At 47.0% G+C, this 273,208-nt stretch overlaps 10 protein-coding genes, 2 long non-coding RNA genes and 1 pseudogene across 15 annotated transcripts; 5 read left to right on the top strand and 8 right to left on the bottom strand.

Moving 5' to 3' along the window:
* Positions 1 to 12,546: 12,546 nt before the first annotated feature.
* Positions 12,547 to 27,581, bottom strand: LOC147645951 (uncharacterized). The gene is made up of 3 exons (XM_086874097.1): positions 27,385 to 27,581; positions 14,893 to 15,019; positions 12,547 to 14,667 (listed from the first exon to the last, which is right to left on the bottom strand). The coding sequence occupies exon 3, from the start codon at positions 14,551 to 14,553 to the stop codon at positions 13,828 to 13,830; it is 726 nt and encodes a 241-aa protein (XP_086730223.1). The 5' UTR covers positions 14,554 to 14,667; positions 14,893 to 15,019; positions 27,385 to 27,581; the 3' UTR covers positions 12,547 to 13,827.
* Positions 27,582 to 30,432: 2,851 nt separating this feature from the next.
* Positions 30,433 to 35,279, top strand: LOC111944825 (class I histocompatibility antigen, F10 alpha chain-like). The gene is made up of 8 exons (XM_086874095.1): positions 30,433 to 30,523; positions 31,792 to 32,055; positions 32,704 to 32,976; positions 33,389 to 33,661; positions 33,747 to 33,848; positions 33,943 to 33,978; positions 34,098 to 34,148; positions 35,024 to 35,279. Exons 1-7 carry the CDS (start codon positions 30,448 to 30,450, stop codon positions 34,121 to 34,123), a joined length of 1,050 nt encoding a protein of 349 aa, XP_086730221.1. The 5' UTR covers positions 30,433 to 30,447; the 3' UTR covers positions 34,124 to 34,148; positions 35,024 to 35,279.
* An 8,329-nt stretch (positions 35,280 to 43,608) lies between these two features.
* Positions 43,609 to 210,583, bottom strand: LOC147645945 (uncharacterized). Its single transcript, XR_015282056.1, has 4 exons — positions 210,414 to 210,583; positions 49,315 to 49,437; positions 45,761 to 45,896; positions 43,609 to 45,544 (listed from the first exon to the last, which is right to left on the bottom strand). It is a non-coding gene; the product is annotated as an uncharacterized LOC147645945 (long non-coding RNA).
* Positions 52,085 to 62,709, top strand: LOC147645950 (uncharacterized). Its single transcript, XM_086874086.1, has 11 exons — positions 52,085 to 55,822; positions 56,279 to 56,316; positions 56,726 to 57,230; positions 57,439 to 57,502; positions 57,829 to 57,877; positions 58,887 to 58,996; positions 59,762 to 59,879; positions 60,270 to 60,369; positions 60,789 to 60,985; positions 61,889 to 62,026; positions 62,478 to 62,709. The coding sequence occupies exons 1-11, from the start codon at positions 55,294 to 55,296 to the stop codon at positions 62,568 to 62,570; spliced, it is 1,941 nt and encodes a 646-aa protein (XP_086730212.1). The 5' UTR covers positions 52,085 to 55,293; the 3' UTR covers positions 62,571 to 62,709.
* On the bottom strand, positions 67,815 to 70,068 carry LOC147645949 (uncharacterized). Its single transcript, XM_086874096.1, has 2 exons — positions 69,385 to 70,068; positions 67,815 to 68,898 (listed from the first exon to the last, which is right to left on the bottom strand). The coding sequence occupies exons 1-2, from the start codon at positions 69,431 to 69,433 to the stop codon at positions 68,222 to 68,224; spliced, it is 726 nt and encodes a 241-aa protein (XP_086730222.1). The 5' UTR covers positions 69,434 to 70,068; the 3' UTR covers positions 67,815 to 68,221.
* On the top strand, positions 80,457 to 94,138 carry LOC147645948 (serine/threonine-protein kinase PAK 3-like). The gene is made up of 15 exons (XM_086874088.1): positions 80,457 to 80,720; positions 82,381 to 82,418; positions 82,862 to 82,993; positions 84,477 to 84,611; positions 84,884 to 85,225; positions 85,672 to 85,761; positions 86,161 to 86,335; positions 87,807 to 87,870; positions 88,567 to 88,615; positions 88,994 to 89,106; positions 89,699 to 89,816; positions 90,495 to 90,594; positions 91,059 to 91,255; positions 92,606 to 92,743; positions 93,860 to 94,138. Exons 1-15 carry the CDS (start codon positions 80,645 to 80,647, stop codon positions 93,959 to 93,961), a joined length of 1,869 nt encoding a protein of 622 aa, XP_086730214.1. The 5' UTR covers positions 80,457 to 80,644; the 3' UTR covers positions 93,962 to 94,138.
* LOC147645947 (uncharacterized) lies at positions 180,020 to 192,664 on the bottom strand. Its single transcript, XM_086874087.1, has 14 exons — positions 192,424 to 192,664; positions 190,719 to 190,756; positions 190,145 to 190,276; positions 188,663 to 189,007; positions 188,127 to 188,216; positions 187,553 to 187,727; positions 186,015 to 186,078; positions 185,270 to 185,318; positions 184,779 to 184,891; positions 184,069 to 184,186; positions 183,546 to 183,645; positions 182,883 to 183,079; positions 181,395 to 181,532; positions 180,020 to 180,286 (listed from the first exon to the last, which is right to left on the bottom strand). Exons 1-14 carry the CDS (start codon positions 192,500 to 192,502, stop codon positions 180,158 to 180,160), a joined length of 1,767 nt encoding a protein of 588 aa, XP_086730213.1. The 5' UTR covers positions 192,503 to 192,664; the 3' UTR covers positions 180,020 to 180,157.
* Positions 196,622 to 199,146, bottom strand: LOC147645946 (uncharacterized; the record flags this gene model as incomplete). Its single annotated transcript, XM_086874081.1, has 1 exon — positions 196,622 to 199,146. A coding segment is annotated over one exon (720 nt), but the record flags the coding sequence as incomplete, so codon positions are not given.
* A 3,031-nt stretch (positions 210,584 to 213,614) lies between the features above and the next one.
* On the top strand, positions 213,615 to 234,576 carry LOC111922477 (class I histocompatibility antigen, F10 alpha chain). 4 transcript variants are annotated; one of them, XM_086874091.1, is made up of 8 exons: positions 213,615 to 213,778; positions 223,322 to 223,585; positions 226,559 to 226,831; positions 227,512 to 227,784; positions 227,871 to 227,978; positions 228,074 to 228,109; positions 228,229 to 228,261; positions 234,321 to 234,576. In XM_086874091.1, exons 1-7 carry the CDS (start codon positions 213,691 to 213,693, stop codon positions 228,252 to 228,254), a joined length of 1,068 nt encoding a protein of 355 aa, XP_086730217.1. In that variant the 5' UTR covers positions 213,615 to 213,690; the 3' UTR covers positions 228,255 to 228,261; positions 234,321 to 234,576. The 4 variants fall into 4 exon arrangements, with proteins under 4 accessions (XP_086730217.1, XP_086730218.1, XP_086730220.1 ...); XM_086874092.1 differs by having other exon boundaries at positions 213,625 to 213,778; positions 228,229 to 228,279; XM_086874094.1 differs by lacking the exon at positions 234,321 to 234,576 and adding an exon at positions 229,921 to 230,046 and having other exon boundaries at positions 213,625 to 213,778.
* On the bottom strand, positions 219,238 to 221,039 carry LOC147645944 (endogenous retrovirus group K member 5 Gag polyprotein-like; annotated as a pseudogene).
* A 14,058-nt stretch (positions 234,577 to 248,634) lies between the features above and the next one.
* Positions 248,635 to 250,951, top strand: LOC111945194 (uncharacterized). The gene is made up of 2 exons (XR_015282055.1): positions 248,635 to 248,784; positions 249,670 to 250,951. It is a non-coding gene; the product is annotated as an uncharacterized LOC111945194 (long non-coding RNA).
* Positions 250,952 to 254,981: 4,030 nt separating this feature from the next.
* On the bottom strand, positions 254,982 to 265,066 carry LOC147645942 (uncharacterized). Its single transcript, XM_086874085.1, has one exon. It carries the CDS (start codon positions 260,101 to 260,103, stop codon positions 258,187 to 258,189), a length of 1,917 nt encoding a protein of 638 aa, XP_086730211.1. The 5' UTR covers positions 260,104 to 265,066; the 3' UTR covers positions 254,982 to 258,186.
* LOC147645943 (uncharacterized) lies at positions 255,977 to 257,683 on the bottom strand (the record flags this gene model as incomplete). Its single annotated transcript, XM_086874083.1, is given in 1 exon segment — positions 255,977 to 257,683. A coding segment is annotated over 1 exon segment (1,707 nt), but the record flags the coding sequence as incomplete, so codon positions are not given.
* Positions 265,067 to 273,208: the final 8,142 nt, after the last annotated feature.

Genomic DNA, 273,208 nt, shown 5'->3' with positions numbered 1-273,208 from the left:
TTAATTGATTTTTAACTGTTATAGATACTTAATCCTTGTGTATATGGGTTTGTGTTGATGTTGATGTTTATAACAGAAGTACATCTCATTTTTTTTTTTTTTTAAGAAAACGGGGAAAATTGATATCGTAAAAGCATTTTGATTAGTGTAATTCATTAACTTCAAGGGGAGAAGTGTCTGTGTTTTGTTGGCAGGTTCAAAAAGGTCACCTGTTCATCTGACCAGACTGTCTGCCTCTGAACACACGAGATCCAGTGAACAGAGAAGTCACCACACAGCCTTGGTACTCCAGACATGGATCAGAAGTGGAGCTGTCAGGACACAGTTGTGTCTGAGCACTACACAGACAGTTTACCAACAGAAATTTTATGTTGTTACTATGATGTTGTGTCTCTACCAATTTTTCAGTTATCCTTTGTTTTAAGATTTAGAAGGATGTGAAGAACAACCTGAACATCAAAGCCCTCAGTCACGGATCAGCTGCCAGCTGACATCACGGGAGCAGTGAACGTTCTAAGACTGAATCGTGTTAAATCATAGTCTGTTTGTGAAGGAAATTCTGTAGAAGATCTAAGAAAAGTGTAGAGACTCCATCTAACTGTATATAAAGCAAATTGTAGTTGTGTGTTTACCCTTTCAGCAAATTGCTTTCACGCTTAGACTACACATATACCAGAGCACGTGTGATAAAAGTAGTTAGATAATAATTTAAGATAAAGAGTTTAGCCTGTATAGCAATTGTTATATTAGTATAAATTAGTATAAAGTATAAGCATTTCCCCCTTCAAGAGGCAGTGTAAGCATCTTTGAAAGTTCATTTAACGTTAAAGTTTAGCTGTGAGTTTGCAAGTATGGTGTCATTTACATGGAACAAACCGCTTATGGTAATTGTGTTGTGTATAGTCCTGACCAACTGTCTGCTAACTAACATCCAAAAGTGACAGAACATATGGGTCACTCTGGCACACTGAACTGGCCAAAGGTCAATGTGTCTGAGCCTAGCCACACCTGGAGATCCTTTCACACCTGTCTCATAGGAGTCCCTGAATGGGATCCTCCAGCATTTAAAGGTTTAATTAGTAATGAGACTCGACTGAATCAATTGGCAATGTTGCAAGAGTGCAATTGCACTGTTGGCTTCACATTAAGACAACTTGAAGCCTGCTGGCAAGCAAAATTATCAAAGTTCTCAATGTTACCATGCAGCCCTCAGAAGAATTAGATTTGTTAGGTTCCACCAATACCTCAGGTGGATGGATAATGTTTGAACCCCCAACAGAAGCCATTCTAACAAAGTAATGCAGCACTGGGCTGCAGACAACCCTATAGCTGATCTCGTTACTACACAGAGTAAAGCCTTTATTAGTGGTGCAATCTCACAGGACAATTACCAAAGCGATTACTTAGTTCCATATTCCTAATCTGTGGAGATAGAGCATGGAATGAGATTCCTGCTAATCCACATAGAAGACCCTGTTATCTTGGGAAACTTACTTTGTTTCCATCCAAGCTTACATCAATTGTAGAATGTAGCTGATAAAATAAAAAACATCGGTCAAAGTGAAGCCTGAATGAATTAAAGCTTAGCAAGTCTAAAAAGGCTCACTTGTTAGACTAAGAAAGATTGAACTTAATATGCATGATGTTAAGTGAACTTTCAGCCGATGTGAGTAGTTTATGTCTTGCAGTATTACAAAATCGAGCCACAATTGACTTTTTGCTCTTAGCACAAGGACATGGTTGTGAGGAGTTTGAAGGCATGTGCTGCTTGAATCTTACTGATCATTCAGTTTCCATCCATGGGCAACTGCAACAGCTACAGGATGGGTTACATGCCCTGAAAGAAGATAGTGACCCCATTGGAAGTTGGTTCTCCAGCTGGGGCATCACTGGATGGTTGAGGTCTCTTGTGCTGGAGGGGGACGGACTTTACTTATAATGTTAATTGGGATGAAAGTCTAAGTTGTGTGTTACCTTGGCTTCATAAGAGTATAGAATGAGTCACATCCAAAGCCTGGTTTGTGCAAAAAGTGAAAGGGGGAATTGTTGCTATATTTTATATATTAATAAAGGCCTGTCTGCACAAACCAGTCTTTGAAATAACTCGTGATATTAAGGGCTAAAGTCCTTGAAACCTTTCTGCAGAAGAGAGAGTAAAGCAAGACAATATCCTTGTGTACAGGAGAAAAAATGTAAACCTGTGTGTGTTAGCCAATAGTAACTTGCTCTGCCCACAGGCCCTGTAGAACCCTATAAAAGGTGTGCTAAAGATAGAAATAAACGGCGTTCACGTTTACTTCTGTGAAGAGCGGTGAATCACTGGCGGTCCTCCAATAAAGTTCTACAAATGAAACATAACAAATGTCATTGGGGTGCAGAGGCATTGGTGAAATTGATGAAACAAAAATTAATCTCGGTACGGATGCTAACAATGGCAAAATCAGTAATGTCAAAATGTGAAATCTGCTTAAAAAACAACTCAGTGACTAGACACAGGCATAGCTAGGGAAGATTAGGATAGGAACAGAAACAGGATGACACTTGGCAAGAAGCCTCTAGTAGAGTGAAATTTGGGTGGGCCCTAGAGTCTTTACTCGGTCCTATAGCAAACTATCAGAATAAAGAAATGTTGTACAAACTTACAGGTCAGGTAGATAAATTAGCAAGAGTGACCTGAGAAAGATTTAAAGAACTAAACATACAATTACAATTTACTACTCCTGAAAGAGCATGGAGTGTGTGAATTTTTTAAAGGGATGGATTGATCATTGCTGTGTCCACACCCCAAATGTGACTGCAGATGTAGAATATGACATCAATCAATTGCAACAAATAGAGCATGAAGCACAGGAGGAGCAAAAGGATTTGTCTCCAAGTTGGTTAGGCAAAATCTTCAAAGGGTTAGGGTGGAATGTGAGTTCATGGATTAAATCTATCAGAGTGTGATCATCTTACTAACTGTATTCTTAGCAATTTGGTTAATTTACAGCATCTTCAAGGGAGAAATACAGAAGAAAATGTCCTGGAACCAGAAAATAATAAAGGCACTGATGTGAGATCCTCACCCACCATCTTCTGGTTCTCCAGTTCGTGACAACATCCAGGACAACGCTTACATCAATCAAGGATTCGAAGAACATCAAGTATAAACTCAGAAACAAAGGACTGTAACAAGTGAAAACATTTGCACTTCTAGTGAAGTGAAAATGCTTTCAAAGGGGGGAATAATAGTAAAAGGTCTTAAAATCTTAGAAAATTCAGGGACTTAGAAATAAAGTTAGGTTTGGAAAGCCCTGGGAAAAGTAGGCCCTGGGAAATGTTAGGCCTTGTCCTTGCTAAAGATCAGGTGAAACTGCACCTGTGTTAGCAGTATATAATAAATGATACAATTGTTAGATGTGATTAGATATAATTATTGTTTAAAGAAGATGAGGAACAATGTTAGGGGTCTGAGGGGGATCATGAGAAATCCATGCTTGGGTAATATCAATGTATACAATAGAACGATGTAAGTTTAATAATTAATATGTAAGTTATATAACGATAGAGTATAAAACATGTTGAACTCAAAACCAAGTCAGGTCAGATTTGGGTATGTGTACCCCTGACACCCAGATCTCTTAATAAAGCACCTGCATATAATCATTCGTGATTGTCTGTGCTCCTGAACGCTAACAATTTCATCAGATTTTACTGGAATTTTGTGAGAAATTTGTGGAATTTTGTGGGATATTTTGTAAAATTTTGTGAGATATTGAGGAGATTTAGGGAATTTTGTGGGAAATTTTCTGGAATTTTGAGAATTTTTCTAGAATTTTGTGGGATTCTGAGAAGACTTGAAGAGTTTTTTGGTATTTTTCTGGAATTTTGTGGAACACTGTGGAGATTTTGAGGATGTTTCTGGAATTTGGTAGGGTTTTGTGCAGATTTAGGGAATTTTGTGGGATTTTTCTGGAATTTGGTGGGATTTTTCTGGAATTTTGTGGAATTCTTTTCAAGAATTTCGTGATTTTTTTCCTGGAATTCTGTGTAAATAGGAGGAGATTCTGTGGGATGTTTCTGGAAATTGGTAGGGTTTTGATAAGATTGAGAGGTTTTTTTATTTTTCTGCAATTTTATGGGATTTTTCTGGAATTTTGTAGAAATTTATGGAGACATTTTCAGTTGTTTCTGGAAAATCATAGGGTTTTGATAAGATTGAGGGTTTTTTTTTATTTTTCTGCAATTTTCTGGGATTTTTCTGGAATTTTGTAGAAATTTGTGGAGATATTTTGGGATGTTTCTGGAAATGTGTAGGGTTTTGAGAAGTTTTAGGAAATTTTGTGGGTGTTTTCTGCCATTTTGTGGGATTTTAAGGAGACTTGAAGGATTTTGTGGGAGGTTTATAGAATTATTGGGATTTTTATGGAATGTTGTGGGTTTTTTGTGGAATTTTGTGGGATTTTGAGGAGACTTGAGGAATTTTGAGGGATTTTTCTTAGGCTTTGTGGAAATTGGAGCAGATTTTTTGGGATGTTTCTGGAATTTGGTAGGGTTTTGAGACGTTTCAGGGATTTTTTGTGGGATTTTCCTGGAATTTCATGGGATTTTTCTGAGCTTTTGTGGGATTTTGATAAAATTTAACTATTTTTGTGGGATTTTTTTGGAATTTTGTGGGATTGTTTTTGAATGTTGTGAAATTTTGTGGGATTTTGAGGAGACTTGAAGAAGTTTTTGGGGATTTTTCTGGAATCTTGTGGGATTGTTCCTTAAATTTTGTGTGATGCTTCTGGAATTTTGTGGGGGTTTTATGGAATTTTGAGGGATATTGAGGAGACTTGAAGAATTTTCAGGCATCTTTCTTAGATTTTGTGGGAATTTGTGGAGATTTTGTGGGATGTTTCTGGAATTCGGTGGGATTTTGAGAAGATTGATGGAATTCTGTGGGATTTTTTTTTTAATGTTGTGGGATTTTTTTGGAGTTATTCTGGAATTATGAGGAGATTTTGTGGGATGATTCTGGAATTATTGAGGTTTTTGTGAAATTTTGAAGGAATTTGGGAATACTTGAAGAATTTTGTGGGCTTTTTCTTAGATTTTGTGGAAATTTGTAAAGATTTTGTGGGATGTTTCAAAAATTTGATTCGGTTTTGAGAAGATTTAAGGACTTTTTTTTTTTTTTCTGCAATTTTGTGGGATCTATATGCAATTTTGGGGGATTTTTTTTTAATTTTGTGGGATTTTTCTGGAATGTTGTGGGATAATGAGGAGACTTGAAGAATTTTGAGGGATATTTCTGGAATTTTGTGGAAAGTGGAGGAGATCTGTGTGGATGTTTCTGGAAGTTTGAGGGAATATTTTGGAATGTTGTGGAAATTGGAAGAGATCTTTTTTATGTTTCTGGAATTTGGTGACATTTTGAAGAATTTTGTGGCATATTTGTGGAATTTTTGTAGAATTTTGTGGGATTTTGAGAAGACTTGAACAATTTTTTGGGATTTTTCTTAGATTTTGTGGAACTTTGTGGAGATTTTGTGGGCTGTTTCAAAAATTTGGTAGGGTTATGGAAAGATTTAAGAATTTTTTGGGATTTTGCTGCAATTTTGTAGGATTTTTCTGTAATTTTGTGGTATATCGAGGAAACTTGATGAATTTTGAGGGATATTTCTAATATTTTCTGGAAATCTGTGCAGATTTTGTGAGATGTTTCTGAAATTTGGTGAAGGGAGAAAATTTAGGTAATTTTGTGGTATTTTTTTCAAATGTGGAACTTCTCTTAAATTTTGTGGAATTTTCTCAAATTTTGAGGGATTTTTGTAGAATTTTGTGGAAATTGTGGAGATTTTGTGGGATGTTTTTGGAATTCGGTAAAGTTTTGAGAAGATTTAGTGAATTTTGTGGTATTTTTTTCTTCAGTGTTGTGGGATTTTTTTTAAATTTTGTGGGATATTGAAGAGATTTTTGTGGAAGTTTCTTGAATTTTGTGAGATTTTTTTTGAATTTTGAAAGATTTCGAAGACTCATGAAAAGTTTTTAAGCATTTTTCTTAGATTGTGTGGAAATTTATGGAGAATTTTGTGGGATATGTCTGGAATTTGGTGAGCCTGTGAGAAGATTTAAGGAATTTCTTGCTTTTTTTCTAGAATTTTGTGGGATGTTTCTAGAATTTTTAGGATTTTTTTTGGATTGTTTTGGGGTTTTGTGGATCTTTGTAGGATTTTATGGAGACTTGAAGGATTTTGAGTACATTTTTCTTAGATTTTTTGGAAATTAGTGGAGATTTTGTGGGGTGTTTCTGGAATTTTGTTGGGTTTTCTGAAGTTTTAGGGAATTTTGTGGGATTTTTTTTGAATGTTGTGGTAATTTTCTGGAATTTTGTGGGATTTTGAAAAGCCTTGAAGAATTGTGTGGGATTTTTCTTAGATTGTGTGGAAATTTGTGGAGATTTTTTGGGATATTTCCGGAATTTGTTGGGCTTATGAGAAGATTTTTGGAATTTTGAGAGGTTTTTTTTCTGGAATTTTGTGAGGTGTTCCTGGAATTTGGTGGGATTTTTTTTGGAATGTTGTGGAATTGTCAGGAATTTTGTGGGATTTTGAGGAGACCTGAGATATTTTGTGGGTTGTTTCTAGAATTGTTAGGATTTTTTGGAATGTTGTGGGGTTTTTGTGGAATTTTGTAGGATATTGAGGAGCCCTGAAGAATTGTGTGGGATTTTTCTCAGGCTTTGTGGAAATTTGTGAAGATTATGTGGGATATTTATGGAATTTGGTAGGGTTTTGAGAAGATGTAGGGAATTTTGTGGGTGTTTTCTGCCATTTTTTGGGATTTTTCTGGAATGTGGCGGGATGTTTCTGGAATTTTGTGATGATTTTTTGTAATTTCGGTGATTTTGGAGAGACTTGAAGAATTTTGAGTACATTTTTCTTAGATTGTGAGGAAATTAGTGGAGATATTGTGGGGATATTTCAAGAATTTGGTAGGGTTTTCTGAAGTTTTAGGGAATTTTGTGGGATTTTTTTGGAATGTGGTAATTTTCTAAAATTTTGTGTGATTTTAAGCAGCCTTGAAGAATTGTGTGGGATTTTTCTTAGATTGCATTGAAATTTGTGGAGATTTTATGGGATATTTCTGGAATTTGGTGGGCTTATGAGAAGATCTGGGGAATTTTGTGGATTTTTTTCTGGATTTTTGTGGGATGTTTCTGGAATTTGGTGGGATTTCTTTGGAATGTTATGGAATTGTCTGGAATTTTGTGGGATTTTGAGGAGACTTGAAGGATTTTGTGGGATGTTTCTAGAATTTTTAGGAATTTTTTTGAATGTTGTGTGGTTTCTGTGGAATTTTGTGGCATATTGAGGAGCCTTGAAGAATTTTGTGGGATTTTTCTTAGGTTTTGTGGAAATTTGTAAAGATTATGAAGGATGTTTTTGAAATTTGGTAGGTGTCGTGGTTTTAAACCAGTAACTAAAAAACTACTTATTTTTTGTTGTGAGATATGGATTAGAACAAGAGCAAAACAGGCTTAAGACTTAAAAGGAATAAAGACAGTTTATTAACAAACTACAAGAATGAGAATACCAGAATAAACTTTCAGAAAACCCCCTTATCTTCTACATCTTAACTATTTCTCTGTACACATGACAACATAGAGACAAATAACTTTAGGACTTTGGTGGTTAAAAACAGTCTTAATTCTTGCTACAGTCTTTCATCAGTCTTTGTAGAGAAACAGAAGTCTCTTTCTGTTAGCTTACGGAGTTTCTCACGAGAAAACTATTTTTCATCATAGTTTTCTATTTCTCTAATGCCAGCTGCCCGGAAATCTGTCATTAGATCTTCTCCTCCCATTTCACATCTCCAAGGTGTGTATGGGTCACAGAGTTTAGGAATCTTATTTTTAAGGATAAGTTATTCAAAGGCAGAAGTCTTCTTCATTTGTCTCTGTGAGCCTTCCTGGAAAACAGTTTTCTCTTTGCCCCCAAAGCTTCAAAATCTTCACTCAACTCAACTCCAGCAACTCACAGTATCACAAGCACTCTCTCTCTCTCTCTTCTGCTCAAAAGTTACACTTTGAATATCTCATTCCTCCTAATACTCTTATCATGAATTAAAGGAGTCTTTTTATACTATTATTGTCCATCTCCATAGCTTTAACAGAAAGATATTTCAGCTGTAAAGCATCTCCTTATTCTCTCTTTCTTATTTAAACTTAACTCTTTTCTTCACTGTTTTTGGTGGTTCTATGATGTCTCCTCTATGTTGATTGTCTCTCTCTCTCTGTCTTTCTGAGAAAAGGAGTAATCTGTATGTTTATCCAGGTAGTAAAAGAATTAAAAGCTTTAGGAAAACTGCAAGAGTTCATGGTGTTAAGTTTCAGTCTAGCAGCAAAAACTGAAAACCAAGCTCGGCTGGCCAGCGCTGCTTCTCTTCTCCCTCCCCCCCTCCTCCACCCCGCGGCCTTGTAGGCCTGGAGAGGGGGGGAGGAGGCCGAGACAGAGCCTGCTACCTTGTCCGAAGCCAGAAACCCAAAGAGAACAAGAGAATTCTGTCTGTACTTCTTAAGGGGGTGTTTACAAGTTGAATTCACTTTTTAATGGTCAGATCTGCTGTCAATTCTTGAAAATGACCGATAATTGGTCAGGAGGGAAAAACTCCCATCAGCCACCAGCAGCTTCAACTTCCTCTCCCTCCAAGCTGTCTTAAAGGTAAAGCTACCCCATGACAGTAGGGTTTTGAGAAGATTTGGGGAATTTTGTGGGATTTTTTTGGAAAGTTGTGGTAATTTTCTTGAATTTTGTGGGATTCTGAGGAGACAAGAAGGATTTTGTGGGGCATTTTTCTTAGATTGTGCGGAAATTTGTAGTGATTTTGTGGGATATTTCTGGAATTTTGTGGGATTTTCAGAAGATTTTGGGAACTTTTGTGGGTTTTCTGCCCTTTTTTATGATTTTTCTGGAATATTGAGGGATATTTCTAGAATTTTGTGATTTGTTTTTTGGAATTTGGGGGATTTTGAGGAGACTTGAGGAATTTTAATGGCCTTTTTCTTAGATTTTGTGGAAATTAGTGGAGATTTTGTGGGGTGTTTCTGGAATTTGGTTAGGTTTTCTGAAGTTTTAGAGAATTTTCTGGCATTTATTGGGAATGTTGTGGTAATTTTCTGGAATTTTGTGGGATTTTGAGAAGACTTGAAGAATTGTGTGGGATTTTTCTTAGATTGTGTGGAAATTTGTGGAGATTTTTTGGGATATTTCTGGAATTTGTTGGGCTTATGAGGAGATCTGGGGAATTTTGTGGGGTTTTTTTAGGAATTTTGTGAGATGTTTCTGGAATTTTGTGGGATTTCTTCGGAATGTTGAGGAATTGTCTGGAATTTTGTGGGATTTTGAGGAGACTTGAAGGATTTTGTGGGATGTTTCTGTAATTTTTTGGGATTTTTTTTGAATGTTGTGTGGTTTCTGTGGAATTTTGTGGGATATTGAGGAGACTTGAAGTGTTTTGAGGGATTTTTCTTAGGTTTTTTGGAAATTTGTAAAGATTATGTGGGATGTTTCTGGAATTTGGTGGGCTTATGAGAAGATTTTGGGGACTTTGTGGGGGGGTTTTTTTGTAAGTTTGTGAGGTGTTTCTGGAATTTGGTGGGATTGTTTTGGAATGTTGTGGTAATTTTCTGGAATTTTGTGGGATTTTGTGGGATTTTGAGGAGCCTTGAAGAATTGTATGGGATTTTACTTTGATTGTGTGGAAATTTGTGGAGATTTTGTGGGATATTTCTGGAATTTGTTGGGCTTATGAGAAGATTTTGGGAATTTTGTGGATTTTTTACTGGAATTTTGTGAGGTTTTTCTGGAATTTTGTGGGATTTTGAGGAGTCTTGAAGAGTTTTGAGGGGTTTTTCTTAGATTGTGCGGAAATTTTTGGAGATTATGTGTGATGCTTCTGGAATTTGGTAGAGTTTCGAGAAGATTTAGGAAATTTTTTGGGTGTTTTCTGCCATTTTTTGGGATTTTTCTGGAATTTTGAGGGATGTTGCTGAAATTTTGTGATGTGCTTGTGTAATTTGGGTTATTGTCCTGGTTTAGGGTAAATTTGGGAGAAAACCTCCAGTGGGTTCCCCCCGGGAAGCAAACCCACGTGGCCCCTTTCTCCCACCCCCCATCCAGTTCGGGAAGAGATTTCTCTGAGAGAAGTGGAAAAAACCTGTTTATTTCCCAGGCACAGCACTACCCAGCACAAAAATGAACGATATCAAATTACAAAACCTCTCGCCCTTCAGCAGAGACGAGGAACTTCAGAGGGTCTCTTTCCTGGGGGTGTTGGCTCTGTTATCAGTCCCTCTGGCGCTGGAAAATGCCGCTGCCCAGGCTGGGCTCCCGGTAGTCCAGGGGTGCTCCCGGTGCTCCCCCGAGTCCCCAGTCCAGAGCAGCTTCGATTCGTTTCAGAAAAAGGGAAAGAAAACAGTCCAGGAAGACCTCTCTGCTCCGGCTAGCTGGAAAGCCAAGGCGATCTGTGTCTTGTTGTCTGTCTGTGCTGTAGTCAAAACTCCCGATGCGGGGGGAGCAAGTGCAGTCTGATAACAGACTTGGTGCTTCTTTTCCACTCACTTTTACTCTCAGATGGAATTTTAAGAATACAGAACCTGTGTCGGGGTTAGGTGGACGAATGGGGATACAATTTAACATCATAAACAACCCAGGACACACGCCCACTGTGCTTTCCAGCTGCTTTGCTCCAGCTCCTCCCAAATCACCACGAATTCCACTGAACTGAAACAAATCCAAATCCTCGTGGGTCGGGACAAGGGCAGGGAGAGGTCACTCAGGGATCACCATCAGGGCCACAACAGCCCGACATGGGGAAATGAACTGAATTTAGGACTGAGCAAATCAGACCAGGAGAATGAGGATTAAAATCAATCTTGAGAAACACCTCCTCCCGCTCCTGAACTTTTCTGTCCGGGCCGCTGCTCGCGGGGCACAGAGAGGGGCCCGGCCGTGTCCCTCCAAACCTCCCTGGGAATCACCCCAGAGCCCTCAGCCTTCCTTGTGCCCATCCCCGGGGCCCCTTGTCCCTCCCAATGGCTCCCGTGGCTCTCCCAGTCCATCCCAGCCTCTCCCAGTCCATCCCAGCCTCTGCCAGTCCATCCCAGTCACTCCCAGTGACCCCGCCTGTCCATCTCGCCTCTCCGTGGATCTGCCTCCCCTCAGCCAATCAGAGCGCGTCTCTCTGATGACTCATCAGTTGCCGGGCAGATCCACAGAGCCGAGAGCCCCGCGCTGGACTCGGCCTCCCAGTGCCGCGCACTTCATTCCCAGTCCCTCCCAGTGCCACCACAGTCCCTCCCATTGCCACCACAGTCCCTCCCAGTGCCACCACAGTCCCGCCCAGTGCCACCACAGTCCCTCCCAGTGCCCCAACCGTCCCACCCAGTGACACCACAGTCCCTCCCAGTGCCACCACAGTCCCGCCCAGTGCCACCAAAGTCCCTCCCAGTGCCACCACAGTCCCTCCCAGAGGCCCCAGAGTCCCTTCCACTCCTTTTTAGCCATTTCCAGTCTATTCCTGGCTCATTCTCACTTCACTCCCAAAACTCCACGCCCTCATCCAGTGTCCCAGTATCCACTCTCATCTCTTTCAGTGCCATCCCAGTCCCTCCCTGTCCATTCCCCGTCCCTCCCAATGCCACACCACTTCTCTCCACTCTCTCCCAGTGCCCATCCCAGCGTGTCCATCTCGCTGGTGCCCTCCAGCTCCCAGCCCGGCCCCGGCCGCCTGCTCTGCTCCCGGATGGATTTCTCCCCTGCCCACATCCAGCTGAGCTGCTCCCAGGGCCAGCAGCAGCTCTCGGGCCACGTGCTGGCCACTGCCGTGCTCCCCAGCGGGGACTGGAGCCAGCAGCTCCTGGTGCTGCTGGAAACCGCCCCCGGCAATGCGGGCTCAGCTCCAGCTGCCAGGTGGAGCACGGCAGCCTGGAGCACCCCCTGAGCCGGCACTGGGGCACGGCACGGCCCCCACAGCGCCGGGGGCAGCGGGGAAGGCACTGGGGGGGCCCAGAGGGGGATTGGGGTGTGCTGGGAGGAACTGGGAGGGAGTTTGAGATTGACTGGTTTAAACTGGGGAAGGGATTGATGTGCTTAGGATGGCTGGGAAGGGGTTTGAAGAATGTTGGGGAGGGTGGGATGGGATTCTGGGGGTCCTGGTGGACCCTGGGAGGGAGTTTGTGGGTGCTGGGTGTAACTGGGAGGGATTTGAGTGAGCCTGGAGGAGCTGGAAGGAGATTGGGGATGGGAAAGCAGGGATTGGGATGAGGTTGGTTGTGCTGGGAAGAGACTGGGAGGAGTCTTGATGAGTCCTGGTGGGGCTGGGAAGGGACTGGGAGAGGGTTTGGGGGTCCTGGGGCAGTGGGGGGAAATTGGGAGGGGGCTGTGGGATCCTGAGAGGAACAGGAGGGGCTCTGCTGGGTCCTGGGGAGGCTGGGAAGAGACTGGCAGTGATTTACCAAAATAGCGATATCGATCCAGTATCAATATCAATCTGTTAATGGACAAAAAACCTCTCCAACAGTTTAAAGTTACACAGTGGATGTTTAATCACAGCGCTGGGCGAGTGCGGGAGTCACCCCTTAATACGCACTGCAAGTTGACAAAAGATTCCAGTGTCTATTTACGTACAAAAGTCTTAAATATCCAAAATACTAATACATATTAATACCAATACATATGCATAATGCTAACATTTCCCATTCCCCACTTTGTACTAAAATGTACGGTAATGAGTTTAAAAAGTCATTCTGCCTGTGTGATGGGCGCCCTAATTTGAGGAGGGGGTCGTTTTGGCAAGGAGGAATCATCAAGTGATGAAGGAAAACCGCTCTTCCTCACTCTCACCTTTCTACCTTTACAATGGTTAACATTACAAATGACATTTGGTACAACTCCAGTTTCCTCCCTTGTGACTTTGAAATGGGTTTCCAGATGTAAGGTCTGTGATCTTCCTGAACCCATTTATCAGTTTCTCTTTTCTCATTATAAGCACAGAAAAACAAACACACAATGAAAAGGAATTTTTTATCTCAGTCCGAGATTCATTATCTCAAATCCTGCTTCTCACTTAATCATTAACTCTAACTACTTCCAGCAAGGCCTGTCTCTAGCTGAGATCTCCAAATTTTCTAAAATACCTAATTTTTTGAAATTAATTAGTCCAAAGGAGGTTTCAGAGGGTCCTGGGTGGGCTGTGGGAGACTGGGAGGGTCCTTGGAGGGGCTTGGGGTGTCTGTAAGAGGTTTTGGGGGTCCTGAACCCTGCAGACACCGAGGGATGCTGTGAAATGCTGCCTGCAGCAAGATGCTGACAGGGATTGGAGTCTCCGTGTTGGGCTTCGTCTTCCTGGCACTGGGGCTCGGCTTCTGCCTGCGCAGGAAGGTGAGAGGGGATCCCGGGGGTCGTGTCCTCCCTCCCCACAGAGCGTGTGTGCTCCACTTGGGCCCCTCAAGCTTGGTATCACCTTCTTTTCTCTGCCCACAGAGCTCCTGAGGCAGCAGGAAAAGGTTCTCTAGGATTAAAAGTCAACGAATCCACTCTCCCCAAGGAATTCCCATTGTTGTTCTGTGTCCCAATGGATGTTCCTGCACCTGTGTTCATCCAGGTGCCCACAGGGAGCCAGGAAGATGTGGAGCCTCCCAGCCAGGTGTCTTCCCAACACAGATCACCAGGACCACGGATCACCAGGGCTCTGCCCAACGGGGGTCACTGGGGATCATCCAACGCCCATCCTCCCATGGGGGATGGAGCTGGAGCAGCGCACGAAGCTCTTCCCGCACTCGGGGCACTCGCAGGGCTTCCCTTACTGGTGCCTCCGTTGGTGTTGGGTCAAGTGATAGCCCCTGGAGAAGCTCTTCCCACACTGGGGACACTCGTAGGGCCTCTCCCCAGTGTGGATGCGCCGGTGGACGGTGAGGGTGGAGTTGCGGTTGAAGCCCTTCCCGCAGTCGGGGCAGCGGAAGGGCCTCTCCTCTGTGTGAATCCGCTCATGTAGGAGGACATCGGAGCTGGTCCGAAACCTCTTCCCACACTGGGGACACTCATAGGGCCTCTCCCCAGTGTGGATGAGCTGGTGTTTTCTCAGGTCAGAGTTCCTCCCAAAGCTCTTCCCACATTCCAAGCAGGTGTAGGGCCGTTCCCCCGTGTGGATCACCTGGTGTCTCATCAGGTCAGAGATATCTCTGAAGCTCTTCCCACATTTTCCACACTCATACGGCTTTTCCCCAGTGTGGATCACCTGGTGCCGGATCAGGTGGCAGCTGTGGCTGAAGCTCTTCCCACATTCCCCACACTCGTAGGGCTTTTCCCCAGTGTGGATCCTCTGGTGCTCGATCAGCTGGGAGCTCTTTCTGAAGCCTTTTCCACATTCCAAGCACTTGTGGGGCTTCTCCCCCAGCTCTGAGCTCCGGCTGGATCTCTGGCCGTGTTCCTGGCACTGGGGGGATCTTTCCTCCTCGCAGCTCCCTGGACTGGGTTTGCAGCCCTTCCTTGTGTGGCACCTCCAGGACTTTTCCTCCTCCTCTTCCATTTAGACACAGTATGAAAATTCCTGATTAGGAGGAAAAAAAGACAGGAGAGAGCCTTGGACTGGGGGTTCCTCCATGCCCAAGTTCATCTCAGAAAGTCATTTGGCATCTTGTGTCTGTAACAAACCAAAACACCAAGATTCAGCCCAGACATCCTCCAAACATCAAAACTAGATCAAAAAGATCAAAAACTAATCAAACACCAAATTCAGGCAAAACCCCCTCCAGCATAGAAAGATTCAGCCCCTGCAAAAAGACAAAGCACCAACATTTAGCCCAATAAAGCTCAGAAACAACAGGATTCAGCCCAGTGAAAATCGTGGATCCCCCTCTCCAGTCACCTGCTGACTGTGGGCAGGGAAACACTCCTGGGACTGCGCAAACAGGGAGGGAGGAACCTTGTGCTGCTTCCTCTTCCTGCTCCTCCTCCTCCTGTGGCCCAACTCTTGCTCACACCTCTTCCTCCTTCTGTAAAACCCGAGATAGATATTTTGACCATTTTGTTCCTCAACCCTGCTTCTCCCTCCCTTCTCCTGCTGCCCCCAGGCCCAGCACCCACTGCCGCCTCCCTCTTCCCCCCCAGTCCCACAGCATCCCACCGCAGGGGCACGGATGCAGCTGGGCCAGCTCGGCCTGGGGCAGCGCTGGGCTCTCGGCCGCTTCCGCCCGCACTCGCTCCCCACTGCAGCCGCTCCCGCCACCACAGCGCGGGGGGGCCCGGCCTTGGCGCTCCCCCCTCCCACCTCCCCAAATTCCCCTCCAGGGGGGCGCCAAGGCCCGGGGAGGCACAGGTGGGATCCAGGTAGGACCAGTGAGGGAAGAAAATGGAATGCTAGAAGGGCATCCTGGACAAAGGGATGATGACCCCAAAGTATGTCTCAAGGATCCCTTGGGAGCATGTGGAGGTCGTTTGCACATTCTCCCAGAGGGAATTAAGGACATGGACACCCCGGGGGGGCAAGAAGGGAAGTCCAGAAGGGATTTAGACAACAGGGGATGGATGGTGTTGGTGTGCTGGGAAGGGATTGGCTGAAGGGGAGTGTGCAGGAATGTGCTTAAGGCAAGAAGCAGCAGGAGGAATCCATGGGGTAAGAAAAATGATGATGGAAAAGAAGAGGAAGAAAAAAATACTGAGGATTGGGATGTGTTTCAGAAGGCTCTTATCATCAGAATTTGCCAGCTGACTCAGATCCTTTCTAATCCCAGTTTTCCAGGAGAGGAAAACAAGGAGGTGAGGATTTCAGGGGGTTTCTCTGAGCTGGGAGCGGCAGGAGCGGGCGCAGAGCTGCGGCACCGGGAGCACGGGCTGGGGGCCTGTGGGGAGCTGTGGGGCCGGGCCGGGGCTGTGGGGCAGCCGGGGCTCAGCGCCGGGCGCTGCCTGAGCCCAGCACCCCCCGGGCAGGGCCGGCAGTGGCCCCCGGCCCCCAGGAGGCTGCGGGACGCCCCGGCCGCTGCCCGGCCCCGTGGAGCTGCCGGCCCTGCCCGCCAGGGGGGCCGCCTTTGGACACTGCGGCAGGACAGGGACCGGCTCTGGGATACGGGCTGGGGAGGGGAGCCTCAGCACAGCCAGCACGAGGAAGGAACAGCTCACAAATGGCGATTAGACCTGCAAGGATCCAGAGGATCCTTTAAGCATTTCCTGGTGGGTCCCTGGAGAAAGGAAGGGTTTTGCAGAAAGCTCAGCAGCTGCCACACGATGAGCACCCACAGGCACTGAGGGGGCTGCAGCAGCAACAGAAGAAGCCCCTGCAGCACTTGCTCACAAAGGCTCAGCAGCTGAATGCAGCAAGGGATGAGCAAAAGGCCAAGCTGAAGGCAAAGGCCATGCCACAGCTCCTACAGCCCCTGAGGGATCAAGCCCAGGGCCCAAGGGGGCCCCAGCATCCAGGGGACACCCTCGGCCACAAGCACCTGGCACAGGCATTGCCCTCCTGGCCAGGGCACAGCCCACCCAAACAGCCCCTGGCAAGGAATCAGCCTTCCAGCTGCAGGGCACAAGGACACTGCAAGCACAGACAGCAGCACCCTCAGCACCAGCAAGTCCAGCCCTTGATGGACATGCATTCTTAGCGGTGGCACAGCTCCCATTCCACCAGGGACCCACCACACTGCAGCCCTTGGGAACATCCAGGGTGGCTCTGGATCCAGAGGAGACCTTTCCTGATGGACACAGGGGCCTCTCCATCCACTCAGAATCTTACACCTAAAGGTGTTAGGGAATATTTAAATTATTAAAGCACTAAGTAGGAAAGATGAGCAGGTGTGTTTTATTCAAACACTATTAGCTGATGTGGGGGATGGGTTTGAAATGCAGGAGCTTTTAGTTGCTCACAATTGTGATTGTAATTTACTGGGAAGGGATTTGATGGCTAAATTGGGAATGCAAATAAATGTTGCAAAAGGTGATACAGAGGCTGGTTCTGTTGTACCTCTGCGTCAAATGTCTGGCAGAGCCTAGGCTGAAGTGAACCCACAAGTGTGGGCAGCCCCAGGGAAATTGGCAAAATTAGATATGGAGCCTCTCCAAATTTCCCTGAAGCAACCAGGACAAGAGGTGTCCAAAAGCAATCCCCTGTTCCAAGGGAGGGAAGGAAGGGCTCACAGCCTGTCTGCGAGTCCTGCTCAAGGCACGGCTTGGGGAGCCAGGGATGGCTCCCTAGAATGCTCCTATCCTGCCAAACAAGAAATCCAATGGAATCCACAGAATGCTGCAGGACCCAAGAAGAAGAAATGAGATGATGAAACCGAGGCACCCCACACTCTCAGATCCTTACACCAGCCTCAACCAGGTGCCCTCCTCACACTGCTGCCATTCACAACTTGATGCAAAAGATGCTTTCTGGGGATCTGCCCACTTCCAGAGGATGCAAACACAGTTCTGCCTTGGGCTGGCAACAAGAGCTAGAAGGGAAAATGCTCAAGACATGGACGGTCCTTCTGCAGGGATGCACGGAAACACCGGCCTGATTGGGGCAAGCCTTGCAGGAAATATCAAAGGAATTGACCTCACCCCCAGGGACTGGCTTAATGCAGGATGTGGATGACTTGATCCAGTCAGGAGGACAAGGAGAAGAGGTAGAGGAAGCCTCTGTGAAATGGCTTCATTTTCAGGCTAAAAAGCAACTTTGAGTATCTGGAAAAAAATGGCAAACAGTAGAGAAAATGGTTAAATATTTGGGACCTATTTTAACTGAAGCTTTGTCTTGTATTGACCCTGAGAGGGCTCAGGGAATCTCAGAAAAAACGTTTCCCTGGACTAAAAAGGAGCTGCAGCAATTCTTAGGATTAACAGAGAATTGCAGGAGCTGGACTGAGGATTCTCTCTTCTAGCCAGAACAGTCTGTGACTTTTTTACCCCCAGATAGTCTCAATGTTATGGGCTGGACATAAGAAAGAGAACAAAACAAAATGAAAAAAATAAAATGATTGATGCCCCAGCCATGGCTCTTCCACACTCAGAAATCTGAATTGGAAGGGAATATTAAACAGGCCACCCCTGAGCCTGCACTGAAGGCAACGCAGCAGCAGCCAGGGCTCCCCAGCGGGGGAAGCTCCTGGGCCTGCCCACAGATCCTCTGCTCAAATCCTCGGCCTGGGCACCCTCCTTTGCCATCTCCAGCCACTGCGGGACAATCCTTGCTCTCACTCTTGCAGCTTCAGGCCTTTCTGTGCCTGCCCTCGCCACAGCTGCTGGGGAAAGCACCGGGACAATTCCACTCTGCCTCTCAATTCCACTCACACTCTGCCCTGCCTGGGATTAGAGTCTGGGAAAATAGACCAACTTGAAAATGGCTTCAAATCTTATTTCTCTAAAGGGACTTGGTTTGCATTTGCCTTGGGGAAAGGAATTTTAATCTTTCTTTTCCAGCACTCAGCAGAGATGAAATTAACATCTCAACAGACTGGGAAGAGCCCAAAAGATTCCCACCAAGATAACAACCATCAAGAAAACATCAACACCCAGCAGCAAACATCAACCAACATCTACCCCAGACACTGCCCCAGGCACAGCTGGAGACACCTGGTCTGGAAAAGGCTGAGCAGGAAATCCAGGAGTGCCCACCTAATTCCCATCACAGGCACAGAAATCCGGCTGCAACAGGAAACCAAATCCTAACAACTCCACAACTTCAAACCAATGAACATTAAACCAATGGATTTCTATGGGGTCAGAGTGTATGAATTTAGGAAAAATCTAGTCAAACTCATATGTCATGGAATGATTTTCTCTGCACACCCAGCCTAAGTGTGGATTTAATGATTTCTGTTGCACATCCTGGCCAGAATCACGTTGTGCCTTGACTCTCTAGCACTAAAGACATTGTGGGAGAGTTTTTGATTTTCCCAAAGTTTCAGTTAAAGGATTACAGCATTCGATTTTTTTTTTTTTGTAATAATCCTGATTTTATATTGTCAGTTCAGTTTGGGCCAGGGCAGGGAGAATCAATTTTTAGGCCGAGAGAGAAGTAGGAAAAATTCAATTGCCTTGAAAATGTTTTGGGAATGCTTGTGCCTGACTCATAGTGATGGCAAAAATTTTATATGGGTTTTTGGATGTTGAATTTTAGGCTGTTTCTGAAAACTAGAAGAGCTTTAAAGGTGACCCTTTATCTCATAAACACTTATTAGAGTACTGTTAAAAAAATAAACCAAAACAAAAAATAACCACATTGTGGCACTAACAAATGTGAATCATCCCATGACTGCCCTGGAAGAGAAGCTTTGCTCCAGGCAGCCAGGAGAGGAGGCTTTAGAAATGCAAATTAACACCGATGGGCCAAAGCCTGCACAATGGACATGAGGCTTCCTACCTGCAGGGAACTGAGCTGATTCCCTCTGCCCCTCAGCCCAAGCTCTGCCTGCTTGCACAGATGGAATTTGCACAGCTAAAGGCACAGCCCATTGTGAGGATATCTGACTCTGCAGCAAAAATTGTTTAAGCTGCAAAGGAAAACAGAAAATGGAGAATGTTGTGAATACTTCGCTAAAACAAGTGGGGGAGAATCATCCCTGTCCCCACTCCAACATGTGCTGTCTCTGTCTATGTTATATAGGGTGTATCAGACCACTGGGGTTTATTTGCTACCAAAAGTTCAGGGAAATCAGTTGGGAATCCAAGTAAGTGATGATTTAATGAGAAAAGCTGACAATTGATGCAGCCCTGGCTGGAGAGAGCACCCAGAAATGGGGAAAAGATGAACAACCACCAGAACAAATCCTGCAACACCACGGACCAGCCCCTGGGAACCCTGATGAATTCATAGCAGGTACCAGAGAATCCATTTCTCATTTCAATGGCATAATTAGATTACAGGATGTCATTGAAATAATAACCAACCAGACAGCTCCAGCTCCTGACCTTCCCCCCAACCAATCCACTCAGATGAGGAACACAACATTTCACCATGGGATGGGATCAGATTACCTTTTAGCAGAAAAAGGAGAGGTTTGGGAAAAGTTAAATGATTCAAACTGCTGATGGCAAACAGATCAGCAAGGAAAAGGTGCAGAAACAGATAAAAAAGGAAATAGCAAAGCAGCTCATGTACTTGTTCAAATGTGGAAAGGATAGGAATGGGACAGAGTTTTGTGCTTCCCTCACAGACCATGGGTTAAACAAATGGTGTTTCTCCTCTCATGTGCTACAGCAACTCTCATCTTTTTACCATGCACCACACCTTGCTGAGTGCAGCTCATTCAGCAGCTGAGCAAGGGGATGCAGGTGGCAGCCAGGCCTCCTGAGCCACAAACGGCTACAAAAGGACAGAGAATGAGGGCACTGAGAGCAATCCCAAAAACAAAGAACACCCAGGAAGCAAAAACAGAGGCAATGAGTGAATCTGCTTGGAGATGGGGCCAGGGACTTATACAGAAGGTAGCAGAATTTGTGGAAAAGTAAATGACTCAAACTGCTGTTGACAAATAGATGAGAACAGATACCAAAGGAAACAAGAAAGCAGCTCATGAACCAGACCAAATGAGGAAAGGATGGGAATGGGAAACGTTTTTGTGCTTCCCCGGCAGACCATGGGTTAAACTAATGCCAGACAGAGCTCTCCCCCTTCAAACTTACACCCCAAAAATCCTGTAACTCGGGGATTCCTTCCAGAAAAAAAATCTGCTAGGATCACCCCAAATTGAGTGAAAGGGGGGATGGGACCCCCAGACTGAGCAGGAGGGGCCTGGAACCCCCAAATCCAAGCACGGGGGAGGGGGTTGGAAATTGGAGGGATGATTGGGAAGGGGCAAGAGTGGGAAAAAGAGAGGGCTGGGACCCCCAAAGCGTGGGGGAGGGTGCTGGGAAACCCACATTGCATTCGGGGGGAATGGATGGGGATCGGGGAAAGGATGAGAAAGGGGGAGAGGGGAGAGGGAAAGGTGGGGCTGGGATGAAAGAAACGTGGTTCCCTGTCCCGCAGCACTCGATCCCTGGAGCGATTCCCTGCGGCTTGTGGGGAGGAAGATCTGCACTGGGGGGTCCCCAAGCCCCCTGCCCATCCCAGCGTGTCCATCTCCCTGGTGCCCTCCAGCTCCCAGCCCGGCCCCGGCCGCCTGCTCTGCTCCCTGATGGATTTCTCCCCTGCCCACATCCAGCTGAGCTGCTCCCAGGGCCAGCAGCAGCTCTCGGGCCACGTGCTGGCCACTGCCGTGCTCCCCAGCGGGGACTGGAGCCAGCAGCTCCTGGTGCTGCTGGAAACCGCCCCCGGCAATGCGGGCTCAGCTCCAGCTGCCAGGTGGAGCACGGCAGCCTGGAGCACCCCCTGAGCCGGCACTGGGGCACGGCCCGGCCCCCACAGCGCCGGGGGCAGGGGCTGGCAGGACACGGAGGGGATTTGGGGCTCCTGGCCTTAACTGGCAGCCCCTCCTTGAGAACCCCTCTCCCCCTGGCCCAGCTCCCCTCATCCCCCTCTCCCAGCCCTTTCCCACCGGCTCCCGGCCCCGCTCCGCTCACCCCAGAGCTCCTCGCCAGCAGCCGAGAGATGGAGGAGGAGGAGGGCAAGGAGGGGAAAGCGGAGGAGCGGGAGGAAGAGGAGGGGTAGAGGAGGAGCAGGAACTGCAAGAGGAGCAGCAGAGGAGGCCCCATGAAACAAAGAAATTAAGAATTAAGAAGAAATGTTTAAAAGGGGTGTCTGACAAAAACCAGACCCTGACACCCTAATCCACAAGAACAGGAAAAAGAGTCAGACTGCAAGATAGATAAGGAGCTGGAATACACAAACAAGATGCAAAGACAAAGGCACCACAGGATAAAGGAGATTCCTGGACCCTAAGCCGGAGGAAACGGATTTGACGTCCCCCTCCCCCAAAAAAAGCGGCCAAAGGACTGAAAGGGGCACAGGGCTAATTTTAATATGAAGTGAAGACAGGCGGGGTTAGGAAATTAATATGTATTAGCCGTATCGTGTAAACCTGCTCTGTAAAGGATAAAAAGGGAAAACCCAATCAAAAAGGTGTGCATGCTTTTTGGAGGAGATATCCCCCATGCACCTCAGCGCTGAATAAATTCATACCTGCTCTTATAACTACTCTGTGAGTTATAGAGTTCCTTTTATTCCGCAAATCACCCAGGTGTGTCCATCGCTCTCTGGATCTGCAGCCCCTTCGCGCCGGGAGCATCGGGCCCCGCAGCCCGCAGCTCACCGGGGACGGGAACCTCGCCCCGAAGGTCTTGGGCCGTCCTGGCAGGATTTGTTTGCAGGGGAAGGGATATTTGGAGCTCACTCGAAGTAGCTTTGGGGACCCCTGTTCCTTTTTTTGGGGCCGGGCCGGGCAGAGCGATGTCTGGATCTTGCAGGACTCCAAAGCTGAGCTGAGATGCCCGGTACCGGCAGGGGGAAGGGAGCAGCGAAAAGGGGGGAGCCCCGGGAGTGCCGGAGCCTGAAATGGGGGCCTGGAGAGGGGGGACCCCGAGAGCCGGGAGTGAGGGGAGCCTGGAGAAGGGGCAGCCCGGAGAAGGGATGAGCCTGCAGAGGGGGAAGCCCTGGGACACCAAAGTGGGGACCCCAGGAAAGGGAAACCTCAGGGAGGGATTTTTTCCTCTCAGTCCTGATGCTTTGGAGATTTTCATGGACACAAGACACCTGAAGACTTCTAGAGATGGACTCGGGCAGGAGGAACCCTGAATCCTAGGTGGTCACCCCTTTTCTTCCCCCCAAACCACACTTCTCATGCCCAAGCATTAGACAAATGGAGGAGAAGAAGGCAGAGAGGAAGATGCTCTGGGACCCCCAGGCAACAACAGTCAGTACAACAGTGGAGGCAAAAGCATTATCACCAAATCCATCTGCCCAGAGGGCAGAACTGGTTGCCTTAACCAGAACACTAGAATTAAGTGAAGGCAAAAGGATAAACATATGGACTGGCTCAAAGTATGCTTTTGGAGTACTGCATGTACACAGAGCACTGGGGAAAGAAAGAGGACTGCTGTCTTCTCAAGGCACACACATTAAACATCAAGATGCAGTCCTGCAATCAATAAAAGCAGTACAAAAGCCTGACCAAGTAGCAATCATGCACTGCAAAGCTCACCAATCAGGAAACTCCAAAAATAATGAGGGAAATCAGAAAACAGACTGGACAGCCCGACAAGCTGCTCGAGAAGTGCAAACTGCAATGGCATTGATACCTTTAAACACTAATGTATCTCAATTCAATTTACCCCCAGAAACAAAATATTCAATAGAGGATGAGAAATTGGGACACTCACTGAATGCACAGAAGAATTCAGAAGGGTGGTATGTGACTACACAGGGACAAGTAGTGGTACCCCCCTTGAGAATGAGAGAAGTTCTATAAATTAAACATAACAAATGTCATTGGAGTACAGAGACATTGGTGAAATTGTTAAAACAAAATTTAATTTCAGTACAGATGTTAACAATGGCAAAATCAGTAATGTCAAAATGTGAAATTTGCTTAAAGAACAATCCAGTGGCTAGATGACAGGCACAATTAGGGAAAATTCAGGTAGGAGTAGAACCAGGAGATTATTGGCAAGTAGATTTTGTAGAATTACCAAGAACTCAAGTATACAAATATCTATTGAAAGGGGTTGACACATTTTCAGGATGGCCAGAAGCTCTTCCCTGACACACAAATCAAGCAAAGGAGACAGTCAAGTGGTTACTGCAAGAAATCATTCCAAGATTTGGGGTGCCTCTAGGAATATCATCAGATAGGGGCCCACATTTCACAGCCACAGCAGTGAGGGAGGTGAGTAGGTTACTGGGAATAGCTTGGCATCTCCATACACCATGGAGACCCCAATCCAGTGGACAGGTAGAGAGGATGAATCAGACATTGAAGAGGCAAATCAGCAAAAGATGCCAAGAGGCTAAATTGCAGTAGCCACAAGGTTTACCAATAGCACTGCTGAGGATTCGGATAAAGCCTAGAAGCGGGATGTCAGTCAGTCCTTATGAGATATTGGATGGGAAACCATATGAATGCCCTGAACCTAATCCAAATGTACATGTTACAGGGAAGCAAGAGGTGTAGAATTATGTTCTGTCTCTTGGGAAAGCTCGAGCTCGACTTCGGAGCACCCTTGTGTGGAACAGGCCGCTGACTCTTGAGAATCCAGTTCATGACATCCCCCCGGGAGATGAAGTGTACGGTAAAAGCTGGAACGAAGAACCATTAAAAGAAAGGTGGAATGGACCCTATCAGGTACTGTTAACTACCTTGACAGCAGTCAAAGGAGCTGGACTGGATCCCTGCATACATTACACCAGGGTGAAGAAGGTTTCCCCTGCACTGTGGACTGCACAAACTGTAGGGCCAACAAAGCTGCAGATAAAGCGGGTTTGATTGTTTCAAATGTCTAGGTTGCTAGTGACTGTAATGGTGATTATTTCATGGCCTTTAGTGCCATCAGTAGGAATCAATGATACCTTGGGATGTGAAATGCAAAAGGATCAGCTGACAACTCTTCATTTTAGAATGAAGAGGGATGTGGGGGTGCAGCCAGAAACACAAGTGATAAAAGTCTCTCATACTATTCAGGCAGAAAATGGGATGATTGGATTAATTCAAGATTTTGCCAACATGCAAAACACCGGCAAAATAACTGCCTGTCTGCCAATACCAAAGGCAGCAGGAGACACAATAAATTGGGGAATTATAACATCAGAATTACCTGAAATACAAAAGAATAAAAATGAAAATGTGAGCTGTGCATTGCAAATAGATTACGAGTACCCAAATAAGACAGTGTTTGAAAATGCTGTGAAGCCAAAGTATTCATCTATATGGGATTGTCATGAAAATGGAGGAAAGTATGAACCAAAACTAGGCTGGTATGGGGGATTAGGGAATTATGGATGGTGTTCTGAAAAGATAGCAAAGGTCATTAAAGAAAAGATTCCAGTATCAAAGTGGAAGTGTGAAGGACAGGAAGGAAAAGATCGGGCTGAAGCTTGGGACAGTGCATGGGCAATGAGTGAAATTCCAATCTATGGCAGATAGCCCTTGGTGCATTAAGTGGGAAGGCTCTGAAAATGAAACAGATCCAGGGGTATGGAACACTGCAACCAGTAGTAGAATGGAGGCAGACAAAGTGAATTGGTGGGAATGGAACAAAACTTAGGACTGTACTTCGATGATGAAGAAATAAAACAAATGCCACCACTTGTGGTAGCTCTGCAAATTGGATGTGCCTGCAGAGGAATCAAACATAAACAAGGGGAAATAAATGACAAGATAGGACAAGTGATCCAAAAGGTAATATGTAGCACAAGTACAGTTCAGAGTCCAGGCCAATTTGGATGGGCAGCAAGCGATGGCACCTGGACAACACATCTGCCTGTAGGTGAAAAAGTAAAAGAGATTACTTTAGGCCTCCCCACCTTATGCCCAGTTTGGAAAAGGTCCCCATTTAAGGGAGAACATGAACTTCTGCAAATAAGCATGAGACGAAAAGTTCAGGAAAACAAAATTGAAGATGAAGAAAGATGGCAGGAACCCTCCAGTAGTGTAAAATTTGAGTGGGCTCTGGAATCCTTGTTTGGTCCAATAACAAATTATAACAATAGAAAGATGTTGTACAAACTTACAGGCCAGGTAGAAAGATTGGCAAGAGTTACCAAAGAGGGATTTAGAGAGCTAAATGTACAATTACAAGCCACAACTAAAATGACCCTGCAAAACAGATTGCCTTTAGATCTGTTATTGATGAAAGAACACGGAGTGTGCGGGTACCTAAAAGGACAAATTGATCACTGCTGCATCCACAGCCCAAATGGAACTGCAGATGTAGAACACAACATTAATCCGTTAAAACAAATAGAACAGGAAGCACAGAAAGAGAGGGAAGATCTGACCACAAGTTGGGTAGATAAAAGTTTTGAAGGGTTAGGATGGAATGTGAGCTCCTGGATCAAATCTATTCTTGAGAGTTTGATAATCCTACTAATTGTGTTCTTAGCAATCTGGTTAATCTGTGCAGTTCTGAAAGGAGAGATAAAGAAAAGAGTATCCTGGAACCAGAAGATAATAAAGGCGCTGACACGGGACAGAGATCCACATCCGCATCTCCAAGTCCTCCAGAGTGTAACAACGCTTATGACAACTGTGGATTCGAAGATGAACATCAAGTATAAACTCAGAAAAAGGACTGTATATAGTGAAAGCATTACACTTATTATAGTCAAGTGAAATATTTTCAAAGGAGGGAAATATGCTACTATGGGTTTAAATATTTCTGAAAATGTTTCTTAAAATCATGTAGAGCCACATGAATGCTGGGTATTCGGGACGGTCTAGCAAGCTGAAATGTTTACGGTAACGGGAACTGGTACTTGGGGTCTCCAAGATACCCACCCAGAGATAAGATTCGGACATGTTCATACAAGGATAAGGTAACTCTCATGAAGCAATATAGATAAAGTTAATGAAGCAATATTAATGAAACAATATTGATAAGGTTGTTACAGTGATTACTATTACTGCTGAAATTGTAGAAATATGTGCACTTTGGACAAAGACGATGGAGCTAGATTTGGGTTGCTGATACCCCTAGTTCCTGCATGCTTCAATAAAGCACCTGCATATAATCAGTCTGTCATTATGTGTGTTCCTGAACGCTAACAAAGATAGATCAAAAACTTCCAAAACACCAAAAATCTGATATGCCCCCAAAATACAAAGATTCAGCCCCCACAAAAAAAAAAAAAAAATCACCAACATTCACCGCAATAAAGCTCAGAAACACCAAGATTCAGCCCCGTGAAAATCGTGCATCTCCCTGCCCGGGCACTCGCTGCATGGGGGGTGAGGGGGGCAATGAGGCCGGGCCGGAGCAGGGGGTGCCTGAGAGAGGCCCCGAGCCCGGCAGAAGCCCCTGCACAGCCATGCAAGTGGCTCCTGGCCGCACTCGGGGATCCCCCTGGCCATCCCCGCTGGAGCAGCCTGCTCCTGAGGGACTCTGGCCCCTGCGAGGGACCCCAGGCTGCAGCAGGACAAGGATTCCTGGCCCTCAGGGGGAGGCAGTGACATGACCTGACTGTGACCCCCATCCCTGTGCCTCTGGGCGGGGAGGGGGACGGAGAGGGGCACAAAGTTAAGCCCGGGAAGGAGGGACAGCTGGGGGGAAGATGGATTTCTGTAGGAATTACTTTACTTCTCGTTTTCTTGTCCTGACACGGTTGGATAATAAATTAAATTAATTTCCCCAAGTCAGGTGTGCTGTGCCCGTGACCAAGGATTGAACTGTCCCCACCCTCATCCCGACCCCCGAGCCTTTCCTTGTGTGTTCTGCTCCCCGCCCGGGACAGGAAGGAGAGTCACAGAGTTTTGGCCTCGCTCCGGCATGCCCTGCTCCATCCCGGACTCACCCCCAGCTCGCAGCGCCCTCAGCTCCCGGGCACCCCGAGCTCCCGGCGCTTCAGCGCAGCGGCGCTTCCTTGGCCTCCTGCCCGGGCCGGGCCCAGCGCCGGGGCCGCTCCTCAGCCCAGGGGGCCGAGAAATGGCGGAGCTCAGCCCAAGGCAGGCGAGGCCGTGCCGTGTGCAGAGCCCGCCGCTGGCTGCGATTGGCTGCTTCTGCCGTCACTCGTGGCTCTGGCGCGCGCTGATTGGGCAGAGCGGGGACAAGCCCGGCCCCGCTGGCGCCCCCAGGGCGGCCGTGGGGCACGAGAGCCGCCATTGCCGGAGCGTCTGTGCGGGCCCGGCAGCGGCGGCAGCAGCGGCCGGAGCCCGGTGAGGCGGCGGCGGAGCTCGGAGGCGGCCCCAGCGCAGCGTCCCGGGCACAGCGCAGCCACCTCCGGCCTCCCGACACGAAGCGGGACGAGCCAGCGCTGCTCCGCCACCGCCTCCTGCCGAGGCCCCAGCGGCAAGGAGACCGCGGGCAGCCGCTCCCGCAGCGCCCTCAGCCCAGGGCCAACACGGGCCGGCCACGGCACAAGCCACCCGCCACAGCCCCCTGCCGCCCCCTCCCGGGCCCGCAGCGAGCCCCGAGCCCCCGCAGAACCGAGCGCGGCTCCCACCTGCGATGGCCGGGGCCGCCTCCGAGCTCCGCCGCCGCCTCTCCGGTTGTTATCAATGAAATTACAATTTTGACAGCTAGGTCCCTTGGGTTAATGGCAGTTTAATTAAAAATGAATACAATTTAGTAAATGGAATAGTCATTTGGTATAAAAGAATACAGTTTAGTAAAAGTGTATCAATTAACAAAAAATTACAATTTATATATATAATTTGCCAGTAATTAAGTATGATTAAAGTATAAGCAAAACCGACCAGGGTACGGGTTTCTCACCCTGCCTCATGTACAAAGCAAATCACTTCAAGCTAAACTTACATACTGTATGCTTATACCTATTCATTAATGCTTCCCGTAAATTACCTCCTATTTCAAATTTTTCTGACTTTAAGTCACTTTCCTTCACGGCACATGTTTCACTTGTTGTTAGGGGTCTTCAGTCTTCTTTTGGGGGTCTTTTGGCGAAGGCTTCTCCTCTTCCTCATTGTCCTTTGGATAACCTTACAGGTTTGTGTGTGCGTACTAAGCGTTGTGTTATGTTACTCTACTAATTAGTCTTACATTTATTGATTTTTAGCCTCAATGCCTAAAGTCATTTTAATTTTGTCCATCTCAAGGCCGTTTTAGCCTTGAGACATCACTCACTTTCTAAACTACATCCTGTACCTGAATTTTAATATGTAACATCTGTAAAGGGGTACATCTGCTTTATAACACTGAATCTTTTGATTGCTTCTAATAATAACTTTCCAAAGAGTAACAATTTAGTTAGCAGAAATCAATTCCATTTATTACAAGGTGATTTCCCTGGAATTCCCCTTTCCTCCCGTCTCGCTTTCGCGTCTCCCAAACTGCGTCCCCGGGATCCGCCCGCCTCTCCCCGCCCCAGCCCCCCTTTCCCGTCACCCAGGGACCCCCTGGACCCCCATTCCTGCCTTTCCCAGCTCCCACACCCCGCTCTCCTCAACCCCAGGGACCCCTGGACCCCCTTTCGTGGGCACAGGGACCCCCTGGATCCCCCATCGCGCCTCTCCCAGCCCCGTCCTTGAACCTTGGACCATTCCCGGCTCTCCAGGTTCCGCTTCCCGACCTTTGGACGCCCCCAGAACCCCAAATCTCTGCGTCCTCCCAGTTCTCCACCCCCTGTGCGTCCTGTGGGGGGGTCCTGGGTGGTCCCAGGGGGGATTCAGGGGAATTCCCAGGGTTTCCTCTGTCCCCTCCCCGCGCTCTCCCGGTCACTTTCGCGTCTCCCAAGCTGCGGCACCGGGATCTGCCCGGGGACCGGGGACTGTCCCCGGCACCGGGACCCCCCTGAGCCGCAATTCCTGGGCACCGGGAACCCCTGCGCTTCCATTTCCGGGCGAATCCCCCTTTCCTGAACACAGAGACCCCCTTGAACGTTCATTTCGGGGCACCGGCACCCCTCTGTACCCCATTCCCCAGCCCCAAAAACCCCTGCACCCCCTTATCTGGAACCTGGAACCCCCTGAACCCCCATTGTCGGGCACGGGAACCTCCAGGAACCCCCATTTCTCGGCACCGGGACACCACTGAACCCCCATATTCAGGCACTGGGACCCCTTGAACGTCGGAACATAGGAAGGGACCCCCCTGAACCCCATTTCCTGGCCACCGGGACTCCCTGAACCCCCATTCCGCTGCACCAGGACCCCCGTGCACCCCCGTACCCGCGACTGGAGCCCTCCCAAGCCCTCCATCCTCACACACCGGGACCCCCCTGTACCCCCATATCCAGCACGGGGATCCCCCGGCAGCCCCATATCCAGCACCCCCCACCTCCTTTCCCGCCCCTCCCCCTCTCAGAGACCCCAGCCCCCACTTTTCCTTCACCCCGGGACCCCCTGAACCTCCGTTCCTGGGCATCGGGACCCCCTGCACCCCCTTCTCCGGGACTGGAACCCCCTCCTGGACCCCCTTCCCGTGTTCTGGGACCCCCCGCCCCCCGTTCCCGGCCATCCCGCCCTTCCCAGACCCCCGAGCCGCCCTTTTCCTTCACCTTTGCACCCCCAGATCTCCCAAATTTCCGGGTCCCCCCAGTTCTCCACACCCGCCGCTTTCTCAAGCGGGGTCCCAGGTGGGTCCCAGGTGGTTCCCAGAGGGCTCCAGGGCGGCCTCAGCGGGGATCCAGAGGGATCCAGAGGGATCCAGAGGGATTCTCTGGAATTCTCCCGTCCTCTCCCCCCAGCCCCGCCTCGCGCTCGTCCTCTTCTGCGTCCTAAGCCGAGAACCCGGGATCTGCGCCCGGGGCTGTTGACATCGCTGGCACATCGGGCTGCCACTGGCGAGCGGGACATAGCGGCGCCAATGCCGGGCCGGAGGCGGCTTTGCCCGCGCGAATTCAAAAACTCTGAGCAGAGGTCAGCGCTGACCGCCGGAACACTCACAGCGGAGCGGCTCCATGGGTCCAGCGCTGGCTCTGGCGCTCCTCTTGGGGCTGCAGGGGATCCTGGGGGACCCGGGCGGCCCGCCGAGAGGTGAGTGGGACCCCCTGAATCCGGGACCACCCTGAACCGCAGTTCCCGGGCACCGGGACCCCCTAAACCTCCATTCCTGGTCACCGGCACCCCCTGCACCCCCTTATCCTTGACTGGGACCCCCCCCACACCCCCGCCAGTGCTCTGGCACCCTCCTGCATACCGCTTTTACCAGACCCGCCCTTCTCCTCGGTTTTCGGACCCCCCGGATCTCCCGAATTTCCGTGTCCACCCCGTTTTCCACTCCCGCCTTTTCCCGAAACGGGGTCCCAGAGGGTCCCAGGGGTCTCGGGGGGGTCTCAGCAGGGATCCAGTGGGGTCCGGATGAACTCGCTTGAATTCCCCTTTCCCCGCGTCCCCTCCTCACCGTTTTCCCTTGGTCACTTTCCCTTTTCCCGTCTCCCAAACTGCGTCCCCGGGATCCGCCCGCCTCTCCCTGCCCCAGCCTCCATTCCTGCCTTTCCCAGCTCCTGGACCCCGCGTTTCTCAACCTCAGTGGCCCCTGGACCCCCTTTTGTGGTCACAGGATCCCCCTGGATCCCCCATCGCTCCTCTCCCAGCCCCTTCCTTGAACCTTGGAACATTCCCGGCTCTCCCGGTTCCACTTCCTGACCCCCCCAATCTCTGCGTCCCCCCAGTTCTTCACCCCCTGGTCGTCATGCAGGGGGGTCCCAGGGTGTCTGGGAGGGTCCCTGGGGGTTCGTGCAGGGTCCCAGGGGGGATTCTGAGCCCTGAGTTTCCAGTTTCAGGCACTGGGAGCCCCCCATGCACTCCCTTATCCTGTACCAATCCGCCCCCCGCACCCCCTTTCCCATCCATCCTGCTTTTCTCAGTCCCCAGACCCCCTCTTTTCCTTCACCCTGAGACCCCCCAGACCCCCATTCCTGCTTTTCTCAGCTCTCACCCCCCCTTTCCTCTGCATCAAGGACCCCCGAGCCCCCCATTCCAGCCATCCCAGGTCTCCCCACCTCGTGACCCCTTTCCTTGGCACTGGGGACCCCTGGACCCCCTTTCCTGGGCACAGGGACCTGCTGGAACCCCCACCCCACCTCTCCCAGTCCCTGCACCCCCCTTCCATAACCCTGGAACCCTCTGAGCCCCTGGACACCAGGACCCCCCTGCACGCCCTTTCCTGTCCACCCCACCTCTCCCAACCCCTGGACCCCCTTTCCTTGGCCCCAGGATCCCCAAACCCCTTCCTGGCTCTCCCAGTTCCCCTTTCATTGATCCATGACCCCCTCAGTCCCCCCAAATCTGTGTCCCCCCAGTTCTCCATTCCCTGCGTTACCTGCATGTGGCGGTGTCAGAGCCCAGCCCAGGGGTCCCCCAGTACATGATCTTGGGGTTCGTGGACGGGATCCCCTTCACACGCTACGACAGCGAGCGGGGCCGGGTGGAGCCGCAGACGCAGTGGATGGAGGAGGGAGCTGAGCCGGGATATTGGGAGAGCCAGACCCAGATGGCTCAGGTGCACCAGCACGTGCGTGTGGAGGACATGAAGACGCTGCAGCACCGGTACAACCAGAGCGGGGGTGAGTGGGGGAATCTGTGGGGCTGGGATGGGGTCCATGGACTGGGATGGGATCTGTGGGGCTAGGATGGGATCCATGGGGCTGGGATGGGGTCCATGGACTGGGATGGGATCTGTGGGGCTGAGATGGAGATCTGTGGGGCTGGGATGGAGATCTGTGGGGCTGGAATGGGATCTGTGGGGCTGGGATGAGATCTGTGGGGCTGGGATGTGAATTGTGGGGCTGGGATGAGATCCTTGGGGCTGAGATGGAGATCTATGGGCTGGGATGGGATCCGTGGGGCTGGGATGGGATCCGTGGGGCTGGGATGAGATCCATGGGGCTGGGATGGGATCCGTGGGGCTGGGATGAGATCTGTGGGGCTGGGATGGGATCCGTGGGGCTGAGATGGAGACCTGTGGGGCTGGGATGAGATCTGTGGGGCTGGAATGGAGATCCGTGGGGCTGGGATGGGAACTGTGGGGCTGGGATGGAGATCCATGGACTGGGATGGGATCTGTGGGGCTGGGATGGGATCTGTGGGGCTGGGATGGGAATTGTGGGGCTGGGATGGGAATTGTGGGGCTGGGATGGGATCCGTGGGGCTGGGATGGGATCTGTGGGGCTGGGACACAATTCCATGGGTCTCTGTGGGTTCAATCCCCCCAGGTCTCCACACCATACAGCGAGTTTCCGGCTGTGACCTCCTGTCTGATGGGAGCGTCCGTGGATCCTGGCGGTACGGCTACGACGGGCGGGATTTCATCTCCTTCGAGCTGGGATCCAAGAACTTCGTGGCGGCCGACGACGCTGCTGAGATCACCCGGAGGCGCTGGGAAGATGAGAATGAGGTTGAGAGGCGGGAGAATTACCAGGGACACGTCTGCCCGGAATGGCTCCGGAAATACGTCGGATACGGGCGGAAAGAGCTGGAGCGCAAAGGTGGGTGGGAATTTGGGATTTGGGAATGGAGGACTTGGGAATGCCATAATTCCAGTGGGAATTCCATGGGCGGATATCTTCATCCCATTCCCACAGAATTCCATGGGCAGATCTCACCCATTCCCATGGAATTCCATGGGCAGATCTCATTCTCATCCCATTCCCATTCCCATGGAATTCCATGGGCAGATCTCGCTCCCATCCCATTCCCATGGAATTCCATGGTCAGATCTCACTCCCATCCCATTCCCACGGAATTCCATGGGCAGATCTCACCCCCATCCCATTCCCATGGAATTCCATGGGCAGATCTCGCTCCCATCCCATTCCCATGGAATTCCATGGTCAGATCTCACCCCCATCCCTTTCCCATAGAATTCCATGCATGAGTTCCACCATTATCCCATTCCAGTGGTCCCTGACGTCCACGTGTCCGGAAAAGAGGAACATGGGACACTGATCCTATCCTGCCACGTGTACGGATTCTATCCCAACACCATCACAGTCAACTGGATGAAGGGGGGTGAAATCTGGGATCAGGAGACGGAGTGGGGCGGGATCGTTCCCAACAGCGATGGCACCTTCCACACCTGGGCCAGGATCGAGGCGCTGCCGGAGGAGTGGGAGCAGTACCGGTGCCGGGTGGAGCATCCCGGAATGCTGGAGCCCGGGATCTTCGCTTGGGGTGAGGCTGGGAATGTGGGAATTGGGGATTTGGAATTCTGGAACGGGGATTCCGCTTCCCCTCCTCACTATCCCGCGTTTCCCAGAGCCGACATCTGGCGGGAATCTCGCTGTGGTGATCGCTGTGTCCGTCATCGCCATCCTCGTCCTTGTCCTCATTGGATTCGGTGTCTGGAGGCTCCAATCCGGTAACACACGGGATGGGGGTCAGGAAGGGGCACAGGATACCCGGCACTGTTCTGGGAATGCAGCACCCACACTGATCCCGCTGTTTTTCCACAGGGAGGAGGGACGGGAATGGATACAGCCCGCCAGCCGGTGAGTTCCAGTGGTGGATCCAGCTCTGAATCCCCTCTTTGTGCATCCCAGGGTGGATCCTGGGGTTAATCCCAGTGTGTGATCCATGCTGGAATCTCACGGATCTTCTCTTTCTGCAGGAAGGGACATGGAAATGAATGGCTGAACCACACTTACGGAGCGGGATTGGGGTAGGATTCTAGAGGGGGATCGAGGCAGGATGGATGGACTGGGATCAGGGAGGGATTCCAGATTAGAGCAGGGATCCAGAGCAGGATCAGATGGAATTGTTGAGTGGGATGGGTGCTGGTTTCTGGAGCAGGATCAGGTAGGATGGATGGAGCAGGATTGGTGTGGAATGGATGGAGAGGGATCGGGGCTGGATTCCAGACAAGAATCAGGTGGGATGGATGGAGCAGGACTGGGGCAGGAGGGATGGGGTGGGATCAGGTGGGATTCTGGATTAAGGCAGGATTCCAGTGTGGGATTAGTTGAGATGGATGGAGCAGGATCAGGTTGGGATTCCCAAGAGGGATTGGGGAAGGGTGGATGTGGCAGGATTGAGTGGGATGGATGGATGATGGATGGATGATGGATGGATGATGAATGATTGATGGGTGATGGATGGATGATGGATGGATGAATGATTGATGGATGATGGATGGATGGAGGATGGATGGATGATGGATGATGAATGATGGATGGATGGATGGATGGATGGATGGATGGATGGATGGACGGACGATGATTAATGGATGATGGATGGATGGATGGATGGATGGATGGATGGATGGAGTTGGATCAGTTGGGATGAATGTAATAGGATTATGGCAGGATTGGGGCAGGATCAGGTTGAGATTCCAGAGAGGAACTGGGGCAGAATGGATGGAGCAGGATCAGGTTGGGATTCCGGAGCAGGATTGGGGCAGAACGGATAGAGTAGGATTGGGGTGGGGTCAGGTGGGATTCTGGAGCAGCTCCTGCTCCCCATGGGCTCCAGCCAGGTCCATTCTGTGGAATGGGGACAGGGACAGGGTGACACCGTGACCCTCTCTCATCCCGTCAGGAATCACCACCGGAGCAATCCACAGAGCTGGATACAGCCCTTTCCCTCTTCCCAGGAATGCTGAGAGCTGCCAGCAGAGCTCATCCCACTGCTGCCACCCACCCCACAGCTCTTGCTAACAGATCGATTTCCTGTTTTCCAATATTTTAGAGCCAAAACCCACAAATATTCCTGATGCTTTAGTTCTGGTGTGAAATTATCCTGCTTGGGGCAAGAAATCCTGCTTGGAGCAATAAATCCTGCTTGGGGCAAGAAATCTGGGCTCCTCCTCCAGTGTCAAGCAGTTCCTCTCTGGGAGCCTGGAGTGGGAGTGGGGACACTGGGGACAGGGATGGGGACATTGGGGACAGGGATGGGGACACTGTGAGTAGGGATGGGAACAGCAGGAATGGGAATGGGGACAGTGGGGACTGCGGTGGGGACACCAGGAGTGGGTTGGGGACACCAGGAGCAGGCTGGGGACACAAGAAGGATGGGGACAGGAGGAGTGGGTTGGGGACAGCAGGAATGGGTTGGGGACACTAGGAGCAGTGTGGGGATACCAAGAGTGGGTTGGGGACACCAGGAGCAGGATGGGGACACCAGGACTGGATTGGGGACATCAGGAGCAGGATGGGGACACCAGAGCAGTGTGGGGATACCAGGACTGGATTGGGGACACCAGGAGCAGTGTGGGGACACCAGGACTGGGATGGGGATACCAGGAGCAGGATGGGGACACCAGAACAGGTTTGGGACACCAGGAGCTGGGTGGGGACTTGCCAGCCACGCCCAGCTCCATTCCCCAGGATTCATTTCCCTCTCCATGTCCCATGTCCAAGGTGTCCCCAGGAGGGTTTGGCCACATCAGGCTCCTGGAGGGGCAGTGGGATGGGGGGAGGGGTCAGGCCAGGCCTCGCTGTCCCCAAGTGTCCTTGAGTGCCCCAAAATCGATGCTTGGGATCGCAGAGAGGTTCCCTGGCCATGACCATGGCCATGACACAAGCACAAGATGGCCATGAGATGAGAGTTTCCATGAGTGACACAACCCTGAGATGACCATGACCCTGGGATAACCATGGGTTATCCCATGACCAGGAGATGACCATGAGATGACCATGACCATGGGATGACCATGACTGTGACCATGACCAGGAGATGACCATGAGCATGACACAACCACAACCCTGACCATGAGATGATTTGGACCAAGAGATGACCATGGGTTGGCCATGGGAAAGCTGTGGCCTTGAGGTGATGCTGATGTGATTGTGGCCATGAGATGACCATGAGGTGACAATGACATGATCATGAGATGACCATTACAGTGAGATGACCGTGAGCATAAGATGATGGTGATCAGGAAAGGACCGTGACCATGAGATGGCCATAAGATGATCGTGGCATTGTGACAATGAGATGACCACGAGATAACCATGACACCACCATGGCCATGAAATGATGAAGGCCTTGAGATGACCATGTTACCATGACATGATCTTGACCAAGAGGTGACCACACCACACCATGGCTGTGTGGTGATCAAGACCATGAGATGATCATGACACAACCATGGCTGTGAGATGATTGTGACCATGAGGTGACTGTGAGATGACCATGAGATGACCATGACCATAAGATGATGGTGATGACCATAGCCATGGGAAATAAAAAAACCCTTACAGAATTAGGACCTTTTCCACCTTTGTTAAATCCTGGTCACTTCTGTTCACTTTTGTTCCCCAAAAAGCACCCTGGGAAGGGTTCAGTTGAGGGTCAGATGGTCCGAGAGTGGGCCGGTGGTCATGTCATGGGTGAGGCAGTGATTGGCTGGGGAGATGCGTGGCCATCACATGATCAGAGAGCTGATTGTGTAAAGGGACGCATCAATGACACCACAGTGGCAGGCAGCCAATGCATGGTTCGGTTAAGTTTGGGTCAGGTTTGGTTAAGATTGGGTTAATTTTGGGTTAGGTTTAGTTAGGTTTGGGTTAAGTTTGGATTAGGTTTGGTTAAGTTTGGGTCAGGTTTGGTTAAGTTTGGGTTAGGTTTGGTTAAGTTTGGGTTAGGTTTCGAGTCTAAAAAGGCTCGGTTGGTTACAATAAAGGATCTTTGAAGCAAGCAAGGCAGTCCGTGTGTCTTCGTTCCCCATTGCTACTCATGACCATGAGATGGCCATGACTGTGACCATGAGATGAGTCAGCTATGATCCTGGCATAACCATGATATGATTGTGGCCATGAGTTGACCATGAGATGATCATGAGGTGACCGTGACCGTGTGATGGCCATGACTGTGACCATGACACAACCATGACCATAGATGATCATGAGATGATTGTGGCCATGAGTTGACCATGAGATGATCATGAGGTGATTATGACCATGTGATGACCATGAGATGATCATGACCATGAGAGGACTGTGACCATCAGATGACCACGACACAGCCATGAGCATGAGATCACGACCATGAGAGGACCATGAGCATGAGATGATTGTGATCAGGAGACAACAATGAACTTGAGATGATGGTGCTCAGGAAATGACCATGACCATGTCATGACTATGACTGTGGCCATAAGATGACCACAAGATGACCATGAGCATTTCATGACCATGAGCATTTCATGACCATGACAAAGCCATGAGGTGATCAAGGTCATGAGATGACCATGAGGTGACCATGACTTAAGCATGGCCATGGGGTCATAAAGACCATGAGATGAGCAAGAGATGACCATGGCCTTGATACAACAATGACCATGAGATGACCACAACACAACCATGGCCATGAGACCATTGTGACCATACGGTGATTCTGAGATGACTGTGAGATGACCACGACCATGAGGTGACCACGACTGTGAGATAACCACAACATAACCATGATAGGATAGTGACCATGAGATGGCCACAAGATGATCATGAGATTACCATGACCATGACATGACCATGACACAACCATGACCTTGAGATGACCATGACCATATGATGACCATGGTCATGACATGAACTTGACAGAACTATGACCGTGACCATGACCATTACAAGGAGATAACCATGACCGTGAGATTATGGTGATCAGGAAATGACCATGACCATGAAATGGCCATGAGATGACTGACTATGAGATGACCATGATCATGAGATGACCAGAACCATGGAATGACCATTACAATATAACCCAGACTATGAGATGAGCATGAGCATGAGATGATTGTGACCAAGAGATGACCACAACATGGCCATGGCCATGTGTGAACATGATCATGAGGTGACTGTGAGATGACCCTTACAGTGAGATGACCATGAGCATGAGAAGACCAAAACAGAATCATGGCCATGACATGACCATGACATGACCATGGATGTGAGATGATCGTGACCATGAGGTGACTGTGAGATGACCATGAAAGGATGGTGATCAGGAAATGACTATGACCATGAGATGACCATGACCATGACACAACCACAACCATGAAATGACCATGTTATGATTGGCCATGAGTTGACCATGAGATGATCATGATGTAATTGTAACCATGAGATGGTCATGAGCATGCAATGACCCTGACTGTGACCATGACACAGCCATGGTCATGGACCATCATGATGAGATGACCATGAATGTGAGATTATTTTGAGCATGTGATAACTGTGACCAAGAGACGACCATGAGATGACCATGGTCATGAGATCACTGTGAACATGAGATAGCCATGAGGTGACCATGATGTGATTGTGACCATGAGATAACCATGACAATGAGATGACTGAGAGGATGAGATGATGACTATCAGGAAATGACCATGACCTTGCGATGGCCATGAGATGACTGTGATCATGAGATAACGGTGACCATAATTCAACCACCACCAAGAGATGACCATGATAAGATTGTGGCAAATGAGTTGATCATGAGACGATCATAAAATGACCATAACCATGCAATGACCATGACTGTGACCATGACACAACCATGGCCATGGAATGATCATGACCATGGGATGACCATTACAATGAGATGACCATGACTAAGAGGTGACCATGAGCATGAGATGATTGTGACTAAGAGATGACCATGAGATGATCACAACACACCATGGCCATGTGTGACCATGATCATGAGGTAACTGGGACATGACCATTACAGTGAGATGACTGTGACCATGAGATGACCATGAGATTATCATGACCATGACACACCCATGATCATAAGATGACCATTACAGTGAGATAACCATGAATGTGACCATGACACGACCATGACCATGAGGTAACAATGAGCATGTGATGACTGTGACCGAGACATGACCACAACACAACCATGTGGTGATCAAGGCTATGAGATGAATCACAGACTCACTGTGTTGGAAGAGACCTTCAACATCATTGAGACCAACCCATGCCCTAAGACCTTAACTAAACCATGGCATCGAGTGCCACATCCAGTCTTTTTCTAAACACATCCAGGCACCCAGGCTTCCACCTCCCCAGGCAGACCATTCCAGTATTTTATGACTTTTTGTGAAGAACTTTTTCCTAACGTCCAATCTAAACTTCCCTTAGTGCAGCCTGTGTCCTCTTGTTCTGTCAGTTGTTGCCTGGTGAAACAGACCAACCCCACCTGTCTACAGCCACCTTTCAGGGAGTTGTAGAGAGTGATAAGGTCACCTCTGAGTCTCCTTTTCTCCAGGCTAAACAACCCCAGCTCCCTCAGTGGTTCCTCACAGGGCTCGTGTTCCAAGCCCATCACCAGCCTCCTTGCCCTTCTCTGGACACGCTCAAGTGTCTCAATGTCCTTCCTAAACTGAGGGGCCAGAACTGGACACAGCACTCCAGGTGTGGCCTCACCAGTGCTGAATACAGGGGAAGAATGACCTCCCTGCTCCTGCTGGCCACACTATTCCTGATCCAGGCCAGGATGCCCTTGGCCTTCTTGGCCACCAGGGCACACTGCTGGCTCATGTTCAGCTGGCTGTCACCAGTGTCCCCAGGTCCCTTTCTGCTTGGGCACTGTCCAGCCATGCTGTCCCCAGAGTGTGGCACTACAGGGGTTGTTGTGGCCTAACTGCAGGACTTGGCACTTGGACTTGTTAAATGTCATCTTATTGGACTCTGCCCATCCATCCAACCGTTCCAGGTCTCTGCAGAGCCCTCCTCTCTACCAGCAGATGGACACATGCTCCCAGCTTAGTGTCACCTGCAGATTTACTAATGAAAGACTCAATACCCTCATCCATGTCATCAAGAAAAATATTGAACAGAACAGGCCCCAGCACAGACCCCTGAGGGACACCACTGGTGACTGCTGCCAGCTGGATGCAGCACCGTTCACCACCACTCTCTAGGCCTTGCCACCCAGCCAGTTCTGAACCCAGCAAAGAGTGCTCCTGTCCAAGCTGTGGGCTACGGTTTTTCCAGGGAATGCTGTGGGAGACAGTGTCAAAGGCCTTGCACAAGTCCAAATACACAACATCCACAGCCCCTCCCGCATCCATCAGGTGGTCACCTGGTCATGAAAGGAGATCAGGTTGGTCAAACACAACCTACCCCTCCTAAACCCATGATGGCTAGCTATTTATTATCCTCTACAAAAGTTGCCAAATTAAGTTTGACTTAACTGAGCTTTGGTCTCCCTAATATTTTTCCTACATGCCCTAGCAACCCCCTTAAATACTTCCTGAGAAACGAAACTTGACCTGCCGCAGCGGCGGTGGAAAGCCCGGAGCACCGCGACTTCTCTAGAGAAACAGCCCTGAGAAGGGCTGGCCCGAAGCGCGTGTGCGGCTTCGAGCAGTCGAGTGATTCCAGCTCAGCTCAGTAATACTATAGTGATTTCAGCTCAGCTCGGCTCGGCTCAGCGGCGGCGGCAGGCAACACAGGAAGCAGGGACGAGAATGCTGGTCCAGCGTTCCACCGAGGCAAAACCTTTTATTCAGGCAGAGCTTTGGCGAAGGGTGCCAGTAACAGCAAATCTACTGAATAGGGGAGAACCTGGGGTATTTATGGGGAAGGAGAGGGGTGGGGGGAGCCCGAGATATATGTATCAGGGTGGGACAGCAGGGGGAACACCAATGGGACACAACAGTTTAACATATCTAACTCAAAGGCCTCTGGGAGTGACGAATTGTGTCTCTCTGAGTACAAGGTGTCTTGCTTCCAGGGGGGAGCCAGGATCTCGGGCTCGGCAGGCTCCTCCGCATCCACATTGACCCTCCTTCCAAAGAGGATACATCCTCTTTTTATTCCTAAGATCCTTCAAAACCTTGTTGCCCACCCAGGTTTGGAAGTTTGCCTCGTCAACTCATCTTTCAGTACACAGTCTGTTCCTGTGCCCTCAAGATCTCTCTTTTGAAGCATGCCTGCCCTTCCTGGACTCTTTTGTTTTTAAGGGCTACTTCCCAAGGAACTCTCTGAATAAGTCTCCTAAATAGGCCAAAGTCTGCCCTCCAGAACTCCAGTGTAAAAGTCTTATTGATGTTCCTCCTGATTTCACCAAATACTGACAATTCTATAATTCCATGATCACTGTGCCCCAAGTGGCCTCCAACCACCACATCTCCCACCAGCCCATCTCTATTTGCAAACAACAGGTCTAACACAGACCCTTCCCTGGTGAGCTCACTTACCAGATGCTCCAAAAAGTTGTCCTCCACACACTCTAAGAATTCCTGGACTGCCTCCTTCCTGCTGTATTAAGTTCCAGGCAGATGTCTGGTAAGTTAAAATCACCTACAAGAACAAGGGCTGGATGTGGGAATTCCAAGCACAGAAAGCTCTCAAAATGCTGTAAATGCAAGTTTAGATATAGACATGGACACAGGGTTTGATTTAAGGCCTTGGAGAAAGCTCCAAGACTTAGAATGATAAGTGAGAATGTGAGTTTAAATAGAAAGACATTAAGTTAGGTTGTAGGAAGTTTTAAGGTTTTAAAGTTAAGATATAGAAGTAGTTATGAAGATAAGAAGAAGTTTAAGGTATAACAACTAGTTTTGTGTGTCATTATATGATTGGGTAAGAATGTCCGCACTGTGGCAAAAACGTGTAAAACACAATAATTAGCTATTGGTGTGAAAGTAGGAACATTCCTTTGTGGCATTAGTTTATTGGCTAATTAACCTTTAAAAACCCTTGTGACCTGTAGTCTTGTGACCACTGACCACGAACAACTGGTGAATAAGGTGAAGATGTACTCACTCCTTTATGAGACTGTGGAAGAAGAATAAAAAATGATGCTTTAAAACGTATTTAAGTGGTCCTATCTCTCTCACTAAATCCCAATAACAAGGAAGGACCCAGAGCACATACTGGAAAAAAAAGAGAAGGGAAACTTCTGGAAAGGTCTTTTTTTTTTTGTCTGAATCTTAGAGCTTTTGGCTTGAATGTGGATCTATTGGGCTGAGTTTTTATTTTTTTCATGAGGTGAGAGGTGAATCTTGTTCTTCCTGAAGTTTTTTGAGCTAAATGTTGGTGGCTTAGTTTTTGCAGGAAGCCAAATCTGAACATTATGGACAACTCTTTACCTGAGTATCAAAGTTTTGGTTCTTTTGGGGCTGTGTCTTGGTATTTGACATTTTTTGGTTTTCCTGAATCATGCATTTCATGGACACAAGACACCTGGTGACTTCTGGAGATGGAGCTGAGCAGACAGAACCCCCAGCCCAACATGCTCATCCTTGTTTTCCCCCCAAACCAGGATTTGTTAATCCCAAGCCTTGGCTGGATGGAGGAAGAGGAAAAGCCACAGAGATCCCACACAAGGAAGGGTAGCAAAGCCAGCCCAGAGAGCTGCAAGGAGGAAAGACCCCACCTGTGCCAGGAAGGGGCCGCAGATCCAGTTTTCTCCCCTGCCCACATCCAGCTGAGCTGCTCCCAGGGCCAGCAGCAGCTCTCGGGCCACGTGCTGGCCACTGCCGTGCTCCCCAGCGGGGACTGGAGCCAGCAGCTCCTGGTGCTGCTGGAAACCGCCCCCGGCAATGCGGGCTCAGCTCCAGCTGCCAGGTGGAGCACGGCAGCCTGGAGCACCCCCTGAGCCGGCACTGGGGCACGGCCCGGCCCCCACAGCGCCGGGGGCAGCGGGGGAGGCACTGGGGGGGCCCAGAGGGAGATTGGGGTGTGCTGGGAGGAACTGGGAGGGAGTTTGAGATAGACTGGTTTAAACTGGGAAAAAGATTCAGATGCCTAGAATGGCTGAGGAGGGTTTTGAAGAATGTTGGGGAGGATGGGATGAGGTTTCAGGGACCCTGGTGGATGCTGGGAGGGAGTTTGGGGGTGCTGGGTGTCACTGTGAGGGATTTGAGTGAGTCTGGAGGAGCTGGAGGATTGGAAAGCAGGGATTGAGATGAGGTTGGTTGCGCTGGGAAGAGACTGGGAGGAGTCTTGATGAGTCCTGGTGGGGCTGGGAAGGGACTGGGAGAGGGTTTGGGGGTCCAGGGGCAGTGGGGGGAAATTGGGAGGGGGCTGTGGGATCCTGAGAGGAACAGGAGGGGCTCTGCTGGGTCCTGGGGAGGCTGGGAAGAGACTGGCAGTGATTTACCAAAATAGCGATATTGATCCAGTATCAACATCAATCTGTTAATGGACAAAAAACCTCTCCAATAGTTTAAAGTTACACAGTGGATGTTTAATCACAGCACTGGGAGAGTGTGGGAGTCATCCCCTTAATATGCACTGCAAGCTGACAAAAGATTCCAGTGTCTATTTATTTACAAAAGTCTTGAATTTCCAAAATACTAATACATATTAATACTAATACATATTTATAATGCTAACACCTCCCATTCCCCACTTTGGATTAAAATGCACTGTAATGAGTTTAAAAAGTCATTCTGCCTGCGTGGTTGGCTCCCTAATTTGAGAAGAGGGTTGATTTGGTGAGGAGGGGTCATCAAGAGATGAAGGAAAACCGCTCTTCTTCACTCTCACCTTTCTACCTTTACAGTGGTTGATATTACAAATGACATTTGGTACAACTCCAGTTTCCTCCCTTGTGACTTTTAAATGGGTTTCCAGATGTAAGGTCTGTGATTTTCCTGAACCCGTTTATCAGTTTCTCTTTTCTCATTATAAGCACAGCTGAACAAACATACAATGAAAAGGAATTTTTTACCTATGTCCAAGACTCATTATCTCAAATCCTGCTTCTCACTTAATCATTAACTCTGACTAGTTCCAGCAAGGCCTATCTCTAGTTAAGATCTCTAATTTTTCTAAAATATCTAATTTTTTAAAATTAGTGACTCCAAAGGAGGTTTCAGAGGGTCCTGGATGGGCTGGGGGAGACTGGGAGGGTCCTTGGAGTGGCTTGGGGTGTCTGACAGAGGTTTTGGGGGTCGTGACCCCTGCAGACCCCCCAGGGATGATGTCAGATGCTGCCCACAGCAAGATGCTGACGGGGATCGCAGTCTCCGTGTTGGGCTTCGTCTTCCTGGCACTGGGGCTCGGCTTCTGCCTGTGCAGGAAGGTGAGGGGGGGTCCCGGGGGTCGTGTCCTCCCTCCCCACAGAGCATGTGTGCTCCCCTTGGGCCCCCCATGTCTGGTGTCACTCCCTTTTCTCTGCCCACACAGCTCCTGAGTCAGTGGCAAAAGGTTAGAAGGATTTAAAGTCAACAATTCCCACTGTCATTCTGTATCCTGTTTGGTTTTCATTCCCCTGCTTTCATCCAGGTGCCCACAGGGAGCCAGGAAGATGTGGAGCCTCCCAGCCAGGTGTCTTCCCAACACGCATCACCAGGACCACGGATCACCAGGGCTCTGCCCAACGGGGGTCACTGGGGATCATCCAACGCCCATCCTCCCATGGGGGATGGAGCTGGAGCAGCGCACAAAGCTCTTCCCACACTCGGGGCACTCGCAGGGCTTCCCTTACTGGTGCCTCCGTTGGTGTCGGGTCAAATGAGAGCTCCTGGAGAAGCTCTTCCCACACTGGGGACACTCGTAGGGCCTCTCCCCAGTGTGGATGTGCTGGTGTGCCCTCAGGTACGAGCTCCACCCAAAGCTCTTCCCACATTCCAAGCAGGTGTAGGGCCGTTCCCCTGTGTGGATCACCTGGTGTCTCATCAGGTCAGAGATATTTCTGAAGCTCTGCCCACATTTCCCACACTCATACGGCCGTTCCCCAGTGTGGATCCTCTGGTGTTTCATCAGGTAAGATGTGTTGGTGAAGCTCTTCCCACATTTCCCACACTCATAGGGCTTTTCCCCAGTGTGAATCACCTGGTGCTGGATCAGGTGGGAGCTTCACCTGAAACCCTTCCCACATTCCAAGCACTTGTGGGGCTTCTCCCCCAGCTCTGAGCTCCAGCTGGATCTCTGGCCGTGTTCCTGGCACTGGGGGGATCTTTCCTCCTTGCAGCTCCCTGGACTGGGTTTGCAGACCCTCCTCATGCAGGATCTCTGGGGCTTTTCCTCCTCCTCTTCCATTTAGACACGGTATGAAAATTTCTGATTAGGAGGAATAAAAAGAGAGGAGAGTGCCTTGGGCTGGGGGTTCCTCCATGCCCAAGTTCATCTCAGAAAGTCATTTGGCATCTTGTGTCTGTAAGAAACCAAAACACCAAGATTCAGCCCAGACATCCTCCAAACATCAAAACAAAGATCAAAAAGTACCCAAACACCAAATTCAGGCAAAACCCCCTCCAGAGTAGAAAGATTCAGCCCCTGCAAAAAGACAAAGCACCAACATTTAGCCCAATAAAGCTCAGAAACAAGATTCAGCCTAGTGAAAATCGTGGATCCCCCTCTCTCCAGTCACCTGCTGACTGTGGGCAGGGAAACACTCCTGGGACTGCACACACAGGGAGGGTGGAACCTTGTGCTGCTTCCTCTTCCAGCTCCTCCTCCTCCTCCTCTTGTGCTCCAGCTCTTGCTCACACCTCTTCCTTCTTCTTCTGTAAAACCCGAGATAGATATTTTGACCATTTTGTTCTTCAGCCCCGCTTCTCCTTCCCTTCCCCTCCTGCCCCCAGGCCCAGCACCCACTGCCGCCTCCCTCTTCCCCCCCAGTCCCACAGCATCCCACCGCAGGGGCACGGATGCAGCTGGGCCAGCTCGGCCTGGGGCTGCGCTGGGCTCTCGGCCGCTTCCGCCCGCACTCGCTCCCCACTGCAGCCGCTCCCGCCACCACAGCGCGGGGGGGCCCAGCCTTGGCGCTCCCCCCTCCCACCTCCCCAAATTCCCCTCCAGGGGGGCGCCAAGGCCCGGGGGGGAGGGGCGCAGCTGGGCTCCAGCTGGGGAACGCTGGCAGCTGCGGCTCTGCCTGGACACTGATGAGTCATCAGCGCCGCGCGCTCTGATTGGCTCAGCCCTGCCTGAGCCCTGCGCCTGCACCAAGGGGGGACACCCTGCTCCAGGGGGGATGGCCCCAAAACGGGGCAACCCCAGCAATGGAACAACAACAAAGCCTCTTTACAAACTGATCCCCTCAACCTCATTGCACATAGGGCCAGGGATGTGGACATAAGGAAGTGACAGGAGGAGCCAGCAGCTGCAGAAAATGTTATTAATTGATGACACAGACTGCTGCTCAGCCAAGGTCCTGCTAAATTCATCAACTTCCAGAAGAACAACAAAGACTTAACACAACCATCAATATCCTTAGCTATACAAGTGGGGTGCATATTAAGGGGGTATGTAGGAGGTGCATTGGGAAGTCTGTACCTCTCCAGGACTTCAGCCAATGGGGAAAGGGAGAGGGAGATGTGGCAAGAAAATTAGGATGAAAAGGAGGCTGTGTCTGCCAACAATTGGAGAGACCCCATGGGAAATGTCCCATGGCCTCTCCCTATTTTTATGAATGAAATTACTTTTACAGGACTCCTCTGTCTTCCTTGTGGACAGAAACCTGTGGGGATGTCAAGTTTTCCACACACCTTGGGGCTCCTCCGCAATTCCTTCCACCGTCCGGGCCGGCGGGCAGTGAGTGCAGCTGAAGGGGCCTCACCCAGTTTGGGGGATCGGCTCCCTCGGCTGGCGGCGGCACCGGGCATTGATTGGGTACCCGAGAGTGAGCAGGAGACAGACGAGGGACGGATCAGGGCGGCTCTCAAGAGTCGGCAGGGAGAGAGCACTGAAAATCTCAGCAGTGACTACAGTGGCATCTTCGGGGAGTGAACATGGCAGGGCACCCAGGGAGGGGACAAAAGGGAAAGCCACAATGGGGTCCCAGCAAAAGGGATGAGGATCCCAAAATATCTCTCAAGGGTCCCATGGGAGAATGTGGAGGTCGTTTGCACATTCTCCCAGAGGGAATTAAGGACATGGACACCCAGGGGGGCAATAAGGGAAGTCCAGAAGGGATTTAGACAACAGGGGATGGATGGTGTTGGTGTGCTGGGAAGGGATTGGCTGAAGGGGAGTGTGCAGGAATGTGCTTAAGGCAAGAAGCAAGAAGAGCAATCCATGGGGTAAGAAAAAGGATTATATAAAAGAGGAAAAAGAGAAAAATACTGAGGATTGTGATGTTTTCCAGAAGGTGCTTGTCCTCAGAATTTGCCAGCAGATCCGTTGTATCCCAGTTTTCAGAACAGGAAAACAAGGAGGTGAGGATTTCAGGGGGTTTCTCTGAGCTGGGAGCGGCAGGAGCGGGCGCAGAGCTGCGGCACCGGGAGCACGGGCTGGGGGCCTGTGGGGAGCTGTGGGGCCGGGCCGGGGCTGTGGGGCAGCCGGGGCTCAGCGCCGGGCGCTGCCTGAGCCCAGCACCCCCCGGGCAGGGCCGGCAGTGGCCCCCGGCCCCCAGGAGGCTGCGGGACGCCCCGGCCGCTGCCCGGCCCCGTGGAGCTGCCGGCCCTGCCCGCCGGGGGGGCCGCCTTTGGACACTGCGGCAGGACAGGGACCGGCTCTGGGATACGGGCTGGGGAGGGGAGCCTCAGCACAGCCAGCACGAGGAAGGAACAGCTCACAAATGGCGATTAGACCTGCAAGGATCCACATGATCTTTTAAGCATTTCCTGCTGGGTCCCTGGAGAAAGGAAGGATTTTCCAGAAAGCTCAGCAGCTGCCACACGATGAGCACCCACAGGCACTGAGGGGGGGCTGCAGCAGCGACAGAAGAAGCCCCTGCAGCACTTGCTCACAAAGGCTCAGCAGCTGAATGCAGCAAGGGATGAGCAAAAGGCCAAGCTGAAGGCAAAGGCCATGGCACAGTTCCTACAGCCCCTGAGGGATCAAGCCCAGGGCCCAAGGGGGCCCCAGCACCCAGGGGACACCCTCGGCCACAAGCACCTGGCACAGGCATTGCCCTCCTGGCCAGGGCACAGCCCACCCAAACAGCCCCTGGCAAGGAATCAGCCTTCCAGCTGCAGGGCACAAGGACACTGCAAGCACAGACAGCAGCACCCTCAGCACCAGCAAGTCCAGCCCTTGATGGACACGCATTCTTAGCGGTGGCACAGCTCCCATTCCACCAGGGACCCACCACACTGCAGCCCTTGGGAACATCCAGGGTGGCTCTGGATCCAGAGGAGACCTTTCCTGATGGACACAGGGGCCTCTCCATCCAATCGGAATCTTACAATAAAAGGGGGAATATTTTAGCTATTAAGGCACTAAGTGTGAAAGATGAGTGGGTGTGTTTTATTCAGCCACTATTAACAAATGTGGGGGATGGGTTTAAAATGCAGGAATTTTTATTTGCTCACAATTGTGATTGTAATTTACTGGGAAGGGATTTGATGGCAAAACGGGGAATGCAAATTAATGTTGCAAAAGGTGATACAGAGACTGGTTCTGTTGTACCTCTGTGTCAAATGTCTGGCAGAGCCACGGCTGAAGTGAACCCACAAGTGTGGGCATCCCCAGGGAAATTGGCAAAATTAGATATGGAGCCTCTCCAAATCTCCCTGAAGCAACCAGGACAAGAGGTGTGGAAAAGCAATCCCCTGTTCCAAGGGAGGGAAGGAAGGGCTCACAGCCTGTCTGGGAGTCCTGCTCAAGGCACGGCTTGGGGAGCCAGGGATGGCTCCCTAGAATGCTCCTATCCTGCCAAACAAGAAATCCAATGGAATCCACAGAATGCTGCAGGACCCAAGAAGAAGAAATGAGATGATGAAACCGAGGCACCCCACACTCTCAGATCCTTACACCAGCCTCAACCAGGTGCCCTCCTCACACTGCTGCCATTCACAACTCAATGCAAAAGATGCTTTCTGGGGATCTGCCCACTCACAGAGGATGCAAACACAATTCTGCCTTGGGCTGGCAACAAGAGCTAGAAGGGAAAATGCTCAAGACATGGACGGTCCTTCTGCAGGGATGCACCGGCCCGATTGGGGCAAGCCTTGCAGGAAATATCAAAGGAATTGACCTCACCCCCAGGGACTGGCTTAATGCAGGATGTGGATGACTTGCTCCAGTCAGAAAAACAAGGAGAAGAGGTAGAGGAAGCCTCTGTGAAGTGCCTTCATTTTCAGGCTAAAAAGCAGCTTTCAGTATCTGAAAAAAAAAGGAAGAGCAAACGGTAGAGAAAATGGTTAAACATTTGGGACCTATTTTGACTGAAGGCTTGTGGTGTATTGACTCTGAGAGAGTCCAGGGAAACTAAGAAATAATGTTACCCAGGACTAAAATGTAGCTGGTACAATTCTTACAATTAACAGGGAATTGCAGGAGCTGGATTGAGGATTCTCTCTTCCACCCCGAACATTACATGAATTTTTTCCCCCATATAGTCTCAATGTTATGGGGTGGACATAAGAAAGAAAACAAAACTTGACAAAATGAGAAAAATAAAATGATTGATACCCAGCCATGGCTCTTCCAGACTCAGAAATCTGAATTGCAAGGGAATATTAAACAGGCCACCCCTGAGCCTGCACTGAAGGCAACGCAGCAGCAGCCAGGGCTCCCCAGTGGGGGAAGCCCCTGGGCCTGCCCACAGATCCTCTGCTCAAATCCTCGGCCTGGGCACCCTCCTTTGCCATCTCCAGCCACTGCGGGACAATCCTTGCTCTCACTCTTGCAGCTTCAGGCCTTTCTGTGCCTGCCCTCGCCACAGCTGCTGGGGAAGGCACCGGGACAATTCCACTCTGCCTCTCAATTCCACTCACACTCTGCCCTGCCTGGGATTCGCTGCTGGCAAAATAGACCAACTTGAAAATGGCTTCAAATCTTATTTCTCTAAAGGAACTTGGTTTGCATTTTCCTTGGGGAAAGGAATTTTAATGTTTCTTTTCCACCACTCAGCAGAGATGAAATTAACATCTCAACAGACTGGGAATAGCCCAAAAGATTCTCCCCAAGATAACGACCATCAACAAAACATCAACACCCAGCAGCAAACATCAACCAACACCTACCCCAGACACTGCCCCAGGCACAGCTGGAGACACCTGGTCTGGAAAAGGCTGAGCAGGAAATCCAGGAGTGCCCACCTAATTCACATCACAGGCACAGAAATCCGGCTGCAACAGGAAACCAAATCCTAACAACTCCACACCTTCAAACCAATGAACATTAAACCAATGGATTTCTATGGGGTCAGACTGTATAAATTTAGGAAAAATCTAGTCAAACTCATGTGTCATGGAATGATTTTCTCTGCATACCCAGCCTAAGTGTGCATGAAATTATTCCTGTTGCACATCCTGGCCAGAATCAAGTAATGCCTTATTTTTCTAAAGACATTGTTGAAGAGTTTTTGCTTTTCACAGTTTCAGTGAAAGGATTACACCGTTAAGAGTAATTTTTTGTAATAATTTTACTTCTATATTGTGAGTTCTGTTTGGGCCAGTGGTGTGAGAATCAGTTTTTATTCCTAGGAGAATAAAAAGAAAACACTTGATTGCTTTCTCATTTTTGATTTATATTTGTACTTGACTCTTAGTGATGACAAAATGATGGTATGAGTTTTTTGATGTTCCCCTTTAAGCTGCAGTTTGAAAACTAGAAGAGCTTTAAAGTTGGTGCTTTAACACATAAACAATTATTAGAATATTGTTTAAAAAAAAATAAACAGCAGATCTGTGGGGGGCCACGTGTGAGTCACGGGATGCCTGCCCTGGAAGAGAAGCTTTGTTCCAGGCAGCCAGGAGAGGAGCTTTAGAAATGCAAATTAACACTGATGGCCCAAAGCCTGCACAATGGCCCAGGGGCTTCCTGCCTGCAGGAGGAATTGCAGTGATTCCAGGAAGGAAAAAACAGAGGCAATGAGTGAATCTGCTTGGAGATAGGGCCAGGGACTTGTACATAAGGCAACAAAGGGAGAAACCATCATTTTCATAAAATGTTGACAAGGACTGCTGCTCAGACCAAGTCCCGCTACATTTCTGAACTTCCAGAAGAACAAACACTTCACAGAGCCAGGAATATCGGGTGTTATACAAAAAGGACTTGCAGCAGGCGGATCGGGAAGGCTGAACCTTCCAAGCACCTCGGCCAGTGTTGGGCAAAGGGACAGGGACATGCGGCCGGGAAAATCAGGACAAAAACGAGGCCGCGTCCTCCAACACCTGGAGAGAGCGCACGGCAAATGCCCCATGGCCTCTCCCTTTGGGCAGCAATAAAGTCACTTGCACACCGCTCCTCTGGCTCCTTGGGCCACACAAACCTCTGGCGCCGGGAATTTTCCCGCCCGGCCCCGGGCCCAGCGCAGCCACCTCCGGCCTCCCGACACGAAGCGGGACGAGCCAGCGCTGCTCCGCCACCGCCTCCTGCCGAGGCCCCAGCGGCAAGGAGACCGCGGGCAGCCGCTCCCGCAGCGCCCTCAGCCCAGGGCCAACACGGGCCGGCCACGGCACAAGCCACCCGCCAAAGCCCCCTGCCGCCCCCTCCCGGGCCCGCAGCGAGCCCCGAGCCCCCGCAGAACCGAGCGCGGCTCCCACCTGCGATGGCTGGGGCCGCCTCCGAGCTCCGCCGCCGCCTCACCGGGCTCCGGCCGCTGCTGCCGCCGCTGCCGGGCCCGCACAGACGCTCCGGCAATGGCGGCTCTCGTGCCCCACGGCCGCCCTGGGGGCGCCAGCGGGGTTGGGCTTGTCCCCGCTCTGCCCAATCAGCGCGCGCCAGAGCCACGAGTGACGGCAGAAGCAGCCAATCGCAGCCAGCGGCGGGCTCTGCACACGGCACAGCCCCGCCCCGCGCTCTCAGGGCCCGCCCCGGGCTGCGTGAGGGGAAAGGCGGGGTTGAGGAAGAGCCCTGGAACGGGCCCGGCGCGAGCCGCCATTGAGCTCCCGACACAAACAAAGTTCTCCGCAGCTCCCGGCCCGCCTTGCCCAGCCCTGGCTGCTGGGTGCCTCCGGCTCAGCGGGAAGCCCTGGAGCCTCATGCACGTCTAATTAGGAGCATCAGTGCATCGCTTTGATTTCCCCCAAAAAAGGGAACACCCCCCCCCCCCCCAAACCCCTTTGGCTGAGTGGAGGAGAGGAGAGATTTCTTGCACAAAACTCCCAAAATTACCAAAACCGAAGCGAAGTGAACCGGGACCCCCCAGCAGCGCCTCTCTGCCGTCCCAGCTGAAGCCCTCGCTGGCTGCTCCAGGCTGGAGCGGCACACTGGGAGCACTGGGAAGGGGCCCCGGCTCGGGGCGCAGCCCCCGGGGCAGCCCCACGGCCCCCACGGCAGCTCCAAGGCTCCGCCAGCCGGGATGGAACGTGGGACGGGGAGCAGGGGAAGGGATGGGGCTACCGGAGCCGAGGGAATAACGAGGGTCACCGGGGGCACTTCACAAGCATTTAATGCAAAAGATAAAATCATAAGGGAGACAAAAGCAACAGCACCTGTAGCACCATAGCACAGGGCCACACAAGGACATGTCCCACTGCTGTGGGGTGATGCTGGCCCAAGTCCAGGCACCCACCACAGCTGCTCTCTCACTGCCCTCCACAGCCACACAGGGAGAGAAAATTTAACCAAGGGTTCATGAGTTAAGGACCCGGGAGCATTTCCTCATCAAACACAGTCACGGGCAAAACAGGAGATATAAATTGAATTTATTGCCAATAAGCTCAGAGCAGGAGAATAAGAAGACCCTTAAAAGCACCTTCCTTCCACCCCTCCCTCCTTCCAGCTCTGCATCCTAACCTGGCAGTGCAGGGATACAGGGAATGGAGCCATGGTCAGTTCATCTCCCAGGGCTTTTCCTGCTGTTCAGGGACAGGAGTCATTCCCCTGCTGCACTCTGGGATCTCTCCCACCAGAGAGGTCTCCAGGAACTTCTCCAACCTGAGTCCATTCCATGGAAGCAGCCCCCTCACAGTGCTGCAGCGTGGGTCACTCTGCCACAGGGTCAGACCTTCCAGGACAGGCGGCTCCAGCGGGGGCCCCTCTGTCCACAGGTGTCCCCCGGGGTCACAGCCTCATCTCAGGCATTCCCCTGCTCTGGCATGGGCTTCTCCAGGGACTGCAGGTGTATCTCTGCATTCTGGTGAATCTTCAGGGGCTGTCAATCTGCAATTCCCATTGTTGGTCTGTGTTCTGATGGATATTCCTGCCCCTGTGTTCATCCAGGTGCCCACAGGGAGTCCGGAAGTTCTGTTTGGTCAAGGTTGAGCTCTGTGAGAAGCTCTTCCCACACTGGGGACACTCGTAGGGCCTCACCCCAGTGTGGATGTGTCGGTGCCTGATGAGGGTGCAGTTTTGTGAAGCTCTTCCCACAGTCAGGGCAGTGGAAGGGCCTCTCCTCTGTGTGAATCCACTGATGTTTGATGAGACTTGAGCTCATTGGAAATCTCTTCCCACACTCAGGATGCACCGGTGTGCCCTGAGGTTGGAGCTCCAGCTGAAGCCCTCTCCACACTCCCCACACGTGTAGGGCTTTTCCCCTGTGTGTATCTTCTGGTGACAAATCAGATTGGACATCTCAATGAAGCTCTTCCCACATTCTCCACACTCGCTGGGGCATTCTCCTGTGTGGATGTTCTGGTGCCAGATCAGGTGGGAGCTGCGACTGAAGCTCTTCCCACATTCCAAGCACTTTCCAGGCTTTTCCCCTGTGTGGATCCTATGGTGGTTAATCAGGACAGAGATCTTCCTGAACGTCTTCCCACACTCCCCACACTCCTAGGGGCTCTCCCCAGTGTGAATCACCTGGTGCCAGATCAGATGGGAGCTATTCTTGAAGCCCTTCCCACACTCCCCACACTCCCAGAGCCATTTCCCAGGGTGGATCCTTTGGTGTTTCCTCCACTTGAAGCTCCAGCTGAAGCTCTTCCCACATTCCAAGCATTTGTGGGGCTTCTCCCTGCCATGAGCTCTCTCCCCCAGCTCTGAGCTCCGGCAGGATCTCCAGATGCCTTCCTGGCACAGGGGGGATCTTTCCTCTTTGCAGCTCCCTGGGCTGGGTTTGCAGCCCCTCCTCATGCAGGATCTCTGGGGATTTTCCTCCTCTTCCTCCATCTGGCCATGGCTTGGGAATGACAAATCCTGATTTGGGGGTAAACAAAGTGGGAGTGCCTTGAAGTAGAGGCTCCTCCTGCCTAAGTCCATGTCTCGAGCTCAGCAGGAGCCTTGTGTCCATGAAAATCTCCAAAATATCAAGATTCAGCCCCAAAAAAGTGTCCCAGGATTTCCCCATCTCTTGTCTTTCCTATTTGGGATTCCAGAGGTTTCCCTTCCCTGAGATGATGGGGGTCCAAGGGCTCCAGGGGTTCCCCCTCCTCTGGGGTCCTCCTTAGCGATGATCCAGGGGCTTTTGGGGGTCCATGGGCTCCCTTCTCCCCTGATCTCTGCTTTGAGATCCCAGGGATCCCAGGAGTCTCTCCTCTCCAGGCTCCCACCTCTCCAAGCTGCCAGGGTCCCCCAGCTCTGGGATCGCCCCTCTCTGCTCTCCCCACTCTGGGGGTCCCAGGGGTTCCTCTCCTCTGCTCTCCCAGGGCTCCCCAGGACCAATGTCCTCCCCCACCCAATACTGGGCAATGGCCACGTGGACCCCAAAGATGCCCCGAGGGGCTCAGCTTTGGGGTCCTGCAAGATCCAAACTTACACACACAGAGGGAAAACACCTCCCAGGGACGCCAGACAATATTTGGGGCTCAATTACACAATCTGCAAGTTCCAAACACACTCCAATAAAAAGACCCTCTCAGGGACCCCCTGACAGATTTGGGACCAGCTCCCCCTCCCTGCTCACCTGCAGGATGAGGTGGGGGCGATGGGCCCGTGGCCGGGGGTGCTGCGGACACAGAGGGCACTGGAACCTCCAGCTTCTCCTTCTATTCCTGTTCCTGCTCCTCCTTTTCCTTTCTCCCTCCTCCTGCTCCTCCTCCTTCCCAATCCCACCTCCTCCCCAGTTCCTGCTTTCTGTATATTTACAGTGAAGAACCTTGCTTGTTTTTAGAACTAGAACAAAGATTCCAGATGGAACAAGCCTTGCTGGTTTTATTCAGCAGTATCAGTGACTACAGGTCGTGTTTGCTTTGGTTTGGTGCTGTCCTCGTTCCTCCTCAGTGCTCAGGCTGGGCTATGGGGTGTCCTTGTTTGCTGCATTTTCAGAGTTCCTCTTGGATCCTTTGGGCAATAGGCCGTGCCCTGGGAGGATTCTTTGTGCTCCTTTGTGACACAGGAGAAGCTTCCAGGCGGTTTTTGCGTGAGCGGCTGCTGTGGTGTCACAGGAGCGTTGCCACGTCCCCGTGGTGTTCCCGTTGCTGTGGGACACGGAGGCCTCAGTGTCCAGAGCGGCTCTGGGCGCCTGCTCGTTGCCAGAGGATCCTCCTGCCCGAGGCATTCTCAGCAGCCAGCCCAGCCCCTGACGGGTGTCCTTCTGTGCTTGCAGGGGTACAGTCTGCAGACGTGTGCAGCGCAGCCAAAATGATGCAGCAAGTGGTTGCTGCAGTTGGCACTCTGTTCTCTGTGGCTTATTCGGGGTATTTTTTAACCCACTTGGCACGTAAGTTGAGGTGTTCCCTCGGTGCAGCCTCTGTGGCTTTGGGCTTGCTGTGTGCTTTCTGTTTTTCCACTGGAACGGAGTTGACTCTGTGACCAAATTGCCATGAGGACAGGGTTGGTTTGGGAGAGCTCCTGCCAGAAGCTGCAGCTGAAAAAGGGGGTGTCTGCAGCCAGCGGGGCGTGCACAGCATTTGCAATGAGGCCTGGGGGGGTTCTGTTCCCTCAAGCGGGGAGTCTGTGGCAGCGGAGCCTGGAACTCCCTCCGTTTGCTGCTCCAGCCAAGAGCTGACACAGCCCAGTATTTTGTGCTGCTCTCTTGCTTGCTGTGTGAAGGGCCTGTGGCTCCTGGAGGGATGCTGTGAAAGCAAAATGCTCTCTCGGGCTTGCCTTGCTCATTTCCCACCACAGGCAGTTTTTTCCTAACAACATCTGGTTCACGTTCCCTCTCCCGTTGCAGGGCACCTCACGCGTGGATCCCGAGCAGCTCCTCCTTCGGTGAGTGGCAAAGGAAGCTTTGGTGTTCAGAATTGTGCAGCAAGTTGTGAGCTCGGCGTGTGGCAGCCGAGTGCCAGCCTGGGAGGCTGAAGGAAAGTTCCTGTCAGTGTCTTTGCAGCAGCAGCAGCAGCAGCAGCAAAGAGATCCCTGGCAGTTTTCTCTGTTTCTGCTGAAGAGCTTTTGAAGAGCTGCAGGACTGGTTTTGCAGGCAGAAGATTGCTTGCTGGCTTTAGCCATGCTGGAATATGGAATTCCCAACAATAAGTGGCAATGTGGGCTTTAGCCCATTGTTAGTTTGAACAGCTCTGAACCCTATTTCTGCTTAGTGCAGCTGGATGTGTAGCTGAGGATAAAGAAGGTGATAACTGAGATAGAACTTCCCGTCCCTCACGCTCCCGTCTGTCCACAGGGCACCAAAGCAGCATCAGCACCTCCTCTGGCTCCCTCTGCTTGCAAAGAGGAGGCCAAAGAGGAGGAAGAGAGCAGTGAACTTCCCGCTGTTCTGGGAGACGAGGGAGAACACCCCGCGGTTTGGGAAAACAACGGCGAGGCTCCCGCAGTGTGGGACAAGGACAGTGGACATCTCCCGGTGGGGGACGAGGACGGTGGATGTCCCCTGGTGTGGGATGAGCATGGCCAAGCTCCCATGGCATGGGACGAGGATGACAGCAATCTCCCGGTGTGGGATGAGGACAGAGAAGGTCCTGTGGCTTGGGAAGAGGAGGGTGAACCAGCAGCATTTTGGGAAGAGGATGAGGAACCTGCACTGCTTTGGGAAGAGGATGAGGAACCTCCCTCTGCTCCTGAAGAGGACACTGAAGCTCCCTGTGCTGCAGGATCCTGGGCTGAACATTCTGACAGCAGCACAGCCCTGCAGCCAGAGGGGAGCGGGGAGTGGAGCCTGATGCAGCTGAGTACGTCTGCTCTGTTCCTGTGTGCCACAGCAGGGTGCTGTGTGTGTGTCTCAGCATCAGCTGCACCCAGGGTTGCTCTGCAGCTGAATGGCACAGGGTCATTTATTGTCCTTCCCCAGCTGAGAGCAAGGGGCTCCCGGCCCCAGGGAGTGGGGCTGCATTCTGGCTCTCATCTGAGAGGGAGCATCTTCCCCCTGGTTTCTTTCAGGGAACACCGTGAGCGTGGGGGAGCCTGCCGAGAAATACCTGGAACTGGAGCAGATTGGCCAAGGGTAAGTGCAAGGCAGTTACTTCTGCACAAGCAGGGCCCAGGTATTTTGCTGGTGCAGGATCCAGTGAGAAGTCAGGAGAGCTCCAAACCCCTTCAGACACTGGGGTACGATGCTGCTGCCTCTCAGTGCTGATCAGAATTGATAACTGTTTTCTCTTGCACACCTTGCATGGCAGAGGGCTGGTGGCTGCTGTGCTGTTGTTTGAAGGGTGGATGCACTCGGGTGTTTTGTGAATGCTGCAGGCAGCAGAGATCTCCTGTCTGGGCTGGCTTTCACTGCCAGGGCCTAAAGTGCTGCTTCTTTCTTCTCTGCTGTTTTGTCTCCAGGGCTTTTGGAACCGTTTCCAAAGGACTCGACAGGGCCACGGGAGGAGAGGTCAGTGTCAACACGCCCGGCACGTCTGGCAGCTCTCGAGGGCTTTCCCCTCTGCTGGGAGCTGTGGCTGGAGCTGTGGGGCCCAGCAGAGCTTTCCTGCACAGGCTGCTCCTCTGAAGGCAGAGCAGGGTCAGCCTGCAGAGCACAGCTGGGACAGACTTGGTCCTTCTCAAGTGCCCAAAGGAAGGCAAGGAGGGCAGCGGTGTCTGTCAGAGCAGGACACACTGGCCTGGTCTTCATGTCTAAAAGTGTGAATGCATCAGCTGCTGGAGACTGAGGCCCAATTTACCTTCATCCCAGCCTCGGACAGGAACACTATTTAGCAGTTTTATCATCCTGAGTTTCATCAGGATACCTCAAGGCCTAATTAAGGAGAGATTCTGCTTGGGCTCAGTTTGGGGTTTTAGTCCTACTGCAGCTGTCCCCACAGAGACAGGAGAGAAATGAGAAGATGGATGTGCAGAACAAAGCTCTCTCCTAAACCCTGCAGCTGTGTTTGGGTCTGGTGTCAGTGGCAGCTGGGACAGGGATTATCTGAGCAATGGATGTGCACGTTTGCTTTGTTGTGCTATCCCAAACAGAGCAGGGACATTTGAAATCATGGCCAAATGCCATAGAATTGCTAAAGGGTTCCCGGCGGTTTTGCTCTGTGTGCACAGAAACAGAATTACCTCCTGCTTGCAAAATGTGTTGGAATAATAATCCTAAGAGTGCTGAGGCCATTTGAGAAGACTGTAGGTGCAGAGAATGTTGTTAGAGCTTTGAGGCTGACAGCTGAGGGAGCATTTCTGCAGAGCTTACAGAGCCAAATGTCTCTGGCCATGAGTCCTGTAACAGCCCCAGCGAGCAGAGCAATGGGCTGTGGGAATGGCACTTGCTGAGCTCTGGTGTCCCATCCCAAGGCAGTTTGGCACAGCCCGGCTCGCTCGCTCCAAAAAGACTCGCTCCGTGTTTGCTGTGGCCTCCTGCCACAGACTGCTCCAGTTAAAGGTCTGCAATGTCCCTTCAGGTGGCCATCAAGAAAATGAGTCTCAGAGGGCAGAACAGGGAACGAGCTGTGAATGAGGTCATGGTCCTGAAGGACAAGAAGAACCCCAACATTGTCAACTCTCTGGACAGGTGAGTGCTTCAGGTCTTCTCCCGTGCACGGGCCCTGCGTTCATCTTTCCTGGCATCCCCAGTCTGTAGCCTGTTCTGAAAATGCCTGACCCGGCCATATCTTCCCAGAACAACAGCCTGGCATTTCACTCCTTCCATGTGCTTTTGTTGCTTTGCTTTGGCTTTTTCTTCAAGTTGACCCCATTTGCTGTGTTTTACAGCAAGTGCTGATAAACCCTGGTAGAAATTATTTTCCTTGGCTTCTTCTTCCCAGCCCTGTCCCATTGCTGCAGGTGACAGGAAGACCAGGTTCCTGTTTCCAGAAATGCCTCATTTGCCCATTTTTCAATGGCCTTGCCTATTTCTGAAGGGACTTTGTGCAAGGTTTTCCAAGCATTTGACTGCTTTTGCCCCAAGTTCTGCACGGCCTCCTCCCCTGGATAACTCTGGAAGTTGTGTTGCCTTGTTCCGGAGGGAATGGTGGAACTGATGAGCTCAGATGCTGAAGCAGCTGGGGGCAAGTGTTGTGGTTCCACATTGAGCTGGGCTGTTGCTAAAGTGCATTTTTCACCTGCTTGCCATCTAAGGCCTCTCCTTTCTCCCGGGTGCCTCCTTCTCCTTTAGCCTGGGCAGATTCCAAGGCCTGTGCAGCCTGGCAGGAATGTCTCTCCATCTGATTCTGTCCTCATTGACAAGTGACCTGGGAACAAAACTCCACTCTGGGCTTTTCCCTGGGGGAATTGAGCAATGCACATTCATCTCTGTGCCATTGTTCTCCTCTTCCAGCTTCCTTGTTGATGGAGATCTCTGGCTGGTGATGGAATACATGGATGGAGGAACTTTGCAGGACGTTGTCAGACAGACACGCATGGCTGAAGGAGAGATGGCAGCTGTCAGTCAGGAGGTGAGGGATCCTGCTTGTGCTTCCCATGGCTGGGACACCATGGTCCTTCCAAAGAGGCTGTGAGAGCAGAGTGGCTCCATGCTCAGGCCTTTGTTTCTCTGTTGTTTTTATGAGCTGGAGAGGAAAGAGCCTCTGAAGTGAACGGCCTGCAAATATCACTGCATTTCTACTCTGTTCTTGTCTTCTTTCCTGCTGTTGTGGTACTCTGTCTTTTTTGGATCTGATTTGCTGCTCTCAGCTTTGCCTTGAACCTTTTGCCTGGAGCTTGTCTGCACTGCACTCCTGGGCTGTCACAGCAAAGTTGCTGCTGGCAGAATTCTAAACTGTCCTTTGTCGTGTGATATATTCCGGCCTCTGATTTTTTCCCTCGTGTTTCTTGTTGTCTCTCAGTGTCTGCAGGGCCTGGATTTCCTCCATTCCATCCGGGTGATCCACAGAGATCTGAAGAGCTCCAACATCCTTCTGGGAATGGACGGCTCTGTCAAGCTGGGTGGGTGTTCCTGGCCAGGCACGGCGCTCCCGGGGTGCGGCTGTGGGGCTGCTTCCCAGTGAGGGCCAGAGCCCCACAAGTGCTGCTGGTGGCACTGCCCGGCCCCTGCTGCCAGCTGAGAGCGGCTGCCCCGTGCAGAGAGCTCAGGAGAGGAGCAGGCTGTCAGGAGTGCCTTTGCTCTGGGTATGGCCCTCCCAGAGGGGCAGGAGTTGCAATCTAAAGCTTCAAAGGAAATCAGTAAAAGCCAAGCATGAAAGCTGAGGCCTTCTTTAAGGGTCCAGTTCCATCTGTCCTTGGCTACAGCCCTGAGCACTTTTCCAGCTGGATTCAGCACTGCATTCCCAGACTGAGAGTGGGGAATCTTTGTGCTTGGTTTCCTCCTTGCAGCTGCCTTTGACAGTGCTTGTTTCTGTCCTCAGCTGATTTTGGCCTCTGTGCTCAGCTCAGCCCTGAGCAGGACCAGTGCAGCTCCATGGTGGGCACTGCTCACTGGATGGCCCCAGAAGTTGTGACCAGTTCTCCTTACGGCCCCAAGGTGGACATCTGGTCCTTTGGCATTGTGACCATCGAGATGGTGGAAGGAGAACCTCCTTACTTCCAGCAAACGGGGGCCATGGTAAGAGGCAAATTCTCCAGGCTTTGCAGAGGCCTGTGAGCACAGGGTGACCCTGCACTGGGAGGAGCAGCTGGAGGTTTCTGCACATCGCAAAGGGAATTCCCACAGCACCTGAGCCTGAACACAGACAAATATTCTGCAGTCTCCAGCAACAATTTGCTTTGGCATTTAAGTTGTTGCAGCTCTTGTGAGGATGACCCAAATACATGAAGCAAGTGCATCAGCTCTAACGTTGTCTTGCAGAAAACCCCAAACCAACCCCAACACCCACACCCAAACCCAACAAGTTTTCTGGAGGAGTTTCTAAAAGAGGTTTTGTGAGATGAACTCCCCCTGGCTCTTCTCACTGGGAAACTTGTCTAAAACATGAAGATGATTGTTTAACATCCCCACACTCTAACATATTTCTTTCCTTCCTTTCACTTTCTCTGTGTCACCAAGGCTGAGCTTTCAGCCACACAAACCTGCTGTTCCTTGCCTGGCAGTTTCTGGCATGGGGCATCAGGAATGCTTTTACTTGAGGGTCAGTGGCACTGCAGAGATGCATTTGATGTAAGAATCCCTTGAAATAACACAGGCAGACCACACTAACTCTTGAAAATGGCCTGTAAAGCTGGCGTCTGTATTTGGAGAAGCAAAATGGGCTATTTCTGATGGAGGTTCCTACTGACAAAGTCAGCCAATGCAATCGGCTCTGAAGGCAAGATCATTTGGATGTTGCAATGGCTGTGGCTGCACCAGGGTTTGGGTTTTTTGGCTGGCCCAGAAGAATGAGCTGTGAGCAGCAGCATCTGTGCCAGGGAGGAAAGTGCCCGGGGAGCTGGGGCAGAGAAAGCGGGCTGGATGTGAGCACCTGTGGGTGTGGAGGAAGCTGTCAGAGCGCTGTGTTTGCTTTTCCTGCAGGCCCGCGCTCTGATCCGGCAGAACGGGAGCCCGCAGCTGCAGGAGCCCAGGCGCCTGTCGGCTCTGCTGCGGGACTTCCTCGAGTGCAGCCTGGAGCCGGACGAGGAGCGGCGCTTCTCTGCCCAGGAGCTGCTGCAGGTGAATGCCAAGCGGCTGCGGGGGAAACGGCAGCGCCAGGGAGGGCTTTTCTTGTGGAGCCCCCTCCCATCATCTCCAGTCCCGCTGCTTTTCACACGCAAAGCCAGCAGAATCCTCGCCTGCTTTGGCTTGGCAGGCTCCTGTCGAGCTCATCTGGAGCTGGTGCCCCGCCACGAGCGGGGACATCTTCAAGCACATCAGGTGGCTCAGAGCCCTGCCTGACCTGAGCCTGGATGTTTCCAGGGAGGAGCCACCTCCCACATCTCTGGGCTCCCTCTCTCAGTGCTTCCCCACTCTCCTGCTACAGCAATTCTTCTTTACATCTAATCTGAGCCTGCTTCCCTCTCTTGACTTTCAAACCATTCCCCTTTGTCCTGTTGCAACAGAGCCTGTGAGGAACTTGAGTCTGGAAAGTAACAGTTCATTTCTTTCTTTTTTATCCCTTGGGCAGCACCCATTTTTGTCATCAGCCAAGCCTCTCTCCAGCCTGACCCCTCTGATCACTGCAGCAAAGCAACTGAGGGAGCAGCGCAGGAGGAGATGAAGCACAGGAGGCCAATTTTCATTACAGTAGTTAGGAGAAGTAGTTAGTTAGGGTAGTTAGGACTGCTAGTTAGTTAGAATAGTTAGGACAGCCTGCTTGTTATGGCAGTTATTTGAATAAAATCTCTGTTAAACCTCAATCCCTTGAGGTGTCCTGTCCTTCTCCCGCTGTGACTCAGCTGCCCGGAGCACTGCGAGGGGAGAGCGGGCCCAGCCTCGCCCAGAGCTGAGCCCCAGCAGAGCCTGGCAGAGCCCAGAGCAGCCTCGGCATCTGCAGAGTCAGCCTGGAAGGAGGCGCTTGGAGCCTTCTGGGCTGCAGCCGGCTCTTGCTTACAAACTGTGTGCGCTGGAAAATGCCTCTGGTTCTGCGGGAGGGCAGAAGGGGCCCGGGGAAGGCCCAAGTGCTCCATGCAAGGGAAAAACCTGCCCTGTGTTTGTGATAAAGAACTATGTTGTTGTTGCCCTTTGCTATTATGTGCTGGCTTTTGCAAATTATTATAATCACAAGGATTTTGATATAGCACAGTTTGTAATCACTTTGAACTGCTTTTGATATAGTAGTGTTATAAATGACTTTCAAATTTCCAAACAATCAAATTTAATTAATTGATAACATAGCTTAATAAATTGGATACAAAATAATAAAAGAATAGAATTTAGTAAAAGAATAGAATTTAGTAAAAAAGAGATACAATTTAGTAGATATATTCAGATACATATTTATATATATATATATATATATATATGTGAATATAATTGGCCAGTGGTTACAAATGCTTAAGGCATAAGTAAAACTGACGGGGTGTAGGGGGGACGCTTCTCACCTCACCTCACGTACGAAACAAAGCACTTCAAGCTAAACTTATATACTGTATGCTTATACATATTCATTAATGTTTCCCATAAGTTTCCTCCTTTTTCTGATTTTACTGACCATTTATTTTCTAAACTACATCCTGTTCCTTAATTTTGACATGTAACATCTGCAAAGGGGTACATCTGCTTTATAACACTGATTCTTGATTGTTTCTAATAATAACTTTAATAACAGTTACAATTTAGTTACCACAAATCAATTCCATTTATTACACTGGGAATGGGGAACCCCTGCGCTTCCATTTCTGGGCGAACCCCCCTTCCTGGGCACAGAGACTCCCTTGAACGTTCAGTTTGGAGCACCAGGACGCCCTGGTACCCCCTTCCCAGCTCCAAAAACCCCTGCACCCCCTTATCTGGAACCTGGAATCCCCTGAACCCCCATTCTCAGGAATGGAAACCTCCCAGAACCCCCATTTCTGGGCACCAGAACCCCCCTGAACCTCAATTTTCAGGCACTCGGACCCCTTGAACCCCAGAACATAGGAAGGGATCCCCCTGAACTCCCATTCCGCTGCAGCAGGACCCCCGTGCACCCATGTATCCAGGACTGGAACCCTCCCAAACCCCCCATCCTCACACCCTGGGACCCCCCTGCAGCCGAGCCAGGCTGTTACCCCCCTGCTTTGTTGGTTTAACCCAAAGTTATCTCCTCCCCTGCCATGCCCATCATTGTATCCCAACCCCTTTTTCCAGCACCTTCCCTATCAATCTTGTCCACCCTGCCCCTTGTTCCCCAATGTTCCCTGTCAATCCTGCCTTATGCCAACCCCCTGCTTGGACGTCCCCTTTGGAAATCCCCTAATCCACAGCACCCCATTGGTCCATGTGTCCTATTCCCCTCCCCAGGATATCCCTCACTGGTTGAAGTTTTGTATCCACCCCTGGGCCCTCCCCATATATAAATTGCTGTACACTTGTGTTCTGTGTCTTTTGTCCCTGGACCCTTGGGAGAGTAAACCTTTCTCTGAACCCCAATATGAAAGACCTTCCCCCCATTCTTGCCTCCACACTGTGTCTGACAGCTGTTAAGTGCTGTAGAGCATTGCTCTAAGCCACACCTCGGGTCATCCTGCTCCCGAGGTGTGTTCCACTCCCGGTGTGGAGCTGAGGAAGAGCTGACCGGCCTTGGCACCATTTCACACCCAGCTGATCCCAGTGTGCCCCCACTCTCTCCCAGTGCCCTCCAGCGTGTCCATCTCGCTGGTGCCCTTGAGCTGGAGCCAGCAGCTCCTGGTGCTGCTGGAAACTCCCCCGGCAATGCGGGCTCAGCTCCAGCTGCCAGGTGGAGCACGGCAGCCTGGAGCACCCCCTGAGCCGGCACTGGGGCACGGCCCGGCCCCCACAGCGCCGGGGGCAGCGGGGGAGGCACTGGGGGGGCTGGGAGGGGGACTGGGGTGTGCTGGGAGTATGGATGTTAACTATGAGCAAAAGTAGGGAGCGCAGTGCCTGTAGAATAGCAGGCTGCATAACTTTCTCAGTCCCACCTGAGAAAGTGGCCTGGGAAATCATGGGGAGGAATTAAAACAATCCTCAGAGACAGAAGACAGCCTTGCAGGTGCTGTTTGTCAGTTTCGTGTTTTCTTGCAAGAGAAGGTCGAGGGATGGTGTACCCCACTGAACAATGATGGTGATGTGTTAGTTCACTGACCAATAAGAGTTTTAACTTTCTATACTTTCATGTATCGGTCTATAAAAAAAGATCTGAGGTAATAAACCTTAAGAGCTCTCCTGTTCAACTCACAAGAGAGTCTGTGTTGTTCTTCTCACCGTTCCCAATAGAGCGACACTGGGAGGAACTGAGAGGGAGTTTGAGATAGACTGATTTAAACTGGGAGAGGGGTTTGTGGGCCAAGAATGGCTGAGAAGGGGATTAAAGGTTATTGGGGAGGGTGGGATGGGGTTCTGGGGGTCCTGGTGGAAACTGGGAAGGAGTTTGGGGGTGCTGGGTGTAACTGGGAGGGATTTGAGTGAGCCTGGAGGGGCTGGATGGAGACTGAAGATTGGAAAGTAGAGATTGGGATATGGTTCATTGTGCTGGGAAGAGACTGAGAGGGTTCCTGATGAGTCCTGGTGGGGCTGGGAAGGAACTGGGAGAGGGTTTGGAGGTCCAGGGGCAGTGGGGGAAAATTGGGAGGGGGCTGTGGGATCCTGATAGGGACAGGAGGGGCTTTGGTGGATCCTGGGGAGGCTGGGAAGGGACTGGGAGGACGTTTCAGAGGTCCTGGTGGGGTGGGTGAGAGTGGAAGGGTGCTTGGAAGGGCTTGGGGTGTCTGTGAGAGGTTTTAGGGGGGATCCTGACCCCTGCAGACCCCCAGAGATGTTGCTGTACACTGCCCGCAGGAAGATGCTGATATGGATCGAGGGCTCCATGTTGGGCTTCGTCTTCCTGGCACTGGGGCTCAGCTTCTGCCTGCACAAGAAGGTGAGGGGGGGTCCTGGGGGCCATATTCTCCCTCTCCCGGAATGTGTGTGCTCCCCCAGGGCCCCCAGCCCAGTGTCACCCCCTTTTCTCTGCACACAGAGCTCCTGAGCCGCTGGCAGCCGCAGCCCCTCCCCATGGCTTCAGGCCCAGCCAGCATCCCCCGCTCCATCCCTGGGCTGATTTTGGAGGGGTCGTGTGCCCCCCCAGCCCTGCTGTGACTCTGCCCCCGGCCGGCTGCTCCCAGTGTTCCCAGTAAAGCTTCCCAGTTCACCCCTGTCCCATTTATGGGGGGCAGTGGGGAGGGACTTGGGGAGACCCCATGGGGGTACCCTGTCAGGGACAGATGCTGCCCCAGGATGGATCAGGACCCCCGTGTGTCCCCCCGATCTGTCACCCTGTTCTGGGGACTCCTTGGGAGACACCAAACTCCAGCATAGCACCCAGCAAACCCTAAAAAGGGCTGGGACCCCTGAAGCCACCAGGGAAATTTGGGGAGGGGGCACATGGGTGGTACCTGGACCATGCCAAGAGCCCAGCACTGCCCCAGCCCAATCTGCCCTGGCTCCATCCCGGCTCCTCCCATGGGATGCGAAGGAATTGGAAAAATGGGGATCCAAGGCTGGGCGCTGGGCTCAGGGGAGCAGAAGAGATGGAGGAGGAGGAGGAGGCAGGAGGAAGTAGCGGGAGAAGGGCTGGAGAGGAGAAGGAGGCGGGATGAAGAAGAAGGAGGAGTGCCACTCATCCAAACCCAATATGGAGCTCCCATGCGCCCCTTGTCCTCTGCACTTCCACCCCTGCCCCACTGCCACCCAATCCACCACCCCACCCCTCTGCTTGGTTTTGGGAGTTCCAGATCCCTCCTGTTCAATCTGAGCCTCAAATCCTGCCTTTCACTCAATTCTGGCAGCTCCTGGCAGCCTTTTCCTGGGAAGAATCCCAGAGTTTGGGAATTATGAGGTGCAGTTCTGGAGGAGTGCCGCGCCGGTGTCAATGGCAGGGGTGCCACGACTACCCTGAAGAAGCCGTCCTGAAAAGGACTGTCCAGGGGCACAGGCACGTCCTCTGCCCAGTGAGTGGTCTCAGCTCAGTGGCAGCGTGCAGGCGACAGGGAGAGAGGCTAGGGAGCTGTATGGCATTCCACTGAGAAATAGCCTTTATTATAGCAGGGCCCTCAGTGAAGGGAGCCAGTGACAGCAGCTCTCTGAACAGGGGAAAACTCGGGGTAGTTATAGAGGAGAGGGGCGGGGGAAACTGGGATACGTGTATCAGGGTGGATTGATAGGGAGGAAAACCAATGGGGTGTAACAAATTAACATATTCAACTCAAAGGCCTCTGGGAGTGACACTTTTTCTCTCCATGAGAGAAAGTGTCTCACCTAGGGAGAAGCTCTCCAGGGGAGAGCCAAAATCTCTGAGCTGGCAGGTTCTTTGGGCTCCACAGAGGAAGACAGCGCTGTCTGCTGTGGCCTCTCAGCTGCCCCCCACACCCTGGGGGTGCTGGGATTTCCCTCCTGGGCACAAGGACGTTCATTCCCTTCCAGGAGCCCAATGCCCAGCTGGGGCTCCAGGCCAGGGGGTCCTTGAGCAGCTGCCCCAGAACCTCCGCCAGGGGCTCCCAGCGCAGCCGCAGCCGCTCGGCCTGGGCTCCCCAAAGCCCTCAGCAAGCCCCAAGTCCCTGCCAGGAACCCTCAACTCCCTCAAACCCAGCATCCCCCACAGCCCCTGCAAGTTCCCCCCATGGCAGCGGCCATGGCCATGGCCCCACATGTCACTGGCCATGGCTGTGTCCCCACCATGTTTCCACCCCTGGCATTGTCCCCCATGTGTCCATCTGTGCCCGTGTCCCCCCATGTCCCCATGAATGGCCATGTCCCTGTCCATGTGTCCCCACGTCACTCTCCATGTCCCACCATGTCTATGTCCCTCAATGTTCTCACCCATGTCTTAATTCAATGTCTTTATTTTTACCCCCAAATTAGATATTTTAAAGGAAAGAAGAGAAATTAAAAAAAATCAAGGCCAAAACAAAAGGATTTCTTTGTGCTGGCTGAGCATCCCTGTGACTGAGTGGAAGGAAAGAAGCATTTTTGGAGGGGTTTCCACCCCACTGTCTCCAAAACCTTGATCTTTGCCCCACTTCATCACCATTTGGCTGTGGAAGACACCCTTGGGCAATAAGAAATCAAAATTGTGCAATCAGTGAGTCCACCCTTACTGCTGGTTGGTGTTGGGTCCAGTTAGAGCTGGTGGAGAAGCTCTTCCCACACTGGGGACACTCGTAGGGCCTCTCCCCACTGTGGATGCGCCGGTGGACGGTGAGGTGGGCGTTGTCTTTGAAGCCCTTCCTGCAGTCAGCAGCAGAAGGGCCTCTCCTCCGTGTGTGTTTTCTGATGCCCGAGGAGATTTGACCTGGTCTGAAATCCTTTCCCACACTCGGGACACTCGTAGGGCCGTTCCTCACTCTGGTGGCTCTTCTGGTGGCTGATCAGGCTGGATTTCTGGCAGAAGCTCTTGCCACACCTGAAGCACTTGTAGGGCCGTTCCCCAGAGTGGATCTTCTGGTGCTGGACCAGGACAGAGCTCAGGCTGAAGCTCTTCCCACATTCCCCACACTCGTAAGGCCGTTCCCCTGTGTGCTGGCGCATGTGGGGGATGAGATGGGAGGTGCAGTTGAAGCTCTTCCCACATTCCAAGCACTTGTAGGGCCATTGCCCCGTGTGTACTTGGTGGTGGATGAAGAGGTGGGAGGTGTGGCTGAAGCTCTTCCCACATTCCAAGCACCTGTAGGGCTTCTCCCCGGCATGAAGCTGCTCATGGACCACCAGGTTGGATCTCTGGATGAAGCCAAGGGGGGGTCTTTTCTCCTCAGAGCAGCCTGGGATGGGTTTGGAGCCCCTCCCTGTGGGGGATCCCTTTGGCATTTCCTCCCCATTGGATTCCTGCCCCTTGGAGCTGCTCAAAACGGCCTCGTCCACGAGGTTCTGCTGCGGGGATTTGTCCTCCCTGGTCTCCCTCTGCAGCTCAGTGCCTGGGGGAGGAAGGACAAGGGGAGGAAGGGACAAGGAAAGGAAGGAGTGAGGAAGGAAGAAGGGAAGAACAAGGAGAAGAAGGAGGGTAGAGAAGGATGAAGGAGAGGAAGGGACAGTAAGAAAAAAGGGAAAAAGAAAGGGATCAAGAAGGAAGAGAAACAAGAAGAGGAAAGAACAAGGGGAGGGAGGGAGGGAGGGGAGGGGAGGGAGGGAGGGAGGGGAGGGAGGGAGGGAGGGGAGGGAGGGAGGGAGGGAGGGAGGGAGGGAGGGAGGGAGGGAGGGAGGGAGGGAGGGAGGGAGGGAGGGAGGGAGGGAGGGAGGGAGGGAGGATTTGTCTCCAAGCCACAGGGAAGGGGAAGGAGCTCTTCCCAGTCTGTCCCTGGCAGGACGGCATCTGCAGCAGGGCTGTCCTTCAGCCGGGGGCCATCCTGGGCTGGGAGATGGAGCAGAAGAGAGGGGGAAAGGGGCAGTGACTTCCTCCTCACCTGCCTGGGGGTCCCAGAGCATCTTCCTCTCTGCCTCCTCCTCCTCCATTCCTCTAATGCTTGGGCATGAGAAGTCTGGTTTGGGGGGAAAAAAAGGGGTGACCACCTAGGATTCAGGGTTCCTCCTGCCCAAGTCCATCTCTGGAAGTCATCAGCCATGAAAATCTCCAAAGCATCAGGACTGAGAGGAAAAAATCCCTCCCTGAGGTTTCCCTTCCCTGGGGTCCCCACTTTGGTGTCCCAGGGCTTCCCCCTCTGCAGGCTCATCCCTTCTCTGGGCTGCCCCTTCTCCAGGCTCCCCTCACTCCCGGCTCTCGGGGTCCCCCCTCTCCAGGCCCCCATTTCAGGCTCCGGCACTCCCGGGGCTCCCCCCTTTTCGCTGCTCCCCTCCCCCTGCCGGTACCGGGCATCTCAGCTCAGCTTTGGAGTCCTGCAAGATCCAGACATCGCTCTGCCCGGCCCGGCCCCAGAAAAAGGAACAGGGGTCCCCAAAGCTACTTCGAGTGAGCTCCAAATATCCCTTCCCCTTCAAACAAATCCTGCCAGGACGGCCCAAGACCTTCGGGGCGAGGTTCCCGTCCCCGGTGAGCTGCGGGCTGCGGGGCCCGATGCTCCCGGCGCGAAGGGGCTGCAGATCCAGAGAGCGATGGACGCACGTGGGGCCTCCTCTGCTGCTCCTCTTGCAGTTCCTGCTCCTCCTCTACCCCTCCTCTTCCTCCCGCTCCTCCGCTTTCCCCTCCTTGCCCTCCTCCTCCTCCATCTCTCGGCTGCTGGCGAGGAGCTCTGGGGTGAGCGGAGCGGGGCCGGGAGCCGGTGGGAAAGGGCTGGGAGAGGGGGATGAGGGGAGCTGGGCCAGGGGGAGAGGGGTTCTCAAGGAGGGGCTGCCAGTTAAGGCCAGGAGCCCCAAATCCCCTCCGTGTCCTGCCAGCCCCTGCCCCCGGCGCTGTGGGGGCCGGGCCGTGCCCCAGTGCCGGCTCAGGGGGTGCTCCAGGCTGCCGTGCTCCACCTGGCAGCTGGAGCTGAGCCCGCATTGCCGGGGGCGGTTTCCAGCAGCACCAGGAGCTGCTGGCTCCAGTCCCCGCTGGGGAGCATGGCAGTGGCCAGCACGTGGCCCGAGAGCTGCTGCTGGCCCTGGGAGCAGCTCAGCTGGATGTGGGCAGGGGAGAAATCCATCAGGGAGCAGAGCAGGCGGCCGGGGCCGGGCTGGGAGCTGGAGGGCACCAGCGAGATGGACACGCTGGGATGGGCAGGGGGCTTGGGGACCCCCCAGTGCAGATCTTCCTCCCCACAAGCCGCAGGGAATCGCTCCAGGGATCGAGTGCTGCAGGGACGGGGAACCACGTTTCTTTCATCCCAGCCCCACCTTTCCCTCTCCTCTCCCCCTTTCTCATCCTTCCCCCAATCCACTGACCTCTCTCAATGCAATTTGCGTTTCCCAGCACCCTCCCCCACGCTTTGGGGGTCCCAGCCCTCTCCTTTTCCCACTCTTGCCCCTTCCTAATCATCCGTCCAATCTCCAACCCACTCCCCCATGCTTGGATTTGGGTGTTCCAGGCCCCTCCTGCTCTGTCTGGGGGTCCCATCCCCCCTTTCACTCAATTTGGGGAGATCCTAGCAGATTTCTTCGGGGAGGAATCCTGGCGTTACAGGAATTTTGGGGTGTAGATTTGAAGGGGGACAGCTCTGTCTGGCATTTGTTTAACCCATGGTCTGCCAGGGAAGCACAAAAACGTTTCTCATTCCCATCCTTTCCTTGTTTGGTCTGGTTCATGAGCTGCTTTCTTGTTTCCTTTGGTATCTGTTCTCATCTATTTGTCAACAGCAGTTTGAGTCATTTACTTTCCCACAAATTCTGCCTCCTTCTGCTAATAGATAATGTGATCCCATCCCATGGTGAAATGTTGTGTTCCTCATCTGAGTGGATTGGTTGGGGGGAAGGTCAGGAGCTGGAGCTGTCTGGTTGGTTATTATTTCAATGGCATCCTGTAATCTAATTATGCCATTGAAATGAGAAATGGTTTCTCTGGTACCTGCTATGAATTCATCAGGGTTGCCAGGGTCTGGTCCATGGTGTTGCAGGATTTGTTCTGGTGGCTGTTCATCTTTTCCCCATTTCTGGGTGCTCCCTCCAGCCAGGGCTGCATCAGTTGTCAGCTTTTCTCATTAAATCATCACATACTTGGATTCCCAAATGATTTCCCTGAACTTGTGGTAGCAAATAAACCCCAGTGGTCTGATACACCCTATGTAACATAGACAGAGACAGCACATGTTGGAGTGGGGACAGGGATGATTCCCCCCACTTGTTTTAGTGAAGTTTTCACAACATTCTCCATTTTCTGTTTTCCTTTGCAGCTGAACCAATTTCTGCTGCAGAGTCAGATATCCTCACAATGGGCTGTGCCTTTAGCTGTGCAAATTCCATCTGTGCAAGCAGGCAGAGCTTGGGCTGAGGGGCAGAGGGAATCAGCCCAATTCCTCCTGCAGGCAAGAAGCCCCTGGGCCATTGTGCAGGCTTTGGGCCATCAGTGTTAATTTGCATTTCTAAAGCTCCTCTCCTGGCTGCCTGGAACAAAGCTTCTCTTCCAGGGCAGACATGGGATGACTCACATGTGCCAGCCTCACAATGTGTTTGTGTTTTGTTTTGGTTTATTTTATTTTACAGTACTCTAATAAGTGTTTATGAGATAAAGGGTCACCTTTAAACCTCTTCTAGTTTTTCAGAAACAGCCTAAAAGTGAACATGCAAAAACCCATACAGAATTTTTGCTATAACTATGAGCCAAGCACAAACATTCCCAAAAAATTTTCAAGGCTATCGAATTTTTCCTACTTCTCTCTCGGCCTAAAAATTGATTCTCCCTACCTTGGCCCAAACTGAACTGACAATATAAAATCAAGATTATTACAAAAAAAAAATTCTAATGGTGTAATCCTTTCACTGAAACTTTGGGAAAATCAAAAACTCTCCCGCAATGTCTTTAGTGCTAGAGAGTCAAGGCACAACCTGATTCTGGCCAGGATGTGCAACAGAAATCATTAAATCCACACTTAGGCTGGGTGTGCAGAGAAAATCATTCCATGACACATGAGTTTGACTAGATTTTTCCTAAATTCATACACTCTGACCCCATAGAAATCCATTGATTTAATGTTCATTGGTTTGAAGGTGTGGAGTTGTTAGGATTTGGTTTCCTGTTGCAGCCGGATTTCTGTGCCTGTGATGTGAATTAGGTGGGCACTCCTGGATTTTCTGCTCAGCCTTTTCCAGACCAGGTGTCTCCAGCTGTGCCTGGGGCAGTGTCTGGGGCAGGTGTTGGTTGATGTTTGCTGCTGGGTGTTGATGTTTTGTTGATGGTCGTTATCTTGGGGGGAATCTTTTGGGCTATTCCCAGTCTGTTGAGATGTTAATTTCATCTCTGCTGAGTGGTGGAAAAGAAACATTAAAATTCCTTTAAAAGAAAGATTAAAATTCCTTTCCCCAAGGCAAAGGCAAACCAAGTTCCTTTAGAGAAATTAGATTTGAAGCCATTTTCAAGTTGGTCTATTTTGCCAGCAGCTAATCCCAGGCAGGGCAGAGTGTGAGTGTAATTGAGAGGCAGAGTGGAATTGTCCCGGTGCCTTCCCCAGCAGCTGTGGCGAGGGCAGGCACAGAAAGGCCTGAAGCTGCAAGAGTGAGAGCAAGGATTGTCTCGCAGTGGCTGGAGATGGCAAAGGAGGGTGGCCAGGCCGAGGATTTGAGCAGAGGATCTGTGGGCAGGCGCAGGGGCTTCCCCCGCTGGGGAGCCCTGGCTGCTGCTGCGTTGCCTTCAGTGCAGGCTCAGGAGTGGCCTGTTTAATATTCCCTTGCAATTCAGATTTCTGAGTCTGGAAGAGCCATGGCTGGGGCATCAATCATTTTATTTTTTTCATTTTGTTAAGTTTTGTTCTCTTTCTTATATCTACACCATAACATTGAGACTATCTGGGGCTAAAGAAGTCACACAATGTTCTGCCTAGAAAAGAGAATCCTCAATCCAGCTCCTGCAATTCCCTGTTAATTGTAGGAATTGTTCCAGCTCCATTTTAGTCCAGGGTCACATTATTTCTGAGATTCCCTGAACCCTCTCAGGGTCAATACAAGACAAAACTTCCATCAACATAGGTCCAAAATATTTAACCATTTTCTCTACCATTTGCCGTTTCTTTTTTTTCAGATACTCAATGCTGCTTTTTAGCCTGAAAATGAAGCCATTTCACAGAGGCTTCCTCTACCTCTTCTCCTTGTCCTCCTGACTGGATCAAGTCATCCACATCCTGCATTAAGCCAGTCCCTGGGGGTGAGGTCAATTCCTTTGATATTTCCTGCAAGGCTTGCCCCAATCAGGCCGGTGCTTCCGTGCATCCCTGCAGAAGGATTGTCCATGTCTTGAGCATTTTCCCTTCTACCTCTTGTTGCCAGCCCAAGGCAGAATTGTGTTTGCATCCTCTGGAAGTGGGCAGATCCCCAGAAAGCATCTTTTGCATCAAGTTGTGAATGGCAGCAGTGTGAGGAGGGCACCTGGTTGAGGCTGGTGTAAGGATCTGAGAGTGTGGGGTGCCTCGGTTTCATCATCTCATTTCTTCTTCTTGGGTCCTGCAGCATTCTGTGGATTCCATTGGATTTCTTGTTTGGCAGGATAGGAGCATTCTAGGGAGCCATCCCTGGCTCCCCAAGCCGTGCCTTGAGCAGGACTCCCAGACAGGCTGTGAGCCCTTCCTTCCCTCCCTTGGAACAGGGGATTGCTTTTGGACACCTCTTGTCCTGGTTGCTTCAGGGAAATGTGGAGAGGCTCCATATCTAATTTTGCCAATTTCCCTGGGGCTGCCCACACTTGTGGGTTCACTTCAGCCATGGCTCTGCCAGATATTTGATCTTGATCCTTGCAGGTCTAATCGCCATTTTTGAGCTGTTCCTTCCTCGTGCTGGCTGTGCTGAGGCTCCCCTCCCCAGCCCGTATCCCAGAGCCGGTCCCTGTCCTGCCGCAGTGTCCAAAGGCGGCCCCCCCGGCGGGCAGGGCCGGCAGCTCCACGGGGCCGGGCAGCGGCCGGGGCGTCCCGCAGCCTCCTGGGGGCCGGGGGCCACTGCCGGCCCTGCCCGGGGGGTGCTGGGCTCAGGCAGCGCCCGGTGCTGAGCCCCGGCTGCCCCACAGCCCCGGCCCGGCCCCACAGCTCCCCACAGGCCCCCAGCCCGTGCTCCCGGTGCCGCAGCTCTGCGCCCGCTCCTGCCGCTCCCAGCTCAGAGAAACCCCCTGAAATCCTCACCTCCTTGTTTTCCTGTCCTCCAAAACTGGGATACAAAGGATCTGAGTCAGCTGGCAAATTCTGAGGATAAGACCCGTCTGAAAAACATCCCAGTCCTCAGTATTTTTTTCTTCCTCCTCTTTTCCATCATCCTTTTTCTTACCCCATAGATTCCTCCTGCTGCTTCTTGCCTTAAGCACATTCCTGCACACTCCCCTTCAGCCAATCCCTTCCCAGCACACCAACACCATCCATCCCCTGTTGTCTGAATCCCTTCTGGACTTCCCTTCTTGCCCCCCTGGGTGTCCATATCCCTAGTTAGCTCTGGGGGAATGTGCAGACGACCTCCACATGCTCCCAAGGGACCCTTGAGAGATATTTTGGGGTCATCATCCCTTTGTCCAGGATGCCCTTCTAACATTCCATTTTCTTCCCTCAATGGTCTTACCTGGATCCCACCTGTGCCTCCCCGGGCCTTGGCGCCCCCCTGGAGGGGAATTTGGGGAGGTGGGAGGGGGGAGCGCCAAGGCCGGGCCCCCCCGCGCTGTGGTGGCGGGAGCGGCTGCAGTGGGGAGCGAGTGCGGGCGGAAGTGGCCGAGAGCCCAGCGCTGCCCCAGGCCGAGCTGGCCCAGCTGCATCCGTGCCCCTGCGGTGGGATGCTGTGGGACTGGGGGGGAAGAGGGAGGCGGCAGTGGGTGCTGGGCCTGGGGGCAGCAGGAGAAGGAAAGGAGAAGCGGGGTTGAGGAACAAAACGGGCATAGGATGCACATGGGATGAGAAGGTGGACTTGTGAGGGAGAAGGAGAAGTAGGAGGAAGTGGAGTGTGAGGAAGAGTAGGGACACGGAGGAGGAAGAGCAGGAAGAGGAAGCAGCACAAGGTTCCTCCCTCCCTGTATGTGCAGTCCCAGGAGTGTTGCCCTGCCCACAGTCAGCAGGTGACTGGAGAGGGTGATCCATGATTTTCGCTGGGCTGAATCTTGGTGTTTCTGAGATTTATTGGGCTAAATGTTGCTGGTTTGCTTTTTTGCAGGGGCTGAATCTTTGTATTCTGGAGTGGGTTTTGCCTGAATTTGATGTTTGGGTAGTTCTTGATCTTCGTTTTGATGTTTGGAGGATGTTTGGGCTGAATCTTGGTGTTTTGGTTTGTTACAGACACAAGATGCCCAGTGACTTTCTGAGATGACCTTGGGCATGGAGGAACCCCCAGTCCAAGGCGGTCTCTTCTCTTTTTTTCCTCCTAACCAGGAATTTTCTTTCCCAAACTGTGTTGAGATGGAGGCGGAGGAGGAAAAGCCCTGGAGATGCCACACAAGGAAGGGCTGCAAACCCAGTCCAGGGAGCTGCGAGGAGGAAAGATCCCCCCAGTGCCAGGAACACGGCCAGAGATCCAGCCGGAGCTCAGAGCTGGGGGAGAAGCCCCCCAAGTGCTTGGAATGTGGGAAGGGCTTCAGGTGGAGCTCTGAGCTGATCCGGCACCAGGTGACCCACACTGGTGAAAAGCCCTATGGGTGTGGGGAATGTGGGAAGAGCTTCAGCCAGAGCTTCAGCCTGCGGAATCACCAGATGATCCACACTGGGGAACGGCCCTATGAGTGTGGGAAATGTGGGAAGAGCTTCAGAGATGTCTCTGAACTGATGAGACACCAGGTGATCCACACAGGGGAACGGCCCTACACCTGCTTGGAATGTGGGAAAAGCTTTGGGTGGAGCTCCAATCTGAGGGCACACCAGCGCATCCACACTGGGGAGAGGCCCTACGAGTGTCCCCAGTGTGGGAAGAGGTTTCAGACCAGCTCTGATGTCCTCGTACATGAGCGGATTCACACAGACGAGAGGCCCTTCCGCTGCCCCGACTGCGGGAAGGGCTTCAACCGCAACTCCACCCTCACTGTCCACCGGCGCATCCACACTGGGGAGAGGCCCTACGAGTGTCCCCAGTGTGGGAAGAGCTTCTCACAGAGCTCTCACTTGACCCAACACCAACGGAGGCACCAGTAAGGGAAGCCCTGCGAGTGCCCCGAGTGCGGGAAGAGCTTCGTGCGCTGCTCCAGCTCCATCCCCCATGGGAGGATGGGTGTTGGATGATCCCCAGTGACCCCCGTTGGGCAGAGCCCTGGTGATCCGTGGTCCTGGTGATCTGTGTTGGGAAGACACCTGGCTGGGAGGCTCCACATCTTCCTGGCTCCCTGTGGGCACCTGGATGAAAGCAGGAGAATGAAGTCCATCAGGACACAGACCAACAATGGGAATTCCTTGAGGAGAGTGGATTTTTCGACTTTCAATCCTAGAGAAACTTTTGTCGCTGCCTCAGGAGCTGTGTGGGCAGAGAAAAGGGTGTGACACTGGGCTTGGGGGCCCTGAAGGAAGACACACACTCTAGGAGAGGGGATATCCAAACCTAGGGACCCTGTCTCACATTCTTGTTCAGGTAGAAGCCAAGCCCCAGTGCCAGAAAGACTAAACCCAACATGGAGCCCCCAATCCCCATCAGCATCTTGCTGCAGGTGGCATTTTACGGCATCTCTGGGGCATCTGCAGAGGTCAGGACCCCCAAAACCTCTCACAGAACCCCCAAGTACCTCAAAGTTCCCTCCCAGTCTCCCCCAGCCCGCCCAGGACCTCCTCTGAAACCTCCTTCCCTCATAAACAATAAGATATTTTAAAAAAATTGTAGATCTTAGCTAGAGATAGGCCTTGCTGGAACTAGTCAGAGTTAATGATTAAGTGAGAAGCAGGATTTGAGATAATGAATCTCGGACTGAGGTAAAAAATTACTTGTCACTGTATGTTTGTTTAGATGTGCTCATAATGAGAAAAGAAAAACTGATAAACGGGTTCAGGAAGATCACAGACCTTACATCTGGAAACCCATTTAAAAGTCACAAGGGAGGAAATTGAGTTGTACCAAATGTTATTTGTAATGTCAACCATTGTAAAGGTAGAAAGGTGAGAGTGAGGAAGAATGGTTTTCCTTCATCTCTTGATGACTCCTCCTCGCCAAAACTACCCCCTCCTCTATTTAGGGAGCCCACCACACAGGAATGGTGACGTTTTAAACTCATTACTCTGAATTTTAATCTGAAGTGGAGCATGGGAGGTGTTAGCATTATGAATATGTATTCATATTTTGGATATTTAAGACTTTTGTTAATAAATTCACACTGGAATATTTTGTCAGCTTGCAGTGCGTATTAAGGGGTGACTCCCACACTCGCCCAGTGCTGTGATTAAACATCCACTTTGTAACTTTAAACTGTTGGAGAGGTTTTTTGTCTTTTAACAGATTGATGTTGATACTGGATCAATATTGCTGTTTTGGTAAATCACTGCCAGTCTCTTCTCAGCCTCCCCAGGACCCAGCAGAGCCCCTCCTGTTCCTCTCAGGATCCCACAGCCCCCTCCCAATTTCTCCCCACTGCCCCTGGACCCCCAAACCCTCTCCCAGTCCCTTCCCAGCCCCACCAGGACTCATCAAGATTCCTCCCAGTCTCTGCCCAGCACAACCAACCTCATCCCAATCCCTGCTTTCCAATCTCCCAGTCTCCTTCCAGTCCCTCCAGGCTCACTCAAATCCCTCCCAGTGACACCCAGTACGCCCCAAACTCCCTCCCAGGGTCCACCAGGACCCCCAGAACCCCATCCCACCCTCCCCAACATCCTTCAAACCCCTTCCCAGCCATCCTAAGCACCTCAATCCCTTCCCCAGTTTAAACCAGTCTATCTCAAACTCCCTCCCAGTTCCTCCCAGCACACCCCAATCCCCCTCTGGGCCCCCCCAGTGCCTCCCCCGCTGCCCCCGGCGCTGTGGGGGCCGGGCCGTGCCCCAGTGCCGGCTCAGGGGGTGCTCCAGGCTGCCGTGCTCCACCTGGCAGCTGGAGCTGAGCCCGCATTGCCGGGGGCGGTTTCCAGCAGCACCAGGAGCTGCTGGCTCCAGTCCCCGCTGGGGAGCACGGCAGTGGCCAGCACGTGGCCCGAGAGCTGCTGCTGGCCCTGGGAGCAGCTCAGCTGGATGTGGGCAGGGGAGAAATCCATCAGGGAGCAGAGCAGGCGGCCGGCGCCGGGCTGGGAGCTGGAGGGCACCAGCGAGATGGACACGATGGGGATGGGCACTGGGGATCAGCGGGGACAGACTGGGATGAGCTTGGGGGGTAACTGGGAGAGATGGGAGAGGAGTGGTGTGGGGTCGGGTGGGACCGGGAACAGGCTGTCAGGGACTGGGGAGGCGCTGAAAGAGATGAGAGTGGATACTGGGACACTCGATGAAGGCGTGGATGTCTGGGAATGGAAGGAGGAATGAATTCGAAATGGACTGGGAATGGGCTAAAAGGAGTGGGAGAGACTCCCGGGCCTCTGGGCGGGACTGTGATGGCACTGGGCGGGACTGTGGTGGCACTGGGCGGGACTGCGGTGGCACTGGGAGGGACTGTGGTGGCACTGGGCGGGACTGTGGTGGCACTGGGAGGGACTGTGGTGGCACTGGGCGGGACTGTGGTGACACTGGGAGGGACTGTGGTGGCACTGGGCGGGACTGTGGTGGCACTGGGAGGGACTGTGGTGGCACTGGGCGGGACTGTGGTGACACTGGGAGGGACTGTGGTGGCACTGGGAGGGACTGGGAATGAAGTGCGCGGCACTGGGAGGCCGAGTCCAGCGCGGGGCTCTCGGCTCTGTGGATCTGCCCGGCAACTGATGAGTCATCAGAGAGACGCGCTCTGATTGGCTGAGGGGCGACCGATCCACGGAGGGGAGAGATGGACAAGAGGAGGCACTTGGTGTGACTGGGATGGACTGGGGGAGGCTGGGATGGACTGGGAGAGCCACGGGAGCCATTGGGAGGGACAAGGATCCCCAGGGATGGGAACAAGGAAGGCTGAGTGCTCTGGGGTGCTTCCCCTTCAGCTCCCTTTGAACAGCCAGCAGTCACTAACATATGTATTTCTTTAATATTCAAGCTGCATTTAAGCTTCTCTTTTACTCTCTTCTCCACATTTTTGGTTTTTTCCTTTTTAGCTCCTTTTATCCTGTCAGCACCAGTAGGATGGGGATGGAGTCTTGGGGTGGGTGTGGGATGAACTGAGGATCCAGCAGAGAAGGGCAAGGCAGAGGGGAGAGGACTCAGCCAACCCTTCTCCTGCTCTCTCCTCCCCCAGGCTCCAGCTAAAGTAAGTCAGACTGGAAAGGATCCCACAAATGCTGTGTTCTCCTCCCTCTGAGCTTGGCTGGGGATCCTCAGCTTCAGCCTGGTGCAGTGGCTGAGATTCGCTAATTTCAGATTTTTGGCTAATGCACTAAATTGAAGAGGTTTATTATTACTTAATCACCTTTCACCTTTGCCAAGTTCTGCTGCACTGTGTCTGCTTTTCACCCAATACACTGCTAGCTCACCTACACACATGTGCTTCTTAGGATAATATTTAGATTCATAGCTTACTCTATAAAATCACACAATTACAGTTGAAATCTCTCCACCATCTCACTCAATGCAGTTTTTTATTTACTTATGGCATATTCTTACTTGCAGCTATAGGAACATAAGCTTATGAATTCTCGACTCAATGTCTGTGAACCTTTAGCATTGCATGAACCCAAGCTCCTTCCAAGGCTGTAAATGAAACCCTTCAGTATCTGTGGAAGTTTCTGTCTTTCCATTTCCCACAGCCCACCAAAGGATTTGTGACCCTTTGTGACAGAGGAGAACCTGCCAGGCAATTTTGTGTTTGCTGTAGGGAAGGTTGGGTTGCTCTGCATCAATTCCCAGAGCAGCGCAGAACATTGGCTTTGTGATGTCAGGGCATGGATGCCACCTTGTCGTGGTGACATCCCAAGGTTGCCTTGGTGCACGGAAGGCCTCAGGGTCAGAGCAGCTCTTGGGCTTGCTCAGTGCAGGAGCATCCTCCTGCTTGAGGCGTTTGTCAGTGGGCAGCTGCACACTGACAGGAGCCCTGTTTGTTTTTGTGGTGGAGCAGAGTGTGCAAACTGGCACAGCAGTGCTACAGTGATGGAGCAGCTCGCTGTTGCAGTTTGCGCCATTTATGTCATCGGCTACTCCGGCTATTTCCTGACCAACCTGGCACGTAAGTAGAGGTTTTCCCTGGCTGGAACCTGAGCTGGCTTTTGTAGGTCTCCCTGCTCTTTCTTAGTGACCGGGTTGCTATTGAAACACAAAGACCATGAGGATGCCCCTGGTTTGGTAAAGCTCCTGTCAACACCTTCAGCAAAACACGGGGTGTCTGTAGCCAGGGGGCTGCGAGCAGCATTTGCAGGGCTTCTGTTCCCTCCACGGGAGAGCCTGTGGCAGCAGAGTCTGGCATTTCCTCACTTTGCTGGCTCAATCTCTTGGGGTGACTTTACTTTTAAGATAGCTCTGAGAGCTCGGGAAGTTGAAACTGCTGGAGGCTGATGGGAGTTTTTTCTCCTGACTAATTCCTGGCCATGGGTGAGAATTGGCAGCGGTTTTAACTACTGAGAAGTGAGATCAACCTGTGAACACCACCTGAAGATGTGAGGCCGGGAATTTCTTGCTCTCTTTGGTTTCTGGCTTCTGACGAGGTCACAGGGCTCTGTCTCGGCCTCCTCCCCCACTCCAGGCCGGACAAGGCTGCAGAGGGCGGGGTGGGGGGAGAAACGGAGCCGGCTGGCCTGACTTGGTTTGCAGTTTCTGCCACTGAACTGAAACCTGACACTATCAACATCTGCAGCTTTAGCAAGATTTTAACTCTTTTACTACCTGCATGAGACTTGCAGATTAATCCTTTTTTTCCAGAGTGAGGGAGAGGGAGTGATCAACCATCAACCCATCCAAGAAAGTGAAGAAAAAAATTAACTTGAGAGGGGGAAGAGAAATAAGGAGATGCTTTAATAAGCTGAAATATTTTTCTGTTAAAGCTATGGGCATGGACAGTAGTGTTCTGAAAAAACCTCCTTTAATTCATGACAGAGTATATTGGGAGGAATGGAGTGTTTCCAAGTGTGGATTTTGAGCAAATGATGAAGTAGTTGTGACACTGTGAGATGCTGGAACAGAGGGGGAGAAGTAATAGTTGAAGATTTGTGGCTTTTAAGAAGCAAAAAGAAAACTTCTGTTTCCAGGGGGGCTCAGAAAAACAGATAAAGAGAACTTTTGCCTTTGAATAACTCATTCATAAAAATGACATCCCTAGACTCATGACCCATAACACACCTCAGAGTGATGGAAAATGGGAGGAGACAACTGATGGCAGATTTCTGGGCAGCTGGAACCAGAGAAATGGAAAGCTATGAAGAAAAATCGTTTTCTTGTGAGAAACTCCATAGATAGCAGAAGAAGACTTCTGTTTCTCTACAAAGACTGATGAAAAGACTCTAGCAGGAATTGGGACTGTTGTAAACACCAAAGTTCCAAAGTTTTTTGTCTCCATGTTGTCATGTAAACAAGGGAATGGTTGGGTAGTGGGGGAGAAAAGGGTTGTTCTGGAAGTTTTATTCTGGTTTCTTATTCTTGTAGTTTTTGTAAATAAACTTTCTTTATTTCATTTAAGTTTTAAGCTTGTTTTGCTCTTGTTCTAATCCATATCTCACTGCAAGAAATAAGTAAGTTTTCTAGTGATTTTTTAGTTGCTGCTTTAAACCACACCAGTCAAGCAGGACACCTTTGACAATGCAGACTGGGAGATCTTCTCAGATGCTGTTCTAAATAGGCCACGGTTCTCTCCAGTTTTCTCAAAGAATTTGGTTCATTTTCCTTGCCCACTGCAGGTCATGTGACCCGTGTGTTCAGAGGTGCCGATCCTGAGGTGAGTCAGAAAGGAACATTTGATGTTCCTGGTGTTTCAGAATTGTGCAGGGAACTGTGAGCTTGGCCTGTGGCAGTAGAGTGCAGAGGGCCAGCTGGGTGGGCTGAAAGAAGATCCATTTCCATGTTTACAACAGCAATAGCAAAGGCATTGTTGGCTATTTCCTAATTTTCCATTGCAGAGCTTTAAAAGAACTCAAAGCTCAGATTTGCAGAGAGAACGTTGCTTGCTGATAGTAGCCAGGGTGAACTCTCTAATTCAGAACTATTTGCAGCCTGGTTGAATTAACCCATTTTAATTTACTTGGAGAGACTTAGAATCCCATTGCTATCAAAGCTGATGATTTGTGCTTGGTAGAGCTGGTTGTAGAAATCGAGCTGAAGAGAAATAAGGTTCTAAATGATAGGGAGCTGCCTGTCCCTAACTCCACCATCTGTCCACAGAGCCCAGAAGCAAGAGCAGCCTCTGCTGTGGCTCCCTCTGCTCCTGGAGAAGAGGCCAAAGAGGAGCAAAATGAGCAAAAGGAGCACGAGCCTCCAGCTGTGGTCACAGCCCAGCCTGACCATGCCCAGACAGTAAGTGCCAGTGCTGGGTGCTGCTGTCTTTAGTGCAAGGCAGAGCTGCAAGTTTCTGAGCAGCCAGCACTTGCTGTTGCTGGCTGAGGATGCTGAGTGCTGGAGTCCTGCCAGCACCCAGCCATTCCCCCATCCCGTGGCAGCTGGAAATTGGGCTTTGAGCCGTCGTGCTGAGGCCCCAAAGCGCTGCTGCCTGCGGGTGAGCAGCTGGCTGCTTGGCTCAGGGAAGCTCTGTCTCTTGGCTTCTGCCAAGCCATGGCCAAGGGCTCACACGGCATTGCTGGGGCTCACAGGGCTTGTTTTGTTTGCTGTCCCTTTTTGGAAACCTCTGGATGACCTGGAGAAGTGTTCTGCAGTTTTCTGGAGTAATTCTTCACTTCTGCAGAGTCTTTTAGGCCACCTGTCTTTTGGCTTTTGATAAGCTGCAAGGAGATGATTGTGTTGTCCCTGAAGCTGTGGCCGGCCATTCTTGTCCTGTGTGGCCAAAGAAACAAACTGTGTAGTTCTGAACCCTTCTTCTGAGGCAAAATCCACAAGTGGCAAGTTTCTCTTGATACGTTTTGTGGTGAAGTCTGCAGCTTTGGAAACTGCATTGGAGCCTAGTGTGGGGGCAAAGCTGCAAGTCCTTGAGTGCTGTCTTGTGTTGCTAAGAACCCCTTTAGAGATGGTTGTTTTTTTCTCCTCAGAGCTGTTTTCCTCCTCCTGCCTCTTCTGTCCTGACACTCCCTGTTTAACCTATAAATTTCTGCCTGTCCTAGTGAGGTGGGACAATTCCATGGTTTAGGTGGTTTTTGGTGACTTTGGTCATACATGCATTACATGACCCATGGCTTCCTTCATTGGCATCCCTAGGGGTGTGTCAATTAATTTGTTGCTGGGGCCTTTTGAGGATCTCTGTCAGTGCCACTCAGAATTCTCAGCTGACAAAAGAGGGAGGAGAAACACCTTGGTCCTCTTCCATATCCTGAGGTGGCCATAGAGGCTCTCTGACCTGCAGCAGAGGATCCAATTGCACACATCCTTGTCTCCTGAATGAGCAGGATTTCTAACAAGAGTGTAGATGTCAGAGGGGCAGGAGTGGCAGTGCAGGCCTGAAAAGAACATGAACTCCAGCAGTGTCTCTCCCAAGGGCTGAGCTCAGCCAGGAAGCCCCTGCAGAGCCAGGATGGAGCTGTGGGACAGGGCTGGCTGTCAGTCACTAGGGAGAGACAAGCAGGACACAGCAGAAGGGGAGGGAGGCCCTTGAGAAATGCCCCACATTTCCTGTCAGCTGCCCAAGAGTCTGTTGGAGATTCAGTGCCAGATGGGCCCTGATTGCACTGCCAGGGTCACTTTGGAATCTGTGCTTCCCCACGGGCAGAGAAGAAGGCAGGAGAGCAGCAGCACAGAGCTTTGGGAACGTGGGAGCCCATCAGTCTTTGAGTCTTGGCCCACAAATGTTGGATGAGAAGCTGAAGCCCATCTTCTCTTGCTTTCTCTGCAGGTCCATCCAGAGAAAGAGCAGGAGCAGATTGTTTTATCAGGACGGCCGTGCCAGCCTGAGGGAGAGCTGTTCCCAGCCCAAGAGCAGGAAGAGCAGCTGGGGCAGCAGGTGGAAGAGCCACTGGAGAATGGCCAGGTAAGGCTGACTCAGCAGGGGACAGAGTGAAGGGCAGGAAGAGGGGCATAAAACGCAGCTCTTGGGACTGAGCAGGCCACGAGTGCCAGAGGCCCTGAAAGCAAAGAGCCTCTGCAGAGATCAGCAGCGGGACAGGAGGTTACAGTGGAAGCAGAGGTGGGTAGGGAAGCAGAAAGAAGTGACTGAATGAGTGTGATTTTGAGGCTGAAACGGAGGAAGAAGCTGAGCCTGATGGCAGCTCCCAGGCACTTGCTCTCCATTTGTGTGTACAGAACATCGAGGCAGAGCCCCAAGCAGAGCTGCCCGAAGCTCCGAGGGCCATCATGGCAGTGAAGAGGAGGCCTGAGGAGGACAGAAGCATCCAAGAGGAGATGAATCTCCCCTGGCAGAGAGGAAATCAAGAAAACCAGGTGAGTGAAAGTGTGGCAGACACTCCACTCATGGACATTCCTCTCTGTCATTCTTCACAGGCCTCCGAGGAGGAGCTTCTGGCAGAGCTGCAGGAAACTGAGGCTAGGATCAGGGCAAGGGAGGAGAGGCTGGAGGAAGAAAGGAGAATCATCGAAGAGAAATTCCATCTCCTCGCTCAGCAGCAAGAGGCTCTAGAAAATCGAGTGAGTGAAAGAGCGATAGGCACAGCAGTCACTGCAGTCTGGTGCTTTCTGCCCTTCTTGCCTCTCCTCTGCAGAGCAGCAGGGGGCTGGGCTGATGCCTCTCAGTGCCATCCTCCTGTAGTGTCTATCCCAGCTGCTTGGAAGGACATTTCCTGCTGTGCTCAATCTCAGCTGCTGCCCTGGACAGTGGCACCAGTCATTTGCCCCTTTTGCCAGCACTCATCTCAAGGGATTCCTGCTGGCCTGCTCCTGCTCTCCTTGTTTCTTCAGGGCTTTTTGCAAGTGAACACAGTCCCCCAGACAGATTTGGAATACAAGCTGCAAGCTGTCTGTATCCCTTGGTGAATCTGCTGCTGTCCTGCTCTTTCCCTTTGCTCACAGTCAATGAGCCTTGGCACACAGGGACAAGCTGTGGTCTCTGACTGCTTTGTTCTCTTTGACTTGAGGTGGACGTGTTGATATCTCACCTGGCAGCCTGCGAAGGCTTCCAGCAAATGCCGGCTGATGAAGAGCCCCAAGGTCGGCGGCAGGCACAGGTACTGTCCCAAGCACAAGTGCTGCAGGCTGAGCACCTTCTGAAGATGGTGCAGGAAAAGAGGACTGAGGGGGAGGAGCTCCAACATTAGAACAAGGAGCTGCAAATGTGTCTGCAGCCCTTGGAGGGGGAAAGGGATCCTTGGGAGGAAGTGGAATGGTCGTTGTTGCAGGCATCCTTCATAAAATCCAGGAAAATGGAATATGAAACTGGCCATGAACTTGATTAAAACCAGCCTTGGGTTTTGACCATTTGGTTCCAGAAGCGGGAATCCAAAAAATCTAGTTGATGAGCTTTGCATGTGGCTAACAGCAACGTCCTAAGGGCTTGCATTTGAAAAGGGAACTCGGGGTAATCTCTGCCAGCCAGCTTTCTGACACAAACTCCTTTCTTCTCTCAGATCTACACAGGCTCTTCCATTCAATCTGCTGCAGCAGCAGCAGCAGCAGCAGCATCTAAAGGAGCCTTTGTTGCCCAAGCTGAGCAGTGGAGCCGGGGCAGTTTGTCCATTTCCAGCAGTGACACATCTGCTGCTCAGCTCCAGGAGAGCCTGGGAGACTTCGTGGAGCAACTGAGTACGTCTGGTGTATTTCTTGTCTGAGGGACAGTGTATTGTGTGCACGTGCCAGCAGAGCTGTAGCAAATGATCCTCCTCACTTTGGTGTCCCAGAGACATTTAGGACTCCCCACAGGAACTGCTGTGCTCTGAGGCAGCGAGAGAGCGCTCTGGCTGTTCCTGCTGCCTCTGAGGGCAGCTTGGACTGGCTCGGCTTTGCCTGGCATTCCCTTGCCACTAAAGGCAGAAGCAGGAATTGTTCTTGGATCAGCAGAAGGCTGTGGCCCAGCAAATGATCTATGCAAGTCCTGTGTGCTAGTGGCCAAACTGAACAGAATATTTGATTCCTAGATTCTCCTTAGACTCCAGACTTCCCACCACTTGTCAGAACCAAAAGACTTCAGAGATATTGATTGGTTTTGGGGTTTTGTCTTTTTGTTGTGGTTCCGTTTTTAGTTTTCAGTTTTTATCCTTGTTTGGTTTTGCATTTAGGGGTTTTTGCTTTTTCTCCATCCTGAAAGAGCTGTTCTGCCCCATGTGTCTTACTGGTGTCATTTTTAGGACTGTTTTTATTGCCTCTACTACATATACAAGGTTTTTATGAGAATGCTGTATTTTTTGTCAGTGAGGACTCCTTTGAAACTACATCAGGTGACAGCAGAAACAGAGAGCAAGAGATGTTTTCATTGGGCCCACAATGAAGAAACAGATACTTGTATAACAACCTGTAATTAATATCCTAGTTTTATTTTTCTAAAGATGTGTCCAAGAGACACATCGACGTGGTGTGATCAGATAAAACAGCACTGCAGGCATTTCTCAGGAGCGAGCCTGCAGCCCCTGTGCTGTGTATTCCTCAGATCCATGGCACTTTTTCATCCCTGATTCCCAGCCATTCCCATGACTCTTAGAATCCAACCTATTGGCCCAAGCCCTGCTCAGATCAGTCTCTGGGAAAACACATCAAGCCCTTTGTGATTCTGCAGCACAACCCATTTAATCTGCTTCTTGCCCATAACAGCTGCCAGTGCTGTGCTCTCAGAAAAGACCTGGTGGGGCTGAGAAAAGATCCCAGCTGATTTGGTGTCTACCTTCACCTGCTGGGACACAAAAGGGCCTTGATCTGCACCTGGCTGTGTCTGATCTCCAAGGCAATGCTGTTGTGTCCTGAACGGGGGCCACAGCTTGTCAGGGGCTCAGGCTGGCTGTGTCTTCTTGCCATTGCTTGTCAGTGCTCATGCTTGGCCTTTGCCAGCCTTGTGCTGTGCCCTGCTGTGCTCTCTGCGCTTCATTTCCTTCCAAGGACTGGACAAAATCAGTCTCTCTGCTGCCCATTTGTACTGCACAACTGCCTGTCTTGTTGCTGCTGTGCTTGCTGCCCAGCTGACCACAGAGGGTTCAGAGCCCCAGACAGCGGGGCTGCCTTTGGCATCTCCTGCAAGTTCGGATCTCTGCCTGAAAGTCAGCATCTTGCATTTTGTTTCCCTCAGGGAGAATGGTGAACAAGGAAAATCCCATCACAAAATACATTGAACTGGAAAGTCTTGGCAGTGGGTGAGTCCAACCACAGTCACTTCTACACAGCCATGGGCCAGGGGTTTCACTGGGGGAATATCCATCAAGTGGGAAGTCAGACAGGTTGTCCACATGTTTAGACAGCGGGCTTAGTCTGCCCCATCTCTCAGTACTGGCCAGAATTTGTCAAGTGTGCTCAGAAGGCATTGTCAAAGACATCTCCATGCTGCCAAGGTCTTGCCTGCAGCAAGGAACAGAACCTGGTAAATCTGCTTGTCTCTCAAGTGTGGGACAGCTCAGGGTTCATTTCCTTCGCATTTTTGGATTTCTCCAAATCATCTGGCCACACTAATGAAAGGAGAAGAATCTTGCTTGCCTGAAAGCACAACCTACCCCCAATGAGAGCTGTCAGATAACAGTTCTCAGGAACATTTCTCTCCAAGAGTTTGCTAAAGGAAATACTGCGTGCTCAGGATTAGAATTGCACAGTTTAGAAGCTGACACCCGAGATGAAGGAATAAGCTGCCTTTTGGAGCTGAGGCAGTAAAGCCCAAGGCTTCAGGAACAGGCCCAGTGCCCAGGCACTTGAGGGGAAAATGCATCATCTGCCTTCTGGCAGACCCCTCCTGCAACCTGCAGCTTTTAGGCATTTACAGCAGAGCTCTCCTGTCTGGACTGGCTTTCAGTGCAAGATCTAAATGGCTTCTCCTTTCTTTGCTGCTGTTTTGTTTCTAGGGGTTTTGGAGAGGTTTCCAGAGCACTTGACATTGCAACAGGAGGAGAGGTAAATGTCAACAGCCCCTGCAGCCTCTGCTGCTCTCCAGGCCTTTCCCCACTGCTGACAGCTGTGGCTGGAGCTTTGAGTAGAGCTGTGCTGAAAAGGCACAAGAAGCACAGACTGGAGCCAGCCTGCAAATTGCACTTGGAACAGGCTTTGTGGACAAGGCAAATCGCCAGTGGCCACATGTCCTGTAACTGACCCCCAAGGGAGCAGAGAGATGGGCTGTTGGAATGTCACTCCCTAATTACTCCAGTGATGAGGTCTAATCACAAGGCACTTTGGCACAGCTTGGCTGTGCCATTCCAAAATCACTTGCTCCATGTGTGTTGTGGTCTCATGCTACCCATTTTCTCAAATTACTCCTTTTCAATGTCATTTGAGGTGGCCATAAAGAAAATAAATGTGCAAGGAGTGAGTAGGAAGATACTAACCATGAATGAAATCAGGATCATGGAGAGTAATAGGAGTCCCAGGATCGTGAATTACTTAGCCAGGTGAGTGGTCACGGTCCTATCCCTTGAATGTTTCTTTACATACTACAAGCATGAGAGCTTAAAAACCCACTTTGGTCACTGGCAGGAAATAGAGCTGTTAATGATTATTTCTCTACTTATCTCCAATGGATGGGAAGAGACTGCATTTTGTCTGCATGAATCCACCCTGGCAAATGCAGACTGAAAATTGTTCAAAACCCTGCATCAGCCCTATCTTAAGAATTCAATACCTTCTAAGTTCATTGCCTCCACAGTTCTTTGGGCTTGAGTTTTTCAAGTTTCTTAAATGCTGATGAACCATCCAAGAGAGGATTGCCCTTGCATTGTTGCCCCTCTTTTCCATTGCTGTGCATGCCAGGAAGACTAGGTGCTTATTTCCAGAAATGCCATGCATGACAGGTTTTTTATCTGGGCTCTTCCTAAACTGCCTTTCTCCTTGAGACAGCACAGACTGCAAACACTGCACAGCCTAGAGGCAATGTCTATGCCTTTACTTCTGCCCTTGTCTCCAAGGGACCCAGAAACAAGACTCAAGCAAAAAACCAACCTAGCCGTGCATGTTCACCTGCATGGCCTTGTTTCCTTTTTTCAGCTACCTTGTGCATGAGGAACTCTGGCTGGTGATGGAGTACATGGACGGAGGCACTCTGAGAGATCTCATTGACGAGATTCAAATGTCTGAAGGAGAGATTGCAGCTGTCAGTCGAGAGGTCAGGGATCCCATCTGTGCTTCCAAGGCCTTGAGCTGCATTGTCTGGGGCTCAGAATGGGAGGGATTTCATGGGCCAAGCTTGGTTTCTGTGCTGCTGCTAGGCTATGGGCAAGCAAGAGCATCTCAAGGGAACTGTCTGCCAGTGCCCCTACACTCACTGGACTCACTTCTTGTACTCTTATCCCCTGCTCTTGTATTCTAGCTCTGTCTCTTGCATTGGCATTTGCACTTCTCCACCTTGCCTAGCTAAACTTTTGCCTGTCTGCACTACATTCCTTGTCTCTAAAGCAAAGGTGTGGTGGCAGGATTTGAAACAAACAGGAAAGAAAAAAAGAGAGACTAATTTCTTTTAGTCCTCAGCTGAAAAGGATAGTAGTGCAGCCCAATAGCTGTTTGCTACTGAGCACATGCACTGCAGCTGCAGTCACCCTGGCTGCTTTGCAGGGGACAGTCTACAACAGCAGTTGCTGGTGCTCTTTCAAAAGCTGACATGCCTTTCCTGAGAAAGGTGCTGCTCTGCTCCTGTGGGAGCAGCAGGCTCTTGCTCTCAATGGCGCTGTGTTCTGCCATTCCTCCCCATTCCCCTGCAAAGGGAACCTTCCACAGCTGTTTCCTTGCTTGTGCGATGAACTCACAGCACTACTTTTTGCCCCCCTGGTTCTCTTTTCTCTCTCAGTGTCTGCAAGGTCTGGATTTTCTTCACTCCAACCACGTGATCCATCGAGATGTCAAGAGCAACAACATCCTTCTCAGAACCGACGGCTCTGTCAAGCTGGGTCAGTGTATTCTTGCTCAGCTTCAGCCTTCCAGGAATGGGGGGTGTGGGGCTGCTTTCAGTGACTGCCAGCTCCCCAAAAATGCTGCTGCTGGCAGTGCAGGGGTCCCCCCTGCTGTGGGCTGAAGGCACAGTTACAGGGTGCACACAGCTATGACAAGGAACCACAAGCAGCCCAGAGTGCTATTGCTCTGTGTGTGTCTGTGTGTGTTCCTTCCAGAGGGAGGGAGCTGCAATCTAAACCTTCAGGGGAACAAAAGGCACTGCTGGAGGAAGTGTAAGAAATGGGGGGATGTTTGAAGTAACCAATTCATATTGCCTTGGCTAGAGCCCCAAGGAAACAGAGCAGGGAGTGTTGTCCAGGAAATTCAACTGCACATTCTCAAACTTCCACTGGGGAATTCTCTGGCTTGGTTTCCTAATTGACAGTATTAAAATGAAAAGAGTATTTTGCTTTCTCCTCAGCTGATTTTGGCCTTTCTGCTCAGCTCACCCCTGAGCAAAATCAGCGGTGCTCGGTGACCGGGACTCCTTGGTGGATGGCACCTGAAGTGGTGAAGCATCAACCATATGGCCCCAAAGTGGACGTGTGGTCTTTTGGAATTGTGGCAATTGAAATGGCCGAACAAAAAACTCCTTATGACAGTTTCACTGCTCGATCGGTAAGGAGCAAATACTCTCTGATCCCGCTGTCTTTCTCACCTGTCCCGTGTTCTCTGCTCACTGCACAAAATCCCATGGCCATCTGCTGGAAGTACTTCCACCAAGGCCCCTTCTACAAATGGCCCTGCAGCACATCAGCATCTGCTGGAGCTTTGGTTGCAGCACTGGGGGAACTCAAGCCTTACCTCGCCCAAACCATCTCCATTCTCAGGCAGCATTTTGCTTTGCCTTAGAAGTCGTTCCAGCCCTTTTGGCTGTGTAGATGGCCCCAAGAATAGGAAACAAGCATCTCAGAGCTGGTGTTATCTTTCCAGAAACGAAGCAAAGAAACTCAAACCGAACCAAGTTTCTAAAACAGTGCTTTTGAGAGAAGAGGTGCAGCCCCATTCTTCTCACAGGGAAACTTGCCTGAAACCTGGAGATGAGGCTGTAAAGCCAGAGTCTCTTCTGCTTCTTGTGCAGTGCTGCTGAGACACTCAGTGACCACCTTCTTTCCTAACCCAAGCCACTTTCTCCATATCACCAAGCTGGAGCCTGGTGACGGGGAGAGCCTGCCAAAACCTCCTGTTTGTTTCCTGGCACTTTCTGGGAGGGGCACAGCGTTAATGCATTGACTTGAGAATCCAACGAGCACAGGGTTACCACAGGGATGACACTTCTGATTTCACCATGAATATTTTCCTTTTGCCACATAAAGGAACCTGAAATTTTCAGAGTGCTGAGAGGCTGAGCTGCAGGTGGCTCCTGTGTGCCCAAACAGGCATTTTCAACCCAATACATTTGTGGAGGCATCTTAATGTGTCTGTGTTGAAAATGAGATTCCAAAGGTTTGTTTCCTTCCCTGAGGAACACCTGCTGCATTTCCTTTCTTTCCTTCCAATTACCATCATTTTCAAGAACAGGACAAAAAGCCTGATGAGTTTTGTTTCATGGCAGCTGTGCTTAAGGGACCAACAAGCACTGCAGAGATTCTTTTCACATAAGAATCCTTGGAAATAGTAGAGTTAGTTAGAATAGCAAAATCCCTCTTCCAAAAAGGCTGCCAAGCTGCTGGGAATCCTCCGAGAAGGAAACATGTATTTGCTGATGTAGTTGCCACAAAGTAGATCAGGTAATGAAATCAGCTGCCAAGGCAAGATCTGCTGGATGTTGGCAAAGCTGTGGCTTTGGGGCTTGGGTTTTTTCATGATACAGGAAAGTCGTCATCCAAATGCTACAGGAAAGTCATCTCTGCCTCTCTGCCAGGGCAAAAACTGCCACTGCAGAGTGGAGCTGGAACAATGGGCTCTGGGAGAGCAGTTCCAGATGGGAAAGAAGCAGGTGGAGCCTTGTGTTTCCTTTTTCTCCAGGCTAAATTCCACATAGCCACAGAAGGGAGCCCACAGCTGCGGCAGCCCGAGCAATTCTCGCCTTTGCTGCGTGACTTCCTGAGCTGCTGCCTGCAGAAAGGCGAGGCGCAGCGCTGGTCTGCCAAGGAGCTGCTGCAGGTAAAATGCCAAAAGGGCTGCAGGTGAAACAGTGTCCCAGGGATGGGCTCCTCCTCCACTGAAATCCAAGGCATCAGATGAGCCCCCATCCTCCTCCCTTCCAACCTTGGTGCTGTTCAGCTGACAGTGGGGAGCAATCCTAGACTGGGCTGGGCTGGCAGGGAGTGCTGGGTTTTAGCGCTGGCTAAAATCACCAGGGCACTTACTCATTTCTTGCTGGGAGCTCTGGATTAGGAGAAGGGCAAAACAGGCTTCAAACTTCAAAGGAATAACAAATTTTATTATCAGGCCCACAAGAGTAAGAAAGGTCTCATCTGTGCAGTGAAAGGGTTCAATCTCACCCAGGTCATGGCAGTCACGGTGTTGGATTTCAGGCTGTGCTGGGCCCCTCTCTCTGCCCGGGAGCCGCTGGGAGGGGAGACTCAGCCTGGAGCCGTCGCTGCACGCCGGGGAGAGGGTTTAGTGTGGGCAAGATGTCAGCAGCCGTGGCCTGGCCCAGCCTGGGGCTGGGGTCCCACAGCCTCCATCCCCCGCCCGGGAGCCGCTGGGCTCTGGCCCGGCCTCCCCCAGGAGCACAGGCCGTGGGCGAGCAGGGCCGGCCTCAGCAGAGCTCCGTTACCTTCGGGCTCCGGAAGCAAAGAGGGCCAGTGCCCGGGCTGGTGTTTTTCAAAATGTGCATCATCACAGAGGCGCATCTCATTTCTAAATGGTGCAAAATGTTGTCAGTTCTCAGAACTAGCCAGCCATTGGCCTGTCTCAGGCACAGAGGAAGCTCCCAGCAGCTTCTCTCAAAGAAATCACTTCCGTGCGGGGTTTCTTACTTCTTTCCCTAAATGTCAATTCATCTCAAACTAACACACAGGGACATGGAAAGGTCATTTAGTCTGTGTCCTGCAATGAGCAGGGACATCTTTCAAGAGATCAGGATACTCACACCTCAGATATTTCCAGGGATGGGCCTCCTACCAGCTCTTGGGGCAACCTGTGCCACTCTTGCCCCATGCTCCTGACCTACTCTGACTCAATCCCCTTTCCATTTAAAAAGTATTCCCCTGCCTTTGAAGCTCTTAGCTTGGAAAATCATGCTTTCTTGTTGTTTTCTTTTCCTTTCTGCAGCATCAATTTATAACATCGGCCATGCCTGGGTCCAGCCTGGCACCTCTCATCGTTGCAGTAAAGAAGTGGAAGGAGGAGGCAGGAATGCAACAATTAATTTAGAACTGCCTTCTCCATGCCCAGTTTAGAGTAGGATTATAGAGTAGGATTGTAGAGTAGGGTTGTAGAGTAGGGTTGTAGAGTAGGATTATAGAGTAGGATTGTAGTGCAGGATGGTAGTGTAGGCTTGTAGTGTAGGATTGTAGAGTAGGATTTTAAATAAAATTTCTAAAATCTCAACTCCTTTGGAACATTTCTCTCCTTCTGACCCTGTGAGAAAGCTCAACATTTCCTTCTGAATTGTCAGTTTTTTCTTAGAGGTGGAAAGTGACATTGATGGCTTCTTTGGTACAGTTTGTAAGGGGGGAAGGCTCCTCTTCATTCATCCTCTCCAGACCACACTGCCTTTGGAATATGGCCAACTGGCCAAATTTTGCCCAGCTCTGGCATTTCTATTTGAGGCAGAAACAGCAATGGCATTTGCAGGAAAAACCAAAGGAGGAGCAGTGCAACGCAAACATCCCGTGCAGATGCAGGCTGTGCAGATGTGACTCGAGAACATTTGGGTTCCTGCCACTTGGATTTGTATCCCTAAGAGAAATCTCTTTGGCTGGAGGAGAGTCTGGCTGAAGAGAGAAAGCAGAAAGAGCAGTGAGGGTGCTGTGCAAGGTCTCCTGTGGTGCAGAGCTGTCAGCGACTGTGAGGTGAGAGCGGGCCCGGCCTTGGCCAGGCTGGAGCCCCAGCAGAGCCCTGGCAGAGCCCGGAGAAGCCTGAGCCTCGGCACAGGCAGGCTGGAAGGAGGCCCTTGGAGCTGCAAGAGGCAGCAGCCTGGCCCTGGCTGCCTCTTGCTGACCCCAGGCAAATCCTCCGCTCTCAGAGCCAAGCTGGCAGCTGGCTGCTCCTGAGGGGAAGCGGCGCCGTGCTGGGCACAGCACACACTGGTGCCATGGGCTGTCTGGAGTCTGCACAGGAGGAGAGAAAGGCAAAGAGCAGCCCAGGGCTGCTGCCCTGCCTGACCATTGCTGCTCTTCTGCCGCCTGCCCTGGAACTCCTGGCAATGGTCAGCAGTGTGTGCAGCACTCTGGGCACAGGGGGAGGGAGCCGGGCTGCTCCGCAGGCTCCAGCACAGGGCAGTGTCCTTCAGGCACGGCATTTCTGCCAGGGGAACCGAGGCCAGCGTGAGGCACTGACAGCAAGTCAGGGCACATCTGCACGAGCCACTGCCTCACACAGCTCTGGGACCAAGCGCCTGCAATCCTGGAGCTCTGCACTGAGCCACAGCAAAGGTGTGAAATGCAGAGGGTTTTGCAGAAATATTCAGGGGCACCAGGCCAGCCTGCTTGGTGCTCTCTGGGGCACAGCAAGCACTGTGCAATGCAGCTCGGAGCTGCTGGCAGAGAGGGACTATGGGCATGTGCCTGAGGCTTGTTCTTGAGTAGTGATTTGGGAGGGAGCAGAAGTGTCTCAGTAGGCAATTGGTGTTTTCTTCATGAATTGCTGAATGAAAGACACAATGTGGCTTTATGCAGCAAGAGCACTTGCAGAACTTACTAAGTTTGTGTTGAATTCCCAGAAAAGGAAGGAGAGGTGTTGAAGTGTAACAAATAGGGCTCGTGAATTCCATTAGCTTTAACAAACAGTGCTGAACCCTGTATTCCCCCACTGCAGTGATTCATGTCTGCAAGTGGCTATCTTAGCCTTGAGAATAAAGAGAGTGGTCCTGGTAAGAAGGTAGCTGGAATGCACTCACAGGAAGAAAGTGGTTTTAGGAATCTCTTGACATCCAGAGGAGAAGAGGAGGAACGGGTGTTTCCAAAAGATTGTGTCAGGGACTGCAGTCGTGTTTGAGGCCCTGCCACATTTGATCCATGTTTGAGCAGGTTGACAAGACAATGAAGAAAACTGTATCGTTTAAGGGGTGGGAACTTGACCCTTGCAAGAGAAGCAATGTATTGGTCAGTCAGTGGGCAGTTAACTTTTGAAAGAGGAACAATGCATAATGGAGGCCTTGTTGGCTTGGAGTCGCTATTCTGAGCCATTGTGGCCTCATCTCATGCTGGCCCTGTGGGAGCTGATGCTGGAACTGGGAAAATGCCACTCCTGAGCAGGAGATATAAGGCCTGCGTCTGGGGTGGAGAGGTGAGAAGGACGAGGTGCACACTGTTTTGATGCAGGGGATGTCCTGAAAGGGCACTGCCTACCTGCCCTCCTGCTGAGGACGATGCTTCAGCTCCTTCTCCCGCTCAGCGGGTTTTTGGGAATGCTGGGGTTGGTATGCAGTATTTGCTACTGCAACTAATAGAATAAATTTGCTTTGCAACCCCATCTGAGTCTTGGGTTCTTTTGTGCATGGGTCTCCTCCTGAACCTATGACAATGAGACCAGAGACCCTCAGGACAGCCCTACTCTCATGTTGATAAATTCTGAGATGAGATTTAAATATGTCAAATAATTTAGGGGAATGTTTAGCCTGTGAGCTTCAGCAAAGTATTGAGTATGTCTTAGTTCCATGGATACAAACGAGTAGGTGACATTGCTGGGTGTGCACAAGTTAGGGAAGGGATTTCCCACACAACCAGTGCAGAAATACAGTATTGCCTTCTTTCTAACTGTTTCTAAGCTGGATGTGGGGATCACACCCTGCTTGGTAACTTTCATTTTGGCCATTTCTGTTGAGCAGGTAAGAAAGGTTGAAATGAAACCTTTTCCAGCTGTTTCCCTCTGGTTTACCTTTTTGGGGGCCAAAGCTCTGTGCCGTAGGTGGCCTGAGTGTGTGAGGAGCAGTGCAGCCCCCACAAAGCTCTTGTTTTTCCCACAAGTCATCATGACTTGTTCCCAGGTGTGCCCAGCAGGAGGAAGAGCCCGCAGTGTGTGGGCACCGTGCCCTGCCCAGCCGGGGCTCTCTGGCACAGAGCAGCACCAGCACCAGCAGCAGCACCAGCACCAGCAGCGCTTTTCAACCCTGCCCTGCCTTGGCTTCACCTGGGGGACAGAAGCCTCTGGAAATCAGCACCGCCAGTCACGTTCCCAGCTTGGAGCAGCTGCTGCTGGTGGGCAGATCTGTGGACATGATTTTCTGAACCTGAGACAGTTTCAAGCTCTCAGGGGCTGATCTGTTCCCAAGGGAAAGTCTTTTGAGAACTTTCTTCTCTCTCAAGGACTGTAGTGAAAACAAGGTTTTAGTTTCTCAAAATAATCATACAGATGTTCTGAGAGTGTTTCTCTCTTGTCCCACCAATGGGATGAGGGAGCTGTTGTTTCTTCTACCAATCAGGCTAACCTGTATTGGAACACCTTATAAAAAGGGGTGAAAAACCCCAAAATAAGGGCTTTAAGGGCTTTTGCCTCATGAAATAAACCTCTGGCTGTTTCGTGATTCAAACCCTCGTGCTCCACTTTGTGTCCTCTAGCGACACAGATCCGGCCAGTTCCACCGCTTCCAAAGGGGAATTAAGGCAGAGGTAGAGACGGACACACAGAGCAGCCCTGGGCTTGTCCAATAAATGGACAAATGTATGGGGGAATGGGTTTGGAATTATTACAGCTCTTTTGTCAATGGTGCCTTTTCTCCTGCCCTTTTCTCCGTTCACATTTCCTGTCCTTTCTCCCTCACATTTCCACCCCTTCCCAACCAAGACTGTGACACTTCTCCTGATCATTTTTACTCATGATTCCCAGCCTTTTCACCTCATGTTCCTCACACTTTTCCTCTCACATTTCCCACCTTTTTCTCCCCTCTTGGTTCTCTCCTTATCCCAGTTTTCCTTCTCAAAATTTCTCCTTATGTTTCTCACTTTTCTCCTCAGCGTTCTCACTTCTTTCTTCTCATGTTTCTCACACCTTTTTCTTCACATTTATCATTCTTTTCTCTTCATGTTCCTTACACTTTTCCTCTCATATTTTGTGCCCTTTTTTCACTCATATCTTCTGCCTTTTTCCACCCTCAGGTTTCTCTTTTTTTTTTTTCCCCCTCAGGTTTCCACAATGTTTCCCTCACATTTCCTGACTGTTTTACTGTTTTTAATAGTTAAGTTTCTCATGCTCTTCCCCTCACATTCTCTCCCTTCTCTCCCCTCATGTTTCTCACCCTTTTGCACTCATGTTTCTTAGAATTTTCCCATCATCTTTCCTGCCCTTTTCTCCTGTCACCTTCTTCTCCTATTTTCACTCACATTTCTCACTGCAGCACCATGGACCAGCCCCTGGGAACCCCAAGGAATTCATATCAGGAGCCAGAGAACCCATTCATCATTTCAATGCCATAATTAGATTACAAACTGACAGTGAAATACCTGAGAGGAATGACAGATTTGTCTTTATAAACAAGCTGTGGGTCTGCTGATACATGAAACCAGCACTGAGAGATAAAAGAAACAATGAGAAAGTTTCCACTGATGGATGAATGGAAAATATCTATTTGTCTTTACAGACTGTAGGATTGCTGATAAATGAGATTAAATATTGAAAAATGAAAGAAATAATGCAAGAAAACCATAAATTCCATAAGAGTTAAAAATTAAGAGGGAGGGTTACACATTAGAGGGGAATCTTAGGTATCAGGCATTCCGGGAAGTCTGTACCTCTCCAATACCTCAGGCAGTGGGGAAAGAGAGGGACACGGAGCCGGGAAATTGGGATGAAAACAAGGTTGTGTCTTCCAAAAATTTGAGAGACCCCAGGGGAATGCCCCATGGCCTCTCCCTTTATTCAAATAAAGTCAAAGGACTCCCCTGTATCCTTTTTAGACATAAACCTCTGGGGTTTGTGGATTAATTTTCCTGACATACTCAATCAGACAGCTCCCAACCTTCTTCCTGACCAATCCACTCAGATGAGGAACACAACATTTCACCATGGGATGGATCAGATTACCTTTTAGCAGAAAATCGAGGCAGAGTTTGTGGAAAGGTAAATGACTCAAACTGCTCTTGGCAAATAGATCACAAAGGAAAAGTGGAGGAACAGATAAAAAAGGAAATAAAAAACCAGCTCTTGTACTGGTCCAAATGTGGAAAGGATGGGAATGGGACACAGTTTGTGGTTCTCTCACAGACCATGGGTTAAACAAATGCTGTTTCTCCTCTCATGTGCTACAGCAACTCTCATCTTTTTACCATGCACCACACCTTGCTGAGTGCAGCTCATTCAGCAGCTGAGCAAGGGGATGCAGGTGGCAGCCAGGCCTCCTGAGCCACAAACAGCTACAAAAGGACAGAGAATGAGGGCACTGAGAGCAATCCCAAAAACAAAGAACACCCAGGGAGAAAAAACAGAGGCAATGAGTGAATCTGCTTGGAGATGGGGACAGGGACTTGTACATAAGGAAGCAATGGGAGAAACCATCAGTTTCAGAAAATGTTACTAATTGATAAGGACTGCTGCTCAGACCAAGTCCCGCTACATTTCTGAACTTCCAGAAGAACAAACACTTCACAGAGCCACGAATATCGGATGTTATACAAAAAGGACATGCAGCAGGCGGATCGGGAAGGCTGAACCTTCCAAGCACCTCGGCCAGTGTTGGGCAAAGGGACAGGGACATGCGGCCGGGAAAATCAGGACAAAAACGAGGCCGCGTCCTCCAACACCTGGAGAGAGCGCACGGCAAATGCCCCATGGCCTCTCCCTTTGGGCAGCAATAAAGTCACTTGCACACCGCTCCTCTGGCTCCTTGGGCCACACAAACCTCTGGCGCCGGGAATTTTCCCGCCCGGCCCCGGGCCCAGCGCAGCCACCTCCGGCCTCCCGACACGAAGCGGGACGAGCCAGCGCTGCTCCGCCACCGCCTCCTGCCGAGGCCCCAGCGGCAAGGAGACCGCGGGCAGCCGCTCCCGCAGCGCCCTCAGCCCAGGGCCAACACGGGCCGGCCACGGCACAAGCCACCCGCCACAGCCCCCTGCCGCCCCCTCCCGGGCCCGCAGCGAGCCCCGAGCCCCCGCAGAACCGAGCGCGGCTCCCACCTGCGATGGCCGGGGCCGCCTCCGAGCTCCGCCGCCGCCTCACCGGGCTCCGGCCGCTGCTGCCGCCGCTGCCGGGCCCGCACAGACGCTCCGGCAATGGCGGCTCTCCTGCCCCACGGCCGCCCTGGGGGCGCCAGCGGGGTTGGGCTTGTCCCCGCTCTGCCCAATCAGCGCGCGCCAGAGCCACGAGTGACGGCAGAAGCAGCCAATGGCAGCCAGCGGCGGGCTCTGCACACGGCACGGCCTCGCGTGCCTTGGGCTGCGCTCCGCCATTTCTCGGCCCCCTGGGCTGAGGAGCGGCCCCGGCGCTGGGCCCGGCCCGGGCAGGAGGCCAAGGAAGCGCCGCTGCGCTGAAGCGCCGGGAGCTCGGGGTGCCCGGGAGCTGAGGGCGCTGCGAGCTGGGGGTGAGTCCGGGATGGAGCAGGGGATGCCAGAAAGAGGCCAAAACTCCGTGACTTTCCTTCCTGTCCCGGGCGGGGAGCAGAACACTCAAGGAAAGGCTCGGGGGTCGGGATGAGGGTGGGGACAGTTCAATCCTTGGTCACGGGCACAGCACACCTGACTTGGGGAAATTAATTGAATTTATTATCCAACATGTCAGAACAAGAAAACGAGAAGCAAAGTAATTCCTACGGAAATCCATCTTCCCCCCAGCTGTCCCTCCTTCCCGGGCTTAACTTTGTGCCCCTCTCCGTCCCCCTCCCCGCCCAGAGGCACAGGGATGGGGGTCACAGTCAGGTCATGTCACTGCCTCCCCCTGAGGGCCAGGAATCCTTGTCCTGCTGCAGCCTGGGGTCCCTCGCAGGGGCCAGAGTCCCTCAGGACCAGGCTGCTCCAGCGGGGATGGCCAGGGGGATCCCCGAGTCCGGCCAGGAGCCACTTGCATGGCTGTGCAGGGGCTTCTGCCGGGCTCGGGGCCTCTCTCAGGCACCCCCTGCTCCGGCCCGGCCTCACTGCCCCCCTCACCCCCCATGCAGCGAGTGCCCGGGCAGGGAGATGCACGATTTTCCCGGGGCTGAATCTTGGTGTTTCTGAGCTTTATTGGGCTGAATGTTGGTGCTTTGTTTTTTTGTGGGGGCTGAATCTTTGTATTTTGGGAGGATATCAGCTTTTTGGTGTTTTGGAAGTTTTTGATCTCTTTTGATGTTTGGAGGATGTTGGTGCTGAATCTTGGTGTCCTGGAGGTTCTTTCAGACACAAGATGCCCAGTGACTTCCTGAGAGCACCTTGGGCAAGGAGGTACCCCCAGCCCAAAGTGCTCTCCTCTTGTTTTTTCCCCCAAACCAGGATTTTTCATTCCTAAGCCGTGGCTGGATGGAGGAGGTGGAAAAGCCCTGGAGAAGCCGCATGAGAAGGGTCTGCAAACGCAGCCCAGGGAGCTGCGAGGAGGAAAGATCCCGCCTATGCCAGGAACATGGCCAGAGATCCAGCCAGAGCTCAGAGCTGGGGGAGAAGCCTCATGGTGGGGAGAAGCCCTGCAACTGCTTGGAATGTGGGAAGGGTTTCAGGTACAGGTGCGAGCTGATCCAGGACCAGGTGATTCACACTGGGGAAAAGCCCTACAAGTGTGGGGAATGTGGGATGAGCTTCAGCTACATCTCCTACCTGAGGGAACACCAGAGGATCCACACTGGGGAAAAGCCCTACGAGTGTGGAAAATGTGGGAAGTGCTTCAGCAAGAGGTCCAACCTGAGGGCACACCAGGTGATCCACACTGGGGAACGGCCCTACACCTGCTTGGAATGTGGGAAAAGCTTTGGGTGGAGCTCTGACCTGAGAAAACACCAGCTCATCCACACTGGGGAGAGGCCCTATGAGTGTCCCGAGTGTGGGAAGAGGTTTCAGCGCAGCTCCACTGTCATCAGACATGAGCAGATTCACACAGACGAGAGGCCCTTCCGCTGCCCCGACTGCGGGAAGGGCTTCAACCGCAACTCCACCCTCACTCTCCACCGGCGCATCCACAGTGGGGAGAGGCCCTACGAGTATCCCCAGTGTGGGAAGAGCTTCTCACAGAGCTCTCACTTGACTCAACACCAACGGAGGCACCAGTAAGGGAAGCCCTGCGAGTGCCCCGAGTGCGGGAAGAGCTTCGTGCGCTGCTCCAGCTCCATCCCCCATGGGAGGATGGGCGTTGGATGATCCCCAGTGACCCCCGTTGGGCAGAGCCCTGGTGATCCGTGGTCCTGGTGATCCGTGTTGGGAAGACACGTGGCTGGGAGGTTCCACATCTTCCTGGCTCCCTGTGGGCACCTGGATGAAAGCAGGGGAATGAAAATCCATCAGGACACAGACCAACAATGGGAATTCCTTGAGGAGACTGGATTTGTTGACTTTCAATCCTAGAGAACCTTTTGTCGCTGCCTCAGGAGCTCTGTTGGCAGAGAAAAGGGGGTGACACCGGGCATGGGGGCCCTGAGGGAACACACATGCTTTGGGGGAGGGACCCCGTCTCACATTCTTGCTCAGGTAGATGCTGAGCCCCAGAACCAGGAAGACGAAACCCAACATGGAGACTCCAATCTCCGTCAGCATCTTACTGCAGGTGGCATTTCATGGCATCCCTGGGGCAACTGCAGAGGGCAGGACCCCCAAAACCTCCCACAGACCCCACAGGTACCTCAAAGGACCCTCTCAGTCTCCCCCAGCCTGCCCAGGACCCTCTGGAACCTCCTTTGGACTAACTAATTTTAAAAAATTAGGTATTTTAGAAAATTTGGAGATCTCAGCTAGAGATAGGCCTTGCTGGAGCTAGTTAGAGTTAATGATGAAGTGAGAAGCAGGATTTGAGATAATGAATCTCAGACTTAGGTAAAAAATTACTTGTCACTGTATGTTTGTTTAGAGGTGCTTATAATGAGAAAAGAGAAACTCATAAACGGGTTCAGGAAGATCACAGACCTTACATCTGGAAACCCATTTCAAAGTCACAAGGGAGGAAACTGGAGTTGTACCAAATGTCATTTGTAATGTCAACCATTGTAAAGGTAGAAAGGTGAGAGTGAGGAAGAGCGGTTTTCCTTCATCTCCTGATGACCCCTCCTCACCAAAACGACCCCCTCCTCAAATTGGGGAGCCAACCACGCAGTTGTAATGACATTTTAAACTGATTACAGTGCATTTTAATCCAAAGTGGGGAATGGGAAGTGTTAGCATTATGCATATGTATTAGTATTAATATGTATTAGTATTTTGGATATTCAAGACTTTTGTAAATAAATAGACACTGGAATCTTTTGTCAACTTGCAGTGCGTATTAAGGGGTGACTCCCGCCCTCGCCCAGTGCTGTGATTAAACATCCACTTTGTAACTTTAAACTGTTGGAGAGGTTTTTTGTCCATTAACAGATTGATATTGATACTGGATCAATATTGCTATTTTGGTAAATCACTGCCAGTCTCTTCCCAGCCTCCCCAGGACCCAGCAGAGCCCCTCCTGTTCCTCTCAGGATCCCACAGCCCCCTCCCAATTTCCCCCCACTGCCCCTGGACCCCCAGACCCTCTCCCAGTCCCTTCCCAGCCCCACCAGGACTCATCAAGACTCCTCCCAGTCTCTTCCAGCACAACCAACCTCATCCCAATCCCTGCTTTCCAATCCCCAATCTCCTTCCAGCTCCTCCAGGCTCACTCAAATCCCTCCCAGTGACACCCAGCCCCCCCAAACTCCCTCCCAGTGTCCACCAGCACCCCCAGAACCCCATCCCACCCTCCCCAACATCCTTTAATCCCCTTCCCAGCCATCCTAAGCACCTCAATCCCTTCTCCAGTTTAAACCAGTCTGTCTCAAACTCCCTCCCAGTTCCTCCCAGCACAGCCCAGTCCCCCTCTGGGCCCCCCCAGTGCCTCCCCCCCTGCCCCCGGCGCTGTGGGGGCCGGGCCGTGCCCCAGTGCCGGCTCAGGGGGTGCTCCAGGCTGCCGTGCTCCACCTGGCAGCTGGAGCTGAGCCCGCATTGCCGGGGGCGGTTTCCAGCAGCACCAGGAGCTGCTGGCTCCAGTCCCCGCTGGGGAGCACGGCAGTGGCCAGCACGTGGCCCGAGAGCTGCTGCTGGCCCTGGGAGCAGCTCAGCTGGATGTGGGCAGGGGAGAAATCTATCAGGGAGCAGAGCAGGCGGCCGGGGCCGGGCTGGGAGCTGGAGGGCACCAGCGAGATGGACACGCTGGGATGGGCACTGGGAGAGAGTGGAGAGGAGTGGTGTGGAAATGGGAGGGACTGGGAATGGACTGGCAGGGACTGGGATGGCACTGAAAGAGATGAGAGTGGATACTGGGACACTGGAAGAGGGCGTGGAGGTCTGGGAGTGAAGTGAGAATGAATTAGGAATAGACTGGGAATGGCTAAAAAGGAGTGGGCGGGACTGTGGTGGCACTGGGCGGGACTGTGGTGGCACTGGGCGGGACTGTGGTGGCACTGGGAGGGACTGTGGTGGCACTGGGAGGGACTGGGAATGAAGTGCGCGGCACTGGGCGGCCGAGTCCAGCGCGGGGCTCTCGGCTCTGTGGATCTGCCCGGCAACTGATGAGTCATCAGAGAGACGCGCTCTGATTGGCTGAGGGGCGGCAGATCCACGGAGGGGCGAGATGGACAGGCGGGGTCACTGGGATTGAATGGGATGGACTGGGAGAGGCTGGGATGGACTGGGAGAGGCTGGGATGGACTGGGAGAGCCACGGGAGCCACTGGGAGGGACAAGGGGCCCCGGGGATGGGCACAAGGAAGGCTGGGGGCTCTGGGGTGATTCCCAGGGAGGTCTGGAGGGACACGGCCGGGCCCCTCTCTGTGCCCCGCGAGCAGCGGCCCGGACAGAAAAGTTCAGGAGCGGGAGGAGGTGTTTCTCAAGATTGATTTTAATCCTCATTCGCCTGGTCTGATTTGCTCAGTCCTAAATTCAGTTCATTTCCCCGTGTCGGGCTGTTGTGCCCCTGATGGTGATCCCTGAGTGACCTCTCCCTGCCCTTGTCCCGACCCACGAGGATTTGGATTTGTTTCAGTTCAGTGGAATTCGTGGTGATTTGGGAGGAGCTGGAGCAAAGCAGCTGGAAAGCACAGTGGGCGTGTGTCCTGGGTTGTTTATGATGTTAAATTGTATCCCCATTCTTCCACCTAACCCCGACACAGGTTCTGTATTCTTAAAATTTCATCTGAGAGTAAAAGTGAGTGGAAAAGAAGCACCAAGTCTGTTATCAGACTGCACTTGCTCCCCCCGCATCGGGAGTTTTGACTACAGCACAGACAGACAACAAGACACAGATCGCCTTGGCTTTCCAGCTAGCCGGGGCAGAGAGGTCTTCCTGGACTGTTTTCTTTCCCTTTTTCTGAAACGAATCGAAGCTGCTCTGGACTGGGGGCTCGGGGGAGCACCGGGAGCACCCCTGGACTACCGGGAGCCCGGCCTGGGCAGCGGCATTTTCCAGCGCCAGAGGGACTGATAACAGAGCCAACACCCCCAGGAAAGAGACCCTCTGAAGTTCCTCATCTCTGCTGAAGGGCGAGAGGTTTTGTAATTTGATATCGTTCATTTTTGTGCTGGGTAGTGCTGTGCCTGGGAAATAAACAGGTTTTTTCCACTCCTCTCAGAGAAATCTCTTCCCGAACTGGATGGGGGGTGGGAGAAAGGGGCCACGTGGGTTTGCTTCCCGGGGGGAGCCACTGGAGGTTTTCTCCCAAATTTACCCTAAACCAGGACAATAACCCAAATTACACAAACACATCACAAAATTCCAGAAACATCCCTCAAAATTCCAGAAAAATCCCAAAAAATGGCAGAAAACAACCACAAAATTTCCTAAATCTTCTCTAAACCCTACCAAATTCCAGAAATATCCCACATAATCTCCACAATGTTCTGCACAATCTAAGAAAAACCTCTCAAAACTCTTCAAGACTCCTCAAAATCTCACAAAATTCCAGAAAAACCTCACAAAATTCCAGTAAAAAATCCACAAAATCCCCAAAATCTTCTCGTAAGCCCAACAAATTCAAGAAATATCCCACAAAAATCTCCACAAATTTCCACACAAAGAAAAATCCCACACAATTCTTATAGGCTCCTCAAAATCCCACAAAATTCCATACAATTCCACAGCATTCCAAAAAAATCCCACCAAATTCCAGATACATTCCCTCAAAATTCCAGAAAAGTTCCTGAATCTTCTCATAAGCCCACCAAATTCCAGAAATATCCCACAAAATCTCCACAAGTTTCCACACAATCTAAGAAAAACCCCTCAAAATTCTTCAAGTCTCCTCAAAATAACACAAAATTCCAGAAATAGTCCACAAAATTCCAGAAAAAAAACATGAAATTACCTTAATCTTCTCATAAGCCCACTGTCCTAGTTTAGTGCAAATCAGGAAGGAAAACTCCAAATGGGGATCTCCACAGGGAAATGCCCCTCCCCACCAACGGGTCCGGGAAAAGGGAAAAAAAAAAAAAAAATTCCGTGGAGAGAAGTGGAAAAAGCTGTTTATTTAACAGAAATTGAGTAATATTAAATAATAAAACCTCTTGCTGTTCGATGGGATGGTAAGTCTAGGAAGAAAAGTCTTTTTTCATGTGGTGCAGCTCGGCTCGTTCAGGTTCTTATCAGTCCCTCCGGCGCTGGAAAGTGCCGAGGCCCAGGCCCCGGTGGGCCACAGGCGTGAGCTCCCGGGGTTTGGCTGGGTGTTCAGTCCAGAGCAGGCTTGCACAGATCCAAGAAAATTGAAAAACAAAGGTCCAGGGAACTCCTCTGCCTCAGCTAGCTAAAACTAACTAAAAGTCAGAGAGAAGCTCTGTCCCGCTGTCTGTCCGTGCTGCAGACAACACAGTCCAGGAGCGGGGTGCGTGGGAGTGATGTTTTCCTTAACACACTGCGCGCTTCTTCTTTCCCGTCTCTTGCTTTCAAAGACAGTCTTAAAGGTGCAGGACTTAATATATAACATAAACCAGACGACTGGGGATACCAGTATCATAAAGTCACCCCAGGACATTCTACCCCTTATCCCCATATCGTCAACTTATTATCAAAATTAATATATATATATATATATATTTTAACCCTACAACACATACATTATATACAGACAAGGGCATTTATTCATAATCTTCACCCAACTATCAGATCTCCCTGAGGTACACATTGTGTTGTTCCATCTTTCCTCATTATCCACCATGTGCAACCCGGTCCTTGAGCAAAAACAACTCCACGAATGGGTTTGTCTGTACTCGAAGTAGAATTGATCTAAACTGTCTTTCTTAACAAACTTCTGAGATGTACTGCTGGGACCTTGTCTCCATCTACTTTATGCAGGGGCTCAGATTGGGCTGGGCCTGCTCGATTGGTGGAACCTCGGGTGTTAACTATCCAGGTGGCCTTTGCTAGATGCTGCTCCCAATTTTTGAAAGATCTTCCACCCAACGCTTTCAAGGTAGTCTTTAACAGTCCATTGTACCTCTCCACTTTTCCCGCAGCAGGTGCATGGTAAGGGATATGGTACACTCACTCAATGCCATGTTCCTTAGCCCAGCTGTTTATAAGGCTGTTCTTGAAATGAGTCTCATTGTCTGACTCAATCCTCTCAGGGGTACCATGCTTCCAAAGGACCTGCTTTTCAAGTCCCAGGATGGTGTTACGGGCTGTAGCATGAGGCACAGGGTAGGTTTCCAACCATCCAGTGGTGGCTTCTACCATTGTGAGCACGTAGCGCTTGCCTTGGCGGGTTTGGGGCAGTGTGATGTAGTCAATCTGCCAGGCTTCCCCATATCTATATTTGGACCAACGCCCACCATACCATAGCGGCTTCAACCGCTTGGCCTGCTTGATTGTGGCACACGTCTCACAGTCATGGATAACCTGAGAAATACTGTCCATGGTTAGATCCACCCCCCGGTCTCGTGCCCACTTATAGGTGGCATCTCTACCCTGATGGCCTGAGGCGTCATGGGCCCATCGAGCTAGGAACAACTCTCCCTTGTGTTGCCAATCTAAGTCTATCTTTGACACCTCTATCTTTGCAGCCTGATCTACCTGCTCATTGTTTAGGTGCTCTTCATTAGCCCTGCTCTTGGGGACATGGGCATCTACATGACGGACCCTCACAGACAGTTTCTCTACCCTGGTGGCGATGTCTTTCCATTCATCAGCAGCCCAGACTGGCTTTCCTCTGCGTTGCCAGTTGGCCCTTTTCCACCTTTCCAGCCATCCCCACAGAGCATTGGCTACCATCCATGAATCCGTGTAGAGGTAGAGCTTTGGCCACTTTTCTCTTTCAGCAATGTCCAGGGCCAGTTGAACAGCTTTGAGTTCAGCAAGTTGGCTTGATCCACCTTCTCCTTCAGTGGCCTCTGCGACCTGTCGTGTGGGGCTCCATACGGCTGCTTTCCACTTCCGGTTCATCTCTACGACGCGACAGGAACCATCAGTAAACAAAGCGTAGCGTGTTTCTTCTGCTGGCAGTTGGTTGTACGGTGGAGCTTCTTCAGCCCGTGTCACTTGTTCCTGCTCTTCTTCATCAGTAAGACTAAAGTTTTCACTTTCTGGCCAGTTTGTAATTATCTCTAAAATCCCAGGGCGATTCGGGTTTCCAATACGGGCGCGCTGTGTGATGAGGGCGATCTACTTGCTCTATGTAGCGTCAGTGGCGTGGTGGGTAGCAGGAACCTTTCCTTTAAACATCCACCCCAGCACTGGCAGTCGGGGTGCCAGGAGGAGTTGTGCTTCTGTGCCAATCACTTCTGAGGCGGCTTGAACTCCTTCATAGGCGGCTAAAATTTCCTTCTCTGTGGGAGTGTAGTTGGCTTCGGACTCTCTGTAGCTTCGGCTCCAGAATCCCAGTGGTCGGCTTCGAGTCTCCCCAGGCACTTTCTGCCAAAGGCTCCAGGACAGACCGTGGCTCCCGGCTGCAGAGTAGAGCACGTTCTTCACATCTGGTTCTGTTCTGACTGGGCCAAGGGCTACTGCATGAGCGATCTCCTGTTTGATCTGAGTAAAGGCTTGTTGTTGTTCAGGGCCCCACTGGAAAGTGTTCTTTTTGCGGGTGACCAGGTAAAGAGGGCTCACAATCTGGCTGTACTCAGGAATGTGCATCCTCCAAAAACCTATGGCACCTAGGAAAGCTTGCGTTTCCTTCTTGCTAGTGGGTGGAGACATTGCTGTGATCTTATTGACGACCTCGGTGGGAATCTGACGCCGTCCATCTTGCCACTTTACCCCCAGGAACTGAATTTCACGAGCTGGTCCCTTAACTTTGCTCTTCTTGATGGCAAAACCGGCTTTCAGGAGAATCTGGATGATTTTCTCTCCTTTCTCAAAGACCTCTTCAGCCGTCTTTCCCCAAACAATGATGTCATCAATGTACTGCAGATGTTCTGGAGCCTCACCCTTTTCCAGGGCAGCCTGGATCAGTCCATGGCAGATGGTGGGGCTGTGCTTCCACCCCTGGGGCAGTCGGTTCCAGGTATACTGCACTCCCCTCCATGTGAAGGCAAACTGAGGCCTGCATTCTGCTGCCAGGGGAATGGAGAAAAATGCATTGGCAATGTCAATAGTGGCGTACCACTTCGCTGCCTTGGACTCCAGCTCGTACTGGAGCTCCAACATATCCGGCACAGCAGCGCTCAGAGGTGGAGTCACTTCATTCAATGCATGATAGTCCACAGTCAATCTCCATTCTCCTGCAGATTTATGCACAGGCCAGATGGGGCTGTTGAAGGGTGAGTGAGTTTTGCTGACCACCCCTTGGCTCTCCAGTTCTCGGATCATCTTGTGGATGGGGATCACAGCATCTCGATTTGTCCTATACTGCCGGCGGTGCACCGTCGAGGTGGCAATTGGTACTCGCTGTTCTTCCACCTTCAGGAGTCCTACTACAGATGGGTTCTCTGACAGTCTAGGCAAAGTGTTCAATTGCTTGATGCTCTCTGTCTCTACAGCTGCTATCCCAAATGCCCACCTAAGCCCCTTTGGGTCCTTAAAATACCCGCTTCAGAGGTAGTCTATGCCTAAAATGCAGGGGGCTTCTGGGCCAGTCACAATGGGGTGCTTCTTCCACTCATTTCCAGTCAGGCTCACATCAGCTTCCACTAAAGTAAAGTCCTGTGATCCCCCTGTCACACCAGCAATAGAAACAGATTCTGCCCCTACATATCTTGGTGGGATTAGGGTACACTGTGCACCAGTGTCAACCAAGGCCTCATATTTTCGTGGTTCTGATGTGCCAGGCTAACGAATCCACACAGTCCAAAAGACACGGTTTTCCCTAGCCTCTACCTGGCTAGAGGCAGGGCCCCTCTAAACTTGGTTATCATCATACTTGTCAGTTTGACTACAGGCTACTGGAGCGGCTTTCTTTTTGGTGGAGTATTCCCCCTGAGTCTTGCTGTCTTTCAGTTCAAGCATCCGTTTTGCCAGAGCAGCAGTAGATTTTCCATCCCATCTTTTCATGTTTTCTCCACAGTCACGTAGGAAAAACCACAGCTCAGCTCGTAGCTTTTTCTCTCTATCTGGGGAACTTCTGCGTTGAGTACCAGGGCTCCTGGTCTGTACTGCTGAGACTGGAAGAAGGTCTTCCCTGAGTTTCTTGAGATTCTCCTCTATTTTGTCGTGGAAGTTTTGCATATCTGCTCTCACAGCTGCAATTGTTGCCTGCATGGGGCCATGCACGGTATCTGCATATGCTCGAAGCTTCTTCGCCATATCCAGCACAGTCTCTTCCCGGTCATCCTGCTTCATTGTTGCTAAAGCAGAAGCGTATTCTTGTGGCCCAAGTCGAACAAGTTTTCGCCACATCACAGATGTGCATGGCACCAAGTCTGGATTTCTAGTACCTAAGTCACTCACAAAGACAATCTCTACTATTGCCATTTCTCTCAAGCGCTGAATCCCTTGTTCTATGGTTTTCTAACGAGTTTGCTGTATATAGAGATCGTCTGCACACAGATATCTTTGTGCCACACTTCTTAGGACCCGTTCCCAGAGACTATAAGGGTCAGCCCCCCTCATCATCTCCTGGTCAATAACTGGGTCGTGTGACAGGGATCCCAGATGCCTCGCTTCAGTGCCATCCAGAACTGTAGCCTCACCTGCAGCATCCCACAGACGGACTAACCAACTAATTATAGATTCATCAGGTCGTCGAGTGTAATCTTTTCTCAGGCCACGAAGGTCCTTCAGGGAGAAAGGTTCACCAGTGCCTTCTGATTTTGTGTCAGTTGCTGGTCTTGAGGGTCCTTCCCCCGCATCACCATTATCATCATCTACTGGCCGATCGGTTTTGGTTTTGAATTTCATGCCTCTTGTGGCAGGAGCAACAGACACTGGCTTAGGCTCACTGTCTGGTTTGGCTGCTGGCTTAGGCTCACTGTCTGGTTTGGCTGCTGGCTTAGGCTCACTGTCTGGTTTAGCCTGAGTCACTGGGGTAGCTGCTGATTTATCTGCCTGCCCTACAGTATCTAGCAGCGTGCGATAAGCATACGCTAGGGCCCAGCTTATTGCAATGATATTTTTCTTTTTAGAATCATCACAGCAATTCTCTTCCAGATATTTCCCTACTTCATCTGGGTTCTGAATTTGTTCACGTGAAAATTCCCAGGCTGGGGGATCAGAAAATTCCTTCAGAGTTCGGCCAATTCTCTCCCACTCTCTACACCACTCAGGATTTCCCACACCTGAGTCTACTTCTGGGGCAGGGGTCTCGTTGGCTCTTCTGGATATCTCAGCCCTCATCCTATAGAAGCCGCAGACTATATAGAGGAAGCTTAACAGCTGAGCCAGCTGTACTACCAGGAAAGTGGTATCCTTAACACTCAGGGGAAACTGGGTATTCTCAAAGAGGGACATAACAGATTCAAAGGAGAAGAAGGAAAGAAAAGGCTGAAACGCCTCATCCCCTGGTCTTCCTCTAACAAACTGGGTGCAATTACCAATAAACTCCCAAAATGTGCTACTAGGACTGGGAGGCAGGGTCGGGCGAAGAAACCATGACCCAAACATACCTGACAGAAACTTCAGTAGTTCTATAAACTTCCTATAAATCAGTATCACCGAGCCCAGCACAATAACCATTCTAATCCGTGCCCCTCTACTGTGAAAGAGGGCAAAGACAGGTATTAAAACCTCAAAAACTTTTAGGGACCAGGTCCACATGAAGGCCTCCACCCCAAGAGACCTTATGTATCCAAACAACATGACTACTGACTGCTTTATCCCAATACAGAATAAATACAACCAACAATCAGTACAGGTTTTTCCACTTTCTCTTGCCACACGTTCGGTGCCAAAAACTGTATTTGTCCTAGTTTAGGGCAAATCAGGAAGGAAAACTCCAAATGGGGATCTCCACAGGGAAATGCCCCTCCCCACCAACGGGTCCGGGAAAAGGGAAAAAAAAAAAAAAAATTCCGTGGAGAGAAGTGGAAAAAGCTGTTTATTTAACAGAAATTGAGTAATATTAAATAATAAAACCTCTTGCTGTTCGATGGGATGGTAAGTCTAGGAAGAAAAGTCTTTTTTCATGTGGTGCAGCTCGGCTCGTTCAGGTTCTTATCAGTCCCTCCGGCGCTGGAAAGTGCCGAGGCCCAGGCCCCGGTGGGCCACAGGCGTGAGCTCCCGGGGTTTGGCTGGGTGTTCAGTCCAGAGCAGGCTTGCACAGATCCAAGAAAATTGAAAAACAAAGGTCCAGGGAACTCCTCTGCCTCAGCTAGCTAAAACTAACTAAAAGTCAGAGAGAAGCTCTGTCCTGCTGTCTGTCCGTGCTGCAGACAACACAGTCCAGGAGCGGGGTGCGTGGGAGTGATGTTTTCCTTAACACACTGCGCGCTTCTTCTTTCCCCTCTCTTGCTCTCAAAGACAGTCTTAAAGGTGCAGAACTTAATATATAACATAAACCAGACGATTGGGGATACCAGTATCATAAAGTCACCCCAGGACACCCACCAAATTCCAAAAACACCCTACAAAATCTCCACTAATTTCCACAAAATCTAAGAAAAAGGCCATCAAAATTCTTCAAGACTCCTCAAAATCACCCAAATTACACAAAAACATCACAAAATTCCAGAAACATCCCTCAAAATTCCAGAAAAATCCCAAAAAATGGCAGAAAACACCCACAAAATTTCCTAAATCTTCTCAAAACCTTACGACATTCCAGAATCATCCCACATAATCTTTACAAATTTCCACAAAACCTTAGAAAAATCCCTCAAAATTCTTCAAGGTCCCTCAGTATCCTACAAAATACCTCAAAAAACCCACAACATTCAAAAAAAATCCTAACAATTCTAGAAACAACCCACAAAATCTCTCAGGTCTCCTCAAAATCCCACAAAATTCCAGACAATTCCAAAACATTCCTAAGAAATCCCACCAAATTCCAGAAACATCCCACAAAATTCCAGACAAAAATCCACAAAATTCCCTAAATCTTCTGAAAACCCCACCAAATTCCAGAAACATCCCACAAAATCTCCACAAATTTCCACACAATCTAAGAAAAATCCCACACAATTCTTCAAGGCTCCTCAAAATCCCACCAAATTCCAGAAAATTACCACAACATTCCAAAACAATCCCACCAAATTCCAGAAACACCTCACAAACTTACAAAAAAAACCCCCACGAAGTCCCCAAAATCTTCTCATAAGCCCACCAACTTCCAGATACATCCCACACAATCTTTACAAATTTCCACTAAACCTAAGAAAGATCCCTCCAAGTTCTTCAAGTCTCCTCAATATCCCACAAAATTCCACAGAAACTCCACAACATTCAAAAAAAATCCTAAAAATTCCAGAAACATCCCACAAATTCCTTCAAGTCTCCTCAAAATCCCACAAAATTCCAGACAATTCCAAAACATTCCAAAGAAATCCCACCAAATTCCAGAAACATCTCACAAAATTCCAGAAAAAAAAGCAAAATTACCCAGATCTTCTCATAAGCCTACCACATTCCAGAAAATCTCCCACAAAATCTCCACAAGTTTCCACACATTCTAACAAAAATCCCACACAATTCTTCAAGGCTCCTCAAAATCCCACAAAATCCAAGAAAACTGCCACAACATTCCAGAAAAAATTCCAGAAAATTCCCTAAATATTCTGAAAACCCCACCAAATTCCAGAAAATCACCACAAAAATCTCCAGAAACTTCCACAAAATCTAAGAAAAATCCCACACAATTCTTCAAGGCTCCTCAAAATCCCACAAAATTCCAGAAAATTACCACAACATTCCAAAAAAATCCCACCAAATTCCAAAAATCTTCTCATAATCCTACCAAATTCCAGAAACATCCCACAAAATCTCCACTAATTTCCACACAATCTAAGAAAAATGTACTCAAAGTTCTTCAAGTCTCCTCAGAATCCCACAAAATTTCAGACAATTCCACAACATTCCAAAAAAATCCCACCAAATTCCAGAAACACCTCAAAAATTCCAGAAAAAATCCACAAAATTCCCAAAATATTCTCATAAGCCCACCAAATTCCAGAAATAGCCCACAAAATCTCCACAAATTTCCACACAATCTAAGAAAAATCCCACAATTCTTCAAGGCTCCTCAAAATCCCACAAAATTCAAGAAAATTACCACAACTTTACAAGAAAATTCCAGAAAATTCCCTTAAACTTCTGAAAACCCCACCAAATTCCAATAACACCCTACAAAATCTCCACTAATTTCCACGCAATCTAAGAAAAAGGCCCTCAAAATTCTTCAACTCTCCTCAGAATCCCACAAAATTCCAGACAATTCCAAAACATTCCGAAGAAATCCCACCAAATTCCAGAAACACCTCAAAAATTCCAGAAAAAAATCCACAAAATTCCCTAAATCTTCTCATAAGCCTACCAAATTCCAGAAATAGCCCACAAAATCGCCTCAAATTTCCACACAATCTAAGAAAAATCCCACACAATTCTCCAAGGCTCCTCAAAATCCCACAAAATTCCAGAAAATTACCACAACATTCCAAAAAAATCCCACCAAATTCCAGAAACATCTCACAAAATTCCAGAAAAAAATCCACAAAATTCCCTAAATCTTCTCATAAGCCTACCAAATTCCAGAAATATCCCACAAAAATCTCCACAAATTTCCGCACAAAGAAAAATCCCACAGAATTCTTCGAGGCTCCTCAAAATCCCACAAAATTCCAGAAACATTACCACAATTTTACAAGAAAATTCCAGAAAATTCCCTTAAACTTCTGAAAACACCACCAAATTCCAGAAACACCTCACAAACTTACAAAAAAACACCCACGAAGTCCCCAAAATCTTCTCATAAGCCCACCAAATTCCAGATACATCCCACACAATCTTTACAAATTTCCACTAAACCTAAGAAAGATCCCTCCAAGTTCTTCAAGTCTCCTCAATATCCCACAAAATTCCACAGAAACTACACAACATTCAAAAAAAATCCTAAAAATTTCAGAAACATCCCACAAATTCCTTCAAGTCTCCTCAAAATCCCACAAAATACCAGACAATTCCAAAACATTCCAAAGAAATCCCACCAAATTCCAGAAACATCTCACAAAATTCCAGAAAAAAAAGCAAAATTACCCAGATCTTCTCATAAGCCTACCAAATTCCAGAAACATCCCACAAAATCTCCACAAGTTTCCACACATTCTAACAAAAATCCCACACAATTCTTCAAGGCTCCTCAAAATCCCACAAAATCCAAGAAAACTGCCATAACATTCCAAAAAAATCCAACAAAATTCCCTAAAGCTTCTGAAAACCCCACCAAATTCCAGAAAATCACCACAAAAATCTCCACTAATTTCCACAAAATCTAAGAAAAATCCCACACAATTCTTCAAGGCTCCTCAAAATCCCACAAAATTCCAGAAAATTACCACAACATTCCAAAAAAATCCCACCAAATTCCAAAAATCTTCTCATAACCCTACCAAATTCCAGAAACATCCCACAAAATCTCCACTAATTTCCACACATTCTAACAAAAATCCCACACAATTCTTCAAGGCTCCTCAAAATCCCACAAAATCCAAGAAAACTGCCACAACATTCCAAAAAAATCCAACAAAATTCCCTAAAGCTTCTGAAAACCCCACCAAATTCCAGAAAATCACCACAAAAATCTCCACAAATTTCCACAAAATCTAAGGAAAATCCCACACAATTCTTCAAGGCTCCTCAAAATCCCACAAAATTCCAGAAAATTACCACAACATTCCAAAACAATCCCACCAAATTCCAGAAACACCTCACAAACTTACAAAAAAAACCCCCACGAAGTCCCCAAAATCTTCTCATAAGCCCACCAACTTCCAGATACATCCCACACAATCTTTACAAATTTCCACTAAACCTAAGAAAGATCCCTCCAAGTTCTTCAAGTCTCCTCAATATCCCACAAAATTCCACAGAAACTCCACAACATTCAAAAAAATCCTAAAAATTCCAGAAACATCCCACAAATTCCTTCAAGTCTCCTCAAAATCCCACAAAATTCCAGACAATTCCAAAACATTCCAAAGAAATCCCACCAAATTCCAGAAACATCTCACAAAATTCCAGAAAAAAAAGCAAAATTACCCAGATCTTCTCATAAGCCTACCAAATTCCAGAAATATCCAACAAAATCTCCACAAGTTTCCACACAATCTAAGAAAAATCCCACACAATTCTTCAAGGCTCCTCAAAATCCCACAAAATTCCAGAAAATTACCACAACTTTACAAGAAAATTCCAGAAAATTCCCTTAAACTTCTGAAAACCCCACCAAATTCCAATAACACCCTACAAAATCTCCACTAATTTCCACGCAATCTAAGAAAAAGGCCCTCAAAATTCTTCAACTCTCCTCAGAATCCCACAAAATTCCAGACAATTCCAAAACATTCCGAAGAAATCCCACCAAATTCCAGAAACACCTCAAAAATTCCAGAAAAAAATCCACAAAATTCCCTAAATCTTCTCATAAGCCTACCAAATTCCAGAAATAGCCCACAAAATCGCCTCAAATTTCCACACAATCTAAGAAAAATCCCACACAATTCTCCAAGGCTCCTCAAAATCCCACAAAATTCCAGAAAATTACCACAACATTCCAAAAAAATCCCACCAAATTCCAGAAACATCTCACAAAATTCCAGAAAAAAATCCACAAAATTCCCTAAATCTTCTCATAAGCCTACCAAATTCCAGAAATATCCCACAAAAATCTCCACAAATTTCCGCACAAAGAAAAATCCCACAGAATTCTTCGAGGCTCCTCAAAATCCCACAAAATTCCAGAAACATTACCACAATTTTACAAGAAAATTCCAGAAAATTCCCTTAAACTTCTGAAAACACCACCAAATTCCAGAAACACCTCACAAACTTACAAAAAAACACCCACGAAGTCCCCAAAATCTTCTCATAAGCCCACCAAATTCCAGATACATCCCACACAATCTTTACAAATTTCCACTAAACCTAAGAAAGATCCCTCCAAGTTCTTCAAGTCTCCTCAATATCCCACAAAATTCCACAGAAACTACACAACATTCAAAAAAAATCCTAAAAATTTCAGAAACATCCCACAAATTCCTTCAAGTCTCCTCAAAATCCCACAAAATACCAGACAATTCCAAAACATTCCAAAGAAATCCCACCAAATTCCAGAAACATCTCACAAAATTCCAGAAAAAAAAGCAAAATTACCCAGATCTTCTCATAAGCCTACCAAATTCCAGAAACATCCCACAAAATCTCCACAAGTTTCCACACATTCTAACAAAAATCCCACACAATTCTTCAAGGCTCCTCAAAATCCCACAAAATCCAAGAAAACTGCCATAACATTCCAAAAAAATCCAACAAAATTCCCTAAAGCTTCTGAAAACCCCACCAAATTCCAGAAAATCACCACAAAAATCTCCACTAATTTCCACAAAATCTAAGAAAAATCCCACACAATTCTTCAAGGCTCCTCAAAATCCCACAAAATTCCAGAAAATTACCACAACATTCCAAAAAAATCCCACCAAATTCCAAAAATCTTCTCATAACCCTACCAAATTCCAGAAACATCCCACAAAATCTCCACTAATTTCCACACATTCTAACAAAAATCCCACACAATTCTTCAAGGCTCCTCAAAATCCCACAAAATCCAAGAAAACTGCCACAACATTCCAAAAAAATCCAACAAAATTCCCTAAAGCTTCTGAAAACCCCACCAAATTCCAGAAAATCACCACAAAAATCTCCACAAATTTCCACAAAATCTAAGGAAAATCCCACACAATTCTTCAAGGCTCCTCAAAATCCCACAAAATTCCAGAAAATTACCACAACATTCCAAAACAATCCCACCAAATTCCAGAAACACCTCACAAACTTACAAAAAAAACCCCCACGAAGTCCCCAAAATCTTCTCATAAGCCCACCAACTTCCAGATACATCCCACACAATCTTTACAAATTTCCACTAAACCTAAGAAAGATCCCTCCAAGTTCTTCAAGTCTCCTCAATATCCCACAAAATTCCACAGAAACTCCACAACATTCAAAAAAAATCCTAAAAATTCCAGAAACATCCCACAAATTCCTTCAAGTCTCCTCAAAATCCCACAAAATTCCAGACAATTCCAAAACATTCCAAAGAAATCCCACCAAATTCCAGAAACATCTCACAAAATTCCAGAAAAAAAAGCAAAATTACCCAGATCTTCTCATAAGCCTACCAAATTCCAGAAATATCCAACAAAATCTCCACAAGTTTCCACACAATCTAAGAAAAATCCCACACAATTCTTCAAGGCTCCTCAAAATCCCACAAAATTCCAGAAAATTACCACAACTTTACAAGAAAATTCCAGAAAATTCCCTTAAACTTCTGAAAACCCCACCAAATTCCAATAACACCCTACAAAATCTCCACTAATTTCCACGCAATCTAAGAAAAAGGCCCTCAAAATTCTTCAACTCTCCTCAGAATCCCACAAAATTCCAGACAATTCCAAAACATTCCAAAGAAATCCCACCAAATTCCAGAAACACCTCAAAAATTCCAGAAAAAAATCCACAAAATTCCCTAAATCTTCTCATAAGCCTACCAAATTCCAGAAATAGCCCACAAAATCGCCTCAAATTTCCACACAATCTAAGAAAAATCCCACACAATTCTCCAAGGCTCCTCAAAATCCCACAAAATTCCAGAAAATTACCACAACATTCCAAAAAAATCCCACCAAATTCCAGAAACATCTCACAAAATTCCAGAAAAAAATCCACAAAATTCCCTAAATCTTCTCATAAGCCTACCAAATTCCAGAAATATCCCACAAAAATCTCCACAAATTTCCGCACAAAGAAAAATCCCACAGAATTCTTCGAGGCTCCTCAAAATCCCACAAAATTCCAGAAACATTACCACAATTTTACAAGAAAATTCCAGAAAATTCCCTTAAACTTCTGAAAACACCACCAAATTCCAGAAACACCTCACAAACTTACAAAAAAACACCCACGAAGTCCCCAAAATCTTCTCATAAGCCCACCAAATTCCAGATACATCCCACACAATCTTTACAAATTTCCACTAAACCTAAGAAAGATCCCTCCAAGTTCTTCAAGTCTCCTCAATATCCCACAAAATTCCACAGAAACTACACAACATTCAAAAAAAATCCTAAAAATTTCAGAAACATCCCACAAATTCCTTCAAGTCTCCTCAAAATCCCACAAAATACCAGACAATTCCAAAACATTCCAAAGAAATCCCACCAAATTCCAGAAACATCTCACAAAATTCCAGAAAAAAAAGCAAAATTACCCAGATCTTCTCATAAGCCTACCAAATTCCAGAAACATCCCACAAAATCTCCACAAGTTTCCACACATTCTAACAAAAATCCCACACAATTCTTCAAGGCTCCTCAAAATCCCACAAAATCCAAGAAAACTGCCATAACATTCCAAAAAAATCCAACAAAATTCCCTAAAGCTTCTGAAAACCCCACCAAATTCCAGAAAATCACCACAAAAATCTCCACTAATTTCCACAAAATCTAAGGAAAATCCCACACAATTCTTCAAGGCTCCTCAAAATCCCACAAAATTCCAGAAAATTACCACAACATTCCAAAAAAATCCCACCAAATTCCAAAAATCTTCTCATAACCCTACCAAATTCCAGAAACATCCCACAAAATCTCCACTAATTTCCACACATTCTAACAAAAATCCCACACAATTCTTCAAGGCTCCTCAAAATCCCACAAAATTCCAGAAAATTACCACAACATTCCAAAACAATCCCACCAAATTCCAGAAACACCTCACAAACTTACAAAAAAAACCCCCACGAAGTCCCCAAAATCTTCTCATACGCCCACCAACTTCCAGATACATCCCACACAATCTTTACAAATTTCCACTAAACCTAAGAAAGATCCCTCCAAGTTCTTCAAGTCTCCTCAATATCCCACAAAATTCCACAGAAACTCCACAACATTCAAAAAAAATCCTAAAAATTCCAGAAACATCCCACAAATTCCTTCAAGTCTCCTCAAAATCCCACAAAATTCCAGACAATTCCAAAACATTCCAAAGAAATCCCACTAAATTCCAGAAACATCTCACAAAATTCCAGAAAAAATAAGCAAAATTACCCAGATCTTCTCATAAGCCTACCAAATTCCAGAAATATCCAACAAAATCTCCACAAGTTTCCACACAATCTAAGAAAAATCCCACACAATTCTTCAAGGCTCCTCAAAATCCCACAAAATTCCAGAAAATTACCACAACTTTACAAGAAAATTCCAGAAAATTCCCTTAAACTTCTGAAAACCCCACCAAATTCCAATAACACCCTACAAAATCTCCACTAATTTCCACGCAATCTAAGAAAAAGGCCCTCAAAATTCTTCAACTCTCCTCAGAATCCCACAAAATTCCAGACAATTCCAAAACATTCCAAAGAAATCCCACCAAATTCCAGAAACACCTCAAAAATTCCAGAAAAAAATCCACAAAATTCCCTAAATCTTCTCATAAGCCTACCAAATTCCAGAAATAGCCCACAAAATCGCCTCAAATTTCCACACAATCTAAGAAAAATCCCACACAATTCTCCAAGGCTCCTCAAAATCCCACAAAATTCCAGAAAATTACCACAACATTCCAAAAAAATCCCACCAAATTCCAGAAACATCTCACAAAATTCCAGAAAAAAATCCACAAAATTCCCTAAATCTTCTCATAAGCCTACCAAATTCCAGAAATATCCCACAAAAATCTCCACAAATTTCCGCACAAAGAAAAATCCCACAGAATTCTTCGAGGCTCCTCAAAATCCCACAAAATTCCAGAAACATTACCACAATTTTACAAGAAAATTCCAGAAAATTCCCTTAAACTTCTGAAAACCCCACCAAATTCCAGAAACACCTCACAAACTTACAAAAAAACACCCACGAAGTCCCCAAAATCTTCTCATAAGCCCACCAAATTCCAGATACATCCCACACAATCTTTACAAATTTCCACTAAACCTAAGAAAGATCCCTCCAAGTTCTTCAAGTCTCCTCAATATCCCACAAAATTCCACAGAAACTACACAACATTCAAAAAAAATCCTAAAAATTTCAGAAACATCCCACAAATTCCTTCAAGTCTCCTCAAAATCCCACAAAATACCAGACAATTCCAAAACATTCCAAAGAAATCCCACCAAATTCCAGAAACATCTCACAAAATTCCAGAAAAAAAAGCAAAATTACCCAGATCTTCTCATAAGCCTACCAAATTCCAGAAACATCCCACAAAATCTCCACAAGTTTCCACACATTCTAACAAAAATCCCACACAATTCTTCAAGGCTCCTCAAAATCCCACAAAATCCAAGAAAACTGCCATAACATTCCAAAAAAATCCAACAAAATTCCCTAAAGCTTCTGAAAACCCCACCAAATTCCAGAAAATCACCACAAAAATCTCCACTAATTTCCACAAAATCTAAGAAAAATCCCACACAATTCTTCAAGGCTCCTCAAAATCCCACAAAATTCCAGAAAATTACCACAACATTCCAAAAAAATCCCACCAAATTCCAAAAATCTTCTCATAACCCTACCAAATTCCAGAAACATCCCACAAAATCTCCACTAATTTCCACACATTCTAAGAAAAATCCCACACAATTCTTCAAGGCTCCTCAAAATCCCACAAAATCCAAGAAAACTGCCACAACATTCCAAAAAAATCCAACAAAATTCCCTAAAGCTTCTGAAAACCCCACCAAATTCCAGAAAATCACCACAAAAATCTCCACAAATTTCCACAAAATCTAAGGAAAATCCCACACAATTCTTCAAGGCTCCTCAAAATCCCACAAAATTCCAGAAAATTACCACAACATTCCAAAACAATCCCACCAAATTCCAGAAACACCTCACAAACTTACAAAAAAAACCCCCACGAAGTCCCCAAAATCTTCTCATAAGCCCACCAACTTCCAGATACATCCCACACAATCTTTACAAATTTCCACTAAACCTAAGAAAGATCCCTCCAAGTTCTTCAAGTCTCCTCAATATCCCACAAAATTCCACAGAAACTCCACAACATTCAAAAAAAATCCTAAAAATTCCAGAAACATCCCACAAATTCCTTCAAGTCTCCTCAAAATCCCACAAAATTCCAGACAATTCCAAAACATTCCAAAGAAATCCCACCAAATTCCAGAAACATCTCACAAAATTCCAGAAAAAAAAGCAAAATTACCCAGATCTTCTCATAAGCCTACCAAATTCCAGAAATATCCAACAAAATCTCCACAAGTTTCCACACAATCTAAGAAAAATCCCACACAATTCTTCAAGGCTCCTCAAAATCCCACAAAATTCCAGAAAATTACCACAACTTTACAAGAAAATTCCAGAAAATTCCCTTAAACTTCTGAAAACCCCACCAAATTCCAATAACACCCTACAAAATCTCCACTAATTTCCACGCAATCTAAGAAAAAGGCCCTCAAAATTCTTCAACTCTCCTCAGAATCCCACAAAATTCCAGACAATTCCAAAACATTCCAAAGAAATCCCACCAAATTCCAGAAACACCTCAAAAATTCCAGAAAAAAATCCACAAAATTCCCTAAATCTTCTCATAAGCCTACCAAATTCCAGAAATAGCCCACAAAATCGCCTCAAATTTCCACACAATCTAAGAAAAATCCCACACAATTCTCCAAGGCTCCTCAAAATCCCACAAAATTCCAGAAAATTACCACAACATTCCAAAAAAATCCCACCAAATTCCAGAAACATCTCACAAAATTCCAGAAAAAAATCCACAAAATTCCCTAAATCTTCTCATAAGCCTACCAAATTCCAGAAATATCCCACAAAAATCTCCACAAATTTCCGCACAAAGAAAAATCCCACAGAATTCTTCGAGGCTCCTCAAAATCCCACAAAATTCCAGAAACATTACCACAATTTTACAAGAAAATTCCAGAAAATTCCCTTAAACTTCTGAAAACACCACCAAATTCCAGAAACACCTCACAAACTTACAAAAAAACACCCACGAAGTCCCCAAAATCTTCTCATAAGCCCACCAAATTCCAGATACATCCCACACAATCTTTACAAATTTCCACTAAACCTAAGAAAGATCCCTCCAAGTTCTTCAAGTCTCCTCAATATCCCACAAAATTCCACAGAAACTACACAACATTCAAAAAAAATCCTAAAAATTTCAGAAACATCCCACAAATTCCTTCAAGTCTCCTCAAAATCCCACAAAATACCAGACAATTCCAAAACATTCCAAAGAAATCCCACCAAATTCCAGAAACATCTCACAAAATTCCAGAAAAAAAAGCAAAATTACCCAGATCTTCTCATAAGCCTACCAAATTCCAGAAACATCCCACAAAATCTCCACAAGTTTCCACACATTCTAACAAAAATCCCACACAATTCTTCAAGGCTCCTCAAAATCCCACAAAATCCAAGAAAACTGCCATAACATTCCAAAAAAATCCAACAAAATTCCCTAAAGCTTCTGAAAACCCCACCAAATTCCAGAAAATCACCACAAAAATCTCCACTAATTTCCACAAAATCTAAGAAAAATCCCACACAATTCTTCAAGGCTCCTCAAAATCCCACAAAATTCCAGAAAATTACCACAACATTCCAAAAAAATCCCACCAAATTCCAAAAATCTTCTCATAACCCTACCAAATTCCAGAAACATCCCACAAAATCTCGACTAATTTCCACACATTCTAACAAAAATCCCACACAATTCTTCAAGGCTCCTCAAAATCCCACAAAATTCCAGAAAATTACCACAACATTCCAAAACAATCCCACCAAATTCCAGAAACACCTCACAAACTTACAAAAAAAACCCCCACGAAGTCCCCAAAATCTTCTCATACGCCCACCAACTTCCAGATACATCCCACACAATCTTTACAAATTTCCACTAAACCTAAGAAAGATCCCTCCAAGTTCTTCAAGTCTCCTCAATATCCCACAAAATTCCACAGAAACTCCACAACATTCAAAAAAAATCCTAAAAATTCCAGAAACATCCCACAAATTCCTTCAAGTCTCCTCAAAATCCCACAAAATTCCAGACAATTCCAAAACATTCCAAAGAAATCCCACTAAATTCCAGAAACATCTCACAAAATTCCAGAAAAAATAAGCAAAATTACCCAGATCTTCTCATAAGCCTACCAAATTCCAGAAATATCCAACAAAATCTCCACAAGTTTCCACACAATCTAAGAAAAATCCCACACAATTCTTCAAGGCTCCTCAAAATCCCACAAAATTCAAGAAAATTACCACAACTTTACAAGAAAATTCCAGAAAATTCCCTTAAACTTCTGAAAACCCCACCAAATTCCAATAACACCCTACAAAATCTCCACTAATTTCCACGCAATCTAAGAAAAAGGCCCTCAAAATTCTTCAACTCTCCTCAGAATCCCACAAAATTCCAGACAATTCCAAAACATTCCAAAGAAATCCCACCAAATTCCAGAAACACCTCAAAAATTCCAGAAAAAAATCCACAAAATTCCCTAAATCTTCTCATAAGCCTACCAAATTCCAGAAATAGCCCACAAAATCGCCTCAAATTTCCACACAATCTAAGAAAAATCCCACACAATTCTCCAAGGCTCCTCAAAATCCCACAAAATTCCAGAAAATTACCACAACATTCCAAAAAAATCCCACCAAATTCCAGAAACATCTCACAAAATTCCAGAAAAAAATCCACAAAATTCCCTAAATCTTCTCATAAGCCTACCAAATTCCAGAAATATCCCACAAAAATCTCCACAAATTTCCGCACAAAGAAAAATCCCACAGAATTCTTCGAGGCTCCTCAAAATCCCACAAAATTCCAGAAACATTACCACAATTTTACAAGAAAATTCCAGAAAATTCCCTTAAACTTCTGAAAACCCCACCAAATTCCAGAAACACCTCACAAACTTACAAAAAAACACCCACGAAGTCCCCAAAATCTTCTCATAAGCCCACCAAATTCCAGATACATCCCACACAATCTTTACAAATTTCCACTAAACCTAAGAAAGATCCCTCCAAGTTCTTCAAGTCTCCTCAATATCCCACAAAATTCCACAGAAACTACACAACATTCAAAAAAAATCCTAAAAATTTCAGAAACATCCCACAAATTCCTTCAAGTCTCCTCAAAATCCCACAAAATACCAGACAATTCCAAAACATTCCAAAGAAATCCCACCAAATTCCAGAAACATCTCACAAAATTCCAGAAAAAAAAGCAAAATTACCCAGATCTTCTCATAAGCCTACCAAATTCCAGAAACATCCCACAAAATCTCCACAAGTTTCCACACATTCTAACAAAAATCCCACACAATTCTTCAAGGCTCCTCAAAATCCCACAAAATCCAAGAAAACTGCCATAACATTCCAAAAAAATCCAACAAAATTCCCTAAAGCTTCTGAAAACCCCACCAAATTCCAGAAAATCACCACAAAAATCTCCACTAATTTCCACAAAATCTAAGAAAAATCCCACACAATTCTTCAAGGCTCCTCAAAATCCCACAAAATTCCAGAAAATTACCACAACATTCCAAAAAAATCCCACCAAATTCCAAAAATCTTCTCATAACCCTACCAAATTCCAGAAACATCCCACAAAATCTCCACTAATTTCCACACATTCTAAGAAAAATCCCACACAATTCTTCAAGGCTCCTCAAAATCCCACAAAATCCAAGAAAACTGCCACAACATTCCAAAAAAATCCAACAAAATTCCCTAAAGCTTCTGAAAACCCCACCAAATTCCAGAAAATCACCACAAAAATCTCCACAAATTTCCACAAAATCTAAGGAAAATCCCACACAATTCTTCAAGGCTCCTCAAAATCCCACAAAATTCCAGAAAATTACCACAACATTCCAAAACAATCCCACCAAATTCCAGAAACACCTCACAAACTTACAAAAAAAACCCCCACGAAGTCCCCAAAATCTTCTCATAAGCCCACCAACTTCCAGATACATCCCACACAATCTTTACAAATTTCCACTAAACCTAAGAAAGATCCCTCCAAGTTCTTCAAGTCTCCTCAATATCCCACAAAATTCCACAGAAACTCCACAACATTCAAAAAAAATCCTAAAAATTCCAGAAACATCCCACAAATTCCTTCAAGTCTCCTCAAAATCCCACAAAATTCCAGACAATTCCAAAACATTCCAAAGAAATCCCACCAAATTCCAGAAACATCTCACAAAATTCCAGAAAAAAAAGCAAAATTACCCAGATCTTCTCATAAGCCTACCAAATTCCAGAAATATCCAACAAAATCTCCACAAGTTTCCACACAATCTAAGAAAAATCCCACACAATTCTTCAAGGCTCCTCAAAATCCCACAAAATTCCAGAAAATTACCACAACTTTACAAGAAAATTCCAGAAAATTCCCTTAAACTTCTGAAAACCCCACCAAATTCCAATAACACCCTACAAAATCTCCACTAATTTCCACGCAATCTAAGAAAAAGGCCCTCAAAATTCTTCAACTCTCCTCAGAATCCCACAAAATTCCAGACAATTCCAAAACATTCCAAAGAAATCCCACCAAATTCCAGAAACACCTCAAAAATTCCAGAAAAAAATCCACAAAATTCCCTAAATCTTCTCATAAGCCTACCAAATTCCAGAAATAGCCCACAAAATCGCCTCAAATTTCCACACAATCTAAGAAAAATCCCACACAATTCTCCAAGGCTCCTCAAAATCCCACAAAATTCCAGAAAATTACCACAACATTCCAAAAAAATCCCACCAAATTCCAGAAACATCTCACAAAATTCCAGAAAAAAATCCACAAAATTCCCTAAATCTTCTCATAAGCCTACCAAATTCCAGAAATATCCCACAAAAATCTCCACAAATTTCCGCACAAAGAAAAATCCCACAGAATTCTTCGAGGCTCCTCAAAATCCCACAAAATTCCAGAAACATTACCACAATTTTACAAGAAAATTCCAGAAAATTCCCTTAAACTTCTGAAAACACCACCAAATTCCAGAAACACCTCACAAACTTACAAAAAAACACCCACGAAGTCCCCAAAATCTTCTCATAAGCCCACCAAATTCCAGATACATCCCACACAATCTTTACAAATTTCCACTAAACCTAAGAAAGATCCCTCCAAGTTCTTCAAGTCTCCTCAATATCCCACAAAATTCCACAGAAACTACACAACATTCAAAAAAAATCCTAAAAATTTCAGAAACATCCCACAAATTCCTTCAAGTCTCCTCAAAATCCCACAAAATACCAGACAATTCCAAAACATTCCAAAGAAATCCCACCAAATTCCAGAAACATCTCACAAAATTCCAGAAAAAAAAGCAAAATTACCCAGATCTTCTCATAAGCCTACCAAATTCCAGAAACATCCCACAAAATCTCCACAAGTTTCCACACATTCTAACAAAAATCCCACACAATTCTTCAAGGCTCCTCAAAATCCCACAAAATCCAAGAAAACTGCCATAACATTCCAAAAAAATCCAACAAAATTCCCTAAAGCTTCTGAAAACCCCACCAAATTCCAGAAAATCACCACAAAAATCTCCACTAATTTCCACAAAATCTAAGGAAAATCCCACACAATTCTTCAAGGCTCCTCAAAATCCCACAAAATTCCAGAAAATTACCACAACATTCCAAAAAAATCCCACCAAATTCCAAAAATCTTCTCATAACCCTACCAAATTCCAGAAACATCCCACAAAATCTCCACTAATTTCCACACATTCTAACAAAAATCCCACACAATTCTTCAAGGCTCCTCAAAATCCCACAAAATTCCAGAAAATTACCACAACATTCCAAAACAATCCCACCAAATTCCAGAAACACCTCACAAACTTACAAAAAAAACCCCCACGAAGTCCCCAAAATCTTCTCATACGCCCACCAACTTCCAGATACATCCCACACAATCTTTACAAATTTCCACTAAACCTAAGAAAGATCCCTCCAAGTTCTTCAAGTCTCCTCAATATCCCACAAAATTCCACAGAAACTCCACAACATTCAAAAAAAATCCTAAAAATTCCAGAAACATCCCACAAATTCCTTCAAGTCTCCTCAAAATCCCACAAAATTCCAGACAATTCCAAAACATTCCAAAGAAATCCCACTAAATTCCAGAAACATCTCACAAAATTCCAGAAAAAATAAGCAAAATTACCCAGATCTTCTCATAAGCCTACCAAATTCCAGAAATATCCAACAAAATCTCCACAAGTTTCCACACAATCTAAGAAAAATCCCACACAATTCTTCAAGGCTCCTCAAAATCCCACAAAATTCAAGAAAATTACCACAACTTTACAAGAAAATTCCAGAAAATTCCCTTAAACTTCTGAAAACCCCACCAAATTCCAATAACACCCTACAAAATCTCCACTAATTTCCACGCAATCTAAGAAAAAGGCCCTCAAAATTCTTCAACTCTCCTCAGAATCCCACAAAATTCCAGACAATTCCAAAACATTCCAAAGAAATCCCACCAAATTCCAGAAACACCTCAAAAATTCCAGAAAAAAATCCACAAAATTCCCTAAATCTTCTCATAAGCCTACCAAATTCCAGAAATAGCCCACAAAATCGCCTCAAATTTCCACACAATCTAAGAAAAATCCCACACAATTCTCCAAGGCTCCTCAAAATCCCACAAAATTCCAGAAAATTACCACAACATTCCAAAAAAATCCCACCAAATTCCAGAAACATCTCACAAAATTCCAGAAAAAAATCCACAAAATTCCCTAAATCTTCTCATAAGCCTACCAAATTCCAGAAATATCCCACAAAAATCTCCACAAATTTCCGCACAAAGAAAAATCCCACAGAATTCTTCGAGGCTCCTCAAAATCCCACAAAATTCCAGAAACATTACCACAATTTTACAAGAAAATTCCAGAAAATTCCCTTAAACTTCTGAAAACCCCACCAAATTCCAGAAACACCTCACAAACTTACAAAAAAACACCCACGAAGTCCCCAAAATCTTCTCATAAGCCCACCAAATTCCAGATACATCCCACACAATCTTTACAAATTTCCACTAAACCTAAGAAAGATCCCTCCAAGTTCTTCAAGTCTCCTCAATATCCCACAAAATTCCACAGAAACTACACAACATTCAAAAAAAATCCTAAAAATTTCAGAAACATCCCACAAATTCCTTCAAGTCTCCTCAAAATCCCACAAAATACCAGACAATTCCAAAACATTCCAAAGAAATCCCACCAAATTCCAGAAACATCTCACAAAATTCCAGAAAAAAAAGCAAAATTACCCAGATCTTCTCATAAGCCTACCAAATTCCAGAAACATCCCACAAAATCTCCACAAGTTTCCACACATTCTAACAAAAATCCCACACAATTCTTCAAGGCTCCTCAAAATCCCACAAAATCCAAGAAAACTGCCATAACATTCCAAAAAAATCCAACAAAATTCCCTAAAGCTTCTGAAAACCCCACCAAATTCCAGAAAATCACCACAAAAATCTCCACTAATTTCCACAAAATCTAAGAAAAATCCCACACAATTCTTCAAGGCTCCTCAAAATCCCACAAAATTCCAGAAAATTACCACAACATTCCAAAAAAATCCCACCAAATTCCAAAAATCTTCTCATAACCCTACCAAATTCCAGAAACATCCCACAAAATCTCGACTAATTTCCACACATTCTAACAAAAATCCCACACAATTCTTCAAGGCTCCTCAAAATCCCACAAAATTCCAGAAAATTACCACAACATTCCAAAACAATCCCACCAAATTCCAGAAACACCTCACAAACTTACAAAAAAAACCCCCACGAAGTCCCCAAAATCTTCTCATACGCCCACCAACTTCCAGATACATCCCACACAATCTTTACAAATTTCCACTAAACCTAAGAAAGATCCCTCCAAGTTCTTCAAGTCTCCTCAATATCCCACAAAATTCCACAGAAACTCCACAACATTCAAAAAAAATCCTAAAAATTCCAGAAACATCCCACAAATTCCTTCAAGTCTCCTCAAAATCCCACAAAATTCCAGACAATTCCAAAACATTCCAAAGAAATCCCACTAAATTCCAGAAACATCTCACAAAATTCCAGAAAAAATAAGCAAAATTACCCAGATCTTCTCATAAGCCTACCAAATTCCAGAAATATCCAACAAAATCTCCACAAGTTTCCACACAATCTAAGAAAAATCCCACACAATTCTTCAAGGCTCCTCAAAATCCCACAAAATTCAAGAAAATTACCACAACTTTACAAGAAAATTCCAGAAAATTCCCTTAAACTTCTGAAAACCCCACCAAATTCCAATAACACCCTACAAAATCTCCACTAATTTCCACGCAATCTAAGAAAAAGGCCCTCAAAATTCTTCAACTCTCCTCAGAATCCCACAAAATTCCAGACAATTCCAAAACATTCCAAAGAAATCCCACCAAATTCCAGAAACACCTCAAAAATTCCAGAAAAAAATCCACAAAATTCCCTAAATCTTCTCATAAGCCTACCAAATTCCAGAAATAGCCCACAAAATCGCCTCAAATTTCCACACAATCTAAGAAAAATCCCACACAATTCTCCAAGGCTCCTCAAAATCCCACAAAATTCCAGAAAATTACCACAACATTCCAACAAAATCCCACCAAATTCCAGAAACATCTCACAAAATTCCAGAAAAAAATCCACAAAATTCCCTAAATCTTCTCATAAGCCTACCAAATTCCAGAAATATCCCACAAAAATCTCCACAAATTTCCGCACAAAGAAAAATCCCACAGAATTCTTCGAGGCTCCTCAAAATCCCACAAAATTCCAGAAACATTACCACAATTTTACAAGAAAATTCCAGAAAATTCCCTTAAACTTCTGAAAACCCCACCAAATTCCAGAAACACCTCACAAACTTACAAAAAAACACCCACGAAGTCCCCAAAATCTTCTCATAAGCCCACCAAATTCCAGATACATCCCACACAATCTTTACAAATTTCCACTAAACCTAAGAAAGATCCCTCCAAGTTCTTCAAGTCTCCTCAATATCCCACAAAATTCCACAGAAACTACACAACATTCAAAAAAAATCCTAAAAATTTCAGAAACATCCCACAAATTCCTTCAAGTCTCCTCAAAATCCCACAAAATACCAGACAATTCCAAAACATTCCAAAGAAATCCCACCAAATTCCAGAAACATCTCACAAAATTCCAGAAAAAAAAGCAAAATTACCCAGATCTTCTCATAAGCCTACCAAATTCCAGAAACATCCCACAAAATCTCCACAAGTTTCCACACATTCTAACAAAAATCCCACACAATTCTTCAAGGCTCCTCAAAATCCCACAAAATCCAAGAAAACTGCCATAACATTCCAAAAAAATCCAACAAAATTCCCTAAAGCTTCTGAAAACCCCACCAAATTCCAGAAAATCACCACAAAAATCTCCACTAATTTCCACAAAATCTAAGAAAAATCCCACACAATTCTTCAAGGCTCCTCAAAATCCCACAAAATTCCAGAAAATTACCACAACATTCCAAAAAAATCCCACCAAATTCCAAAAATCTTCTCATAACCCTACCAAATTCCAGAAACATCCCACAAAATCTCCACTAATTTCCACACATTCTAACAAAAATCCCACACAATTCTTCAAGGCTCCTCAAAATCCCACAAAATCCAAGAAAACTGCCACAACATTCCAAAAAAATCCAACAAAATTCCCTAAAGCTTCTGAAAACCCCACCAAATTCCAGAAAATCACCACAAAAATCTCCACAAATTTCCACAAAATCTAAGGAAAATCCCACACAATTCTTCAAGGCTCCTCAAAATCCCACAAAATTCCAGAAAATTACCACAACATTCCAAAACAATCCCACCAAATTCCAGAAACACCTCACAAACTTACAAAAAAAACCCCCACGAAGTCCCCAAAATCTTCTCATAAGCCCACCAACTTCCAGATACATCCCACACAATCTTTACAAATTTCCACTAAACCTAAGAAAGATCCCTCAAAGTTCTTCAAGTCTCCTCAATATCCCACAAAATTCCACAGAAACTCCACAACATTCAAAAAAAATCCTAAAAATTCCAGAAACATCCCACAAATTCCTTCAAGTCTCCTCAAAATCCCACAAAATTCCAGACAATTCCAAAACATTCCAAAGAAATCCCACTAAATTCCAGAAACATCTCACAAAATTCCAGAAAAAATAAGCAAAATTACCCAGATCTTCTCATAAGCCTACCAAATTCCAGAAATATCCAACAAAATCTCCACAAGTTTCCACACAATCTAAGAAAAATCCCACACAATTCTTCAAGGCTCCTCAAAATCCCACAAAATTCCAGAAAATTACCACAACTTTACAAGAAAATTCCAGAAAATTCCCTTAAACTTCTGAAAACCCCACCAAATTCCAATAACACCCTACAAAATCTCCACTAATTTCCACGCAATCTAAGAAAAAGGCCCTCAAAATTCTTCAACTCTCCTCAGAATCCCACAAAATTCCAGACAATTCCAAAACATTCCAAAGAAATCCCACCAAATTCCAGAAACACCTCAAAAATTCCAGAAAAAAATCCACAAAATTCCCTAAATCTTCTCATAAGCCTACCAAATTCCAGAAATAGCCCACAAAATCGCCTCAAATTTCCACACAATCTAAGAAAAATCCCACACAATTCTCCAAGGCTCCTCAAAATCCCACAAAATTCCAGAAAATTACCACAACATTCCAAAAAAATCCCACCAAATTCCAGAAACATCTCACAAAATTCCAGAAAAAAATCCACAAAATTCCCTAAATCTTCTCATAAGCCTACCAAATTCCAGAAATATCCCACAAAAATCTCCACAAATTTCCGCACAAAGAAAAATCCCACAGAATTCTTCGAGGCTCCTCAAAATCCCACAAAATTCCAGAAACATTACCACAATTTTACAAGAAAATTCCAGAAAATTCCCTTAAACTTCTGAAAACACCACCAAATTGCAGAAACATCACACAAAATTCCAGAAAAAATAAGCAAAATTACCCAGATCTTCTCATAAGCCTACCAAATTCCAGAAAATCTCCCACAAAATCTCCACAAGTTTCCACACATTCTAACAAAAATCCCACACAATTCTTCAAGGCTCCTCAAAATCCCACAAAATTCCAGAAACATTGAACAAAATTCCAGAAAAAAACCCACAAAATTCCCTAAATATTCTCATACGCTTACAAAACTCCAGGAATATCCCACAAAAATCTCCACAAATTTCCGCATAAAGAAAAATCCCTCAAAATTCTTCAAGTCTCCTGAGAATCCTACAAAATTCCAGACAATTCCTCAACATTCCAAAGAAATCCCAAATTCCAGAAACATCTCACAAAAGTCCAGAAAAAATAAGCAAAATTACCCAGATCTTCTCATAAGCCCACCAAATATCAGAAATATCCCACAAAATCGCCTCAAATTTCCACACAATCTAAGAAAAATCCCACACAATTCTTCAAGGCTCCTCAAAATCCCACAAAATCCAAGAAAACTGCCACAACATTCCAAAAAAATCCAACAAAATTCCCTAAATCTTCTGAAACCCCCACAAAATTCCAGAAAATCACCACAAAAATCTCCACTTATTTCCGCACAATCTAAGGAAAATCCCACACAATTCTTCAAGGCTCCTCAAAATCCCACAAAATTCCAGAAAATTACCACAACATTACAAAAAAATCCCACCAAATTCCAAAAATCTTCTCATAACCCTACCAAATTCCAGAAACATCCCACAAAATCTCCACTAATTTCCACACAATCTAAGAAAAATGTACTCAAAATTCTTCAAGTCTCCTCAGAATCCCACAAAATTCCAGACAATTCCAAAACATTCCAAAGAAATCCCACCAAATTCCAGAAACACCTCAAAAAATTCCTGAAAAAATCCACAAAATTCCCAAAATCTTCTCAGAAGCCTACCAAATTCCAGAAACATCCCACAAAATCTCCACAAGTTTCCACACATTCTAACAAAAATCCCACACAATTCTTCAAGGCTCCTCAAAATCCCACAAAATCCAAGAAAACTGCCATAACATTCCAAAAAAATCCAACAAAATTCCCTAAAGCTTCTGAAAACCCCACCAAATTCCAGAAAATCACCACAAAAATCTCCACTAATTTCCACAAAATCTAAGAAAAATCCCACACAATTCTTCAAGGCTCCTCAAAATCCCACAAAATTCCAGAAAATTACCACAACATTCCAAAAAAATCCCACCAAATTCCAAAAATCTTCTCATAACCTACCAAATTCCAGAAACATCCCACAAAATCTCCACTAATTTCCACACATTCTAACAAAAATCCCACACAATTCTTCAAGGCTCCTCAAAATCCCACAAAATTCCAGAAAATTACCACAACATTACAAAAAAATCCCACCAAATTCCAAAAATCTTCTCATAACCCTACCAAATTCCAGAAACATCCCACAAAATCTCCACTAATTTCCACACAATCTAAGAAAAATGTACTCAAAATTCTTCAAGTCTCCTCAGAATCCCACAAAATTCCAGACAATTCCAAAACATTCCAAAGAAATCCCACCAAATTCCAGAAACACCTCAAAAAATTCCTGAAAAAATCCACAAAATTCCCAAAATCTTCTCAGAAGCCTACCAAATTCCAGAAACATCCCACAAAATCTCCACTAATTTCCACACATTCTAACAAAAATCCCACACAATTCTTCAAGGCTCCTCAAAATCCCACAAAATCCAAGAAAACTGCCATAACATTCCAAAAAAATCCAACAAAATTCCCTAAAGCTTCTGAAAACCCCACCAAATTCCAGAAAATCACCACAAAAATCTCCACTAATTTCCACAAAATCTAAGAAAAATCCCACACAATTCTTCAAGGCTCCTCAAAATCCCACAAAATTCCAGAAAATTACCACAACATTCCAAAAAAATCCCACCAAATTCCAAAAATCTTCTCATAACCCTACCAAATTCCAGAAACATCCCACAAAATCTCCACTAATTTCCACACATTCTAACAAAAATCCCACACAATTCTTCAAGGCTCCTCAAAATCCCACAAAATCCAAGAAAACTGCCACAACATTCCAAAAAAATCCAACAAAATTCCCTAAAGCTTCTGAAAACCCCACCAAATTCCAGAAAATCACCACAAAAATCTCCACAAATTTCCACAAAATCTAAGGAAAATCCCACACAATTCTTCAAGGCTACTCAAAATCCCACAAAATTCCAGAAAATTACCACAACATTCCAAAACAATCCCACCAAATTCCAGAAACCCCTCACAAACTTACAAAAAAACCCCCACGAAGTCCCCAAAATCTTCTCATAAGCCCACCAAATTCCAGATACATCCCACACAATCTTTACAAATTTCCACTAAACCTAAGAAAGATCCCTCCAAGTTCTTCAAGTCTCCTCAATATCCCACAAAATTCCACAGAAACTCCACAACATTCAAAAAAAATCCTAAAAATTCCAGAAACATCCCACAAATTCCTTCAAGTCTCCTCAAAATCCCACAAAATTCCAGACAATTCCAAAACATTCCAAAGAAATCCCACCAAATTCCAGAAACATCTCACAAAATTCCAGAAAAAAAAGCAAAATTACCCAGATCTTCTCATAAGCCTACCAAATTCCAGAAATATCCAACAAAATCTCCACAAGTTTCCACACAATCTAAGAAAAATCCCACACAATTCTTCAAGGCTCCTCAAAATCCCACAAAATTCCAGAAAATTACCACAACTTTACAAGAAAATTCCAGAAAATTCCCTTAAACTTCTGAAAACCCCACCAAATTCCAATAACACCCTACAAAATCTCCACTAATTTCCACGCAATCTAAGAAAAAGGCCCTCAAAATTCTTCAACTCTCCTCAGAATCCCACAAAATTCCAGACAATTCCAAAACATTCCAAAGAAATCCCACCAAATTCCAGAAACACCTCAAAAATTCCGGAAAAAAATCCACAAAATTCCCTAAATCTTCTCATAAGCCTACCAAATTCCAGAAATAGCCCACAAAATCGCCTCAAATTTCCACACAATCTAAGAAAAATCCCACACAATTCTCCAAGGCTCCTCAAAATCCCACAAAATTCCAGAAAATTACCACAACATTCCAACAAAATCCCACCAAATTCCAGAAACATCTCACAAAATTCTAGAAAAAAATCCACAAAATTCCCTAAATCTTCTCATAAGCCTACCAAATTCCAGAAATATCCCACAAAAATCTCCACAAATTTCCGCACAAAGAAAAATCCCACAGAATTCTTCGAGGCTCCTCAAAATCCCACAAAATTCCAGAAACATTACCACAATTTTACAAGAAAATTCCAGAAAATTCCCTTAAACTTCTGAAAACACCACCAAATTCCAGAAACACCTCACAAACTTACAAAAAAACACCCACGAAGTCCCCAAAATCTTCTCATAAGCCCACCAACTTCCAGATACATCCCACACAATCTTTACAAATTTCCACTAAACCTAAGAAAGATCCCTCCAAGTTCTTCAAGTCTCCTCAATATCCCACAAAATTCCACAGAAACTACACAACATTAAAAAAAAAATCCTAAAAATTTCAGAAACATCCCACAAATTCCTTCAAGTCTCCTCAAAATCCCACAAAATACCAGACAATTCCAAAACATTCCAAAGAAATCCCACCAAATTCCAGAAACATCTCACAAAATTCCAGAAAAAAAAGCAAAATTACCCAGATCTTCTCATAAGCCTACCAAATTCCAGAAACATCCCACAAAATCTCCACAAGTTTCCACACATTCTAACAAAAATCCCACACAATTCTTCAAGGCTCCTCAAAATCCCACAAAATCCAAGAAAACTGCCATAACATTCCAAAAAAATCCAACAAAATTCCCTAAAGCTTCTGAAAACCCCACCAAATTCCAGAAAATCACCACAAAAATCTCCACTAATTTCCACAAAATCTAAGGAAAATCCCACACAATTCTTCAAGGCTCCTCAAAATCCCACAAAATTCCAGAAAATTACCACAACATTCCAAAACAATCCCACCAAATTCCAGAAACACCTCACAAACTTACAAAAAAAACCCCCACGAAGTCCCCAAAATCTTCTCATAAGCCCACCAACTTCCAGATACATCCCACACAATCTTTACAAATTTCCACTAAACCTAATAAAGATCCCTCAAAGTTCTTCAAGTCTCCTCAATATCCCACAAAATTCCACAGAAACTCCACAACATTCAAAAAAAATCCTAAAAATTCCAGAAACATCCCACAAATTCCTTCAAGTCTCCTCAAAATCCCACAAAATTCCAGACAATTCCAAAACATTCCAAAGAAATCCCACTAAATTCCAGAAACATCTCACAAAATTCCAGAAAAAATAAGCAAAATTACCCAGATCTTCTCATAAGCCTACCAAATTCCAGAAATATCCAACAAAATCTCCACAAGTTTCCACACAATCTAAGAAAAATCCCACACAATTCTTCAAGGCTCCTCAAAATCCCACAAAATTCCAGAAAATTACCACAACTTTACAAGAAAATTCCAGAAAATTCCCTTAAACTTCTGAAAACCCCACCAAATTCCAATAACACCCTACAAAATCTCCACTAATTTCCACGCAATCTAAGAAAAAGGCCCTCAAAATTCTTCAACTCTCCTCAGAATCCCACAAAATTCCAGACAATTCCAAAACATTCCAAAGAAATCCCACCAAATTCCAGAAACACCTCAAAAATTCCGGAAAAAAATCCACAAAATTCCCTAAATCTTCTCATAAGCCTACCAAATTCCAGAAATAGCCCACAAAATCGCCTCAAATTTCCACACAATCTAAGAAAAATCCCACACAATTCTCCAAGGCTCCTCAAAATCCCACAAAATTCCAGAAAATTACCACAACATTCCAACAAAATCCCACCAAATTCCAGAAACATCTCACAAAATTCTAGAAAAAAATCCACAAAATTCCCTAAATCTTCTCATAAGCCTACCAAATTCCAGAAATATCCCACAAAAATCTCCACAAATTTCCGCACAAAGAAAAATCCCACAGAATTCTTCGAGGCTCCTCAAAATCCCACAAAATTCCAGAAACATTACCACAATTTTACAAGAAAATTCCAGAAAATTCCCTTAAACTTCTGAAAACACCACCAAATTCCAGAAACACCTCACAAACTTACAAAAAAACACCCACGAAGTCCCCAAAATCTTCTCATAAGCCCACCAACTTCCAGATACATCCCACACAATCTTTACAAATTTCCACTAAACCTAAGAAAGATCCCTCCAAGTTCTTCAAGTCTCCTCAATATCCCACAAAATTCCACAGAAACTACACAACATTAAAAAAAAAATCCTAAAAATTTCAGAAACATCCCACAAATTCCTTCAAGTCTCCTCAAAATCCCACAAAATACCAGACAATTCCAAAACATTCCAAAGAAATCCCACCAAATTCCAGAAACATCTCACAAAATTCCAGAAAAAAAAGCAAAATTACCCAGATCTTCTCATAAGCCTACCAAATTCCAGAAACATCCCACAAAATCTCCACAAGTTTCCACACATTCTAACAAAAATCCCACACAATTCTTCAAGGCTCCTCAAAATCCCACAAAATCCAAGAAAACTGCCATAACATTCCAAAAAAATCCAACAAAATTCCCTAAAGCTTCTGAAAACCCCACCAAATTCCAGAAAATCACCACAAAAATCTCCACTAATTTCCACAAAATCTAAGGAAAATCCCACACAATTCTTCAAGGCTCCTCAAAATCCCACAAAATTCCAGAAAATTACCACAACATTCCAAAACAATCCCACCAAATTCCAGAAACACCTCACAAACTTACAAAAAAAACCCCCACGAAGTCCCCAAAATCTTCTCATAAGCCCACCAACTTCCAGATACATCCCACACAATCTTTACAAATTTCCACTAAACCTAATAAAGATCCCTCAAAGTTCTTCAAGTCTCCTCAATATCCCACAAAATTCCACAGAAACTCCACAACATTCAAAAAAAATCCTAAAAATTCCAGAAACATCCCACAAATTCCTTCAAGTCTCCTCAAAATCCCACAAAATTCCAGACAATTCCAAAACATTCCAAAGAAATCCCACTAAATTCCAGAAACATCTCACAAAATTCCAGAAAAAATAAGCAAAATTACCCAGATCTTCTCATAAGCCTACCAAATTCCAGAAATATCCAACAAAATCTCCACAAGTTTCCACACAATCTAAGAAAAATCCCACACAATTCTTCAAGGCTCCTCAAAATCCCACAAAATTCCAGAAAATTACCACAACTTTACAAGAAAATTCCAGAAAATTCCCTTAAACTTCTGAAAACCCCACCAAATTCCAATAACACCCTACAAAATCTCCACTAATTTCCACGCAATCTAAGAAAAAGGCCCTCAAAATTCTTCAACTCTCCTCAGAATCCCACAAAATTCCAGACAATTCCAAAACATTCCAAAGAAATCCCACCAAATTCCAGAAACACCTCAAAAATTCCAGAAAAAAATCCACAAAATTCCCTAAATCTTCTCATAAGCCTACCAAATTCCAGAAATAGCCCACAAAATCGCCTCAAATTTCCACACAATCTAAGAAAAATCCCACACAATTCTCCAAGGCTCCTCAAAATCCCACAAAATTCCAGAAAATTACCACAACATTCCAAAAAAATCCCACCAAATTCCAGAAACATCTCACAAAATTCCAGAAAAAAATCCACAAAATTCCCTAAATCTTCTCATAAGCCTACCAAATTCCAGAAATATCCCACAAAAATCTCCACAAATTTCCGCACAAAGAAAAATCCCACAGAATTCTTCGAGGCTCCTCAAAATCCCACAAAATTCCAGAAACATTACCACAATTTTACAAGAAAATTCCAGAAAATTCCCTTAAACTTCTGAAAACACCACCAAATTGCAGAAACATCACACAAAATTCCAGAAAAAATAAGCAAAATTACCCAGATCTTCTCATAAGCCTACCAAATTCCAGAAAATCTCCCACAAAATCTCCACAAGTTTCCACACATTCTAACAAAAATCCCACACAATTCTTCAAGGCTCCTCAAAATCCCACAAAATTCCAGAAACATTGAACAAAATTCCAGAAAAAAACCCACAAAATTCCCTAAATATTCTCATACGCTTACAAAACTCCAGGAATATCCCACAAAAATCTCCACAAATTTCCGCATAAAGAAAAATCCCTCAAAATTCTTCAAGTCTCCTGAGAATCCTACAAAATTCCAGACAATTCCTCAACATTCCAAAGAAATCCCAATTTCCAGAAACATCTCACAAAAGTCCAGAAAAAATAAGCAAAATTACCCAGATCTTCTCATAAGCCCACCAAATATCAGAAATATCCCACAAAATCGCCTCAAATTTCCACACAATCTAAGAAAAATCCCACACAATTCTTCAAGGCTCCTCAAAATCCCACAAAATCCAAGAAAACTGCCACAACATTCCAAAAAAATCCAACAAAATTCCCTAAATCTTCTGAAACCCCCACAAAATTCCAGAAAATCACCACAAAAATCTCCACTTATTTCCGCACAATCTAAGGAAAATCCCACACAATTCTTCAAGGCTCCTCAAAATCCCACAAAATTCCAGAAAATTACCACAACATTACAAAAAAATCCCACCAAATTCCAAAAATCTTCTCATAACCCTACCAAATTCCAGAAACATCCCACAAAATCTCCACTAATTTCCACACAATCTAAGAAAAATGTACTCAAAATTCTTCAAGTCTCCTCAGAATCCCACAAAATTCCAGACAATTCCAAAACATTCCAAAGAAATCCCACCAAATTCCAGAAACACCTCAAAAAATTCCTGAAAAAATCCACAAAATTCCCAAAATCTTCTCAGAAGCCTACCAAATTCCAGAAACATCCCACAAAATCTCCACAAGTTTCCACACATTCTAACAAAAATCCCACACAATTCTTCAAGGCTCCTCAAAATCCCACAAAATCCAAGAAAACTGCCATAACATTCCAAAAAAATCCAACAAAATTCCCTAAAGCTTCTGAAAACCCCACCAAATTCCAGAAAATCACCACAAAAATCTCCACTAATTTCCACAAAATCTAAGAAAAATCCCACACAATTCTTCAAGGCTCCTCAAAATCCCACAAAATTCCAGAAAATTACCACAACATTCCAAAAAAATCCCACCAAATTCCAAAAATCTTCTCATAACCTACCAAATTCCAGAAACATCCCACAAAATCTCCACTAATTTCCACACATTCTAACAAAAATCCCACACAATTCTTCAAGGCTCCTCAAAATCCCACAAAATTCCAGAAAATTACCACAACATTACAAAAAAATCCCACCAAATTCCAAAAATCTTCTCATAACCCTACCAAATTCCAGAAACATCCCACAAAATCTCCACTAATTTCCACACAATCTAAGAAAAATGTACTCAAAATTCTTCAAGTCTCCTCAGAATCCCACAAAATTCCAGACAATTCCAAAACATTCCAAAGAAATCCCACCAAATTCCAGAAACACCTCAAAAAATTCCTGAAAAAATCCACAAAATTCCCAAAATCTTCTCAGAAGCCTACCAAATTCCAGAAACATCCCACAAAATCTCCACAAGTTTCCACACATTCTAACAAAAATCCCACACAATTCTTCAAGGCTCCTCAAAATCCCACAAAATCCAAGAAAACTGCCATAACATTCCAAAAAAATCCAACAAAATTCCCTAAAGCTTCTGAAAACCCCACCAAATTCCAGAAAATCACCACAAAAATCTCCACTAATTTCCACAAAATCTAAGAAAAATCCCACACAATTCTTCAAGGCTCCTCAAAATCCCACAAAATTCCAGAAAATTACCACAACATTCCAAAAAAATCCCACCAAATTCCAAAAATCTTCTCATAACCCTACCAAATTCCAGAAACATCCCACAAAATCTCCACTAATTTCCACACATTCTAACAAAAATCCCACACAATTCTTCAAGGCTCCTCAAAATCCCACAAAATCCAAGAAAACTGCCACAACATTCCAAAAAAATCCAACAAAATTCCCTAAAGCTTCTGAAAACCCCACCAAATTCCAGAAAATCACCACAAAAATCTCCACAAATTTCCACAAAATCTAAGGAAAATCCCACACAATTCTTCAAGGCTACTCAAAATCCCACAAAATTCCAGAAAATTACCACAACATTCCAAAACAATCCCACCAAATTCCAGAAACCCCTCACAAACTTACAAAAAAACCCACGAAGTCCCCAAAATCTTCTCATAAGCCCACCAAATTCCAGATACATCCCACACAATCTTTACAAATTTCCACTAAACCTAAGAAAGATCCCTCCAAGTTCTTCAAGTCTCCTCAATATCCCACAAAATTCCACAGAAACTCCACAACATTCAAAAAAAATCCTAAAAATTCCAGAAACATCCCACAAATTCCTTCAAGTCTCCTCAAAATCCCACAAAATTCCAGACAATTCCAAAACATTCCAAAGAAATCCCACCAAATTCCAGAAACATCTCACAAAATTCCAGAAAAAAAAGCAAAATTACCCAGATCTTCTCATAAGCCTACCAAATTCCAGAAATATCCAACAAAATCTCCACAAGTTTCCACACAATCTAAGAAAAATCCCACACAATTCTTCAAGGCTCCTCAAAATCCCACAAAATTCCAGAAAATTACCACAACTTTACAAGAAAATTCCAGAAAATTCCCTTAAACTTCTGAAAACCCCACCAAATTCCAATAACACCCTACAAAATCTCCACTAATTTCCACGCAATCTAAGAAAAAGGCCCTCAAAATTCTTCAACTCTCCTCAGAATCCCACAAAATTCCAGACAATTCCAAAACATTCCAAAGAAATCCCACCAAATTCCAGAAACACCTCAAAAATTCCGGAAAAAAATCCACAAAATTCCCTAAATCTTCTCATAAGCCTACCAAATTCCAGAAATAGCCCACAAAATCGCCTCAAATTTCCACACAATCTAAGAAAAATCCCACACAATTCTCCAAGGCTCCTCAAAATCCCACAAAATTCCAGAAAATTACCACAACATTCCAACAAAATCCCACCAAATTCCAGAAACATCTCACAAAATTCCAGAAAAAAATCCACAAAATTCCCTAAATCTTCTCATAAGCCTACCAAATTCCAGAAATATCCCACAAAAATCTCCACAAATTTCCGCACAAAGAAAAATCCCACAGAATTCTTCGAGGCTCCTCAAAATCCCACAAAATTCCAGAAACATTACCACAATTTTACAAGAAAATTCCAGAAAATTCCCTTAAACTTCTGAAAACACCACCAAATTCCAGAAACACCTCACAAACTTACAAAAAAACACCCACGAAGTCCCCAAAATCTTCTCATAAGCCCACCAAATTCCAGATACATCCCACACAATCTTTACAAATTTCCACTAAACCTAAGAAAGATCCCTCCAAGTTCTTCAAGTCTCCTCAATATCCCACAAAATTCCACAGAAACTACACAACATTCAAAAAAAATCCTAAAAATTTCAGAAACATCCCACAAATTCCTTCAAGTCTCCTCAAAATCCCACAAAATACCAGACAATTCCAAAACATTCCAAAGAAATCCCACCAAATTCCAGAAACATCTCACAAAATTCCAGAAAAAAAAGCAAAATTACCCAGATCTTCTCATAAGCCTACCAAATTCCAGAAACATCCCACAAAATCTCCACAAGTTTCCACACATTCTAACAAAAATCCCACACAATTCTTCAAGGCTCCTCAAAATCCCACAAAATCCAAGAAAACTGCCATAACATTCCAAAAAAATCCAACAAAATTCCCTAAAGCTTCTGAAAACCCCACCAAATTCCAGAAAATCACCACAAAAATCTCCACTAATTTCCACAAAATCTAAGGAAAATCCCACACAATTCTTCAAGGCTCCTCAAAATCCCACAAAATTCCAGAAAATTACCACAACATTCCAAAAAAATCCCACCAAATTCCAAAAATCTTCTCATAACCCTACCAAATTCCAGAAACATCCCACAAAATCTCCACTAATTTCCACACATTCTAACAAAAATCCCACACAATTCTTCAAGGCTCCTCAAAATCCCACAAAATCCAAGAAAACTGCCACAACATTCCAAAAAAATCCAACAAAATTCCCTAAAGCTTCTGAAAACCCCACCAAATTCCAGAAAATCACCACAAAAATCTCCACAAATTTCCACAAAATCTAAGGAAAATCCCACACAATTCTTCAAGGCTCCTCAAAATCCCACAAAATTCCAGAAAATTACCACAACATTCCAAAACAATCCCACCAAATTCCAGAAACACCTCACAAACTTACAAAAAAAACCCCCACGAAGTCCCCAAAATCTTCTCATAAGCCCACCAACTTCCAGATACATCCCACACAATCTTTACAAATTTCCACTAAACCTAAGAAAGATCCCTCAAAGTTCTTCAAGTCTCCTCAATATCCCACAAAATTCCACAGAAACTCCACAACATTCAAAAAAAATCCTAAAAATTCCAGAAACATCCCACAAATTCCTTCAAGTCTCCTCAAAATCCCACAAAATTCCAGACAATTCCAAAACATTCCAAAGAAATCCCACCAAATTCCAGAAACATCTCACAAAATTCCAGAAAAAATAAGCAAAATTACCCAGATCTTCTCATAAGCCTACCAAATTCCAGAAATATCCAACAAAATCTCCACAAGTTTCCACACAATCTAAGAAAAATCCCACACAATTCTTCAAGGCTCCTCAAAATCCCACAAAATTCCAGAAAATTACCACAACTTTACAAGAAAATTCCAGAAAATTCCCTTAAACGTCTGAAAACCCCACCAAATTCCAATAACACCCTACAAAATCTCCACTAATTTCCACGCAATCTAAGAAAAAGGCCCTCAAAATTCTTCAACTCTCCTCAGAATCCCACAAAATTCCAGACAATTCCAAAACATTCCAAAGAAATCCCACCAAATTCCAGAAACACCTCAAAAATTCCAGAAAAAAATCCACAAAATTCCCTAAATCTTCTCATAAGCCTACCAAATTCCAGAAATAGCCCACAAAATCGCCTCAAATTTCCACACAATCTAAGAAAAATCCCACACAATTCTCCAAGGCTCCTCAAAATCCCACAAAATTCCAGAAAATTACCACAACATTCCAAAAAAATCCCACCAAATTCCAGAAACATCTCACAAAATTCCAGAAAAAAATCCACAAAATTCCCTAAATCTTCTCATAAGCCTACCAAATTCCAGAAATATCCCACAAAAATCTCCACAAATTTCCGCACAAAGAAAAATCCCACAGAATTCTTCGAGGCTCCTCAAAATCCCACAAAATTCCAGAAACATTACCACAATTTTACAAGAAAATTCCAGAAAATTCCCTTAAACTTCTGAAAACACCACCAAATTGCAGAAACATCACACAAAATTCCAGAAAAAATAAGCAAAATTACCCAGATCTTCTCATAAGCCTACCAAATTCCAGAAAATCTCCCACAAAATCTCCACAAGTTTCCACACATTCTAACAAAAATCCCACACAATTCTTCAAGGCTCCTCAAAATCCCACAAAATTCCAGAAACATTGAACAAAATTCCAGAAAAAAACCCACAAAATTCCCTAAATATTCTCATACGCTTACAAAACTCCAGGAATATCCCACAAAAATCTCCACAAATTTCCGCATAAAGAAAAATCCCTCAAAATTCTTCAAGTCTCCTGAGAATCCTACAAAATTCCAGACAATTCCTCAACATTCCAAAGAAATCCCAAATTCCAGAAACATCTCACAAAAGTCCAGAAAAAATAAGCAAAATTACCCAGATCTTCTCATAAGCCCACCAAATATCAGAAATATCCCACAAAATCGCCTCAAATTTCCACACAATCTAAGAAAAATCCCACACAATTCTTCAAGGCTCCTCAAAATCCCACAAAATCCAAGAAAACTGCCACAACATTCCAAAAAAATCCAACAAAATTCCCTAAATCTTCTGAAACCCCCACAAAATTCCAGAAAATCACCACAAAAATCTCCACTTATTTCCGCACAATCTAAGGAAAATCCCACACAATTCTTCAAGGCTCCTCAAAATCCCACAAAATTCCAGAAAATTACCACAACATTACAAAAAAATCCCACCAAATTCCAAAAATCTTCTCATAACCCTACCAAATTCCAGAAACATCCCACAAAATCTCCACTAATTTCCACACAATCTAAGAAAAATGTACTCAAAATTCTTCAAGTCTCCTCAGAATCCCACAAAATTCCAGACAATTCCAAAACATTCCAAAGAAATCCCACCAAATTCCAGAAACACCTCAAAAAATTCCTGAAAAAATCCACAAAATTCCCAAAATCTTCTCAGAAGCCTACCAAATTCCAGAAACATCCCACAAAATCTCCACAAGTTTCCACACATTCTAACAAAAATCCCACACAATTCTTCAAGGCTCCTCAAAATCCCACAAAATCCAAGAAAACTGCCATAACATTCCAAAAAAATCCAACAAAATTCCCTAAAGCTTCTGAAAACCCCACCAAATTCCAGAAAATCACCACAAAAATCTCCACTAATTTCCACAAAATCTAAGAAAAATCCCACACAATTCTTCAAGGCTCCTCAAAATCCCACAAAATTCCAGAAAATTACCACAACATTCCAAAAAAATCCCACCAAATTCCAAAAATCTTCTCATAACCCTACCAAATTCCAGAAACATCCCACAAAATCTCCACTAATTTCCACACATTCTAACAAAAATCCCACACAATTCTTCAAGGCTCCTCAAAATCCCACAAAATCCAAGAAAACTGCCACAACATTCCAAAAAAATCCAACAAAATTCCCTAAAGCTTCTGAAAACCCCACCAAATTCCAGAAAATCACCACAAAAATCTCCACAAATTTCCACAAAATCTAAGGAAAATCCCACACAATTCTTCAAGGCTCCTCAAAATCCCACAAAATTCCAGAAAATTACCACAACATTCCAAAACAATCCCACCAAATTCCAGAAACACCTCACAAACTTACAAAAAAAACCCCCACGTAGTCCCCAAAATCTTCTCATAAGCCCACCAACTTCCAGATACATCCCACACAATCTTTACAAATTTCCACTAAACCTAAGAAAGATCCCTCCAAGTTCTTCAAGTCTCCTCAATATCCCACAAAATTCCACAGAAACTCCACAACATTCAAAAAAAATCCTAAAAATTCCAGAAACATCCCACAAATTCCTTCAAGTCTCCTCAAAATCCCACAAAATTCCAGACAATTCCAAAACATTCCAAAGAAATCCCACCAAATTCCAGAAACATCTCACAAAATTCCAGAAAAAATAAGCAAAATTACCCAGATCTTCTCATAAGCCTACCAAATTCCAGAAATATCCAACAAAATCTCCACAAGTTTCCACACAATCTAAGAAAAATCCCACACAATTCTTCAAGGCTCCTCAAAATCCCACAAAATTCCAGAAAATTACCACAACTTTACAAGAAAATTCCAGAAAATTCCCTTAAACGTCTGAAAACCCCACCAAATTCCAATAACACCCTACAAAATCTCCACTAATTTCCACGCAATCTAAGAAAAAGGCCCTCAAAATTCTTCAACTCTCCTCAGAATCCCACAAAATTCCAGACAATTCCAAAACATTCCAAAGAAATCCCACCAAATTCCAGAAACACCTCAAAAATTCCAGAAAAAAATCCACAAAATTCCCTAAATCTTCTCATAAGCCTACCAAATTCCAGAAATAGCCCACAAAATCGCCTCAAATTTCCACACAATCTAAGAAAAATCCCACACAATTCTCCAAGGCTCCTCAAAATCCCACAAAATTCCAGAAAATTACCACAACATTCCAAAAAAATCCCACCAAATTCCAGAAACATCTCACAAAATTCCAGAAAAAAATCCACAAAATTCCCTAAATCTTCTCATAAGCCTACCAAATTCCAGAAATATCCCACAAAAATCTCCACAAATTTCCGCACAAAGAAAAATCCCACAGAATTCTTCGAGGCTCCTCAAAATCCCACAAAATTCCAGAAACATTACCACAATTTTACAAGAAAATTCCAGAAAATTCCCTTAAACTTCTGAAAACACCACCAAATTGCAGAAACATCACACAAAATTCCAGAAAAAATAAGCAAAATTACCCAGATCTTCTCATAAGCCTACCAAATTCCAGAAAATCTCCCACAAAATCTCCACAAGTTTCCACACATTCTAACAAAAATCCCACACAATTCTTCAAGGCTCCTCAAAATCCCACAAAATTCCAGAAACATTGAACAAAATTCCAGAAAAAAACCCACAAAATTCCCTAAATATTCTCATACGCTTACAAAACTCCAGGAATATCCCACAAAAATCTCCACAAATTTCCGCATAAAGAAAAATCCCTCAAAATTCTTCAAGTCTCCTGAGAATCCTACAAAATTCCAGACAATTCCTCAACATTCCAAAGAAATCCCAAATTCCAGAAACATCTCACAAAAGTCCAGAAAAAATAAGCAAAATTACCCAGATCTTCTCATAAGCCCACCAAATATCAGAAATATCCCACAAAATCGCCTCAAATTTCCACACAATCTAAGAAAAATCCCACACAATTCTTCAAGGCTCCTCAAAATCCCACAAAATCCAAGAAAACTGCCACAACATTCCAAAAAAATCCAACAAAATTCCCTAAATCTTCTGAAACCCCCACAAAATTCCAGAAAATCACCACAAAAATCTCCACTTATTTCCGCACAATCTAAGGAAAATCCCACACAATTCTTCAAGGCTCCTCAAAATCCCACAAAATTCCAGAAAATTACCACAACATTACAAAAAAATCCCACCAAATTCCAAAAATCTTCTCATAACCCTACCAAATTCCAGAAACATCCCACAAAATCTCCACTAATTTCCACACAATCTAAGAAAAATGTACTCAAAATTCTTCAAGTCTCCTCAGAATCCCACAAAATTCCAGACAATTCCAAAACATTCCAAAGAAATCCCACCAAATTCCAGAAACACCTCAAAAAATTCCTGAAAAAATCCACAAAATTCCCAAAATCTTCTCATAAGCCTACCAAATTCCAGAAATAGCCCACAAAATCGCCTCAAATTTCCACACAATCTAAGAAAAATCCCACACAATTCTCCAAGGCTCCTCAAAATCCCACAAAATTCCAGAAAATTACCACAACATTCCAAAAAAATCCCACCAAATTCCAGAAACATCTCACAAAATTCCAGAAAAAAATCCACAAAATTCCCTAAATCTTCTCATAAGCCTACCAAATTCCAGAAATATCCCACAAAAATCTCCACAAATTTCCGCACAAAGAAAAATCCCACAGAATTCTTCGAGGCTCCTCAAAATCCCACAAAATTCCAGAAACATTACCACAATTTTACAAGAAAATTCCAGAAAATTCCCTTAAACTTCTGAAAACACCACCAAATTGCAGAAACATCACACAAAATTCCAGAAAAAATAAGCAAAATTACCCAGATCTTCTCATAAGCCTACCAAATTCCAGAAAATCTCCCACAAAATCTCCACAAGTTTCCACACATTCTAACAAAAATCCCACACAATTCTTCAAGGCTCCTCAAAATCCCACAAAATTCCAGAAACATTGAACAAAATTCCAGAAAAAAACCCACAAAATTCCCTAAATATTCTCATACGCTTACAAAACTCCAGGAATATCCCACAAAAATCTCCACAAATTTCCGCATAAAGAAAAATCCCTCAAAATTCTTCAAGTCTCCTGAGAATCCTACAAAATTCCAGACAATTCCTCAACATTCCAAAGAAATCCCAAATTCCAGAAACATCTCACAAAAGTCCAGAAAAAATAAGCAAAATTACCCAGATCTTCTCATAAGCCCACCAAATATCAGAAATATCCCACAAAATCGCCTCAAATTTCCACACAATCTAAGAAAAATCCCACACAATTCTTCAAGGCTCCTCAAAATCCCACAAAATCCAAGAAAACTGCCACAACATTCCAAAAAAATCCAACAAAATTCCCTAAATCTTCTGAAACCCCCACAAAATTCCAGAAAATCACCACAAAAATCTCCACTTATTTCCGCACAATCTAAGGAAAATCCCACACAATTCTTCAAGGCTCCTCAAAATCCCACAAAATTCCAGAAAATTACCACAACATTACAAAAAAATCCCACCAAATTCCAAAAATCTTCTCATAACCCTACCAAATTCCAGAAACATCCCACAAAATCTCCACTAATTTCCACACAATCTAAGAAAAATGTACTCAAAATTCTTCAAGTCTCCTCAGAATCCCACAAAATTCCAGACAATTCCAAAACATTCCAAAGAAATCCCACCAAATTCCAGAAACACCTCAAAAAATTCCTGAAAAAATCCACAAAATTCCCAAAATCTTCTCAGAAGCCTACCAAATTCCAGAAACATCCCACAAAATCTCCACAAGTTTCCACACATTCTAACAAAAATCCCACACAATTCTTCAAGGCTCCTCAAAATCCCACAAAATCCAAGAAAACTGCCATAACATTCCAAAAAAATCCAACAAAATTCCCTAAAGCTTCTGAAAACCCCACCAAATTCCAGAAAATCACCACAAAAATCTCCACTAATTTCCACAAAATCTAAGAAAAATCCCACACAATTCTTCAAGGCTCCTCAAAATCCCACAAAATTCCAGAAAATTACCACAACATTCCAAAAAAATCCCACCAAATTCCAAAAATCTTCTCATAACCCTACCAAATTCCAGAAACATCCCACAAAATCTCCACTAATTTCCACACATTCTAACAAAAATCCCACACAATTCTTCAAGGCTCCTCAAAATCCCACAAAATCCAAGAAAACTGCCACAACATTCCAGAAAAATCCAACAAAATTCCCTAAAGCTTCTGAAAACCCCACCAAATTCCAGAAAATCACCACAAAAATCTCCACAAATTTCCACAAAATCTAAGGAAAATCCCACACAATTCTTCAAGGCTCCTCAAAATCCCACAAAATTCCAGAAAATTACCACAACATTCCAAAACAATCCCACCAAATTCCAGAAACACCTCACAAACTTACAAAAAAAACCCCCACGTAGTCCCCAAAATCTTCTCATAAGCCCACCAACTTCCAGATACATCCCACACAATCTTTACAAATTTCCACTAAACCTAAGAAAGATCCCTCCAAGTTCTTCAAGTCTCCTCAATATCCCACAAAATTCCACAGAAACTCCACAACATTCAAAAAAAATCCTAAAAATTCCAGAAACATCCCACAAATTCCTTCAAGTCTCCTCAAAATCCCACAAAATTCCAGACAATTCCAAAACATTCCAAAGAAATCCCACCAAATTCCAGAAACATCCCACAAAATTCCAGAAAGAAAAGCAAAATTACCCAGATCTTCTCATAAGCCTACCACATTCCAGAAAATCTCCCACAAAATCTCCACAAGTTTCCACACATTCTAACAAAAATCCCACACAATTTTTCAAGGCTCCTCAAAATCCCACAAAATCCAAGAAAACTGCCACAACATTCCAGAAAAAAATCCAACAAAATTCCCTAAATATTCTGAAAACCCCACCAAATTGCAGAAAATCACCACAAAAATCTCCACAAAGTTCCACAAAATCTAAGAAAAATCCCACACAATTCTTCAAGGCTCCTCAAAATCCCACAAAATTCCAGAAACATTGAACAAAATTCCAGAAAAAAACCCACAAAATTCCCTAAATATTCTCATACGCTTACAAAACTCCAGGAATATCCCACAAAAATCTCCACAAGTTTCCACGCAATCTAAGAAAAATCCCCACAAAATTCTTCAAGTCTCCTCAAAATCCCACAAAATTCCAGAAATATTCCACAAAATTCCAGAAAAAACCCGCACGAATTTCCCAAAATCTTCTCATAAGCCCACCAAATTCCAGAAACATCCCACAAAATCTCCACTAATTTCCACACAATCTAAGAAAAATCCCACACAATTCTTCAAGGCTCCTCAAAATCCCACAAAATCCAAGAAAACTGCCACAACATTCCAAAAAAATCCAACAAAATTACCTAAATCTTCTCAAAACCCTACCAAATTCCAGAAATATCCCACATAATCTTCAAAAATTTCCACAAAACCTAAGAAAAATCCCACACAATTCTTCAGGTCTCCTCAAAATCCCACAAAATTCCAGAAAATTACCACAACATTCCAAAAAAATCCCACCAAATTCCAAAAACACCTCTCAAAATTCCAGAAAAAAATCCACAAAATTCCCAAAATCTTCTCATAAGCCTACCAAATTCCAGAAATATCACACAAAAATCTCCACAAATTTCCGCACAAAGAAAAATCCCTCAGAATTCTTCAAGTCTCCTGAGAATCCTACAAAATTCCAGACAATTCCTCAACATTCCAAAGAAATCCCAAATTCCAGAAACATCTCACAAAAGTCCAGAAAAAATAAGCAAAATTACCCAGATCTTCTCATAAGCCCACCAAATATCAGAAATATCCCACAAAATCGCCTCAAATTTCCACACAATCTAAGAAAAATCCCACACAATTCTTCAAGGCTCCTCAAAATCCCACAAAATCCAAGAAAACTGCCACAACATTCCAAAAAAATCCAAAAAAATTCCCTAAATCTTCTGAAACCCCCACAAAATTCCAGAAAATCACCACAAAAATCTCCACTTATTTCCGCACAATCTAAGGAAAATCCCACACAATTCTTCAAGGCTCCTCAAAATCCCACAAAATTCCAGAAAATTACCACAACATTACAAAAAAATCCCACCAAATTCCAAAAATCTTCTCATAACCCTACCAAATTCCAGAAACATCCCACAAAATCTCCACTAATTTCCACACAATCTAAGAAAAATGTACTCAAAATTCTTCAAGTCTCCTCAGAATCCCACAAAATTCCAGACAATTCCAAAACATTCCAAAGAAATCCCACCAAATTCCAGAAACACCTCAAAAAATTCCTGAAAAAATCCACAAAATTCCCAAAATCTTCTCAGAAGCCTACCAAATTCCAGAAACATCCCACAAAATCTCCACAAGTTTCCACACATTCTAACAAAAATCCCACACAATTCTTCAAGGCTCCTCAAAATCCCACAAAATCCAAGAAAACTGCCATAACATTCCAAAAAAATCCAACAAAATTCCCTAAAGCTTCTGAAAACCCCACCAAATTCCAGAAAATCACCACAAAAATCTCCACTAATTTCCACAAAATCTAAGAAAAATCCCACACAATTCTTCAAGGCTCCTCAAAATCCCACAAAATTCCAGAAAATTACCACAACATTCCAAAAAAATCCCACCAAATTCCAAAAATCTTCTCATAACCCTACCAAATTCCAGAAACATCCCACAAAATCTCCACTAATTTCCACACATTCTAACAAAAATCCCACACAATTCTTCAAGGCTCCTCAAAATCCCACAAAATCCAAGAAAACTGCCACAACATTCCAAAAAAATCCAACAAAATTCCCTAAAGCTTCTGAAAACCCCACCAAATTCCAGAAAATCACCACAAAAATCTCCACAAATTTCCACAAAATCTAAGGAAAATCCCACACAATTCTTCAAGGCTCCTCAAAATCCCACAAAATTCCAGAAAATTACCACAACATTCCAAAACAATCCCACCAAATTCCAGAAACACCTCACAAACTTACAAAAAAAACCCCCACGAAGTCCCCAAAATCTTCTCATAAGCCCACCAACTTCCAGATACATCCCACACAATCTTTACAAATTTCCACTAAACCTAAGAAAGATCCCTCCAAGTTCTTCAAGTCTCCTCAATATCCCACAAAATTCCAGAAAATTACCACAACTTTACAAGAAAATTCCAGAAAATTCCCTTAAACGTCTGAAAACCCCACCAAATTCCAATAACACCCTACAAAATCTCCACTAATTTCCACGCAATCTAAGAAAAAGGCCCTCAAAATTCTTCAACTCTCCTCAGAATCCCACAAAATTCCAGAAACATTACCACAATTTTACAAGAAAATTCCAGAAAATTCCCTTAAACTTCTGAAAACCCCACCAAATTCCAGAAACACCTCACAAACTTACAAAAAAACACCCACGAAGTCCCCAATATCTTCTCATAAGCCCACCAAATTCCAGATACATCCCACACAATCTTTACAAATTTCCAGTAAACCTAAGAAAGATCCCTCCAAGTTCTTCAAGTTTCCTCAATATCCCACAAAATTCCACAGAAACTACACAACATTAAAAAAAAATCCTAAAAATTTCAGAAACATCCCACAAATTCCTTCAAGTCTCCTCAAAATCCCACAAAATACCAGACAATTCCAAAACATTCCAAAGAAATCCCACCAAATTCCAGAAACATCTCACAAAATTCCAGAAAAAAAAGCAAAATTACCCAGATCTTCTCCTAAGCCTACCAAATTCCAGAAACATCCCACAAAATCTCCACTAATTTCCACACATTCTAACAAAAATCCCACACAATTCTTCAAGGCTCCTCAAAATCCCACAAAATCCAAGAAAACTGCCACAACATTCCAAAAAAATCCAACAAAATTCCCTAAAGCTTCTGAAAACCCCACCAAATTCCAGAAAATCACCACAAAAATCTCCACAAATTTCCACAAAATCTAAGGAAAATCCCACACAATTCTTCAAGGCTACTCAAAATCCCACAAAATTCCAGAAAATTACCACAACATTCCAAAACAATCCCACCAAATTCCAGAAACACCTCACAAACTTACAAAAAAAACCCCCACGAAGTCCCCAAAATCTTCTCATAAGTCCACCAACTTCCAGATACATCCCACACAATCTTTACAAATTTCCACTAAACCTAAGAAAGATCCCTCAAAGTTCTTCAAGTCTCCTCAATATCCCACAAAATTCCACAGAAACTTCACAACATTAAAAAAAAATCCTAAAAATTCCAGAAACATCCCACAAATTCCTTCAAGTCTCCTCAAAATCCCACAAAATACCAGACAATTCCAAAACATTCCAAAGAAATCCCACCAAATTCCAGAAACATCTCACAAAATTCCAGAAAAAAAAGCAAAATTACCCAGATCTTCTCATAAGCCTACCAAATTCCAGAAACATCCCACAAAATCTCCACAAGTTTCCACACATTCTAACAAAAATCCCACACAATTCTTCAAGGCTCCTCAAAATCCCACAAAATCCAAGAAAACTGCCATAACATTCCAAAAAAATCCAACAAAATTCCCTAAAGCTTCTGAAAACCCCACCAAATTCCAGAAAATCACCACAAAAATCTCCACTAATTTCCACAAAATCTAAGAAAAATCCCACACAATTCTTCAAGGCTCCTCAAAATCCCACAAAATTCCAGAAAATTACCACATCATTCCAAAAAAATCCCACCAAATTCCAAAAATCTTCTCATAACCCTACCAAATTCCAGAAACATCCCACAAAATCTCCACTAATTTCCACACATTCTAACAAAAATCCCACACAATTCTTCAAGGCTCCTCAAAATCCCACAAAATCCAAGAAAACTGCCACAACATTCCAAAAAAATCCAACAAAATTCCCTAAAGCTTCTGAAAACCCCACCAAATTCCAGAAAATCACCACAAAAATCACCACTTATTTCCGCACAATCTAAGGAAAATCCCACACAATTCTTCAAGGCTCCTCAAAATCCCACAAAATTCCAGAAAATTACCACAACATTACAAAAAAATCCCACCAAATTCCAGAAACACCTCACAAACTTACAAAAAAAACCCCCACGAAGTCCCCAAAATCTTCTCATAAGCCCACCAACTTCCAGATACATCCCACACAATCTTTACAAATTTCCACTAAACCTAAGAAAAATCCCACACAATTCTTCAAGGCTCCTCAAAATCCCACAAAATTCCAGAAAATTACCACAACTTTACAAGAAAATTCCAGAAAATTCCCTTAAACTTCTGAAAACCCCACCAAATTCCAATAACACCCTACAAAATCTCCACTAATTTCCACGCAATCTAAGAAAAAGGCCCTCAAAATTCTTCAACTCTCCTCAGAATCCCACAAAATTCCAGAAACATTACCACAATTTTACAAGAAAATTCCAGAAAATTCCCTTAAACTTCTGAACCCCACCAAATTCCAGAAACACCTCACAAACTTACAAAAAAACACCCACGAAGTCCCCAAAATCTTCTCATAAGCCCACCAAATTCCAGATACATCCCACACAATCTTTACAAATTTCCACTAAACCTAAGAAAGATCCCTCCAAGTTCTTCAAGTCTCCTCAATATCCCACAAAATTCCACAGAAACTACACAACATTCAAAAAAAATCCTAAAAATTTCAGAAACATCCCACAAATTCCTTCAAGTCTCCTCAAAATCCCACAAAATACCAGACAATTCCAAAACATTCCAAAGAAATCCCACCAAATTCCAGAAACATCTCACAAAATTCCAGAAAAAAAAGCAAAATTACCCAGATCTTCTCCTAAGCCTACCAAATTCCAGAAACATCCCACAAAATCTCCACTAATTTCCACACATTCTAACAAAAATCCCACACAATTCTTCAAGGCTCCTCAAAATCCCACAAAATCCAAGAAAACTGCCACAACATTCCAAAAAAATCCAACAAAATTCCCTAAAGCTTCTGAAAACCCCACCAAATTCCAGAAAATCACCACAAAAATCTCCACAAATTTCCACAAAATCTAAGGAAAATCCCACACAATTCTTCAAGGCTCCTCAAAATCCCACAAAATTCCAGAAAATTACCACAACATTCCAAAACAATCCCACCAAATTCCAGAAACACCTCACAAACTTACAAAAAAAAACCCCACGAAGTCCCCAAAATCTTCTCATAAGCCCACCAACTTCCAGATACATCCCACACAATCTTTACAAATTTCCACTAAACCTAAGAAAGATCCCTCAAAGTTCTTCAAGTCTCCTCAATATCCCACAAAATTCCACAGAAACTCCACAACATTAAAAAAAAATCCTAAAAATTCCAGAAACATCCCACAAATTCCTTCAAGTCTCCTCAAAATCCCACAAAATACCAGACAATTCCAAAACATTCCAAAGAAATCCCACCAAATTCCAGAAACATCTCACAAAATTCCAGAAAAAAAAGCAAAATTACCCAGATCTTCTCATAAGCCTACCAAATTCCAGAAACATCCCACAACATCTCCACAAGTTTCCACACATTCTAACAAAAATCCCACACAATTCTTCAAGGCTCCTCAAAATCCCACAAAATCCAAGAAAACTGCCATAACATTCCAAAAAAATCCAACAAAATTCCCTAAAGCTTCTGAAAACCCCACCAAATTCCAGAAAATCACCACAAAAATCTCCACTAATTTCCACAAAATCTAAGAAAAATCCCACACAATTCTTCAAGGCTCCTCAAAATCCCACAAAATTCCAGAAAATTACCACAACATTCCAAAAAAATCCCACCAAATTCCAAAAATCTTCTCATAACCCTACCAAATTCCAGAAACATCCCACAAAATCTCCACTAATTTCCACACATTCTAACAAAAATCCCACACAATTCTTCAAGGCTCCTCAAAATCCCACAAAATCCAAGAAAACTGCCACAACATTCCAAAAAAATCCAACAAAATTCCCTAAAGCTTCTGAAAACCCCACCAAATTCCAGAAAATCACCACAAAAATCTCCACAAATTTCCACAAAATCTAAGGAAAATCCCACACAATTCTTCAAGGCTCCTCAAAATCCCACAAAATTCCAGAAAATTACCACAACATTCCAAAACAATCCCACCAAATTCCAGAAACACCTCACAAACTTACAAAAAAAACCCCCACGTAGTCCCCAAAATCTTCTCATAAGCCCACCAACTTCCAGATACATCCCACACAATCTTTACAAATTTCCACTAAACCTAAGAAAGATCCCTCCAAGTTCTTCAAGTCTCCTCAATATCCCACAAAATTCCACAGAAACTCCACAACATTCAAAAAAAATCCTAAAAATTCCAGAAACATCCCACAAATTCCTTCAAGTCTCCTCAAAATCCCACAAAATACCAGACAATTCCAAAACATTCCAAAGAAATCCCACCAAATTCCAGAAACATCTCACAAAATTCCAGAAAAAAAAGCAAAATTACCCAGATCTTCTCATAAGCCTACCAAATTCCAGAAACATCCCACAAAATCTCCACAAGTTTCCACACATTCTAACAAAAATCCCACACAATTCTTCAAGGCTCCTCAAAATCCCACAAAATCCAAGAAAACTGCCATAACATTCCAAAAAAATCCAACAAAATTCCCTAAAGCTTCTGAAAACCCCACCAAATTCCAGAAAATCACCACAAAAATCTCCACTAATTTCCACAAAATCTAAGAAAAATCCCACACAATTCTTCAAGGCTCCTCAAAATCCCACAAAATTCCAGAAAATTACCACAACATTCCAAAAAAATCCCACCAAATTCCAAAAATCTTCTCATAACCCTACCAAATTCCAGAAACATCCCACAAAATCTCCACTAATTTCCACACATTCTAACAAAAATCCCACACAATTCTTCAAGGCTCCTCAAAATCCCACAAAATCCAAGAAAACTGCCACAACATTCCAAAAAAATCCAACAAAATTCCCTAAAGCTTCTGAAAACCCCACCAAATTCCAGAAAATCACCACAAAAATCTCCACAAATTTCCACAAAATCTAAGGAAAATCCCACACAATTCTTCAAGGCTCCTCAAAATCCCACAAAATTCCAGAAAATTACCACAACATTCCAAAACAATCCCACCAAATTCCAGAAACACCTCACAAACTTACAAAAAAAACCCCCACGTAGTCCCCAAAATCTTCTCATAAGCCCACCAACTTCCAGATACATCCCACACAATCTTTACAAATTTCCACTAAACCTAAGAAAGATCCCTCCAAGTTCTTCAAGTCTCCTCAATATCCCACAAAATTCCACAGAAACTCCACAACATTCAAAAAAAATCCTAAAAATTCCAGAAACATCCCACAAATTCCTTCAAGTCTCCTCAAAATCCCACAAAATTCCAGACAATTCCAAAACATTCCAAAGAAATCCCACCAAATTCCAGAAACATCCCACAAAATTCCAGAAAGAAAAGCAAAATTACCCAGATCTTCTCATAAGCCTACCACATTCCAGAAAATCTCCCACAAAATCTCCACAAGTTTCCACACATTCTAACAAAAATCCCACACAATTTTTCAAGGCTCCTCAAAATCCCACAAAATCCAAGAAAACTGCCACAACATTCCAGAAAAAAATCCAACAAAATTCCCTAAATATTCTGAAAACCCCACCAAATTGCAGAAAATCACCACAAAAATCTCCACAAAGTTCCACAAAATCTAAGAAAAATCCCACACAATTCTTCAAGGCTCCTCAAAATCCCACAAAATTCCAGAAACATTGAACAAAATTCCAGAAAAAAACCCACAAAATTCCCTAAATATTCTCATACGCTTACAAAACTCCAGGAATATCCCACAAAAATCTCCACAAGTTTCCACGCAATCTAAGAAAAATCCCCACAAAATTCTTCAAGTCTCCTCAAAATCCCACAAAATTCCAGAAATATTCCACAAAATTCCAGAAAAAACCCGCACGAATTTCCCAAAATCTTCTCATAAGCCCACCAAATTCCAGAAACATCCCACAAAATCTCCACTAATTTCCACACAATCTAAGAAAAATCCCACACAATTCTTCAAGGCTCCTCAAAATCCCACAAAATCCAAGAAAACTGCCACAACATTCCAAAAAAATCCAACAAAATTACCTAAATCTTCTCAAAACCCTACCAAATTCCAGAAATATCCCACATAATCTTCAAAAATTTCCACAAAACCTAAGAAAAATCCCACACAATTCTTCAGGTCTCCTCAAAATCCCACAAAATTCCAGAAAATTACCACAACATTCCAAAAAAATCCCACCAAATTCCAAAAACACCTCTCAAAATTCCAGAAAAAAATCCACAAAATTCCCTAAATCTTCTCATAAGCCTACCAAATTCCAGAAATATCACACAAAAATCTCCACAAATTTCCGCACAAAGAAAAATCCCTCAGAATTCTTCAAGTCTCCTGAGAATCCTACAAAATTCCAGACAATTCCTCAACATTCCAAAGAAATCCCAAATTCCAGAAACATCTCACAAAAGTCCAGAAAAAATAAGCAAAATTACCCAGATCTTCTCATAAGCCCACCAAATATCAGAAATATCCCACAAAATCGCCTCAAATTTCCACACAATCTAAGAAAAATCCCACACAATTCTTCAAGGCTCCTCAAAATCCCACAAAATCCAAGAAAACTGCCACAACATTCCAAAAAAATCCAACAAAATTCCCTAAATCTTCTGAAACCCCCACAAAATTCCAGAAAATCACCACAAAAATCTCCACTTATTTCCGCACAATCTAAGGAAAATCCCACACAATTCTTCAAGGCTCCTCAAAATCCCACAAAATTCCAGAAAATTACCACAACATTACAAAAAAATCCCACCAAATTCCAAAAATCTTCTCATAACCCTACCAAATTCCAGAAACATCCCACAAAATCTCCACTAATTTCCACACAATCTAAGAAAAATGTACTCAAAATTCTTCAAGTCTCCTCAGAATCCCACAAAATTCCAGACAATTCCAAAACATTCCAAAGAAATCCCACCAAATTCCAGAAACACCTCAAAAAATTCCTGAAAAAATCCACAAAATTCCCAAAATCTTCTCAGAAGCCTACCAAATTCCAGAAACATCCCACAAAATCTCCACAAATTTCCACACAATCTAAGAAAAACCCCTAAAAATTCTTCAAGTCTCCTCAAAATCCCACAAAATTCAAGAAAATTAACACAACAAAAAAAAATTCCAGAAAATTCCCTTAAACTTCTGAAAACCCCACCAAATTCCAGAAACACCCTAGGAAATCTCCACTAATTTCCACGCAATCTAAGAAAAAGGCCCTCAAAATTCTTCAACTCTCCTCAGAATCCCACAAAATTCCAGACAATTCCAAAACATTCCAAAGAAATCCCACCAAATTCCAGAAACATCTCACAAAATTCCAGAAAAAAATCCACAAAACTCCCTAAATCTTCTCATAAACCCACCAAATTTTGAAATATCCCACAAAAATCTCCACAAATTTCCGCACAAAGAAAAATCCCACACAATTCTTCAAGGCTCCTCAAAATCCCACAAAATTCCAGAAACACCCCACAAACTTGCAAAAAAACCCACAAAATTCCCTAAATCGTCTCAAAAACCTACCAAATTCCAGAAATATCCCACATAATCTTCACATATTTACACAAAGCCTAAGAAAAATCCCAGAAAATTCTTCAAGGCTCCTCAATATCCTACAAAATTCCTCAAAAACCCCACAACATTCAAAAAAAATCCTAACAATTCTCGAAACAACCCACAAAATCTCTCAGGTCTCCTCAAAATCCCACAAAATTCCAGACAATTCCAAAACATTCCAAAGAAATCCCACCAAATTCCAGAAACACCTCACAAAATTCCAGAAAAAAATCCACATCATTCCCAAAATCTTCTCATAAGCCTACCAAATTCCAGAAATATTCCACAAAAATCTCCACAAATTTCGGCACAAAGAAAAATCCCAGACAATTCTTCAAGGCTCCTCAAAATCCTATAAAATTCCAGAAACACCCCATCAAACTTGCAAAAAAACCCGCACGAATTTCCCAAAATCTTCACATAAGCCCACCAAATTCCAGAAACGCCCCACAAAATCTCCACAAATTTCCACGCAATCTAAGAAAAATCCCACACAATTCTTCAAGGCTCCTCAGAATCCCACAAAATTCCAGACAATTCCAAAACATTCCAAAGAAATCCCACCAAATTCCAGAAACATCTCACAAAATTCCAGAAAATCTCCACAAAACCCCCAATATCTTCTCATAAGCCCACCACATTCCAGAAATATCCCACAAAATCGCCTCAAATTTCCACACAATCTAAGAAAAATCCCACACAATTCTTCAAGGCTCCTCAGAATCCCACAAAATCCAAGAAAACTGCCACAACATTCCAAAAAAATACAACCAAATTCCCTAAATTTTCTGAAAACCGCACAAAATTCCAGAAAATCACCACAGAATTCTCCACTAATTTCCGCACAATCTAAGGAAATCCCACACAATTCTTCAAGGCTCCTCAAAATCCCACAAAATTCCAGAAAATTACCACAACTTTACAAGAAAATTCCAGAAAATTCCCTTAAACTTCTGAAAACCCCACCAAATTCCAGAAACACCCTACAAAATCTCCACTAATTTCCACACAATCTAAGAAAAAGGCCCTAAAAATTCTTCAAGTCTCCTCAGAATCCCACAAAATTCCAGACAATTCCACAACATTCCAAAGAAATCCCACCAAATTCCAGAAACACCTCAAAAATTCCAGAAAAAAATCCACAAAATTCCCTAAATCTTCTCATAAGCCTACCAAATTCCAGAAATATGCCACAAAATCTCCACAAGTTTCCACGCAATCTAAGAAAAACCCCTCAAAATTCTTCAAGTCTCCTCAGAATCCCACAAAATTTCAGAAACATTCCACAAAATTCCAGAAAAAACCCCACAAAATTCCCAAAATCTTCTCATAAGCTTACAAAACTCCAGAAATAGCCCACAAAAATCTCCACAAGTTTCCACGCAAACTAAGAAAAACCCCTCAAAATGCTTCAAGTCTCCTCAAAATCCCACAAAATTCCAGAAACATTCCACAAAATTCCAGAAAAAACCCACAAAATTCCCTAAATCTTCTCAAAACCCTACCAAATTCCAGAAATATCCCATATAATCTTCACAAATTTCCACAAAGCCTAAGAAAAATCCCACAAAATTCTTCAAGGCTCCTCAGTGTCCTACAAAATTACTAAAAAACCCCACAACATTCAAAAAAAATCCTAACAATTCTCGAAACAACCCACAAAATCTCTCAGGTCTCCTCTAAATCCCACAAAATTCCAGACAATTCCACAACATTCCAAAGAAATCCCACCAAATTCCAGAAACATCCCACAAAATTCTAGAAAAAAATCCACAAAACCCCCAATATCTTCTCATAAGCCCACCAAATTCCAGAAATATCCCACAAAAATCGCCTCAAATTTCCACACAATCTAAGAAAAATCCCACACAATTCTTCAAGGCTCCTCAAAATCCCACAAAATCCAATAAAAATGCCACAACATTCCAAAAAAATCCAACAAAATTCCCTAAATCTTCTGAAAACCCCACCAAATTCTAGAAAATTACCACAACATTCCAAAAAAATCCCACCAAATTCCAAAAATCTTCTCATAACCCTACCAAATTCCAGAAACATCCCACAAAATCTCCACTAATTTCCACACAATCTAAGAAAAATGTACTCAAAGTTCTTCAAGTCTCCTCAGCATCCCACAAAATTTCAGACAATTCCACAACATTCCAAAGAAATCCCACCAAATTCCAGAAACATCTCACAAAATTCCAGAAAAAATCCACAAAACCCCCAATATCTTCTCATAAGCTTACCAAATTCCAGAAACATCCCACAAAATCGTCTCAAGTTTCCACACATTCTAACAAAAATCCCACACAATTCTTCAAGGCTCCTCAAAATCCCACAAAATCCAAGAAAACTGCCACAACATTCCAAAAAAATACAACAAAATTCCCTAAATCTTCTCAAAACCCCACCAAATTCCAGAAAATCTCCACAAAAATCTCCAGAAACTTCCACAAAATCTAAGAAAAATCCCACACAATTCTTCAAGGCTCCTCAAAATCCCAGAAAATTCAAGAAAATTATCACAACATTCCAAAAAAATCCCACCAAATTCCAAAAATCTTCTCATAACCCTACCAAATTCCAGAAACATCCCACAAAATCTCCACTAATTTCCACACAATCTAAGAAAAATATACTGAAAGTTCTTCAAGTCTCCTCAGAATCCCACAAAATTTCAGAAAATTCCACAACATTCCAAAGAAATCCCACCAAATTCCAGAAACACCTCAAAAATTCCAGAAAAAATCCACAAGATTCCCAAAATCTTCTCATAAGCCTACCAAATTCTAGAAATATCCAACAAAAATCTCCACAGATTTCCACAAAATCGAAGAAAAATCCCACACAATTCATCAAGGCTCCTCAAAATCCCACAAAATTCCAGAAAATTACCACAACATTCCAAAAAAACCCCACGAAATTCCCAAAATCTTCTCATAAGCTTACAAAACTCCAGGAATATCCCACAAAAATCTCCATAAGTTTCCACACAATCTAAGAAAAATCCCTCAAAATTCTTCAAGTCTCCTCAAAATCCCACAAAATTCCAGAAACATTCCACAAAATTCCAGAAAAAACCCACAAAATTCCCTAAATCTTCTCAAAACCCTACCAAATTCCAGAAATATCCCACATAATCTTCACAAACTTCCACAAAACCTAAGAAAAATCCCACTAAATTCTTCAGGTCTCCTCAAAATCCCACAAAATTCCAGAAAATTACCACAACTTTACAAGAAAATTCCAGAAAATTCCCTTAAACTTCTGAAAACCCCACCAAATTCCAATAACACCCTAGGAAATCTCCACTAATTTCCACGCAATCTAAGAAAAAGGCCCTCAAAATTCTTCAACTCTCCTCAGAATCCCACAAAATTCCTCACCATTCCATAACATTCCAAAGAAATCCCACCGAAATCCAGAAATACCTCACTAAATTCCTGAAAAAAATCCACAAAATTCCCCAGATCTTCTTATAAGCCCAACAAATTCCAGAAATATCCCATAAAATCTCCACAAATTTCCACGCAGTCTAAGAAAAACCTTTCAGAATTCTTCAAGTCTCCTCAAAATCCCACAAAATTCCATAAACATTACACAAAATTCCTGAAAAAAACCCACAAAATTCCCAAAATCTTCTCATAAGCTTACCACATTCCAGAAATATCCCACAAAAATCTCCACAAATTTCCATGCAATCTAAGAAAAATCCCACACAATTCATCAAGGCTCCTCAAAATCCCACAAAATTCCAGAAAACTTCAGAAAACCCTACCAAATTCTCGAATTATCCCCACAAAATCTCCACTAATTTCCATAAAATCTAAGAAAAATGTACTCAAAATTCTTCAAGTCTCTCCAAAATCACCCAAATTACAAAAAAACCCACAAAATTCCAGAAACATCCCTCAAAATTCCAGAAAAATCCCAAAAAATGGCAGAAAACACCCACAAAAGTTCATAAATCTTCTCAGAACCTTACAACATTCCAGAATCATCCCACATAATCTTTACAAATTTCCACAAAACCTTAGAACAATCCCTCAAAATTCTTCAAGTCCCCTCAATATCCCAGAATGATCCACAAAACCCCAAAACATTCAAAAAAAAGTCCCAAAAATTCTAGAAACATCCCACAAAATTCTAGAAAAAAAGCAAGAAATTCCTTAAATCTTCTCACAGGCTCACGAAATTCCAGATATATCCCACAAAATTCTCCACAAATTTCCACACAATCTAAGAAAAATGCCTAAAAAATTTTCATGAGTCTTCGAAATCTTTCAAAATTCAAAAAAAATCACACAAAATTCAAGAAACTTCCACAAAAATCTCTTCAATATCCCACAAAATTTTTAAAAAAATCACAGAACATTAAAGAAAAAAATACCACAAAATTCCCTAAATCTTCTCAAAACTTTACTGAATTCCAGAAACATCCCACAAAATCTCCACAATTTCCACAAAATTCTACAAAAATCCCTCAAAATTTGAGAAAATACAACAAAATTTAAGAGAAGTTTGACAACATTTGAAAAAAATACCACAAAATTACCTAAATTTTCTCCCTTCACCAAATTCCAGAAACATCTCACAAAATCTCCACTAATTTCCAGAAAATATTAGAAATACCCCTCAAAATTCATCAAGTTTCCTCAATATATCACAAAATTCCAGAAAAATCCTACAAAATTGCAGCAAAAACCCAAAAAAATCCTTAAATCTTCTCATAACCCTACCAAATTTTTGAAACATCCCACAAAATCTCCACAAAGTTCCACAACATCTAAGAAAAATCCCGCGGAATTCTACATGCTTTCTCAATATCCCTCAAAATTCTACAATACCCCCTCCAAATTCTGGAAATATCCCACAAAATCTCCACAAATTTCCACACAATCTAAGAAAAATCCCACAAAATTGTTCAAGTCTTCTCAAAATCCCACAAAATTCTACAAAAATTCCACAAAAGTGCCACAAAATTCTTCAAAATGTCACCAAATTCCAGAAACATAAAAAAAATCTCTTCCAATTTCCACAACATTCCAAAATATTTCCTCAAAATTCCAGAAACATCCACACAGATCTCTTCCACTTTCAACAAAATTCCAGAAATATCCCTCAAAAATCTTCAAGTCTCTTCATTATCCCACAACATTCCAGAAAAATCCCACAAAATTAAAAAAAATCCCCAAAAATAGCATATAAATCCCTCAAAATTGCAGAAAAAAATAAAATAAGTCCTTAAATCTTCTCAAAACCCAATCAAATTTTTGAAACATCCCACAAAATCTCCACAAATTTCCACAAAATCTAAGAAAAAGCCCACAAAATTCTTGAAATCTTCCCAAAATCTTTCAAAATTTCACAAAAACCTCAATAATTCCAGAATCATCCCACAAAATCTCCTCATAATTCCAGAATAACTCAAAAAAATCCTACAAAATTCCAAAAAAAACCCCCGAAAAATTCCATCAATCTTCTCAAAATCCCACCGAATTCCAGAAACATCCCAAAAAATTTCCACAAATTCCCACAAAATCTAAGAAAGATGCCTGAAAATTCTTCATGTCTCCACAATATCCTTCAAACTTCCATAAAACCCCCATGAAATTCCAGAAGCATCACACAAAATTTAAGGAACAATCCCACAATATTCCAGAAAAATCCCCCAAAAATTCTTCAAGACTCCTCAAAATCCCACAAAATTTCACAACATTCAAAAAAAAATCCCACGAAAGTATTTAAATTTTATCAAAATCCCACAAAAGCTCAGAAAGATCACATGAAATTCCAGAAAAATCCCACAAAAATCCCTGAAACGTCTCAAAACCCTACCGAATTCCAGAAACATCCCAAAAAATCTGCTCCAATTTCCACAAAGCCTAAGAAAAATCCCTCAAAATTCCTCAAGTCTCCTCAAAATCCCACAAAATTCCACAAAAACCCCACAACATTCCATAAAAATCCCAATAATTCTATAAACCTCCCACAAAATCCTTCAAGTCTCCTTAAAATCCCACAAAATGGCAGAAAACAGCCACAAAATTTCCTAAAACTTCTCAAAACCCTACACATTTCCAGAAACATCCCAAAATATCTCCACAAATTTCTACAAAATTCCAGAAAAATCCCACAAAATTGCAGAAAAATTAAAAAAACCCCTCAATCTTATCAAAACCCTACGATTTTCCAGAAACAACTGAAAATGTCTCCATAAATTTCTACAAAATTCCAGAAAAATCCCATAAAATTGCAGAAAAATAAAAAAACCCTCAATCTTATCAAAACCCTACCAATTTCCAGAAACATCCCACAGAATCTCCTCCTATTTACACAGAATTCCAGAAAAAAAAAAAATCACAAAATTCTTGAAAAGCCCCACAAAATTCAAGAAAAATCCCACCAAATTCCAGAAAAATCCCACAAAATTCCCTAAATCTTCACAAAACCCTACCCAATTCCAGAAACATCCACAAAATCTCCAGTGTTCCACAAAATTCCAGAAAAATACCAAAAAACTCTTCAAGTCTTCTCAGAATCCCACAAAATTCTAGAAAGATCCTCAAAATTCCAGAAAATTTCCCACAAAATTCCCTAAATCTCCTCAATATCTCACAAAATTTTACAAAATATCCCACAAAATTCCACAAATTTCTCACAAAATTCCAGTAAAATCTGATGAAATTGTTAGCGTTCAGGAACACACATAATCATGAATGATTATATGCAGGTGCTTTATTAAGAGATCTGGGTGTCAGGGGTACACATACCCAAATCTGACCCAACTTGGTTTTGAGTTGAACATGTTTTTCTACTCTATCGTTATAAAACTTATATATTAATTATTAAACTTACATCGTTCTATTGTATACATTGATGTTACCCAAGCATGGATTTCTCATGATCCCCCTCAGCCCCCTAACATTGTTCCTCATGTTCTTTAAACAATAATAATATCTAATCATATCTAACAATTGTATCATTTATTATATACTGCTAACACAGGTGCAGTTTCACCTGATCTTTAGCAAGGACAAGGCCTAACATTTCCCAGAGCCTACTTTTCCCAGGCTTGCCAAACCTAACTTTATTTTTAAGTCCCTGAATTTTCTAAGATTTTAAGACCTTTTACTATTATTCCCCCCTTTGAAAGCATTTTCACTTCACTAGAAGTGCAAATGTTTTCACTTGATACAGTCCTTTGTTTCTGAGTTTATACTTGATGTTCTTCGAATCCTTTGTTGATGTAAGCGTTGTCCTGGATGTTGTCACGAACTGGAGAACCAGAAGATGGTGGGTGTGGATCTCACATCAGTACCTTTATTATTTTCTGGTTCCAGGACATTTTCTTCTGTATTTCTCCCTTGAAGATGCTGTCAACTAACCAAATTGCTAAGAATACAGTTAGTAAGATGATCACACTCTCAATGATAGATTTAATCCATGAACTCACATTCCACCCTAACCCTTTGAAGATTTTGCCTAACCAACTTGGAGACAAATCCTTTTGCTCTTCCTGTGCTCCATGCTCTATTTGTTGCAATTGATTGATGTCATATTCTACATGTGCAGTCACATTTGGGGTGTGGATGCAGCAATGATCAATCCATCCCTTTAAAAAAACTCACACACTCCATGCTCTTTCAGGAGTAGTAAATTGTAATTGTATGTTTAGTTCTTTAAATCTTTCTCTGGTCACTCTTGCTAATTTATCTACCCAACCTGTAAGTTTGTACAACGTTTCTTTATTCTGATAGTTTGCTATAGGACCGAGCAAAGACTCTAGGGCCCACCCAAATTTCACTCTACTAGAGGGTTTTGCCAAGTGTCATCCTGTTTCTGTTCCTATCCTAATCTTCCCTAGCTATGCCTAGCTAGCCACTGAGTTGTTTTTTAAGCAGATTTCACATTTTGACATTACTGATTTTGCCATTGTTAGCATCCGTACCGAGATTAATTTTTGTTTCATCAATTTCACCAATGCCTCTGCACCCCAATGACATTTGTTATGTTTCATTTGTAGAACGTCATTGGAGGACTGCCAGCGATTCACCGCTCTTCACAGAAGTAAACGTGAACGCCGTTTATTTCTATCTTTAGCACACCTTTTATAGGGTTCTACAGGGCCTGCAGGCAGAGCAAGTTACTATTGGCTAACACACACAGATTTACATTTTTTTCCACTGTACACAAGGATTTTGTTTTGCTTTACTCTCTCTTCTGCAGGAGGGTTTCAAGGACTTCAGCCTTTAATATCATGACTTATTTCAAAGACTGGTTTGTGCAGACAGGCCTTTACTAATATATAAAATATAGTAACAATTCCCCCTTTCTCTTTTTGCACAAACCAGGCTTTGGATGTGACTCATTCTATAGTTTCATGAAGCCAAGATAACACACAACTTAGACTGTCATCCCAATTAACATTATAAGTAAAGTCTGTCCCCCTTCTAGCACAAGAGACCTCAACCATCCAGTGATGCCCCAGCTGGAGAACCAACTTCCAATGGGGTCACTATCTTCTTTCAGGGCATGTAACCCATCCTGAAGCTGTTGTAGTTGCTCATGGATGGAAACGGAATGATCAGTAAGATTCAGACAGCACATGCCTTCAAACTCCCCACAACCATGTCCTTGTGCTAAGAGCAAAAAGTCAATTGTGGCTCGATTTTGTAATACTGCATGACATACACTACTCACATCAGCTGAAAGTTCACTTAACATTGTGGATGTTAAGTTCAATTCTTCCTTAGTCTAACAAGCGAGCCTTTTTAGAGTTGCTAAGCTTTAATTCATTCAGGCTTCACTTTGACTGTTTGATGTTTTTCATTTTATCAGCTACATTCAGCAATTGGTGTAAGCTTGGATGGAAACAAAGTAAGTTTCCCAAAATAACAGGGTTTTCTATGTGGATTAGCAGGAATCTCATTCCATGCTCTATCTCCACAGATTAGGAATATGGAACTAGGTAATCACTTTGGTAATTGTTCTGTGAGATTGCACCACTAATAAAGGCTTTACTTTCAATGGTAGTAACGAGATCAGCTACAGGGTTGTCTGCAGCCCAGTGCTGCATTACTTTGTTAGAATGACGTTTTGTCGGGGGTTCAAACATTATCCATCCACCTGAGGTATTGGTGGAACCTAACAAATCTAATTCTTCTGGGGGGCCCTATGGTAACATTGAGAACTTTGGTAATTTTTGCTTGCCTGCAGGCTTCAAGTTGTCTTAATGTGAAGCCAACAGTGCAATTGCACTCTTGCAACATTGCCAATTGATTCAGTCGAGTCTCATTACTAATTAAACCTTTAAATGCTGCTGGAGGATCCCATTCAGGGACTCCTATGAGACAGGTGTGAAAAGGATCTCCAGGTGTGGCTAGGCTCAAACACATTGACCTTTGGCCAGTTCAATGTGCCAGAGTGACCCATATGTTCTGTCACTTTTGGATGTTAGTTAGCAGACAGTTGGTCAGGACTATACACAACACAATTACCATAAGCACTTTGTTCCATGTAAATGACACCATACTTGCAAACACACAGCTAAACTTTAACGTTAAATGAACTTTCAAAAATGCTTACACTAGCTTTTGAAGGGGGAAATGCTTATACTTTATACTAATATAACAATTACTATACAGGCTAAACTCATTATCTTAAACTATTATCTAACTACTTTTAACACAGGTGCTCTGGTATATATGTAGTCTAAGCGTGGAAGCAATTTGCTGAAAGGGTAAACACACAACTACAATTTGCTTTATATACAGTTAGATGGAGTCTCTACACTTTTCTTAGATCTTCTACAGAATTTCCTTCACAAACAGACTATGATTTAACACGATTCAGTCTTGGAATGTTCACTGCTCCCGTCATGTCAGCTGGCAGCTGATCGGTGACTGAGGGCTTTGATGTTCAGGTTGTTCTTCACATCCTTCTAAATCTTAAAACAAAGGATAACTGAAAAATTGGTAGAGACACAACATTATAATAACAACATAAAATTTCTGTTGGCAACTGTCTGTGTAGTGCTCAGACACAACTGTGTCCTGACAGCTCCACTTCTGATCCATGTCTGGAGTACCAAGGCTGTGTGGTGACTTCTCTGTTCACTGGATCTCGTGTGTTCAGAGGCAGACAGTCTGGTCAGATGGACAGGTGACCTTTTTGAACCTGCCAACAAAACACAGACACTTCTTCCTTTGAAGTTAATGAATTACACTAATCAAATGCTTTTAGGGCATCAATTTCCCCCGTTTTTTTTTTTTTTTAAATAAAAACGAGATGTACTTCTGTTATACACATCAATATTAACACAAAACCATATACACAATGAATAAGAACCTGTAACAGTTAAAAATCAATCAAATTATAAACATTATTAATAACATATGTAATATAAAACTACTATTAATTACTAAAACACTGCACCAGCATCCCATACTTTGCAAACAAATAGAAACAAAAAATCATCAGTGAAGGATTGGACAACCACCTCCAGAAATGATTCTCCAAGCCCACTTCAAAATTGATCCAGCTGTCATATTAATAGAGCCAAATTGCTGAGTCAAAAAGTGACTCAAATACTGATTTGGGACAGAAAACATCTGGATCTGCTGGCAAACAGATCTGTCCAGGTAAAGTCAAGGCTTGGCCAGGGCCTGGCTTTAAACTGGAAAGATGCCTCTTAACTCATTTCTAAAACAAGGTTCTCAATAGTAGCAGCTAGGAGATGCTTACAGCACAGCAAACTGTTAAAATGCATTTGTACAAATCAAATGATCAGAAGCTTTAGGTACCAGACCAATTAAACCATGCAGCAGTTGGTTTAATCTGAAGCCTCTCCCATGGCAGCTGATCCTCAGCAATGGTAAATCTTCTTAAAATTCTGGAAACACTGAAAAATAAGAAAGCTATAACAAACAAAAACTGCAGAGATTGCAACAACCAATAGAACTCCTGATGAAGTCAAGGGTGTCACAGACTGCATTCCCTTCTATCCACAAGCAGGTTTCATCAGTGTTCTGTCACAGCTGTTTCAGTTGTGGCTGTCTTCATCTCTCTAGGAAAATAACTATACTTTGCAGTTTAGACAAGTGTCTCCAATAAAACATAAATAATTTAAATTAAACAATATTTAAACCTAACAATAATGATTTATGACAAAAGGAAGTAACAAACTTAACCTTAAAGGAATATCTAAGTTATAAAACTTAACTTAAAAACATTCAAGCCTAAATATAATAAAACTTGACTTTTCTTAATTCTATTAACACTTAATCTATATTAAATAAAAACATACCTTAATCTTATTCTGTTACTACAAAAAGGCAACTAAAAGTTTGATATATACCTTTTAAACACAATATAACAGTAACATAGATTCACTATAAAGATTATAAAAATGTAACAAGTACATCACAATTCTATGTCATCTAGCTTTGAGAATAACTCACAATAACTGCAAATAGTACTAAAAATACACATTCATAACAGGAATTTGCCTAGTATATGTTCAAATTGGTTAGGATTTTAAAGTGCAGATTTTCTAGAGAAAAACCACAACAACACAGGATTTGGCCAAGTTGCCATTCAGCTTCTGTGGCACTTTTCAGAAACATAAAGACCAATTCTTAAACTAAAATCTAAAATCCAAATTGGTATATATGCAGTTATATGTGTTTTATATAACAAAAGGACTCACATTGAAATTACCTTATTAAAATTGTGGAAAAAACAAGCAAATGGGTAATATATACTTTAACTTAACTTTGTCTTGTACAGTAAAGTTCTCTTTACTAATTAATTTTTTTAAACCATAAATATCTTTTGTAGATAACATCAATTGGAAGGTTTTCTTAGTAGCTGTAAATTATACCATATTTTAACCTTAGGTTTTAAGGCTAATTATTGCAAGGTAACTTCTGTTAATATTCACCTTAAACACCTTTTTTCTTGAAAATGGGCCTTTTTAAACTTTCAAAGAATCACAATAATTTCTCCAGGAAAACTCCAAAAAACTGCAACTGCATAAATTCATTATTACTTAAAACACAAAATTAACTCTAAAAGGGTATATAAAAACATTTAAAAAACCCATGAATCATGACTTTTTAACAAACTGGGTACTATCCCAGTGCTTTTTCTTAGAGGGGGGGTGGGTGGACTGCCCGCCCTGCTGCTGCTCTCTGCTGCTGTTATCTTTCTTCACATTCTCCACATACTCTCGCAGAAAAAAACCCCAAAAACCACACAAAGGTAAGTTTAACACATACAGTTGTTTCTCTCAATCTCTCTTGTTCACTGATAGAGGAAAAAAGGGGCACAATTTTTACAAAAGCAGGCGATGCAAAGACACAAAAGTCTCTTAGGACCAGGTGGCAACAACGGTGACCATTGCAGCTTATCAACTTCTAATTACAGTGATGAAGTTTGAATTAGATACCATATAGTTTGTGATTTTTTGGCTATTTTTTCTCTTTTTGAAGCTGTCTGAGCCACCTGTTTCTGCTCAGCTGTTTCTGTAATTCTTCAGAGTGGCCTTGGAACTTTTTCTGCACTGCTTCTGCCCCAGGGGTGCCCCCGCTCTCTGCGCACACCTCAGTGCTCCCCCATGTCCCCCTGGTTCAGGTGGAAACCAATCTAAATTTGGATTCTTTTCCTCCAGGGTAGCAAAGTTGGAACTTAAATAAGATTGTAGTGTTAAGAGTGACTCCAAAAGTGAAGCAAATAGTTCAGGATATATCACATCCTGCCATAACTGAACAGATTCTGTTGTTTCAGTGTTTGCTGTGGAATTTCTTTCTCATTATTTCCTTCTCTCTGACTCTCCCTCCCTCTTTCCATGGGCAGCATAGATAGGAGTGTTTGCCCAGCAGTGGGAGGCAAAGGCGTGAGCATACCCGTAAGCAAGAAGTCCAGGGAGCTCCTTGCGCAAATCAAAACCCTTAACCTGTGGCTTTTCTAAAAAGCAGGTAAATAAATCATGTGCTGCTTGCCTTTCCATCTTACCGTCAGCGCTGTTGCAGCCCTACAAGGTTTGGCAGCACGTTACGGCCAGGACTCTCCTCTGAGGTCGCCTGGGGCGCGGCACCGTTGCTTTTCGCCGTCCTTGCTGCGGAGGACCCGTCCCCTGTCGCCGACTCCCGTGGCCTTCGCTTTTTAATGTCCCAAAGGTCCCAAAGGTCCCAAGGGTCCCATTTGTTCGGGCGCCATTTGATGAGTTCGGCGGGAGACAAGCAGCACTCAATATGAATGATCAGCAAGTCTCATTTATTGGCAATTCCAAACTCCTTATATAACATCAATAATTAGGCTCACACATAGTGCAAAAGCAAGCTCATTATTGGGTATTTCGTTTAAGGACAACTCCACCTAGTTCCACATTCTTGTGGTCGTTCATCTGTGCTGAATCCACATTCTTCTGATCACAGTGTCCTGTTCTCAGTTCACAGTTATCAGTAAGCTCTTTCTGACATTGCAACATCTCATACCAACTACACTCTACTGTTGTTTAATTCTTTCTCAGCTAATTGCTGCAAGGGAACACGACCTTTGTTAGCTAGCCACTCTTCCACACTGTTGAGCTTCGGGAGCCTCCCGGGAAGCACCAGCCCTCCCCAGCCCACCCTTGGGAGCACTTTTTCTTTTCTCTCTCCTGACAATTTTATCCCCAAAACTGCCGTGGGAACGTTGTATCCAAGCACATCCTCCAGCGCTGCACTTTCCTCCTGTGAATTCCCTGTGCAGGGAATGTGTCTGTGCTTTTCCCTGCTCTGTTCACTGACAAACAACCCTGAGCCCGTGGGACTGTCAGAGCTCCTTCATGCCATGAAATCAGGTTGTGTTTCTCATGGCATGTTCTGGAGGAGCTTTTCTTGGTGTGTCTTGTGCTGCTGGAAATGACACAAGAGCCAGGAGGGAACAGAAGCTGCTGCTGCCCGTTGGCTCAGGGCCAGGGAACCAAGTTGTGCTCCCGGGCAGTTGGGCCCTGCTGGAAGCAGAGCCGCGTTTCCCTTGAGCAGCTCAAGCTTGTGACAGCTCCAAACAGGAAACCTCAGCAGAAAACTCTTCCTCCAAACTCAGCTGCTTTCCCTCCTGCAGCTGTTTGGGAAAGAGCCTCAAAGCACAGACTCTGCTGGGAGCCATTGGTGCATTTCCTCCCTCCCGGCAGCAGCAGCTCCTGAGCCCTTCACGGGCTCCTGGCCCTTCCCAAACCCTTCAGCTCCCTTTCAACTCTCAGCAGTCACTAACATGTGCATTTCTTTCATATTTAAACTGCATTTAAACTTCTCCTTTTCTCTCCTCTCTATCTTTTTAATCTCCTCTTTATCTCCTTTAATCCCGTCAGCCCCAGTAGGATGGGGCTGGAGTCTTGGGGTGGGTGTGGGATGAACTGAGGATCCAGCAGAGAAGGGCAAGGCAGAGGGGAGAGGACTCAGCCAACCCTTCTCCTGCTCTCTCCTCCCCCAGGCTCCAGCTAAAGCAAGTCAGACTGGAAAGGATCCCACAAATGCTGTGTTCTCCTCCCTCTGAGCTTGGCTGGGGATCCTCAGCTTCAGCCTGGTGCAGTGGCTGAGATTCGCTAATTTGAGTTTTTTGGCTAATGCACTAAATAATGTGGTGGGTTTAGCGCTGGCTGAAATCTCCAGGGCACTTACTCATTTCTCACTGTGAGATATGGATTAGGAGAAGGGCAAAATAGGCTTAAAACTTAGAAGGAATAAAGGAACTTTATTAACAGGACTACAAGAATGAGAAACTCTAATAAAACTTTCAGAACGCCTTTCCTCTCCTTTTTTTTTTTTCCTGACACTGTAGAGATAGAACTTGGGATGTTAACACAGTATTAATTACACAGTAGTTTTGTATTAGTTTTTGTAGGGAGAGAAGTTTTTTCCTGTTATGTCATGGAGGCTTTTTTACAAGGAATGGATTTTTTTGTGCTTTTTCATTTTTACAAATAGCAGCCGCCTGGGAAGAAATTTTTCTGTCGTGACATTTTCCTGATTTTTACAGCCCTCCTAGAGGTGTGTCAATGGATTATGAATTCATGGGGTTTTATTTTAAGGATGAGTTGTTTGAAGGCAAAGGTTCTCTTCATTTGTTTTTGTGATCATCATTGGAAACAGAAGTTTTCTTCTCTCCCTGGGGGCAAAGGGCATTTTATTGTTTTTATTTGTTTTTCTGTTCAAACTTTTATGGGATAACAGTTACTTTAACATGTGTTTGGTTTCTTTAATGGATGCTTTTGTTTAGATTTACAGTTTTAATATATTTTTATACTTTTTTCATTAATTAAAGGAGTTATTTTGTATATCATTGTTTATTTCTATGGCTTTACTATAAGAATATTTTTGTTTCAATTACCATTTTTTCATTACTTTTCTATCTAATGTTTGACTTCTTTTTTTTACTGACTTTGATGTTTTTATGTTGTTTTTTTTGTGTGTTATTACTCTGTCCTTTTCTGTCCCTGGAGAGATGAACAAGGTTTGTAGGTCTCATGTCTGTACTGAAAGGGTTAATATCTTGCCCAGCCTCATATTCTTCCTAGTGTTCCAAATAAATAGGTACTGTGAGGGATACATATCACAGGTGAGCACCCACTGCACAATCTGCTTTGGATTAAATCCCATCTCCGTCTTCATCAGCTCACAGTCACTGTGACACTATTCCTGCATGGAAGAAACAGGCTGGGATGCCCCTTTCTGCTTTTGGTCCTTTTATTGGCAAGTGAAATATTCTATTTGAAAACCTTCAAACCCTGGAGTTTCTTTGTATTTCCACCTGAAAATGCTGCCAGCCGAGGTTCCCAAGTGTGTGGTACGTGTTTGTGTGCACAGAGCAAAGGTGTCAGCCTGTGTGCGTGGCCCGGGTGTCTGTCAATGCCCATTGAAGCAGACGGCTGGAAGGGGGCTCTGCCCGCCCTGCGCTGCTCCGGGGCTGGGGCTGGGCTGGCAGAGGCTGCAGAGCGCTCTGAGAGGCACAGCCTCAGCCCCGGCCGGCATCTTGTGCACGGTGGCACAGCCTCAGCCCCGGCCGGCATCTTGTGCACGGTGGCACAGCCTCAGCCCCGGCCGGCATCTTGTGCACGGTGGCACAGCCTCAGCCCCGGCCGCCATCTTGTGCACGGTGGCACAGCCTCAGCCCCGGCCGCCATCTTGTGCATTGTGGCAGCTCTGAGGGCTGTGCGAGGGACGCTCTTCCCCAGCGCTGTTTCACGTCCTTTCCTTTCCCAGGATGGCATTTGGAAATGTTTCTTCGGCCCTATCAATACACAACTCACTGTCTTACTCACTTTATGCCTGGAAGGTTCTAAGAAGACAGTGAAAAGCATAGCGTGATTATGATGCACAAATAGTAGTCAAGAAAACAGTACTCCATAGCGTAGGGCCTGCAGAGCAGGGATTCGTTTATTCAACACCAGGAGTGAGGGGGAAGCTCCACCACAAACTCACTTGTCCATTCTTTGCACAGGACAAGCTTTTAAACTTTTTAAACTTAATGGGCACATTCTACTTTCCTAAGCTTCATATTTTCTAATTCCATGATTGCGGAAGCCCATGCAGCAGGGCCCTGCATGTAGTTGTCAGCCTCCTGGTGGTTGTTTTTGATGAAGGCTCAGGAGCTAACTGAATTCAAAAGGCCTTTTTGTTACACTTCAACACTTCCCTTTTCTGGGAATTCAACACAAACTTATGGTCAGTAAGTTCTGCAAGTTCTCTTGCTGTGTGAGGCCACATTGTGTCTTTCATTCAGCAATTCATGAAGAAAACACCAATTGCCTACTGAGACACTTCTGCTCCCTCCCAAATCACTACTCAAGAACAAGCCTCAGGCACATGCCCATAGTCCCTCTCTGCCAGCAGCTCCGAGCTGCATTGCACAGTGCTTGCTGTGCCCCAGAGAGCACCAAGCAGGCTGGCCTGGTGCCCCTGAATATTTCTGCAAAGCCCTCTGCATTTCACACCTTTGCTGTGGCTCAGTGCAGAGCTCCAGGAATGCAGGCGCTTGGTCCCAGAGGTGTGTGAGGCACTGGCTCATGCAGATGTGCCCTGACTTGCTGTCACTGCCTCACGCTGGCCTCGGTTCCCCTGGCAGAAATGCCGTGCCTGAAGGACACTGCCCTGTGCTGGAGCCTGCGGAGCAGCCCGGCTCCCTCCCCCTGTGCCCAGAGTGCTGCACACACTGCTGACCATTGCCAGGAGTTCCAGGGCAGGCGGCACAAGAGCAGCAATGGTCAGGCAGGGCAGCAGCCCTGGGCTGCTCTTTGCCTTTCTCTCGTCCTGTGCAGACTCCAGACAGCCCATGGCACCAGTGTGTGCTGTGCCCAGCACGGCGCCGCTTCCCCTCAGGAGCAGCCAGCTGCCAGCTTGGCTCTGAGAGCGGAGGATTTGCCTGGGGCCAGCAAGAGGCAGCCAGGGCCAGGCTGCTGCCTCTTGCAGCTCCAAGGGCCTCCTTCCAGCCTGCCTCTGCCGAGGCTCAGGCTTCTCTGGGCTCTGTCAGGGCTCTGCTGGGGCTCCAGCCTGGCCAAGGCCGGGCCCGCTCTCACCTCACAGGCGCTGACAGCTCTGCACCACAGGAGACCTTGCACAGCACCCTCACTGCTCTTTCTGCTTTCTCTCTTCAGCCAGACTCTCCTCCAGCCAAGGAGATTTCTCTTAGGGATACAAATCCAAGTGGCAGGAACCCAAATACTCTCGAGTCACATCTGCACAGCCTGCATCTGCACAGGATGTTTGCGTTGCACCGCTCCTCCTTTGGTTTTTCCTGCAAATGCCATTGCTGTTTCTGCCTCAAATAGAAATGGCACAGCTGGGCAAAACTTGGCCAGTTGGCCATATTCCAAAGGCAGTGTGGTCTGGAGAGGATGAATGAAGAGGAGCCTTCCCCCCTTACAAACTGTACCAAAGAAGCCATCAATGTCACTTTCCACCTCTAAGAAAAAACTGACAATTCAGGAGGAAATGTTGAGCTTTCTCACAGGGTCAGAAGGAGAGAAATGTTCCAAAGGAGTTGAGATTTTAGAAATTTTATTTAAAATCCTACTCTACAATCCTACACTACAAACCTACCCTACCATCCTGCACTACAATCCTACTCTATAATCCTATTCTACAATCCTACTCTGTAGTCCTACTCTATAATCCTACTCTAAGTTGGCCATGGAGAAGACAGTTTATAAATTGATTGTTGCATTCCTGCCTCCTCCTTCCACTTCTTCACGGCAACGATGAGAGGTGCCAGGCTGGACCCAGGCATGGCCGATGTTATAAATTGATGCTGCAGAAAGGAAAAGAAAACAACAAGAAAGCATGATTTTCCAATCTAAGAGCTTGAAAGGCAGGGGAATAGTTTTTAAATGGAAAGGGGATTGAGTCAGAGTAGGTCAGGAGCATGGGGCAAGAGTGGCACAGGTTGCCCCAAGAGCTGGTAGGTGGCCCACCCCTGGAAATATCTGAGGTGTGAGTATCCTGATCTCTTGAAAGATGTCCCTGCTCATTGCAGGACACAGACTAAATGACCTTTCCATATCCCTGTGTGTTAGTTTGAGATGAATTGACATTTAGGGAAAGAAGTAAGAAACCCCGCACGGAAGTGATTTCTTTGAGAGAAGCTGCTGGGAGCTTCCCCTGTGCCTGAGACAGGCCAATGGCTGGCTAGTTCTGAGAACTGACAACATTTTGCACCATTTAGAAATGAGATGTGCCTCTGTGATGATGCACATTTTGAAAACCACCATCCCGGGCACTGGCCCTCTTTGCTTCCGGAGACCGAAGGTAACGGAGCTCTGGTGAGGCCGGCCCTGCTCGCCCACGGCCTGTGCTCCTGGGGGAGGCCGGGCCAGAGCCCAGCGGCTCCCGGGCGGGGGATGGAGGCTGCGGGACCCCGGCCCCAGGCTGGGCCAGGCCACGGCTGCTGACATCTTGCCCACACTAAACCCTCTCCCCGGCGTGCAGCAACGGCTCCAGGCCGAGCCTCCCCTCCCAGCGGCTCCCGGGCAGAGAGAGGGGCCCAGCACAGCCTGAAATCCAACACTGTGACTGCCATGACCTGGGTGAGATTGAACCCTTTCACTGCACAGGTGAGACCTTTCTTATTCTTGTGGGCCTGATAATAAAATTTGTTATTCCTTTGAAGTTTGAAGCCTGTTTTGCCCTTCTCCGAATCCAGAGCTCCCAGCAAGAAATGAGTAAGTGCCCTGGTGATTTTAGCCAGCGCTAAAACCCAGCACTCCCTGCCAGCCCAGCCCAGTCTAGGATTGCTCCCCACTGTCAGCTGAACAGCACCGAGGTTGGAAGGGAGGAGGATGGGGGCTCATCTGATGCCTTGGATTTCAGTGGAGGAGGAGCCCATCCCTGTTTCACCTGCAGCCCTTTTGGCATTTTACCTGCAGCAGCTCCTTGGCAGACCAGCGCTGCGCCTCGCCTTTCTGCAGGCAGCAGCTCAGGAAGTCACGCAGCAAAGGCGAGAATTGCTCGGGCTGCCGCAGCTGTGGGCTCCCTTCTGTGGCTATGTGGAATTTAGCCTGGAGAAAAAGGAAACACAAGGCTCCACCTGCTTCTTTCCCATCTGGAACTGCTCTCCCAGAGCCCATTGTTTAAGCTCCACTCTGCAGTGGCAGTTTTTGCCCTGGCAGAGAGGCAGACATGACTTTCCTGTAGCATTTGGATGACGACTTTCCTGTATCATGAAAAAACCCAAGCCCCAAAGCCACAGCTTTGCCAACATCCAGCAGATCTTGCATTGGCAGCTGATTTCATTGCCTGATCTAGTTAGTGGCAAATACATCAGCAAATACATGTTTCCTTCTCGGAGGATTCCCAGCAGCTTGGCAGCCTTTTTGGAAGAGGAATTTTGCTATTCTAACTAACTGTACTATTTCCAAGGATTCTTACATGAAAAGAATCTCTGCAGTGCTTGTTGGTCCCTTAAGCACAGCTGCCATAAAACAAAACTCATCCAGCTTATTGTCTTGTTCTTGAAAATGATGGTAATTGGAAGAAAAGAAAGGAAATGCAGCAGGTGTTCCTCAGGGAAGGAAACAAACCTTTGGAATCTCATTTTCAACACAGACACATTAAGATGCCTCCACAAATGTATTGGGTTGAAAATGCCTGTTTGGGCACACAGGAGCCACCTGCAGCTCTGTCTCTCAGCACTCTGAAAATTTCAGGTTCCCTTATGTGGCAAAAGGAAAATATTCATGGTGAAATCAGAAGTGTCACCCCTGTGGTAAGCCTGTGCTCGTTGGATTCTCAAGTCAATGCATTAACGCTGTGCCCATCCCAGAAAGTGCCAGGAAACAAACAGGAGGTTTTGGCAGGCTCTCCTCGTCACCAGGCTCCAGCTTGGTGATATGGAGAAAGTGGCTTGGGTTATGAAAGAAGGTGGTCACTGAGTGTCTCAGCAGCACTGCACAAGAAGCAGAAGAGACTCTGGCTTTACAGCCTCATCTCTGGGTTTCAGACAAGTTTCCCTGTGAGAAGAATGGGGCTGCACTTCTTCTCTCAAAAGCACTGTTTTAGAAACTTGGTTTGGTTTGAGTTTCTTTGCTTCATTTCTGGAAAGATAACACCAGCTCTGAGATGCTTGTTTCCTATTCTTGGGGCCATCTACACAGCCAAAAGAGCTGGAACGACTTGTAAGGCAAAGCAAAATGCTGCCTGAGAATGGAGATGGTTTGGGCGAGGTAAGGCTTGAGTTCCCCCAGTGCTGCAACCAAAGCTCCAGCAGATGCTGATGTGCTGCAGGGCCATTTGTAGAAGGGGCCTTGGTGGAAGTACTTCCAGCAGATGGCCATGGGATTTTGTGCAGTGAGCAGAGAACACGGGACAGGTGAGAAAGACAGCGGGATCAGAGAGTATTTGCTCCTTACCGATCGAGCAGTGAAACTGTCATAAGGAGTTTTTTGTTCGGCCATTTCAATTGCCACAATTCCAAAAGACCACACGTCCACTTTGGGGCCATATGGTTGACGCTTCACCACTTCAGGTGCCATCCACCAAGGAGTCCCGGTCACCGAGCACCGCTGATTTTGCTCAGGGGTGAGCTGAGCAGAAAGGCCAAAATCAGCTGAGGAGAAAGCAAAATACTCTTTTAATTTTAATACTCTCAATTAGGAAACCAAGCCAGAGAATTCCCCAGTGGAAGTTTGAGAATGTGCAGTTGAATTTCCTGGACAACACTCCCTGCTCTCTTTCCCTGAGGCTTTAGCCAAGGAAATATGAATTGGCTACTTCAAACATCCCCCCATTTTTTACACTTCCTCCAGCAGTGTCTTTTGTTCCCCTGAAGGTTTAGATTGCAGCTCCCTCCCTCTGGAAGGAACACACACAGACACACACACAGAGCAATAGCACTCTTGGCTGCTTGTGGTTCCTTGTCATAGCTGTGTGCACCCTGCAACTGTGCCTTCAGCCCACAGCAGGGGGGACCCCTGCACTGCCAGCAGCAGCATTTTTGGGGAGCTGGCAGTCACTGAAAGCAGCCCCACACCCCCCATTCCTGGAAGGCTGAAGCTGAGCAAGAATACACTGACCCAGCTTGACAGAGCCGTCGGTTCTGAGAAGGATGTTGTTGCTCTTGACATCTCGATGGATCACGTGGTTGGAGTGAAGAAAATCCAGTCCTTGCAGGCACTGAGAGAGAAAAGAGAACCAGGGGGGCAAAAAGTAGTGCTGTGAGTTCATCGCACAAGCAAGGAAACAGCTGTGGAAGGTTCCCTTTGCAGGGGAATGGGGAGGAATGGCAGAACACAGCGCCATTGAGAGCAAGAGCCTGCTGCTCCCACAGTAGCAGAGCAGCGCCTTTCTCAGTGGAGAACTGCAAATGCCAATGCAAGAGACAGAGATAGAATACAAGAGCAGGGGATAAGAGTACAGGAAGTGAGTCCAGTGAGTGTAGGGGCACTGACAGACAGTTCCCTTGAGATGCTCTTGCTTGCCCATAGCCAAGCAGCAACACAGAAACCAAGCTTGGCCCATGAAATCACTCCCATTCTGAGCCCCTGTTTCCCAGACAATGCAGCTCAAGGCCTTGGAAGCACAGATGGGATCCCTGACCTCCCGACTGACAGCTGCAATCTCTCCTTCAGACATTTGAATCTCATCGATGAGATCTCTCAGAGTGCCTCCGTCCATGTACTCCATCACCAGCCAGAGTTCCTCATGCACAAGGTAGCTGAAAAAAGGAAACAAGGCCATGCAGGTGAACATGCACGGCTAGGTTGGTTTTTTGCTTGAGTCTTGTTTCTGGGTCCCTTGGAGACAAGGGCAGAAGTAAAGGCATAGACATTGCCTCTAGGCTGTGCAGTGTTTGCAGTCTGTGCTGTCTCAAGGAGAAAGGCAGTTTAGGAAGAGCCCAGATAAAAAACCTGTCACGCATGGCATTTCTGGAAATAAGCACCTAGTCTTCCTGGCATGCACAGCAATGGAAAAGAGGGGCAACAATGCAAGGGCAATCCTCTCTTGGATGGTTCATCAGCATTTAAGAAACTTGAAAAACTGAGTCCCAAAGAACTGTGGAGGCAATGAACTTACAAGGTATTGAATTCTTAAGATAGGGCTGATGCAGGTTTTTGAACAATTTTCAGTCTGCATTTGCCAGGGTGGATTCATGCAGACAAAATGCAGTCTCTTCCCATCCATTGGAGATAAGTAGAGAAATAATCATTAACAACTCTATTTCCTGCCACTGACCAAAGTGGGGTTTTAAGCTCTCATGCTTGTAGTATGTAAACAAACATTCAAGGGATAGGACCGTGACCACTCACCTGGCTAAGTAATTCACGATCCTGGGACTCCTATTACTCTCCATGATCCTGATTTCATTCATGGTTAGTATCTTCCTATTCACTCCTTGCACATTTATTTTCTTTATGGCCACCTCAAATGACATTGAAAAGGAGTAACTTGAGACAATTGGTAGCATGAGACCACAACACACATGGAGCAAGTGATTTTGGAATGGCACAGCCAAGCTGAACCAAAGTGCCTTGTGATTAGACCTCATCATTGGAGTAATTAGGGAGTGACATTCCAACAGCCCATTTCTCTGCTCCCTTGGGGGTCAGTTACAGGACATGTGGCCACTGGCGATTTGCCTTGTCCACAAAGCCTGTTCCAAGTGCAATTTGCAGGCTGGCTCCAGTCTGTGCTTCTTGTGCCTTTTCAGCACAGCTCTACTCAAAGCTCCAGCCACAGCTGTCAGCAGTGGGGAAAGGCCTGGAGAGCAGCAGAGGCTGCAGGGGCTGTTGACATTTACCTCTCCTCCTGTTGCAATGTCAAGTGCTCTGGAAACCTCTCCAAAACCCCTAGAAAAAAAACAGCAGCAAAGAAAGGAGAAGCCATTTAGATCTTGCAGTGGAAGCCAGTCCAGACAGGAGAGCTCTGCTGTAAATGCCTAAAAGCTGCAGGTTGCAGGAGGGGTCTGCCAGAAGGCAGATGATGCATTTTCCCCTCAAGTGCCTGGGCACTGGGCCTGTTCCTGAAGCCTTGGGCTTTACTGCCTCAGCTCCAAAAGGCAGCTTATTCCTTCATCTCGGCTATCAGCTTCTAAACTGTGCAATTCTAATCCTGAGCATGGAGTATTTCCTGTAGCAAACTCTTGGAGAGAAATGTTCCTGAGAACTGTTATCTGACAGCTCTCATTGGGGGTAGGTTGTGCTTTCAGGCAAGCAAGATTCTTCTCCTTTCATTAGTGTGGCCAGATGATTTGGAGACATCCAAAAATGTGAAGGAAATGAATCCTGAGCTGTCCCACACTTGAGAGACAAGCAGATTTACCAGGTTCTGTTCCTTGCTGCAGGCAAGACCTTGGCAGCATGGAGATGTCTTTGACAATGCCTTCTGAGCACACTTGACAAATTCTGGCCAGTACTGAGAGATGGGGCAGACTAAGCCCGCTGTCTAAACATGTGGACAACTTGTCTGACTTCCCACTTGATGGATATTCTCCCAGGGAAACACGTGGCCCGTGGCTGTGTAGAAGTGACTGTGGTTGGACTCACCCTCTGCCAAGACTTTCCAGTTCAATGTATTTTGTGATGGGATTTTCCTTGTTCACCATCCTCCCTGAGGGAAACAAAATGCAAGATGCTGACTTTCAGGCAGAGATCCGAACTTGCAGGAGATGCCAAAGGCAGCCCCGCTGTCTGGGGCTCTGAACCCTCTGTGGTCAGCTGGGCAGCAAGCACAGCAGCAACAAGACAGGCAGTTGTGCAGTACAAATGGGCAGCAGAGAGACTGATTTTGTCCAGTCCTTGGAAGGAAATGAAGCACAGAGAGCACAGCAGGGCACAGCACAAGGCTGGCAAAGGCCAAGCATGAGCACTGACAAGCAATGGCAAGAAGACACAGCCAGCCTGAGCCCCTGACAAGCTGTGGCCCCCGTTCAGGACACAACAGCATTGCCTTGGAGATCAGACACAGCCAGGTGCAGATCAAGGCCCTTTTGTGTCCCAGCAGGTGAAGGTAGACACCAAATCAGCTGGGATCTTTTCTCAGCCCCACCAGGTCTTTTCTGAGAGCACAGCACTGGCAGCTGTTATGGGCAAGAAGCAGATTAAATGGGTTGTGCTGCAGAATCACAAAGGGCTTGATGTGTTTTCCCAGAGACTGATCTGAGCAGGGCTTGGGCCAATAGGTAGGATTCTAAGAGTCATGGGAATGGCTGGGAATCAGGGATGAAAAAGTGCCATGGATCTGAGGAATACACAGCACAGGGGCTGCAGGCTCGCTCCTGAGAAATGCCTGCAGTGCTGTTTTATCTGATCACACCACGTCGATGTGTCTCTTGGACATATCTTTAGAAAAATAAAACTAGGATACTAATTACAGATTGTTATACAAGTATCTGTTTCTTCATTGTGGGCCCAATGAAAACATCTCTTGCTCTCTGTTTCTGCTGTCACCTGATGTTCTTTCAAAGGAGTCCTCACTGACAAAAATACAGCATTCTCATAAAAACCTTGTAGATGTAGTAGAGGCAATAAAAACAGTCCTAAAAATGACACCAGTAAGACACATGGGGCAGAACAGCTCTTTCAGGATGGAGAAAAAAAAACCTACCAAAAAACCACCAAAGCCAAAACAAAAATCTATAAAAAACACCACACAGAAAACAGAACCACAACAAAAAGACAAAATCCCAAATCAGTTTCTGTGAAGTCTTTTGGTGCTGACAACAGGTGGGAAGTCGGGAGTCTAAGGAGAATTTAGGAATTAAATACTCTGTTCAGTTTGGCCACTACCACACAGAACTTGCATAGATCATTTGCTGGGCCACAGCCTTCTGCTGATCCAAGAACAATTCCTGCTTCTGCCTTTAGTGGCAAGGGAATGCCAGGCAAAGCCGAGCCAGTCCAAGCTGCCCTCAGAGGCAGCAGGAACAGCCAGAGCGCTCTCTCGCTGCCTCAGAGCACAGCAGTTCCTGTGGGGAGTCCTAAATGTCTCTGGGACACCAAAGTGAGGAGGATCATTTGCTACAGCTCTGCTGGCACGTGCACACAATACACTGTCCCTCAGACAAGAAATACACCAGACGTACTCAGTTGCTCCACGAAGTCTCCCAGGCTCTCCTGGAGCTGAGCAGCAGATGTGTCACTGCTGGAAATGGACAAACTGCCCCGGCTCCACTGCTCAGCTTGGGCAACAAAGGCTCCTTTAGATGCTGCTGCTGCTGCTGCTGCTACAGCAGATTGAATGGAAGAGCCTGTGTAGATCTGAGAGAAGAAAGGAGTTTGTGTCAGGAAGCTGGCTGGCAGAGATTACCCCGAGTTCCCTTTTCAAATGCAAGCCGTTAGGAAGTTGCTGTTAGCCACATGCAAAGCTCATCAGCTGGATTTTTTGGATGCCCACTTCTGGAACCAAATGGTCAAAACCCAAGGTTGGTTTTAATCAAGTTGATGGCCAGTTTCATATTCCATTTTCCTGGATTTTCTGAAGGATGACTGCAACAACGACCATTGCACTTCCTCCCAAGGATCCCTTTCCCCCTCCAAGGGCTGCAGACACATTTGCAGCTCCTTGTTCTAATGTTGGAGCTCCTCCCCCTCAGTCCTCTTTTCCTGCACCATCTTCAGAAGGTGCTCAGCCTGCAGCACTTGTGCTTGGGACAGTACCTGTGCCTCCCGCCGACCTTGGGGCTCTTCATCAGCCGGCATTTGCTGGAAGCCTTCGCAGGCTGCCAGGTGAGATATCAACACGTCCACCTCAAGTCAAAGAGAACAAAGCAGTCAGAGACCACAGCTTGTCCCTGTGTGCCAAGGCTCATTGACTGTGACCAAAGGGAAAGAGCAGGACAGCAGCAGATTCACCAAGGGATACAGACAGCTTGCAGCTTGTATTCCAAATCTGTCTGGGGGACTGTGTTCACTTGCAAAAAGCCCTGAAGAAACAAGGAGAGCAGGAGCAGGCCAGCAGGAATCCCTTGAGATGAGTGCTGGCAAAAGGGGCAAATGACTGGTGCCACTGTCCAGGGCAGCAGCTGAGATTGAGCACAGCAGGAAATGTCCTTCCAAGCAGCTGGGATAGACACTACAGCAGGATGGCACTGAGAGGCATCAGCCCAGCCCCCTGCTGCTCTGCAGAGGAAAGGCAAGAAGGGCAGAAAGCACCAGACTGCAGTGACTGCTGTGCCTGTCGCTCTTTCACTCACTCGATTTTCTAGAGCCTCTTGCTGCTGAGCGAGGAGATCTAATTTCTCTTGGATGATTCTCCTTTCTTCCTCCAGCCTGTTCTCCCTTGCCCTGATCCTAGCCTCAGCTTCCTGCAGCTCTGCCAGAAGCTCCTCCTCGGAGGCCTGTGAAGAACGACAGAGAGGAATTTCCATGAGTGGAGTGTCTGCCTCACTTTCACTCACCTGGTTTCGTTGATTTCCTCTCTGCCAGTGGAGATTCATCTCCTCCTCGATGTTTCTCCTTTCTTCCTCAGGCCTCCTCTTCACTGCCATGATGGCCATCGGAGCTTCAGGCAGCTCTGCTTGGGGCTCTGCCTCGATGTTCTGTACACACAAATGGAGAGCAAGTGCCTGGGAGCTGCCCTTTTCAGGCCTGCCCTGCCACTCCTGCCCTTCTGACATCTACACTCTTGTTAGAAATCCTGCTCAGTCAGGAGACAAGGATGTGTGCAATTGGATCCTCTGCTGCAGGTCAGAGAGCCTCTATGGCCACCTCAGGATATGGAAGAGGACCAAGGTGTTTCTCCTCCCTCTTTTGTCAGCTGAGAATTCTGAGTGGCACTGACAGAGATCCTCAAAAGGCCCCACCAACAAATTAATTGACACACCCCTAGGGATGCCAATGAAGGAAGCCATGGGTCATGTAATGCATGTATGACCAAAGTCAGCAAAAACCACCTAAACCATGGAATTGTCTCACCTCACTAGGACAGGCAGAAATTTACAGGTTAAACAGGGAGTGTCAGGACAGAAGAGGCAGGAGGAGGAAAACAGCTCTGAGGAGAAAAAACAACCATCTCTAAAGGGGTTCTTAGCAACAAAAGACAGCACTCAAGGACTTGCAGCTTTGCCCCCACACTAGGCTCCAATGCAGTTTCCAAAGCTGCAGACTTCACCACAAAACGTATCAAGAGAAACTTGCCACTTGTGGATTTTGCCTCAGAAGAAGGGTTCAGAACTACACAGTTTGTTTCTTTGGCCACACAGGACAAGAATGGCTGGCCACAGCTGCATGGACAACACAATCATCTCCTTGCAGCTTATCAAAAGCCAAAAGACAGGTGGCCTAAAAGACTCTGCAGAAGTGAAGAATTACTCCAGAAAACTGCAGAACACTTCTCCAGGTCATCCAGAGGTTTCCAAAAAGAGACAGCAAACAAACCAAGCCCTGTGAGCCCCAGAAATGCCATGTGAGCCCTTGGCCATGGCTTGGCAGAAGCCAAGAGACAGAGCTTCCCTGAGCCAAGCAGCCAGCTGCTCACCCGCAGGCAGCAGCGCTTTGGGGCCTCAGCACGACGGCTCAAAGCCCAATTTCCAGCTGCCACGGGATGGGGGAATGGCTGGGTGCTGGCAGGACTCCAGCACTCAGCATCCTCAGCCAGCAACAGCAAGTGCTGGCTGCTCAGAAACTTGCAGCTCTGCCTTGCACTAAAGACAGCAGCACCCAGCACTGGCACTTACTGTCTGGGCATGGTCAGGCTGGGCTGTGACCACAGCTGGAGGCTTGTGCTCCTTTTGCTCATTTTGCTCCTCTTTGGCCTCTTCTCCAGGAGCAGAGGGAGCCACAGCAGAGTCTGCTCTTGCTTCTGGGCTCTGTGGACAGATGGTGGAGTTAGGGACAGGCAGCTCCCTATCATTTAGAACCTTATTTCTCTTCAGCTCGATTTCTACAACCAGCTCTACCAAGCACAAATCATCAGCTTTGATAGCAATGGGATTCTGAGTCTCTCCAACTAAATTAAAATGGGTTAATTCAGCCAGGCTGCAAATAGCTCTGAATTAGAGAGTTCACCCTGGCTACTATCAGCAAGCAACGTTCTCTCTGCAAATCTGAGCTTTGAGTTCTTTTAAAGCTCTGCAATGAAAATTAGGAAATAGCCAACAATGCCTTTGCTATTGCTGTTTTAAACATGGAAATGGATCTTCTTTCAGCCCACCCAGGTGGCCCTCTGCACTCTACTGCCACAGGCCAAGCTCACAGTTCCCTGCACAATTCTGAAACACCAGGAACATCAAATGTTCCTTTCTGACTCACCTCAGGATCGGCACCTCTGAACACACGGCTCAGATGACCTGCAGTGGGCAAGGAAAAGGAACCAAATTCTTTGAGAAAAGAGGAGAGAACCGTGGCCTATTTAGAACAGCATCTGAGAAGATCTCCCAGTCTACATTTTCAAAGGTGTCCTGCTTGACTGGTGTGGTTTAAAGCAACAACTTCAAAAAAATCACTAGAAAAGTTACTTGTATCTTGCAGTGAGATATGGATTAGAACAAGAGCAAAACAGGCTTAAAACTTAAATGGAATAAAGAAAGTTCATTAACAAAAACTACAAGAATAAGAAACCAGAATAAAACTTCCAGAACAACCCTTCTCTCCCCCACTACCCAACCATTCCCTTGTTTACATGACAACATAGAGACAAAAATACTTTGGAACTTTGGTGTTTACAACAGTCCCAATTCCTGCTGGAGTCTTTTCATCAGTCTTTGTAGAGAAACAAAAGTCTTCTTATGCTATCTATGGAGTTTTTCACAAGAAAACTATTTTTCTTCATAGCTTTCTATTTCTCTGATGCCAGCTGTCAGGAAATCTGCCATCAGTTATCTCCTCCCATTTCCCATCACTCTGAGGTGTGTTATGGGTCATGAGTCTAGGGATGTCATTTTTAAGAATGAGTTATTCAAAGACAAAAGTTCTCTTTATCTGTTTTTCTGAGCCCCCCTGGAAACAGAAGTTTTCTTTTTGCTTCTTAAAAGCCCAAATCTTCAACTCTTACTTCTCCCCCTCTGTTCCAGCATCTCACAGTGTCACAACTACTTCATCATTTGCTCAAAATCCTCACTTGGAAACACTCCATTCCTCCCAATATACTCTGTCATGAATTAAAGGAGGTTTTATTCAGAAAACTACTGTCCATCTCCATAGCTTTAACAGAAAAATATTTCAGCTTATTAAAAGCATCTCCTTCTTCCTCTTCCCCCTCTAAATTTATTTTTTTTCATCACTGTCTTTGATGGGCTGATGGTTGATCACTCCCTCTCTCTCTCTCTCTGGAAAAAAAGGATTAATCTGCATGTCTCATGCAGGCAGTAAAAGAGTTAAAATCTTGCCAAAGGTGCAGATGTTGATGGTGTCAGGTTTCAGTTCAATGGCAGAAACTGCAAACCAAGTCAGGCCGGCCGGCTCCGTTTCTCCCCCCACCCTGTCCTCTGCAGCCTTGTCCGGCCTGGAGGGGGGGAGGAGGCCGAGACAGAGCCCTGTGACCTCGTCAGAAGCCAGAAACCAAAGAGAGCAAGAAATTCCCGGCCTCACATCTTCAGGTGGTGTTCACAGGTTGATCTCACTTCTCAATAGTTAAAACCGCTGCCAATTCTCACCCATGGCCAGGAATTAGTCAGGAGAAAAAACTCCCATCAGCCTCCAGCAGTTTCAACTTCCCGAGCTCTCAGAGCTATCTTAAAAGTAAAGTCACCCCAAGAGATTGAGCCAGCAAAGTGAGGAAATGCCAGACTCTGCTGCCACAGGTTCTCCCGTGGAGGGAACAGAAGCCCTGCAAATGCTGCCCGCAGCCCCCTGGCTACAGACACCCCGTGTTTTGCTGAAGGTGTTGACAGGAGCTTGACCAAACCAGGGGCATCCTCATGGTCTTTGTGTTTCAATAGCAACCCGGTCACTAAGAAAGAGCAGGGAGACCTACAAAAGCCAGCTCAGGTTCCAGACAGGGAAAACCTCTACTTACGTGCCAGGTTGGTGAGGTAATATCCAGAATATCCGATGACATAGATGGTGCAAACGGCAGCAGCGAGCTGCTCCATCATTTTTGCCAGTTTGCACACTCTGCTCCACCACAAAAACAAACACGGCTCCTGTCAGTGTGCAGCTGCCCACTGACAAACGCCTCAAGCAGGAGGATGCTCCTGCACTGAGCAAGCCCAAGAGCTGCTCTGACCCTGAGGCCTTCCGTGCACCAAGGCAACCTTAGGATGTCACCACGACAAGGTGGCATCCATGCCCTGACATCACAAAGCCAATGCTCTGCGCTGCTCTGGGAATTGATGCAGAGCAACCCAACCTTCCCTACAGCAAACACAAAATTGCCTGGCAGGTTCTCCTCTGTCACAAAGGGTCACAAATCCTTTGGTGGGCTGTGGGAAATGGAAAGACAGAAACTTCCACAGATACTGAAGGGTTTCATTTACAGCCTTGGAAGGAGCTTGGGTTCATGCAATGCTAAAGGTTCACAGACGTTGAGTCGAGAATTCATAAGCTTATGTTCCTATAGCTGCAAGTAAGAATATGCCATAAGCAAATAAAAAACTGCATTGAGTGAGATGGTGGAGAGTTTTCAACTGTAATTGTGTGATTTTATAGAGTAAGCTATGAATCTAAATATTATCCTAAGAAGCACATGTGTGTAGGTGAGCTAGCAGTGTATTGGGTGAAAAGCAGGCACAGTGCAGCAGAACTTGGCAAAGGTGAATGGTGATTAAGTAATAATAAACCTCTTCAATGTAGTGCATTAGCCAAAAAACTCAAATTAGCGAAGCTAAGGCACTGCACCAGGCTGAAGCTGAGGATCCCCAGCCAAGCTCAGAGGGAGGAGAACACAGCATTTGTGGGATCCTTTCCAGTCTGACTTGCTTTAGCTGGAGCCTGGGGGAGGAGAGAGCAGCAGAAGGGTTGGCTGAGTCCTCTCCCCTCTGCCTTGCCCTTCTCTGCTGGATCCTCAGTTCATCCCACACCCACCCCAAGACTCCATCCCCATCCTACTGGTGCTGACGGGATTAAAGGAGATAAAGAGGAGATCAAAAAGATAGAGAGGAGAGAAAAGGAGAAGTTTAAATGCAGTTTAAATATGAAAGAAATGCATATGTTAGTGACTGCTGAGAGTTGAAAGGGAGCTGAAGGGTTTGGGAAGGGCCAGGAGCCCGTGAAGGGCTCAGGAGCTGCTGCTGCCGGGAGGGAGGAAATGCACCAATGGCTCCCAGCAGAGTCTGTGCTTTGAGGCTCTTTCCCAAACAGCTGCAGGAGGGAAAGCAGCTGAGTTTGGAGGAAGAGTTTTCTGCTGAGGTTTCCTGTTTGGAGCTGTCACAAGCTTGAGCTGCTCAAGGGAAACGCGGCTCTGCTTCCAGCAGGGCCCAACTGCCCGGGAGCACAACTTGGTTCCCTGGCCCTGAGCCAACGGGCAGCAGCAGCTTCTGTTCCCTCCTGGCTCTTGTGTCATTTCCAGCAGCACAAGACACACCAATAAATGCTCCTCCAGAACATGCCATGAGAAACACAACCTGATTTCATGGCATGAAGGAGCTCTGACAGTCCCACGGGCTCAGGGTTGTTTGTCAGTGAACAGAGCAGGGAAAAGCACAGACACATTCCCTGCACAGGGAATTCACAGGAGGAAAGTGCAGCGCTGGAGGATGAGCTTGGATACAACGTTCCCACGGCAGTTTTGGGGATAAAATTGTCAGGAGAGAGAAAAGAAAAAGTGCTACCAAGGGTGGGCTGGGGAGGGCTGGTGCTTCCCAGGAGGCTCCCAAAGCTCAAGAGGACAAAGCCCAGACGGATAAAATTGTCAGGAGAGAGAAAAGAAAAAGTGCTACCAAGGGTGGGCTGGGGAGGGCTGGTGCTTCCCAGGAGGCTCCCAAAGCTCAAGAGGACAAAGCCCAGACCTTGTCCAAGCTGCGAGCTGGGTCTGAGCCAGAAACCAGGGGGTGGCAGAGACATTGCTGCTGAAGGGCTTCAGATTGCCAAAGCTAAAGTGTCCAGGATCAAGGAACAACTTGAGGTTACAGAAGTCTCAGTGCCCACGTTCCATCCCCTCATTTCAAGCTGAAAGCGGAGCTCCCCTTGTGATTCTGCTTTTTAATAAAGAATGTCAAACTTCAACAAAATTCCCTTAGAAAGACCCCATGAAGGTTCACACTGTGAGAGCTCACTCGAGGCAGCCCCAACTCCTGCCCTGGTTCAGTCCCTGTCAAGCCCACTGTGCTTTCCAGCTGCTTTGCTCCAGCTCCTCCCAAATCACCACGAATTCCACTGAACTGAAACAAATCCAAATCCTCGTGGGTCGGGACAAGGGCAGGGAGAGGTCACTCAGGGATCACCATCAGGGGCACAACAGCCCGACATGGGGAAATGCACTGAACTTAGGACTGAGCAAATCAGACCAGGAGAATGAGGATTAAAATCAGTCTTGAGAAACACCTCCTCCCGCTCCTGAACTTTTCTGTCCGGGCCGCTGCTCGCGGGGCACAGAGAGGGGCCCGGCCGTGTCCCTCCAAACCTCCCTGGGAATCACCCCAGAGCCCTCAGCCTTCCGTGTGCCCATCCCCGGGGCCCCTTGTCCCTCCCAGTGGCTCCCGTGGCTCTCCCAGTCCAGCCCAGCCTCTCCCAGTCCATCCCAGCCTCTCCCAGTCCATCCCAGTCACTCCCAGTGACCCCGCCTGTCCATCTCGCCCCTCCGTGGATCTGCCGCCCCTAAGCCAATCAGAGCGCACCTTTGTGATGACTCATCAGTTGCCGGGCAGATCCACAGAGCCGAGAGCCCCGCGCTGGACTCGGCCTCTCAGTGCCGCGCACTTCATTCCCAGTCCCTCCTAGTGCCAGCACAGTCCCTCCCAGTGCCACCACAGTCCCGCCCAGTGCCACCACAGTCCCGCCCAGTGCCACCACAGTCCCGCTCAGTGCCACCGCAGTCCCTCCCAGAGGCCGGGGAGTCTCTCCCACTCCTTTTAGCCCATTCCCAGTCCATTTCGAATTCATTCCTCCTTCCACTTCCAGACATCTGCGCCTTCATCCAGTGTCCCAGTATCCACTCTCATCTCTTTCAGCGCCTCCCCAGTCCCTGACAGCCTGTTCCCGGTCCCACCCGACCCCACACCACTCCTCTCCCATCTCTCCCAGTTACCCCCCAAGTTCATCCCAGTCTGTCCCCGCTGATCCCCAGTGCCCATCCCAGCGTGTCCATCTCGCTGGTGCCCTCGAGCTCCCAGCCCGGCCCCGGCCGCCTGCTCTGCTCCCTGATGGATTTCTCCCCTGCCCACATCCAGCTGAGCTGCTCCCAGGGCCAGCAGCAGCTCTCGGGCCACGTGCTGGCCACTGCCGTGCTCCCCAGCGGGGACTGGAGCCAGCAGCTCCTGGTGCTGCTGGAAACCGCCCCCGGCAATGCGGGCTCAGCTCCAGCTGCCAGGTGGAGCACGGCAGCCTGGAGCACCCCCTGAGCCGGCACTGGGGCACGGCCCGGCCCCCACAGCGCCGGGGGCAGCGGGGGAGACACTGGGGGGGCCCAGAGGGGGATTGGGGTGTGCTGGGAGGAACTGGGAGGGAGTTTGAGACAGACTGGTTTAAACTGGGAGAGGGGTTTGGGGGTCAAGAATGGCTGGGAAGGGGTTTGAAGGATGCTGAGGAGGGTGAGATGGGGTTCTGGCGTTCCTGGTGGAAACTGGGAGGGAGTTTGGGGGGGCTGGGTGTCACAGGGAGGGATTTGAGCGAGCCTGGAGGAGCTGGAAGGAGATTGGAAAGCAGGGATTGGGATGAGGTTGGTTGTGCTGGGAAGAGACTGGGAGGAGTCTTGATGAGTCCTGGTGGGGCTGGGAAGGGACTGGGAGAGGGTTTGGGGGTCCAGGGGCAATGGGGAGAAATCGGGAGGGGGCTGTGGGATCCTGAGAGGAACAGGAGGGGCTCTGGTGGATCCTGGGGAGGCTGGGAAGAGACTGGGAGCGATTTACCAAAATAGCAATATTGATCCGCTGTCGCTGCCCGCTCGCCCCTTCACGCCTCGGCTAGTTCTGGCCGACGGCAGCGGCAGGAGTGGGGAACCAGGCGAGCACTGCGTGGCTCAACCTGGAACCTCCAGAGCTCCTCTGCGCTCTGGCGTTATAGCTCACAGGGCGACACGGGTTGTGGCGAAGGGAGAAAGAGTGCTCAGGCTCTCCCAATTTCCCAGGACCAAGTTTATTCCAACAGGTGTAGGGGAAGGAGACAAGGTACGAGCCGGAATTGAAGGGAAGAGGTCTGAGCCGAGAACACTGGGCACCGCCCTGCGCCAGGTTTAAGGACTGTGGGCGGCCCATACAGCGACCAATGGGACAGCAGCAAGGGAGGAGTTGTGGGTGGGGATTTCAATACGCAGAACCAATGGCAGGGACCCGGGGGAGGGAAGGCAGTTGTACAATCTATAGGGCGTAAAGGAAGGCATGATAGGCAGGGAAACAAAAAGGTGGGAACAAAAGGTGGGGTTTACATAGATTGATAGGACTCGGGGGCAGGATTGGGGTGATGGATGGGGAACAATCTGGAAAAAGGGAAGGGTTTACAATGATGGGCAACTGGGGACAAACCATTTTGGATAACGGGGGAGCAACTGGGATAAACCAACTCTGAACTTAATAAAAGTAAACAAATTGGCGGCAACAATCCAGTATCAACATCAATCTGTTAATGGACAAAAATCCTCTCCAACAGTTTAAAGTTACAAAGTGGATGTTTAATCACAGCACTGGGAGAGTGCAGGAGTCATCCCCTTAATATGCACTGCAAATTGAAAAAAGATTCCAGTGTCTATTTACAGAAGTCTTGAATATCCAAAATATTAATACATATTAATACTAATACATATTCCTAATGCTTAACACCTCCCATGCTCCACTTCAGACTAAAATTCATGGTAATGAGTTTAAAACGTCACTATGCCTGCGTGGTTAACTCCGTAATTTGAGGAGGGGGTAGTTTTGGCGAGGAGGAGTTATAAAGAGATGAAGGAAAACTGTTCTTCCTCACTCTCACCTTTCTACCTTTACAATGGTTGACATTACAAAGGACATTTGGTACAACTCCAGTTTCCTCCCTTGTGACATTTAAATGGGTTTCCAGATGTAAGGTCTGTGATCTTCCTGAACCCGTTTATCAGTTTCTCTTTTCTCATGATAAGCACAGCTAAACAAACATACAATGACAAGTAATTTTTTACCTAAGTCCAAGACTCATTATCTCAAATCCTGCTTCTCACTTCATCATCAACTCAAACTAGTTCCACAAAGGCCTATCTCTAGCTAAGATCTCTAATTTTTCTACAATACCTAATTATTTAAAATTAGTGACCCCAAAGGATGTTTCAGAATGTCCTGGGTGGGCTGGGGGACACTGGGAGGGTGCTTGGAAGGGCTTGGGGTGTCTCTGAGAGGTTCTGGAGGTCCTGACCTTTGCAGACCCCCCAGAGATGCCATCAAACGCTGCCCACAGCAAGATGCTGACGGGAATTGGAGTCTCCGTGTTGGGCTTTGTCTTCCTGGCACTGGGGCTCGGCTTCTACCTGAGCAAAAATGTGAGAGGGGGTCCTTAGGTTGGGATATCCCCTCTCCTAGAGTGTGTGTGCTCTCCTCAGGGACCCCAAGCCTGGTGTCACACCCTTTTCTTTGTCCACAGAGCTCCTGAAGCAGCGGCAAAAGGTTCTCCAGGATTGAAAGTTAACAAATCCACTCTCCCCAAGGAATTCCCATTGTTGGTCTGTGTCCTGATGGATTTTCATTCCCCTGATTTCATCCAGGTGCCCACAGGGAGCCAGGAAGATGTGGAGCCTCCCAGCCAGGTGTCTTCCCAACACGCATCACCAGGACCACGGATCACCAGGGCTCTGCCCAACGGGGGTCACTGGGGATCATCCAATGCCCATCCTCCCATGGGGGATGGAGCTGGAGCAGCGCACGAAGCTCTTCCCACACTCAGGGCACTCACAGGGCTTCCCTTACTGGTGACTCCGTTGGTGTTGGGTCAAGTGAGAGCTCCCGGAGAAGCTCTTCCCACACTGGGGACACTCGTAGGGCCTCTCCCCAGTGTGGATGCGCCGATGTCTGTTGAGATGAGAGTTGTGCTTGAAGTCCTTCCCGCAGTTGGGGCAGCGGAAGGGCCTCTCGTCTGTGTGAATCCACTCATGTACGAGGACATCAGAGCTGGTCTGAAACCTCTTCCCACACTGGGGACACTCGTAGGGCCTCTCCCCAGTGTGGATGCGCTGGTGTGCCCTCAGGGCAGCGCTCCACCCAAAGCTCTTCCCACATTCCAAGCAGGTGTAGGGCCGTTCCCCTGTGTGGATCACCTGGTGTCTCATCAGGTTAGAGGTATCTTTGAAGCTCTTCCCACATTTCCCACACTCACAGGGCTTTTCCCCAGTGTGGATCCTCTGGTGCTGGAGCAGCTCAGAGCTCTTTCTGAAGCCCTTCCCACATTCCAAACACTTGTGGGGCTTCTCCCCCAGCTCTGCGCTCCGGCTGGATCTCTGGACGTGTTCCTGGCACTGGGGGGATCTTTCCTCCTCGCAGCTCCCTGGACTGGGTTTGCAGCCCCTCCTCATGCAGGATCTCTGAGGCTTTTTCTCCTCCTCTTCCATCTGGACACAGCTTGGGAATGAAAATTCCTGGTTAGGAGGAAAAGGAGAGGAGAGCGCCTTGGACTGGGGGTTCCTCCATGCCCAAGTTCATCTCAGGAAGTCATTTGGCATCTTGTGTCTGTAACAAACCAAAACATCAAGATTCAGCCGAGACATCAAAACAAAGATCAGAAACTACCCAAACACCAAATTCAGGAAAAACCCCCTCCAGAATACAAAGATTCAGCCCCTGCAAAAAAACAAAGCACCAACATTTAGCCCAATAAAGTTCAGAAACACCAAGATTCAGCCCCATCAAAATCATGGATCCCCTCCCCAGTCACCTCCAGGGCAACACTCCTGGGACTGCACATACAGGGAGGGTGGAACCTTGTGCTGCTTCCTCTTCCTGCTCCTCCTCCTCCTCATGTGTTCCTACTCTTCCTCACACTCTGCTTCCTCCTACTATTTCTCCTCCTGAATAATCCCACCTTTTCCTCCCACATGAATCCTTTGACCATTTTGTTCTTCAACCCTGCTTCTCCTTCCCTTCTCCTCCTGCCCCCAGGCCCAGCACCCACTGCCGCCTCCCTCTTCCCCCCCAGTCCCACAGCATCCCACCGCAGGGGCACGGATGCAGCTGGGCCAGCTCGGCCTGGGGCAGCGCTGGGCTCTCGGCCGCTTCCGCCCGCACTCGCTCCCCACTGCAGCCGCTCCCGCCACCACAGCGCGGGGGGGCCCGGCCTTGGCGCTCCCCCCTCCCACCTCCCCAAATTCCCCTCCAGGGGGGCGCCAAGGCCCAGGGAGGCACAGGTGGGGTCCAGGTAAGACCATTGAGGGAAGAAAATGGAATGTTAGAAGGGCATCCTGGACAAAGGGATGATGACCCCAAAATCTCTCTCAAGGGTCCCTTGGGAGCATGTGGAGGTCGTTTGCACATTGTCCCAGAGCTAACTAGGGATATGGACACCCACAGGGGCAAGAAGGGAAGTCCAGAAGGGATTCAGACAACAGGGGATGGATGGTGTTGGTGTGCTGGGAAGGGATTGGCTGAAGGGGAGTGTGCAGGAATGTGCTTAAGGCAAGAAGCAGCAGGAGGAATCCATGGGGTAAGAAAAAGGATGATGGAAAAGAGGAGGAAGAAAAAAATACTGAGGACTGGGATGTTTTTCAGAAGACTCTTATCCGCAGAAATTGCCAGCTGACTCAGATCCTTTGTATCCCAGTTTCCAGGAGAGGAAAACAAGGAGGTGAGGATTTCAGGGGGTTTCTCTGAGCTGGGAGCGGCAGGAGCGGGCGTAGAGCTGCGGCACCGGGAGCACGGGCTGGGGGCCTGTGGGGAGCTGTGGGGCCGGGCCGGGGCTGTGGGGCAGCCGGGGCTCAGCGCCGGGCGCTGCCTGAGCCCAGCACCCCCCGGGCAGGGCCGGCAGTGGCCCCCGGCCCCCAGGAGGCTGCGGGACGCCCCGGCCGCTGCCCGGCCCCGTGGAGCTGCCGGCCCTGCCCGCCGGGGGGGCCGCCTTTGGACACTGCGGCAGGACAGGGACCGGCTCTGGGATACGGGCTGGGGAGGGGAGCCTCAGCACAGCCAGCACAAGGAAGGAACAGCTCACAAATGGTGATTAGACCTGCAAGGATCAAGATCAAATATCTGGCAGAGCCTAGGCTGAAGTGAACCCACTAGTGTGGGCAGCCCCAGGGAAATTGGCAAAATTAGATATGGAGCCTCTCCAAATTTCCCTGAAGCAACCAGGACAAGAGGTGTCCAAAAGCAATCCCCTGTTCCAAGGGAGGGAAGGAAGGGCTCACAGCCTGTCTGGGAGTCCTGCTCAAGGCACGGCTTGGGGAGCCAGGGATGGCTCCCTAGAATGCTCCTATCCTGCCAAACAAGAAATCCAATGGAATCCACAGAATGCTGCAGGACCCAAGAAGAAGAAATGAGATGATGAAACCGAGGCACCCCACACTCTCAGATCCTTACACCAGCCTCAACCAGGTGCCCTCCTCACACTGCTGCCATTCAGAGCTTGATGCAAAAGATGCTTTCTGGGGATCTGCCCACTTCCAGAGGATGCAAACACAATTCTGCCTTGGGCTGGCAACAAGAGCTAGAAGGGAAAATGCTCAAGACATGGACGGTCCTTCTGCAGGGATGCACGGAAGCACCGGCCTGATTGGGGCAAGCCTTGCAGGAAATATCAAAGGAATTGACCTCACCCCCAGGGACTGGCTTAATGCAGGATGTGGATGACTTGATCCAGTCAGGAGGACAAGGAGAAGAGGTAGAGGAAGCCTCTGTGAAATGGCTTCATTTTCAGGCTAAAAAGCAGCTTTGAGTATCTGGAAAAAAATGGCAAACGGTAGAAAAAATGGTTAAATATTTGGGACCTATTTTAACTGAAGCTTTGTCTTGTATTGACCCTGAGAGGGTTCAGGGAATCTCAGAAAAAATGTTTCCCTGGACTAAAAAGGAGCTGCAGCAATTCTTAGGATTAACAGGGAATTGCAGGAGCTGGATTGAGGATTCTCTCTTCTAGCCAGAATATTCTGTGAATTTTTTACCCCCAGATAGTCTCAATGTTATGGGGTAGACATAAGAAAGAGAACAAAACTTAACAAAATGAAAAAAATAAAATGATTGATGCCCCAGCCATGGCTCTTCCAGACTCAGAAATCTGAATTGGAAGGGAATATTAAACAGGCCACCCCTGAGCCTGCACTGAAGGCAACGCAGCAGCAGCCAGGGCTCCCCAGCGGGGGAAGCTCCTGGGCCTGCCCACAGATCCTCTGCTCAAATCCTCGGCCTGGCCACCCTCCTTTGCCATCTCCAGCCACTGCGGGACAATCCTTGCTCTCACTCTTGCACCTTCAGGCCTTTCTGTGCCTGCCCTCGCCACAGCTGCTGGGGAAGGCACCGGGACAATTCCACTCTGCCTCTCAATTACACTCACACTCTGCCCTGCCTGGGATTACAGTCTGGGAAAATAGACCAACTTGAAAATGGCTTCAAATCTTATTTCTCTAAAGGAACTTGGTTTGCCTTTGCCTTGGGGAAAGGAATTTTAATGTTTCTTTTCCAGCACTCAGCAGAGATGAAATTAACATCTCAACAGACTGGGAATAGCCCAAAAGATTCTCCCCAAGATAATGACCATCAACAAAACATCAACACCCAGCAGCAAACATCAACCAACATCTACCCCAGACACTGCCCCAGGCACAGCTGGAGACACCTGGTCTGGAAAAGGCTGAGCAGGAAATCCAGGAGTGCCCACCTAATTCCCATCACAGGCACAGAAATCCGGCTGCAACAGGAAACCAAATCCTAACAACTCCACACCTTCAAACCAATGAACAATAAACCAAGGGATTTCTATGGGGTCAGAGTGTATGAATTTAGGAAAAATCTAGTCAAACTCATGTGTCATGGAATGATTTTCTCTGCACACCCAGCCTAAGTGTGGATTTAATGATTTCTTTTGCACATCCTGGCCAGAATCACGTTGTGCCTTGACTCTCTAGCACTAAAGACATTGTGGGAGAGTTTTTGATTTTTGCAAAGTTTCAGTGAAAGGATTACAGCATTAGATTTTTTATTTTCTTGTAATAATCCTGATTTTATATTGTCAGTTCAGTTTGGGCCAGGGTAGGGAGAATCAATTTTTAGGCCGAGAGAGAAGTAGGAAAAATTCAATTGCCTTGAAAATGTTTTGGGAATGTTTGTGCCTGGCTCATAGTTACGGCAAAAATTTTATATGGGTTTTTGGATGTTCACTTGTAGGCTGTTTCTCAAAACCAGAAAAGCTTTAAAGGTGACCCTTTATCTCATAAACACTTACTAGAGTACTGTTAAAAAAATAAACCAAAACAAAAAACAACCACATTGTGGCACTAACAAATGTGAATCATCCCATGACTGCCCAGGAAGAGAAGCTTTGTTCCAGGCAGCCAGGAAAGGAGCTTTAGAAATGCAAATGAACACTGATGGCCCAAAGCTGTCACTGTCCATGTTATATAGGGTGGATCAGACCACTGGGGTTTATTTGCTACCCCAAGTTCAGGGAAATCAGTTGGGAATCCAAGTATGTGATGATTTAATGAGAAAAGCTGACAATTGATGCAGCCCTGGCTAAAGGGAGCGCCCAGAAATGGGGAAAAGATGAATGGCCACCAGAACAAATGCTGCAACACCATGGACCAGACCCTGGGAACCCTGATGAATTCATAGCAGGTACCAGAGAATCCATTTCTCATTTCAATGGCACAATTAGATTACAGGATGTCATTGAAATAATAACCAACCAGACAGCTCCAGCTCCTGACCTTCCCCCCAACCAATCCACTCAGATGAGGAACACAACATTTCACCACGGGATGGGATCACATTATCTATTAGCAGAAGGAGACAGAATTTCTGGAAAAGTAAATGACTCAAACTGCTGTTGACAAATAGATGAGAACAGATACCAAAGGAAACAAGAAAGCAGCTCATGAACCAGACCAAATCAGGAAAGGATGGGAATGGGAAACGTTTATGTGCTTCCCTGGCAGACCATGGGTTAAACAAACGCCAGACAGAGCTGTCCCCTTTCAAATCTACACCCCAAAAATCCTGTAACTCAGGGATTCCTCCCAGAAAAAAATCTGCTAGGATCTCCATGAATTGAGTGAAAGGGGGGATGGGACCCCCAGACTGAGCAGGAGGGGCCTGGAACCCCCAAATCCAAGCACGGGGGAGGGGGTTGGAAATTGGAGGGATGATTGGGAAGGGGCAAGAGTGGGAAAAAGAGAGGGCTGGGACCCACAAAGTGTGGGGGAGGGTGCTGGGAAACCCAGATTGCATTCGGGGGGAATGGATGGGGATCGGGGAAAGGATGAGAAAGGGGAGAGGGGAGAGGGAAAGGTGGGGCTGGGATGAAAGAAACGTGGTTCCCTGTCCCGCAGCACTCGATCCCTGGAGCGATTCCCTGCGGCTTGTGGGGAGGAAGATCTGCACTGGGGGGTCCCCAAGCCCCCTGCCCATCCCAGCGTGTCCATCTCGCTGGTGCCCTCCAGCTCCCAGCCCGGCCCCGGCCGCCTGCTCTGCTCCCTGATGGATTTCTCCCCTGCCCACATCCAGCTGAGCTGCTCCCAGGGCCAGCAGCAGCTCTCGGGCCACGTGCTGGCCACTGCCGTGCTCCCCAGCGGGGACTGGAGCCAGCAGCTCCTGGTGCTGCTGGAAACCGCCCCCGGCAATGCGGGCTCAGCTCCAGCTGCCAGGTGGAGCACGGCAGCCTGGAGCACCCCCTGAGCCGGCACTGGGGCACGGCCCGGCCCCCACAGCGCCGGGGGCAGGGGCTGGCAGGACACGGAGGGGATTTGGGGCTCCTGGGATGAACTGGCAGCCCCTCCTTGAGAACCCCTCTCCCCCTGGCCCAGCTCCCCTCATCCCCCTCTCCCAGCCCTTTCCCAGCGGCTCCCGGCCCCGCTCCGCTCACCCCAGAGCTCCTCGCCAGCAGCCGAGAGATGGAGGAGGAGGAGGGCAAGGAGGGGAAAGCGGAGGAGCGGGAGGAAGAGGAGGGGTAGAGGAGGAGCAGGAACTGCAAGAGGAGCAGCAGAGGAGGCCCCATGAAACAAAGAAATTAAGAATTAAGAAGAAATGTTTAAAAGGGGTGTTTGACAAAAACCAGACCCTGACACCCTAATCCACAAGAACAGGAAAAAGAGTCAGACTGCAAGATAAGATAAGGAGCTGGAATACACAAACAAGATGCAAAGACAAAGGCACCACAGGATAAAGGAGATTCCTGGACCCTAAGCCGGAGGAAACGGATTTGAAGTCCCCCTCCCCAACAAAAAAGCGGCCAAAGGACTGAAAGGGGCACAGGGCTAATTTTAATATGAAGTGAAGACAGGCGGGGTTAGGAAATTAATATGTATTAGCCGTATCGTGTAAACCTGCTCTGTAAAGGATAAAAAGGGAAAACCCAATCAAAAAGGTGTGCATGCATTTTGGAGGAGATATCCCCCATGCACCTCAGTGCTGAATAAATTCATACCTGCTCTTATAACTACTCTGAGTTATAGAGTTCCTTTTATTCCGCAAATCACCCAGGTGCGTCCATCGCTCTCTGGATCTGCAGCCCCTTCGCGCCGGGAGCATCGGGCCCCGCAGCCCGCAGCTCACCGGGGACGGGAACCTCGCCCCGAAGCTCTTGGGCCGTCCTGGCAGGATTTATTTACAGGGGAAGGGATATTTGGAGCTCACTCGAAGTATCTTTGGGGACCCCTGTTCCTTTTTCTGGGGCCGGGCCGGGCAGAGCGATGTCTGGATCTTGCAGGACTCCAAAGCTGAGCTGAGATGCCCGGTACCGGCAGGGGGAGGGGAGCAGTGAAAAGGGGGGAGCCCCGGGAGTCCCGGAGCCTGAAATGGGGGCCTGGAGAGGGGGGACCCCGAGAGCCGGGAGTGAGGGGAGCCTGGAGAAGGGGCAGCCCGGAGAAGGGATGAGCCTGCAGAGGGGGAAGCCCTGGGACACCAAAGTGGGGACCCCAGGAAAGGGAAACCGCAGGGAGGGATTTTTTCCTCTCAGTCCTGATGCTTTGGAGATTTTCATGGACACAAGACACCTGAAGACTTCTAGAGATGGACTCGGGCAGGAGGAACCCTGAATCCTAGGTGGTCACCCCTTGTTTTTCCCCCCAAACCACACTTCTCATGCCCAAGCATTAGACAAATGGAGGAGAAGAAGGCAGAGAGGAAGATGCTCTGGGACCCCCAGGCAACAACAGTCAGTACAACAGTGGAGGCAAAAGCATTATCACCAAATCCATCTGCCCAGAGGGCAGAACTGTTTGCCTTAACCAGAACACTAGAATTAAGTGAAGGGAAAAGGGTAAACATATGGACTGGCTCAAAGTATGCTTTTGGAGTACTGCATGTACATGGGGCACTGGGGAAAGAAAGAGGACTGCTGTCTCCTCAAGGCACACACATTGAACATCAAGATGCAGTCCTGCAATTAATAAAAGCAGTACAAAAGCCAGAGCAAGTAGCAATCATGCACTGTAAAGCTCACCAATCAGGAAACTCCAAAATTCATGAGGGAAATCGGAGAGCAGACTGGACAGCCCGACAAGCTGCTCGAGAAGTGCAAACTGCAATGGCATTGATACCTTTAAAAACTAATGTATCTCAATTCAATTTACCCCCAGAACCAAAATATTCAATAGAGGATGAGAAATTGGGATGCTCACTGAATGCACAGAAGAATTCAGAAGGGTGGTATGTGACTACACAGGGACAAGTAGTGGTACCCCCCTTGATAATGAGAGAACTTCTACAAATTAAACATAACAAATGTCATTGGGGTGCAGAGGCACTGGTGAAATTGTTAAAACAAAATTTAATTTTAGTACGGATGTTAACAATGGCAAAATCAGTAATGTCAAAATGTGAAATTTGCTTAAAGAACAATCCAGTGGCTCGACAACAGGCACAATTAGAGAAAATTCAGGTAGGAGTAGGACCAGGAGATTATCAGCAAGTAGATTTTGTAGAATTAGCAAGAACTCGAGGATACAAATATCTATTGGTAGGGGTTGACACATTTTCAGGATGGCCAGAAGCTCTTCCCTGTCACACAAATCAAGCAAAGGAGACAGTCAAGTGGTTACTGCAAGAAATCATTCCAAGATTTGGGGTGCCTCTAGGAATATCATCAGATAGGGGCCCACATTTCACAGCCACAGTAGTGAGGGAGGTGAGTAGGTTACTGGGAATAGCTTGGCATCTCCATACACCATGGAGACCCCAATCCAGTGGACAGGTAGAGAGGATGAATCAGACATTGAACAGGCAAATCAGCAAAAGATGCCAAGAGGCTAAATTGCAGCAGCCACAAGCTTTACCAATAGCACTGCTGAGGATTCGGATAAAGCCTAGAAGCGGGATGTCAGTCAGTCCTTATGAGATACTGGATGGGAAACCATATGAATGCCCTGAACCTAATCCAAATGTACATGTTACAGGGAAGCAAGAGGTGTAGAATTATGTTCTGTCTCTTGGGAAAGCTCGAGCTTGACTTCGGAGCACCCTTGTGTGGAACAGGCCGCTGACTCTTGAGAATCCAGTTCATGACATCCCCCTGGGAGATGAAGTGTACGGTAAAAGCTGGAAGGAAGAACCATTAAAAGAAAGGTGGAATGGACCCTATCAGGTACTGTTAACTACCTTGACAGCAGTCAAAGGAGCTGGACTGGATCCCTGCATACATTACACCAGAGTGAAGAAGGTTTCCCCTGCACTGTGGACTGCACAAACTGTAGGGCCAACAAAGCTGCAGATAAAGCGGGTTTGATTGTTTCAAATGTCTAGGTTGCTAGTGACTGTAATGGTGATTATTTCATGGCCTTTAGTGCCATCAGTTGGAATCAATGTTACCTTGGGATGTGAAATGCAAAAGGATCAGCTGACAACTCTTCATTTTAGAATGAAGAGGGATGTGGGGGTGCAGCCAGAAACACAAGTGATAAAAGTCTCTAATACTATTCAGGCAGAAAATGGGATGATTGGATTAATTAAAGATTTGGCCAACATGCAAAACACCAGCAAAATAACTGCCTGTCTGCCAATACCAAAGGCAGCAGGAGACCTAATAAATTGGGGAATTATAACATCAGAATTGCCTGAAATACAAAAGAATAAAAATGAAAATGTGAGCTGTGTATTGCAAATAGATTACGAGTACCCAAATAAGACAGTGTTTGAAAATGTTGTGAAGCCAAAGTATTCATCTCTATGGGATTGTCATGAAAATGGAGGAAATTATGAACCAAAACTAGGCTAGTATGGGGGATTAGGGAATTATGGATGGTGTTCTGAAAAGATAGCAAAGGTCATTAAAGAAAAGATTCCAGTATTGAAGTGGAAGTGTGAAGGACAGGAAGGAAAAGATCGGGCTGAAGCTTGGGACAGTGCATGGTCAATGAGTGTGCTTCAGAAATTCCAATCTATGGCAGATAGCCCTTGGTGCATTAAGTGGGAAGGCTCTGAAAGTGAAACAGATCCAGGGGTATGGAACACTGCAACCAGTAGTAGAATGGAGGCAGACAAAGTGAATTGGTGGGAATGGAACAAAACTTAGGACTGTACTTCTGATGATGAAGAAATAAAACAAATGCCACCACTTGTGGTAGCTCTGAAAATTGGATGTGCCTGCAGAGGAATCAAACATAAACAAGGTGAAACAAATGACAAGATAGGACAAGTGATCCAAAAGGTAATATGTAGCACAAGTACAGTTCAGAGTCCAGGCCAATTTGGACGGGCAGCAAGCGATGGCACCTGGACAACACATCTGCCTGAAGGTGAAAAAGTAAAAGAGATTACTTTAGGCCTCCCCACCTTATGCCCAGTTTGGAAAAGGTCCCCATTCAAGGGAGAACATGAACTTCTGCAAATAAGCATGAGACAAAAAGTTCAGGAAAACAAAATTGAAGATGAAGAAAGATGGCAGGAACCCTCCAGTAGTGTAAAATTTAAGTGGGCTCTGGAATACTTGTTTGGTCCAATAGCAAATTATAACAATAGAAAGATGTTGTACAAACTTACAGGCCAGGTAGAAAGATTGGCAAGAGTTACCAAAGAGGGATTTAGAGCTAAATGTACAATTACAAGCCACAACTAAAATGACCCAGCAAAACAGATTGGCTTTAGATATGTTATTGTTGAAAGAACACGGAGCATGCTGGTACCTAAAAGGACAAATTGATCACTGCTGCATCCACAGCCCAAATGGAACTGCAGATGTAGAGCACAACATTAATCCACTAAAACAAACAGAACATGGAGCACAGAAAGAGAGGGAAGATCTGACCACAAGTTGGGTAGATAAAAGTTTTGAAGGGTTAGGATGGAATGTGAGCTCCTGGATCAAATCTATTCTTGAGAGACTGATAATCCTACTAATTGTGTTCTTAGCAATCTGGTTAATCTGTGCAGTTCTGAAAGGAGAGATAAAGAAAAGAGTATCCTGGAACCAGAAGATAATAAAGGCACTGACATGGGACAGAGATCCACATCCGCATTTGTCATCTCCAAGTCTTCCAGAGTGTAACAACGCTTATGACAACTGTGGATTCGAAGATGAACATCAAGTATAAACACAGAAAAAGGACGGTATAGAGTGAAAGCATTACACCTATTATAGTAAATTGAAATACTTCCAAAGAGGAGAAATATGTTACTATGGGGTTAAATGTTTCTGAAAATGTTTCTTAAAACCATTTTTAATGTAGGGGCAGGCCACAGGAATGCTGGGTATTAGGGATGGCCTAGCAAGCTGAAATGCTTACGGTAATGGGAACTGGTACTTGGGGTCTCCAAGATACCCACCCAGAGATAAGATTCGGACATGTTCATAAAAGGATGAGCTAACTCTCATGAAGCAATAAAGTTAATGAAGCAATATTAATGAAACAGTATTGATAAGGTTGTTACAGTGATTACTGCTACAGCTGAAATTGTAGAAATATGTGCACTTTGGACAAAGACAATGGAGCTAGATTTGCGTTGCTGATACCCCCAGTTCCCCCACGCTTCAATAAAGCACCTGCATATAATCATTCTGTGATTATGTGTGTTCCTGAATGCTAACAAAGACAGATCAAAAACTTCCAAAACACCAAAAATCTGATATCCCCCCAAAATACAAAGATTCTGCCCCCACAAAAAAAAAAAAACACCAACATTCAGCCCAATAAAGCTCAGAAACACCAAGATTCAGCCCCGTGAAAATCGTGCATCTCCCTGCCCGGGCACTCGCTGCATGGGGGGTGAGGGGGGCAGTGAGGCCGGGCCGGAGCAGGGGGTGCCTGAGAGAGGCCCCGAGCCCGGCAGAAGCCCCTGCACAGCCATGCAAGTGGCTCCTGGCCGGACTCGGGGATCCCCCTGGCCATCCCCGCTGGAGCAGCCTGGTCCTGAGGGAGTCTGGCCCCTGCGAGGGACCCCAGGCTGCAGCAGGACAAGGATTCCTGGCCCTCAGGGGGAGGCAGTGACATGACCTGACTGTGACCCCCATCCCTGTGCCTCTGGGCGGGGAGGGGGACGGAGAGGGGCACAAAGTCAAGCCCGGGAAGGAGGGAGAGCTGGGGGGAAGATGGATTTCCGTAGGAATTACTTCTAATTTTCTTTCTCTGAAAAGTTGGATAATAAATTCAATTAATTTCCCCAAATCAGGTGTGCTGTGCCCGTGACCAAGGATTGAACTGTCCCCACCCTCATCCCGACCCCCGAGCCTTTCCTTGTGTGTTCTGCTCCCCGCCCGGGACAGGAAGGAAAGTCACAGAGTTTTGGCCTCGCTCCGGCATGCCCTGCTCCATCCCGGACTCACCCCCAGCTCCCAGCGCCCTCAGCTCCCGGGCACCCCGAGCTCCCGGCGCTTCAGCGCAGCGGCGCTTCCTTGGCCTCCTGCCCGGGCCGGGCCCAGCGCCGGGACCGCTCCTCAGCCCAGGGGGCCGAGAAATGGCGGAGCTCCGCCCAAGGCAGGCGAGGCCGTGCCGTGTGCAGAGCCCGCCGCTGGCTGCGATTGGCTGCTGCTGCCGTCACTCGTGGCTCTGGCGCGCGCTGATTGGGCAGAGCGGGGACAAGCCCGGCCCCGCTGGCGCCCCCTGGGCGGCCGTGGGGCAGGAGAGCCGCCATTGCCGGAGCGTCTGTGCGGGCCCGGCAGCGGCGGCAGCAGCGGCCGGAGCCCGGTGAGGCGGCGGCGGAGCTCGGAGGCGGCCCCAGCGCAGCGTCCCGGGCCCAGCGCAGCCACCTCCGGCCCACCGACACGAAGCGGGACGAGCCAGCGCTGCTCCGCCACCGCCTCCTGCCGAGGCCCCAGCGGCAAGGAGACCGCGGGCAGCCGCTCCCGCAGCGCCCTCAGCCCAGGGCCAACACGGGCCGGCCACGGCACAAGCCACCCGCCACAGCCCCCTGCCGCCCCCTCCCGGGCCCGCAGCGAGCCCCGAGCCCCCGCAGAACCGAGCGCGGCTCCCACCTGCGATGGCCGGGGCCGCCTCCGAGCTCCGCCGCCGCCTCTCCGGTTGTTATCAATGAAATTACAATTTTGACAACTAGGTCCCTTGGGTTAATGGCAGTTTAATTAAAAATGAATACAATTTAGTAAATGGAATAGTAATTTGGTATAAAAAATATGTTTAAATAAAATAATACAATTTTACAAAAAATAAGAATTTATATATATATAATTTGCCAGTAATTCAGTACGATTAAAGCGTAAACAAAACCTACCGGGTATGGGGAGGGCGTCTCACCCTACCTCACGTACAGAACAAAGCACTTCAAGCTAAACTTATATACTGTATGCTTATACATATTCATTAGTGTTTCCCATATGTTTCCGTTTATTTCCTATTTTTCTGTCTTTATGTCATTTTCCTTCACGGCACATGCTTCACTTGTTGTTAGGGGGTCTTCAGTCTTCTTTTGGGGGTCTTCTGGCGAAGGCTTCTCCTCCTCCTCCTCATTGTCCTTTGGATAACCTTACAGGTTTGTGTGTGCGTACTAAGTGTTGTGTTATGTTACTATACTAATTAGTCTTACATTTATTGATTTTTAGCCTCAATGCCTAAAATAGTTCTAATTTTGTCCATCTCAAGGCCGTTTTAGCCTTGGGACATAACTCACTTTCCAAACTACATCCTGTACCTGAATTTTAACATGTAACATCTGTAAAGGGGTGCATCTGCCTCGTAACAGTAATTCTTTTGAATGCTTCAAATAATAACTTTAATAATAGTAACAATTTAGTCAGCACGAATCAATTCCATTAATATAAGACGAATTCCAGGGAATTCCCCTTTTCCTCCCGTCTTTCCCGTCTCCCAAACTGCGTCCCCGGGATCCGCCCGCCTCTCCCCGCCCCAGCCCCCCTTTCCCGTCACCCAGGGACCCCCTGGACCCCCATTCCTGCCTTTCCCAGCTCCCACACCCCGCTCTCCTCAACCCCAGGGACTCCTGGACCCCCTTTCGTGGGCACAGGGACCCCCTGGATCCCCCATCGCGCCTCTCCCAGCCCCGTCCTTGAACCTTGGACCATCCCCGGCTCTCCCGGTTCCGCTTCCCGACCTTTGGACGCCCCCAGAACCCCAAATCTCTGCGTCCCCCCAGTTCTCCACCCCCTGCCCGTCCTGTGGGGGGGTCCTGGGTGGTCCCAGGGGGGATTCAGGGGAATTCCCAGGGTTTCCTCTGTCCCCTCCCCGCGCTCTCCCGGTCACTTTCGCGTCTCCCAAGCTGCGGCACCGGGATCTGCCCGGGGACCGGGGACTGTCCCCGGCACCGGGACCCCCCTGAGCCGCAATTCCTGGGCACCGGGAACCCCTGCGCTTCCATTTCCGAGCGAATCCCCCTTTCCTGAGCACAGAGACCCCCTTGGACGTTCATTTCGGGGCACCAGCACCCCTCTGTACCCCCTTCTCCAGCCCCAAAAACCCCTGCACCCCCTTATCTGGAACCTGGAACCCCCTGAACCCCCATTCTCGGGCACGGAAACCTCCAGGAACCCCCATTTCTCGGCACCGGGACACCCCTGAACCCCCATATTCAGGCACCGGGACCCCTTGAACCCAGGAACCTATGACAGGACTCCCCTGAACCCCATTTCCTGGGCACCGGGACACCCTGAATCCCCATTCCGCTGCACCAGGACCCCCTAAGGTCCCCATTCCTGGGAACGGGAACCCCCCTGCACCCCCTTTCCCAGCACCGGATCCCCGCCATGCCATTATCTGGCACCGGGACCCCCCTGAACCCCGATGATCAGGAAGGGACCCCCCCCGAACCCCATTTCCTGGGCACCGGGACCCCTCTGCATCCCCTTATGCAGCACCGGGACCCCCTGAACCCCCATTCCGCTGCACCAGGACCCCCGTGCACCCCCGTACCCGGGACTGGAGCCCTCCCAAACCCTCCATCCTCGCACACCGGGACCCCCCTGTACCCCCATATCCAGCACGGGGATCCCCCTGCAGCCCCATATCCAGCACCCCCCACCCCCTTTCCCGCCCCTCCCCCTCTGGGAGACCCCAGCCCCCACTTTTCCTTCACCCCGGGACCCCCTGAACCTCCGTTCCTGGGCATGGGGACCCCCTGCACCCCCTTCTCCGGGACTGGAACCCCCTCCTGGACCCCCTTCCCGTGTTCTGGGAGCCCCCGCCCCCCGTTCCCGGCCATCCCGCCCTTCCCAGACCCCCGAGCCGCCCTTTTCCTTCACCTTTGCACCCCCAGATCTCCCAAATTTCCGGGTCCCCCCAGTTCTCCACACCCGCCGCTTTCTCAGGCGGGGTCCCAGGTGGGTCCCAGGTGGTTCCCAGAGGGCTCCAGGGCGGCCGCAGCGGGGATCCAGAGGGATCCAGAGGGATCCTGAGGGATTCTCTGGAATTCCCCCGTCCCCTCCCCCCAGCCCCGCCTCGGGCTCGTACTCTTCCGCGTCCTAACCTGAGAAAGCGGGATCTGCCCGGCGCCCGATGACGTCACTGACATAGCGGGCTGCCATTGGCCAGCAGGAAATAGCGGCGCCAATGGCGGGGCAGGAGGCGGCTCTGTGGGCGGGGCCAGAGCTGTGGCCGGGAACAGAACTGTGACCGGGGCCGCAGCGGAGCAGCGCGATGGGTCCAGCGCTGGTTCTGGGGCTCCTTTTGGGGCTCCTTTTGGGGCTGCAGGGGATCCTGGGGGACCCGAGCGGCCCGCCGAGAGGTGAGTGGGACCCCCCGAATCCGGAACCACCCTGATCCGAAATTCCCGGGCACCGGGACCCCGCTGAACTTCCATTCCCGGGCAGGGGAACCCCCCTGAGTCCCATTTTGGACCCTGTGACCCCCCTCAATCCCCTTTCCCAGCACCGGGACCCCCGTGTACCCCCTCATCTGGCACCGGGACCCCTCTGAACCCCCATTCTCGGGCACTGGGAATCCCCTGAATTCCCTTATCCGGGACTGGGACCCCCCCGCACCCCCGCCAGTGCTCTGGGACCCCCCTGCACCCCATTCCCGGGCATCCCGCTTTTCCCAGACCCCAGACCCGCCGTTCTCCTCGGCTTTTGGACCCCCCGGATCTCCCAAATTTCCGTCTCCACCCCGTTTTCCACTCCCGCCGCTTCCCGAAACGGGGTCCCAGAGGGTCCCAGGGGTCTCGGGGGTCTCAGCAGGGATCCAGTGGGATCCAGATGAACTCCCTGGAATTCCCCTTTCCCCGCGTCCTCTCCCCCCACCGCGTTCCCTCGGTCACTTTCTCTTTCCCGTCTCCCAAACTGCGTCCCCGGGATCCGCCCGCCTCTCCCCGCCCCAGCCCCCCTTTCCCGTCACCCAGGGACCCCCTGGACCCCCATTCCTGCCTTTCCCAGCTCCCACACCCCGCTCTCCTCAACCCCAGGGACCCCTGGACCCCCTTTCGTGGGCACACGGCTCCCTGGATCCCCCATCGCGCCTCTCCCAGCCCCTTCCTTGAACCTTGGACCATTCCCGGCTCTCCCGGTTCCGCTTCCTTCTTAAGTCCAATCTTAAGGCAGGAATCAGACAGCACACACAATGTGATGTGGAACTGAGACCTTTATTTCTTGCTCTTGCGTTACTTATATAGTTTTTGCCAAGCATCTAAAAATAGAATACAAACTTATAGCTCTAGTTTACAACACTGTTCTCGTTCTTCTCTAAACACGTTACTATCCTTGTCTTAAAGCAAATTACTAGATGCTTGCAGACCTTTGTTTGATCCTTATTCTTGGTCAACGAGCAGGAATATTTATCACCTTGTTTTCTTTGGCAGGTCACTGTTAGGGTCAGCATGCTCTGTAAAGAGGCTGTAAGCTAAGCACACCTGCAAAAGCCTCAACACTTCCCCCTCTGTTTTCAAAATAAAATCAGCTGTGGCTGATATGCGACCAAACAAACAAGGGATCAAACATGGGCCTACAAGTAACACAATGATAACAATCGATAAAATCTAACTAATTTTTTTAACAATTTCTTTTATATAAAAGGTAATTTTCTAAAATTCTAGCTATTCATATAAAGGACTATGATTAACAGTAATTTTTTCAGCATGATTCTTCATCGCAATTAAAAGGCAAAGTAAATATATTTCTTTTAACTTTATTTGCCTGGAGAGATCTCAAAGTTTCGGCATTAGGTGTTAACATTGCTAAATTTATTTCTTGAGGATCTCATGGCAAGATTTAATTAAACTTGCTAATAGCATGGCAGTACAATGACTAGTGTTTTTAGCGGTAAAACAATTGTTGGTGGCCGAACTATTAAAATTGCCAGGGTTATACTCAGGAGTTTCAACTAAACAGGTGCGAAAAGGATCAGTATCTGCTGTCAGGTGCAAACAAAAGGCAGGGTTGTTAGTTCAATTGGCCCATGTAACCTAAAAATCAGCTCGAGTTTCTAGTCTTTGATTTGTTACAAACGGCATCAAAACACAAAGATTCATTATCGCTATAATACTCTTCATTATGCTTCATACACAAAATACGATATTTGGAATCAGCTATTTTAGTAAATACAATAAGTTTTACTCTTTTTACTAATTATGTTAAATTTACGTAAGCTTACGGTAATCTAGACTTTTCTTCACATTCAAATAATTCTATTGCTTAATTAAAAATTAACTCGAAATTATTTAGCTACTGTCTTAAGAAACTCAAATAGCTATATCAAAGCTGTCTTCTACACCTATTACACTCTAAAAAAAATCCTACGCTATCTTCAAAATAAAATGTTTGATAACAATTCTCACAATATACATAAGATTTCAGTCAACCATTACAACCACAATTTGGCTGAACAATTTTCTGCGCCTCCTTTCTAGCAATGCAGCAACTAACTCTTGACAGTTGATTGTAGATGGTGTGCCCAGATTATCTTTTCCTAAGAGTTGTCTTAGGAGATCAATTACTGGGGCAAGTCGTCTCCACCGCCAGCATCTTGGGGTTTCTGCTTCAATATCCAGGGCTTCAGCCACTTAGCAGGCAACCAAAAGGTATTATCTCCTGTGGAAACACAAGCATATCCACGACCCCAGGTTAACAACCTGGCTGGCCCTTGCCAGCTGTTTGTTTTTTGGTCCCAAATCTGTACGGACACTTCATGCCTAACCAAGGCATCCGAAGGAGGAGAAAAATGAAAACTCATTGGAAGCAAATATCGTTGCTGATTTGTATGGTCACTTACAGGATTCTTCCAATTTAATACATAGAGAGCTTTTTGTAGTGTTTCCAAAGGAGATATGACCTCCCCCTCTTTTTTCAAAACAGACAAAAGACCTTGTCTTGAGACCTTTTAAGGTCTCTAATTAAACACACCAAAAGTGTGTTTAATTTTCCATTGAGTTAAAAACTTGTGCGCACAGGCACTGGTATAGGCAGGGACATTATCTGTTTTTATTTCTCGAGGGACACCGAGTACTGCGAAGGTTTCCAGCCAGTGCCTTTTGGCACTTTTAGCGGTTGCATTCGATAACGCCGTTGCCCGTGTTGCTTTACTGTGTGTCAACTGTCACATGTAAATGTTTCAGACGCCCAAATGGTGCAAAAATGGTGACATCAGTTTGAAAAAGAAGGCGTGGCTGTAATCCCCTAGGATTAGTGCCAGCACTTTGTAAGGGGGGAATTCTAGCACAGTCAGGGCAAGCCGCAACAATTGCCCTGGCATCTGATTTTGAAATTGCAAATTCTTTTTGCAAGCCTTTAGCAGACTGATGAAAAAAGGAATGGGCTCTTGTTGCATTCTGATATTTGTCAGAATCAACTTCTGTTGCAGCAGCTGTTACTGCAGTGTCAATTGTTGCATTTCCTTGCACAAAAATACCAGGCAAGGTAGTATGACTACGAATTGCCATAACAAATTATTTGTGTTTTCTATTATTAACCAAATTATAAAGATCGGTAACACATGTAGCAAGAACTGGGCTCGAAAAGCTGCCTAACAGTGCATCTTCAAGTCTATTGGTAATTGATGCCACGTAAACTGAATCAGTAATCAAATTAACAGGTTCAAAATTAAAATGAATAAGTGCTAACAAAACAGCTTTTAACTCTAAAATTTGAACAGAATTTTTGTAATCCGTTTCAACGTGAACACGCCAATTATCATTTTCTTGTATAGCATAACCATATTTTCCTGTACTCCCTCCAGCATCAGTAAACACATTCACAGCATTACAAATAGGTTTTTGGGTTAAAATTGATTTTCCTTTCAACACCAATTGTGTCGAAAACAAAGGATGTGCGGGAAAATGATTATCAATTTCAATGCCATGAGTAGCGGTAGCAAAAGTTAAAGATGACAACATCTATTCATCTAACAAATCTGGTGAATCATAAGGAACAACAGTTTTATCTGGTTCTTGGCCAAACACATGGTGTACTCGACGTCTGCTTTTTAGTATCAATTCTCCAACACCATCAATTCTTTGAAGGATTGTAGTCCGTGGTTTAAATGTGGTAAAAACCCACTCCAAAAGAAAAAATTGGTTTTGTTCATTCACTTGTCCAATAATAGCTGCTATTTCAACGGCCTGGTTTCTAGCATATATGCACAAGGGAAGCAGAGGTTGAAATCTATATGCTTGTGTGTTTGCTATTTTCTCTTCAATGGTTTGTAAGTCTGTCAATTCTGGTTCTTGCAATGTCCGCGGATCAGTTGGATGCTGGGAGCCTTGCAAAAGCTGAAACAATGGTTTTAAATCTTCATTTGCGACACCTGCCCAGTTCCTTAGCCATTGGATATCTCCCACGAGTTTTTGAACATCATGTACTGTATCAATTGAATAGTGCAGAGCAAGCTTGTTGGGCCTAATTCTCGTTTTGCTTGCTTGCATCCGTAAATAAGACCAAGGTTCTGTTCTCTGGATTTTTTCTTCAGCTATGGACAAACCCCACTCATTTAAGTCTCGAACCAGTTCAGTTTCTTCTGGAAGAGATAAAGGTCATTCAGAGGTTATGAGAATGTCATCCATGTAATGATAAACTAGTTTTTCAGGATGATCAGTTCTCCACCTGGCCAATGCCTGGTCTACAAACCATTGACATATCGTAGGACTGTTTCTCATTCCTTGTGGTAACACTGTCCATTCATAGCGACGCATTGGTTCTTTGTTGTTTTCTACTGGTACACTGAATGCAAAGCGTTTACAGTCATCTTCATGCAGGGGAATGCTAAAAAAGCAGTCTTTTAAATCTATTGCCAAAAGTGTCCATCCCTTAGGAAGAGCTGCAGGAGAAGGCAATCCAGGTTGCAAAGCTCCTAACGGCTGCATCTGAGCATTCACTGCTCGCAAATCATGTAACGATCTCCATTTTCCTGATTTTTTTCTGTATCACAAAGATAGGAGTATTCCAGGGACTAGTAGAAGGACGAATATGATTGAGGTGGAGTTGCTCATCTACTAATTCTTTCAAATGACCCACCTTTTCAATGGGAAGCGGCCACTGTGCAACCCATACTGGGTCATCTGTTTTCCATGTCAGTTTTATGGTGGGGGGTTTGTTTTGCTCAGTGGCCGCACTCAAAAAACCTGAGTTGTAAGGGTTAATTTCCATTGTGCTAAAGCATCACGTCCTAGTATCCACAAAGGTGTTTGCATTACGTAAGGTTTCACAAAAGCAATATTTTTCTCTGCATCTTCTATTCGAATAAATTTGGTACTTTCCATTGTGGGGGCAGTTCCCACTACTCTTGAGATATTTACAGATGCAGCTTTCAACGGCCATCTATTAGGCCAATGTTGTTGAGGCACAATGGTTACATCTGAACCTGTGTCCATCAACATTTCTGATGAAACTTGTTGTTTATCTTCAGGATGAGTGAGGGTAACTAGCCTAACTGGCCGGTTCTGTCCAACGGCTTCAGCAAACATTACAGCCATTCCGGTACTTCCAAAAGCTCCCTTTTCTCTAATTTTGTCTTGATTTGGTCTCGGAACTTGTGCTTTAAAGGGCATTAATTGTGCAATTTTACTGCCTTTGGGTATTGTTACAGGAGGATTAAATGTTGACACCATTATCATGATGACTCCTGTGTAGTCACTATCTATAAGTCCTGGTAACACAAAAAGGCCAACTTGAGATGCTGATGATCTTCCAATTAACAGAGCAGAGAGACCATAACCTAAAGGTCCTTCTTCTGTTGAAGGGATCACATGAACTTTTGTATCTAAGATTGTGATGGTGTCTGCCACTGCCAAATCGACTCCGGCGCTGCCTCTTGTTGCTGATGTGATGTGGGAGAGGCAGCCATCACTGTCGGGAGGTTTTGGATCGCCGTGCCCCCCACGCGGCTCTTCTCGTTTCCCGGAATGGGTTGCAGCGGTGTTCCACCTTTCTTAAATTTTGATCGGCATTCAGTCGCTTTGTGCCCAAATTTATTACAACGATGACAAGTACCTATAAAAGCAGCACTTGGTAGGGTAACAGCATTAGGTTTTCCTTTGTTTGGGCAATTTTTTCGAATGTGACCAGGTTGGCCGCAATTAAAGCAATTGGGATTGGGACTTTTATCCCCTTTTCCCTGCATGGGAAATTTCTGCAAAGCCGCAGCCAATGCGGAAGCATGGATCATGGCCTTTTCCTTCTCTTCTTCTAGAGGTGCGTGTGAACATTGCTCGATAATCTGCATTAACGTCACTCCAGCCGGCAAGGTAGCAATTAATCTCTTACAACTACGATTTGCATTTTGTACAGCAATCTCCTTTACTAGGGTATCTTTCATGTCATGTGGCACGTCTGGTGCTATTTCCACCCTTTCCACTTAATTCTGTCGACAAAGCTGAGAAAAGGTTCAACAGGGCTTTGCATGATTTGTAAGTAGGGCTGACGAGGTTTCCCCACTTGCGGCAGTGCTGAAAAGGCTTCTAAGGCAGCAGCCTTAGACTGTGCTAATACACGAGTATTCAGCGCAGCTTGTCGCCGTGGGTCACTATAAACACCCGTGCCCATTAACTGTTCTAGGGAAGCTGCACGCAGTGGATCTCCAACTGGCAAATCTAAATTCTCAACTTGTTTTGCTTCCAAGCGCTCTTGCCATTTTGCTTGAAATAACATGTAGCTAGTCGGCCCAAGCAACATTTCAAATAAACCCTTTGTATCTGCCGGCACTAGCTGTTGATATTTTATTATCGCCTCCACTTGCCTCTTGATCAGGCGATTATCAATTCCATAATCCATCACTGCTTTCTGCAAGCGAGATACTAAATTCCAATTTAATGGTTCCCAGTCTCCCCCCGCTGATGTGGTAATAACTGGCGCAGAAAAGAATTGAAAATTCCCAGTTAATTCTGCATTAGTCACAACCCCTTTCCATCTTTTTTGCCATATCAAATTTTGGATCTATTGGTGTATCTGAGGGGTTGTCTTGATCTTTTTCCCCACTTATCCACTGTGATCATTTTTCTCCTATCGATCGTGGATCTTGTTTTGCTTGAACATGGGGAGAACATCGTTGCTGCCATTCTCTTATTTCTCTCTTTTCTTCTGGCGTTATTCGAGCTACAGTTCCATACTTGGAACAAAGATAATTATCAGCCTCCTCTACAGACCATTCCCCATCTTTCACATAATTCAAAAGGACCTTGCGTTTGCTTAATGACAAAGATTGTCACGGCCCCGGAGATGGCTGTTTAGGTGTTAAAGTGGAAGGTCCCGACACACTATTATTTAGATCTTCTAATTGACTTTCAATGTTCTTAAGTCCACTCACAATTGCCTCATGTGCCTTTTTATACGCTTGTTTTACAGTAGCAAATTTTGCATCTCGATCTAAACGCTGCATTTCTTGTAAAAGTTGTGTCATAATGCCTGCTTGTTGTGATAGTAAAGTTTTTAATGTCTCTGACTCAGTCTGGGGGTCAGGAGGGAGGGGGACTGCAGCTGGGTCAATTTCCATGGGCAGTGGAAGAGCAGAGGGTGGCACTGAGGGGTTTACAGGGGACAATGTCTGCGGGACTTGGGAATTGCCGTCCCATGGTGGAATTAAATCATCATAGGGTCCCTTACGCGCTGGAGCAGTAACCATATGAGGGGCAGGAATATTTTTGTTACTCTAATCGCAGTTATTTTCACTCCCTGGCTGCTTGTTACTCGACCTTTCAGCTGCTTTTCCTTCCGTGGCAGCGTAAACTCCCTTCACAGCTGCCTCGATCTCAACCTCTGCACCCAACTGCTCTATCATTAATCTAACTTGACAATACGTTTGTGCAAGAGCTTTAGCTTCTTTTGAGCCAGACTGTACAGCTAGCCACAAATCCTCTCCCACCCTTTTCCAGGCGGCATTAGTAAAAACATCGGCAGTGATTAATTTCTGCCGCTTTGCCCAAAATAATAAATCTGTCAGAAGCGTACGATCTAAAGGAGTCCCCGCTTTCTGACTCATCCGGAGCAAGGCTTCTATCGTAGCTTTCTCCACGGCTGATACAGCATTGCCCACCCCACCAATTTCCAGCTCAAAGGCTGCCGACTCACCGGTCGAGTTTTGTGGCCACACGCGTCTCTCTCGGACGCCCGGTCGCAACCGCCGTGGGATTTTTCTTCTTTTCAGCCTTAGATTATGCCAGACTCTTCCCACCTGGGACTAAAGCTTATCACGTCGGGGTCACCAGATGTTAAGTCCAATCTTAAGGCAGGAATCAGACAGCACACACAATGTGATGTGGAACTGAGACCTTTATTTCTTGCTCTTGCGTTACTTATATAGTTTTTGCCAAGCATCTAAAAATAGAATACAAACTTATAGCTCTAGTTTACAACACTGTTCTCGTTCTTCTCTAAACACGTTACTATCCTTATCTTAAAGCAAATTATTAGATGCTTGCAGACCTTTGTTTGATCCTTGTTCTTGCTCAACGAGCAGGAATATTTATCACCTTGTTTTCTTTTGCAGGTCACTGTTACCCAAGGGGTCCGGGAGGGTCCCTGGGGGGTCGTGGAGTGTTGGGGAGGGTGAAACAGGGAAACCTGATGAATGTGATTGTTTAGCAGAGGATTCTGAAAATACGAAGGTTAGAATCGAAGTAGAAATGAGAGCCTGCTCTGAGCCATGAAGCTGAGTACTAGTTACTGTATAACCAAAGAGCAATTTAGCCAGCTAAAGGAGAATCCCTGCTGATAAAACAGTGTCCTGCTGCTGATAGAAAGTCCAAAGGTGAAGGAAAGAACTTGTAAAGCTTGTAGAGTTTAAAGTGTAACGCTGTATGTTAATATGAGGATGCTCAGAGGCTGTATGTAAAATCTTTAGTGGGCGTATCTCGCAGTGATTGGTTACTGAGAATTAGAATATTGACAATAGAAAAAGATATATTGTAACAAGAACCTCTCGCTCTTAACTCTTACTCCTCTCTCAGCTCTTCTCTCTCCTCTCTTAACTCTTGACTCTTAGCTCTCACCTCTGAGCTCTTAGCCCTTACCCCCCTCTTAGCCCTTACCCCTTTCCCCACCTCTTAACTCCTACCCCTCTCTTACTCCTTGCCCCTCTCCCTGCTCCTGTCCCTCTCTGCTTTTCCCTGATCTCTAACCTCTTTTCTCCCTCTCACTCCGTGCTCTCTCCCCTCCCCGGGACCACGGGCACGCCGAGGCTGGTGGTGGACACAGGTCTCCCCTCTCTTTGCCCTCACAATAAATTGCTTACACCTCAACAGCTTGACCCAGGAGAAGTCTCTCACCGTGACCGAGCATTTTTAGACACCAATAGTGGAGGGTCCCAGGGGGGATTCTGAGCCCTGAATTTTCAGTCTCAGGCACTGGGACCTCCCCTGCACTCCCTTATCCTGTACCAATCCCCCCCGTACCCCTTTTCCCATCCATCCCACCTTTCTCAGTCCCCAGACCCCCTCTTTTCCTTCACCCTGAGACCCCCCAGACCCCCATTCCTGCTTTTCTCAGCTCTCACCCCCCCTTTCCTCTGCATCAAGGACCCCCGAGCCCCCCATTCCAGCCATCCCCACCTCGTGACCCCTTTCCTTGGCACTGGGGACCCCTGGACCCCCTTTCCTGGGCACAGGGACCTGCTGGAACCCCCACCCCACCTCTCCCAGTCCCTGCACCCCCCTTCCATAACCCTGGAACCCCCTGAGCCCCTGGACACCAGGACCCCCCTGCACGCCCTTTCCTGTCCACCCCACCTCTCCCAACCCCCGGACCCCCTTTCCTTGGCCCCAGGATCCCCAAACCCCTTCCCGGCTCTCCCAGTTCCCCTTTCATTGATCCATGACCCCCTCAGCCCCCCCCAAATCTCTGTGTCCCCCCAGTTCTCCATTCCCTGCATTACCTGTCTGTGGCGGTGTCAGAGCCCAGCCCAGGGGTCCCCCAGTTCATGGCTTTGGGGTTCGTGGACGGGATCCCCTTCACACGCTACGACAGCGAGCGGGGCCGGATGGAGCCGCAGACGCAGTGGATGGAGGAGGGAGCTGAGCCGGGATATTGGGATACAGAGACCCAGATCTCTCAGGGGAGCCAGCACGTGAATGCCAGGAACCTGGAGACGCTGCGGCACCGGTACAACCAGAGCGGGGGTGAGTGGGGGGATCTGTGGGGCTGGGATGGGATCTGTGGGGCTGGGATCTGTGGGGCTGGGATGGGATCTGTGGGGCTGGGAGGGGATCCGTGGGGCTGGGATGGGATCTGTGGGGCTGGAATGGGATCTGTGGGGCTGGAATGGGAATGGTGGGGCTGGGATGGGAATTGTGGGGCTGGGATGGAGATCTGTGAGGCTGGGATGGGATCCGTGGGGCTGGGATGGGAACTGTAGGGCAGGGGTGGATCCATGGGGCTGGGATGGGAATTGTGGAGCTGAGATGAGATCTGTGGGGCTGGAATGGAGATCTGTGGGGCTGGGATGGGATTTGTGGGGCTGGGATGGAGATCCGTGGGGCTGGGATGGGATCTGTGGGGCTGAGATGGAGATCTGTGGGGCTGGGATGGGATCTGTGGGGCTGGGATGGGATCTGTGGGGCTGGGATGAAGATCTGTGGGGGTGGGATGGGAACTGTAGGGCAGGGGTGGATCCATGGGGCTGGAATGGGATCTGTGGGGCTGGGATGGAGATCTGTGGGGCTGGGATGGAATCTGTGGGGCCGAGATGGGATCTGTGGGGCTGGGATGGAGATCTGTGGGGCTGGGATGGGAACTGTGGGGCTGGGATGGAGATCTGTGGGGCAGGGATGGGAATTGTGGGGCTGGGATGAGATCTGTGGGGATGGGATGGGAATTGTGGGGCTGTGATGGGATCTGTAGGGTTGGGATGGGATCTGTGGGGATGGAATGGGATCTGTGGGGCTGGGATGGAGATCTGTGGGGCTGGGATGGAGATCTGTGGGGATGGGATGGGGATCCGTGGGGCTGGAATGGGATCTGTGGGGCCAAGATGGGATCTATGGGGCTGAGATGGGATCCTTGGGCCTGGGATGTGAATTGTGGGCCTGGGATGGGATCCTTGGGGTTGGGATGGAGATCTGTGGGGCTGGGATGGAGATCTGTGGGGCTGGGATGGGATCCCTGGGGCTGGGATGGGAATTGTGGGGCTGGGTGGAGATCCGTGACTTTGGGACATGGATCCATGGGGCTGGGATGGGATCTGTGGGGCTGGGGTGGAGATCTGTGGGGCTGGGATGGGGATCCGTGGGGCTGGGATGTGAATTGTGGGGCTGGGATGGGATCCGTGGGGCTGGGATGGGATCTGTGGGGCTGGGATGGAGATCTGTGGGGCTGGGATGGGATCTATGGGGCCAAGATGGGATCTGTGGGGCTGGGATGGAGATCTGTGGGGCTGAGATGGGAATTGTGGGGCTGGGATGGAATCTGTGGGTCTGAAATGGGAATTGTGGGGCTGGGATGAGATCTGCGGGGCTGGGATGGGGATCTGTGGGGCTGGGATGGACATCTATGGGGCTGGGATGGAATCTGTGGGGCTGTGATGGGACCTGTGGGGCTTGGATGGAGATCTGTGGGACTGGGATGGGAAGTGTAGGGCAGGGGTGGATCCATGGGGCTGGGATGGGATCTGTGGGGCTGGGATGGAGATCTGTGGGGCTGGGATGGGATCTGTGGGGCCAAGATGGGATCTGTGGGGCTGGGATGGGATCTGTGGGGCCAAGATGGGATCTGTGGGGCTGGGATGGGATCTGTGGGGCTGGGATGGGATATGTAGGGCAGGGGTGGATCCATGGGACTGGGATGTGATCTGTGGGGCTGAGATGGGATCTGTGGGGATGGAATGGGATCTGTGGGGCTGGGATGGAGATCTGTGGGGCTGGGTTGGGATCTGTGGGGCTGGGATGGGGATCCGTGGGGCTGGAATGGGATCTGTGGGGCTGGGATGGGATCTGTGGGGCTTGGATGGGAATTGTGGGGCTGGGATGGGAATTGTGGGGCTGGGATGAAATCCATGGGGCTGGGATGGGATCTGTGGGGCTGGGATGGAGATCTGTGGGGCTGGGATGAGATCCATGGGGCTGGGATGGGAATTGTGGGGCTGGGATGGGATCTGTGGGGCTTGGATGGGAATTGTGGGGCTGGGATGGGAATTGTGGGGCTGGGATGGGAATTGTGGGGTCGGGATGGAGATTTCTGGGGCTGGGATGGGATCTATGGGGCTGAGATGGGGATCTGTGGGGCTGGGATGGAGATCTGTGGGGCTGAGATAAAATCCATGGGGCTGGGACAGGAATGGTGGGGCAGGGATGGGATCTGTGGGGCTGAGATGGGATCTGTGGAGCTGGAATGGGATCTATGGGGCTGAGATGGGGATCTGTGGGGCTAGGATGGAGATCTGTGGGGGTGGGATGGGAACTGTAGGGCAGGGGTGGATCTGTGGGGCTGGGATGGGATCTGTGGGGCTGGGATGGAGATCCGTGGGGCTGGGATGGGATCTGTGGGGCTGGGATGGGAATTGTGGGGCTGGGATGGGAATTGTGGGGCTGGGATGGGATCTGTGGGGCTGGGATGGGATCTGTGGGGCTGGGATGGAGATCTGTGGGGCTGGGATGGGATTTGTGGGGCTGAGATGGAGATCTGTGGGCTGGGATGGGATCTGTGGGGCCAAGATGGGAATTGTGGGGCTGGGATGGGAATTGTGGGGCTGGGATGGGATCTGTGGGGCCAAGATGGGAATTGTGGGGCTGGGATGGGAATTGTGGGGCTGGGATGGGATCTGTGGGGCTCGGATGGAGATCTGTGGGGCTGAGATGGGATCCTTGGGGCTGGGATGTGAATTGTGGGGCTGGGATGGGATCTGTGGGGCTGGGATGGGAATTGTGGGGCTGGGATGAGATCTGTTGGGCTGGGATGGAGATCTGTGGGGCTGGGATGGAGATCTGTGGGGCTGAGATGGGAATTGTGGGGCTGGGATGGAGATCTGTGGGGCTGGGATGGAGATCTGTGGGGCTGAGATGGGATCCTTGGGGCTGGGATGTGAATTGTGGGGCTGGGATGGGATCTGTGGGGCTGGGACACAATTCCATGGGTCTCTGTGGGTTCAATCCCCCCAGGTTTCCACACCATACAGCGAGTTTATGGCTGTGACCTCCTGTCCGATGGGAGCGTCCGTGGATCCTGGCGGTACGGCTACGACGGGCGGGATTTCATCTCCTTCGAGCTGGGATCCGAGAACTTCGTGACGGGCGACGACGCTGCTGAGATCACCCGGAGGCGCTGGGAAGATGAGAATGAGGCTGAGAGGCAGGAGAATTACCTGAAACACGTCTGCCCGGAAGGGCTCCGGAAATACGTCGGATACGGGCGGAAAGAGCTGGAGCGCAAAGGTGAGTGGGAATTTGGGATTTGGGAATGGAGGACTTGGGAACACCGTAATTCCAGTGGGAATTCCATGGGCAGATATCGCCACCATCCCATTCCAGTGGGAATTCCATGGGCGGATGTCTCCAGCATCCCATTCCCGTGGAATTCCATGGTCAGATCTCACCCCCCTTCCCATTCCCATTCTCATGGAATTCCGTGAGCAGATGTCACCCAATCCCATTCCTACGGAATTCCATGGTCAGATCTCACCGCCATCCCATTCCCATTCCCATTCCCATTCCCATTCCCACAGAATTCCATGGGCAGATCTCACCCAATCCCGTTCCCACGGAATTCCATGGTCAGATCTCACCCAATCCTGTTCCCATGGAATTCCCTGGGCAGATCTCACCCCCCTTCCCATTCCTATGGAATTCCATGGTCAGATCTCGCTCCCATCCCATTCCAGTGGGAATTCCGTGGGCAGATCTCGCCCCCATCCCATTCCCATGGAATTCCATGGTCAGATCTCGCTCCCATCCCATTCCCATGGAATTCCATGGTCAGATCTCACCCATTCCCATGGAATTTTGTGGGCAGATCTCACCCCCATCCCATTCCAATGGAATTCCATGGTCAGATCTCGCCCCCATCCCGTTCCCATAGAATTCCATGCATGAGTTCCGCCATTATCCCATTCCAGTGGCCCCTGACGTCCACGTGTCCGGGAAAGAGGAACATGGGACACTGATCCTATCCTGCCACGTGTACGGATTCTATCCCAACACCATCACAGTCAACTGGATGAAGGGAGGTGACATTTGGGATCAGGAGACGGAGTGGGGCGGGATCGTTCCCAACAGCGATGGCACCTTCCACACCTGGGCCAGAATCGAGGCGCTGCCGGAGGAGCGGGAGCAGTACCGGTGCCGGGTGGAGCATCCCGGAATGCTGGAGCCCGGGATCTTCGCTTGGGGTGAGGCTGGGAATGTGGGAATTTGGGATTTTGGAATTCTGGAATGGGGATTCCGTTTCCCCTCCTCACTATCCCGCGTTTCCCAGAGCCGACATCTGGCGGGAATCTCGCCGTGGTGATGATCGCTCTGTCTGTCATCGCTGCCGTCCTCGTCCTTGTCCTCATTGGATTCGGTATCTGGAGGCTCCAATCCGGTAACACACGGGATGGGGGTCGGGAAGGGGCACGGATCCACCCGGCACCATTCTGGGAATGCAGCACCCACACTGATCCCGCTGTTTTTCCACAGGGAGGAGGGACAGGAATGGATACAGCCCGCCAGCCGGTGAGTTCCAGTGGTGGATCCAGCTCTGAATCCCCTCTTTGTGCATCCCAGGATGGATCCTGGAGTTAATCCCAGGGTGTGATCCATGCTGGAATCTCACGGATCTTCTCTTTCTGCAGGAAAGAACACAGAAGTCAAGATTTGAATCACACGTATGGAGCGGGATTGGGGTGGGATTCCAGAGGGGGATCAGGGCAGGATGGACGGACTGGGATCAGGGACGGAAACCGGGTCAGAGCAGGGATCCAGAGCAGGATCAGATGGAATTGTTGAGTGGGATCAGTGCTGGATTCTGGAGCAGGAACGGGTAGGATGGATGGAGCAGGATTGAGGCAGGAGGGATGGGGTGGGATCAGGTGGGATTCTGGATCAAGGCAGGATACCAGTGTGGGGTTAGTTGAGATGGATGGAGCAGGATCAGGTTGGGATTCCCAAGAGGGATGGGGAAGGGTGGATGTGGCAGGATTGGGTAGGGTGGATGGATGAATGGATGGATGGATGAATGGATGGATGGATGGATGGATGGATGATGAATGAATGGATGGATGATGGATGGATGGATGGATGATGGATGGATGGATGGATGGATGATGGATGATGGATGGATGGATGGATGGATGGATGGATGGATGGATGGATGGATGATGGATGGATGGATGATGGATGATGGATGGATGGATGATGGATGGATGGATGGATGATGGATGGATGGATGATGGATGGATGGATGATGGATGGATGGATGGATGATGGATGGATGATGGATGATGGATGGATGGATGGATGATGGATGGATGGATGGATGGATGATGGATGGATGATGGATGGATGATGGATGGATGGATGGATGATGGATGGATGATGGATGGATGGATGGATGATGGGTGGATGGATGGATGGATGGATGATGGATGGATGATGGATGGATGATGGATGATGGATGGATGGATGGATGGATGATGGATGGATGGATGATGGATGGATGGATGGATGATGAATGGATGGATGGATGATGGATGGATGGATGATGGATGGATGGATGATGGATGATGGATGATGGATGGATGATGGATGACGGATGGATGGATGGATGATGGATGATGGATGGATGGATGGATGGATGGATGGATGGATGGATGATGGATGATGGATGGATGGATGATGGATGGATGACGGATGGATGATGGATGATGGATGGATGGATGGATGGATGGATGATGGATGGATGGATGGATGATGGATGGATGGATGATGGATGGATGGATGGATGGATGGATGATGGATGGATGATGGATGGATGGATGATGGATGGATGGATGGATGATGGATGGATGATGGATGGATGATGGATGGATGATGGATGGATGGATGATGGATGGATGGATGGATGGATGATGAATGATGGATGGATGGATGATGGATGATGGATGATGGATGGATGGATGATGGATGGATGGATGGATGGATGGATGGATGGATGGATGGATGGATGATGGATGGATGATGAATGGATGGATGGTGTCGCTCCGATTGGGAACGGCTAGAAAGAACGACACAAACTCTCAAGGGAGTCACAACACGAGAATTCTCTGGTTTATTACTTCAGGCCTGTTTTATAGACTGGTACGTGGAAGGTACAGAAAAGAAACTCCTATTGGTTAACAAAGTGCTACATCACCATCATTGGTCAGGGGGGCCCATCACCCCCCCTGGCCTTCTCCTGCTAGAGAAAGCAAGACTGCAAAACAACACCTGCAAGGCTGTTTAGTATCTCTGAGAATTGTTTTAATTCCTTCTCATATTTTTCCCAGGCTATTTTCTCAGGCAGCCCGAGGAGCCAGGCGGCCTGTAATTTGTACAGGCACTGTGGTTTAGATTTAGCATCCAGAACTCACCCTTTTTGTTAAAAAAAATAAATAAAAGAGCAGTGTTTGTCACGTCTTGCTGGGCCCTTGCAGGAGGAAGAACAAACACAGCACAAGAGGGTTCTTTGCTAGAACTTTGAATGGATGCTAATCTAGAATTAATCTAGAATTTTGGCTTATGTTTTGGTATTTAAGAATTGTTTTCTTTGCAGGGATTGATGGTTGACTCTAATGTCTCTAATTCAGTAAACTAACACACACTCTCACACAACAAATAACATTGTTAATTTGTTCAAACTGACAGTTTAACTTGTCGACAGGTAAGAATATTTAGTCTCTGCTTGTAGAAGGACTATTGGAATGATGATCGGTGTTTTGGTCACCATCTGACGGTCGCCTGTTGACTGCTTTCTGCTTTTGATGCTGCAGATCAGGGCAAACACACCTTGCAGGTATCCACCGTACTCCAGTGTCCGTGGAAACGCATGCATACCCACGACCCCAAGCGATGAGCTCGCACAGGCCTTGCCACTTGTTGGTGGTCAGGTCTCTCACTCAAACTTTCGCTCGAGGCAGGTGCACCTCGCCTGAAGACTGCAATGAAAGAAAATGATTCAAGATGACAGGGTTATCTGAATTCTTTTTCACTGTGAGGTGATTAATAGTGTACAAGGCTTTCTCCAGTCGGCTGTGTGGAGTTTCTCCAACCATCCCCGTTTTTTGTCTTTCTAGAACACGTTTTAAGGTACCATGAGCACGTTCAACAATAGCTTGCCCAGTGGGAGAATGTGGAATACCAAATGCATGTGAAACTCCCCATAACTGTAAAAACCGTTGTGTCTTTTGTGAGGTGTAGGCAGGACCATTGTCAGTTTTCACAGAAGAAGGTATGCCCAAGACTGCAAACGCGATTTTCCAATGGGCAATAACATCACGGCCCTTTTCTCCGGTGTGAGCAGATGCCCACATAGCAGATGAAAAGGTGTCTACAGACACATGCACATACTTAAGTCTGCCAAACTCAGCAATGTGAGTGACATCTGTCTGCCAAAGCTGCAGGGCTTTCAACCCTCTGGGGTTCACCCCCGCTGGCAAAGGTGCTGCGAGCCCATGACAGTCAGCACAAGAACTGACAATGTCACGCGCTTCGGTCGGTGTTAAGTGAAACTGTTTTTGCAAAGTATGTGCACTTTGGTGGAAAAAGTCATGCGATGCTTTGGCTTGTGCAATTTTGTCAGGCTGAGGCGCTACCCAAGCAGGGTTAGCCAACCTATCAGCCCTGGCATTACTTTCTGCTATGAAACCTGGTAGATTGGTATGACTCCGAATATGCAGAATGTAATATGGGTGAACTCGAGCTTGGATCACACACCACAAAGACTTCAGCAGCTGAAATAGACGTTCATTATCAACTTCTTTCAGGAGCACACAATCTAAACGTTTAGCGAGATCTGCTACATAAGCAGAATCAGTGACTAAATTCAGCGGTACCTGAGACAACCGCTGGAATGCCATGGTAGCGGCCCTTAGTTCGACTAGCTGGGCTGAGCCTGTCTCATGGCCTTCCAGCACTTGCCACTCAGACTCATCCTTCCATGTAACAATGCCTTTCCCCGTTTTTCCCGAACCGTCAGTGAAGACGGTGGGTCCTTGCACTGGCACCCGACTACTTTTTTGCCGAAAGGACAATTCAGCTGACCCTCCTAATTGCAGCAATTTGTGGCTGGGCAGATGATAGGCAATCTGCCCTGAAAAGTTTTCCAGCGCACTCTGTAAAGAGGCACTGTTGGTCAGACTCTATTCAAAGTCCTCCCGCCGGATCAGGATGATAATTTTCTCAGGGTCAGCTGCCATTAACTGCAAACACCGCTGACAGCATTTAATTATCAATTGAGCAACCAATTCAAATAATGTGGGAGGCGTCTTTTTTGGTTGATGGGGCAGAAAGATCCATTCCAAAATGTGCAACGGATCAGCCCATTGTTCACTCCATTGGCCAATGATACCTGTGGGATGAGACTCTGGACAAGTAATAAAAACAGTGATATCAATGGATGGATCCACCCGGTAAACCTGCCGAGCAGAAACAGCCTGTTGAACATCCTCCAGTGCTTGCTGCACGTCAGGAGTCAGCTCCCGAGGGGAATTCAGATCAGGGTCCCCCTTTAAAAGGTTGAACAATGGGGACAATTGTGCTGTGGTTAGTCCTAAGTAAGGACGCAACCATGTGATGATACTCATCAATTTTTGGGCATCATTCAGAGTTTTGATAGAATTCACGAATTGCACCTCTTGATGGCAAATGGTTCGATCTAAGATTTTGACTCCTAGATATTTCCAAGGAGGATGCTGCTGAACCTTTTCCGGAGCTACTTGCAGGCCATAAGAACGCAGAGCTCCAAACAGCTGGGGCTGTATCCTCAGCAGTTCATCCTGGGTGGATGCTGCCACCAGGATGTCATCCATGTAATGATAACAGTAAGCGTCAGGGAACTGCTCACGGACTCTAGATAAGGCTTGAGCTACATACCACTGACAAATAGTCGGGCTGTTCTTGCAGCCCTGTGGCAAAAATTTCCATTGATACCTCTGCATGGGTTCAGCGTTGTTGATTGTAGGTACTGTGAAAGTAAACTTGCATTTGTCCTCAGAATGCAATGGGATAGTAAAAAAACAATCTTTTAAATTAAGGATCAGGATTTTCTACCCCATGGGAAGCATGGTAGGTGATGGCATGCCAGGCTGCAGGGCCCCCATGCTTTCCATGACTGCATTGATCTTGCGGAGATCCTGCAACAATCTCCACTTCTCATATTTTTCCCAGGCTATTTTCTCAGGCAACCCGAAGAGCCAGGCGGCCTGTAATTTGTACAGGCACTGTGGTTTAGATTTAGCATCCATAGGATGGATGGATGGATGGATGGATGATGGATGGATGATGGATTGATGGATGGATGGATGGATGGATGGATGGATGGATGGATGGATGATGGATGGATGGATGATGGATGGATGGATGGATGGATGGATGGATGATGGATGATGGATGGATGGATGATGGATGGATGATGGATGGATGATGGATGGATGGATGGATGGATGGATGGATGGATGGATGGATGGATGATGGATGGATGGATGATGGATGGATGATGGATGGATGAATGGATGAATGGATGGATGGATGGATGGATGATGGATGGATGATGGATGGATGATGGATGGATGATGGATGATGGATGGATGATGAATGGATGATGGATGGATGATGAATGGATGATGGATGGATGATGGATGATGGATGGATGATGGATGGATGATGGATGGATGATGGATGGATGATGGATGGATGGATGGATGATGGATGATGGATGATGGATGGATGGATGGATGGATGGATGGATGATGGATGGATGATGGATGGATGATGGATGGATGATGGATGATGGATGATGGATGGATGATGGATGATGGATGGATGATGGATGACGGATGGATGACGGATGGATGATGGATGGATGATGGATGATGGATGGATGATGGATGGATGATGGATGATGGATGGATGGATGGATGGATGGATGGATGATGAATGATGGATGGATGGATGATGGATGGATGATGGATGATGGATGATGGATGGATGGATGATGGATGGATGAATGGATGGATGGATGATGGATGGATGATGCATGGATGGATGGATGATGGATGGATGGATGATGGATGGATGGATGGATGATGGATGATGGATGGATGGATGATGGATGGATGGATGATGGATGGATGGATGGATGGATGGATGATGGATGGATGATGGATGGATGGATGATGGATGGATGGATGGATGATGGATGGATGGATGATGCATGGATGGATGGATGATGGATGGATGGATGGATGGATGGATGATGGATGGATGGATGGATGGATGGATGGATAATGAATGGATGATGGATGGATGGATGATGGATGGATGGATGGATGATGGATGGATGAATGGATGGATGATGGATGGATGGATGGATGGATGATGGATGGATGGATGATGGATGGATGGATGATGGATGGATGATGGATGATGGATGGATGATGGATGGATGATGGATGGATGAATGGATGGAGTGGGATCAGTTGGGATGAATGGAGCAGGATTATGGCAGGATTGGGGTAGGATCAGATTGAGATTCCAGAGAGGAACTGGGGCAGAATAGATGGAGCAGGATTGAGGTGGGATCAGGTGGGATTCTGGAGCAGCTCCTGCTCCCCATGGCCTCCAGCCAGGTCCATCCTGTGGAATGGGGACAGGGACAGGGTGACACCGTGATCCTCTCTCATCCCGGCAGGAATCACCGCTGGAGCGATCCACGGAGCTGGATCCGGCCCTTTCCCTCTTCCCAGGAATGCTGAGAGCTGCCAGCAGAGCTCATCCCACTGCTGCCACCCACCCCACAGCTCTTGCTAGCGGATCGATTTCCTGTTTTCCAATATTTTAGAGCCAAAACCCACAAATATTCCTGATGCTTTAGTTCTGGTGTGAAATTATCCTGCTTGGGGCAAGAAATCCTGCTTGGAGCAATAAATCCTGCTTGGGGCAAGAAATCTGGGCTCCTCCTCCAGTGTCAAGCAGTTCCTCTCTGGGAGCCTGGAGTGGGAGTGGGGACACTGGGGACAGGGATGGGGACATTGGGGACAGGGATGGGGACACTGTGAGTAGGGATGGGAACAGCAGGAATGGGAATGGGGACAGTGGGGACTGCGGTGGGGACACCAGGAGTGGGTTGGGGACACCAGGAGCAGGCTGGGGACACAAGAAGGATGGGGACAGGAGGAGTGGGTTGGGGACAGCAGGAATGGGTTGGGGACACTAGGAGCAGTGTGGGGATACCAAGAGTGGGTTGGGGACACCAGGAGCAGTGTGGGGACACCAGGAGCAGGATGGGGACACCAGGAGCAGGATGGGGACACCAGGACTGGATTGGGGACATCAGGAGCAGGATGGGGACACCAGAGCAGTGTGGGGATACCAGGACTGGATTGGGGACACCAGGAGCAGTGTGGGGACACCAGGACTGGGATGGGGATACCAGGAGCAGGATGGGGACACCAGAACAGGTTTGGGACACCAGGAGCTGGGTGGGGACTTGCCAGCCACGCCCAGCTCCATTCCCCAGGATTCATTTCCCTCTCCATGTCCCATGTCCAAGGTGTCCCCAGGAGGGTTTGGCCACATCAGGCTCCTGGAGGGGCAGTGGGATGGGGGGAGGGGTCAGGCCAGGCCTCGCTGTCCCCAAGTGTCCTTGAGTGCCCCAAAATCGATGCTTGGGATCACAGAGAGGTTCCCTGGCCATGACCATGGCCATGACACAAGCACAAGATGGCCGTGAGATGAGAGTTTCCATGAGTGACACAACCCTGAGATGACCATGACTCTGGGATAACCATGGGTTATCCCATGACCAGGAGATGACCATGAGATGACCATGACCATGGGATGACCATGACTGTGACCATGACCAGGAGATGATTTGGACCAAGAGATGACCATGGGTTGGCCATGGGACAGCTGTGGCCTTGAGGTGATGCTGATGTGATTGTGGCCATGAGATGACCATGAGGTGACAATGACATGATCATGAGATGACCATTACAGTGAGATGACCGTGAGCATAAGATGATGGTGATCAGGAAAGGACCGTGACCATGAGATGGCCATAAGATGATTGTGGCATTGTGACAATGAGATGACCACGAGATAACCATGACACCACCATGGCCATGAAATGATGAAGGCCTTGAGATGACCATGTTACCATGACATGATCTTGACCAAGAGGTGACCACACCACACCATGGCTGTGTGGTGATCAAGACCATGAGATGATCATGACACAACCATGGCTGTGAGATGATTATGACTGTGAGGTGACTGTGAGATGACCATGAGATGACCATGACCATAAGATGATGGTGATGACCATAACCGTGGGAAATAAAAAAACCCTTACAGAATTAGGACCTTTTCCACCTTTGTTAAATCCCGGTCACTTCCGTTCACTTTTGTTCCCCAAAAAGCACCCTGGGAAGGGTTCAGCTGAGGGTCAGATGGTCCGAGAGTGGGCCGGTGGTCATGTCATGGGTGAGGCAGTGATTGGCTGGGGAGATGCGTGGCCATCACATGATCAGAGAGCTGATTGGGTAAAGGGACGCATCAATGATACCACAGTGGCAGGCAGCCAATGCATGGTTCGGTTAAGTTTGGGTCAGGTTTGGTTAATATTGGGTTAATTTTGGGTTAGGTTTAGTTAGGTTTGGGTTAAGTTTGGATTAGGTTTGGTTAAGTTTGGGTCAGGTTTGGTTAAGTTTGGGTTAGGTTTGGTTAAGTTTGGGTTAGGTTTCGAGTCTAAAAAGGCTCGGTTGGTTACAATAAAGGATCTTTGAAGCAAGCAAGGCAGTCCGTGTGTCTTCGTTCCCCATTGCTACTCATGACCATGAGATGGCCATGACTGTGACCATGAGATGAGTCAGCTATGATCCTGGCATAACCATGATATGATTGTGGCCATGAGTTGACCATGAGATGATCATGAGGTGACCGTGACTGTGTGATGGCCATGACTGTGACCATGACACAACCATAACCATTAGATGGCCATGACTGTGACCATGACACAACCATGACCATAGATGACCATGAGATGATTGTGGCCATGAGTTGACCATGAGATGATCATGAGGTGATTATGACCATGTGATGACCATGAGATGATCATGACCATGAGAGGACTGTGACCATCAGATGACCACGACACAGCCATGAGCATGAGATCACGACCATGAGAGGACCATGAGCATGAGATGATTGTGATCAGGAGACAACAATGAACATGAGATGATGGTGCTCAGGAAATGACCATGACCATGTCATGACTATGACTGTGGCCATAAGATGACCACAAGATGACCATGAGCATTTCATGACCATGAGCATTTCATGACCATGACACAGCCATGAGGTGATCAAGGTCATGAGATGACCATGAGGTGACCATGACTTAAGCATGGCCATGGGGTCATAAAGACCATGAGATGAGCAAGAGATGACCATGGCCTTGATACAACAATGACCATGAGATGACCACAACACAACCATGGCCATGAGACCATTATGACCATACGGTGATTCTGAGATGACTGTGAGATGACCACGACCATGAGGTGACCACGACCGTGAGATAACCACAACATAACCATGATAGGATAGTGACCATGAGATGGCCACAAGATGATCATGAGATTACCATGACCATGACATGACCATGACACAACCATGACCTTGAGATGACCATGACCATATGATGACCATGATCATGACATGAACTTGACAGAACTATGACCGTGACCATGACCATTACAAGGAGATAACCATGACCGTGAGATTATGGTGATCAGGAAATGACCATGACCATGAAATGGCCATGAGATGACTGACTATGAGATGACCATGATTATGAGATGACCAGGACCATGGAATGACCATTACAATATAACCCAGACTATGAGGTGACCATGAGCATGAGATGATTGTGACCAAGAGATGACCACAACATGGCCATGGCCATGTGTGACCATGATCATGAGGTGACTGTGAGATGACCCTTACAGTGAGATGACCATGAGCACGAGAAGACCAAAACAGAATCATGGCCATGACATGACCATGACATGACCATGGATGTGAGATGATCGTGACCATGAGGTGACTGTGAGATGACCATGAAAGGATGGTGATCAGGAAATGACTATGACCATGAGATGACCATGACCATGACACAACCACAACCATGAAATGACCATGTTATGATTGGCCACGAGTTGACCATGAGATGATCATGATGTAATTGTAACCATGAGATGGTCATGAGCATGCAATGACCCTGACTGTGACCATGACACAGCCATGGTCATGGACCATCATGATGAGATGACCATGAATGTGAGATTATTTTGAGCATGTGATAACTGTGACCAAGAGACGACCATGAGATGACCATGGTCATGAGATCACTGTGAACATGATATAGCCATGAGGTGACCATGATGTGATTGTGACCATGAGATAACCATGACAATGAGATGACTGAGAGGATGAGATGATGACTATCAGGAAATGACCATGACCTTGCGATGGCCATGAGATGACTGTGATCATGAGATAACGGTGACCATAATTCAACCACCACCAAGAGATGACCATGATAAGATTGTAGCAAATGAGTTGATCATGAGACGATCATAAAATGACCATAACCATGCAATGACCATGACTGTGACCATGACACAACCATGGCCATGGAATGATCATGACCATGGGATGACCATTACAATGAGATGACCATGACTAAGAGGTGACCATGAGCATGAGATGATTGTGACTAAGAGATGACCATGAGATGATCACAACACACCATGGCCATGTGTGACCATGATCATGAGGTAACTGGGACATGACCATTACAGTGAGATGACTGTGACCATGAGATGACCATGAGATTATCATGACCATGACACACCCATGATCATAAGATGACCATTACAGTGAGATAACCATGAATGTGACCATGACACGACCATGACCATGAGGTAACAATGAGCATGTGATGACTGTGACTGAGACATGACCACAACACAACCATGTGGTGATCAAGGCCATGAGATGAATCACAGAATCACTGTGTTGGAAGAGACCTTCAACATCATTGAGAACAACCCATGCCCTAAGACCTTAACTAAACCATGGCATCGAGTACCACATCCAGTCTTTTTCTAAACACATCCAGGCACCCAGGCATCCACCTCCCCAGGCAGACCATTCCAGTATTTTATGACTTTTTGTGAAGAACTTTTTCCTAACGTCCAGTCTAAACTTCCCTTAGTGCAGCCTGTGTCCTCTTGTTCTGTCAGTTGTTGCCTGGTGAAACAGACCAACCCCACCTGTCTACAGCCACCTTTCAGGGAGTTGTAGAGAGTGATAAGGTCACCTCTGAGTCTCCTTTTCTCCAGGCTAAACAACCCCAGCTCCCTCAGTGGTTCCTCACAGGGCTCGTGTTCCAAGCCCATCACCAGCCTCCTTGCCCTTCTCTGGACACTCTCAAGTGTCTCAATGTCCTTCCTAAACTGAGGGGCCAGAACTGGACGCAGCACTCCAGTGTGGCCTCGCCAGTGCTGAGTACAGGGGAAGAATGACCTCCCTGCTCCTGCTGGCCACACTATTTCTGATCCAGGCCAGGATGCCCTTGGCCTTCTTGGCCACCAGGACACACTGCTGGCTCATGTTCAGCTGGCTGTCACCAGTGTCCCCAGGTCCCTTTCTGTTTGGGCACTGTCCAGCCATGCTGTCCCCAGAGTGTGGCACTACAGGGGTTGTTGTGGCCAAACTGCAGGACTTGGCACTTGGACTTGTTAAATGTCATCTTATTGGACTCTGCCCATCCATCCAACTGTTCCAGGTCTCTGCAGAGCCCTCCTCTCTACCAGCAGATGGACACATGCTCCCAGCTTAGTGTCACCTGCAGATTTACTAATGAAAGACTCAATACCCTCATCCATGTCATCAATAAAAATATTGAACAGAACAGGCCCCAGCACAGACCCCTGAGGGACACCACTGGTGACTGCTGCCAGCTGGATGCAGCACCATTCACCACCACTCTCTAGGCCTTGCCACCCAGCCAGTTCTGAACCCAGCAAAGAGTGCTCCTGTCCAAGCTGTGGGCTACGGTTTTTCCAGGGAATGCTGTGGGAGACAGTGTCAAAGGCCTTGCACAAGTCCAAATACACAACATCCACAGCCCTTCCCGCATCCACCAGGTGGTCACCTGGTCATGAAAGGAGATCAGGTTGGTCAAACACAACCTACCCCTCCTAAACCCATGCTGGCTAGCTATTTATTATCCTCTACAAAAGTTGCCAAATTAAGTTTGACTTAACTGAGGTTTGGTCTCCCTAATATTTTTCCTACATGCCCTAGCAACCCCCTTAAATACTTCCTGAGAAACGAAACTTGACCTGCCGCAGCAGCGGCGGAAAGCCCGGAGCACCGCGACTTCTCTAGAGAAACAGCCCTGAGAAGGGCTGGCCCGAAGCGCGTGTGCGGCTTCGAGCAGTCGAGTGATTCCAGCTCAGCTCAGTAATAGTATAGTGATTTCAGCTCAGCTCGGCTCGGCTCAGCGGCGGCGGCAGGCAACACAGGAAGCAGGGACGAGAATGCTGGTCCAGCGTTCCACCGAGGCAAAACCTTTTATTCAGGCAGAGCTTTGGCGAAGGGTGCCAGTAACAGCAAATCTACCGAACAGGGGAGAACCCGGGGTATTTATGGGGAAGGAGAGGGGTGGGGGGAGGCCGAGATACATGTATCAGGGTGGGACAGCAGGGGGGAACACCAATGGGACACAACAGTTTAACATATCTAACTCAAAGGCCTCTGGGAGTGACGAATTGTGTCTCTCTGAGTACAAGGTGTCTTGCTTCCAGGGGGGAGCCAGGATCTCGGGCTCGGCAGGCTCCTCCGCATCCACAACTCCCCCTTCTTTACTTGTTAAAAAGGCATCTCCTAGAGAGTTAGCTAATAGATTCTTAAAACATGAAAACATACTTGGGAAGATAATAACAATTAGGAAAAACTCAAAAACGTTTTTGAGGAGGGAGGCAACCCATCCTTTGAGCCCTTAGCTCTTAAAAAGGTCCTCAAGCCACTGGGGCTCCTTTTCAGCCTGGAGTTCTTGGACCGCGTGTTGGGGTCTCTGGATGCGGGCGTGGATGCCTTCACTGGGGCTGGAGAGGTGAGAGCAGCACAGTCCGTTAGATTCCTCGCAGCCATGTCCATGGGCAGGCCGGATGACCGGGGGTTGGTGGCACTGCTCATGGGCAAGCACATGTGTTCTTGTTGGAGCGTTTTTGTGAGGGTGATCCACACGTTCTCCTGGGGCTGTGCTACTAGCCAGGCATCCACAGCTGATGTTTTCAGGAGCATCCAGATAATCAGGAACATCAGGAACATCAGGAACTCAAGGATGGTTTTGCTCTCTATTTTCTACAACAGGACATAAAAGATTAGCTCTGATTTTTGGAGGGGGGGGGGGAGCTATTTTCTTTTTCCCTTTCCTCTCCCGTCTCCCCCCTCTTAAAAAAACAAAAAAAAAACAAACCCCAAATTATAAGCAAGGTTATTCTGTGTGTTGGGGACACATGACCCGACACCAGCAGCAGCACAGAGGTGTATTTTGGTGCAAGCTGGCAATTTGGGCTAGGCAACGAGGGCAAGAAGGGGAAGGGGGAGGGAGTTAAGAAGACTTGTGTACTGTCACGGTGTCAGGCGTGATGTTGGCAGTCGTCTCGTTGCGGCCCTGGTAGCAGGACAGTTTGGCCTCTGTCTGGTTGTTGGTCTGGTGGCACGTCGGTTCGGTGGACTCCGACGACGTCTCCATTTCCAGGCTGCAGTGGACTGCTGTTTTTCTGGACCTGTGTGGGTCTCAGGGGACTTTGAAAGTTCTGAATCTGGTGCAGGGTTTGTAGGGCCTAAATAAGGTTTTACATTTTTCCCTGGGAGCCACTTAGGTCCTGATGGTGTGGACACACACGCGTACCCTCTCCCCCAGGTAATCAACGGGAAAGGTCCCGATGTCAGTTGTGATTCAGGATCTTTGATCAGCACTGGCGGCTTCTCTGTGAGTCTGGCATGAGTTGAGTTAGAGAAGTGCCGTATTACAGGGGGGTCAGGCTCTGTAGGCGAGCAATTTAGAAAGTTCATGACATATAGAGCCTTACAGAGCCTCTCAATGGGAGGAATGATCTCTGTTCCTCCCTGCTGGTGATCAAGGACTCTTTTTAGGTTTTGGTGGGTTCTCTCTACTATTGATTGCCCTGTAGGAGAATGAGGAATGCCCGCGGTGTGTTTCACCCCCCACTCATTGAAAAAGTCTCTTAATTTGTGAGAGGTGTAAGCAGGTCCATTGTCTGTTTTAATTTGTTGTGGAACTCCCATGGTAGCAAAAGCAAGGAGAAAATGTCGGATGGTATGCTTGGCATTTTCTCCTGCGTGGGCTGAGGCAAACACTGCACCAGAGAAGGTGTCTACTGACACATGTACGTATTTGACTCTCCCAAAGGATGGGACATGAGTGACATCAGTTTGCCATATCTGGCAGCTGTTCAGTCCTCGGGGGTTAACCCCGGAGTTAACGACTGGTATTTGGAACAATTGGCAATTAGGACAGGTGGCAACTATTGCTCTAGCCTGGTCTCTGGGTAGTCTGAACATTCTCATCAGTGCAGGCACATTCTGGTGGAAGAACTGGTGGGACAATTTCGCTTGTGCGAAAATGTCAGGGACATTGGCTGCCTCAGCAGGCATGGCTAAGGCGTCTGCCTTCCTGTTTCCTTCGGCAATGGCACCTGGGAGGTCTGTGTGCGCTCTCACATGCATGACATATTGTCATGGAGTTACTTTACCTTTAAGGGAGTTGGAGTTGCTGGGAAGTGCTTGGGGTCTTTTCTCCTGACCAATTATCGGTCATTGCTGGGAATTGACAGCAGTTTAGGCCATTGAAAAGTGGGATCAACTTGTGAACCCTACCTTAAAATGTAAAAGCAGAGCTCTCTGAGTTCTCTTTGTTTCCTGGCTGTGGAGGGTGGTGGAGCTCCAGGCCTCCCGTCCCTGCCCAGGCCATGCGGCCGGGCGGGGATGGGGCCGGGCCTGCCCCGTCTCCTGGCCGGGAGATGGGGGGGTCTGGGGAAGGTTTTCCCCGGGCCCGGGCCGAGCCGATCTCTGGCTCGGCTGCAGGTTTTGCTGTAACTACATTCACTAGAAACTGCCCAGTGAAGAAAGAGGGAGGCCCTGGACTTGCAGCGAGTTGGAGCAGAGACTACACGCTCCAGAGCAGCCATGAGGAACATTCCATCGCAGACGGCTCCAGCTCCTGTTCGGCAGAGATCTCCGAACCATCTACAAAAGCCTGGGCAAGATGTTAACTCTTTCATTACCCAGATGAGACTTGCGGATTAATCTTTTTATCCAGAGAGAGAGAGAGAGAGATCAACATGAAAAGAGACTTTATAAACTACCAGTGACAGGAAAGAAAAGAAGCTTCAGGAAAGGTAGAGAATTAAGAAGATGCTTTAATTAAGCTGAAATATCTCCCTGTTAAAACTATGGAGATGGACCATGAAGTCCTGAAAAGAACTCCTTTAATTCATGATATAGGATCTAGAGAGGAATAGTGTTCAAAGTGTAAATTTGAGTAAAGAGTAATTATAGTATACTGAAGTGCTGGGAGATTAAAAGCCTTGAGAGGCAATGAGAAAACTGTTGGGAAATTTGAAGCCCTGAGCGGCAATGAGAAAACTGTTTTCTACTGAAGCTCACAGAAACAGATGAAGAAGACTTTTTTGCCTTTGAATAACTTATCCTTAAAAATGCTATCTCAAGACTCATGGCCCATACACACCTCAGAGTGATGTGAAAATGGGAGGAGTGAACTCTAATAATAGCAGCTCTGAGCAGCTAACATTACGGCAATAGAAAACTATAACAAAAATAGTTTTCTTGTGAGAAACTCCATAAATTAACAGGAAGAAACTTCTGTTTCTCTATAAAGACTGGTGAAAAGACTAGCAAGAATTGAGACTGTTTTAACCATCAGAGTTCCAGAGTTTTTGTCTCTGTTGTCATGTGAACAAGGGAATAGTGGGTAGATAAGAAATGGAAAGGTTTTTCTGGAAGTTTATTCTGGTGTTCTTATTATTGTGGTTTGTCAATAAACTTTCTTTTTTTTCCCTTTTAAGTTGTATGCCTGTTTTGCTCTTGTTCTAATCCATATCTCACAGCAAGAAGTAAGTAATTTTCTTAGTTATTGGTTTAAAACCACGACAATACCATAAATTTTAACTTTTTCCACTAAGTACTTCTAAAAAGGTTATCTCACTAATCAGTCTTCAAAATAAAATTCTATTTTTGAACTGGTATATATATCTTTAGCAATTTTTGTGATGGCTTTTCTATAATCATTTATCTTTATACAACACTCAGATTTGTTAAACTTTCTACAAACTCCCCCTTCTTCAGCTAACAAATACTCCAGGGTAATTCTCTTTTCATAAACAAAAGTTCATAAACAAGTTTTCACAAACAAGCAGCATATGTGAATGTTGCTTGGCCAGCAGCTTTAGGGCAGTAGAGGTTTGGTTTGAAACAACTTTAACTACTGTCTGCAGCTTTATGAACTGATTCAATAGATAGATTTGGGTTCCATATCTCTAAGATCCAGCTGCAGCTCAAGTGGCTGGGTCATCTCTCTGCAGGCCATTTGTCTTCATTTCTGGTTTCTTCTTGCTTTTGGAAAGTCAAGGTTCAAGTCTCTTTTATTGTTTTTTAATGTTTCATAAAGTGGTGCTCTTAACATATTGCTCCTGGACCTCGGTGTAACGAAGAAGGAGGGTCATATAACTCTTAAGATACAGGTTCTTTTTCACTTTTGAGGTAATTCACTGTATGCTCTTTGCTCACAAATTTAATATATTCTATCAGGGGCTTTCCATTTGTTACTTGTTGTACCTGGTTGTTCCAGATAGAATTTTAGGTCACTTATGGATTGGTAAGGGTTAGCTCCAGAACTTTTATACCAGCACAAATCAACAAGGTTATCCTACAATTACTTTCTTTTTGTTATTCTCTAATATCCAGCAGGAGTTTTTGGTTGCCAGGTGTTAGTATTATTACCTGATACAAACTGTTTTAATTATTTGACGATTCAAAATTTATCTCCTAGGTCATTTTATTCTCTTGGAAGTTTGAGTAAGATTTCATTTTAAAAATTGGTCCGGAGCTAGACTCCCACTTTCCCACAGCTATTTTTTTAGCTATTTTAAGTCTTTCACAAATTTAACATTTAAATAATTTTAATTCTGTAACTACTTCTTGCATTAAACCTACAAAATTATTTTAGTTAAGGTTGGCCAATCTCAGTTGCTATACTGCTGTTTCAACTGTTCACACCACTTACTCATTTTGTCTAATTCTTTCCCTGAGATATTTTTTATACTTTTATAAAATTACTGTGATTGTAGCAGGCAGCATTAACATATGGATGTGCCACAAACACAGATTTTATCTTGTTCTTGCATTTGTCACATTTGTTTGCATTTGTCACATGGATCAGAATTATTGTGATTTTGTTTTTGCATAGTTTGTTTGCTCGTTGTTTGCTTTTCTGCTGCTTGTTTTAATATCGCTTGTTTCTTTCTTATTTTTTTGGATTCTGTCCCATCCTGCTTTATGGTTTTGGCCAGTTGCCAAGGGTATCTTAATGACCACAGTGAAAATAATCCTCAGGAGTTTTCACTCTCTACCTTCCTCAAGGCCCCTGGGGCTGCAGCCAAGGGCCGAGGTGCCAGTCTTCTTGGTAGCAAAGTTTATACCCTGGGCTCTGGTCACTGACACGTTTGGTCTCACTGCTACCCTTGGCCTCATAAGGTTCCTATGAGCCACTGCAACTCTGCTTGTTTCAAGGATGGCACAGATTTCACAGCACTGTCTTATCTCTCTCTCTCTTAGGCAGTTTTTTTTTTTTCTTTTTAATTTAAACTACTAAAGCTCCAGAGATGTGCCAACTACAATAAAAGTTACTTTTTACACAACTTCAGTTAGCAATTTATTAATAAAGCTTTAATTAACAGGGGGTTCTTTTAGCAGAATTTTTGCTGTTAAATAAATAAAACATTTAGTCAAAACCATTTATATTTACTATACAAAATATTGAAAAACAAACATTTAAAAAATACGGAAATTTAAGGTTCTGTGAAAAAAACCTGTGCTACATGTTTTTAACACTTATAATGCACATAACACAACTGTAACACACCATTTAGATACTATATATTCATAAAATATGTTTGTGCTTCACAGACTCTGAGCAAGGCAGAATTTGTCTTTTGAATGTGTAAATATAATAAACCAAACCAAATTAATGCCAGGTTGTAACAAATGGTCAGTCGTGTTATATGTTAGAGTTCACTTGGCACAGCCAGCACTGCACACTTTTCAGATAAATGGGATTTAGGTAGTGCTGCTGTTTCTATTTCCAGCAAAATATCTTTAGGTGAAGGAACAGTTTTACCTCTTTTTTTTTTTTTTTTTTTTTTTTTTTTTTTTTTTTTTTTTTTTTTTTCTGCTACTTATTAGTTTATAAAGGATACAACAGATAACTCTCGCTTTCTTGTGTTTTAGTAATAAATTTATCTTTACCCCCACCCCCCAGGGAAGCTACAGGGTAGCACAGTCGCTCTCTTCTTGATTAAAAGGTTCTTTGGAATTTACATACTGATTCAATGCTTAACAAATCCAATCTTTAAACGATCCAAACTTTGGCCAATTCAAATTATATTTTGGGATAATTTTCTCCGTCTATTTAAACATATAATAATTAATTATTTTCTGCTTGTTTTTCCTCTCCGGGATTCCCATGTATCCCAAACTCACAACATCATCCTCAGTGGACTGTCCTGAGGAATGCTCCCCTCCTGAGAAACCCCCTCACGGCTCTCAGATATTCCGGGCTCCTGCGAATTCCCTTTATAATTCCCAGCCCCTGGGTTCAAGGACTTACTGTCCCTTGAGCCCATCTCTGGCACAACCAACCAAGAAATCTCCGCTGCCAGGAGAATCTTGATCCCCCTCCCTCACTCCGTGGTTCAGCTTCCCCCCTCCCTCAATATTACTCTGTTGCTCTATCCCGTCTTTTGCCAACTACTCGCTTCCTGTCTAATTTCCTCTCTTTCTCCATTTCTTTTACCCCTCTTCGACTACTCATTTCTGGCTACTTCTCTTCCCAATCCCTCTCAGCTACGTACTAAAGTTCCCAACTCTTTTCTCTTTTTAAAGGCAGCTGAAGCTGCCTCAATCTCTCTCCTCCTGAGTCCCTTCACTCAGCGATCAGATCACTCCCTTCTCCCCGAGGGCTTTCCCGTGGCTTTTAAGACTGGGCCTCTCCCTCCCGTCCCTGGCGGGGATTTTCACTCGTTCTTCTCTTTCACTGCCCTCCTTTCCCGGCCGGTCTCCTGGCGGAGAGCCGAGAAGGCGGTGCGGCCGGAGGTCTGCACTCCCTTTGGGGGTCCGGGCTGCCCAGCCCGGTCTCAGAGCCTGCACACACACACACAGGCACACAGCTCCCCCCTGCCCAGCCCCGTGGCACTCACACGCTCCGTTTGCCCGGCGCTTCTGCTGCACAAGGCGTTTTACAGGCACCTTTATCTCTGGCCGGCACTCTGCGGGAGCTCTTCTGCACGCTCCCTGCAGCCAGCTTCTTTTGCTGCTGCTTTATCCTCAGTGGAACTTCTATTTCCACGGGAGCACCATCTAACCTCGGCACCACCTTAAAAAATTGGTGGGGAGCTCCTTCCCAGGATTAGCCGTTCTTCCCCTAGATTGGAGTTCCCGGGATTTGGCACCAAATTGTTATAAATGACTTTCAAATTTCCAAACAGTCAATCTAATTAATTGATAATATACTTTAATAAATTGGATACAAAATAATAAAATAATACAATTTCGTGAAAGCATACAATTTAGTAAGAAAGATACAATTTAATAGATATATTCAGATATATATTTATATATTGACAGAGACAGATATAGAAGATATAGATATAGATATAGATATAGATATAGATATAGATATAGATATAGATATGTATGTGTGTGTGTGTGAATATAATTGGCCAGTGGTTACAAATGGTTAAGGCATAAGCAAAACCGACTGGGGTACGGAGGGGGTTCCTCACCCTGCCTCACCTACAGAACAAAGCACTTCAAGCTAAACTTATATACTGTATGCTTATGCATATTCATTAATGCTTCCCGTATGTTTCCTCCTATTTCCGATTTTTTTGACTTTACGTCACTTTTCTTCAAGGCACATGCTTCACTTGTTGTTAGGGGGATCTTCAGTCTTCTTTTGGTGGTCTTTTGGGGAAGGCTTCTCCTCTTCCTCGTTGTCCTTTGGATAACCTTACAGGTTTGTGTGTGCGTACTAAGCCTTGTGTTATGTTACTCTACTAATTAGTCTGATATTTACTGATTTTTAGCCCCAATTCTTAAAGTCATTCTAATTTTGTCCATCTCAAGGCAGTTTTGGCCATGAGACATCACTTATCTTCTAAACTACATCCTGTACCTCAATTTTAACATGTAACATCTGTAAAGGGGTGCATCTGCCTTGTAACACTGATTCCATTGGTTGCTTCTAATAATAGCTTCCCGAATAGTTACAGTTTAGTCAGCACGAATCAATTCCATTTATTACACTACCTCCCGGGCCCGCAGCGAGCCCCGAGCCCCCGCAGAACCGAGCGCGGCTCCCACCTGCGATGGCCGGGGCCGCCTCCGAGCTCCGCCGCCGCCTCACCGGGCTCCGGCCGCTGCTGCCGGGCCCGCACAGACGCTCCGGCAATGGCGGCTCTCCTGCCCCACGGCCGCCCTGGAGGCGCCAGCGGGGCCGGGCTCGTCCCCGCTCTGCCCAATCAGCGCGCGCCAGAGCCACGAGTGACGGCAGAAGCAGCCAATCGCAGCCAGCGGCGGGCTCTGCACACGGCACGGCCTCGCCTTCCTTGGGCGGAGCTCCGCCATTTCTCGGAAGCCTCGGCTGAGGAGCGGCCCCGGCGCTGGGCCCGGCCCGGGCAGGAGGCCAAGGAAGCGCCGCTGCGCTGAAGCGCCGGGAGCTCGGGGTGCCCGGGAGCTGAGGGCGCTGCGAGCTGGGGGTGAGTCCGAGATTGAGCAGGGCATGCCGGAGCGAGGCCAAAACTCTGTGACTCTCCTTCCTGTCCCGGGCGGGGAGCAGAACATACAAGGAAAGGCTCGGGGGTCTTGGATGAGGGTGGGGACAGTTTAATCCTTGGTCACGGGCACAGCACACCTGACTTGGGGAAATTAATTGAATTTATTCTCAAACGTGTCAGAACAAGAAAACGAGAAGGAAAGTGATTCCTTCGGAAATCCATCTTCCCCCCCGCTCTCCCTCCTTCCCGGGCTTAACTTTGTGCCCCTCTCCGTCCCCCTCCCCGCCCAGAGGCACAGGGATGGGGGTCACAGTCAGGTCATGTCACTGCCTCCCCCTGAGGGCCAGGAATCCTTGTCCTGCTGCAGCCTGGGGTCCCTCGCAGGGGCCAGAGTCCCTCAGGAGCAGGCTGCTCCAGCGGGGATGGCCAGGGGGATCCCCGAGTCCGGCCAGGAGCCACTTGCATGGCTGTGCAGGGGCTTCTGCCGGGCTCGGGGCCTCTCTCGGGCACCCCCTGCTCCGGCCCGGCCTCACTGCCCCCCTCACCCCCCATGCAGCGAGTGCCCGGGCAGGGAGATGCACGATTTTCCCGGGGCTGAATCTTGGTGTTTCTGAGCTTTATTTGGCTAAATGTTGGTGTTTTGTTTTTTTGTGGGGGCTGAATCTTTCTGTGTTGGGGGGATATCAGATTTTTGGTGTTTTGGAAGTTTTTGATCTGTCTTGACGTTTGGAGGATTTTTTGGGCTGAATCTTGGTGTCTTAGAGGTTCTTACAGACACTAGATACCCAATGAATTCCTGAGATGAACTTGGGAAAGGAGAAACCCTCAGCCCAAGGCTTTTTCCTTTCTTTTTTCCCTCCAAACTAGGATTTTTCATTCCCAAGCTGTGGCCAGATGGAGGAGGAGGAAAATCCCTGGAGATCTTGCACAAGGAGGGGCTGCAAACCCAGCCCAGTTAGCTGTGAGGAGGAAAGATCCTCCCTGTGCCGGGAAGGTGGCCGGAGATCCAGCCGGAGCTCAGAGCTGGGGGAGAAGCCCCACAAGTGTTTGGAATGTGCGAGAGATTTCAGCCACAGCTCCAACCTGCTCCGGCACCAGGTGATCCACAGTGGGGAAAGACCCTATGAGTGTGGGAAATGTGGGAAGAGTTTCAGAGATACCTCTGAACTGATGAGACACCAGGTGATCCACACAGGGGAACTGCCCTACACCTGCTTGGAATGTGGGAAGAGCTTTGGGTGGAGCTCCAATCTGAGGAAACACCAGCTCATCCACACCAGGGAGAGGCCCTACAAGTGTCCCCAGTGTGGGAAGAGTTTTCGGACCAGCTCCCATGTCCTCGTACATGAGCGGATTCACACAGACGAGAGGCCCTTCCGCTGCCCCGACTGCGGGAAGGGCTTCAAGCACAACTCCCACCTCACCGTCCACCGGCGCATCCACAGTGGGGAGAGGCCCTACGAGTGTCCCCAGTGTGGGAAGAGCTTCTCCAGGGGCTATCACTTGACGCAACACCAACGGAGGCACCAGTAAGGGAAGCCCTGTGAGTGCCCCGAGTGCGGGAAGAGCTTCGTGCGCTGCTCCAGCTCCATCCCCCATGGGAGGATGTGCGTTGGATGATCCCCAGTGACCCCCGTTGGGCAGAGCCCTGGTGATCCGTGGTCCTGGTGATGCGTGTTGGGAAGACACCTGGCTGGGAGGCTCCACATCTTCCTGGCTCCCTGTGGGCACCTGGATTGAACACCGGTGCAGGAACATCCACTGGGACACAGACCAACAATGGTAATTCCTTGGGGGGAGTGGATTTGTTGACTTTCAATCCCAGAAAATCTTTTGCATTCAATCCACCTATCTTCTGGTGGCATCAAGGAGGTCTTGGAGGTCTTGTCCAACCTCAGTGATTCCACAATTTTCATTTCCTATTGCCCAGAGGTGTCTTCCACAGCCAGATGTCGATGAAATGGGTCAAAGACCAAGATTTTGGAGATAGTGGTGTGGAAAGCCTTCCTAAAAATTTTGTTCCCTTCCACCCAAGCACGGGGATTCTCAGCTGGCAGAAATCCTTTCAATATGGCCTGACTGGCTTTTCATTTTTCTTTATCCCTTCAAAATATCCAACTTTGGGGTGAAAATAAAGACATTGAACTAAGACGTTGGTGAGGACATTGAGACACATAGACATGGTGGGACATGGAGAGTGACGTGGGGACACATGGACAGGGACATGGCCATTCATGGGGACATGGGGGGACACAGGCACAGATGGAGACATGGGGGACAATGCCAGGGGTGGAAACATGGTGGGGACACAGCCATGGGTGAGGACATGTGGGGCCATGGCCTTGGCCGCTGCCATGGGGGGAACTTGCAGGGGCTGTGGGGGATGCTGGGTTTGAGGGAGTTGAGGGTTCCTGGCAGGGACTTGGGGCTTGCTGAGGGCTTTGGGGAGCCCCTGGCAGAGGTTCTGGGGCAGCTGCTCAAGGACCCCCTGGCCTGGAGCCCCAGCCGGGCATTGGGCTCCTGGAAGGGAATGAACGTCCTTGTGCCCAGGAGGGAAATCCCAGCACCCCCAGGGTGTGGGGGGCAGCTGAGAGGCCACAGCAGGGAGGGGAAAGCCAGACAGAGCTGTCCCCCTCCAGAACTGCACCCCAAAAATCCCCAAACTCAGGAATTGCTCCCAAGAGGAAGCTGCCAGGATCTGCTTGAATTGAGTGAAAGGGGGGATGGGAGGGGTGGGGTGGTGGATTGGTGGCAGTGGGGCAGGGGTGGAGGAGCAGGGGAAAAGAGGGGCATGGGAGCCCCATATTGGGTTTGGATGAGTCTTGCTCCTCCTTCTTCATCCCGCCTCCTTCTCCTCTCTGGCCCGTTTCCTCTTCCTCCATCTCTTCTCCTGTTCCCCCCGAGCCCAGTGCCCACCCTTGGATCCCCATTTTTCCAATTCCTTCACATCCCATAGGAGGAGCCAGGATGGAGCCGGGGCAGGTTGGGCTGGGGCAGCACTGGGCTCTTGGCATGGTCCAGGTACCACCCATGCACCCCCTCCCCAAATTTCCCTGGTGGCTTCAGGGGTCCCAGCCCTTTTTAGGGTTTGCTGGGTGCCCTGCTGGAGTTTGGTGTCTCCCAAGGAGTCCCCAGAACAGGGTGACAGATCGGGGGGACACACGGGGGTCCTGATCCAACCTGGGGCAGCATCTGTCCCTGACAGGGTACCCCCATGGGGTCTCCCCAAGTCCCTCCCCACTGCCCCCCATAAATGGGACAGGGGCGAACTGGGAAGCTTTACTGGGAACACTGGGAGCAGCCGGGCAAGGGCAGAGTCACAGCAGGGCTGGGGGGGTACACGACCTCTCCAAAATCAGCCCAGGGATGGAGCAGGGGATGCTGGCTGGGCCTGAAGCCATGGGGATGGGCTGCAGCTGCCAGCGGCTCAGGAGCTCTGTGGGCAGAGAAAAGGGGGTGACACTGGGCTGGGGGCCCTGGGGGAGCACACATGTTCTGGGAGAGGGAGGATATGACCCCCAGGACCCCCCCTCACCTTCTTGTGCAGGCAGAAGCTGAGCCCCAGTGCCAGGAAGACGAAGCCCAACATGGAGCCCTCGATCCATATCAGCATCTTCCTGCGGGCAGTGTACAGCAACATCTCTGGGAAGTCTGCAGGGGTCGGGATCCCCCCTAAAACCTCTCACAGACACCCCAAGCCCTTCTAAGCACCCTTCCACTCTCACCCACCCCACCAGGACCTCTGAAACCTCCTCCCAGTCCCTTCCCAGCCTCCCCAGGATCCACCAAAGCCCCTCCTGTCCCTATCAGGATCCCACAGCCCCCTCCCAGTTGCCCCTCACCACCACAGGAGCCCCAGGACCCCCTCCCAGTTCCTTCCCAGCCCCACCAGGACTCATCAGGAACCCTCTCAGTCTCTTCCCAGTGCAATGAACCTCATCCCAACCCCTGCTTTCCAATCCCCAGTCTCCTTCCAGTCCCTCCAGGCTCACTCAAATCCCTCCCAGTGACACCCAGCACCCCTAAACTCCTTCCCAGTTTCCACCAGGACCCCCTGAACCCCATCCCACCCTCCCCAATAACCTTTAATCCCCTTCTCAGCCATTCTTGGCCCACAAACCCCTCTCCCAGTTTAAATCAGTCTATCTCAAACTCCCTCACAGTTACTCCTGGTGTCACTCTATTGGGAACGGCGAGAAGAACAACACAGACTCTCTTGTGAGTTGAACAGGAGAGCTCTTAAGGTTTATTACCTCAGATCTTTTTTTATAGACCGATACATGAAAGTACAGAAAGGTAAAACTTATTGGTCAGTGAACTAGCACATCACCATTATGGATGCTAAATCTAAACCACAGTGCCTGTACAAATTACAGGCCGCCTGGCTCCTCGGGCTGCCTGAGAAAATAGCCTGGGAAAAATATGAGAAGGAATTAAAACAATTCTCAGGGACACTAAACAGCCTTGCAGGTGTTGTTTTGCAGTTTTGTTTTCTCTTGCAGGAGAAGGCCAGGGGGGTGATGGGCCCCCCTGACCAATGATGGTGATGTAGCACTTTGTTAACCAATAAGAGTTTCTTTTCTGTACCTTCCACGTACCAGTCTATAAAACAGGCCTGAAGTAATAAACCAGAGAATTCTCGTGTTGTAACTCCCTTGAGAGTCCGTGTCGTTCTTCCTCGCCGTTCCCAATCGGAGCGACACACCATCATTGGTCACTGGGGTACACCACCCCTCGACCTTCTCTTGCAAGAAAACACAAAACTGACAAACAGCACCTGCAAGGCTGTCTTCTGTCTCTGAGGATTGTTTTAATTCCTCCCCATGATTTCCCAGGCCACTTTCTCAGGTGGGACTGAGAAAGTTATGCAGCCTGCTATTCTACAGGCACTGCGCTCCCTACTTTTGCTCATAGTTAACATCCATACTCCCAGCACACCCCAGTCCCCCTCCCAGCCCCTCTACTGCCTCCCCCGCTGCCCCCGGCGCTGTGGGGGCCGGGCCGTGCCCCAGTGCCAGCTCAGGGGGTGCTCCAGGCTGCCGTGCTCCACCTGGCAGCTGGAGCTGAGCCCGCATTGCCGGGGGAGTTTCCAGCAGCACCAGGAGCTGCTGGCTCCAGCTCAAGGGCACCAGCGAGATGGACACGCTGGAGGGCAGTGGGAGAGAGTGGGGACACACTGGGATCAGCTGGGTGTGAAATGGTGCCAAGGCCGGTCAGCTCTTCCTCAGCTCCACGCCAGGAGTGGAACACACCTCAGGAGCAGGATGACTCGAGGTGTGGCTTACAGCAATGTTCTGCAGCACTTACCAGCTGTCAGGCACAGTGTGGAGGCAAGAATGGGGGGAAGGTCTTTCATATTGGGGTTCAGAGAAGGGTTTAGTCTCCCAAGGGTCCAGGGACAAAAGACACAGAACACAAGTGTACAGCAATTTATATATGGGGAGGGCCCAGGGGTGGATACAAAACTTCAACCAGTGAGGGATATCCTGGGGAGGGGAATAGGACACATGGACCAATGGGGTGCTGTGGATTAGGGGATTTCCAAAGGGGACGTCCAAGCAGGGGGTTGGCATAAGGCAGGATTGACAGGGAACATTTGGGAACAAGGGGCAGGGTGGACAAGATTGATAGGGAAGGTGCTGGAAAAAGGGGTTGGGATACAATGATGGGCAGGGCAGGGGAGGAGATAACTTTGGGTTAAACCAACAAAGCAGGGGGGTAACAGCCTGGCTCTGATGCAGGGGGGTCCCAGGGTGTGAGGATGGGGGGTTTGGGAGGGTTCCAGCCCTGGATACAGGGGTGCATGGGGGTCCTGCTGCAGCGGAATGGGAGTTCAGGGGGTTCCCTTCCTCTGTTCTGGGGTTCAAGGGGTCCCAGTGCCTGAAAATGGAGGTTCAGGGGGGTTCTGGTGCACAGGAATGGGGGTTCTGGGAGGTTTCCATTCCCGAGAATGGGTGTTCAGGGATTCCAGGTTCCAGATAAGGGGGTGCAGGGGTTTTTGGAGCTGGGAAGGGGGTACCAGGGGTCCCGGTGCCCCAAAATGAACCTCCTCTGTGCCCAGGAAGGGAGGTTTGCCCAGAAATGGAAGTGCTGGGGTGTCACGCTCTGCAAGGTGGGATTCGTGATGTGGTTCTTTTAGTCGGTCTTAGAGTACAAAAGATTATCAGCAAACCAAGGACTTAAACAAGAAAACACACTTTATTGAGTGCTCATCAGCACTAATATGCGATAGAGGGAAAGAAAAGAGAAAGCAAAGCATAAGGAAAAGAGAGTAAGGGGATTATAGCTACCAACGTCGAAGTCCACTCAGCCGTCCAATGACGCAGAGTCTTCTGTCCGTTGGGGAGATCTCAAAGGAAGGTAAGTTTGGGGTATAATTTTATAGTCTTTTGCAAAGCGAGGGGTGCAGGGCCAAAACCAGATGAGACTGATGATCGCTGTGATGAATTCCATTGCGCAGGGAGCAGGTGTAGGGTACAGAGCGATCCATGTCTTGCAAGTCTTTGCTCACCAGCAGAACAAGGACAAGGTGTTGTGGAAAACCCATTGCACCGGGTACCACGCACAAGCCTCTGCTCACCAGCAGGAATGAGAGCCATGAATCATGGAAAACCCATTGTGCAGGTTACCAAGCCTCTGCTCACCAGCAGGAACGAGAGCAGTGTACCGTGCAACCTCCTGCAAACAATCACTGAGCAAACATCCATCTCAGCTAGGCCCAAACCCCCAAACCAAGTCCCTTGTGATATTCAGGGTCTCAGTCTCTGTCCTTGAGACGGTTGTGAGACAGATGAGGGAATCTTCAGACCGTCTCTTATACCACCCCGTGGCTCACAATCGTTGAGGTCTTTCTGCACGATGTTGTAGTGCTGCTGCAGAAATCTTCTCTGAAGTCTTCAGGACTCGTTACAGTTGGTAGTATATCCCAGAAAAAACAGAGACAGGTAGTAGGGAAAAGATAAGGGACAGAAAAAGGAAAAAGAGAAAACAAAAACAATAAGAAAATTAATATATTGATTTCAAAGAAAAACTATTATATATCATTTCAACTAAGACTTACATATTGGTTTCTTATCTTAAAACAAACAATAAATTATATTCTAAAATACACCATGATAAAATGATTAACCTCCTAGTCACAATGTCAAATTATTTATTGTAGTGCCTGCATAATTCATTGAGTATCGATAACCTTAGGGGTATCAGCAACATGTAAAGTACCAATCATGTTGTGTGCATCCATTATGGAAGTCACTTCTGTCAACCGCTTCATCATTCTCCAATTCAGGATGTACAAAATTGCTGATAGAACAAAACCAAGTAAAACTAAAACCAAGAGGACGATGATGGGATGACACAATTTGTTCAAAACACCTGTAGCAGTTGGTGACCACCCAAAAAGAGTATCCCACCACTTGTGTTCAGCACCTTTCCTTACTCTTTCCAGAACACGATGTATTCCTTTCACATTGTGGTGAACCGTAACTAAGGTCTTTTGTCCATCCTTTTTGATCTTTTCCAAAATTTCGATTAAATCCTGGTGAAGCAACAATTGCCTCACCAGAGTAAAGTTCATTCCAATTGGAGCAGGCACTAAACGATGAATCAAAGTGTAATTATACTGCAAAAGATAATATGAAGTAACTGGAGCTAAATAGGAAAAGTCACATCCTACAATCTTAGTAAAATTGCATACACAAAAATTTGAATGATTCTTAGTATCCACTACTATGTTTTCTACAAGCATACTATCACAAGCAGTTCTCAAGCATACACATCCATTCCCTACATACACAAGCACTGTTTCAGAAGTCTTATTAGGATGGATTTCAAAATGACAGATATTCTGTTCTGTGTCTAAACAAATGTCTTGAGCTTTGATTGCATTACTTTCACAGATAAACCCCTTTTGTTCCCGGACAATACAATTTTCTAAACCAACAGTTTGCCATTTCCCACCAGCCTGAAGGGCCCATTCCCTATGCTCTAAAGGATAGAGAACAGCTCCATCATGATTCAGCCCCAATGCAATGATAGGAAAGATTGAATGTACTGAAGCATTACGTATTGTCAACACAAAAGCTGTGGCTGTGTTTGTGGTGGGATCGTAGGTAAAATTTACCAAATTCCACCAAGATTGAAATTCTTTTTCAAAATCATTGGCATTGTCCCAGACTATTTTCCGAATCTCAGTGGGAAAGGTGCGTTCTTCACCCTCTCTGATAATTGATGCAGCAACTGACTGCATCCACAACTGGGCTTGAATACAGCTAAGAGCCAGAAAAACATTGTTTTGGGTAGCACTGAGTGCATCAATTATTAATTTGTGATCATCTATGTTTACCCTTTCCCAATTTGGTAATATGTTTGATAGCAACCACTGTTGGGTTCCCAAAGCAGTTAAAGATGACCTCAGTGGTTGCTGTATTTTGGTCAAATCTTTAGTTGCAACAGCCAATTTATTCATCAATACTTCTGAATCAATACTATTCAAAATTCCTAGTCCTGATCCCACAACACCCGTTATATCTCTTGTCATCCGTCTGTGAAAAGAATTTCGCTTTCGCAACCAGGTTGTCCGCCCCTCAAAGGAAGTTTACAAAAAAGGTGAACAAGCTGGCTGAATCTCTGAGACATTGTTTTGCATTAGTAATTTGACTTGTTTGATAGACCATGCTGGGTTAAATAGCATTTGTTGTTGGCCAGTTTTCCTGATTACATAGGGTCCAATTTCAAAAATTTTTGGAGTCAATCTACTTGGTGGCTGTATGGTAGGTATTACAACCTGAACATTAAGCTCTCCCCAATATTTGGTATTGTTTTTACCACACACGACTTTGGAGGACAATTGTACAGCCGTTAAATTCAGCCAACAATCTTGATTTCAAGTTTCACAAGATATAACCTGGCCACGAGATCCGGCAACTTGACTGTGTACAGGCTCAGTGTGGGATCCGGTACTCAGTCTGCAGCGTATTGAAACATCATCACCTTGAGTTAACAGAAAAAACAGGGAAAACATTAGCTTTGTCATTTAGCACAAAAAGGGGTATTCACACCATGGTATGTGATTATTACACTAAATATAGGCTTTGTTACAGCATTTATTTTAAATCTGTAAGTTCATGGTTTATCTGATCTTCATGTCCCTCGGTGTTCTTCTGTAGAAAATAAACAAAACAGAGTCTGCCACATAGGGGCAGGAGATTAAAATGATGGAATTATCCAGTGGGTGTTTATCCAATGCTCTATCCCCAGGGCATCGGAGGTTACCCATGCATATTCTCCTGTAGTTCTTTTAAAAGTTTCAGTTTGGACTAACCAAGATATAATCCCCACTCTTACCAGCAGAAAGCGTAGAATTTCTTGCCACTTTTCCTTTTGTCATACTGGAATTCTGTTTACTTCCCAGTCCTTTTGTTGCCAAAAAGGAAGCCACTCAGTATATCCCTTGAACATAGCATAGGAGTTAGTGTAGATACAGACAGGAGAGGTATTCTGTACCTCATGTTGGAAAACACTCCAAACAGCTATCAGCACTGCAGCCTGAGCGCTGCTTTCTCCCTCAGTAACAATTTGTTCAGCAGAGGAAAGGTGGAGGGCTACTGCCCCACACCTCCACACCTCTCCCTCTCGTTTGGCAGAGGTATCAGTGAACCAAGAGTTTGCTGATTGTTTTTGCTCACTGTCCAGAACCTGTGAGTGGTGTTGCTTTGGCCCACTGCCCAGAATCAGTTGAGGGTGAGGTGGAGCGCTTGGTACAATGGGGCTGGAATCCTGCCACTGAGAGACCAATTTACTTAATTTTTTAAGTGGCAGGTTAACCATTAAACCCTTCAGTACCCCTTTCTTCACCCCCAAGTTCCACCAATACTGTAGGCTAGAAATCAGCCTACCCTTTTCTGTTTTTATGTTGGGAGGGGTTTCTTTAATTACCAAGTCAGGTTTGTCATGGCTGCTACTTAAGCTCTCAGTTTTTTGTATCATCTGATTTTTTACAGCTTCTTCTGTTATTGAGAAGATGTTAGAGTCATGTTCAATCTGGGCATACCACTTTCTCACTGAGGCCCTCTGGGCCACCCCGTCAGGGTGGAGAGTCCCAGTAGTGATTGTCTTAGTAATTTCAAAAGGGCCTTTTAATGCAATTGGTTGTTGTTGTGTAATTTTTTCTACTTCTATGAGAGCTGGATTAACTACCAACAGTCCCTTTTCCCAGGTAGTGTACCTCTTTTCAGCATCTTTATTTTTTATTACTTCTTTTTCATCTCCTCCCACAAGGATATCATCTGTGGTTGTTTGGAGGAGAATTGCTGTAGGTTTCGGTGATTCTGGAAGACCACAAATTAAAGGGGTCATAATTTCAGTTTTCACAGGTAACAAAATTGGTGATTCATAACCAACAATTAATTTTCTTTCATGAATCAGTTGTAGACAAGCTGCCTTATGAATGTTTTCGAGAATTTGGTCTGGGGAGCCGGTTAGAGCTACAGGATCTCCCCTTTCCAGGGGGTTAAGTCCCCCTGCCCAATATGCAGCTCGCTGTGTTAGGGACCATGGGTTGCGGTTATCTCCTGTTGTTAAGAAAACACCATGTCCCCAATAACCACTTGCTTCTTGTTCAGATAATTGAATTTGATCTCCCCCTGTGAGAGACACTCGAAATACGTATTCTGTCTCTGACTCCTGAGGGAGACGCCCGTACTCCTTTTTTAACTTAGCTAATTCATTAGCAGTGTACGGGATTTCTTTAGTGGTTATATGTGGATCAAGAGCTTCATCATTGATATAATTATATTCTGTTTTAATCAAAGGTCTCATTTGTGAGCAACAGTTTTCACCACAATTTTTTACCAAATGTAATTTTTCTTGAGAATATTTGTGATTTATCTGAGGAGTTTCTTTTTCCAACGACTCCTTAAAGGAATCAGCAGACTGTGAATTTTTGGCACACTCCTCACTCAGAGCAGTTCGTAAGAAATGAATTTCATTTTGCAAACTTTCAACTAAATTTTGTAGGGATTGTATAATTACATTCTCTTCCTGCCTTCGTCTCGTGTGAGCCTCTACAGCTGACGTAAGGCAAGCTCCCAATACAGAACAAATTATGGTTTTATTACGGCCAAATTTGAATTTTGCCTCATGTTGCAGGGAGCAAATTCTATCAGTTACATTTTCCAGGTTGTACCAATTATTTTGAGCCCATTCTTCCCCAGCTGGGGAGGGCTTAGCATTGTGTTTTGCTAACAAAGCAATGAATGCAGCTTTACCTTTTATACTAGAGTTTTCAGAGTGTTCACTCATGTTTGTGTGTGTGAAGGGTTCAGTACCACTACAGGGAGGTAAGACTTAAGTTACGCACAGACGCAGCCTTTGCCACGTCACCCTTCGCGTCCCTGTATGGATGAAGAGACAAAATCTGCTTGGGAGGCACCCCTTTATGTTAAAATTCAAGTTGTCTCTTTACTACACCAAGCAGTCAAAATTCATCAAAAACACATAACAGTACACAGAACCACTACAGGGAGGTAAAACTCACACTACATCAGACGCAGCCAACGCTGCGTTCCCCCCTGCCGTGGGTGGAGAGACCAAATCTGCTTGGGAGGCACACCTTTATGTTAAAATTCAGACTCTCCGCTACACCAAGCAGTCAAAATTCATCAAAAACACATAACAGTACACAGAACCACTACAGGGAGGTAAAACTCAGTCACACTACATCAGACGCAGCCAACACTGCGTTCCCCCCTGTCGTGGGTGGAGAGACCAAATCTGCTTGGGAGGCACACCTTTATGTTAAAATTCAGACTCTCCGCTACACCAAGCAGTCAAAATATAAAAAACCAGTAAGTCCCACCTTTTGTACTCAAAGATCCCGTGTAAAATTCTGAAGACAGAGCCCTCAAATGAGTGTAGGGGTGCTTTTCACCTGGGCGTGTGCAGTTTGCGAGAAATTCGAGTCGCCTCCCTTGCTTTCTAGACACTGCTCACCAGCGTGGCAGGCTAGGTGCGGCTGAAGCGAAACGTCCTTCCCCTGATACAGACTGCACAACAACCTGCAACCCCTTCTGTCTCTCAGGATCCTGTCCGTGACGCCAATTTATGTCACGATCCGCAAGGTGGGATTCGTGATGTGGTTCTTTTAGCCGGTCTTAGAGTACAAAAGATTATCAGCAAACCAAGGACTTAAACAAGAAAACACAGTTTATTGAGTGCTCATCAGCACTAATACGCGATAGAGGGAAAGAAAAGAGAAAGCAAAGCATAAGGAAAAGAGAGTAAGGGGATTATAGCTACCAACGTCGAAGTCCACTCAGCCGTCCAACGACGCAGAGTCTTCTGTCCGTTGGGGAGATCTCAAAGGAAGGTGAGTTTGGGGTATAATTTTATAGTCTTTTGCAAAGCGAGGGGTGCAGGGCCAAAACCAGATGAGATTGATGATCATTGTGATGAAATTCCATTGCGCAGGGAGCAGGTGTAGGGTACAGAGCGATCCATGTCTTGCAAGTCTTTGCTCATCAGCAGGAACAGGGACAAGGTGTTGTGGAAAAACCCATTGCACAGGGTACCAGGCACAAGCCTCTGCTCACCAGCAGGAATGAGAGCCATGAGTCGTGGAAAACCCGTTACGCAGGTTACCAAGCCTCTGCTCACCAGCAGGAACGAGGGCAGTGTACCGTGCAACCACCTGCAAACAATCACTGAGCAAACATCCATCTCAGCTAGGCCCAAACCCCCAAACCAAGTCCCTTGTGATATTCAGGGTCTCAGTCTCTGTCCTTGAGACGGTTGTGAGACAGATGAGGGAATCTTCGGACCGTCTCTTACAGGGCTCCACGTTGGCCTTCATCTTCCTGGCACTGGGGCTCGGCTTCTGCCTGTGCAGGAAGGTGAGGTGGGGTCACGGGGGTCGTGTCCTCCCCTCCACAGAGTGTGTGTGCTCCCCTCTGGGCCCCCAAGCCCGGTGTCACCCCCTTTTCTCTGCCCACACAGCTCCTGAGGCAAAAGGTTCTTGAAGATTCAAAGTCAACAATTCCCACTGTCATTCTGTATCCTGTTGGATTTTCATTCCCCTGCTTTCATCCAGGTGCCCACAGGGAGCCAGGAAGATGTGGAGCCTCCCAGCCAGGTGTCTTCCCAACACGCATCACCAGGACCACGGATCACCAGGGCTCTGCCCAACGGGGGTCACTGGGGATCATCCAACGCCCATCCTCCCATGGGGGATGGAGCTGGAGCAGCGCACGAAGCTCTTCCCGCACTCAGGGCACTCGCAGGGCTTCCCTTACTGGTGACTCCGTTGGTGTCAAGGTTGAGCTGGTGGAGAAGCTCTTCCCACACTGGGGACACTCGTAGGGCCTCTCCCCAGTGTGGATGCGCCGGTGAACGGTGAGGTGGCCATTGTACTGGAAGCTCTTCCCGCAGTCGGGGCAGCGGAAGGGCCTCTCGTCTGTGTGAATCCGCTCATGTTTGAGAACATCAGAGCTGCGCTGAAACCTCTTCCCACACTTGGGACACTCGAAGGGCCTCTCCCCAGTGTGGATGAGCTGGTGTGCCCTCAGGTAGGAGCTCCACCCAAAGCTCTTCCCACATTCCAAGCAGGTGTAGGGCCGTTCCCCTGTGTGGATCACCTGGTGTGTCATCAGGTCAGAGATACTTCTGAAGCTCTATCCACATTTCCCACACTCATACGGCCGTTCCCCAGTGTGGATCACCTGGTGTTTCATCAGGTAAGCTGTGTTGGTGAAGCTCTTCCCGCATTTCCCACACTCGTAGGGCTTTTCCCCAGTGTGAATCACCTGGTGCTGGATCAGTTGGGAGCTCCACCTGAAACCCTTCCCACACTCCACGCACTTGTGGGGCTTTTCCCCCTGCTCTGAGCTCCGGCTGGATCTCTGGCCGTGTTCCTGGCACTGGGGGGTTCTTTCCTCCTCGGAGCTCCCTGGACTGGATTTGCAGACCCTCCTTGTGCGGCATCTCTGGGGCTTTTTCTTCTCTTCCATCTCAACATAGTTTGGTGTTGAAAGACCCCCGAGCTGTTCACCAGTCTTAACAGAAGTAATTGTGAATGCCGTTTATTTCTATTATTAACACACCTTTTATAGGGTTCTACAGGGTCTGCGGGCAGAGCAAGTTACTATTGGCTAACACACATAGGTTTACATTCTTATCCTTGTACACAAGGATATTGTTTTGCTTTACTCTCTCTTCTGCAGGCAAGTTTCAAGGATTTCAGCCCTTAATATCACGACTTATTTCAAAGACTGGTTTGTGCAGACAGGCCTTTACTAATATATAAAATATAGCAACAATTCCCCCTTTCTCTTTTTGCACAAACCAGGCTTTGGATGTGACTCATTCTATAGTTTCATGAAGCCAAGATAACACACAACTTAGACTTTCATCCCGATTAACATTATAAGTAAAGTCTGTCCCCCTTCTAGCACAAGAGACCTCAACCATCCAGTGATGCCGCAGCTGGAGAACCAACTTCCAATGGGGTCACTATCTTCTTTCAGGGCATGTAACCCATCCTGAAGCTGTTGTAGTTGCCCATGGATGGAAACTGAATGATCAGTAAGATTCAGACAGCACATGCCTTCAAATTCCTCACAACCACGTCCTTGTGCTAAGAGCAAAAAGTCAATTGTGGCTCGATTTTGTAATACTGCATGACACACACTACTCACATCAGCTGAAAGTTCACTTAACATTGTGGATGTTAAGTTCAATTTTTTCTTAGTCTAACAAGCGAGCCTTTTTAGAGTTGCTAAGCTTTAATTCATTCAGGCTTCACTTTGACTGACTGATGTTTTTTATTTTATCAACTACATTCTACAATTGGTGTAAGCTTGGATGGAAACAAAGTAAGTTTCCCAAAATAACAGAGTTTTCTATGTGGATTAGCAGGAATCTCATTCTATGCTCTATCTCCACAGATTAGGAATATGGAACTAATTAATCGCTTTGGTAATTGTTCTGTGAGATTGCACCACTAATAAAGGCTTTACTTTCAATGGTAGTAACGAGATCAGCTATAGGGTTGACAGCAGCCCAGTGCTGCATTACTTTGTTAGAATGACGTTTTGTCGGGGGTTCAAACATTATCCATCCACCTGAGGTATTGGTGGAACCTAACAAATCTAATTCTTTTGGGGGGCCCTATGGTAACATTGAGAACTTTGGTAATTTTTGCTTGCCAGCAGGCTTCAAGTTGTCTTAATGTGAAGCCAACAGTGCAATTGCACTCTTGCAACATTGCAAATTGATTCAGTCAAGTCTCATTTCTAACTAAACCTTTAAATGCTGGAGGATCCCATTCAGGGATTCCTATGAGACAGGTGTGAAAAGGATCTCCAGGTGTGGCTAGGCTCAGACACATTGACCTTTGGCCAGTTCAATGTGCCAGAGTGACCCATATGTTCTGTCACTTTTGGATGTTAGTTAGCAGACAGTTGGTCAGGACTATACACAACACAATTACCAAAAGCAGTTTGTTCCATGTAAATGACACCATACTTGCAAACTCACAGCTAAACTTTAATGTTAAATGAACTTTCAAAGATGCTTACACTACCTCTTGAAGGGGGGAAATGCTTATACTTTATACTAATATAACAATTACTACACAGGCTAAACTCTTAATCTTAAACTATTATCTAACTACTTTTACCACACATGCTCTGGTATATATGTAGTCTAAGTGTGGAAGCAATTTGCTGAAAGGGTAAACACACAACTACAATTTGCTTTATATACAGTTAGATGGAGTCTCTACACTTTTCTTAGATCTTCTACAGAATTTCCTTCACAAACAGACTATGATTTAACACAATTCAGTCTTGGAACGTTCACTGCTCCCTTGATGTCAGCTGGCAGCTGATCGGTGACTGAGGGCTTTGATGTTCAGGTTGTTCTTCACATCCTTCTAAATCTTAAAACAAAGGATAACTGAAAAATTGGTAGAGACACAACATCATAATAACAACATAAAATTTCTGTTGGCAACTGTCTGTGTAGTGCTCAGACACAACTATGTCCTGACAGCTCCACTTCTGATCCATGTCTGGAGTACCAAGGCTGTGTGGTGACTTCTCTGTTCACTGGATCTCGTGTGTTCAGAGGCAGACAGTCTGGTCAGATGGACAGGTGACCTTTTTGAACCTGCCAACAAAACACAGACACTTCTCCCCTTGAAGTTAATGAATTACACTAATCAAAATGCTTTTAGGATATCAATTTTCCCTGTTTTCTTAAAAAAAAAAAAAAATGAGATGTACTTCTGTTATAAACATCAACATCAACACAAACCCATATATACAAGGATTAAGAACCTATAGCAGTTAAAAAATCAATTAAATCATAAACATTATTAATAACATATGTAATATAAAACTACTATTAATTACTAAAACACTGCACCAGCATCCCATAGTTAGCAAGCAAACAGAAACAAAAAATCATCAGTGAAGGATTGGATAACCACCTCCGGAAATGATTCTCCAAGCCCACTTCAAAATTGATCCAGCTGTCATATTAATAGGGTCAAATTGCTGAGTCAAAAAGTGACTCAAATACTGATTTGGTACAGAAAACATCTGGATCTGCTGGCAAACATTCTGTCCAGGTAAAGTCAAGGCTTGGCCAGGGCCTGGCTTTAAACTGGAAAGATGCCTCTTAACTCATTTCTAAATCAAGGTTCTCAATAGCAGCAGCTAGGAGATGCTTACAGCACAGCAAACTGTTAAAATGCATTTGTACAAAGCAAATGATCAGAAGCCTCAGGTACCAGACCAATTAAACCATGCAGCAGTTGGTTTAATCTGAAGCCTCTCCCATGGCAGCTGTGCCTCAGCAATGGTACATCTTCTTAAAATTCTGGAAACACTGAAAAATAAGAAAACTATGGCAAACAAAAACTGCAGAGATTGCAACAACCAATAGAACTCCTGATGAAGTCAAGGGTGTCACAGACTGCATTCCCTTCTATCCACAAGCAGGTGTTCATCAGTGTTCTGTCACAGCTTTCTCAGTTGTGGCTATCTTCATCTCTCTAGGAAAATAACTATACTTTGCAGTTTAGACACGTGTCTCCAATAAGACATAAAACAATTTAAATTAAACAATATTTAAACCTAACAATAATGATTTATGACAAAAGGAAGTAACAAACTTAACCTTAAAAGAATATCTAAGTTATAAAACTTAACTTAAAAACATTCAAGCCTAAATATAATAAAACTTGACTATTCTTAATTCTATTAACACTTAATCTATATTAAATAAAAACATAACTTAATCTTATTCTGTTACTACAAAGAGGCAACTAAAGGTTTGATATATACCTTTTAAACACAATATAACAGTAACATAGATTCACTATAAAGATTATAAAAACATAACAAATCCATCACAATACTATGTCATCTAGCTTTGAGAATAACTCACAATAACTGTAAATGGTACTAAAAATACTTATTCATAATAGGAATTTGCCTTGCTTAAATTGGTTAGGATTTTAAAGTGCAGTTTTTCTAGAGAAAAACCACAACACAGCATTTGGCAAGTTGCCATTCAGCTTTTGTAGCACTTTTCAGAAACATTAAGTCTAATTCTTAAACTAAAATCCAAAATCCAAATTGGTATATATGCAGTTATATGTGTTTTATATAACAAAAGGACTCACATTGAAATTACCTTATTAAAATTGTGGAAAAAACAAGCAAATGGGTAATATATACTTTAACTTAACTTTGTCTTGTACAGTAAAGTTCTCTTAACTAATTATTTTTTTTTTAAACCACAAATCTCTTTTGTAGATAACATTAACTGGAAGGTTTTCTTAGAAGCTGTAAATCATACCATATTTTAACTTTAGGTTCTAAAACTAATTATTGCAAGGTAACTTCTGTTAATATTCACCTTAAACACCTTTTTTTTTTGAAAAGGGGCCTTTTTAAACTTTCAAAGAAACACAATAATTTCTCCAGTAAAACTCTAAAAAACTGCAACTGCATAAATTCATTATTACTTGAAACACAAAATTAACTCTAAAAGGGTATATAAAAACATTTTAAAAAACCCATGAATCATGACTTTTTAACAAACTGGGTACTATCCCAGTGCTTTTTCTTAGAGAGGGAGGGGGGGGGGGTGGACTGCCCGCCCTGCTGCTGCTCTCTGCTGCTGTTATCTTTCTTCACATTCTCCACATACCCTTGCAGAAAAAAAAAAAACGAAAAAACACCTCACAAAGTTAAGTTTAACACATACAGTTGTTTCTCTCAATCTCTCTTGTTCACTGAGAGAGGAAAAAAGGGGCACAATTTTTACAAAAGCAAGCGATGTTACACGAAAATCTCTCATGGCCAGGTGGTAACAACGGTGACCATTCCACCTTATCAACTCCTAATTACAGTGATGGAGTTTGAATTAGATACCATATAGTTTGTGACTTTTTGGCTATTTTGTCTCTTTCTGAAGCTGTCTGAGCCACCTGTTTCTGCTCAGCTGTTTCTGTAATTGTTCAGTGTGGCCTTGGAACTTTTTCTGCACTGCTTCTGCCCCAGGGGTGCCCCCGCTCTCTGCGCACACCTCAGTGCTCCCCCATGTCCCCCTGGTTTGGGTGGAAACCAATCTAAATTTGGATTCTTTTCTTCCAGGGTAGCAAAGTTGGAACTTAAATAAGATTGTAGTGTTAAGAGTGACTCCAAAAGTGAAGCAAATAGTTCAGAATATATCACATCCTGCCGTAACTGAACAGATTCTGTTCGTTGTTTCAGCGTTGCTGTGGAATTTCTTTCTCATTATTTCCTTCTCTCTGACTCTCCCTCCCTCTTTCCATGGGCAGCACAGGTAGGAGTGTTTGCCCAGCAGTGGGAGGCAAAGGAATGAGCATACCCATAAGCAAGAAGTCCAGGGAGCTCCTTGCGCAAATCAAAACCCTTAAGCTGTGGCTTTTCTAAAAAGCAGGTAAATAAATCATGTGCTGCTTGCCTTTCCATCTTACCGTCAGCGCTGTTGCAGCCCTACAAGGTTCGGCAGCACGTTACGGCCAGGACTCTCCTCTGAGGTCGCCTGGGGCGCGGCACCGTTGCTTTTCGCCGTCCTTGCTGCGGAGGACCCGTCCCCTGTCGCCGACTCCCGTGGCCTTCGCTTTTTAATGTCCCAAAGGTCCCAAAGGTCCCAAGGGTCCCATTTGTTCGGGCGCCATTTGATGAGTTCGGCGGGAGACAAGCAGCACTCAATATGAATGATCAGTAAGTCTCATTTATTGGCAACTCCAAACTCCCTATATAACATCAATAATTAGGCTCATACATAGTGCAAAAGCAAGCTCATTATTGGGTATTTAATTTAAGGACAACTCCACCTAGTTCCACATTCTTGTGGTTGTTCATCTGTGCTGAATCCACATTCTTCTGATCACAGTGTCCTGTTCTCAGTTCACAGTTATCACTAAGGTCTTTCTGACATTGCAACATCTCATACCAACTACACTCTACTGTTGTTTAATTCTTTCTCAGCTAATTGCTGCATGGGAACACGACCTTTGTTAGCTAGCCACTCTTTCACACTGTTGAGCTTCGGGAGCCTCCCGGGAAGCACCAGCCATGAAGATTCCAGTGGGCTCAGCTGCACCCTGCAGGGGTACTGGGTGTGGCCCGTTGTGACTCAGCGGTGCTAAGAGACCCCTGTGACATCAGAGAGCCCCACCATGACTCAGGGTGTGTAAGCGGCGCAGAACCCTGAGGTGCCCAGTCCCGTGAGAGCCACTCTTGCAGAAGGAAGCAGCTCCCGAGATCCATTCGCGCTTGATCTCAGAGATGGAGGAGAACAAGGCGAAACCCAAATGCTCCCAGCCACCCAGCCCCCTGCCCAGCTGGGGGCAAGACCAGGCCCTCAGCGGGCACTTGGTGGGGGCAGTGGGTGGCTCAGCCTGGCCACAGTCAGGCACTGAGGAGAAGGAGGGGCCCTTGGTCATCACGGAAGAGAAGAACCCTGACGTGGATGACGAGCCTTCCCAGTGGGGAGACCTTCGGGCCCAAGAGCCTCGCCTCTACGGAGCAGGGAGTCACCAAGAGTTGCAGCAGGGGAAGGTGGCTGTGAGAGTGCCCTGGGGAGATGTGGCACAGCAACACCTCTACCAGTGGCAACAAAGGGTGACAGTCAAGGAGCTGCCCCAAGGGGAGAAGGAGGTGAGTGACCTAAAGCTGTCCCAGCAAGGGGAAGGAAGTGCGAACAGCCAGGAGAAGCAGACACATTCTCCTGCCCCCAGTGAGGAGATGCCATCAGCAGGGGTACAGAGCTCAGGCCCTGCCCCTCACAGCACCTGCTGCTCCCCCAGCCTGCCGGGAGCCCAGAGCCCCAGTGAGCAGCAGGCTGTCGCTGAGGGGAGGTCACTCCTAGCAGAGGAAGGGAGTGAGGAGGGGACCCCAGCTGAGTATGATGAAGACTGGGAACAATACACCCAGAGTGAGTCCTCCCAGGAGTGCCAAGCAGAGCCAGAGCTGTCCCAGGAAGAAGTCAGCAGCTCCCAGGACTGGTACGACTCGGAAGAGTGCAGCGAACTGGGCCATGGAGACTTCCTGGACGGGGACTCCAGCAGCCTAGACGATTCCACCGAGGAAGACAACAGCAGCACACAGGACAGCTATGAATATGTGAGCATCCTCAGCTTTGGGATCACCCCCCTGCCACAGGAGGAGGACAGCTTGGACAAAGTCAGCCTCCTCGAGCTGTGTGAAGCAGAAAGCAGGGCCCAAAGCCTGGCAGCTCTTGCGGCAGACGGGCTGCCAGTGCCTGTCCCTCGGGAGGCCTGGCTTGAGGTCCAGGCACCGGAGTCACTCCGTGCCTCACTTTCCTCCCTGCACGGCCAAGCCTCCATGGCCCAGCAGGGGCCTGAGGCAGGGCCTCAGAGCCTGGGGCCTGCCCTGCACAGCCTCGAGGTCCCCGAGGCCCTCAGGCAGCAGCCGTCTTCCTCCAGCAAACGGCCCGGCTTCCTCAGGCGGGCACGGCGGGCGCTGCGGGCGCTGTTCCGCTGGCCCTGCTGGGCACCACAGCCACAGGAGTAGCGCCGGTGCCAGGCTTACAGATGGCAGCTGGCCCAGGGCCCCAGGGAGCCACACCTTGCCCTGGACATGGCCCTGCAGCCTCAGCTGCCATGGCTACTGTGGACTGTGCCAGGGGCATCTCCCCAACATCCAGAGTCACCGCTGTGGCCAACCCCAAACAGCAGCCATGGGGCACATTGGTGCCAGGGCGCTCAGCAGTGAATCCCAGAGTCATCAAGGTGGGAAGAGACCCCGACAGTCACCCAGTGCCACTGGCCTCCTGGCAGCACCGCCATCACCGCAAAACCACATCCCCAAGGGCCACAACTCTTCGACACTCCAGGGACAGCCACTCCACCACCTCCCCGGGCAACTTCTTCTAATGCCTCACGCCTCTGTCAGAGAAAAACTGCTTCTGATATTGAGTCTGAACTTCCCCTGGTGGCATCACGGGACATTTCCTCTCATGAAAGGATCCCACGCCAGTCCTTTGGGATTATATCCATGAAGAATGGGCACAGACCAGAGGTGCTGCTCCACTGACGTGACTGCAGAACTTTGGCTCGTACCATTCTTCCAAAAAAATCAACGTTGAGTTTAGGAAATAGTAGTAGTTAGGAATAAGAATAGGAATAGGAATAAGAAGATGAATAGGAATAAGAAGATGAAGATAGTCATTAATATAAGAAGAATAGGAATTACAGGAAGCATAACAAGTGAATAAGATTTAGAATAAGACGAATAGGATGAAGAAGAAATAGTAGTAGTAAATAGGAATAAAAATTAGGAATAAGAAGAATAAGAGTAAGACGAAGAAGAAAAAATAGTAGTAGCAATTAAGAAGGGAAAGAAGAAGAAGCAGAAGAAGGGAAAGAAGAAGACAATTTAGATGAAGAAATAGTAAATAGTAAGAAGAAGAAGAAGTAGATCATCAAATTAAAATACACATCTGGGATCCCAGAATGCAGGGAAGGACTTTAAAAAGCACCTACTTCCACCTGATCGTCTTCTGAGCACTCTCTGCCTCTGAGACCTCCTCCCTGTTTCTATGTCCCTGGCACCCATTTATTTCTCAATAAAACCCACGTTCAATAAAATCTGCTTGTTGTCCTCCTATGGTCTCATTTGCACCTTCACTGGGGCAGAGGCACCTCTCCTGCATGGCATCCTAACCCTGGGTGGAACCATGGGCAGGGTCCCTTCCAGTCATGAACACTCCAGGATTCTGTCAGGACTCCCTTCCCTTCTTCCCTCCGCTTCCAGCTGGAGAATGTGCAGCAAAGCAACCTTTGCTGTCTGCTCTGGGAGCCCACCCAGCTGCTGGACCCTGCCCAGCTCCCTTGGGAGGCACAGCAGGAGCAGCACCCTGGCAGCCTCGGGAATTGCCCTCTGGGGTCCATGGCACACACTGCAATGGGCTGGCATTCCAGCTTCCAGCAAGGAAAAGATGTTCCTGCCCTTCAAGGCCAAGTTCTCAAAGGGCAGAGACCCAAGTGGAGCAAGATCTTACAATGACATTCCACTGCCAGCCTCCATAACTTCATCCAGGGCTGCTTTACCTCCTGGATTGGGGAAAAACAAAAATCAGGAGAGGGTCTTTGGCTGGGAACTGCCACAGGAAAAGAGGGACACTGGGAGGGAAAAAGAGCAGACAAAGGAAGGCAGGAGAGAAAGGAGGACACAAATGGCAACCAGCTGAGAAGGTGGCACTCTGAAAACCAAACCGGAACTTACGGAAAAAGAATGGGGCAGAAATGAAGGATTCTGAAACTTTATTTACTATGCTTCTCTGGGCAACCTGTGCCAGGACCTCACCACCCTCACAGGGAAGATTTTCTACATTAAACATGAATTTCCTCTCTTTCACTCTGAGCCACACAAACTCGTTTGTGGTAATTCTCATAAACTGCTCAGCTCTTTGTTCCAGTGCACCCAGCAAGCAACAGGCAGGACAGTTCCACCAGCATGGAAACCCAACTCACAGCTGAGGGACTCAGAAAATCTAAACACCAGCAGAACACCAAAAGGGCACATTTATCATTTTTGCTACAATACACAGCACTGAAAGTGATAGCTAATGACAGCCTCCTAGTCACCCCAATCCTTTCTCCATTTTAAACTTTCTCTGAAATAACCAAAATAACTCTTCAAATTCCTTCATCTTTATCAATCACAGATCTTTTCAGAGCAGACTCAGGAAGAGAGCACATTAGCATGTTGTTATTCAGACATGGCTTGTTGTCCCTCTTCCCCTGCTAAATGACAGCAGTAGATACTGGGAATAACCAGGTATCCTGAGGAATTTTTCCTGCAGCAAGTTATTTTCCTATCATGGTCCATCTGTAATTTTATGACTTATTAAAAGACCAATATAAATACAGTACAGTGCCTTGCAATTACTCCCCCATATATTTATAAACCTCAAAGTCTTCCAGGTGCTAAAAACAGGAAAAACCCTGTGTCACTCTTTCAGGAGATTAACGTAGTTAGGGACTGGACACATCCTCTGTAGGACTAACTAGAAAAACAGCTGAAGCTCCAGCAGATCCTTAATAAACTTTTCAGGAATAAAATTGTGTTATTTCAGTGTGCTGATTTTTTATTAATCTAGTTATTATCTTTTTATTTCTTTTCTCTTTCTGGCTTTTCAAAAGCTGATGTTGCACAAAAAAGTGAGCTGTGGAAACCTGAAGCAAGCTGGGCAATTAGGGCTGAACTGCTCCATCTGCTTCACAGAGAATTTTTATTTGACCCCAGGAATGCTGATTACTCAAGCAGACTAAACAATTTTGATTCATTTCAGCATGCGAGGACTGGGGTGTGCAGCTTCAGGCCAGGCTGGCAGGGTTGAACAGGAATTCCCAAACAGCACTGGAGTCATGGTCCCCTCAGCATACCCTGCTCCACCCAGCCCCAGCCTGCTGGGAATCAGGCTCAGACGTAAAAGCATGAATTCTGAATATCTCAGGATTGCTGTGTCGCTGCCCGCTCGGCCCTTCACGCCCCGGCTAGCTTGTGCCAAGCGTCAGCGGCAGGAGTGGGGAACCAGGTGAGCACTGTGTGGCTCAACCTGGAACCTCTAGAGCTCCTTTGGGCTCGGGCTCTATAGTATGCAGGGCGACACGAGGTGCAGTAAAGGGAGAGAGAGTGCTCGGAGTCCTCCAATTTCCCAGGAACAAGTTTATTCCAGCAGGTGCAGGGAGAAGGCGATGAGGGACAGGGCTGGGATCTCGAGGAGGAAGTCCGAGCCGAGACCCTGGGCACCTCTGTGCGCCAGGTTTTAAAGCCCGTGGGCGGCTCATACAACAACCAATAATATGGCAGCAGGGGAGGTGTTGTGGGAAGGGGTTACA

This window comes from Cyanistes caeruleus, unplaced genomic scaffold (genome assembly GCF_971803275.1).
Source record: "Cyanistes caeruleus unplaced genomic scaffold, bCyaCae1.hap1.1 HAP1_SCAFFOLD_143, whole genome shotgun sequence".
Taxonomy (NCBI): Eukaryota; Metazoa; Chordata; class Aves; order Passeriformes; family Paridae; genus Cyanistes; species Cyanistes caeruleus.
The sequence above is the reverse complement of the archived record's forward strand: the minus strand, read 5'-3'. Positions and strand labels throughout refer to the sequence as shown.

Bases quoted from the DNA above. Each gene is read 5' to 3' on its own strand.
- LOC147645948 (XM_086874088.1), top strand. From the start codon at position 80,645: ATGGAGCAGCTCGCTGTTGCAGTTTGCGCCATTTATGTCATCGGCTAC. The intron at 82,419-82,861 runs GTGAGTCAGAAA...ATCTGTCCACAG, and splicing joins TCAGAGGTGCCGATCCTGAG to AGCCCAGAAGCAAGAGCAGC. The intron at 89,107-89,698 runs GTGAGTGGTCAC...TCCTTTTTTCAG, and splicing joins ATCGTGAATTACTTAGCCAG to CTACCTTGTGCATGAGGAAC.
- LOC147645951 (XM_086874097.1), bottom strand. From the start codon at position 14,553: ATGGAAGAGGAGGAGGAAAAGTCCTGGAGGTGCCACACAAGGAAGGGC.
- LOC147645949 (XM_086874096.1), bottom strand. From the start codon at position 69,433: ATGGAGGAGGAGGAGGCAGAGAGGAAGATGCTCTGGGACCCCCAGGCA. The intron at 68,899-69,384 runs GTGAGGAGGAAG...TTCCTCCCCCAG, and splicing joins GCTCTGGGACCCCCAGGCAG to GCACTGAGCTGCAGAGGGAG.
- LOC111944825 (XM_086874095.1), top strand. From the start codon at position 30,448: ATGGGTCCAGCGCTGGCTCTGGCGCTCCTCTTGGGGCTGCAGGGGATC. The intron at 32,056-32,703 runs GTGAGTGGGGGA...CAATCCCCCCAG, and splicing joins CCGGTACAACCAGAGCGGGG to GTCTCCACACCATACAGCGA. The intron at 33,849-33,942 runs GTAACACACGGG...GTTTTTCCACAG, and splicing joins TGTCTGGAGGCTCCAATCCG to GGAGGAGGGACGGGAATGGA.
- LOC147645947 (XM_086874087.1), bottom strand. From the start codon at position 192,502: ATGATGGAGCAGCTCGCTGCTGCCGTTTGCACCATCTATGTCATCGGA. The intron at 185,319-186,014 runs GTGAGTCCAACC...TTTTTTTTCTAG, and splicing joins CTGGAAAGTCTTGGCAGAGG to GGGTTTTGGAGAGGTTTCCA. The intron at 183,646-184,068 runs GTCAGGGATCCC...TTTCTCTCTCAG, and splicing joins TTGCAGCTGTCAGTCGGGAG to TGCCTGCAAGGACTGGATTT.
- LOC111922477 (XM_086874091.1), top strand. From the start codon at position 213,691: ATGGGTCCAGCGCTGGTTCTGGGGCTCCTTTTGGGGCTCCTTTTGGGG. The intron at 223,586-226,558 runs GTGAGTGGGGGG...CAATCCCCCCAG, and splicing joins CCGGTACAACCAGAGCGGGG to GTTTCCACACCATACAGCGA. The intron at 227,979-228,073 runs GTAACACACGGG...GTTTTTCCACAG, and splicing joins TATCTGGAGGCTCCAATCCG to GGAGGAGGGACAGGAATGGA.
- LOC147645950 (XM_086874086.1), top strand. From the start codon at position 55,294: ATGGAACAAGCCTTGCTGGTTTTATTCAGCAGTATCAGTGACTACAGG. The intron at 58,997-59,761 runs GTGAGTGCTTCA...CTCCTCTTCCAG, and splicing joins ATTGTCAACTCTCTGGACAG to CTTCCTTGTTGATGGAGATC. The intron at 60,370-60,788 runs GTGGGTGTTCCT...TTCTGTCCTCAG, and splicing joins GGACGGCTCTGTCAAGCTGG to CTGATTTTGGCCTCTGTGCT.
- LOC147645942 (XM_086874085.1), bottom strand. From the start codon at position 260,103: ATGAGTGAACACTCTGAAAACTCTAGTATAAAAGGTAAAGCTGCATTC.